This window comes from Pinus tabuliformis, chromosome 6 (assembly GCF_031772625.1).
Source record: "Pinus tabuliformis cultivar Carrire ecotype Pingquan chromosome 6, CPIR1, whole genome shotgun sequence".
Taxonomy (NCBI): domain Eukaryota; kingdom Viridiplantae; phylum Streptophyta; class Pinopsida; order Pinales; family Pinaceae; genus Pinus; species Pinus tabuliformis.
The window spans coordinates 1,688,159,708-1,688,448,065 of NC_142292.1; the positions used below are offsets into that span (position 1 = coordinate 1,688,159,708).

General features: G+C 38.7%; 1 protein-coding gene across 1 annotated transcript; it reads left to right on the plus strand.

Moving 5' to 3' along the window:
* Window positions 1–13,232: 13,232 nt before the first annotated feature.
* UBP5 (ubiquitin-specific protease 5) lies at window positions 13,233–228,680 on the plus strand. The gene is made up of 13 exons (XM_089429428.1): window positions 13,233–13,581; window positions 40,540–40,803; window positions 50,911–51,055; window positions 63,239–63,298; window positions 63,387–63,482; window positions 120,148–120,561; window positions 120,810–120,950; window positions 121,163–121,333; window positions 173,500–173,757; window positions 173,878–174,026; window positions 226,370–226,978; window positions 227,158–227,431; window positions 227,803–228,680. Exons 1-13 carry the CDS (start codon window positions 13,442–13,444, stop codon window positions 227,983–227,985), a joined length of 2,904 nt encoding a protein of 967 aa, XP_089285554.1. The 5' UTR covers window positions 13,233–13,441; the 3' UTR covers window positions 227,986–228,680.
* The last annotated feature ends 59,678 nt before the right edge of the window (window positions 228,681–288,358 follow it).

Consider the following 288,358-nt stretch of genomic DNA (forward strand, 5'->3'; position numbering starts at 1 on the left):
CATTCATGTTTCCAAACACAAAGCATTAGAATATAGAGAGAAGACAACACGTGATCAAAGTCGGCTCATGAATATATCCATTATATCAAAATGGCACCTAGTGCACTGTCCAATACATACATAATATAGAGATCAAAACAAAAACACATAACCAAGGAGGCTCTAAATGGCCTCTACATAAAAAGTAAATTGTAAAACATCACTAGTCATCAGTACTACTAGATATTGCTAGAGAAGCCAACATCATCTGGCTCAGACACTGAATTAGAGTCGAATAGGGAAAGCCATGGCTCCTCCTCCTCCTCATCACCATCTCCAGTTGTAATTGTAGAAGTAGTAGCATTAACAGGCACAACAGTTGCACGTTGAGATAGACGATATATGTGCTTACGTCTTAGTTGAGTAGAGGAAGTGCATGCAACTAGAGGACTTGTGGCTGGGCTTGCTACAAGTGTATCTGCATTCAATTGAACATTATGTTCAACTAATGCCTCCATCTATAAATTCAAATCAAGGCCAATATCCTCATCAGAATCAAACTTTGATGGATGACTCTCCACTACCCAATCTCATGTTCCATCAATATCTTCCAACACAATGGAATTTGTATCAGGGCTTTTGTTCAACAATTGGTTGCGTCTTTTTTGGAGGTTGTATTGGACATAAGCTATCTCATCTAACCATTTTTGTTCCAAACGATTTCTCTTCTTCGTGTGAATCGTCTCAAAGACAGACCAATTGCGCTCACACCCAGTAGGATTGCAAATTTGACTCAAAATATGGATTACAAACTTCTGCAATTGAGGACAATGCCTACCAAAAGCCTCCCACCATTATGTTGCAAAAAACATAGTTGTGTAGTGAGTTAGCTCAACAAATTATATCCAACTTTCAAATTACAAACAATTTAACAAAATAAGAATTTGAAAATTGAAATTTGTGTTTACCTGGCTCATATTCATCCCTTGCAATCCTTGCTAGGTTCTTGCCAAAGGTACATGTGGCTCTGCTGAAACAAGTGATCTGTCGATGTATCTCCATCTGATCACTCTTCTTAGAGACCATGCCAATGATGTAGTCAATTAATCCATCTCTAACCTCCCAAGTCAAATCTTCTGCCTCCAGAGCTTTATAATGATACCTTGGGTTCAGAAAAAAGCCTAGCTGCATGTATAGGGCGATGGAGTTGACTTTTCCATCTTTGATCTTTGATTTCCAAAATGGGCCCATACTTATCCACTCTATCCTTGTATATTGCCTTTATTTTCTCCTTTGCTTGATCCAGAGCCTCATAAATGAAGCCCATAGGCAATCTTTCCCCATCTTCCAACTGCAATACCTTAACCAGTGGCTCAACAACCTTTACAATATCTACTACCTTTTTCCAAAATATTTCTTCATTAACTTTCTTTCTCCCATCTTTTCCAACCTGTTTGGGAGACCATTGACATTCATTCCATTCGTCACTGGAAAACACCCTTTGCAAGTTTCTATGTTGGGAAAGCATAGATTGCAATGTAAAAAAATGAGTTGCAAATCTAGTGATGGCAGGCCTAATAATATCCTGTCCCCTGTGCGTCTCCTCCTCAGGCTCAAAATCCATGAGTGATTGTAGATATATTTTTTTATGCATATGGTATGCTCTATAGTGTTCTTGACCCAATCTATTTTGCCAATATCCTCAAGCATGAGGTCTATGCAATGTGCAACACATGTGGTCCAAATGATGGTTTTGTGTTTCTCCTCTAACATTTTACCAGCAAGAACATAATTAGAGGCATTATCTGTGATGATTTGAACAACATTAGCCACCCCCACCTCTTCAACAATCTCCAAAAGCTCAAACAACAAGTGTGCATCTTTCACCCTATCATATGCATCAACCGATTTTAGAAACATGGTTCCCTGTGGGCAGAAGATAAGAAATTTTATGATGGTACGGTTCCTTTGATCAGTCCATCCATCTGACATGATGGTGCATCCTCTTTTTTCCCATGAGATTTTGAAATATTTCAAATATTCATCAATGGAGGAAACTTCTTTTTGCAAAAGAGATCCCCTTAACTCACACATAGTAGGGCCTTTGAAGCCCTTTTCAGCAGCAAATATGGCATCAAACATAGGTTCATAATATGGTGAACGAGAAGCATTGAAGGGGACATCAACATCACACCACCATCTAGCTATGTAATCACATGCAACCTCTCAATTCTTTCTTCCAATGGTCATCTAAAGTGGGTTGCAATTGACCTCTATTAGCTTGAGGACCAAGTGCACTATCAGAGGGAGAGGAGGGTGTGAAATAACTTTTGATATCAACATTCTTTTTCTTTTTATCCTTACCCTTTTCTTGAATAGACTCTAAAGAGGGAGGAACATAGCGAAAGGGGTTGGATGCATCAGTGCAAGGGATAGATGAAGAGCCCTCATAATCAAACTTGGGTTTGGCAGCCATAATTTGTTTTATACTCCTCTTCCTCCCAATTTTAGCCTCTATTTCTTTTTGCCTAGCTTTTTCTTCCTCAAACTTCTCAAATTTATCTAGCAACTCCTTCCTAATATCCCCCATCTGTGTTGATCGTGCTTCACATGGAATAATTTGGCCTCTAACACCAACCAAGTATTGTTTCAGCCTATGAATGCCCCCTCCACCTCCCTTATTTTTCTATGACAAAATTTGCAATGCATTTGGTTATCAATCATTTCAGCATATGCCCAGGAAACATCTTTCATTCTAGGAGCCATTTTCTGATATTTGGACTTCGAAATGAAAGGGAAAAATCTGAAATGAAAACAAAACAAAAAGCAGTGCTTCAATGGTCATTTCTTTTACAAAAATTACTCTTTTCAATTTCTAGATTTCCACAAAAAACAAGCAAAAACATATTTTAGAAGTGAAAAAAAAAATACCTCTAGGCACAAACCGCCTCCTCAATGCTACTCCAACAAACCAAATCCTCAATGTTGTTCTAATGGCTGCCCAAGAAGCTCCTCACTGCTGCTCCAATGATTGCCCAAGACTCCTCACTGCTGCTTCAATTATTGCCCAAGACTCCTTACTGCTGCTCCACAACTCGTCACAAACTCCTCACAAATTCTCACACAAATGCAATGAGATAGATATGAGGAAATGTGAGGGGGTTGGGTAGCTTTTATAGGCTTGGGAGAGGTAGATGGCCTTGAATAGAACCTAAAACTAAATTAGAATTTTGTTTGATGTCAGATTTTCCGTCCAAAACAATTTGTTGGGTGTCTTTGGGTGTCACTGGCTAGTTCAGTCAGTTTAACACGAACTCGACCGAGCGGACTAGTTTGTTACCAAAATGACCGAGTCGATGACAAGCTCGGTCGATTCGGTAACAAACTGGCCACCGGACCAATTTTCTATCGAGCCGGACCGGCTAGGGGTATGGCTCAGTCAGCTCAGCTGAATCCGAGTCGGCTTGACCGTTTTTTAAAATAGTGATTCTAATACAGGGTAAATAGATTCGTAGTTTATGGGTTGTCATGCAATACACATATTGTATTGTAATATTGTAAAGAAGAAATATTGAAAAAATCTTTTTGTTTTTCTCTGCTTGGATTTCCAGTGTAAAAATATTTGTGTTGATGTGTCTGTGTTCCATTGCATATTTTTTGTTTAACTAAAAAATTGTTTTCAACAATTACTTGTAAATGGTTAAAACCTACAAACCAAGCCCTCGCTGATGTTAATAATAATGGTTGGGTTCAAATTTTAAGAATGTCTTCTCAGCTCCACAAGGTTTTGCCTACTCTAAAATCACCACTAATAAAACCTTAAAGGGATCCATGGCTAAGTCCAATTAATCATGTGGCCTTCGTTGTAGGGAAGGATGCACTTGGGTTGTTATAAATAACCTCCTCATGGTCGGGGTAGTTATGGGGGATGAGGCGAATATTGGGGATGGGGGAGGATAAAATGTTTGGTCTCCACCCTGATTTACAAGGTGAATATTGGGGGTGGGCGAGCATAAAATGTCTAGTCTCCACCCTGATTTACACACACATTACTAAAATTAGCGATTGAATTCGATCACCTTGGGAACACTAAGCATCGTGATATTGATGATTGAACTAAAACTTCCAAGTTTCTAAATACATATAAAGTGTTGACTAGGCTAAGACGACAAGAATATATGGATTATGAGACTACTAAACCCCAACAAAAGCAATGCCATTGGAGGGATTATAAACTTTATAACACACCATAGTTTAGAGAATGCATGATAAATTCTTTGGTATTTATATTCTTTTTTGTTTTTGTTTTTCAAGTTGTATGTGATCCTCTCTACTTGATTTGTGGCTTGACGAGCCGCAACCCAGGGGCATCTCATCCATCAAAGTCACCCGGGGATCGCACTCGTCCTAGGCCACACCAACCCTAAGCTGAATGGATTTTTTAGCATGTCTCCTTCCCCAACACAGGGCACAACCAACCCCCGTGAGGTTTGATCCTGGGTTGCCTTGCTAACGAGGCCCATCCTCAACCGGTGATGATAATGAGACTTGAAGATATTTATATTCTTTATTTACAAGAGGTTGGTTGTTTTTAAGTTTTTGTTTGTGATAGCCATTAGTTTTATATTTCCAAGTGCTTCTATTTTTGTTTTTAATCATAAATAGTTTTAGGTTGGTGTGATAATTTCCATTCACCCACCTTATATTTAGACGTGACAATCTCTAGTTTTGATTCAATTTAATGATTGATGTGAACATTGTTAGATTTGGATATACATTTTTTGGGATTAGCTAACATCTATGCTTGAAATGGTGGGATAGAAAGGGTATCATTTTGGATGTGGATGATTGGAAACTAACTTGTGTAGAGGAATTTAACATGATTGAAACACGTGATGATAAGGGAGAGTGTCTTCTAGTGTGAATGTTGATAAGGAAGATATGGTATGAAATTATCCTAAGGTCATATTGGACCTATGTGTCCCTAATAAAGTTAGGAAAAAATGACTTCTTTACATTATGGTTCTTGGTTTAAATCTGTAAAAGCACTAAGAGAATGCTTAATTGTTTCAATAGAGCTATGTTCTGAGGAACAAACCACTTTTTATTTTGACTCCCATTTGGATTCATTACTTGTAAGTGATTGGGGAGATGATTCTCTCTAGCCACCAACCTAGTGTTGTCTCTCTCTCTTATGGGAACAGATGGAATATATGTTGAAAAAATGTGCTTCCTATTGGATGTTTGCCATTTGCAACATCTAAGATGTGCCAATGTTATTAAAAAGATATGAAACTTCCTCACACAACCTAAATGGGTCGAAGGTTGGATTGTTTGGTGGATAGTGTTATCAATCAAATAATAGTGTTCTTGCATGACTATGGATGCCAAATTATGGGAATTAAGTAGGAACACCACAAGGTATTTGGAAAAAAAGTCGGAGGAGCTCCAAAAAAGTTACAGTTCAATCCATTCTAATGAGGAATTCCATGTCTTGCTTATAAAACTCACACACTTTCTAAAAGTGGATCAAATTATGCATGTTAGGGGTGCCAAAATATGCTCACAACAACATTGGGTGGAGTTTGGAGATAGGCAAAGCAAGGATATTTTTCAAGGTTGTGGCATCTAAATAAGCATTAAAAAATATAACTTATATCAAATTAATAAGCAACCATATTACTATTAACACATAAGACAATGAAGATGAATATTTTTGTACATAATATGATAATCTTCAATCTGAAGGTGTTATTGAGGAGAGGAAGGTGTCCATGTATGCATGTTTGGATGTCGTACATCAATGTACTTCCCTGAGAATATGTAACTTTGTGATGAAGACTTGACATTAGATGGGTTGATGACTACCTTAATAAAGATGTTAAAGGACTAGTAATTTGACCTTGGTGTTTTTTCATATGTGCTTTATAAATCCAAATTGGACTTTATTAGGCTTAACTTGTTTTGGGTATGTGAGAAGCATTGTGAAAACAATCATTTAGACAACATATTTATTAAATTCATTAATGACCCTATGGCATTGAGATCATCATAAGATAAAGATCAATCACCTTGCTTCTTGTGTCCTACATGATCCTGGTCAAGTTAATGCCCATGTCAAACACATATTCCTTGTGAACATGGGGTTATACAAAACATGGCCCATTTGAGTTTGATTTAACTTTGAAAATGTCATGATAATCCAAGAAGGTGTGGAGTGGGCTAGTTACTTAGAGCTTGTTTTATTATACATAAACAATTATTTTAAAAATGTGTGTAACAAAGTGGAGCGTTTCTTTGTGGGACCCCACTTTCGACATTGCAATTATTTCGATGTTGTTTCATTTGTCAATTCCAATTGCAAGCTTGATATTTGACTTGACACTTTATTATTGGTGATATTTTGACATGTATATGTTTCACCTGGACATATTATATATTTTAGTTGATCTTATTATATGATTGAGTTATTATTGCATTTCACTGCATCTGGTTCCTAGTAATTGAGACACATATATATTGACATACATTTGTTTGATCATTCTTAGGACCCACACTAAGAAACCCAAATGATATATAATTGTTATGGAGATTGGTCTTCCTAGAAGGGGACTTCATGTTCAAACTGAGATGTATGTACCTATGTAGACCCTAAATTTCCTTAAACGAGGACTTTGGGTGTGTTTAACTATGGAGAATGACTTGTGTAAAATACATTTTAGAGATTTTAACTCCAAAGGCTAGTGATGTGACCTTGAGGAGGGCTTACCATGGAATCGAGCCCTATGCATCTAACGTTAACTACTTAATATATTACTTGAGGAATATCTTGTTTGAGATCAAGAGGACTTATTCTTTTTAGGATGGGTGGATTAGGTTGGTGCTAATTATTCTTTGGTTTTAAATTTGCTGTGAGAGTTTTGGTGCATTGGGAATTGATTTTGAATAGAAATAAAATCCCTAGATATCCTTTGTTAGTGTGGAAGGAAATGGGCGATGTTTTGGATAGATTTTGGGACAAAACATGTTTTTCCATTACCATTTTGGATTAGTGCACCTATGAAGGGGGGATCATAATAACTCAGTGGGGAAAGTGCAAAACCTTTGTTTGATTATTGAAGTTTGAAGCACAATAGCCCTATAGGAAAGATGTTGAGTCCATATTGTAGAATAACTCCATAAGAAGAGTGTTAAGCTCACATCACACAATAGCCCCATGGGAGAGCGCTGATACAGTAACTAAGGTTTTTCATCCACTAGCTAGATAGATGTTGGTTTATGTCATGATTTTTTTTTAGACTTGCTCTTGGTTGTTAGGATTGGTAGCCTAGTAGCTATAAGAGTGAAACATTGGTAGCCTACTAGCTAGCATAGGGGGGACTTCCAACATCTTTGGTTGCATGTTATTTGGGAGGGAAATCACTTGGAAGCGCATTTTGCCCAACAAATATTGAAGTTACATCAAGAATGAAAGATTGGTTTGCACCAAAGTTGGGACTTATAGAACTACGATTGAACATATAAGTTTTTGTTTTGTTTTGTTTAACTTCCTCTACTCTTTGATTGATAACTCTTGATCAATGCTTGCTTGATTTGATCCATATTAAGAGAGGTATTAAATTAAAGTTTTGTTTAAGTTTTGTATTAGTAAAGGTCCTATGTAGCATGTCCATAACATTCTTGCCAAATTCCACCATCTCACCCTTCATCCCAACCTTGCTTCAGGTATCTAGATTCAAACAACACATTGGGTTTGTAGTCAAAAATCCCTTTTTAGAGGTATAAGCATGTTTTTCTGCTAACCAAGCTTGATATATTTAGAACGATAGAGCATGGTTGCCTTCTCAATTGAATTTTGTATATAATAACTTGTAGAGCCTTAGATTAGCTCTCCTAAAACATGATGGCCTAAGGATTGATTAAAGGCATTCCACTACTAGAGCTTGATTTATGTTTTAATGCATGACAAATGGGCATAGTTTCATTTTAGAGCCATTTAGAAACCTTTCATTAAGCCTAAAAGAACTATTTTTCATAGTTTCTTACAGTAAGAGGCGAAGGCCTACAACCTTACACTTCAACATTTAAGAGTCCCTTAACTCAAGTGTCTAACACATGGAGTGAATCAAATAATGAAACATATCTTTTCTTTTTGTGATTATGTTTAGTTAGTGTGGGATTGGGTATAGATTTTGTTTTCAAGTTCTCCCTTCCCATCTTTCTCGGAAAGTCATCCTCATGGTCACAAACTCTCATGTGACATTAAATTTAGAGGTGCTTGGTAATTGATTAAAATAGAAGCCATTTTTTTCATTTGGAAAAAATGAAACGCGTTTATAAAAAATTCTCAACACTAATGAAAGATTTATGCAATAGGATGGAACCCTAATTTGTGCCAATCTATACTTGTACATTTAAGTGAAATTTATGAAAATTATGGAAATGGAGCACTTATGCAAACTATGAGAACATCAGGTGGGGTTAATCATCTAGAATAAGCATGGCTTCTCTTAATAATACCCTTGCCCATTGTGCCTAGTCTTTCCAAGTAATTATATTGATAGAGTTATTTAAGAGTGTTTATATATATGCCATAATTGGTCTCCTACCCTTATTTTTCCCATTGAAAAAATCCCAAACTCTTGCTTTGGTTATATTCAAGGGCAATAAACCTTTGAAGCCTAAGCATTGCAATGATGGTGTGTTAAAATTACGATTACATTGGGGGTGGGGGGGTGTTAATCAATGTAATGACCAATTTAACAATATAAATAATTTCACAATCATCACAACTGAAAGCATAAAAGTGCATCGATAAAATCAATCATCACATTAATACACATGAACACCATATATACATGAAAAACTTCACGGGAGAAAACCACAAATCTTCTTATCTTCTTCATTCTTTAATTACATCAATTCACTGACACCAACCTGCTGGAGGCACCAACCCCCAAAGATATGCAAGCACCAACTTGTTGTTGGCTTTAAATTGATGTAGGCACCAACTTGATGTAGGCTCCAACCTAATGGTGAAATCTGCAAGCACCAACTTGTTGAAGGCTCCAACCTAATCAAGGAACCAACCTCTGATAGAGGCACCCACCTCCTTCTCTAAAACATAGTGGACCACTTTTCACAATCTTTCAAACTCGATCCATAAGCTCAAAACTCAATAAATTCCCCTTACAAATATGATCATATCAATGCAATATCAACTTGTTCTTCAATCATTAATACTAACATCTTCTTCAATTCTCATACCAAGACTAAACTTGTTCAAAAGCCCCAGACCATTTTTACAACAATAAAATAAATATAGACTCTTTCCCTAAAGAAATTGTCTTCATGACTTTTGATGTCCCCCTTTTAGATTACCAAAAAAAACTTGCCATTTGGCCCTTTTGAAAAATCAAATTCAGCTTCAAATGACCCACAAAACATTATAAAAATTAACATTTCAACAAAATGACCCTAGTGGGTCGACAAAATGCACTTCTCTGACATATGCTTGACAAAATGCACCCCGCCAGTTTTACAAAAATTCCAAACCCCAAAAAAGTTTTCAACAACTCTGACATGACTTGAATACGTGACCTCTCGTAGCACAACCATGCCCAATATGAAATCGACTGCCATGTTCTTCGTTTATGCCATGCGACCAAAAAGTGTTTAAATATGAATCAAACCACATTCTGAAACCAAGCCATAGCCAAAACCATATGCTAACGACAAGCCAAGAATCAACCTCATGAGAAAGCCAAAAACTTTCACGCTTGACCATTGTGCCACACTACTTGTATCTCAAACCAAATCCATGACATGCCATTCCATTCCATCGCACCCCACCCCCCGCCTCCAACACACACACACACACATGTGTGTGTGTGTGTGCGCACGCTCGTATGTTACTTGGAATGGAAGCATAAAAAACCCCAGAGTACTTCCCTACATTTCATGGATGGTAAATTGGGTAAGCCATCGACCTTGATTATGGGGTCTCGCCCAAGGGAATCAAAGAGATTCGAACCCGTGATCAATAACAACTAGCAATAATATAAAAAAACTACACATCTAGCTTTAGACCGCTTGAGCTAACCCTTAGGACTATATGTGTGTGCGTGTGGAGGTCACCGAAACGATGTTAATACAAATTGGGGTTGATGTTTAAACCTCCATATGACAACATTTAACGCTTAGACTGTGACCAAGGTAGCTCCTTGGGATTTCCCCTCCATATGACTGCGCCATGTGACATGGTCCTTAGGGGTCCATGGTCAACTGTATGTTGATGTCAATGTGATGTGATCGTGCCACGTGGCACGTGGCACTCTTTGAGTGGTGCAATTTATCACTCAAAATTTTACCCAATTGACCACCCAAAAACATTGAATTAGCATGCCACATGGCACTCTGCCATATTGCCACACCATCACACATCATCATCCACGTTGGCTCTTCATGTTATCCTTATGCCTATGTGTACACTTGTCGCTCACAACCACCTGTCTCCATTCCACACCGACCTTCCACGTGTCAGTCCACATGTTATCTTCTATTATGCATGAATCCCATGCCACCATTTGACATGTTGTGTCACCCACGTCACCCACTTGAGCATCGATGATTCGACGTGCTAACTGGGCATTTGTTAGTTGAAGGGTCCAACTACTATGTGTTAGCCTTCATTCGCTGAAATGCACTCAGCTGACATGACAACCTGCTTTATGTCATCCACTTGATAACAACATCATCCACATATCAATGACGTATCAACCTGTCATTAGGTTGATGTGTCGTGGTTCTGGGTGGTGTGGAGTGTGGGAATTTATAACAAGGGGCAAGGGTTCCAAAATGAGGGGTAGGGTCTTGTGAAGGAGGGGTGAGATTCTGGCGTTAAACTCCGTGCATGTTAGCATGCCAATCCACAATTGATTGCCCACAATTGTGTGGATCCACCCTAAAGCTGCACAATCTTTAATAAATTTGGTGTTTGATTCCTTTTCACCAATGTGCACTTTCAAATTAGCTTGTCTCTCATTTCATAGGAGTTTAGCTAAGTGTAGCATATTATTGGAAAGCTCTTAGAGATCTTAGAGATGACTATCCAACCAAATCTTATGCATACTCGTTTGATCGTCATAACTTTAGCAAATGCTCAATGATCTCTAGGGTTTGTACCAACACATTGTCCAACAAGACGGGAGCCCATCCTCTTTGATTTAAACCAAGTATGGAATGCTGGGGGCCACCCCCTAAGGATAAAGATTTTTGTCTTTTAGACATGATGATGATGATGTTCTTTGTGTAGGCTAGTGGGATATTATCTTTCTTATGTTTTTTATTCCCAAGGAAAACTTCATGGGGCTACCGAGGGGATGATTCCCCACATTTGTGGATGACATCCATGGTAAACCCATCAATGTATACTAATGTGCCTAACCTAGGGTGCTTCAATTCAATTACATGCTATCATAAAACTAACCAAATTCCCAATAATACTGGTGACAATTAGTTGAGCGAACCGAGGTACATGCTAGCATAGAACTAGCCAAATGCCCAACAACATTGGGGACTATTAGTTGAGCTAACCCCTATCTTGCTCGTTACTTGCTACTTGCATGTTTGTAATTTATCGTTAGTGTATATGAAAAAATGTTATTGGTTTACTAGTTTTCCATGTTATCGTAAGATTTTGGATTCCATTTCATGACTGTTACTTAACACAACTCACCTTGTTTTGGTATAAAATGCCTTGTACATTTTGAACATATTAATATGAAAATAATGCATTTTATAGTAAAAGCACTGTAATTTTGTCCTTGTTTCTGTCTCATATCCTAGTAATTCATCAAGGCTTCTAGCAATACTCATGGTCTTTGAAGACTCAACTTACTCTTGTTAATGTGAAGATACATTGTAAGGCGACATTAAAGTTAAATTTGATCCATCGTCATGAAGATGGATACGATAGTTTGCATACTTCAATATCCCTTAAATTTTGTGTTTTAATGACAATGTAATTTTGAGTAACTGCCATGAATGCAACTAATAATCTAAGTATATTTAGCTTTCCACCATCTTAAGTGTTATTTATCAAGGATGTGATTTTCTTGAGAGGTAAATATTATAGTGAAAGATTAGGGATGTGATAATTCGGTTCGAGTGATAAGGCACTTCAAAAGCATATTTATTGAGACTAGAGATATTGTTTTAAAATAATCAACATTTCTTCATAACTATAATTTATCACCTATAAGTAATAACTATATTGTATATAATCAGAGATATAATCATAACAATTATTTTTTCTTTTACCTCGAGTTGAAAATATATTTATATTTCAGAAAATTTGTGCTGCAACTGTACATCCTTTACAAGTATTTCCTGTTGGTCAAGATTGTTCAACACTGTATTTCTTGTTGGTCCAGATTGATTAACATTGTAGTAAGCAACAAAATTCTAAAATGTGTTCCAAAACTACACCCTGGAGTAGGCACATGGGCGTTATAATGTTCCAAAAATTCTAGCTTGTAGATCACTGAAAAAACAACAACTAAAAACTAACACTTACAAAACATTATTTGTATGCAGGCTTAAGGAACTGGAGTTAAGCTTAGAACCCCATCCACTTTGAGGTTTCCTTTTGCTAGATGGACCCCCTCATTCACTAGGAGGTCTTTTACAACATATCTAATTCTTGGAGATATATCCATAAATACAATGATCACATTTTATATGGATATAAATAATTGTTTTAACAACAAGAAAATTGTTCTAATATTTCTTTTTGTCTCTATTAAAATATTAATTATTTTCACAATATGGAAATTTGTTTATTTTATTTTAATCAAAATTCAGAATTTGTAAAGCAATAAATCCATTTATATATTAAAAACAAAATTTAAATAACAAAAAAATAATTTTTTATTACCAAATTAAAAAATTAAAGTAGATTGCACCTTTTCTCAAATTCAAATGTTCTCACCCTCAACTTATTTACTTCCATGGATTGGTTACACATGTTTTTATTTATAATATTTATATTAATTAATTAACCCATTATTTATGAAATAATTATCCCATTCTTTATTTTTCTTAGGTGAAGTTGGAAAGAATCTATAGCTGCTTAGTTGGAAGATTCTAATTTCAATTTTATGGTGTAAAAATAATATGTTAATTTTAACCCTCGATCGATACCATCGCCAAAATTTCAGACCAGTTATTTTTATTTATAGGAATTACATATTTATTTTATGTTCGACAAAAATTCAGCGATGAGCTGAGAACAAACAAATAGTGAACAAACTCCTCCAATGATGAAAATAATGTTACTTGTGAAAACGTACAGGAAATAGTCTCAACAACCTCGGAAAATTTCAGCTCGGAGCCTCTGGCCCTTGCAGGGTTAGAAATTACAGGTTTTCATCTCTGATAAATGAGAATTTTGTTATAGAGGATGGCATTCCCCCGCTCAAATTGTACAATGGAGCGCCCAGCATTGACGCCGGAAGAAGAGAAAGCACTAATCAGGGAGATTACAGAAGCTGCAGAAGGCAACATGAAGGAGGGCGACATATATTATCTTCTAAACTTCAGGCAACCGTCCATCCCCTTAATTCAGCTTGTTTTTACTCTGGTTTAGAAAATTGTCGTCAATTTTAGTTCGAGCGGTCTCTGAATCTGAGCATACACTCAATTAATATTTCCCGAAGTTGAAGGAGACGACCATGGTGAGTGGAGTTCCCATGGTGATTTCAAAGTCAAAACCCAGGGTTTTACAGTAATCAGTTATTTGCAAGAATATCCCACTAGCAGCCAACTGGGTATGCTGATATGTACCGAATTCGGCCTCTTAGGGTTTATTGGAAAACCCTTGCTCATCTGTATTTAGAAAAGGGACCTGTATTTCTCTATCATTTGCACAGATTTTTTGTCAGGTATCTGTGTCACGTGCAATATTTTAGATCGATTGAGCCAGAGTGATGGTTCTTTAGGGCTTGAGCCAACCTCTGGAAACATTCGGTCTCCACTGCCTAAAAAGCTTGGTGACAAGCTGATATTCACTTCCTAATGATCGAGATTGAAGTTGGAGTTCAATCATATTGTCTCGAAATATACAAGGTCGTGCCGAGCTCTGCAGGCATACGCATTGTATGTCCTTGGCGTCTATAAATGTTAGAGCGTGGTGTTTTCAGCTGTTATTGGATGAATTTTGACACTGTGGAGTTAGAATTGTTATTGGGGACGGGCAACTTACTGTTCGGATTTATCATTGGTATTTATGCATTTTGAATTATATGCGATCTGGTCCATGTCCTAGTCAACATTTCGAACCCTTCTACCTGAGATTCATTGTCAGAACTAACAAGGTCAAGGTGTTTGTGAGTGCCCTGTTTGATGTGGAAGTCCACATCTCAATTCCTACTGCTAGAAAATAAACCCAATAGGAAAAGATGGATCCAACAAGTATGCAACTTCGAACTAGTTGATAAAACTGCAAATTGCCCTACCACTTTCTAGTGAGTCGATTTTACTAAATCAGAGTGAATATCCCGGTCCCCTAAAGTAGAAGCCTAAAATGAGATTCAAATTCAAATATCTATTTCCAGTCAGTGTTTTGAGTCTCGACTTGTGCTTTGATAGGACATCATCTGCAGTTAAATATTTAGCCATGAATATTCTCGTTTCTCGGAGCATTGGCTTGTTATTCGTTATATGGTCTTTATTTCTTTCACTTTCTTTTTTGTCTTTCATTTCTGTCCTCATTGCCGATTGAATTTCTTCTATCTGTTTCCATTTTCTCTCGGTAATCCCAGCTTCTTTGATGATTTGATTTCTCCTTCTTGGTAGCTTTACAATATTGCATTGATATATGATTCTTTTTAAATATGTTTCTAGCTTTGTTTCTTTTGCACTTAGTGTTCAGACATCTTAGTTCTCCTTAAATATTGTACATGACATATTTGACATTCTCATTAATAGCTTTTGTTTCTCCATGGAGATTAATGTACTCTTTTTATTTCCTCCTACTTTCTGTTAAGAAGTTTTCAGCCGTTGTTATAGTCTCTTTGTCATTTTACTACTGATATTATCCCTAGCCTCTCGTCTACCAGGCTTTTGTGTATGCCTGTTATTTCAACACAACGTTCTTTAATTAGCTTCCTAATTTTTCATATATGTTACAGTCCATTTATAATAGATGCCTATGACTACATTTCTTTGCTATGCGTTTTTATTGCATTTCTTACCTCAGCTAGCTGTGACACATCAAAATCCTCAATGTGTTAATTAGTCTTACACACAAACAACTATGGCTTCTGAATCTCACTTATTAATCTATTAGGCGATGCTTGTTCTGCCTGCAAAGCTAGAACACTATTATAGGGAAAATCACACAATCAAGACCCTTGACATGTCAAGCATGCAATATAATACATTAAATCATATATATATTGTTATAATGTGCACTATGTGATAGGAGACAAGCCATGTGGGCTGAGTTATTATGACGCCGTGTTGTGAAATGTGAAATGCCTTATAAATATTCCTAGTATTGAGCTCAAGGCTATAGCCCGATTAGTGAATGCATATTAGTCCTGGTAGTGGGCTAGGATCATGGTGTGGTTGTTATGTTTCCTTGGTGTGCTTATGATTATATAAAAGTATGAATAAAATGAAATCTGTAATAATATAATATCCTCCAAAAAGGGTTGATTGAGTAGGCAACAAGGGGACTAGATGCCACAAGAGGGAAAGAGGAAAGTATGTGGATGGGTGATTTGACTTGAAACATGTCCTTTCGGAAGCACAAGATTCTTTCCCATGCTTCCTCATGTCCTCACATCAGTCTGACTTATGTGTGTCCAAAGTGCAAGTTGTCACATCACTGGGAAGGGAGGAGGCCTAATGCAAATAAAAGGTCCTTTCTTGCCTTTCATTATCATTCTTCCACTTTCCATTGAGCATTCCTCTCCCATGCTATGTGTATATGTCTGGGGTTATGGATAAATCTGTGTTTGAATCCATGGCTCTTATGGCTCTCTGTTATTGGCCAAGTTTTTCTAACTTGCGCCTTTCGGTTATTTCTAGAAGGCAACCAGTAGGACTCTTTTTCTCTGCACTGAAGAGCACTTGAATGGGAGAAGATCCCCAAGGGACTGTGGAGCAGAGAAAGGGAAGATTTTGGTTGTGTTCTGTAGGACAGTGGAAGAGAGTGCCCTGGCTGATTGACGGCTGGATGAGGGCCTGGAATGCTTAGTAGCAAGCAGATTGGCTATGTCATGAGTGTAATGGTTTTGGATGAGTGAGATTAGAACCCCGTAGTGGCCTCCTTCATGCTGTTGTAATGTGATTTGGCTTGGGGGTGGAATCCATAGATGATTCCTATGGTTGGGTGGTGAGTCACTCCTCAGCAACATGTTGGGTGGACTTGCCTCCCTCTATAGACAAGTGTTCATGCTTGTCTATCTATGGAATGCCTTCTATTATGTTAATGGATGAATTCAAAATATGCAATGCTATTTTTGTGCTATTTTATGTTGCATATGAATTCTATTTCTATTGCTATTAGAAGTTCGAATTAAGCATAATAGTTGGTTATTAGAATAAGGAAATTTGTATAGATTGCTCTGATGGTCTAGGGAAACATCTGGATTCTGGGGATGTCGCAAAGCAAGAGAAGTAGAAAGCTAAAGCTAAGAGATAGAGAGATAAGATAAGATAAGATAATTTTATTTATGTCCAACTATTGACCACAAAGTAGGTCAAAGGGACTGTTGAGTACAATGATGTCCATACAATGCGGGAGAACCAAATGGTCTCCTATAAAAGATACAATGCATGAATATTAAAGATACAATGCATGAAATATAAAAGATACAGTGCATGAACATAAAAGATACAATGCATGAAATGCCCTGGCAGAGAAGATCCAGGAGCTAATGGGTCTGAGGATCAGACCCATCTCTCCTAACATCCGAGGCTGAATGAAGAACACTGAAGGAAACTCAACAAAGTCTGTTGGCCCGATGAAGAGCCAGTGGAGAGCTCTAGAGAAAGTTCCCTACAGTCAACAATTGAAGACCAAAAGGCAGTACAAACTTCTCTTTAATGTTCCTTTTTGAGCCTTGAGTTTTCAGCATATGTATTCGAGATCTTATACTTGTGAATGGCTACTTAAAGAATTCAGGAAGCAATTGCGATTAGTTAATTGTTTAATTTGCGGCCTTATCACTTTCTTCATGTCAACCATAGGCAATTCTTTCACCTTTGACTTTTTATTCAGCAGGTCCCATGTCCTTTTTGCACTATTTTGGTGGGGGTGTTAGAAATTTTAGTGTAGGTCAGCACAAGTCTAGAAATAAGACTACCATGACTTGAAGGATACTTTAACAATAATTAGAATAGCATCGCAATGATGGTTGAGAAGTCCATGCAGGTGCTTCCAGCATTATCTCCAAATTTCTCAAGGTGAATCTACCATCTGTCTCCATATCTGTCTACAAGTACACATTAGAAGTTGTTATAGTTCAACTCCCAAGTGGTTGTACCACCTCCTTAATTGGATCCTAATAGTATAATTTAGATAGTGACGATTAATAAGATTTTATGGGAAAAACATCTCTTACCCCCTAATGTTAGTGCTTCGTTCTTAAGTACATGCTGGATCTCAACATCAGCGAATTGTGTTGGAATTTCTAGGTAAACAGCATCAGTAATTGCTATAGTCCATAAGTTCAAGTGTCCTCACATTGCCACACCATTTCCTGTGTTCCGTGGTAACTAGATGTGGCCTGCACCAATCTTTAGTGGGACTTAAATAAAGCTGCAATCTATTTAGTGGATCTTCTTAGGTTTTGAACAAGTCTTAAATGCCTTAAAAATTCTTTGACAAGCTTTCAGTAGTTTTCAATAAATCTTCATTTTTCAATTCTTAGATCTCTTGATGGTTTGGTATCAAGAAGCATGACACAAACATATATCTTCCAAGGAAAACCTTGTGTTGAAACCCAAGGGATGCTTCCTCACATTCGTTGATGTTATCCCTGGTAAACCTCTCGGTGTAGACTAGTGCGCCTCACCAGGGAGGGTACAAACCAACACCTGTTGGCATGGAATTAGTCAATTTCCCAACAACATTGGTGACAAACCATTGAGCTGACCTACTGGGCTTCAAAATGTTTGGAACATCTCATCCCACCCTCAAACACTTCAACAGGAATGAAATTGTTGGTGCCTTGCCAGCCCCGATCAACCCATGGGGGCAAACATGTCATAATTGGAACTTATCTTAGGCGAGGAGGAGAACAACTTCAACTCATAACCACCTAAACTAGACCCAGTTAACTTTGTTTGTTGGACATCTTGTCCCATCCCAAAGCACTCAAGTGAGAGTGAGATTGTTGGTACCTTGTGAGCCCCATTCTGACCACAAGGGGCAAACATGTCACAAGCAGGATTTGAACCTGGGTGGGGAGGATAACAACTTTTCCTATTGATCACCCAACCTAGACCCAGTTGACATGATATTGGCAAGTTATTGACTTCACACGCGTTTAATTCATTCGATGAAACAAAGAAAATGGAAATTGTCCCAGGCTTTCTCCAGAACGATGACAATATTTAATTCATATCATATTGCTGCTTATCTGTTCATCCAGATTAAAAGGTTACCATCATTTTTCGGAAAAATGTACACCCCGTTATTCTCTTTTTTATCTGCCATTTGATTCAATGCGACTAGATGTATAACCAAATAGTGACAATTCACTAGGAATCATTCTTTTTGCTTTGCAGGTTTGGAAGATTTACAGTAAACTACAACAGTTTGTGTTGCGCACCCCACAACTTGAAACAAGAACATTTAGATTCAAAGTTTCTGATACATCTCCCTGTGATCACCTTGAAAAGAATTAAGAATACTGGAAATGAAAATTAATTACTTTCTGAAAGTCTCTGTTACTAATTTTCTAATGAGACTTCTTAAAACTTAAGCAGACCAACATTATTGATAAATAATAATAACAATAATAATAATAACTTTTTAAGGTCAAGGCCAAGCCAGACACCAAATTGGTATATGAGACCCCCTTGTTGGTGAGACAAGGGATTCACTTCCATGCAGCGATTTGACTGCTAAAGTCTATGGAGGTAGACATACTCTACCTTCCTCTGGATTCGAACCTGTGACCCCTTACCAGGAAGCACATGTTCTTAAACATTAAGCCCACTCAAACTATACTTTATTTTCACGTTCTTCTATTAAATCACTTCACATTCTTCTATTAAATCTCAACTTGATGGTTTGTTCACTTCTAAGTTTTTGTTTCAGCTATTAAATGTCAATTCGACAATTTGTTCATTTGTCATTTTTTGCTTCAGCTATTGTGATGACTGTTGGTGGCTTCTTGTCAAACTTCCTCAACCTTTCCATTTGTTGGCCATTGTGCCATTCAACTTCTTTTGGCTGAGCCTTTGTTCTGATTACTATCATCGGAGTTACTCCATGTCCACCGAGGACCTTGTATCCAGCTAGGAAATGGGTTTTCTCCATCTTTGGAACTGGATTACAGCTTTAGTCATATTGGACTCACTAATAACTTCACGATTTCCTTTGAGCCGAATTCCATTAGCCATCATGTGAAGAATCCATGATAATTAGCATGCACATCATCATAGTATAGAATGATCATTTATTGTCATTGTTGATGCCACTTCTTTATTGGCTGTCATCTTTTTCCAATTGATGATTTTTTCTTAATAATTCTGTCAGCCACATTCGAGTCGGTTCATTAGACGTCACTTTTGTGCATTGTGGCAAGAGTTTGTCCTCCATTATCATTTAAACATTCTCTTGTTAACCCTTATCTCAGTGTTGGTTGAATGTGTAATCATTATGCTTGGACTAGCATGGGCTTTGGCAGCTCCCACTTTGTTGGTCTCTGGCAGTTGGCCTCCCTTGGTTGAAGCTACTATTGTCAGCTGCCTCTAACTGTACGGAAATTTCCATATACGTTTCAAATGGACAGAATGGGTGAATCTCACTTGACTGACACATTGTCAAAATTCCTCTTATTTTCCCTTTCTTTTTGTGGATGACTAAATTTTTCTAGGCTGCTAATTTTCCCTGTTAGTTTGGATGTTTTGCAGATTCTTCCTCAGATTGGCCCAATTCATGATTAGTGGGCACCTTATTTCTCTAAGTTGATCCATGTGCTTTGACTCTATGAATCAATTGTCTGAGTGTCACTGACTCTAATAAACCTTTACATGTCTTCCATACCCAATTGTATGATTTGTTTTGAAATTTAAGCACAGGGAACTGATTACTTATGGTTATCAGGGCATTGACTTAATTTAATGACCTCGACTTCTTTAGCTTCTTGGATGTTCATTCAATAGGTCCTTCTCTCACCATTCATGTCTCAAACAGGGTCTCCTCTTTATCCTCTTATTTCATGTTTTCTTGCTGGTATTAATCTCTGAATTCTAGCATTTTCAAATGATAGCACATTTGGAATTTGTTCTAGGTCAAGCATCTTTTTGTAATCTTCTAGTTACAAACTTATAGTGTCACACTGTATACCTAAAAGAATATACACACAAATTATTATCTAGGTTGAAAACAAAATGGAGGACATTTAAAGCATAATGACTTGATGCTATGGAGGAAGTAATGTAGTGAATCCAAAGAAGGTCGAATAGATATATATCTCAAACCGTTAAATATACATCTGTATGAAAATACATATGGTTCTCATGATTATTTTAAAGTTTGTGGCTAGAATGTGACTATTCATAGTAATTATATATTGTTTTTTGTGGAAAAAATCATAATTCCTTTTCAACATAAAATGAGATTACATTCAGGAGATGCTGTAAGCATTGAGAATTTTTTTTCTCCAGAAATAAAACTCCACAGCCAACGAGGGCTCATTGCTGCAAACTATCCAGGGATACTGTGCCCCACGGAACCAAACACTAGTGAGCAAATAGATAGTTGTCCAAATTTTTTCTCATCTATAGCTGCCTCATATGACCACACTAGCAGGCCCACAGAAAAGAAAAATACATATAAATCACATTGATAAATAGTGTGTTGCTGACATTAAAGGAGCCTTAAAGACTTCTAGAAAAAAAGTGTTTAAAACAGTCTTGAAATACTAAAGTATGGCTAGATGTAAATTAGAAGCATGTTTCATGTTAAGTCTCCACAGCACGCCCATCTTTAATTTTAGAGATCAGCCAATGATCAGGGGCCGGTTCAGAGCTCCTTTTGACAAATTATTAACCAACCTATTCCTCTCTCTATGAACATGTTGAAAGGACACAAAAGAGAGACGTTTTTATAGCAAGGATCTCATCCCAAACAGGCTGAAGTAAGAAATTTTCCAAATGATCCACTACATTTAAATAATTTATCTAAGCTGCACAAAGCGCCGAAACGTTTCAGAGTTTCCGAAACGGGTACATTTAGAAACGTCACCTCAAAAAATTGGAAACGTTGGTCCAAACGTCATATATGTATTATATAAAATAAAAATTACAAATAAGTGAGTAACACATTATCTTGCAAGCCCCAAGGGTTGGCTCCACTGGTCGAGTCCCCGTTGTTAAGTACCTCGCCGATCCTGAGGTCAGGGTCAATTCTCCTCAACGCCCTTGGTCTGGACTCTGGCCGAAGGGCTTTAAAAGATTCCCTTCGGGGTTGATCTGCCCAGATCTTCCGTGGATCTACCCATGAACCACCTCTAAATAAAAAACACATTATCTTGCAAGAAAAAAGGTAATAAGACCCATAGATTGCAATTTAGAAGGAAAACCAAGACTCTATTAACTTTCATAGATGATTACATGATGGTCAAGTTTCGGAGTTTTGGGTACAGGTACGGCCCGAAACACTGGGTTCCTAGAAGTTTCATGCAACATAATTTTATCACAAGAAGAGAGTCACTGAACACTTGCAGATGTGATACATCCCTTTCAGCTTCTCTGATCAAAGATAACATCAAAGCCATAAGTTCCTTAAGGTTTTTAGTCCCTCAAACCAGGCCTGCTTTGAATTTTAACTTGCAAGAATAAAAAAGGTAACCAATGCCCCTTGGTCCACTCACCTGAGGATACCCTTGAGCAGCCCCATCAGAAAAAGACAAGCCCTTGATCTATCTATGACCTCTTCAATTATCTGCCTGTACCTGAGGGATGTTTTTGAGGATATTTAAGCTTTGGAAGCAGATTTTAATGGAAGAACAAACTTGTCATCAAATAAACAAGCATCCCTGGAAAGCCAAACCCCCCATAGTACTGTTGAGAATTCAGTAGGGCTGTAAGTAGGCAAATTCTTTTAACTTGATAACTGTTTGTGTTACCTTTTTACTTATTAGCTTTGTTCCTTATTATTACAGTGAGCGATATATCAAACAACTACCAAAACAATAACAACAATGACACAATATATAAGCTGCAAGCTAGGGCCAAAACCCATCCTCTTGAATGGAAAACCCGTAAATCTCCTCTTCTTATAGATTCTTCAATTGACGAATACCATGACCTAATGACTTAGACAAATACCCTCCAAGATCAAGATCAATTCGGCCTTTTGCTGTAGTGCCTTCGACCTCTTCATTGTAGATCCAAATTTCTGGTTCACGGCAACTGCTGCTGCTTCTCTTGGAGACTTCGATCTCCCTTGAATAGCCTCATTTTTTCTTCGCTTGCCTTTCCTTGAGTCTTAGGGCTAATGAGACACCCTAAGGAGACCTTAGCTTGCCTTTCCTTCTCTTCTTCTTCCAAGATCGAACCAAAAGATAATCACAACGCAAAAACCCTAACTTCGACCTTTTAAGAGAGAGAGACCTAGCCCAAACAATTCGACTTCTTCGACTTCCTCTTCTTCACATAGAATGAGATGAGTGAGTGTGTAGAATGGAGGACGAGTTCGTCTCTCTCTTCTAAGGGTGGACGTGGCTCTTCATGTAGGCCGACTTGACAGCTCCTTAAGCCAACTTGATCTTGGAGATATTTCGACACTTTAAAGACAAAATTAATTTTTCTATACAAGATACAATGTGCCCATAGGGTCTTCAAAATATGACAATGACTCTTTGACAAATCTTAGAAGCACTCAATGGGTGATTGACTTATAAAATAATTTCTTTTTCAAAAATACATTTCATACTTATGAAGACGATCCTAGTTACACATTCTTCAACAATTACAATGGCAGGCAAAGCTAAATCTCCTTAAAAGCTTGATTCCCTAACCATCAAGGAGATCTTTCGACATAGATCTCAACCCCTGCATGCCATGCCCTGCCTTGGGATGACTAGGATGATCAACTCATACTTTCGTGCTGATCCGCCAGATCAGAGCAACAAATGACAAACAAAGGTCCACAGTGCACCAGATAGTTGAATGGTGAGGCCTTGGGTTTCTCCTCGCCCCTCCCCCTTTGGTAGGCCAACCATTATTATTGAGACTGGTTTGGAGGTGTTAAATCGTGCATCAAGACACAATTTGTTAGGGTGTTAGAGGGATCAACTCTAGATAGATCCACTGTAGGGCGACTCATGTCGGCCAACTTACCTCCTAGTGCTAGAGGAGCAGCCGAAGATCCATTCAGAGTTTCTTTCTTTTGACCTCGGATGCTAGGAATATCCCTCGATTGTACATCTCCTGCAGTATCATATAGTCAGACCACTCAATGGTTCCAGAGGACTTCAACAGTGGTCCATTTCCCAGCTCGCCCCTCTCGCCCTCAGCCATCATACTTAGGAGACTTTGATGCCATTGGATTCATCATCAAATATCTCTCTCTCACTCTCTCTATCTCTACTGACAGTTGAGTTGTCCTATTCTCTAGTCTTGGACAAACTCACTTAGTATTTTGTATCACTATACCTTTTTCATGGTTTTATACATGTGTTCTGAGGCTGCGCTAATATAGGTTTCTTTCTTTATATTATTTTCCGCGTTTTCCATGAGATGCACTTGCACTTCCACATTGTACTCTTACTGGTTGTATTATGCAGTTCCATTGACCTACTTTTGTGGTCATTCTTATCTTATCTTGTCTAACCATCCATTTAGGTTACGTTCCACAGAATTACCTCTCCAATGAAGTCTCTTACCAGTCAAAACTTTAGGCTCTTGCGAAACCTGCCCTAGATGAACTGTTTTTTCACAAGTCTTTCTTAGAGGACATATACTTGGTCCACAACACACTAACATCAAAACGTTCTTGTTGAGAACCAGCCACATAAATTTCCTTTCCTTTTGTGTGTTAATTTTTCATCAATTTTTTTATGCAGCAACTATTATTTCAACAATATCCAATAGCATCCAGTTTAACAATTTCCACTTCTTCAATTTAACCAATGACAGTAGAGCAATAGTAGATAGAACAATTATTCAAATGCACAATGAAAGACAACCAAGAGACAAGAGACACAATATTTGGTCAATGACCAGGGAAAAACGCCACTAGGGGGGAAACCCTCGCAAATCTTCTTTTATTAGATTGTCTTCAAATGTTCAGCAGAGAGAGTACATCATCCAAGAGTCAAAGTCAAACTTTGACTAGCCAATATCCAATATCCAAATATGTCAAACAACTATCCAAATCAGAGACAAAGGAGAGAGATGAAGTCAACAATAGTCAAATCTGATCCTTCTGCAAATCTGGCCCAGTCAACATCAGTCAACAACAGCAAAGTCAACCTTAACCAGTCAATGGTCAAAACAGTCCTCTAGCAACTTGGACAAGGGCAGTCAAACTCGGCCTCAAAAGCTGGTCAAAGTCACCTCAAAATAGTCAGTCAAACTTGGTCAAAGTATGCACTTCTTGCTGCGGTCAAGCCTGTGGTTAGCCCTGAGGTCAATGTTGGTCAACTAGCCCAGATTTCCTTGATCTTTGTGCCCTCCAATGCGGCCTAAAGAAACAGAAAAATTCCACCCAAAAATGCAGTCAAAGGAGGTCAAATACACCCAAGTCAATGCTGGTCAATGCCTTGCAATAAGTCTGAAATTTGGCCAATCTGAAACAGCCACCTGTCCCTTCGCACATGTGAGAGATTCCTTCCAATTTTGAGCTGTACGAACCAATAGAATGAGGAGAGAGAAGATATGTTGTGAGTTGATGAAGTGCCAAATGAGGAGGACTCATCTTGTATTTATATGCAACTTGAGGGGTGTCATTTTGTCCATGAGATGTGTCATTTGACCCAAGGCCGACCTTGACAGTTTTGTATTTGTGGGCTTGACCTAAAAGATCCACATTTCCTTATCCGAATTGAGTGCTTCAAAAGTCAATTTTGGGCCTCTCGAAAAGAGGAATTCAATGTAACGATTATCTCGATCAAATGGGTTGTCCAAAGTGGAATTTGCCCTTAGTTGCACAATTTAATATTGTGGGCATCATAGTTTCGAGACATTTTCCCCACCAACTTAGATCATCCTCCTTAACAGGGATACGAATTGACTTACACCCCAACTTTGGTGTATATTTCCTTCTACCAGAATTTTTTGACCAAATCAATTCATTAGAACAATCTTTTATTCTGACATGGCTAATTTTCAACCTTCTGATGTATTCTCTCCAGAGAACAACTTCTTCTCCATTCAAACCTAGCATCATAACATACTTCCATTCCTAGCTCCAAATTGTTGAAAGGATTGGATTTGTTTTTTAATACTGTTACTGTAAATAGCTTAACAAATAGAAATACCATATACTCTTTATTTGGGTATCTTATACATTGTTGAAAATGTAGCCATGGAAGGTCTTCTGGCTTGTGCCTTAGCCAATGAAGACCTCAAATTAGTCTTTCTCTAGTATGAATGCGAGTTCATGAGACAAACTTCAGTTACGATGAATTGATTTTCCAGTTTACTGGAATGGTCATCAAGATTGCATGTGTAGTGTTGGAGCTTCAGTTAGTTGGAGTTTTCTTTAGTTTGACTACAGGATGAGGTGGCAGTGACAAGTTGAGTTAGGTCGAGTTAAGACTTCAGAGATAAGTGAAGAGAATATGAGTTCAGTAGTTAGTTAAATCGAATCACAACTAGAGGAAATCAAGGAGGAACTCAAGCTAGTCAAATGAGAGCTTGTCCAAGTGTAACTGGGATTTGCTCCAGTTAACTAGCAAAGGAAACTCGCGACACTAGTGTGAACTAACATTCGACAAGGTCCCCTTGCATCGAATTCTATCTATAAAGAGAAGGACGAAGACACAAGATCATAGATCACTCTTTATTATGGAATGTGCATCAGTTGATTATCAACGGTGCACATAGATTTAGGAGCCATAAGTGTGCAAGGATATAGGAGCCAAAAGTGTGCAAGGATATAGGAGGCAAGGATTGTGGAGCAAGGGACCAAGATTCATAGAGTAGGTCAATGCTACTTGGGAGCGGGAGCGAGAAGCAACTTTTTCAAAAGTGTGACAATGCAATTGCTTACTCTCATGTATGCAATTTAAATACTTTTATAAAAGAAATACAGTGTTCCACGGGGACGTGTCCCCCAGGGTCGGGTGCATGCACCCCTTGTATCCAACGCACTCAGGACGGGGGACGTCTGGGGATTCATTTCCCCTCACACCCCTTTTGGAGAGTTGTGGGGAGACACAGGGGGTGCGTTTCCCTAGTGTGGGGAATGCGACTCCCCAAAAGGGGTGCTCCTAGGCTTCCCCCCTCGAATTTGTCTAATAACACTTTTGTTTGTTTGTTTGTCAAGTGGTTTGAGTTCATCAGGCTTGACCTGTGGCTTGAGAAATTGTGAGCTAGGGGCATCTAAGGGTCAAAATCACCCGAGGATCGCACTTGGCATGGGCCACACCAACCCTTAACATGAGCGGATTTTTGCCCACGGAGTTTTGAAGCGATGACCTTCACATCACAGAGTGAATTAACAATACACCCCATCATCGTCTATTCTACGCCCCGTGGTTGTCTAATAACACTTAGTAAATTTTTTTTTGAAAATTCATGTATTAAAAATCTTAAAAGAAAAATAAAAAATAAAACAAAACTTAAAAATAAAATAAAAAAACAAAACAAAACTAAAAATTAAAAAGTTAAAACTTTACCTAGGTTAACTTACCTATTCATTTCCCAAATTCCCTTGCTTGCCATTGAACTCTGCTGAGTACTCTATTGCTTGCTGTCGAGTTGTGCTCTCTTCTTGCTGTCGAGTTGTGCTCTCCTATCGCTATCGAGCTTTGCTCTCCTGTCGTCGAGCTCTGCCCTTTTGCTCGCCATTGAGCTCTTCTAGAATGATGAATGATGAATTTAATTTTTAAATCAATGTAGATTCTAGAATGATGAATGATGAATTTAATTTTTAAATCAATGTAGATTATAGAATGATGAAAGATATGGATAAATGTATTTGAATATTTCATTATTGAATCTCATGGTATGGATGAATGATGAGTATGTCATATGAATGATGTAAGTATCAAAATGAATGATGAGGATGGACCAATGTATGTCTTTATTTAATTCAATTATGAATTTAAATTTTATGTGTGGATCAATCTATTACTATTAGTCTATTTATGCTTTCATTATTGAATATGAACTTGAATTTTATAAATAAATAAATATATATATATATATATATATATACCTCGGCGTTCCACCAAGCATGGGATTAGCCATGTAGCCTCATTTGTTCATGCCTTATTTGAATGGTCTGATAAGGGTCACGTCGGGGAAATGACGGATTGGGTGATTAGATTACACCTTATTATAATAAGGATGGTGGATGGATGACGTGTCCTGGAGTTTCAAGGTGAACCACACTCAGGAGGGATTAGGATGACGCAGGGCCGGGGCATGGGGGCCTCTACACAATCTCAGCTGTTATTGTATTGGCACAGGGTGGTCCCACAAGATAGATTGCTTGAAAAGTTTTACCCCGGGGCCAATTTAGAATGCGCAAGGGTGAAGTGCCGGGAAACAGAGTCTGGGCAATGGGAAAAGTCTCGTCATTAAATAATTTTTCATTTGACCTCTTTGACTAGCCAGCTTGAAGGTTATTTCCTAGAGCGAAATAGTAGCGTATATCGAAAGGAGGCGAGATGATGTATTTCAGGCTGTGGTGGCGAACATGCGAGCCCGACTGTCCATCTATTGGAGCGTTGGCAGACCCACAGAACTGGTAAGCCCGGAAAGCTCATCCAGAGCAAACAAAAATGCGCAAGTGTTAAAGGATGGGTAACAAAGTCTGAAAGACAAGAAAACCAACTGCAAGAGATGGTAGAGGTATCGTTGGTAAGCAATTTGTCAGGTAAGGGAGAGTCAGATTATATATATATATATATATATATATATATATATATATATATATATATATATATCTGTGTTTGTGCATTCCTATATATGTATCTTGCAATGTTGTGTACTGCTGAGGGTTAGGAAAACTTGAGCTGAGAATGGGTCGGCAACTAACACGAACATGCCAAGTGGTGGTGAGGGGCTGATTAGGCTGCCACATGGCAGAAGTTGATGAAACAATATTACAAAGTGAACACTTTTCACCAAGGTTGTGGTGGGGTGTTACAAAAAGCTTCCGATTTGGGAATGATTTTTATATAATATATGTTTTTATATATTTGAATGCATATCTGTCAACAAAAGCATGTAAAATGATGAATTAGTGATAAAAACATAAAAGAAATGGATTAATTAAAGTTTAAAACATATAACATCATTTATCTAGTAGTTACAATCTTCATCAACCATAGGTCAACAAATTACAAGTTCTCATTTCTATGGTATGTAAGGGTGCACATAACCAAAATAACATCGAGTGCAATCCATCTCTGAACTGAAAATACATCAACAAATAGGCTCTAGATGGTCTCTAACATCCAAAAAAATCATGCTACAACAAATACCTACATATCATCAAAATCATTGCCTATCTTGGGATCTTTGTTATTAATATCGCCCTCTAAGTATTAACACAAGATAGAAAAAACGTAGCATATCAAGTCAAGATTTTGTTTGAGTGATGGGTACATTTTTAGTAGGGTCATGATGGCGGAGTTTGACAACCAATGTAACTAACATCAAGGCACATAGAGGGCTTGGTGCTCTTGATTAAATACGAGTTCCATACCCTAATACATGACAAAATCCAATGGAAATATTACAATCCCCCCAATCCTAAAATCCTAAAAAACTGTTAAGTCTGCTGGATTTTGAGTTAGATCTAAAATTCTACATTCTCCGTATGAAATCCAATGAGGTCGGAACGACTCTGAAACATTTTAAGTCATTTCATGGTAATGTTAAAAATTAAGTTCACTTTTACTTTAAGAATTTAACATTATCATGAATTGCATATCAATACTAGGGCCATAGGCTTGAATATTAGGCTGTCCTGCTAAAAAAATATTTTTTCCAATCTTCAATAGCTCCCTTTATCTCTCTTGAATTGGCAGGGAGCATACTTTTTTATAAGGAGTGCACTCTTGATGTGCTCATGCTCAGAGCGTGCTTCGGGGGCAGATTTGGGGGGGGGGGGTGCTCCCCCGTAGCCTTGGAGTAGGTCGAGACTATCTTTAGTAAAGATCAATTGTGCAGCGCCGAGAACAATTGTAGAGCTGAGAATAGTGAGGGGAGGCCTAGCGCCTTCTCAATGACAAATTGTGGGCTGCAGTAGGAACGTGAATTGTAATAGATCCATTTGTTCAAAGAACAACCAATAAAAGGCCACAACAAAGAAAGCAGGTTTTCCCTTTTGGGTTTCTTGGGTAAAACAAGCGTGTCAATTTTGTGTGCATGTGTTTTTATCTAAATTATTTTCTGCTGCATGTCGAAAGTTAAGAAACTCTGTATCTTGGTGAAAGTAAATTTGGTTTCAATTTTCAATTGCATTGTTTTCAGTGATTCATCTAAGTAGTGCGTAGAGTTTCAAGAAAATTAACATCGTATAAGAGCCACACTTTGTATAAAATCCAACACCAAGATTGTTCAGTCAGTGAAGGGCGTAAATCAGTCAATGGGCTTGTGCTAGAGGTTTGAAGAGCAATTTTTGGATAACAATTTGTCATTCCAAGGACTAAAGGCAGATCACTATTTAGAAGGAGCCTCTAACTTCTGCTCATGGAGGGAGCAAATCTTAGTAGTGTTGAAAGATAATGGGGTGCTAGATTTTGCAAAGAACCCACAAACTACACCCAAAAATCCCCAATAGTTGACCCAACATAACAAGAATGACACCAAGGCTAGGAGGATCATTCTTGAGGGGGTAAAAGACCATATTATCCCTCATCTCCATGGGAAGACGACAACAAACGAGATGTGGAAAGTCATCTTGGATTTGTATTAGGGATCTAGTGATGCTAGGAAGCTTGCCCTGAAGGACAAGCTAAGAAATATCCGAATGAGCAAAGGAGAGCCCATCATTACGTACCTTTCCAAGTTCATTCAGGTTCGGGATGAGCTAGCTGGAGTGGGCGAGAGTCCGAGACTATAGCAGACAAAGATCTTGTGAGTCTTGCGCTATTGGGACTTCATAAGTCTTGGGAGAATTTCTAGGATGCAGTCAGTGGTAGAGAGAATCTTCCCAACTGGGAAAGGCTGTGGGGAGACTGTGTCCAGGAGGGGGACGAGAGCTGGAAGTTCAACAAAGAGAAAGGATGAGGAGAACTTTGCCTTGGAAGGCAAAGGTATCAAAGCCAAGGGCAAGAAGGGCCAAGGAAAGGCTGAGTCTAGTTAGTAGGGCGAGAAGAAGAAGAAAGATCTGAGCAAGATCAAATGCTTCTCTTGCCTCTAGTTCAGGCACTATGCCACTAAGTGCCTTAAGAAAAGCGGTTTAATAAGGATCATGTGCTAGCATCAGCCAAGGTAGATGATTTTAATCCTGAGTTCGAGAAGGATTTCTCATTGATAGCTTGCATGGTAAGCTCAAAGGGCAGTAGCATGTGGTACATTGATTTCGGAGCATCCTTTCACATGACTGGGAACAAGGAATATTTTAGCCAGTTGAAGGAGAAGGACATCTAGTTTCACATTGAGCCAAGAGATGATGGCAGGTACTTGAACAACGGCGTGGGTATTGTCAGTTTTGAGAGGGAGTCTAGTAACCCTCTCCATCTCAATGATGTCCTCTATGTTCCAGTGCTTAAAAAGAACCTTGTTTCTATTTCCATCCTAGAGGACAAGGGTTATGATGTCATTTTTAGTAGAGGAAAGGCCTACCTCAAGAACTTAGAATGTGGAGCCATGAAGGAGATTGTTGCGAGGATGAAGAACCTTTACAAGTTGCAGGTTGAGATAGACACAACCTTGAGCAGCAAGGCAAGGCGTGACCATGGCAGAGATGTGGGGGAGCTTTGGCACAAAAGCATGGGGCATTTGCATCATGGGGCGGTGAAGATCCTTCAACAGATAGGCACAGGGCTAACACAATGCAATATTGATTAGCATGAAGTTTGCAAGGGGTGGACACTTGTCAAGTATTTCAAATAATCATTTCAGGGTTGAGATAACAGAGCTAAAGGGATTTTGGAGCTGGTACATTCAGAGGTATGTGGGCCCTTCTCTTCTCCATCCCTCATGAGACATAGGCACTATGTCAACTTCATAGCTGACTATGCTTGGAAGACATGGATCTTCTTTATGAAGAAGGATGAGGAGGTCTTCTCCAAGTTCATGGAGTTTAAGGCCTTGGTAGAAAACCAAACCGGGAAGAAGATCAAAGCACTGCGGAGTGACAATGGCGGGGAATCCGTCTTGATGCTTTCAGGAATGTTTGTGCCAAGGAGGGCATTAGGAGAGAGCTTACAGCACTCCATAACCCTCACCAAAATGGGGTGGCTGAGAGGAAGGACCACAACATAGGTGGAGCGGCCAAGGCCATTTTGCATGACTAGGGGCTGCCCATGTTCTTGTGGGCAGAAGCATGCAACAGTGCAGTATTTTTGCAGAACAGGAGTCCACACAGGGTGCTTGGATGAGTTACACTGGGAGAGGCTTTCACGGGCAAGAAGCTTGATGTTTCTCACTTTCGCATCTTTGTCACCAAAGTTTCCTGCCATGTGTCCAAATAGAGCAAGAAGAAGCTAGAGTCCATAATTGAAAAGGGAATTTTCGTGGGCTATAGTGAAGACATCTCAGACGTACAGGTGCATATATCATCACTCAAGGAGACGATTATTAGGGGGGATGTGAGGTTCGAGGAGGATAGAGCTCTGAGGGAGTCTTTGGAGAGAGAGTAGGTTTGAGCTAAGTTACCAGGATTCAGATACGGATACGGATACGGATACGGATCCGGATCCGGATCCGCTAGTTTTTTGAAAATCTAAGATCCGGATACGGCAAGGATACGTCACGTACAATCAATATATATATATATATATATATATATATATATATATATATATATATTTAAACTTTTAAAAAACACCTTAAAGCTAAAAAATCAAATACTCCATGAAACCATCAAACATTTTTAGAACATTGAATGATAAAATCATAAATATGAAGATTAAAACATTGAAATGGTGCATCGTCCCTCATACAAAGTAACAAAAAGGTCCAAGGATCATGATTCATAATATCATGAATGATAATAGTAAATACATTTACATATCCTCAAATGGATCTATATCTTCTGCATATTGCAACTCTACATCATGAATAGATGATGGGGGTCCTGGAATGTAGGAAGTTGCATCAGTAGGCTGGACTGGTGGTGGAACAATATCCTCAAGTAGGTTGAGGTGAGTCATGGCATTCAGTGTCAGGTTCAAGTCAGAGATCTCAGGCTCCACATCCCACATCCTGCTCGGACCTTTTTTATACTCTGGTTCAACATGTGATAGAAGACGGAGGTTGGAATGAACATAAACAAGGTCCTCAGCCTTTGCCGCTCCCAACCTGTTTCGCTTCACTGAATGGATGAAGCCATATGTACTCCAATTCCTCTCAGCTGATGAGGAACTAGCAACCTGTGATAACAACCTAGTGGCTAGAGTAGACAGATGAATGCTATCCCCACCATGGAAGCCCCACCAAGTAATAGGATCAAGATGTCCTCGATCATCCATAGCTACTGGATCTGAAAAGCTACCAGTAGACTGTACAAACCCTCCAAATTCTTGGCGGACTTCCATTGCAACTCCCATATCTCTATAAATTTTCTTCAAGGCTGTCTTGTATCCTTGTACCACTTCAGAATCTTTGTTTGGTGCTGCTCTACCAGGTAAAGACAAAGTTTTAGAATGATAGTATTTAGGGTGCAATGCATATGCCAGAAGGTGTAATGGCGTGGTCATTTTGTTCCACCTTTCTGTAACTATGTCCTTCACTAAATAATAGAATGTTTCATGAGGGTCATTTTCACTTGCCCTGATAATTTCCCTTATCCTCTCCAACATACTATCAATGTTTTCATAAACTTCCCCCAAGCAAGGTGTATCTGTATCAAATGCCCTGATCAAGGTCAAGATTGGTTCAGTGAACCGTAGAAGATATTGAACCTTGTCCCACCATGCATCATCAAGAATGATGGACTTGATTTTTTGCCCTCTATCAGAAGTGGAAGTCCTCCATGATTCCCAAAGAGGGTCAATGACCATTGCTTGTAGTGCTTGTCTCACCTCCACAAGTCTCTTTATGACAAGAGTGTGGGAGGCAAAACGAGTTTCAGCAACCTATAAGTTTCAAAAGGCCAAATCGCAAATGAGAAACCATATATAAATTTGTAATTAAAAATAAGAATTTCATTATTTCTAATACAAATAATATTGATTAAAAAAATTACCTTCAGTAGCTCCAACTTTGCAAAACCCCGATAAATGGCTTGGGACATTGAATGATTTGTTATGAACATTTGGATTTCTTTTGATGCTACATATATTTCATTAATCCATTCAATCTCACCAATCTTGGCAAGCATCAGGTTCAATGAATGGACTGCACATGGAGTCCAAAAGATGTGGTCATATCGACCCTCCACAATCAAACCTGCAGCTTTACAAACCTGTGCGTTGTCCGTAATGACTTGGACAACATTATGTGGCCCCACACTTTCTATTGCATCAATAAGAATTGTGGATATGAAAGATGCATCTTTCTCTATTCCACTGCAATCAACAGCCTTCAAAAACATTGCCCCTTGGGGGCATACTGCAACAACATTAATTAATGGGCGGTTTCTTTGGTCTCTCCATCCATCAGAAATGATGGACACCCCTGTTTCTGCCCATGTATCCCGGATTGCCTGTAGCTGTCTATCCACGGATTGCCTTTCTGATGCCAACAAGGTAGTGCGGACCTTTTCATATCCAGGGCTTTTGTACCCCTTTGGCGCTTCATTAACTGCCTTAATCATTTGTTGCCAGTAAGGGGAACGCACCAAATTGAATGCTAGCCCATTTGCATAGATGCAACGAGCTACATGTTCATCAGCGATGTCTCTACCTTGATTATTGAAACACGCTTCAAGAGGGCCTAGAGTGGCCCTTTTATTAGATGTAGCAGCAGGCCTAGATGGCAATGGAGCCCTAGTTGTAGAACTTTGCACAGGGTGTTTTCCCTTAGCAAGTTTCCTATCAGCAACTTCTTGCAAAGATGCATAGAATTTCATTTTTCCAGGACTCAAACCTTGGCCAGGTTTGCCATTTGCATCTTTTGGCCCGGTGCATACTTGCACCCCTGTGTTAGTTTGACCGGTGAGATGGGCCTTCACTCTAGTATATGAGCCATTTTTTATATCTTGGCATTCATTGCACTTCCATTTAAATGAACCACCTCCGGGATTTTTTCCAATAATCTCCACATACTGCCACAGAGGAGATTTTGGATCTGTTTTGATGATTTCCCCTTCACCATGCTCATGTTGTGAATCTTGTGATGGTTCCATTATGATAATGGTATAGAGTTACTTGCAACTGCATTTAAAAATCAAATTATAATATATTAATATTATCTATAAACAATTAAAAATTAAATTGTAAATACATTAAAAAAAATTAAATTTAAAATTTAAATACATTTAAAAAATTTAAATAACATATATTAAATATTAATATAACTGTTATTATTATGTTATATTAATATAACATATAAATATAAATATTAAATAAATTAACAAATCAAATAACTGCTATATTAATATATATTATAATTTATAACTGTTATAATGTTATTAAACGTTAATTATTTAATATATTAAACATTAAAGTTTAAACAACAATAAAGTTATAAACATACAACAATAAACATACGGTAAATATAACATATATATATATATATATAAATATTAAATAATAAACATAAGAACGATTCGAACATATTGATATAAACATAAAACGATAATATAATACATATATTACGGTTTATATAAAACTGTTATATTATCACTGTTTATTACATATATTACGGTTTATATTAAACTGTTATATTATCACTGTTATATTATAAAACTGATATATTACGGTTATATCACTGATATATCACGGTTATATTACGGTTATATGAATATCACTGTTATATCACTGATATATTACGGTTTTTTATAAAACTGTTATATAAAACTGTTATATTATCACATATATATAACCGCAGAATAATGCTGTTTATTATGACTAACGTTAACATATATTAACCGCAGAATAATACCTGTTACCCTCGCGCTTCTAAAACCTTTGCCGTGAACAGTCTGCCCGACTGTGTTAACACCGCGTGCAGGGGAACCGGCGCCTGACCAGGTGCTGCGTGCAGTGGGGCCGGAGTTAAGCCCGCAACCAAATATTCCTGTGCAGGAGGGGCCGGCGGTCGGAACGAATGAATGGCGACAAAAGAAAACAGCAGAGTCGACAAAATAAACGTTATAATATATGCGGGCGCGGGACCACAAAAACCTAAAAAAATATCTGCTTTTAACTTTTTCGGCCACCTATCACCGCTTCCGGCGGCCACCGGCGGGATCCGTATCCGGTAAAGTTAGAGCCGTTTCAAAAATCCGCGATTTTAAAAATACGTATTATTCACCGTTTTTTGGAGTATCCGGATCCGGATCCGGTTCAGATCCGTGGATCCGGCAATACTCCACCTGCCGTGGCCGGATCCGGTAACTTAGGGTTTGAGTGCTTGAGGAGGAGCTACTCGCTCCCAAGTAGGAGACTCAACCAATATCATAGATTGAGTCTCATCCAGGTGGCAAGTAGGCTTTACAACATTATGACAAGGATTCATTGTAGGATGAGGAGGAGAGACTAAGACGAGTCAGGGTAGCCACTCAGTCAGTGACTCCCAACATATAGAGGAAGAGAGCCAAGTGGGTCGAGAGGTTGATTCAAGAGGCTTAGGAACGAGTTGAGACTCCCGACTCTATGTTCAGGCAAAGCAAGCAACCACAGAGGTACATCGGATATATGGCATTGATGACTAAGTTATTGGACACATAGCCTTCTTGTTATGAGGAGGAAACCTCTCAACAGGTTTGGCGGGATGCCATGGTGGAGGAATATTCCTCTGTCATGAAGAACGATGTTTGTGAGATTGTGCCACAACGAAAAGGCAAATTGGTAGTAGGCTCACACTGGGTGTACTAGGTGAAGCATGGAGCAGATTGGAGTGTGGAGAAGTACAATCCCAGGTCTGTGGCTAAGGCTTCTCGCAGGTTAAGGGCATTGGCTATGAGGAGACATTTGCTCAAGTGGCACGTTATTCATCCATCAGGTTGATTCTAGCACTTGCAACTCAGATGGGGTGGAAGATCCACCAGATGGACGTGAAGGCAACATTCCTCAATGGGGTGGTTGAGGAAGAGATTTATATGGAGCAACTAGAGGGATTTGAGACTTTCCGCAGAGACACTTATGTCTGTTTGCTGAAGAGAGCTCTTTACGGGCTCAAGCAGACTTCAAGAGCATGGTACACTCTCATTGATAGCTACTTTTAGGGATTGAACTAGCCCATTGTGATCCACTGTGACAATCAGATTTGCATTAAGCTCTCTGAGAATCTAGTGTTTCATGATTGCTCCAAGCATATTGAGATCAAGTATCATCATCTCAGGGACTGTGTGCTGAAAGGGATAATAAAGTTATCGTACATTCGAACATATGAGTAGGTTGAGGATATCCTAATGAAGGCCTTAGTCAAAGGCAAGTTCGTGTTTTTCAGAGATAAGTTGGGAGTTGTACATAATCCCTTCCTCGCTAAGAGGAAATGTTGAAAATGTAGCGATGGAAGGTCTTTTGGCTTGTGCCTTAGCCAGTGAAGACCTCAAAATAGTCTTTCTCTAGCATGAGTGCGAGTTCATGAGATAGACTTCAGTTATGATGAGTTGAAATTTGATTTCTAGTTTATTGGAATGGTCATCAAGATTGCATGCATAGTGTTGGAGCTTCAATTAGTTGGAGCCTTCTTCAATTTGACTATGGGGTGAGGTGGCAGTGACAAGTTGAGATAGGCCGATTTAACACTTCAGAGATAAGTGAGGAGAGGACGAGTTCAGTCTTCAGCGAACTCAAATCACAACTAGAGGAAATCAAGGAGGAACTCGATCTAGTTAACTGAGAGCTAGTCCAAGTGTTATTGGGACTTGCTCCAGTTAACTGGCAAAGGAAACTCATGACACTAGTGTGAACTGGCATTCAACTAGGTCCCCCTTGCATGCATTGAATTCTATCTATAAAGAGAAGGACGAAGGCACAATATCATAAGATCATTCTTTATTGTGGAATGCACATCAATTGAGGATCATTAGTGTGCATAGATTTAGAAGCCAAAAGTGTGCAAGGATTTAGGAGACAGAAGTGCGCATGGATTTAGGAGCCATAGTGTGCAAGGATTGTCGAGCAAGGGATCATGATTCATAGAGCAGGTTGAAACTATCTTCAACAGAGATCAATTGTGCAGGCCCTAGATCAAGAGCAGGGCCGAGAACAATTGTAGAGTTGAGAATAGTGAGGAGAAGCCTAGCACTTTCTCAATGACAAATTGTGGGCTATAGTAGCAGCGTGAATTGTAATAGATCGATTTGCTCAAAGAACAATAAATAAAAGACCACAACAAAGAAAGCGGGTTTTCCCTTTTGGGTTTCTTGGGTAAAACAAGTGTGTCAATTTTGTGTGCATGTGTTTTTATCTCGATTATTTTCCACTGCATGTTGAAAGTTAAGAAACTCTGTATCTTGATGAAAGTAAATTTGGTTTCAGTTTTCAGTTGCCTTGTTTTCAGTGTTTCATCTAAGTAGTGCGCAGAGTTTCAAGAAAATTAACTTAAGCCACCCCTTCCTGAGAATGCACTGTCCTTATATTGTGGTTGGAATAATAACTTCCGCTAGCCAATAATAGGAGATCATATCTGGTAGTAGTTATAATCACTGTAAGTCACTGCCAGATAGCAATGCCATATACCCCTTATGTGGGTATGTTATAAGCCTCCCCTTCTTGAAATTGCATTGCCCTCATATCATGGTCGAAATATAGCCTCCTCTAGCCCATCACAGTTAACTTGCATTGATTTGAGCACCATTTAGAAGAGAATTTTTAATACCTAATTGATATTTAGTGTGGGGTAGCTACAAGAGGTTACTGTTCACATTACGGTGAGCATCTATGCAACCTTGGATTAACAGGTGTTTGTAAATGTCAGTTAAATGATTGAGTTGCAATAAAATTCTTTTAAAACTACAAATTGGCCAGTCACAGCCCTGAAATGGGCATTGTTTATTGCTGAAACATTAATCATTGACCATTGATTGATTCCAAGAAATATTTCAAATAAGACTTAGACAAGGAATAGATGAGTAATTTGTTTCGAAAATTGCTTGAGTGCCTGGTTTAGGGTTTTCGTCAACAAAGGTATATTAAAGTGCATTTAATGTTTTATATCTGGGCCCAACATCTTATAGTTGTACATTTGTTTGATTCTATATGTTGTTTGAAGAGAAGAATTAGTTGTGTTTTTCTGATCATGTCGTATATATGATCCTTTTGGTTTCTGATTATTGATATGATTTTCAACGTATTTCTGGGCCCAATATCTAACATTTGCAAGTTTGTTTGATTCCATATGTTGTTAGAGAGGAGAGTTGGTGGCGTTTTCAATTATGTCATATAAGTGATCCTTTTGGTTTCTGATTATTGATATGATTTTCAGCATCTTCTATTTGTTTGAATTGCTCTTGCACTAGACATTGTTCGACTTTATCCCATGAGTTTACTGTGGAGAGGAACTTGCTGTAGGACTTTCATTATATGAAAGATTTGAGCCTTCATTGACCTGTTCATTCTCATGATTTGCTTTGATTCCTTCTTACTTAACCTATCTCGATTGTTTAATTCATCATTGAAAATGCCAATAAATTTTATGGTCCACTAGCACTACCTAAGCATTATATTCTCTTTTGCGTTGAAATTTTGTATCTAACCACAAACAGGACCTGTCATATGTAATCCCCTGTAATTGGAGCTGCAAATGTAATACAACTATAGTGATTAGCTTTATTATGATCAATACAAACATCAATATTTTTGTGCATAATCTGAGAATATTCTTCCTATCTTAGTCAAATAAGCGAATTATTTCATTTCAGTATCTGCATTCTGAAGGGCCTTAGTCTTTTCAGCGTGCTTGAAACCCTTCATACAGTATAGGAGAGAGAAATTGTAGACGAATCCAATTTTTTTGCCAATACTGAATCTTCATTATCAGCTAAGAACCCAGTACAGCACACTTAAATTATACCATTTTACATTTTCTTGGTTCTCTATTTTTTCTTAACATATATAGCTATAATAAATATCTATCAAATGATATATATAGTTGTTCTTGTATGAATTATATATATTAATAACCATAATATACAATTGTTACTTTACAAAATACGTAAGTTTGGGACAAAATTATATATATATTTTATTTTGTTGTGAGTCTGTGTGTATAGATATATGGTGCACCCGTTATCACAAAGCCAAGCAATCTTCATCCATTCTCTTTTTTATTTCTTCAACTCTTATGTTTTTATTTAAATTATAAATTTAATTATGTGTCTTGTTTTCTTTCCATTGTTGTATACACATAGCTCTGATTGCTGTCAATCAGGGTTATCTCAGGTGGTTGGGAGGAATGATTATCTTCCCTACCTAGGTTTGACTCCCACAAGTGGCATGATGAGCTCTTATTGAGTATATTGTTGTAATGGCTTCAAGCCTTGTTGTTGAATGGCCTTGAGCCTAAAGAATATCTTTACCCTTGCCTATGGGCTGGAGGGTAGGGTGCTTTGTTACGTGAAAAAAAATACATAGCTCCGATTAGCTCTGATTGCTATTCTGAATTCATTCTTGACCTGTTCTTCTAAACCTACTTTTGTACATGTACTTTGTTTTCACTACTTTCGACTTCTTGAGAGAAAGTATCGGCCATGTGAAGTTATTTTGTAGTTTGTCTATTCATGTCATCCTTGATGTTGTAAATATATGGTCACACCTTTGACATTACTTGAATGCTAAGGTTTAGCTTTTCTGTTGACTAATATTGTGGCAGAACTGTTTATTTTTATAACTTTGATTTTTTTGCCTCCAGATGGTGGAAAGACTGGTTAGATTATGTTTGCCAGGATTGGACTAGCACAAGCAAGGACACCACTGTGCACCATCCAAAGTCATATGAGCATTTGTCTACTATTCCTGCTTTGCCAAAGAGGCCTGCCAGTATTGATAATTCAGATTTAGTTGTGGATGTCAAGTGTGAAGACTCTAATGTGGAGCCCGAGCTTCATGACACATTAATGGAAGGGCGTGATTACATTTTGTTGCCACAGAATGTGTGGAGGCAGTTTCATAAATGGTGAGTTTGGACATATTCAGTTTTTTCATTTCAGAACTTAGTTTAACATGAAACAATATGCATCATTCACGATGTCCAGGATAACAGATGCGAAGGCTGTAACTGGTATATTAAACATTTATCTTGAATTAACTTGTTTGGTGGTTGAGCATTTTTCTTTTGAGTATTATATTAATTTTTAAGGTACATTGTTTGTCTTAAAACATCTATTCTTGCTTCTCTGTCACTTATTTCTGCCTCTTTTTCACTTTACTCTTGTCCAAAAATGCTAAATCCTGTATTTTTGCTAACCATTTGTGTTTAACACAACTGGGAGCCTTATCATGTAAAAACAAGTCTGTATTCTTTATTAGAGGTTGTGCTACCTTGCAGGCCTGTTGCATCAAGAAACTAACTTGGCTTATCTGAGTTTCTGGTATTTCATGGCATTTATAGCTATTGCTATGTGTCCAGACGTCTGGATGACCATTGTGTTTATAGGATCTATATCAATTGTTAGATATAGAGAGGCTTTTCAGAATGTCCACATCTTGGTTATAGATTGAAGTTTGAATTGAACACATATAATCAAACCTATTGACTGTCATAATTATATCAACATCAATAGTGTTGAAATTTGGTACTGGAGGACAGGTGGTTCCCTAAGGCTTTGATCTTTGGCCTAGGGAAAAGTGTCCAAAAGAATTTAATTTTTCTCCTAAAGTAACTTTATAATTTTTATAAAGTTAAATCTAATTTGAAAGTGACTTTAAGTGATAAAGTTACTAAGTCTAATTTTAAAGTGACTTTATAAAGTCAATGAAAAATTAGAAAGGAAAAGTGACTTTGGAAATAAATGACTAAGTGGGTCTTTATTAAAGTGGGGTGAATTAAAAAATAGAAAGTGAGATTTAAATGAGCATTTAATCTCAGCCATTGATCTAAATCTATTTCAGCCATTGGATTTAGGGATCACCCAAAAGTCATTTAGGGTTGGGTTAAGGGAGGAAAAGGTGGAAAAAGATCATTCATTCTTTCATGAGCAGATTGGGAGAAGGAGAGCAAGAGAGCAAGGGAGATTTCTGGACAAGGAGGAGAAAGAGGCAGCAGTTTGGCACACACACCAAGGCAGCACTTCAGCAAATCCGAACAGCATAAAGAACAAGCAGAAAAAGGCAGTTTTGTGAGCAAAATAGTGGAAAAAAATATTTTTCAGCACGAATATCGAGGAGGCGATTTTCTGCACTTTTTCCGAGGGCTGTCCGTACAAGTCCGTACGGCCGTCCGTACGGTCCGTACAGTCCGTACGGTCCGTACATCCGTACGTCCGTACAGTCCGTACATCCGTACGGTCCGTACAGCTCTTCCAGCATTTTTCAGATTGTCGTTTGGGCTGAAAACAGATAAGTTTTGCTTGCTGGAAAATTTCTGTTTTGCTGATTTTTTGCTGAAAAATTTTCTCTGTAAAAGGCATTTTCCAGAAATAAAGAAGAGCTCTCAAACTGGTTTTCCCCAAGAGTTGTAGGGGGTTTTTCCAGGGTCAAGTTGACCAAAAATCACTGAGTTTAAATGTGTTTTAATGGCTGTTTTAATTGCTGATTTTTTATTTCTGCAATTTCCAGCACTCTGAAAAAATTTCCAGAATTTGTGTTTTCAGCAATATTTATTTTTTCAGTCTGTTAAATGTATGGCTATGGGAATGGGCATTTAACTATATGGGAGAAATAAGGTGAAACTGAAAACCGGGGTGGGAAACAGAAAATTTTTACATGGTATCAGAGCTTGAGTGCTGAAGGGCAGTTTGGGACAGCAAAAGAGAAAAAATACAGCTACTGATTTTTTCACTCAGAAAATTCCAGCAAGCTGATTTTTCATAAACAGCAGTTTTATCTTTACCACAGCAGTGCTATTTTTCAGTTTTAGGACAGCAAGATGTCATTGGGATTGAGGGTGGAGGATAGGTTGGATGGGCATACAAATTACAGCGTTTGGAAGGAGAGAATGCAGAGTATCTTTGAGGAGGCAGAAGTCTGGGATATCATGGTGCATACAGCACAGCACCCTGTTGTTGTGCCTACTGATGCTACTCAGTTGGCAGCTTATAATAGAAAGAACAACAAGGGTAAGAGGTTGATTCTAGACGGAATCAAAGACCATTGCATTCCTCATGTGAGAGGAAAGAGCAATGCCCATGAGATGTGGACAGCATTGTCCAATCTCTACCAGAGTACCAATGAGAACCGGAAGATGGTCCTGAAGGAGAAGCTGAAGAACATTAAGATGGGGAATGATAGTGCAGCTGGATATCTCACAAAGATTACCAATGTGAGAGATGAGTTGGCAGCGATTGGAGAGGCCATTCCATCCACTGAGTTGGTGCGTATTGCAGTGAATGGCCTCCCCCGTTCATGGTTGAACTTTGCTGATGGGGTTTGTGCACGTGAGACCCTTCCCACATGGGAGAGGTTTTGGGATGATTGTATACAGACAGAGATCAGGAAAGGACAGCTTGGGGCAGCCAAGCCAGTTGAGCAGGATGAGGACGTAGCACTGGTGGCAGGAGGCAAGAAAGGCAAAGGGAAGAAGCAGGCTTCCACAAGCGGTGGTGGAGGCAAAGGCAAAGGTAAAGGTAAACAGGGTAACTCACAAAAGGACTATTCCAAAGTGAAGTGTTGGAATTGTCAGAAGATGGGACACTATGCAGTTGTGTGTCCGGAGAAGAAGAAGAAGAAGGGGAAGACCCAGGATGTGGCAGCGTCAGCTGAGATTGAGGACTTTGCAGGTCGTTTTGACCGGGAGTTTGCGTTCACTACATGTGAGTCCTCTAGTGCAGGATCACCTGCCACACAGGTTCAGAGGGAGCATGCTTTTCCCTCGATTAGCGGAGCATCTACAGGTATCTGGTATGTGGACAGTGGGGCTTCACGTCACATGACAGGAGTCCGGGAGTACTTCTCAGAGCTTTCAGAGAGTGGCACTGATATTGAGGTAGTACTCGGTGATGACAGAGTTGTTAGAGCAGTCGGGGTGGGGACAGTGACATTTCAGAGGGAGTCCAAACCTCCCTTGAAGGTGTCAGAGGTTCTTTATGTGCCAGGGATGAGGAAGAACCTCATATCCGTCTCAGCGTTGGAGGACAGAGGATATGAGGTACTGTTCAGGGAAGGACAGGTGTTGATGTATCCCAGGGGCTCTCCAGCTGATTCAGCTAGAGTGATAGGTGTACGCCATGCAAAGGTGTACAAGTTTGCATTCCAGCCCCCTTTGGCATTGAGCTGTAGTACCGACAGCAGAGCTAGCAGTTCTGAGCTATGTGAGATTTGGCACCGCAGGATGGGGCACATGTCTCATGGAGCCTTGAGGACATTGCGGGAGATCACTACAGGTGTGCCAGATTTCAGTACTGATCACCATGATACTTGCAGAGGTTGTGCGATGGGCAAGTTTGCCAAATCCCCTTTTCCCAGCAGTGACAGCAGAGCGACGGGGATACTTGATTTGATTTATTCCGATGTGAGCGGTCGGATGTCTCATGTTTCCTTGAGTGGATATGAGTACTATGTCTTATTCATTGATGATCACTCCAGGAGGACCTGGATTTATTTCTTGAAGACCAAGAGTGAGGTCTTCAAGCGGTTTCAGGAGTTCAGAGCTCTTGTGGAGACTCAGACAGGTCGAAAGATCAAGTCCCTGAGGTCGGACAATGGAGGAGAGTACACCCTTGGAGAGTTTGTTGACTATTGTGCAGAGGCAGGCATTAGGAGGGAGTTCACTGTTCCTTACAACCCCCAGCAGAACGGGGTTGCGGAGAGGAAGAACAGATCCATCATAGGGGCTGCCAAAGCCATGTTATATGATCAGGGGTTGCCATTGTTCTTGTGGGCAGAGGCCTGCAACACAGCTGTTTACTTGCAGAACAGGAGTCCGCATCGTGCCTTGGGGCACATGACTCCGGAGGAGGCTTTCTTTGGGAAGAAGCCTGATCTTGGTCATCTTCATATCCTTGGATGCATTACATACTCCTATATACCCAAGGAGGAGAGGACCAAACTAGAGCCCACCGCAGAGAAGGGTATCTTTGTGGGCTACAGTGAGACCTCAAAGGCCTTTCGGATTTACATTCCTGCACAGAGGAAAGTTGTTGTCAGACGGGATGTGAAGTTCGAGGAGGACAGGGCCTTTAGGAGGTCACGGGAGTTAGAGTATCTGGATCAGCCAGACCCTCAGCAGCAGTTGAGTCAGTCGCAGGGATCCAGTGGGCAGGGATCAGGAGGATCCGGAGGTACATCTATGAGGATGTCAGGTCCATCAGTGAGCAGTGGCTCGCCGAGCCAGAGGGGTGGTGCTCCGGGCAGCATACAGAGCAGTTCACAGAGCAGTTCACTAGGGAGTCCACTGATGGACAGTTCACACGGTACCTCAGCTTCTACAGGTTCAGGTGCAGGCAGGAGGACAGCAGACAGACAGTCAGGAGTTCAGGCTACTGATGGGGATGAGGAGGAGGAGTTTCATTCTCCTATGGGAGAAGCATGCTCAGGGAAGAGGAAGCCCAAGTGGCTTCAGGACACCTTGAGAGATGCCACATCTGTTGCTGAGCCGAAGAGGCCGGTCAGAGAGAGTAGACCACCTGAGAGATTTTGTAGCTATATGGCGATGGTTACCAGCATCCTTGACTCTGAGCCTTCTAGCTATGAGGAGGCAGCTAGCCAGCAGGTCTGGAGAGAGGCCATGCAGGAGGAGTATTCTTCTATCATGAAGAATGATGTTTGGGAGGTGGTGCCGAGGCCTGAGGGCAAATCCGTGGTTACTTCCAGATGGCTTTACAAGGTAAAGCATGCTGCAGATGGCAGCATTGAGAAATTCAAAGCAAGGTTTGTGGCTAGAGGGTTCTCCCAGGTAGAGGGAGTTGATTATGAGGAGACCTTCGCTCCCGTGGCTCGATATACTTCGATCCGCTCCATTATATCGATAGCAGCAGAGATGGGTTGGAAGATCCACCAGATGGATGTGAAGACCGCATTTCTCAATGGCTTCATACAGGAGGAGGTGTACATTGAGCAGCCACAGGGCTTTGAGGTGCATGGGAAGGAGTCCCATGTGTGCAGATTGAAGAAGGCCCTTTATGGCCTGAAGCAAGCTCCCAGAGCTTGGTACTCCAGGATAGATGCATACTTGCAGGGGATGGGTTTCACAAAGAGTGAGGCAGATCCGAACCTTTACTTTATTGTGATTGGTGAGGAGCCTCTCATTCTGGTGTTGTATGTGGATGACTTGATCATTACAGGTGCAGAGAGACTCATAGAGCACTGTAAGAGAGATCTTGCAGCGGAGTTTGAGATGAAGGACATCGGCTTGATGCATTACTTTTTGGGTTTGGAAGTGTGGCAGGAGGAGGGGCATTTCTTCCTGGGGCAGGGGAAGTATATTGTGGACATCCTTAGCAGATTCCACATGGAGGATTGTAGACCCATGTCGACACCGATGATCACCAACTGGAAGAAGCTTCATGCTTCGGATTCCGAGTTGGTGGATCCCACATTGTACAGGCAGCTGATTGGTTCCTTGATGTATTTGGTCAACACCAGACCAGATATCTGTTTTGCAGTCAACACGATGAGTCAGTTTATGTGTGAGCCTAGGAAGGTTCACTGGGTGGCTGCAAAACACATTTTGCGGTACTTGCAGGGGACAGTGGATTATGGTCTGGACTACAGGCAGGGAGATGGAGTGAGATTGGCAGGATACACTGATTCTGATTGGGCAGGTTGTGCTTCTGATAGGAAGAGCACTTCAGGGTGTTGTTTTGGGTTGGGTTCAGCAGTAGTGTCATGGTTCAGCCGGAAGCAGCAGTCAGTAGCACTGAGTTCAGCGGAAGCAGAGTATATGGCAGCCAGTCTAGCTAGTTGTGAGGCCATCTGGCTTCGCAAGATGTTGTTTGGCTTATTTGGTCAGCCGTTGAGACCTTCAGTGATTTACTGTGATAATCAGAGTTGCATTAAACTCACGGAGAATCCAGTATTTCATGACAGGTCAAAGCATATCGGGATCAGATATCATTTCATCAGAGACCATGTTCAGAAGGGAGCTGTAAAGCTTGAGTATATTTCCACTGATGAGCAGGTTGCAGATATTCTTACCAAAGCCTTACCACGGGGCAAGCATGTCTACTTCAGAGACAAGATGGGTGTGGTGAGGAACACCTTCCTCGGTAAGAGGGAGTGTTGAAATTTGGTACTGGAGGACAGGTGGTTCCCTAAGGCTTTGATCTTTGGCCTAGGGAAAAGTGTCCAAAAGAATTTAATTTTTCTCCTAAAGTAACTTTATAATTTTTATAAAGTTAAATCTAATTTGAAAGTGACTTTAAGTGATAAAGTTACTAAGTCTAATTTTAAAGTGACTTTATAAAGTCAATGAAAAATTAGAAAGGAAAAGTGACTTTGGAAATAAATGACTAAGTGGGTCTTTATTAAAGTGGGGTGAATTAAAAAATAGAAAGTGAGATTTAAATGAGCATTTAATCTCAGCCATTGATCTAAATCTATTTCAGCCATTGGATTTAGGGATCACCCAAAAGTCATTTAGGGTTGGGTTAAGGGAGGAAAAGGTGGAAAAAGATCATTCATTCTTTCATGAGCAGATTGGGAGAAGGAGAGCAAGAGAGCAAGGGAGATTTCTGGACAAGGAGGAGAAAGAGGCAGCAGTTTGGCACACACACCAAGGCAGCACTTCAGCAAATCCGAACAGCATAAAGAACAAGCAGAAAAAGGCAGTTTTGTGAGCAAAATAGTGGAAAAAAATATTTTTCAGCACGAATATCGAGGAGGCGATTTTCTGCACTTTTTCCGAGGGCTGTCCGTACAAGTCCGTACGGCCGTCCGTACAGTCCGTACAGTCCGTACGGTCCGTACATCCGTACGTCCGTACAGTCCGTACATCAGTACGGTCCGTACAGCTCTTCCAGCATTTTTCAGATTGTCGTTTGGGCTGAAAACAGATAAGTTTTGCTTGCTGGAAAATTTCTGTTTTGCTGATTTTTTGCTGAAAAATTTTCTCTGTAAAAGGCATTTTCCAGAAATAAAGAAGAGCTCTCAAACTGGTTTTCCCCAAGAGTTGTAGGGGGTTTTTCCAGGGTCAAGTTGACCAAAAATCACTGAGTTTAAATGTGTTTTAATGGCTGTTTTAATTGCTGATTTTTTATTTCTGCAATTTCCAGCACTCTGAAAAAATTTCCAGAATTTGTGTTTTCAGCAATATTTATTTTTTCAGTCTGTTAAATGTATGGCTATGGGAATGGGCATTTAACTATATGGGAGAAATAAGGTGAAACTGAAAACCGGGGTGGGAAACAGAAAATTTTTACAAATAGAAACTATGAGAAGTATGACTATTGGAGCAATTTTTTGATGTTGGCAATCACATGTGAAATGTGGCAATCATAACAATAGACGTGAATGATCCTCAAATGTTTCCTTTTGAATTCAAGAATCTGGTGCAGAGTAACTGTGTTTGTGATGATTGAAAAGTAAAATAAACTTGGCATGGACCAAACACTCTGCTGCCTATCAAAAACTCACCATGGACCAATTGTGGATGCTAAAGTGTGATATATCCTATATTATAAATAATATATGTTATTATTAATAATATTATAATATTATGTAGTAAATATCATATCCTTACACAGGGATGTGTTCCTAGAGGCTTTGTAGTATAAATATTAAAATTATAAATACGACACTCATGTATTTTTCACATCGACCAACATATGTTATATTCATTATATTCCCTATATGTTTTATATTTTACATGTTCTATGCAATAGTATTCAACTCAGGTTGGTACAAGTGGTATTAGAGCCACAACCTTCCTTTGGCCGGTGGCTAAAATTACAAGGCCAGATTGTAGTATGTACTAACCATCCTTTTTAACCATTTTTGTTTTCCAGTCTCTGGTTGATCTGTGAATGGTAACATTTTGTAGAGTTACCATTACTTCAATAACGGAATGGCATAAGTTTGCCAAAATTCCCAAAACTGGTTCTGTTGAAGCTATACGATATCTTGTAGGATTTCAGTTGTTGACTTGCAAAAGAGAGGACAATCTTATGGTAAGTTGGCTGCACAAAGGCTCATTAGGTCATATTGTTTGTTCCCCTTGAGGCTGTGCCAAACTATTTGTTTGGGTGGGAAATCATCCCAAGTTACAAAGGTTTACTCTTGGGCGGTAGAGTGAAACATTGCTAATGCTACCATTTCTTGCTTCTGCTCTTGACTATGCTCTTTGGTTGATGTCACAAGTTCTATAGCTGTTAGCGCCAGTATATAGTTAAGTTGTTGTGTGATGACACAGAAAAGATGATCCATGGGTGCACTTATCTTACTCTGTGGATCATGGCCTTCTTTTAGGACTCTGTTAATCCCATTCCATTATTTTCATTTGCTGCAGTGATGAATATCACTGTGTCCCATGACAGTATCATTGTCACCTGCATAGTGTATAAGGCTTTTGAATAAATCTGAGTCCATCTGTTAAGTCCTTTGCACTAAGTTGTACTTTCTGAACCTATAGTTAGATATATATGTGGCCCAGGACGTTATCATCCTCACCTCCATGGTCTGTAAGAATTTTGATTCTATCTAAATTTATCATTTTTGATGGCTTCTAGAAGTGCTTAAAGGGAATGATCGTTGTGCCAATTTGTGTTGGTGTTGACATGTGAAGTTGACAAATTCACTGTCTAACTAGTTCATTCTGCTTGGGCTGCAAGATTAGTGCTGTATTAGTAACCTAACTAGCTTATATATTACATATGGCATGCAAAGAGCCAACATTTTCCTTTCCTCACTGTTGTACCCAATAGAAACGATACTTTAGCCTGAGCCCTGATCTGCCACTTGTTAATTTGTGGCCCAGGACGTTATCATCCTCACCTCCATGGGCTGTAAGGCTTTTGATTCTATCTAAATTTATCATTTTTGATGGCTTCTAGAAGTGCTTAAAGGGAATGATCGTTGTGCCAATTTGTGTTGGTGTTGACATGTGAAGTTGACAAATTCACTGTCTAACTAGTTCATTCTGCTTGGGCTGCAAGATTAGTGCTGTATTAGTAACCTAACTAGCTTATATTTTACATATGGCATGCAAAGAGCCAACATTTTCCTTTCCTCACTGTTGTACCCAATAGAAACGATGCTTTAGCCTGAGCCCTGATCTGCCACTTGTTAATTTGTGGCCCAGGACGTTATCATCCTCACCTCCATGGTCTGTAAGGCTTTTGATTCTATCTAAATTTATCATTTTTGATGGCTTCTAGAAGTGCTTAAAGGGAATGGTCGATGTGCCAATTTGTGTTGGTGTTGACATGTGAAGTGGACAAATTCACTGTCCAACATTTTCCTTTCCTCACTGTTGTATCAAATAGAAACGATGCTTTAGCCTGAGCCCTGATCTGCCACTTCTTAATTTTTGGTTGAGTATTTTGCTTCTCTTTATCCCATACCATCCTTAATGTTGCTTTTTTGCAGATACCTGGTAAATTGCTGGCTGGCTGCTTAATATTTCAAGCCTTTCTACTAAGTTTTGTTTGTCATGTGGATGTATTTAATGTCAGGTTATTCTCAATGACACCATAAACCAGCATCCAAAATGATCAAGTATTACCCGCTAAACTGTTAATCCACCAGATAAGTACATATTCCTTCATAGCCTTAAACAGGTTGATTAGCATGGACTCTTAGATCATGCCTCAAAAGGAACTTCCTGAAACATTTTATGCACAAATTCATTCCTAGGTGTTGGCTGTTGACACACGAATTTTGAATAGTAATTACAGCAATCATGAGTAGATTCTCCAACAATAAGATAGCTTGTGTGCTGAGAGGCTTTAATACCATAGATGAAAAGAAACTACATGCGAGCATTTTGGTCAGAAATAAAAATGGAGAGAAGGTTTAAGTACAACAATTATTCCGAATTCTGCCATCCAAGATGGTCAAACAATAGCTTATCAGATGTGACAAATAATATATACTATATTTTTTCTCTCACTCTAAAATTTTGATTCAAAAATTTACGCGTTTCTAAGATTTTCATTCATTGCCTATTCTCTTATAAGCCCTTGCCTTGCAGGTATGGAGGGGGACCTACCTTACCAAGAAAAGTGATTACATCAGGTTCTTCCCAAGAGGACTTAACAGTAGAGGTTTATCCTTTGCGTCTTCGGTTGATAGTAATTCCTAAAGGAAGCCAAGCAACTCTTAAAATAAGCAAAAAGGTTTTTCCTATTCCTTGTTCTATTGGCATTGAGATCAATCATTATGGTTTCGACTTTCAAATACTGATTGTCTTGGTGTTGAATGTGCTCTCAATCACTTTGAGTTGGGTAAAGCTAATATGATTGGTAAACTAAGATATTTCAATACATGAGACATATAATGCTCTGCATTATTTTGTTTTGCTAATATTTTAGTTGGCATGTTAATACTGCAAGTCAGGTTCTGATTATTACTTGTTATGGAAAACAAAACATTTGTTGCTTTCTTTAAATTTTCAATATGAAAAGGATCACCATATAGCGTTTTTAGACATAACATGGTGCCTTTGAAGTATGCTATACTGAAGGAATTTGCAAAGAGATATGCAAGATTATTATTTTGGGTTTTGTGCTTTTAAAAGTATTCTATATTGAAGGAATTGTTGAAAATTTGGTAGCTTAGGGATGTATTTCTAAAAATAGAAAGTCTAAAAATAGAATTTTTAAAAATAAAAAGGCTAAAAATAGAATTTCTAAAAATAGAAGTCTCAAGTATGACTTTCCAGAAATAGTAAATCACCTTGCATCAATTGGTAATCAAATATTGTTGATGGAAAACCCCTTTTGATCATCAGTCAATCCTAATAGTTCAATTTCGACTTAATCGTTAATATTATTATTATTATTCTTATGATACTATTATATTATTATTAAAAAGAAATTGAAGTCACTCAATCATGGCTCTCAATAATGTTCTGTTACACATTATTTGCAAGGCATATTCCTCATGTACTCTTATTAATGCTCTTATTCTCAATTAAAGCACGCCATAAAATATTCTCTTACACTCTCTTATACTCAACAAAAACATGTCATAAAATATTCCTCTTATACACTCTTTAATGCATATTTTACACTCACTCTTAAAATCATAAGTTACAAAGGCATGCATTTCTCTCGTTAATGGCATGAGTTACACTCCCTAATTGGCATATGTAACTCTCCCTCAAGGCATGTGAGCTCCTCCTATATATATGTTCCTTTCATCCTCTCTTCTTACTACTCGTGTATTGTGAAAGAAGAATTCGAAGTTGAGAAAGAGTTGGAGAGAGTTGAAGAATATTGTGAAAGAGAGACTCGAAGAGTAAGAGCAGAAATTGCTGAGCCAAGGTTGATTCAGTGTTTCAGTGTTGATTTAGTTCAAGGGAAGGTTGATTCAGTGTGTGCATCTGCTACTGCTACCAATGATTTTCGTGCTACAACTTGTTCAAATTTCGGTGAACTTACTTATTCTCTTGATCTCTCATTGTACTATATATCTTTGTTGAACAATTGATTTTTAATAGAAGAAAAATTTGGTTGGGTTTTCCCCTTGTGGGTTTTGCCTTGGTTGTTGGACTTAAATTCTCTGGGTCTCATTTTGTGCTTGCATGTATTCTATTGTGCATTTGATTTATGTTATATCTACAATTGCTTGTCTATCATTGCAACATAAAGACGTTTTGAAGTAAGTGATTGTTACAACATAGAACATCAAATTTCAACATGGTATTAGAGCTTGCTGAAGACATGCTCAAGAAGTGAAGCTCCATTTCCAGCTCTCTTTCTGTCAGAAATCTCTTGCAGTCCGCTCCATTTCCAACTTTTTTAATGCTGGAATATCTTTTGCTATGCGCTCCATTTCTAGCTTTCTTTCCGCTAAAATATCTCTTGTTGTCCGCTGCATTTACGACTCATTCTCTGCTGGAATATTTCTTGTTGTCTGTGCTATTTGCAACTCTCTTTTTGCTGAAGTATCTCTTGTTGTCCACTCCATTTTCAACTCTCTTTTTGATGAAATATATCTTGTTGTCCGCTCCATTTGCAACTCTCTTTTTGCTGAAATAAATCTTGCTGTCCACTCCATTTGCAACTCTCTTTCTGCTGAAATATCTCTTGGTTCCTTCTACTTGCTGCTCATTTTCTGCCGAAATTTCTCTTCCCTTTTTGCTGCTGAAATATCTCATTTATAGCTGAAATATCTCTTGCTGTCACTTTCTATTTATTGCTGAAATTTTACTATTGAATTTTAATACTGAAATTTTACTAGTACCGTTCTTCCAAGATTTCAAGGAACCCAAATTATGATAGTAATTTTGCAGATATAATTAAGGTGTTGCATGTGTTAATAGTTGTGGTTTTGGTACTTGTTGCTGCATGCAAATGTGAAGAGTAGTTTTACTTCTGTTTATGCATGTGCAAGAAAGTGTTATCTTGAAAAGAAGTATAATGCATAAAAGGTTATAAAAGAATAACTGATAGAAATTAAATGTTGAAAATAGGGAAATTTTGACTCTCTCACATTATATGAGAAATGTCATAATTTTATGGGTTTTAGTAATTTTGATATTAGAGTTTACTAACATTAGTGGTTGTAGGTAAGAACCATGACCTTTGCAAAAGATGGAATGATAGTTTTCTAAACTAACTTCTTTTTCTGCGATCAAAGATGGATTATAACTAATATCATCGCAGACAATGAAGTCAAAGTCAATATGTATAATTATTATTACATGCTTTCACTTCAGGATCAAGATTTGAAGATCGTTATAAAATCAATGGAATAACTATCTATGCATTGATTCATGATTAGCAATCATCCATATAAACTCTGACGCCGAAAGATTACTTATCTTCATTATAAAGCATTGTTTCATGTGAGAAAGATGGTTTCCAAAATGCCTTAGATTAGAGTGGATCATGATGGAGTTTGCTAATTGGTGTTAAAAAAGATGCATTTCTTCTCCCAATGACATATGACTGATGGACAATGGTAAATTATAGAGGACAAATCAAGAGGGATCTAACATCTTCCTTCAATCCCCATTAAAAAAAGTAAGTATTTTCAAGCCTTACGTTGTTTCTTTGTCACTGCTCTTGTTTAGTTTTATCTTTATAGATCATTGGTTATTCTTCCTGCATGAGTATCTGAATGATTCTTTCACTAACTTCTTGATGAGGATGTGATCAAGAAAAACAGATCTTGAAGATCATCATGGTGCAGAATAGTGCAAGGATAATGAAAGAGCCACTCTCACATCTAAAAAAGAAAGAAAGCCCTGACTTATCACTAGGTAGACTTTCATTATGTTTATTTACTTTTCTACTATTGCTCTTGTTCTTGTTGTGGGATCAACAAGTACATTTGATGAACGTGAGAACCAAGTCCTTTGTATCAAGATTGAGGAAGATGTAGAGCCATCCCATGGTTTGAGTAGACATGAAGTGGACAAGAGCTCAAGACTTCTGCAAGGAAGATGGAATCAAGAAAGAGACCATCGTATCATTTAATCCAGAACAAAATGGACACTTAAGGATCTTTGACTGCTCTGGCTACTTTCATGTGTCAAAGGAAAAGAGTACCAAGCTGGAAGCTTCAGGTAAGAAAAGTATGATTGTTGGTTATTGTGAAAATTCTAAAGCTTATAGAATATATGTGCCTGGTAAAAGAACTATAGAGTTTAGAAGAGATTTAACATTTGATAAAGATGCAACTCTTTGAAAAGCCATAGACACTTTTTGTCCTGCTAATGTTGAAAAACAAGATGATGCCTTGGATGCACAAGAAGATCTTGAGCTTAAGCCTGATCTTGTTGATGAACCCATGGATCCCATGGACTCCTTTGATCCTTCTCCATGTGCTAGGAGACCTTTATGGCTTCGTGACACCCTTCAAGATGTTGATAAACATGTTGTTGCCAGAGAAATCTTTAGAGAAAGCAAGAAACCATGCCAATTCCAAGGATATGTTGTAGCCATGAGCAACATTATTCAAGATGAACCATGCACTTGTGAAGAAGTTGTGAAGGATCAAGTGTGGAAAGATGCAATGTTTGAAAAATATGAGTCCATCATTCATAATGATGTATGAGAGTGGTTCCAACACCACAAGGTAAATCTGTTGTGTCTTTTAAATGACTGTATAAAATTAAACATGGTGCTGTTGGCAATATTGAAAAATATAAAGCTATATTTGTGACTAGAGGGTTTTCTCAGAAAGAAGGAATAGAATATGATGAAATATTTGCACCTGTTGTCCATTATACAACCATCCGATCTATTGTGGTTCTAGTTGCTAGCCAAGGACGGTCTCTTCACCAAGTGGATGTGAAGATTGCTTTTTTGCATGGCTACCTCAAGGAAGGACTATTTCTGGAGCAACCACAAAACTTCGAAGTACATGACCGAAAAACTCGTGTGTAGACTGAAGAGAGCCCTTTATGGTTTGAAGCAAGCTCCAAGAGCTTGGTATGCCCACATTGATAACTTCTTGATGAAGCTTGGTTTACGAAAAGTAACGCTGATCCAAATGTTTACTTCAAGACAATCCAAAGTATGCCTTTGATTTCGGTATTATATGTTGATTTATTTTTGACCGGTGGTGAACCTCTTATCCTCTAGTGGAAGAGGGAGTTTGCTTCCGAATTTGAAATGAAAGATCTTCATTTGATGAACTACTTTCTGGGTCCTGAAGTATGGCAAAAACCTAGTGAGATTTCCCTTTCTCAAGAAAAATATGTTGTCAAGCTGCTTGAAAGATTTGGTATGACAAAGTGTAAATCCATGAATACTCCAATGGAGATGGACTTTTAAGAAGCTATGTGGTGAAGTTGCAGGCCTTGATTTGGCAAATCCTTTTGAGTATTGTCAATTGATTGGGGCATTGATGTTCTTAGTGAACACTAGCACGGACATAAGTTTTGTGGTCAATACTCTGAGCCAATATATGATTAAACCATCTAATGCACACTGGATTGCTACAAAGCATGTGCTGAGATACCTGCATGGGACCATTAATCTGGGATTGAAATATATTGCTGGTGATATAAGACTACATGGATACTTAGATGTTGATTGGGCTAATAACTTTACCAATAGAAAAAGCACATCTGGGTGCTCCTTCACGTTAGGATCTACCATGATATCCTGATGAGCAGGAAGCAAAAGTCTGTAGCCCTCATCACGGTTGAAGCCGTGTACATTGCTGCTAGCATGGCTAGCTGTGAGGCAATATGGCCGAGGAAGCTCTTTGGAGAGTTGTTTGAGCATGTTCTGGACAACAGCAATAATTTACTGCGATAATAAGAGTGGGATTCGACTTGCAGAAATCCTGTGTTCCATGACAAGTCCAAGCATATTGAGATCAAATATCGCTATATCCGGGATATAGTGTAGAGAGGGGCAGTAGTAAGACCCCATCATATAGCGATTGATGACTAGATCGTTGACATTCTTACCAAGTTGCTGAAAGGAAAGTTCTCGGCATTAAGAGAGCAACTTGGACTGATGGATGTGACCCTTCCTAAAGAGGGTGGTCATGGGTGATGAGCCTTGGATGTGCGGGATCCTTGTCATGTGTTGACAAGTGGATCCTCCAAAACATTGATGAGCCTTGGATGTGCGAGATCCTTGTCATGTGTTGACAAGTGGATTCCCCCAAGCAAAAATGAGCCTTGGATGAGGGAGATCCTTGTCATGTGTTGACAAGTGGATACCCCCAAGCAGTGATGAGCCTTGAATGTGCGAGATCCTTGCCATGTCTTGAAAAGTGGATCCCCCCAAGCAGAGATGAAACTTGGTTGTTTGAGATCCTTGTCAAGTGGATTATCCCCTCAAGTAGAGATTGTTGAGAAATCAAGAGGGCAATGATTATAGAGATTTCTCTTTTCTTCATAACTGCTTGTGTTGTGATGTCTTTTTACTTATTAGATTTGTTACTTATTATTATATGTGTGAATCATCAAACAACTACCAAAACAAGAAGACCAAGAACACAAAATATAGGCTGCAAGCCATGGCCAAAACCTCTTCACTTCTTCGACCTCTAGTTGCAGAAATTTCGGCCTCCAATGCAAATTTGAAATTTTTCCCCCCCAAGCAGTTGCTGCTGCCACACGTGTGAGCTTCGATCTGCCTTCTAGCCCTCCTTTAACCTTCGCTTGACTTCCCCTCACTTCAGGGGCATGAGGATTACTCTTGGTGACCTTTGGTTGACCTACTTGTCTCCTTTCTCCAAGATTGAAGTTGAAGATAGAAACCCTAGGTCTTGCTGCAGAAACCCTAGTTCTCCTTAGCACATGTGAGAGAGAAATAACCCAAACAAAGATCTTCTTCATCCTCGTCCTTCTTCCCCGCCTTCTTCTTCCTTCTTCTTCACTAGAATGAGAGATGAGTGAATATGTAAGGAGGACAAGTTCCCTCCTATATATAGGCTCTTCAAGGTGGAGGCGACTCTTCCTTTTAGGTCGACTTTCTAGCTGCCAGGCCAACTTGGTATTGGAGGGTATCTGGACACCTTTTAAGACAAAAATATTTTTCTTTACAAGTTACAATGTGTGCCCATTGGGGTCTTCAACTTATGACAGTGACTCTTTTGACTTCTTGACCTAGGACAAACCCTAGAAGTACTCAATGGGTGCTTGACCTATAAAATAAAAGACTTTGAGCATGAAACCCATGCTCCAAAAATAATAATGATAATTTTTCTTTCATTTTGCACTTTACAAGAATCAAAAGTACATTTCATCTATATGAAGAGCAAACCTAGTTACACATTTTTCAACACTCCCTCTTAACTAGGGAGGTATTCATACATGGTACATGGACATTTTCAATCTGAAGAGATCTAATAAGAAGAGTCAGATTCGTAACCCATTTTTAATAGCATCATACCAACCAACATTGTCACAATAACAAGGCCTTGACTAACAACTCCATCTCTCCACAAGATCAAAGCACAATGTTGGTGAGACCAATGATTTATAAACACCATCATCATTTTCTGTCAAGGTACATACTCCACCTGGGTGTTCACAGAGTATGACCTTCTTTGGGCTATTCTTATCTTGGTTAGCTAGTCAAAGAATATCGGTCCACGAATACTCTCATCTTGGATGCCCTTCCACATCCTCATAGAGTATTAGATGCCAGATGTTTACCCAATCCTCCATTCTGTCTTCCCAAGTGAATACAAGAATGATGTGCCTATCTCTCCCTCTCAACTTGGGAGAATATATCAACCAAACCAAGATTTTCTCTCAAATACACAAGCTTCTTAATAGGAAGAGATTTTGTCAATATGTCAACTATCTGCTCAACATTGGAGATATACTGTAGTTGCAATACACCATCTTGTACTAGCTTCCGAATATAGTGATACTTGTTGTTGATATGCTTTGTCTTTCCATGAAATACTGGGTCTTCAAACAATCGTATACAATGGTCCATTGGTCCTATAAATAGGTCGGATAACAACTTTCTCAACTAGACTGCCTGTCTGCTTACTTCATAGGTTGCAATATACTCAGCCTCAACACTACTCAAAGCAACTGTATCTTGCTTTCTGCTCATCCATGAGACCATGGAGGATCCCAAACTGAAACATCCTCCTGTAGTGCTCCTTCCATCTTGCTCACTGCCTCCCCAGTCAGAATCTGTATATCCAATTAGTTGGACATCATTCCTTCTATCATACTTTAGGCAGTAGTGGATGGTTCCTCGCAGATATCTCAGAATATGTTTTGTTGCTATCCAATGATCATGCTTCGACTCCACTTGGAATTGACTGAGAACATTTATTGCAAAGCATATGTTTGGTCGAGTATTCACCAAGTACATTAGTGAGCCAATCAATTGTCTATACTTGGAAGGATCTACCGGGCTCGATTTAGAACTCCTTAGTCTTTTCAAGTTTGTGATCATCGGAGTTGTCATTGGTTTGCAATCCATCATGTCAAACCTCTTCAACATCTTGATCACATACTTCCCTTGACCTAGATAAATCTCATCAGGTCCTTGCCAAACTTTTAGTCCCAAATAGTAATGCATCAGCCCTAGATCCTACACGTCAAATTCTGTTGTTAATTGCCTCTTACATTCTTCAATTCGACCTTCTACACCTGTCAAGAGAAGATCATCTACATAGAGAAGAATGATTATCGGTTCACTTTTCACGACCTTAATATAAAGGTTTAGATCAACAGAACTCGTCGTGAAGCCTAACCTCTGAAGGTATGTATCCATTCTAGCATACCATGCCCTTGGTGCTTGTTTGAGGCTATATAATGCCTTCTTCAATTTGCAAACATATGTCTTTCTGTCTTTAACTTCAAATCCCAAGGGTTATTCTATATAGACTTCCTTATCAATTGTGCCATTCAGAAATGCAGTTTTGACATCCATCCCATCAATGTTGCCAAAGAGACCAACGAACGTATAGTTGTATACCTTGTTGTCAGAGCAAATGTCTCTTCATAGTCGATGCCTTCAAGTTGAGAGAAACCCCTAGCCTCAAATCTTGCCTTATACTTGTCAATACTTCCATTTGCTGCAGGTTTGATCTTATAGATCCATTTTGAAGTTACCACAGATTTGTCATCGGGCCTAGGCACGATCTCCCAAACTCCATTTTTCATTATAGATTAATATTCTTCATTCATGGCATCCTTCCATTCTTGATGATTGACAACTTTTTCAAAAGTGGATGGTTCTGTTTCTATTAGTTTTGTCATGTAGGCTGCATAACCAGAATATCATTTGGCCTTTTTGCTTTCTTTGAATGAGCCTTGAGTTTCTCCATGACATTCTGCATCAAGTAGTGTTGACTTCAACCAATTAGGTCTCTTTCTTGATTCGGGGATGACCATAGGTTGACTAGGTTCACTGGGACCTTCATCTTCATGGTGAGATTCTTCTTCCCTATCAACTTCCTCTTCAAATACTGGAAGTTCTTCATCACCAGAGTCCATGGGAAGTTCTTTTGAGTTCTTGAATGCAATATTTTCATCAAATATGACATCTCAATTGACTTCTATGCGGCGTCCTTCATTTATGTAGATTCTATAGGCCTTAGAGGAGTTGCTGTAGCCAACAAATGTTCCTCTCATGCCCAATGGATCCACCTTCTTTCTTTTATCCTTCGGTATAGGAATATATACAGGACAACGAAAGATTCGAAGATGATCTACAATTGGTTTCTTCCCAGTGAATACTTCTTCGGGAATTCTGTTACCCAGTGACCTGTGGGGACTTCGATTTTGAATGTATACAACTGTCTTCATGGATTCTCCCCGCAAAAACTTTAGTAGATCTTGATCATGCAACATTGCTTTTACACTTTCTTCAATGTATCGGTTCTTTCGCTCTGCAACTCCATTTTGTTCCGGATTATTTGGGACTATCAACTTCCTCTTAATCCCAGATTCCTTACAGAAACCTATAATTTCCTGGGATGTATACTCTCCTCCATTATCATATCTCAATATCTTGATTTTCCTCTCTGTAAGGTTTTCTACTTTAGCTTTGAATTCTTGAAATTTTATAAATACTTCTTCCTTGGATTTCATCAAGTAAACCTAAGTTTTCCTTAAATGATGATCTATAAATGTGACATAACCTCCAAGTGATTTTGGAATTATAGGACCACAAACATCAGAATGAATAAGATCCAAGATTCCTTTTCACTGTGAAGCACTGCTTCCAAATGGTCTCTTGGTATTCTTACCCAATGCACATCTTTTGCATACTCCTTCGTGATCTTCTTTCAATTTGGGGATTCCTTCTACTATAGAACTTAGAGTTGGAAGGATTTTGAAATGAAGATGGCCAAACCTTCTATGCCATAGTTCACATGGGCTGATTTCAATGTGAACCAAAGCTTGTGCAAGAGGAGATATCAACTTGTAAAGCCTTCCTTCACGTATACCAATTATCCTTCTCTATGCTTGAGTTTTTACTCCATACTACAACTCTTCCATCAATGAAAGCTATTCTATCACCCTTATCTTCTAGACTTGAAATAGAATGTAAGTTCTTATGTAAACCTGGTACAAACAAGATGTTGTTGAGATGAATGTTGCTTCCATTTTCCAGATCTATAGATGTAGATCCAATTCCTCTTACAGGATAGCTCTTATTATCTCCAAGTTCCATTGAGTAAGAATATTTTCCCTTTGATAATGTCTTCAGTTGTTTGTGATGACCAGTCATGTGTCTAGATGCACCACTATTGATTACCCAAATATTCTCGTCTTGGAATGTGCCAGTGAGTGCTGAGAAGAGTCCTTCATCCTTTGTCTTGGTTCCTTCCTTCTTTGTAGTGAATAGAAGATTCCATGCTTCCTTGATGCCTCTCTTGAGATGGCTTGCTACCTTTGAACACTTCTTGAGGAGCTTCCTCAATGCAATAGAGATCTTCATAATGCCCTTAGTTAACCTTAGCTCTGAAACCATGTTGAGAAATCAAAAGGGCAATGATTATAGAGATTTATCTTTACTTGATAACTGCTTGTGATGTCTTTTTACTTATTAGCTTTGTTACTTATTATTGTATTTGTAAATAATCAAACAACTACCAAAACAAGAAGATCAAGAACATAAAATATAGGTAGCAAGCCAGGGCCAAAACCTCTCCACTTGAGAGAAAAACCCGTAAATATCTTCTCTTCCTTATAGATTCTTCAATTGATGAATTCCATGACCTTAAGACTGACTTCCTCTCCGGATGATGTGCTAACCTTGATCCTATCAAAATCAGTCAAATCTCTTCTAGTAGCACTTCTTCAACATCCAGTTGCAGGATTTTCGGCCTCCCCTGTAGATCTGAAATTTCGCCCCTCCCAGTAGTTGCTGCTACCACACGTGTGAGCTTTGATCTGCCTTTAGAGCCCTCCTTTGACCTTCGCATGACTTTCCCTCACTTTAGGGGCATGAGAATTACTCTTGGTGACCTTTGCTTGACCTACTTCTCTCCTTTTCTCCAAGGTCGAACTTGAAGATTGAAGATACACTCTCATTATTGGCGCGACTTATTCCTCTTACATTCTCTTACACTCAACTAAAGCACATCATAAAATATTTCCTTGCACTCTCTTACACTCAATAAAACCTTGTCATAAAAGATTCCTCTCGCACACTCTTTAATGCAAATGCTACCCTCTCTCTTAAAAGCATAAGTTACAAAGACACACATTTCTCTCCTTAATGGCATGAGTTACACTCCTTAATTGGCACATGCAACTCTCCCTCAAGGCATGTGAGTTACTACTCTTTTATGATTCAAACTTCTTGCTCCTCCTATATATATGTGCCTCTCATCCTCTTTTTTTACTACTTGTGCATTGTGAAAGAAGAATTCGAACTTGAGAAAGAGTTGGAGAGAGTTGAAGAGTATTGTGAGAGAGACTTGTAGAGTAAGAGCAGAACTTGGTGAGCCAAAGTTGATTCAGTGTTTCAGTGTTGATTTAGTGGAAGGGAAGGTTGATTTAATGTGTGCATCTGCTACTGCTACCAGTGATGATATTCATGCTACAACTTGTTCAGATTTGGGTGAACTTACTCATTCTTTTCTCTGCAGTACTATGTATCTCTGCTGAACTATTGATTTCTAATAGAAAAAGAATCTGGTTGGGTTTTCCCCTTGTGGGTTTTGCCCTGGTCATTGGACCTAAATTCTCTGGGTCTCATTTTGTTCTTGGTTGTCTTCTATTATGCATTTGATTTATGTTCTATCTATAATTGCTTATCTAATATTGCAGCATAAAGAAGGTTTGAAGTAAGTGATTGTTAATTTGTTACAGCATAGAACATCAAAATATCAACAGGAATGTACAAAGAGATATGCAAGATTATTAATGAGGGTTTTGTGCCTTAGAAATGATGCTATATTGAAGAAATTTGCAAAACAATGTGCAAATTATTTTGTTTTTTGTGCCTTTGAGACTATATGCTATATTGAAGGGATTTGCAAAGAGATAAGCAAGATTATTACTTTGGATTTTTTGCCTTAGAAAGTGTGCTATATTGAAGGAATTTGCAAGGAGATATGCAAGATAATTTCTTTGGGCTTATGTATGATTTGATTGCAGATTTAAATCGAATGCATGGCCAGTGACCTGGATCAGGTTGCAATGTTTGTGATTTTTTAATTGTAGAAATATGCTTATTCTTTAAAAAACACAGCTGGGGTTATTTCTGTTCTTAATTTGTGGTGATTGTGGGCACCATGAACACTTTGTTGGGTGTACTGGCATGCAGGAATTTCATAATTTTGCATATGCTTAATATACAAGAAAATGGGTTTCTAGAAGGTTGGCTTTGGCATTTAAGACAGGTTTTGTTTTTTCTTCTTTTTTCATTCGTTTTCTTGTCATCCCAAAATTCTGTCAGGATACTGTAAGAGAGCTTTATAGGAGGGCATGCGAGATCTTCAACCTTGCTTCAGAACAAGTAAGAATTTCCGTGTATAATTTTATATATTTTCTATCAACAAAGACTGTAGTGCTTACACTGATTTCTTCTGTATTACTGTGAACAGATTCACATATGGGATTATTTTGGACAGAGAAAACATGTTTTGATGAATGATCTAAATAAAATGCTTGAGGATGCTCAAATTCAGATGGACCAAGATGTAAGTTCTGTATTTGTTCACCTTTTTGTTGTGTAGTTTCTTCTCCCCAAGGATTGTCAACAATGTAGAGGACCGGTATCCATTCAGTGTAGGAGATTGATTCTTGGTCATTAGATCAACGTAATTATATCATCTCCCATTGAGTCATTCACAGGTGGAACTTACAAAGAATCCTTACTTCATTTTCTATATCTAGTAGATGCCTTTGGCACCCTTGCATTGTGGCTGGCTGTCCTTTCAAGTACCTTTGACGTATTTTGGGCGACTACGGACATTTATATAATTTATTTGTCTTTCTTTCTTTCTTTGTAGAAGACCTAATGACGTTGATAGTTTAGGATGCAGCATCCTTTAACGCCTTAAGCTAGAATTATTGACACAGTTCAACACTCTAAAAAATTTCAGAGATGCTTGATTATTGATATACACATTTGCCGTCCAAAATTTGTTGCAGGTACCCGGAGCTATTATTCTTCAGTACAAGAACGTACATACTTGAATAATATTTCACAAACATAACTTCATTACATCTAGTGATCATATCAGTCCCTCTCTTTTGGGCATTCGGTTCATCTTTTCAAGATAACAATAAATAAAACCAATGATAAAGATCCTTGGGATGCATATAGACAGAAGTTGAAAGTGCTACTGTGGTAGAATGAATTTGAAAGACCCACTATTTCACTTTTTGCTGTTTTTTTCACAACAGTAAATTTAAATATGGAGTGCTAGCATGAGAGGTGAGCTGGGTTGGGTAAAGTGGGGTGCTATTACAGTCCCTAACGGGGCTGAATTCCTCAAAAAGTGGCCACTGTGTTCCTGCAAGGGGCTGTTGTAGTGGTTGAGCTGTCATGGTCATTAGTTGGGTGCTATTACAACTTCCTTGTTGCTAGCGTGTTCCTGCAAGGGATCTGTTGTAGTGGTTGAGCTGACATGGTCATAGATTGGGCTGAGTGGACACCTTACCATTATTCACCTCTGATAGGTGGTGGCAATGATGAAATTCAGTTCGAATTCAAATTTCTGGATGAGATTTGGATTGGGTTCACTATTAAGTTCATCTATACACATATTACAAAATTTTCAATATATATATATATATATATATATAATATTTGTTTTAAAATAATAATATGATGCCTGGAACATTAAACATTTTGAGTATATATATATATATATATATATATATACTTTTCATAACTCAGTTGTCAGACCAACAATGGGGAGAGCCATCACTAGCTGCTATACACAACTGCAGACTGTCTCATCATTGTTATTCAAGGAAAACCACACCACCTAGAATTACCCATTGGTGGTCCATAAGGGGACAGGCTTTCACTCCTACTAGATGCATCTGGGTCTTGGGCCGTTAACGTGTTTCTTTACGATGAGCTTTTAGCCAAGCAGAAACAGTTTTAGGACATACTCCACGCCCTATATATATTATTTTCATATATATATATAGAGAGAGAGATAGAGAGAGATAGAGAGAGAAGAGAGAATGAAGAGAGAATATATATATATATATATATATAAAATTCGCTAGAAACCTATAGTTAAACATATATACTAAATAACCATAATATACTAAATAATAACATTATAGACTGCCATTTCCATTATCATTGAACATTTACACTATGCGTTTGGCTTTATAATGCATTAATGAAGGGTAATTTAATTATTAAATATGATTTCTAATATCTATAGGCACCAGCCATAACCTCGTCAAGGGCACGTAGGACAGTGGCCTAATTATTAAATATGATTTCTAATATCTATAGATGCCAGCCATAACCAGGTCAACGGCATGTGGGCACAGTCTATTTGTGAGTGAACAAAGTCGCTGCAGCTTGGTTATATCACTGGCTTTCAGAGATATATGCCACATGATCGATGAACCAAAAATTAGAGAACACCTCGACGAATTTCTTAGGCTGAAACGAAATGTATAGTTTGGTTGAGATTTGCCGAATTTTGAACATGAAGGATCAAATTTGGTGAACCCTGTGATTTAGAATGGTGGATGCTTGTCACTGTGGTGCATCTTAAAGAAAGTATAACGGTATATCTCGAAATGGCTATTCTTAGAATCTATCTCAAGGCTCTTTGATTACTTGAGTCAAATTTTAATTAATTTATCTGATCCTACTTTTATCTAACTTTCTAGCTCCATAATACCTATATTTTGCCTTTTATTATTATAATCATAGATTTCAAAAGTTTGTAATTTATACCATCAGAAAGACTGAAATCTATAATTGCTTGAACTCGATAAACCACGATATTTTAATAGCATTTTTTATGTAATTAGGAATATGACATTCTGATCCCTCTGTTTTTGTTCCCCTTATCCCCTGCCACTTATTTGCATTGTGAGACATTAAAAAAGCCATCCATATAGCATTGGATGAGGAAGGTATTCAAGTAAAATATCTCATGTTATGGTATTCATTCTCTTGCACTTGGAGGGTGTTACCTCCCAGGCCTGCACTCGAAGATATTCAGAGTCCCGAAACCAAGTGTGAATTTAGAGGCACTTAGGAAGGTTTCCCAGTGTCACCAACAATTCTTCCTGTCACTTTAATCCTGGTTTCCTCCAACCTATGTTGCAGGAAATGCTCCTCAACCTGGAATTCCCATACTGGAAATGCCCAGAAACGCTAAAATGCCGCTGAAACACTACTGAAATGTTTCGGCAACATTTCTGCTCAAATTTTCCCTGCCTTTGCGACAGTTTTTGCTTGTATGGGCTGACACAAGCACCCGAGAAAGGTGTGGACCCTTCTATTGCACAAAAAAATAATATACCACTCAAATTTGTCTATAATCACTCCACAAACTGATTCATTTCTAATCTATCCATGCTCTAGTTCTGCTGAATAAGAAACTTTTTCTACTTTTGTTGATGAGATGAGGATTATTAGGATATATAATTGTACTTATATTTAGCTCATGTTTTATTTCATTTTCAGAACATGGTGCCATGAAAAGCTGATTTTGGATATATAACGGCTACTTTTGGAATCTTGGATATATAGCCTCGTCTATAAAGGACAATTTTGTATTTTGCATAATGTAATCATATATGAGAGTTAATACACTTGGTTTTCCTTCTAAAATGTCATTTCTGTTTCTCATTTTTTTTCTTGCAAGTTAATGTGTTCGGTGTCACATTTCCAGTTGTACCCGTTTCAGAAACTTGTAGATGTTTCCATGTTTCCTGCAACCTAGCCTCTAACACAAGGGGGGAATTTCCTAGAAAGAATATGTAAGATATACTTTTGAAATGACTGGGATGGTGGAATGTCAAGACTAGTGCCTATCCAATGGGTGGTGGAGTCAAGATTAACAATCAAGAGGGTTTGAGCAGTATGGAAGAAGGTGTAATTAGGCTGTTAAAAACATGCAAAATGACCATATCGATTCCCTTCACTATGAATAAAATTAAAGGAGGGCTCTTCCATAGATACTCCTAACAACAAGAAGAAAATCAGCGAAGTAATCTTGGATATATAGCCTCGTCTATAAAGGACAATTTTGTATTTTGCATAATGTAATCATATATGAGAGTTAATACACTTGGTTTTCCTTCTAAAATGTCATTTCTGTTTCTCATTTTTTTTCTTGCAAGTTAATGTGTTCGGTGTCACATTTCCAGTTGTACCCGTTTCAGAAACTTGTAGATGTTTCCATGTTTCCTGCAACCTAGCCTCTAACACAAGGGGGGAATTTCCTAGAAAGAATATGTAAGATATACTTTTGAAATGACTGGGATGGTGGAATGTCTAGACTAGTGCCTATCCAATGGGTGGTGGAGTCAAGATTAACAATCAAGAGGGTTTGAGCAGTATGGAAGAAGGTGTAATTAGGCTGTTAAAAACATGCAAAATGACCATATCGATTCCCTTCACTATGAATAAAATTAAAGGAGGGCTCTTCCATAGATACTCCTAACAACAAGAAGAAAATCAGCGAAGTAATAATGTGACAATGAATAATTAAATGATAGCCACACATGAATAATTAAATGACGGCCTTCTTTATAGAGTGAACAACCAACGACACATCATTCTCCAAGTGTTTCACTAAAAGAACAAGAAATCCTAAAAGTACCACACTTGTAATGTAGAACCCTAGCTAGACAACCCCCAGATTTTTTTTATCCGAATATAAATCATAATTTTATTCAACCTGAAAACAGGGACACAATTACATTTTGCAGATGCCCGAGGGCATTATAGTTACATCAGCCTAAAGGCCTACCACAATGAAGAGCTCAAAGCTCCACAATTGATACAACAAAGAAAAAAACGAAAAAATTACAAAAAGTTTACATGATTAATTGTGATCCCTTGAAGAACCATTAAATCTACCTTGAAGAAGCTGAAGCAGATTGAGGGGGTTGGAGCCCCAGGGGATAGGAGTCCTCAAGAAGACCAAGTTGGAGCTTGAACCAGTGGAAAGGGTTGGAGCCTTGTGGAAGATAGGGTTGGAGCCTCATAAAGACCAAGTTGGAGCTCGGCACCATACAAGTTGGAGATTGGTTTGCTAGAGGATTGGAGTCTTCATCTAGGATTGGATCCCTAAACTTTTATTGTACTTGATTCATTGTAAAAAGAGGATTGGAGTCCTCATCATCTATTAATTAATAAAAGTATTTATTTTATCATTGCTCATTTTGTGTTCTATTTATAAGTGATCTTAACTAGCAAAGTAACAATTGTAAAAGAAACACTGAATCACCCCTCCTCAGTATTTCCAACAATTGGAATCAGAGCCAGTACCTTCAGTCTTAGCCTAACAATTGGAAGGTAGATCCTTAAAACACAAAATCACAAAATCAAGAAAGAAAGGCTCCAAACCATTTGAAGATGTCAAGAATTCATATGAAAATCAAATGTCCAAAGCCACTACATTCAATGGAAACTTTGATATATGGAATGTAAGAATGAAGAATTTCTTAATGGCTCAAAGTTTTGAAGTTTGGGAATTAGTGGCTACCGGAAGCACAATGGAAGAAGAGTCCAAGGGACATAATGCGATAGCAATAAAGCCAATTTTGAGTGGCCTACCAGATCCTATAAAAGTCAAAATGGAGAAATGTTCATCAATGAAAGAACCTTGGGAGAATCTTCAAGATCTTCATTCAAAAATACTTTTGCTCATAACTTTAAATGATGAAATCCAAGAGCACAAGGATGATCCAGAATCAGAGAAGATAGCCAAAAGCAAAGTTGAAGACACCAAGAGCAAGGAAGACCTAGAAGATGAAGAAAACCTCAAAGAAGTGTTGAAGAATTTAACTAGGCTCGATCTTCGTAATTGTATCTGAGTTATAATGAAATGTATTTATCAAAAAAACGAGAAAGAAAATAATTATTATTATTATTATTATTAATTAAAGCATGGGTTTCATGCTTGGGTCATCATGTTTTAGGTCAAAGTCCCCATTGAGGACTTCTAGGTTTTATATTAAGTCATTAGAGTCATTGTCCATTTAATGGAACCCTTCTCTGGCTTTTGAATCATGTAAAAGAATTATTATTTAATAAAATAAGTCATTTGTCACCTCTACAACAAGTCGACCTGCATAAGGGTAATTCGAATTCCATAAGAGACTATAAATACAGTGCAGTTCAATTCATTTGGAGGAGAATCTCATAAGTTCGATATACAAGCAGTAGAAGTAGAAAAGCGCGAAATTCCAAGAGAAGGAGAATTGCAGAAGAAGGATAAAAGTCGAAGTTTTGGGCTCTTTCTCTCTCTCTCTCTCTCATTCATACGAAGTCACTGGGTTACTACTGGGGTCAAAGTTCTGTTGTTAGGGAGGTCGAAAGTTCGCTGTTGCAAGATCAAAGTGCTAGGTTGAAGTTATTGCTGGAAGGTCATCATTTGCAAAAGAAAGGAAGGGCTGACTTGGTGATTAGAGGAAATTTGTGTCTAGGTCAAGGAGTCTTGGATCATATTGTGAAACTATTAAAAGAAGAGTTGTTGACTGGGTTTTCCCCTAGATAGGGGTTTTTCCCTGGCTGTCCACCTACATCTGGTGTCTTTGATCTTTGTGTTATGGTTTTGGTGATTGCTTGATGAACTAAGAAAAAAGAAGAACACAAGAAAGTTAATAATAACATAAGAATATCACAAGTAATTATCAACATAAAGAAAATCTTTTTGCCTTTTTGATTTTCCAACATGCGATCAAAGCTAAGGTGAAAAAGAAGGAAAAAGGCAGCATGAAGATCTATTGAAAGGAGAATAAGGAGTTTTAAGAAGCTTGAATCAGGATCATCAAGGAAAGGAATCATATAAAAAGTCAAGCCTACTATCTTCAAGAACAATGTCTAACTCAATGAAGGGAGAAAACAATTTAGAAGGAGCATCCAATTACAGGGCATGCAAAAAGAGGATGGGTCTCATCCTCAGGAAGAATAAAGTTTTAAATCTAGTCAAAGGGAAAGTAAAGAAGCCCACAAATGAATCACATGATGCAGAAAAATAAAAGTCTAGAGAGATGGAGATATTAGCCATGACCCTAATAGTGGATGGAATAAAGGATAACCTCATCCCATATATATCCAACATAGATTCCACTCAAGAGATGTATGAGGGCTTATCCAAATTATTCACAATCAAGTATCTTGGTCAAATTGCAAGTCTTAAGAATGAACTAAGAACTATGAAGATGACAAAGGATGACACTGTAGCATCCTTCTTTGTAAGGATAGCTAGAATCAGAGATGAACTCTAGACAATAGATGAGATAGTACCTGAAAAAGAGCTTGTAATCACTGCACTTCTAAGATTTCCAACATCTTGGAGTGCCTTTTCATCAGGTATCAACAATTGGAAGGAAACTCCTACATTCTAACAATTATGCAGTGCATGTCGTCAAGAAGAAGTCAAAATTTTATTAGTAAGCAACAAAAGGAATGAAGAGGAGAAAGCTTCAAATGCTTATTCCGCACATTACAAGAATAAAAGAACCTTCAAGAAGTGTAAAGGGCCTAGAAGGAAGGTAGACCTATCCAAGATAGAATGCTACAATTGTCACAAGATGGGTCACTATAGAAGCAATTGTCCTGAGAATCCGAGATTTAAGAAGAGAGAAAGGGAACATGCAAATGTTGTTGATGAAGGACCACCAAAGAAGAACAAGATGGAAGAATCTGAAGTTGAAGACTTATTTGCTAGGGACTCTTAGGGACTCTATCCCTTACATATCCTTCTACTCTAAAGTTTTGAATTATTTTTTATGCTTTGATTTCTAGTACTTATAGGTTTGACATGCTTTGGAAAAACATTTTTTGAATTGTTTTGTTAAAGTTATAGGTATCATTTGAGATTGGATTAAGAGGGAGCCCTCACCATTTTTCCAAAAATAAGTATTTTACTCCTTGTATTCTCTTTAATATTTGGTTTTCCTTTTCTTATCTAGATGTGTTTGTATTAGATGCCATTTTTTTTCATATTTTCGTTGTTTAGGAAAGGCTTGCTAAATGCTTAAGGGCTATGGAAAAGATTCCACAATACAAAACATGATAGAAGCTCTATTGGAATTGATGTCCTATAAGGTTTGTCTAGAAAATAACTCAAAGGTATGTTTTAGACCATAAACCTTGTTCTCTTTGTGATAAAGGTATATTCATTCATTCTAATAAATCTACTTTACATTACTAACTGTTAGGGTCCTATATTAGAGGGATCTTAGTCATTTCAGTGTTTCCATGCACTTGAGGTCAATTTGTAAATGCCAGTCTTGATTTCATGAGTATTATGGTTTAAAAGGGTCTTTTGTGAATATGGTTTAGGATTAAGTCTCATGAAAAGGGTCTAAGATTGAAAGAGGCCTATTTGGTCAAGGCAAAACTTAGTGTCACGAGAGATCATCATAAAAGGGTAATTATAAGGGGCAATTGGTCATGTCATGAAAGATTTAGTCATCATGGCTTTGTTATGCTGAGTCATGTCAGTTATAGGGATTAGTTATGGTCAATTATGTCATGCTAAAAAACACCACTTATCCATATTTCACATCTAGAAGTGGGTCATCATTACTTCAAAAGAACATCTTTGAAGTGTATGAAGGCTACAAAAGTCCCTTTTCACTTTCATTTCAGCCATTCGAAGCTATCATTTGCTCTGAAACACTTTGGAAGACGAGAAGAGGAACATTGCTATTTGCCATTGAAGCTGCTGCAAAAGTTGGAGTTTGTTGTGTTTCTGCTGTGACAGGTAATTTTCAAATATGGAGGTTTGTAGCTTAAGCAAAGGTTTTTAAATAGGTGTCCAATGTTGTATGGGTTGTCTTGCAACTACCCAACACATTTAGAATTCCAAAAGATGGTCGGAAGCATGGTAACCAATGAGTTGTTGCAGTTATTGCTGCACAACTGTCAGAAGCATTAGGGTTCAATTAAAAAACAATTTTTTGGCATTATTTTTGTGTGTGGGAACTTAAAAGAGGCTTTCAAGGGTGGAAACATCATTAATCATCCCATTTTGCTCAGCCAAAGTTCAAGCATGTGAGTAAAGCCATGCAAAGACAACTCAACGCTAAAACCTGTTTGCCATGAAATTTTTACAGGAGCTGCATGGGGGTAAGATAAATACACTCACTTAGTTTAAGGTCAAACTGCTTCACGATTTTCGAGAAATGAGCCACCGTCATCTATAGCCATTTTTGGATTTTTTTGAAATCCGTGAGTCGGATTTGGCAAAATTAGCTCAATCTGATTCACCGTTTAGGAGATATTAAAAAAATATCAGTCACAAGGGAGGTGCTGCACAAGTTTGTTGCTGAATTTGATAACAAAAGGGAGATAGTGGTTCAGAGGCATGTTTTTAGTTTTGAAGTTGTTTCATTAGTTCATAACCTTCTCAGGGAAATTTCAAGACAACCCATTAGCTTCATCCTTTCAGAGATGGACCGGAGGTATGCACAACTTGGATTGTTGCGCAAGTTGCTGCTAAACTGGGGATTCACAACAGATTTGTTGCGTTTTTAGACAGTCAACCTTTTGACCAATGAATTTGACTCCAAAACTTCTACAGATGGTTTTTATGACTGTGACAACTATTCTTACCAATTTAGACATTCATGAATCATCTTTTGGGAGTGATTTAATGCATTTTGTTTAAAAAATCCCATGTAATTAATGAGTCAAAACAATTTTCTGTTTTTTAGGGAAGTAGTTTGTTATCATTTCTATTTTGATGTAATTAGTTTTATCTATTGGGAATAGATTCATTTCAACCCCGTTTGACTTAGGAAGAGCATATTGTATATAATTCATGAATCTGAATGTAGAAGGGGTTGGATTCAAGAGTGAATAGAGTGTATCTTTTGAAAACTTTGTAAACAGTGGAGAAAGTTTTTAAACAATGATCAATACATCAATATAGAGATAGTTTTGTTCCAGGATTCTTGTGTCAGACATAATGGTGATGTGCCTCTCTTTGTGATTTGTCTTCCCTTCTAGTTTTTACATGTACTTTGCTTTTTAATTGTTTGAAAGAAAATTATGTTGCAAAATTTACATTGGTACTCTGCTCAAGCTTGTCAAACAATTTTAGTGTTTTCTTCGGAAGTTAGATATAGAATTCATCTATGCATGCTTTATATTTAATGGATCCTTACTATCATTTCATCCCAACCACACTACATCAAATTTTGTAGATCCAGGAGTCTGCCTACCTTGCCCTAGCTCAAAATGCTCTGTTGGCTGTGATTGGTTACTGGACATTATTTTGACTCCATGGCCAATAAATCTCTCTTTCACCCGGTAGCCACAACTTCAAAAACTTTTTCACTTTTTTTGATCCTCATAACTAGCCTAAGATCGGAAATCATTCAGTGATCTAATTCACTGAGAGAACCTTAGTGAGAGAACCCTCTCCAAGGCTAGAAGGGCTAGATTCTAGCCTAAAAGTGGTTTGTGGTTACCTTTGTAATCCGTTTTCAGCCTAAAGGAAATTACAAAGTGCTAACACTAACAAGTATTATGTCTAGGGCTTTTGAATCGTAAAGATTCTTAGTTCGGTGATTAATCATTATATTGAGTCTACCCTCATTAAAATCATCATGTTTGTGGAACCCTAAAAGGTTTTCTGTAAAGCCTTAACCTAAGGGTATGCCGATGCTAATGTGAAAAACCCTAGTCTACGTAGGGTTAGTAATGAAATATAGAAAATACTGTTCTCTTGATGTTTGGGATTTTGATGGTAATGTCATGTTTAAGGTTTTGGTATTGTTATGGAAACCCTAGTCCTTTAAGGTTGGATAGTAATGTATTCCTAAACCTTGAGGCTTTGGTAAATTAGGGTTCATGAGTAAACCCTTATGTATCTAGAGTAAGCTCCTAGGAATGAAACCTTATGTCTATGTCTGTCTAATCAAAACCTTAGCCTAATCAAGATTGCTGTATGTCTGACTTTAAGTGTATTGATATTTGTGTCTTGGGCTTACCTTATGGATAGTGATATGCTTGTGCATGAAATCCTAGATATGTATTTGTGCTAACCTAATTGTTGATGCTCATAGTGTGTAAATTCTAGGGTTTGTAACTAAGCCCTAGTAGAAGATTGATATTCTAGGAATTGGTGATATTTTTCCATTATGATGATAAAATCTAGGGTTTACAACAAACCCTAATAGAAGCTAATCATATTAGATTGTGTTGTGATTGGTTTTATTTGTTGACATCTAAGGCTGAGTGTCTCAAAGATGAATCTAGGATTTGCATCAAATCCTAGTAGAAGTCTAACATATAAATTCCGAAAATTGTTAGATGTATTATAGAAATGTACTTATTGCTTGTAGGGGTTGCAAGGTATCATAATAAAGTCTATCATATTTCTGAAAATAATATTGATACCCTAGATGTAATGAGACTAATTTCTTGATTGAGTTAATGATGTGATCTAGGGTTTGTGACAAAAACCCGAGCTAGAGGTTGAAGTATGGAAGTATATGTTTCTTGCTAATTATGAACCTAACTAAGTTTAGGTATTTGATGCCTAATGCTTCCATTATTGTATGATTTTGATATAGTTAACTTCATGCTTCTCTATATGTATTTGGTTGTACTTGCGGTTTAAGTTGTGCAAGTACATAATCTTCAAGAGCTTGAAGGTATTCGTAAGTAAAGTGGATTTGATTGATAAGCATGATAAAGGAAGTTATATGAATGATGATGATCAAGATGACTTTAATAAGAATGATTGAAGCCATGAAAGATTCTTCAATGCTAGGGAAAATAACTTGATCTCCCTAAGTTAAGAGGGAGCTTGGATTAAGGAAAGAGTATATCTCACAAGTCGAGAGGGAGGGCATATTATAGCCATGATGGATACCTTGAAGAAGAAATTGGAGAATGAATATTGAGGTGCTATTGAAAGAATGAAAGTAGGATCTAGTTGTAGAATATGTTGCTGCATGTGAAGTAGGAAAAGAAGCTATATGATTGAGGAATCTTCTATCAAGATTTGTTTGGAAAGCCTCTAAGTCCTACTGTGATAAATTGTGAAGCAACATCAAGATGTCTGTAGACCTCGAAGGTTTGTGTTTACTTATGTATTTGAAAGTTTGTTACTGATTGGGGTTGTGATTGTTCAGGTAAATCTCTTGAAGTTTTGGAAGCATGCTTGATGTTACCGATCTGTTTGATCGGGAGAGATTTGATGTGTTGAGGCATTGTGTGTAATACAAAATGCCTGGGAGGACATTTGGTTGACCTGTGTGTTGATGTCTAGTTCCCAAAGTAGGGAGGGTGGCGTTGGTCATAGAGCTCTGACCTTGCATTACGCACCTAGTTCCCTAGGTTGATGGTTAGCAAGTAAGCCTGATGGTACCTAGAGAGGCTGAAAGCTTTAGTCCATCTTATTCCCACCCGGATAGATTTTCCTAGTCAGGAATCTAGTTCGTGGCACCTTCTGTGCCTAAACTCTTCATGGTTCATGTGTTTTGAGATCTTCCATGTACTTGTATATATGTGTAATTATGAATACCTCCCTAGTTAAGAGGGAGTGTTGAAGAATGTAACTAGGTTCAGTCTTCAAAATTGTATTTGAGTTATAATGAAATGTATTTATCAAAAGAAAAAAAATTATTATTATTATTATGACTTATTAATGCACGGGTTTCGTGCTTGGGTCATCATGTTTTAGGTCAAAGTTCCCATTGAGGACTTCTAGGTTTTATATTAAGTCATTAGAGTCATTTTCCATTTAATGAGACCCTTATTGGTCTTTTGAATCATGTATAAAGAATTACTATTGAGTAAAATAAGTCATTTGTCACCTCCACACCAAGTCGGCCCTTCCCTGATCAAGTCGGCCTACATAAGGGTAATTCGAACTCCAGAAGAGCCTATAAATATAATGCAGTTCGATTCATTTGGAGGAGAATCTCGTAAGTTCAATATACAAGCAATAGAAGTAGAAAAGTGCGAAATTCCAAGAGAAGAAGGAGAATCGCAGAAGAAGGATAAAAGTCGAAGTTTTGGGCTCTCTCTCTCTCTCATTCATAGGAAGTCACTGGGTTACCACTAGGGTCGAAGTTCTGTTGCTGGGTCAAAGTTTTGTTGTTAGGGAGTTCGAAATTTTGTTGCTGCAAGATCAAAGTGCTAGGTCAAAGTTGTTGCTGGAAGGTCATCATTTGCAAAAGAAAGGAAGGGATAACTTGGTGATTGGAGGAAGTCTGTGTCTAGGTCAAGGAGTCTTGGATCATCTCGTGAAACTACAAAAGGAAGAATTGTTGACTGGGTTTTTCCCTGGTTGTCCGCTAACATCTGGTGTCTTTGATCTTCGTGTTATGGTTTTGGTAATTGCTGGATGAAATAAGATAAAAGAACACAAGAAAGTTAATATGAACATAAGAATATCACTAGTAATTATGAACATAAAGAAAATCTTTCTGCCTTCTGATTTTCTAACAAGAAGATCACAAGGCAAAACTTGAAGCTGCCCTAGAAGAGATAAGTAGTTTAAAAAAGGAAAATAAGGAGCTCAAGAAGCAAGTACAAAATGGTGATCATAACCTTGACAAGATAAAGGAGGAAGTTGTCCTTTTAAGGCATCAAGTATAAGAAAGAGGTGAGCATTTCAACAAACTTAAGGCAAACCTGCATCAAAATGAGAAAAAACACAATGAAGAGGTCATTTCCTTGACAACCCAATTGGATGAAGCAAAGAAAAACGAAGACATTTTGTCAAGCCATCTTGATCAAAGACTTGAGGTCTTGAGTAAATTTGAAGCAGAAATTGTTCAATATAAAGAAGAAGTCACCTCGCTAAAAGCTCAGATAGAGGAAGCAAAGAAATAGATGCAAGGAGCTGAAGTTGAGAATCTAATGGAAGAATTGATCCTCCTCAAAGGGCAAGTTGATGAAGCAAAGAAGGAAAAGAAGACTGTGGCATATCCACTAAAAGAAAAGGATGAAAAGATTTTGCTATTTAAATCAGATGTCGCCTCTCTTAAAATCAAAGCATATGAAGCAAAAAGGATGAAGGATGAAATGGAGAGCAAACTAGCAAATAAAGATGAAAATTGTGAGAAGATGAAAGAAGAAATTGTCTCTTTAAGAAAATAAGTTGATTTGCTGAACAAGAACTTGAAAATTTCTCAAGCCTTGGATGACACCCTCAACTGTCAAAGATCGCCATTTCACAAATCTGGTCTAGGATATGCAAGTGACTCTTCTAGCAAAAATGATGCAAACCCTAATGCATCAAAGAACAAGGATGCAAGCAAACTTGAAAATGATGCTAATGCCCCTAGTTCTAGTAGAAGCAAGGGGAGGAGTCAAAATGACATTGGAAGAACCCTTACTCCAAGAAGATAAGTAGATGGTGTTAGAAATGCAAGAGGTGATGAATATCATCAGAGAATCTCAAGGCAAAATGACTTTAGAAGTACATCAAGGCAATCTCCATCTTCAAGTTACCAAAGTATATTTTTTTTTGGTTATTGTTACTCTTGTACAAATTTTGCGCACATGGCAAAGGATTGTAGGGCATATAATAGGGGCATCTGTAAGGAATCCTATCAACTTCCCTGAAGTAAATTTGCAGGAATAAATTATACCCCCTCACTTATGTATCAAAACTAAATGCTTCAAATGTCATAATATTGGACATATGGCTTGTGATTGTAACTTGGATTGGGTCCCTAAACAATCTAAAAACATGTCAACCAAACATCAAAAGAGAGTTACACAGGTTTGGAGAAGGAAGCAAGCCGAACCAGAAGGAGAACATGTGGAATATGTCTTGAATACCCAAGACATCAATCCATGCTGTTGACAAAGGACATCATAAGAAAAGGTGATATTTCTTCAAGTTCTGATACTATGAATTCTGCCTATTAAGATGAAGACCATGCATATTGTTAAAGGGAGGTTATGATAGTGACTATTCTTGCAGGAAATAACATGATCTCTTGTCTCCACTACATCTGATGAATCATTGTTGAAGATGCTTTCCACTCGATTGCAAAGCCACAACTTTTTTCTTGTCTTAGGTTCCATAAGCAAAAAGAGAGAAAGAGTAGCTTATGCAGGCTGTGGTAGTAGCTAACTATCACTTGAAGAAATGCATCTCTTGGACCACATTGTCAAAAGAAGAGAATCATGATGACAGGGGGAGCAACATGAAGATGAAAAAATAAGCAACATGATGATAAGGGGAGCAACATGACAAGGAAAAAAACATGATAGGGGGAGTGCTTGATGGAAAGACATTGTCAGGAAAACACCCCATTTGCCATTGGTGTCAAAGGGGGAGAGAATGCCGAAAGCGGGAGAATATTGCCATCAATTACAAAGGGGGAGATTGTTGGTCAAAGTTGTCATTGATGTCAATGCGATGATGTCATTGTTGAAGATGAATAAACCCTAGCCTTATGGAAATCGTAACTCTAACCCAAAGTGCTAACCCTAGCATGAATTGTTAAACCCTAATTGTTGAAGTCCCTTAAATGTAAACCCTAACCCTATCATAATTGGAGAAACCCTAGCCCTAAGCACTCTTGTTGAAACCCTAGCTACATGATCAAACTCTAAGATTATTGAAACCCTAATTGTTGGTCAAAGTTGTCATTGATGTCAACACGATGATGTCATTGTTGAAGATGAAGAAACCCTAGCCTTATGGAAACCCTAACCTTAACCCTAAGTGAAAACCCTATCATGAATTACTAAACCCTAATTGTTGATGTCCCCTAAATGTGGACCCTAACCCTAGCATAATTGGAGAAACACTAGCCCTAAGCATTCTTGTTGAAACCCTAGCTACATGATCAAACTCTAACATTATTGAAGCTCTAATTCATGTAACCCTAAATCCCTAAATTGTTTCAATAAACTCTAAATCCATTGTTACATTGTTCTAATTATGCTATGTTCACCAAATTTAGCTAACCAAAAACCCTTGCTCAAAGACGTCTACTACAAAACAAAACAAATAAAAAAACATATTACAGGTTGGCCCCACTGTTATGACAATGAGTGTTGATTAATTAATAAACAAAACTAAAATCAATTTATCAACCTACAGATTAGCTCTGGCATAGAGACACGTTTGTTCAATAATACAGGTCAACGCTTTTGTGAAGTTTGCAAACAAGTATAAATTGATGTAAGGAACCATCCGTTTGGCCAGAAGATCATCTGCAAATTATAAAAAAATAACAAAGAATAAAAGGATATATAAAGATGTGACATAATGTTTTCAATTAAAGTCAGAAGCTAATTCAAAGTCTGTACATATTGTTGTTTCAGACCTATTTTTGGTTGCAGACCCAGTCCTATAAATATTTTTGGACATGCAATGCTCTACATTCAAGCTTCAAACCTAAAGCAAACCTAAAACTCAGACTTGTAGCACTGTGATTCGGATTGTTGAAGTGACACAAAAATTCAAAGCTATATTGAGGCACTTCAGACTTGCAACAAGGTTTGCATTTCAGACCTTCTACCTGTGGTACCTTGACTGTGAACTTGAGATACTTGATTAGGATTTTGGCATTGTTTGAGAGGCAGTGTCTTGTAGAAGATCAGTTGAAGCAATATCTAAGGAGCATCAAGGAGCATACTTGGAAAGGACCTAGAAGGCATTTGAAGAAGACCTATTCAAGCAATTTTGACCTATTCCAACCTATGAACAATTGATGGCAGACCTTATTTTTGGAACAAATTTTTGAAGTGTTCTCTTGATGATCTAAGCATTCATTGGAGTATTTTGGAGCACTCAAAAAACATTGTTGATAAAGGAGATTTTAGGCTTGGTAAAAGTTAGAACTCACTTGACAACTTTTTGTAAGTAGATTCGTGGTAGCTTTTGAAGCAGGCTCCCTAGGGCAAATTTGACACTTTTGGAGCAGGCCACTGAAGACTTTTGAGCAAACTTGTTAAGCAGATCTGAAGGCAGCCTAAATGATTCATTATTAATGATAATTTTTGGAGCAGATATTCTTAAAGAACCTTGCAGAAGTTGATCTTGGAGCATTGTAGACATTTTGTTGGGAATCTCTGTTGACGTCATTATTAAAGACATCATTGTGGACCTAATGGTGTAGGCTTAATTCCTTGTACAAACGAATAGTCTTGGAGACACCTTTGTAGTTGAGTTGATGCATGGTAGAGAATATTTCTTCTAGCAGCCATTGAAGACTTGATTACCATCCCTAATTGAAGCATTCTTGAAGAAGCCTTTGGAAACCCTAATTAAAGCATTCTTGAAGAAGTCTTTGGAAACCCTAATTGAAGTGTTCTTGAAGAAGTCTTTGGAAACCCTAACTGAAGTGTTCTTGAAAGAAGTTTTTGGAAACCCTAATTGAAGCATTCTTGGAAACCTTGATGCATGATTGAAGCCCTCATGGAGTGACCTTGGAGGAAATTGTTTGGATATCATGAAAAGTATTAAAGATATTTTTTGTGGTTGCTAAAGTCGTCATTGATGAACAAAGTATTTTGAAGATTGATTGAGAGCATTATTGAAGATATTGTCAAGGTTTGTTGCATAAGATTTTGGGAAGCCTTGAAGAACCATTAAACCTACCTTGAAGAAGCTGAAGCAGATTGAGAGGGTTGGAGCTTGAACCAGTGGAAAGGGTTGGAGCCTCATAAAGACAAGGTTGGAGCCTTGTGGAAGATAGGGTTGGACCTTCGTAAAGACCAATTTGGAGCGCGGCACGATACAGTGTGGAGATTGGTTTGCTAGAAGATTGGAGTCTTTATCTAGGATTAGAGCCCTAAACTATTATTTTACTTGATTCATTGTAAAAAGAGGATTGGAGCCCTCATCATTTATTGATTAATAAAAGTATTTATTTTATGATTATTAATTTTGTATTTTATTTGTAAGTGATCTTAATTGGTAAAGTAACCATTGTAAAGGAAATACCAATTCACCCTCCCTCTTAGTATTTCCAACACTTCTGCAATAATCCATGATTTGGAGCAAAAGTTACTATCACTAATTGATTGTTGTTGGTCCGTGGGAGGATATCTTTGTCTGAGTCCGAACTCTCAGATACATGAGATCTCTTAATGCCACCTAAGTCCTTTTTCATTGGCATCACCACTTTCTGCTGTTATGGAACCATGATTTCTGTTGATTTTGTAACCTTCTGAGTTGTGACCATTGATCTGGAATTATCCCCTTCTTCAACATTTGATTTGTTGTTAGAAGGAGGTTGTGGCTCAGAGTTTGGATGATTTTCTTTGCCCTCTTCTTTCTCATCTTTTGAATTGTCGTGGAACTACCATTCCTTTGGCCTAGGGGTTCGCCTCCTCTTCTTTTTTTGGTGCCTTCCATGCTCATGAATAGGAATTCTGTAGATGACCTGTTTGAAAGCAAGTTCGGCACCAGAATGTCGTATTCTCATAGTCTAACACTTGTGTCCACTGAAAATTCTCATGTTTTAACAAAATACGGTCAGGGAGACCTTTACTTAGGACAATCTCTACGCATATCCTGGAAAAAGTAAAAATACCTTTTGAGGTTTTGTCCAGATCTATTTTTTTGAACTTCCCCATAGCATTGCCAATATCTTGTAGAACATGAAAGTGCTAGAAATGGAGGGTAAGGTTTTGGAGACTTACCCATACCAACATCGTTGTTGCCACCATGTTTGTTGCATCAAACTCCAGAAACCATGGGGTAACAAAGAGCCCGACCTTGCCCCAGAACCATGGGCCGTCTTTTAGAACATTTTCCATATCTTACTTGTTCTCGAATTGTACGATGAAAAACCCTTTAGAACACAAAAATATATCACATTTTGTTGTCCATGAAGAGTGTACCCACTCGTATAGATCTTTTGTTTTTGGAAAAAACCATTAAAACGACATATTACTGCTGAGGATTGTAGATCATCATGATGAGTTTTTATCTCAGGGGTTTTAATGTCCATTTCTGGAACCTTGTCCATTTGCTCTACAATGTACGGGCTTGGCATATTTTGAGATTGTTCAGCCCATGTGGTAGCCTCCTCTTTGAGGGCATCTTTGAACAATGTGGCTCCATTTTGATTTGGGTTTCTGGAACCTCCTCGCATCCTTGGATTTAAAATTATTGATGAATCTTTGGTAACACCGTGAAACTCCAATCGATGATTGTCTTGGAGTACTTTCCCTGCATATTCCAAGACTTGGAACAAAACAGGTATACCCAAACTCTTTTAGATCATCTGCTTCATATTTCTAACTAGACCCAAACCCCGGATCTAAGGGACAAATGTTTGGCCACTAAGATTTTTAATAAAGAGCTGAAATTGATTGTCTTTTTCACAAGATCTCGCCAAATCTTGTGTAGATCGATTCAGACCTAGTGAAGATCGATCCAGATCGTGAAAGACAAGCTGCCCTTTATCCTAAGCCCCTTCCATTGCCACACATGCTGAAGAGAAACACCACCCATCTCGATTTATGAGCAGAGAACCAAAGATGCATAGATTCGTAATGGAATAACCCTAGCGGCAAGGATCTACATGCAAAATTCCAAATTGATCCAGGATGGAGGGGATACAAAACTCCAGATCCGACCAAACCCTACTCACCTTTCTGATACTTATTTCGACCCTTGTAAGAATAAGGGGATAATCCCATACGAGTCCTTATTGGACTGCTATCGTCGCCACATAATACTAGATCCTTCTCCTTATTGTAATGCAGTTTGAGCATGCATTAGCCATGCATCCCATCGGCGTCATCGATTGACTGATTGTCCTTGCCTCTCACGACCAAAAAAGAAAAGGCGTTGTCCTCTAGGAGCAGGCATGGAGCCAAAACCTTCGCACTTGAAACTCTCACGTTGCCACAATACTCCATCGCTCCAACCTCGACAACCCCCAAAAATTGAATGAACAACCCCACCTAAAAGATTACAATAGTAAAAATATTTCATCAGACACAATAACTATAGCAAGACTAACGCAGGGTTTCATGTCGACCCTTATGTCCTCTTGTGGACAAGATTACCCTTTTGCAAGATTATTTCAACATATTTGTACAAGTAATTTCTAGCAATCAAATCAACCCAAGAAAGAGAATGAAATATGAAGAACCTCTCATTAGAATGCCTCCTAACTCCTTCCTCCCTAAAGATCTTCAACTAATCTTTGAGGGGAACGTTGACAATTTCAACCTTGCCTAGCAAATGAGAGCTCTCTTCCTTATATAGAGCTCCTCCTCAACCCTTTTACAATAATTTTTTATTTAGAAAATGCTAGAATACTCAACAGTAGAAGGAAGATTCTAGATTTGTCTGGGGAAAAGCGCTCCTCTACAAAGTTCCATTAAAACATTATTTATAATCCCCAAGAGATTCTTCCTTCATATTTTCTTCTAATACTTTATTTTAAGAACCTTGTAAAAGCCTCCATTAAAATATTCTTAGAAGTATCTAGAACCTTTCATAAAAATTATAACTTAAAATTTATATGAGCCTTGTCTTCATGGAGCTCTCGTCAAATTTATATACCATGATTTCTTCCTTGAGTCTTGCATAGATGTCATTTGTCACCTTCTAAGTTGGGGCACCAATCCTAGAAGCTTCTATTTTCTAATGCATGCCATCCTTTTAGAAGTTTATCCCTGTTGAAAATATTTGTTATTGATGTCAAAGGCAGCCCTGATGAAAGAGAAAGTTACATAATCAACTAGCACTTTTCAAGGCCTTTCCTGTGATAGGTGGCACACCTCTTAACTCTTTATGGTTGAAGAGAAATGACATTTTTTTTTATGCATGGATTAACCAAAGTCACACCTACCATTAAGGCCTAACCTACTCTAATTCTTGTGTTGTCAAGTCGACCCCCAAACCCCTTGCCCCCTCCCCCTCAAAGTTTAGTATAAATATGCCATTTGTGTGGCTCAGCATGGAATAAGGTCTGAAAAGACCATAGGTTGAACTGAAGGAGAACATGGCTAAGCTTAGCTGAGGTCACTTCTCTTGTTATTCTTTATGGTGTTACTTTCTGACAGGCTGAGCTTTGTGTTGGTTTTGGAGGGGGCTAAGACCTAGCTTTTCCAGTCCACATGTTGAATTTGTGCTTTTACTCTCGCTGGCTTTAGAGGAGGTGAAATGCTAGGTTGCAACTCTATAAGATATCCTACACAGAAGTGACAACAGTGTTGTGAAGATTGAGTATGGACAACATTGAGTACAAGTTGCTTGCTGGGTAGATCTACCTTTTTCAAGTCTAAACATTGACACCAGAATAGTGAACAACAAAGTGCTATATTCAATTGAATTGCAGAAGAGGAGTGTTGTCATCTATACGAACTAGAGCAACTGTAAGTTGGTGGTTATAGAGGATTGGTGTCGTCATCTTCTTGAATCTTGACAGGTTGGAGCCTGCAATATTGTAAGTTGTTGCTTATAGAGGATTGGTGTCCTCACAAGTGGTTCCCTGTGACATTGTAAAAGCCTCCATTAAAATATTCTTAGAAGTATCTAGAACCTTTCATAAAATATAACTTAAAATTTATATGAGCCTTGTCTTCACGGAGCTCTCGTCAAATTTATATACCATGATTTCTTCCTTGAGTCTTGCATAGATGTCATTTGTCACCTTCTAAGTTGGGGCACCAATCCTAGAAGCTTCTATTTTCTAATGCATGCCATCCTTTTAGAAGTTTATCCCTGTTGAAAATAGTTGTTATTGATGTCAAAGGCAGCCCCGATGAAAGAGAAAGTTACATAATCAACTAGCACTTTTCAAGGCCTTTCCTGTGATAGGTGGCACACCTCTTAACTCTTTATGGTTGAAGAGAAATGACATTTTTTTTATGCATGGATTAACCAAAGTCACACCTACCATTAAGGCCTAACCTACTCTAATTCTTGTGTTGTCAAGTCGACCCCCAAACCCCTTGCCCCCTCCCCCTCAAAGTTTAGTATAAATATGCCATTTGTGTGGCTCAGCATGGAATAAGGTCTGAAAAGACCATAGGTTGAACTGAAGGAGAACATGGCTAAGCTTAGCTGAGGTCACTTCTCTTGTTATTCTTTATGGTGTTACTTTCTGACAGGCTGAGCTTTGTGTTGGTTTTGGAGGGGGCTAAGACCTAGCTTTTCCAGTCCACATGTCGAATTTGTGCTTTTACTCTCGCTGGCTTTAGAGGAGGTGAAATGCTAGGTTGCAACTCTATAAGATATCCTACACAGAAGTGACAACAGTGTTGTGAAGATTGAGTATGGACAACATTGAGTACAAGTTGCTTGCTGGGTAGATCTACCTTTTTCAAGTCTAAACATTGACACCAGAATAGTGAACAACAAAGTGCTATATTCAATTGAATTGCAGAAGAGGAGTGTTGTCATCTATACGAACCAGAGCAAGTTGGTGGTTATAGAGGATTGGTGTCGTCATCTTCTTGAATCTTGACAGGTTGGAGCCTGCAATATTGTAAGTTGTTGCTTATAGAGGATTGGTGTCCTCACAAGTGGTTCCCTGTGACATTGTAATAAATTGATTTTTGATCACTGTTAGTAAAGTATTCAAATGTTTATCTCCAATATTGGGTTTTCACTTTAATCTTTATATTCATGTATTGTGTTAAGTGAAAAGAATTTAAATTTATGTGATGTTGATTCACACCCCCTTCTTTTATAAGTGTGTCAAAGATCCATATATAAATCTTGTCTCCAAATATGCAATTTTTGCATTGTGGAATGTGAAGTACCTCAAAAGAGGCTCGTTAATGGAAGAATATGCATAAAAATACAAATGGAGCTTCTCTAGTAACGTGTACCATGATATAATGGTATTTTAGCCTTTTTGCTCAAGTCTTTGTGCCTTGTTAGCAGGTAACAAACAGAAACAAACTTAGAGCTAAGAGGCAAGCAGGATGTAGGAGAGACTACTGTATGATTGACCAAATCTTTGTGCTTCATGCAATTATTGAGGAAGCTAGACAATGTTTATCGAAAGTCTTTTGTGGCTTTGTAGACTTGTGATTCCATTTCAAGGGAATCCTTGTTCTAAAGATTATTTGATATTGGTTTTTTTGAATATCTTATTGTTGCAACTTGCTGTTATGAGCAGTGTCTTTGATTTAATGGTGACATTGTGATTTTTCATTAAACTTTGAAAGGATAAGTCACCCTTAAAACACCATTCTTTGTGTCCATTTAAAAAAAACTGAATATATTTTGTACTTCAAAGTTTGTTGTTTATTTCCAATTTTCCCCATTGTTTTTCGATGTCACAAGTTTATGGCCTCAGGGTTTTTTTGGTCGATGTTTATGTTTGCAATGCTGATTATGAGGCCCCATCAGATAGTTAGAGGTCAATTTTGTACAACCCATGATTTTTTTTGACCTTGTTACAAGCACCATTGGGGTCAAATAGGGTGACGCCTCACACTCATTGTATTTAACATCAACATTGATGAGTTGGAAACACTTGTCATGTGGCACATAGATGTTGATGATGGTTTTGCATTACACCAGGTCTTGATTTCACTATGCTTGTTTGTAAATAATGTTTTAGTCCCTCCTTTGAGGGGCTACAAAGGCAACTTGACACCCTCACCAACTTTTGCAACTCTAATCAATGGGTGGTTATGATATTCACTACTTTGAAGAATGCTATTTTTGACTTCTGCTTCCATCCTAGAGTGTACGCGGTGGAAGTTAGTACAACTTAGACTTACTTGGGGCTCAATTCATGGGTCCTAAATTCAATGCATGTCGTGCACCACACTTCACAACCCCAACTCAACAAGGGGTATGTGTCTCTCTTCATACTTGAGTATCAGTCTTTACATATGCACTTTTAGGACATTCTCGTAAAGATGCATCTCTTTGACATGATCATCAAACCTCTTGTAATTTAAGGTGCCGAAGTTTGGGGGTCTACTTTGCTACCAACTGATTGGGCTTCTGTAGAGACAGTCCAATCTATCACGCTTCATTGTATGATTAATTGCAAATGGGCAATCCTACATGCCATTGTCGACGTAATGATTGTTGCCAATCGTTGTGCCCTGAGATTATATTTTGAATTGCCTTCTTTTTTCGTAGGGTAGAAATCATGGGTGATCCAACCATAGGGCAAGACTGATACTCCTATAGGGCCGTTTGTTCTTTAAGGGAGATTAGCTCCACAATCTCTTTGGATGGAGATGATTTTAGCTTTTGGAGGATTCTTTGCTCCTTTAGTCCATTGACATTTATATTGAGTGCCTTTATCATTTTAGGTATTCCTTGAATGTCTAAAGCCATCTCTTCCCTCTTAAAGGATATATTAATAGGATGGTCATAGAGGATATTTTAATACATTAGAGTCACTTGGATCTTCCCTCGCTAGGGTCTTGTCCCTAAGATGGCCTTCTACTATGAGCACTTATTGTATCTAGAGAATGCCCTCATTCACTGCCCTAACTCTCTCTAGAGTCATTAGCCACATGGACTTCGGATTCCACTCGACCAATTGATGGTTTGTTTCCATTAGCTACGAGTTGAATTTGATCACCATATCTTGTGGATAGGGAGAATTGATATTGAGAGTACTTAATCTTCGTGTGTCTTAAATCATTAAATGTTATCATATCAAAGAGTGAAATTGTTGACTATACCATGATTTTGGAATGTTCCTTGTCACCTTCTTTCTCTATTTAGTTAAAAAATGCTTGACTCTCTATATACATGACATACTAAATCATAGATGATAGATCTTATGAAATATATCCATATCTTGGCCTACTAGTTTGATCACACCCTTCTAACCTATGTTAGCAAACTAAGGCAATAAGTGTCATGTAGGTCTTCTAGCTTTGGATGCAAGTTATTCTAGGTCGGGTAGATATAACACATCCTCTTGTTTTGTTGTTAGTTTAACCACATTGACAAGGCCACAAAGCTGCAGTTGCTTTTAGAATGAAGTTGGACCAAGGTCTACTGTCATCTGGTTTTTGTGTTTGGCCTTGACACTTGTTACCTTTCATGTTGTGTGAGGGCAAACCCTCGTGATTTTCATCACAAGACATTATTTACAGGATAACATCATGGAATACTTGACAAATAAGGGTCATTATAATGGATGCATATGCTTTATCTAGCACTTCATTTATGGCTTGTTCGACCATAACTGATGATGGGTGTGCGGTGTCTAGAGGAAATATGTTGCTAAGTACACATGTTTCTTTATACCCCTAGAGCACGTCATAATGGTGTGATTATTTCTGATGATTTATTATTTTTATGCGGCGTGCCATGGTTAGATGATATGGATTGTCTTCCTAGTTAGCATCATCTTGTCTTGCATGGAGACTTGTATCTAGAATATGTGGTTTTTGTGGGAGTATTTAAGGGTATTGCTTAGCATTGGTCACACATTTGGATTGACTCAGTGTATTAATGGAGAGGGAGACCCATCAAGTAAGGATGGTGTAATTATTGGTATGTTCATCATGGTTTATGCTTATTATCATGGAGTATTTCTCTTTGGCACACATTTTTATGGTGATCTAGCATGTATATCTTGATGGTGGGAATGCCCTTGAGGATATTGGCTATCTTGTGATGAGGTGACATCCTTTGGTTTGCTAATTGTTTGAGAGAGTAGAGTGGTCTTGTTGTTTTGGCTTCTTTGCGCATTTTTCGAGGCATGGAGACACTTGGCACAATCTTCTAGGTCACTCCATTTGTGCACTCATGGTTTTATAAATCAATGCATGGTTTTGATGGGTGGGTTATCCTTACAACACATGGTTTTGGATTATATTATTCTTATTTTGCATGCACCATCTCCTAGAGTGAGTTGCTTATATTGTTTCTTTGAGGAGATGCTGGCGCATGCGCTTCTAACCATTTTGGCAGACTTCCTTAGGGGGCACTCTATTTGGACTTTATCACAATTTGCACGATTCCCTAGGAAGCACCTCTCTCTTGGATTATTTTATATTATTTGGTAGTGGAGTGCCTTTCTTGAAGAACACCCTTATCTCTTTGACTTAGCAAGAATTAGTATTATTTTGAAGAAGGCTGTTATGGTGGCACATATCCTTAGGGTGCATCTCTTCAAAGGTTATTTTATGATTATCTTAGTTTTTCAATGTTGTCCAATTGAACATTTCTCTAAGGATCGCCTTTGCCATTGATTATTTTATATTATTTGGAGGTGGTTGCTTGTTTAATTTTCCACCTTCCTAGTGAAGCGCTCCCTTATGTGGACCTATTGCACATGCTTCTATGGATTACTATTTATCGCAGGTCGTTGTCTTGTGGAGTGCAACATTTCATGGACCAATTTTTCTATTTTTGGAGGATCCAAGGTGGGCATCCATCTCTTGGTATGCCTGTTGACATGGGGGCGCTATATTTGGTGTTTATTATGTTATTTGTTGAGAGAAGGTTACAACCACTCTGCACATTTTCCTAGGGTGCACCTCTCTTTTGGATTATATTATATTATTTGGCTGTGGAGAGTGTTTCTTGAAGAGCACCCATACCCCTTTGACTTGGCAAGAATTATTAATATATTGAAGAAGGTTGTTGTGGTGGTACATATCTTGAGGGTGCACCTCTTCAAAGATTATTTTGTCATTATTTTACTTGGTCAATGTGGTTCCATTGCACATTTCTCAAAGGAGCACCTATGCACTTGATTATTTTATATTATTTGGAGGTGGTTGGCTTTTGAATTGCCCATTCTTCTAGTGGAGTGCTCCCTTATGTGCACATATTGCACATGCTTCTATGTATTACTATTTATGGCATGTCATTATCTTGTGGAACACACCACTTAATGGAACATTTGGTCTATTTTGGAGGATTCAAGAAAGGCATCCCCATGTTGAAGGCCTCATTGTAAACATATTTATGCATCTAGATGTGACATTGGAGCTTGTTGACATTGTCAATAACTAGGGAATATAGGCATGGCATAACCTCACATTATTTTATATTTGTTGGACTTGTCACATGAGAGTTGGTTATGAAATATTATATTTTATTTTAAGTAGATGAAGCACATTCAGTTTAAAGAGCAACTTCCTCTATCATTTATATGGTTGGATTTGGGGCTTTTCCCCCATGGAGCTTAGTTGAAGATCTTGAAGGAAATGGAAGTTGAGGACTTCTCTTGTGAGATATGGTGTTTTGGGTTTTATATTGCTGAACGGATATGCTGGAAATTGTTTGGATCAAATCTGTGTTGAAGGTTGGAAACGTGGGTAACATCATTCCTTATTAAGAAGACTATGCCTTCATTAAGAAGATACTAATTGTGGCTTATTCTCCTTTAGTATGTCTTTGTTGTTTATTGTTGGAAATGTCCATGGATGTTTTGCTTCTTCATCAAGAGTTGACTTCCATCTACATTATCTAATTGTTGATACACTTTCTTACATATTTTTGACTTATTCCTTCATTTGGGTTCTTTAAAAACATTTTTTTGCATTAGTGGACAACAAGATAGAAGTGTCGTAGCTTGTTTTATGTTTATTCCAACTTCATTCTCTCCTAATCTCACGTGAAAACAACTATCATAGTTGATTCCTATGACTCCAGTGGCCCAATGGATTGGCACTAGTCCTGGTCAACCCATCAGCTTATTTACAAAACTTAAAATAACAAATCCTCATTTGCTAAAGTGTACTTATCCATTTCCCCGTGAGTTTCATTACATAAACTTTGTCAATCCTATCTTAGGGATACCTCCCTTGTGCTAGAGTAGAGTCGACCTAAAGTGAGAAGAAGGCTGTTGTGGTGACAATGGGCAACCCTCTTGAGTTCCTCTAAGGTTTCACTCGTTTTTTGAGTCTTTATCACAAGAAGTGCAGGATTGGGAGGTAATAGGCCTCAAATGCTAGGAGAGGTTTGACTGGCCTCTCCCAAGTTCCATTTAGGATCACCTAGCTAGGACCTCTCAGCCCTGCCATTCCCTAGAGGACATTATCAAGCTTTGCCTTGTTACTTTCATAGTGATTGACATAAATGGAGATGGCTCTGCTCCCTCCTCTACATCTACCTATATATTTAGTGTAAAGTGGCGATTTCGAGGATTTTCCTTCTTGAACCCTTTCTACACACTTTTTTGCATTTTTAGTTGCATCTCTACACTTTCAGCATTTATGAGTAACTTTGGCAGTTCGACATTTTATATGTGAATTGTTGTATTTTGTTAGTGCTATTGACCTACTCTTTTGGTCACTTATGGACAATAAGGGAATTATCTTGTTCTATCTTATCTCTAAACGTTTGGTCAACACACTTATATTATGTTTTTTTCTTTCTTAAATTATGTATTGATTGATCCAAGGGATGGTATAAGCTATAGCATTGTGAAAATAGTTGAAAATTTAGTGTGTAGAACAATATGGCTGAGAATGGAGCTTTTAGAAACATAATATTATTTTGTTAATTCATGTAGTTACGCTTGAAATCATTGTCTTTTGGATTAGTGTATACTGTTGATTTTCTTGTGCATTCAAGACTAGTATAGTTTTTCAAAATTGTTGACTACTTCCAATGATACAATTAGAATTATTCTAGCATTCCAATCATTAAGCAGTTATACATGAAAAACCTCAACCATTCAATTTAATCAATAGAGCAATAGAGATCACAATGAACAATAAATAAGAGACAAGAGACACCAAAAATTAGGCTTCAAGCTAGGGCAAAAACCACGAGGGGAAAACCCAACCAATCTTTCCTTATGAGAGAGAAATTCTATTAATCAATAGTACATAAAAAATATTCCAACAAGATTCCAAATATGACCTCAATTTAACCAAGTTGAAACCAGTCAACGATGAGAGAGAAAGTCAATTTTGGCCAAAGCACAAGTTTGCATCAATAGGGTCAAATTTCGGCCCGTGGAAGCTTTGAATAGGAGGTCGAAATTCAGTCAGCATTTCAATTAATGCACCTCTGAAACAATTCGGTCAGAGTCACAATCAAGCTTGCAGTCAACCAAGGTCAATGAGCTCAGAAGCAAGTCAGGATCTTGGTCAAGACAAGTCAGTGATCCTCTACAATCTTCGACCCTCCAAGACAGTCAAAACCTCAGTCAAACAAAAGCCAAATAGCCTAGGTCAACACAAGTCAAAATAGATAGAAAGACGCAGGTCAACACAGGTTTGAAATGTTTCCTTGACTCCTTTGCACGTGTCGATTAACCTCTGCAATTTTCAGATCAAATTGTGTGATGATGAGATGTCAAAATGAGCTCTAACGATGTCTTATTTATATGTGATTTGAGGAGGTGCCTTTTCACACATGCGAGCCAACTTATCCTTCTCGAGGCCGACATGGTCAAAGTCAAAATACGAATTGTATCCATTATTTGCCAATGAAAATACCGACTGTAGCTACCCAATTTTTCAACACTCCCTCTTAGCTAGGGAGGTACTTTTCATTCTCTCTCAAAATCAATTTCCCAGACCAATCCACAAGTCTCCTTGCTCACAGCCTAAAGGACAAACACAAGTCTCTCCCTCTATCAAGATCAATATCCCTGACCAATCCATAGGTCTCTCGACCCACAGCCTAAGGGAGAGATCATCAATCTCATCATAAGGAAAGATACATAGTATCCAACACATCCCATAAGCCACAACCCTATGGCATCCAGGTCAATATCGTACTGACCAATGGGATCAATCAATAAAGCCAAACCAATCATATGCCCAAGATACATCTCCCTGACCAATCCATAGGTCTCCCGGTCCATGACCTAAGGGAGGAAACTCGAGATCAATCTCCCCGACCAATCCATAGGTCTCCCGACCACTACCTGAGGGAGACATCACAAGACCAATGTCCCCGACCAAATTGGTCTCCCGGTAAAAACCTAAGGGATCACTCCATGCCACAAAACCAAGCTCCTAGACCAGATTCACTGGCCTCCCAGTGAACCGACCTAAGGGAGTGAAAATCTTCTCAACCAATCCATAGGTCTCCCGACTATAGCCTAAGGAAGATTGTCCATCATATGATGTTGTTCAATTGGTGCTCGTGAGGGGTTCTCAACAACTCCAAATTTTTCTCTAAAATATGCAAACTTCATCTAGGACAACGTCTTTGTCAACACATCAGCAACCTGCTCATCAGTAGGGACATACTTGAGCCTCACAACTCCCCTTTGGACAATATTCCTGATGTAATGATACTTGATCTCAGTGTGCTTATACCTGTCACAAAACACCAGGTTCTTAGAAAGCTTCACACGACTTTGATTATCACAATATATAATGGTCGATTCCAGCGCTTGTTCAAACAAACTAGCAAATAATTTCTGAAGCCACACAACTTCACAACATGCTCAACATGCAGCTATATACCTAGCTTCAGCCGTACTCAAAGCAACAAAAGTTTGCTTTCTACTAGACCATGAAATCATAGTGGAGCGCAAACGAAAACAAAATCTAGAAGTGCTCTTTCTATCATCAGAGCTCCCAACCCAATCAGCATTATCCATGCAGCTTCCATTCTCCATTAGAAGAATATCTCAGAGCATATTCAATAGTACCATGCAAATATCTCAAAATATGTTTCGCTGCAACCCGATGAACATGCCAGGGCTCAACCAAGAATTGGCTCAACGTGTTCACAACATAATGTAGAAATTTGTGTTTAGTTTGTAGGCCAACTCAGTTTTATGTTCTGCATGGTTTAATGCCCAAATCCATCATGAAATACAAGACTGATAATTACATTTACATAAAACATTAGAGCTACTCTACCATATTCTTTTGCATAGCTAACACACTAGATAAAATAGCAAGCACACACAATATTAGACACAGTGATTTTTGGTCAAATTGACCCTGGAAAAACCCCACAGCCTCTTGTGGAAAACCAGTCTTCTAAGGAGGAGATTTTATTTGCTTATTCAAGGAAATAATTACCCAACAGAAGTTAAGAAAACTTTGTAGAAATTTCTCATTTCCCACCCCGGTTTTCAGTTTCACCTTATTTCTCCCATGTAGTTAAATGCCCTTTCCCATAACCATACATTCAACAAGCTGGAAAAAATAAATATTGCTGAAAACACAAATTCTGGAAATTTTACAGAATGCTGGAAATTGCAGAAATAAAAATCAGCAGTAATAAACAGCCATTAAAACACATTTAAACACTGAGATTTTTGGTCAACTTGACCCTGGAAAAATCCCCTACAACTCTTGGGGAAAACCAGTTTGAGAGCTCTTCTTTATTTCTGGAAAATGCCTTTCTACAGTAGGAGAAATGTTCAGCAAAAAATCAGCAAACAGAATTTTACAACTTATCTCAGCCTTGCTGAAACTCAGCCTTGCTGATACACCGCTGCTGTTGCTGTTACACCGCGGCTGTTGTTGTTATACCGCTGCTGTTGCTGTTACACTGCGGCTGTTGCTGTTACACCGCTGCTGTTGCTGTTACACTGCGGATGTTGCTGTTACACCGCGGCTGTTGCTGTTACACCGCGGCTGTTGCTGTTACACCGCTTTTGGCTGCTGAAACTCCGCTTTCGGCTGCTGAAACTCCGCTTTCAGCTGCTGAAACTCCGCTTTCAGCTGTCCAGAAATCTTCCTTGCTCTCTTGCTCTCCTTCTCTCAATCTGCTCATGAAAGAATTAATGATCTTTTCCCTCCTTTTCCTCCCTTAAACCAACCCTAAGTGACTTTTGGGTGATCCCTAAATCCAATGGCTGAAATAGATTTAGATCAATGGCTGAGATTAAATGCTCATTTAAATCTCACTTTCTATTTTTTAATTCACCCCACTTTAATAAAGACCCACTTAGTCATTTATTTCCAAAGTCACTTTTCCTTTCTAATTTTTCATTGACTTTATAAAAGTCACTTTAAAATTAGACTTAGTAACTTTATCACTTAAAGTCACTTTTAAATTAGATTTAACTTTATAAAAATTATAAAGTTACTTTAGGAGAAAAATTAAATTCTTTTGGACACTTTTCCCTAGGCCAAAGATCAAAGCCTAAGGGAACCACCTGTCCTCCGGTATCAAATTTCAACACTCCCTCTTACCGAGGAAGGTGTTCCTCACCACACCCATCTTGTCTCTGAAATAGACATGCTTGCCCCGTGGTAAGGCTTTGGTAAGAATATCTGCAACCTGCTCATCAGTGGAAATATACTCAAGCTTCACAGCTCCCTTCTGAACATAGTCTCTGATGAAATGAAATCTGATCTCGATATGCTTTGACCTGTCATGAAATACTGGATTCTCCGTGAGTTTAATGCAACTCTGATTATCACAGTAAATCACTGAAGGTCTCAACGGCTGACCAAATAAGCCAAACAACATCTTGCGAAGCCAGATGGCCTCACAACTAGCTAGACTCGCTGCCATATACTCTGCTTCCGCTGAACTCAGTGCTACTGACTGCTGCTTCCGGCTGAACCATGACACTACTGTTGAACCCAACCCAAAACAGCACCCTGAAGTGCTCTTCCTATCAGAAGCACAACCTGCCCAATCAGAATCAGTGTATCCTGCCAATCTCACTCCATCTCCCTGCCTGTAGTCCAGACCATAATCCACTGTCCCCTGCAAGTACCGCAAAATGTGTTTTGCAGCCACCCAGTGAACCTTCCTAGGCTCACACATAAACTGACTCATCGTGTTGACTGCAAAACATATATCTGGTCTAGTGTTGACCAAATACATCAAGGAACCAATCAGCTGCCTGTACAATGTGGGATCCACCAACTCGGAATCCGAAGCATGAAGCTTCTTCCAGTTGGTGATCATCGGTGTCGACATGGGTCTACAATCCTCCATGTGGAATCTGCTAAGGATGTCCACAATATACTTCCCCTGCCCGAGGAAGAAATGCCCCTCCTCCTACCACACCTCCAAACCCAAAAAGTAATGCATCAAGCCGATGTCCTTCATCTCAAACTCCGCCGCAAGATCTCTCTTGCAGTGCTCTATGAGTCTCTCTGCACCTGTAATGACCAAGTCATCCACATACAACACCAGAATGAGAGGCTCCTCACCAATCACAATAAAGTAAAGGTTCGGATCTGCCTCACTCTTTGTGAAACCCATCCCCTGCAAATATGTATCTATCCTAGAGTACCAAGCTCTGGGAGCTTGCTTCAGGCCATAAAGGGCCTTCTTCAGTCTGCACACATGGGACTCCTTCCCATGCACCTCAAAGCCCTGTGGCTGCTCAATGTACACCTCCTCCTGTATGAAGCCATTGAGAAATGTGGTCTTCACATCCATCTGGTGGATCTTCCAACCCATCTCTGCTGCTATCGATATAATGGAGCGGATCGAAGTATATCGAGCCACGGGAGCGAAGGTCTCCTCATAATCAACTCCCTCTACCTGGGAGAACCCTCTAGCCACAAACCTTGCTTTGAATTTCTCAATGCTGCCATCTGCAGCATGCTTTACCCTGTAAAGCCATCTGAAAGTAACCACGGATTTGCCCTCAGGCCTCGGCACCACCTCCCAAACATCATTCTTCATGATAGAAGAATACTCCTGCATGGCCTCTCTCCAGACCTGCTGGCTAGCTGCCTCCTCATAGCTAGAAGGCTCAGAGTCAAGGATGGTGGTAACCATCGCCATATAACTACAAAACCTCTCAGGTGGTCTACTCTCTCTGACCGGCCTCTTCGGCTCAGCAACAGATGTGGCATCTCTCAAGGTGTCCTGAAGCCACTTGGGCTTCCTCTTCCCTGAGCATGCTTCTCCCATAGGAGAATGAAACTCCTCCTCCTCATCACCATCAGTAGCCTGAACTCCTGACTGTCTGTCTGCTGTCCTCCTGCCTGCACCTGAACCTGTAGAAGCTGAGGTACCGTGTGAACTGTCCATCAGTGGACTCCCTAGTGAACTGCTCTGTGAACTGCTCTGCATGCTGCCCGGAGCACCACCCCTCTGGCTCGACGAGCCACTGCTCACTGATGGACCTGACATCCTCATAGATGTACCTCCGGATCCTCCTGATCCCTGCCCACTGGATCCCTGCGACTGACTCAACTGCTGCTGAGGGTCTGGCTGATCCAGATACTCTAACTCTCGTGACCTCCTAAAGGCCCTGTCCTCCTCGAACTTCACATCCCGTCTGACAACAACTCTCCTCTGTGCAGGAATGTAAATCCGAAAGGCCTTTGAGGTCTCACTGTAGCCCACAAAGATACCCTTCTCTGCGGTGGGCTCTAGTTTGGTCCTCTTCTCCTTGGGTATATAGGAGTATGTAATGCATCCAAAGATATGAAGATGACCAATATCAGGCTTCTTCCCAGAGAAAGCCTCCTCCGGAGTCATCTGCCCCAAGGCACGATGCGGACTCCTGTTCTGCAAGTAAACAGCTGTGTTGCAGGCCTCTGCCCACAAGAACAATGGCAACCCCTGATCATGTAACATGGCTTTGGCAGCCCCTATGATGGATCTGTTCTTCCTCTCCGCAACCCCGTTCTGCTGGGGGTTGTAAGGAACAGTGAACTCCCTCCTAATACCTGCCTCCGCACAATAGTCAACAAACTCTCCAAGGGTGTACTCTCCTCCATTGTCCGACCTCAGGGACTTGATCTTCCGACCTGTCTGTGTCTCCACAAGAGCTCTGAACTCCTGAAACCGCTTGAAGACCTCACTCTTGGTCTTCAAAAAATAAATCCAGGTCCTCCTGGAGTGATCATCAATGAATAAAACATAGTAATCATATCCACTCAAGGAAACATGAGACATCCGACCGCTCACATCGGAATGAATCAAATCAAGTATCCCAGTCGCTCTGCTGTCACTGCTGGGAAAAGGGGATTTGGCAAACTTGCCCATCGCACAACCTCTGCAAGTATCAAAGTGATCAGTACTGAAATCTGGCACACCTGTAGTGATCTCCCGCAATGTCCTCAAGGCTCCATGATACATATGTCCCATCCTGCGGTGCCAAATCTCACACAGCTCAGAACTGCTAGCTCTGCTGTCGGTACTACTGCTCAATGCCAAAAGGGGCTGGAATGCAAACTTGTACACCTTTGCATGGCGTACACCTATCATTCTAGCTGAATCAGCTGGAGTGCCCCTGGGATACATCAACACTTGTCCTCCCCTGAACAGTACCTCATATCCTCTGTCCTCCAAAGCTGAGACGGATATGAGGTTCTTCCTCATCCCTGGCACATAAAGAACCTCTGACACCTTCAAGGGAGGTTTGAACTCCCTCTGAAATGTCACTGTCCCCACCCCGACTGCTCTAACAACTCTGTCATCACCGAGTACTACCTCAATATCCGTGCCACTCTCTGAAAGCTCTGAGAAGTACTCACGGACTCCTGTCATATGACGTGAAGCCCCACTGTCCACATACCAGATACCTGAAGATGCTCCACTAATCGAGGGAAAAGCATGCTCCCTCTGAACCTGAGTGGCAGGTGATCCTGCACTAGAGGACTCACATGTAGTGAACGCAAACTCCCGGTCAAAACGACCAGCAAAGTCCTCAATCTCTGCTGAAGCTGCCACGTCCTGGTTCTTCCCCTTCTTCTTCTTCTTCTCCGGACACAACTGCATAGTGTCCCATCTTCTGACAATTCCAACACTTCACCTTGGAATAGTCCTTCTGTGTGTTCCCCTGTTTACCTTTACCTTTGCCTTTGCCCCCATCACCGCTTGTGGAAGCCTGCTTCTTCCCTTTGCCTTTCTTGCCTCCTGCCACCAGTGCTACGTCCTCATCCTGCTCAACTGGCTTGGCTGCCCCAAGCCGTCCTTTCCTGATCTCTGTCTGAATGCAATCATCCCAAAACCTCTCCCATGTGGGAAGGGTCTCACGTTCACAAACCCCATCAGCAAAGTTCAACCATGAACGGGGGAGGCCATTCACTGTAATCCACACCAACTCAGTGGGTGGAATGGCCTCTCCAATCGCTGCCAACTCATCTCTCACATTAGTAATCTTTGTGAGATATCCAACTGCACTATCATTACCCATCTTAATGTTCTTCAGCTTCTCCTTCAGGACCATTTTTCGGTTCTCATTGGTACTCTGGTAGAGATTGGACAATGCTGTCCACATCTCATGGGCATTGCTCTTTCCTCTCACATGAGGAATGCAATGGTCTTTGATTCCGTCTAGAATCAGCCTCTTACCCTTGTTGTTCTTCCTATTATAAGCTGTCAACTGAGTTGCATCAGTAGGCACAACAACAGGGTGCTGTGCTGTATGCACCATGATATCCCAGACTTCTGCCTCCTCAAAGATACTCTGCATTCTCTCCTTCCAAACGCTGTAATTTGTATGCCCATCCAACCTATCCTCCACCCTCAATCCCAATGACATCCTGCTGTCCTAAAACTGAAAAATAGCACTGCTGTGGTAAAGATAAAACCGCTGTTTATGAAAAATCAGCTTGCTGGAATTCTCTGAGTGAAAAATCAGCAACTTTAATTTTTTTCTTTTGCTGTCCCAAACTGCTCTTCAGCACTCAAGCTCTGATACCATGTAGAAATTTCTCATTTCCCACCCCGGTTTTCAGTTTCACCTTATTTCTCCCATGTAGTTAAATGCCCTTTCCCATAACCATACATTCAACAAGCTGGAAAAAATAAATATTGCTGAAAACACAAATTCTGGAAATTTTACAGAATGCTGGAAATTGCAGAAATAAAAATCAGCAGTAATAAACAGCCATTAAAACACATTTAAACACTGAGATTTTTGGTCAACTTGACCCTGGAAAAACCCCCTACAACTCTTGGGGAAAACCAGTTTGAGAGCTCTTCTTTATTTCTGGAAAATGCCTTTTTACAGTAGGAGAAATGTTCAGCAAAAAATCAGCAAACAGACTTTTACAACTTATCTCAGCCTTGCTGATAGACCGCTGCTGATGCTGTTACACCGCGGCTGTTGCTGTTACACCGCTGCTGTTGCTGTTACACTGCGGCTGTTGCTGTTACACCGCGGCTGTTGCTGTTACACCGCGGCTGTTGCTGTTACACCGCGGCTGTTGCTGATACACCGCTTTCGGCTGCTGAAACTCCGCTTTCAGCTGCTGAAACTCCGCTTTGCTGTAACTCCGCTTTCAGCTGCTGAAACTCCGCTTTGCTGTAACTCCGCTTTCAGCTGCTGAAACTCCGCTTTCAGCTGTCCAGAAATCTCCCTTGCTCTCTTGCTCTCCTTCTCTCAATCTGCTCATGAAAGAATTAATGATCTTTTTCCTCCTTTTCCTCCCTTAACCCAACCCTAAGTGACTTTTGGGTGATCCCTAAATCCAATGGCTGAAATAGATTTAGATCAATGGCTGAGATTAAATGCTCATTTAAATCTCACTTTCTATTTTTTAATTCACCCCACTTTAATAAAGACCCACTTAGTCATTTATTTCCAAAGTCACTCTTCCTTTCTAATTTTTCATTGACTTTATAAAAGTCATTTTAAAATTAGACTTAGTAACTTTATCACTTAAAATCACTTTTAAATTAGATTTAACTTTATAAAAATTATAAAGTTACTTTAGGAGAAAAATTAAATTCTTTTGGACACTTTTCTCTAGGCCAAAGATCAAAGCCTAAGGGAACCACCTGTCCTTCGGTACCAAATTTCAACAAACTTATCGCCTTTTGATGGCTGATATCACTATTCAATTTACATAAGAATTTGAGTTTCTCAGTCATATAACTCAGGCTGATATTTCTCTCAAATTCTGAGCATAAAACTCACTGACAGTGCCTCTAAGTTTGTGCCAGACTGAGTAGAAATTATCTCTGTAATTTTGTGCCCCAACTCTGACTTTTGTGCCTCGAAAATCCCGCTCCTGTAGCCTTGAATTACGCTCTTGTCAGACTTAGAAATAAGTGTAGAGACTGGTCTTGATTTCTGTGCCCGATTTCAGCCTAAAAATGCTTGCTCTGCTTGGAGAAAAATACCCACAAATTTTTGATCAAGCAGCTCTTGAAATCTCCTTGAAATACGAGCCTCGCAGTCCGATTTCTGACCATAGAAACTCGGGCTTCCTTGGAATTCGAGTAACAGACTTCTTGGGTTTTGACTTAACAACTTCTTGGAATTCGAGTAACAGACTTCTTGGGTTTTGAGTCAACAACTTATTGAAATACAAGCCCCTCTAATGTTGGGTTTATCCTGCAATTAATGGTTGCACCTCCTCCTCTAAAGTTCTCCTTGCTCCTCTCCTCTTCTGAATGTACTCATGAGAATAATGAGCCTCATTTTCCTTTTTGCCTCCCTTTTATCTTCTCAGTAAGATAGGAACCCTATCCCTAAGATCTAATCGCTGAGATTTAATCTCAAGCCATTAGATCAATGGCTAGGATCAATCCCCCACTCGACCCCTCATACGTGGTCCCCTTCTTTAAAAAAAACTTCCTAGTACTTTTAATGTTTTTGTACCATGGTCACTTTTTCCTTATAAAGTCACTTTAATAAAATAAAGTGTACTTAGTACTTTTTTGTATAAAGTAACTTTTAAATCACATGTAACTTTCATAAAAAAGTACCTAATACATCTCCACATAAAAAGTACATTAGCTCCCTTGATATTAAAAAACTCATAGTATCACTTAGACAAAAGGTGATTTATGTGTCTCCCTAGGCCAAAAGGAGAAAAACCTAGGAACACCTCCTTGGTACATTTTCGTCACATAACAAATATCAGGTCTAGTGTTCACAAGATAGTTCAACGAGCCAATTAGATTGCAATACATAGAGGGATCAATCAAATCAGAATCACAGTCCCCGATCTTCTTCAAATTTGTCATCATAGGAGTATCCACGGACTTGTAGTCCATCATGCCAAATCTTTGAAGGATCAAAATATTATATTTGCCTTGGCCAACAATGATTCCATGAAGATTTTACAAAATTTCCAATCCCGAATTGTAATGCGCAAGATCAAGATCCTTCATTTCAAATTCAGAAACTAGCTCCCTCTTACATTGTACAATCAAAACTTTAGCCCCCATCAGAAACAAATCATCTACATACAACAACAACATCAAGGGCTTGCCTTCAACAACTTTGAAATACAAGTTTGGATCAACATTGCTCTTCTTGAAGCCAAGACTCAATAAATAACCATCAATGTGGGAGTACCATGCACGAGGAGCCTGCTTCAGCCCATATAGGGCTTTCTTCAATTTGCAAACATGTGTTTCTCTATCATGGACCTCAAAACCTTGAGGTTGTTCAATATAGACTTCCTCTTCAATAACCCCATTCAGAAAAGCAATTTTGACATCCATTTGATGCAATTTCCAACCTACAATAGAAGCAAGAGCAATGGAAGATCTAATAGAAGCATTCCTGGAAATAGGAGCAAATGTGTCTCCATAGTCCTCTCTCTCTTTTTGGGAGAATCCACAAGCCACAAATCTAGCCTTGTACTTTTCAACACGTCCATTCGCAACATGCTAAATTTTGTAGATCCACTTTGAACTTTTGAAGGCACAATAGACTTTCCTTCAGGTCTTGGCACAATTTCCCAGACATCTTTCTAGGTAGATATTCTTCAATCATAACATCTTTCCAAACTTGTTCCTCAACTGCTTCTTCATAGGTGGATGACTCATATTCAATGATCTTGCACATCAAAGTTGTATAACCAGAGTACCTTTTCGACTTCTAGCTTTCCCTGAAGGTCCCACGAGCTGTAGCATGTCCTTCAACTTCATTCAATGTTCTTCCAAGCTAGGCTGGTCTCTTTCTAGTCTCAGGTACAATGGCTCTTGGAGATTCAATAAGTTCATGATCATCAGATTCTTCATGAGGGTTTTGATCCATCGGTTCAGGTTCTTTAGACTCCGATTCCACATTCTTTGGAGCCACCTGTATCTCATCATCAGAGTCCAAATGTGAACCCTGCAGGTTTCAATATAACATTGTCCTGGAACACCTTGAAGGCCTTTGAATCTTCACAGTAGCCAATAAACGTTCCTTTCTTCCTGGAAGGTTCCAATTTTTTCATTTTCTCTGTGGGCACATGAACATAAGCAAGACAATTAAAGATTCTTAAATGTTCAACATTGGGTCTCTCACCCGTGAAGACTTCTTTGGGAGTCATGTAGTCCAAGATTCTATGAGGGCATCTATTTTGAACATAAACAATTGTTCTTGCATCTTATCCCTAAATAAACATAGGCAATCCTTGATCATGAAGCATGGCCTTTGCAACTTCCATAATAGTCCTGTTTTTTCATTTTCTCCTTGGGCACATGAGCATAAGCAAGACAATTAAAAATTCTTAAATGTTCGACATTGGGTCTCTCACCTGTGAAGACTTCTTTGGGAGTCCTGTAGTCCAAGATTCTATGAGCGCATCTATTTTGAACATAAACAATTGTTCTTGCATCTTCTCCCTAAATAAACATATGCAACCCTTGATCATGAAGCATGGCCTTTGCAGCTTCCATAATAGTCCCGTTTTTTCTTTCAATAGTTCCATTTTGTTGAGGATAGTAGGGAACTATCAACTCCCTCTTAATTCCAACACCCCTGTAGAAATGAATCAATTCCTTGGATACATATTCTCCACCATTGTCAAACCTCAAGGTCTTGATCCTTCTTCTTGTAGCATTTTCAACTTGTGCTTTGAGTTCATGAAACTTCTTAAGTACTTGATCCTTAGACTTTAGAAGATAAAACTTTTTTTTTGCGTGAATAATCATCAATGAAAGAGATATAATACAAGATGCCACCCAAGGTCTTATCAGACACAAGCCCACAAACATCAAAGTGCACAATATCCAAGATTCCTTTGGATCTATTATCATTGCTAGTACATCTTCCTTGAACATTTTTCCCAAGGGCACATCCTTTGTAACACCATCATGATCAACCTTGAATTTTGGTACACCTTTAACAACATCTTTCATTCTAGTCAAAGCTTTATAGTGATTATGAGCATATCTTTGATGTCATAACTCATAAAGATTAATGGTGTTATGAAGCAAAAATTGAATTGAATGTGCAAGGAGATGATATAAGCCTCTTCTTCCGTACTAGAACTTGTCCATCAACAAAAGAAATTCTATATCCTTTGTCTTCAAGAGATGAGATGGACGACAAATTCTTCTTTAAACCAGGAACATATAAAATATTGTTAATGGATACATTACCTCTTGAATCCAATTGGAAGGATGATGAGCCAATCCCTTTGACTTCGTATTTGTCATTATCCCCAAGTTCAACCCTTTGAGCAATCTCTTTTCAACCAATTCAGAGAGATGATCATGATTCCCAGTCATGTGCCTAGAGGCACCACTGTCCACCAACCATATTTCATTATGACCTACAATGGTCCCTGTAAAAGTAGAATAAAATGAGTATTCATCATCTGAATCATTCTTTCTAGGCCTTCTCTTATGAGAAATTCATCAAGGTTAGCAACAGAGGCATGGTGTTTCCATTTTCTCCTTTGATCTCCATTCTTTTGATAGTCATCCCTTCGATTTCTTTGAGGACAATGATCTTGATAGTGACCATAAGCTTGGCAACGATAATATTGGACATTTGCCAGATCTCTTGTATCTTGAGAGCGAGGAGGAGGTCCTCTTTGTGGAGCAGGTTCCCTTCTTGGAGCAGGTCTTGAATTTGGTCTTCTACCAAAACTTCTTTGAAATCTTCCAAAATTAGGTTTTTTTTATAACTTTTAGAATGAGCTGCAAAAGCTTCTTCATTTGGATCTTCAGTCGGGTCTCTAGAATGGAGTCTTGACTCTTCTTGAGTGCAGGCAGCCCACAACTTATCAAATGAAGGTGAATTTTCTCTTGCACTAATGCTTGTTGCAAAAGGATCCCAAGATCTAGGCAAACCACCCAAAGCCACAACTACCAATTCTTTGTCAGATACTTCTTCACTAATGGCCTTGAGTTGATCTCTTATTTGAGATATCCTTACAAAATATGATGCCATTGTATCATTCTTTGTCATCTTGATATTGCGAAGTTGACCTCTCAAACTTATAGATTGGTTGATGTTGTTAATAGTATACAATCCAATGATGGCATCATACATTCCCTTGGAAGTTTGTTGATCAACAATATAGGGAATTAGATGATCCCTAACAGATTCTATAATGATACTTCTTGCCAAGATGTCATCTTCCTGAAACTTTTCTTTTCCTGCTTGATCAGATGGTTTAATAACTTTACCTGTAACAATGCCCAAAACCTTGTGCCTTGCAAATAAAAGGTCCATCCTAGCCTCCATGCCCTATAATTAGTAGCTCCTTCAAGCTTGTTCTCTGCATGAAGATGACTAACCAAAATCAAAAGATGACGAATCCAAAACTCTTTAAGTTTCTTTAAACACTTCTTCAAGGTTGATCTCATAGCTCTTTCCCTTCACCAAAGCCTTGATACCATGTTGATTTTCTAGCGCATTCAAGACTAGTATAGTTTTTCAAAATTGATGACTACTTCCAATGATACAATTAGACTTCTTCTAGCATTACAATCATTAGGCCGTTATACATGAAAATCCTTGTAGCAAATCCACGAATTTCTGATCTGCTATAGTGAACAATTTGAAAACCGAAAACTAGTTTCTTTTCACTACAAACACGTAATTTCTCTACTTCAAATTTGCAACAGAATAGGAACATACATAAAAGCACAATGACACAGCTCAACAACACAAAGTTGTCTAGGGAACCCAACTGGGAAAACGCTCTACTTATTATTGAAGAAGAATGATCAATGGATCTCTTACAAATTACCAGTGTTGAAAATATCGGTATCGGCGAGGGTCCAGAAAATATCTTATCCGCAATATCGGCAAGCATAAAAAATGCATAATATATTCATTTTTTTGTGTTTGTTTTCAGATTTTTAAACATATAAAGCAATAACAACATGAAATAAACACATTGGCACATAAACATGAAGAAAGCACTGATATATATGATGTCAAATAGAAATGATACATCAAAGGTGATACCAAATCTTGTTGATCCCTGATAATTGTCCATTCAAGGACTCAAATGTGGAGAACCAATACAAAATAACATCACATATATAAAAGTATCTCATCATCATGAGTTATATGTAGCACAACAAATAAAACTAGCAGCTATCTATTTGAAATCACTGCCCTCTCCCCATTTTACGGGAAAACATGATGGGCTATTTGCCAGGCCTGCCCCTAGTAGTAGAAGGCCCTGACCCTGCCTCTGCACCTAATGTCAAATAATGAGTGCTAGGTATGGGGATGTGCTCTCCTATATCTATAGTAGATGGTGTTGATGCTGATGCTCCCACAGTGTCCTCCTCCTCCGCCTCTTGCTCCTCCTCCGAGTGTTGCTGCTTCTCCGAGTCCTCCTCTTGCTGCCCCTATTCTACTGGATCATCTGCCACTGGCTCTAACCATGAAGGTGACTCCTCCAAGATGGGCTCCTCAGACTCCACCCTCAATACATCAATATTGTCTAAGGAAATGGCATCTGGATCCATTGGTGATTCTATTTGCCTCGCTCAAAGTCGGATGTTGTAATGCACATACACTAAATCATTGAGGCGTGCGAACTCCAACCTGTAAGAGTGTCAAAAAAACTAATGAGTCTTGACTCTTGACTCTTGACACTTGAAGGTCATAAATTAAAAATTAAAAATTAAAAATTAAAAATTAAAAATTACAATAAGTGTAATTGCTCAACTGAAGGCTGGAGCTCAAAGTTATACCTGTTGCGCTTTTTTGCGTGTATTTTCTCAAATCCACTCCAATTGCGCTCACACCCTAAAGAGCTACATGGTTGACTCAAGATTCACATGGCCAATTTTTGCAAATTTGGTGCCCTTGCACCATTGCTTCGCAACCAAATATCTACAACAAAATAATGAAATAAAAATTCAAAAACTTAAAACATAATTAAACTTTCAAATAAAAGTTACATAATTGAATTTAAAAAAAATAGAATTATAAGTAAGGAGATTCTAAATTGAAAATTCTAATTTCTAATGAGTGATGACTTGTCACTTACGTGGCATGAAGAGGGTCCTTTCCCTAATAGCATCATCAAAGCCAAATAGGCCAACACAATCCTGATAACACTGTATTTCGCGATTGATTTTGCTACGAAGCTCAGGATTAGGTACCATCCTCTGAATATAGGAATGGAGCCCTTCCATCACCTTGCCATCAAAATCAAAGCTGCATTTGTATGAAAATGCGGGGTTGAGGAAGAGTGCTGCTGCATGAATGGGTCGATGAAGCATCCCTGTCCACCGACTATCAATCACATCCCATAACATCATCTGCCTATCAAGGCCAACAGAACCCTTGTCTGCATAATAAGAACGAATGGCCTCCTTCGCCCTATCCATGCCCTCACACAAATAAGCCATTGCAAGCTTCTCCCCATCTACCAATCCGAGAACCTTTACTATAGGTTCACTAACTGAGCATGCTTCTTCTACTCCAAGCCAAAACGTCTCAGAGTACACCATTTTTGCAATGGCTTTCCCGTCCTGTCTCCTGCTGTATCTACAATTACGCCAGTCATTAGACACAAACATTTGCTTCAACTCGAACTGACATTGAAGCAAAGACTGAAGAGTAATAAAGTTTGTGGCAAAGCGTGTGATCGCAGGACACTGCAATTCCTTGTTTCTAGTGAACCTCCTCATGAGGCTAAGAACAAAAGCATGGTTATAAATAAACTTGGTGACGCTCCTAGCCATATCAACCACCTCCTTGATGAAGGAGAGTTTCCCCATATCCTCAAGCAGCAAATCGAGACAATGTGCTGCACACAGAGTCCAAAACAATGTGGGATGCCTCTCCATAAGCATCTTGCCAGCAGACACATACTTAGCTGCATTGTCTGTTATGACTTGCACCACATTCTGCACACCAATCTCCTGAATGAACCCATCTAACAACTCACATATCGTTGCTGCATCTTTGATATGTTCTGATGCATCCAACGATTTAATAAACATGGTACGTTTAGGACAATGTACCAAGAAATTTAGAAGGGTCCTACCCTTCCTATCTGTCCAACCATCAGACATCACTGTGCATCCAGTAACTTCCCATGTCTTTTTCAACTCCGCCAATCTAGAGTTGATGTCCTGCTTTTCTGCTTGAAGAATTGGCCCCTGCAACTCCTCATATGTAGCACTTTTGTACCCTGGGCCCACAACAGCAATAACATCACACATTGGCTGCCAAAATGGATTGGTTTTGGTGATGCTGAGAGGTAAGTCGCTCCAGAAAATACACCTCCCCATGACTATCTGCTTCTTGCTTCTCCTTTTTTTAACAAGCGATTTTATGCCAGGTTGTGCTCCTTGTCCTGTTCGTGGAACAAAAAATGATGACCTCGCACTAGCAATAACACGTGATGATGTGCCAGCTGTGGAGCCCCTCCCACTACCCTCAACATCAAAATCAGGAGAAGATATCCCGAAAGATCTACCTGCACGTTCAACCTTGTTTCTTACTGTCTCTTCCTTCTTTCTGTCTTTTTCATCAATTGCCTCGAGAGCTTTTTGTATAAGTTCCGGACTAGAAACTGTACAAATCCCAACATCATGTCCACTGAGTTTAGCCAGATGCTATTTCAGTTGTGTAACCCCACTTGTCATCCTGGTCCCACACAATTTGCATGTAAGATATGCCCAATTTGTCCCACCATTAGGGTTCCCATACTCCCAAAATGGGTCCAAGGCTTTTGGCATATTTGAATTTTGTAGTGGGCTAACTCAAACCTAGGGCACCAAAAAAAAATTGGAATTAATAACTTAATAAGTAATAACCACATCATTTTACAAAACAGTTTTTTTGCTACATTATTTGCAATTTTGCTATGTGAATTCAATGAAAAACCATAAATGACAATAAGAGGGTGTATTTGAAAGTTTAAAAAAAAATGGAGTTTTCTCTCCAAATATGGAGAAAATTTCAAAACTTAAAACCCTTGCATTTGCTCATGGGCATGAAAATCTTTTCAAATGGAAAAAAAACAAGCAAAATGATTGTAGGCAAATAGGCAAGCAAGAACAATCCTAAAACTAACAAAAAATTCATTAACATAGGGGTTTATTTGAACATACCTGTTAATGGAAAAAATGAAATTGTCTCACTGTTCTTCAAGCTTAGATCAATGAAATCTTCGTTTTTGGTGGCGATAATAGCTATGCAACACTCAAACCCTCCTTGGTAGCAAGCACATAGCTCTCCCCTTCCTTCTCCAGCAATTAGAAATGAAAATGATTCAAAAAAAAACCAAAATCGGACTTTTATAAGCTGCGCGGAATTTTTTGACTGTCGCTAGGCGATTTTTTGAATCGTCGTGAGATATTTTGCCAAAATATCGCTGATATCTTGGAAATATCGCGATATTTTCGGGCGCCGAAAATATCGCAATATTTTCTCGGCGATATTTCGGCTCGCCGAAAATATTGCGATATTTACGAAAATCGCCGATATTTCGGCGATATTATCAACACTGCAAATTACAATATAATAAAGTTTCATTAGAGAACAACCATGCTCTCTCTGCTTACACTAAGCTGAAACAACCTTGCTTATGCCTTGATCCCTTCCTCCTAACTCAAGGAATTCGTCCTTCTTCAAACTCCCACAAGCTCAACACAGAAACTCGTGCTTTCTATTGCTTGGTCTCAGTCTCTCACCAACTCGTGCTCTCCAAAACAATGATTACAAGGTGTGCCTTCGTTCCTTCTTTATAGCAATTCAGATGGCTTAAATTAGTGAATTTTTAATTAAGGAATGATTTTGTGATTGATTGAGTTAGCATGACTTAATTTCTCATGCAACTCGTCCTATTTCAAGTCAACCACTTAAAACTCAATCACTTATGTTTTCCTCAATCAACTCACATTAGAAAATCAAGAACTCAACCCTTCAATTTCAACACATCAGCTAACTGCATCCTTACTTGTCCGAATTTTTAAGGATTGATTCCTAAATTATAGGAACTCGTTTTAAATGATAGGGAATCTCGTAAGTTTTAGGAAATCAAGTCTGACAAAGAAGAAACTCGAATTTGACTCCTTGAATTAAGACACAAATCAAGGCTTCTCGCTACTATTTTCAATACTCCCTCTTAGCGAGGAAGGTGTTCCTGGAAGAACCTCGTCCACCTGGATTTGTTTCCAACACTACCAAGTTCTCCGTTGTTGCAATTGCTCCCTTTGAACTAGTAGAAGACTTCCTTGCTTTCTTGTGCTGAACTTGTTTTGAAAACTTGTTCTTTCCTACCATGGTCTGCAAGTCCACCTCTTTAGTCATAAGTTCCATGTACCCTGTGTACCTGTATGTCTGCTTCTTCATGTTGGGAGACTCAACCCTCTTCTGATCCCCCTTACCCAGATCCTCTGCCCACTTGGCTGGAACTTTCCCTATATTGGAAGTCTCTGATTGGGTGGTTGCCTCCACTCGCCCTGGGTTATGGTCCTCATCATCATCATCTTGCTAGTCAGCCCAACTGCCAACTAGCTTAGACTGAAATTGAGATATTGGCTGAGGCTCCATCTTGAGAGTTTTTTCTTTCTCTCGCTCAACCATCACTTCTCTATTTTGAGTACTTCGTGCCTTGCTGCTCAAGCCTATGCCTGTCTCTACCCGCAACTTGTAGAGATTCTTCACCCTCACACCTATATGCTTCTTACGTCTAGAAGCTAAGTGCTGGGGGTATGCCTTACTTCTGTTGAAGATGATATTATATCCCTTTTCCTCAAGGGTAGCTATCAAAACAAGATTCTTCCTCAATCCTGGAAGATAGAGAACATCTCTGTGTTGAAGAGGATTACTTGACTCCCTCTGAAAGCTTACACTACCAACTCCTCTAATTGGATACTTGTCGTCATCTCCTAGCTCGATTTGAAACTGCTTGTACTTCTCCTTCAGGTGGCTGAAATATTTCTTGTTTTTGGTCATGTGGAAGGATGCACCTGAATCAATATACCATACATTGTTATTTGTTGAGCTTGCCATGCAAGCAATCAATGAGAAATCTTTCTCGAACTAGGTAGAAAATGCATCTACCTCCGCTGATGTAACAACATGATCCTTACTAAACTCCTCCTTCCGATTAGGACACTTATTATCATAGTGTCCAAACTCATGGCAATGGAAGCACTTGATCTTGCTTAGATCCTTCTTTTTTCCCTTCTGACTGGACTCAGCGTCTCCTTGGCCCTTCTTGCCCTTGGCCTTGCTATTCTTGCCTGCCAGGGCAAAGTTCTCCTCGTCCTTCTCAACCTTGGCACCCTTGTCACCGCTTCTAGAAGCCTCAACTAGATTGAGCCGTAGCTCCTCATGAGTGAAGACAGTTCACAGGTGCTCCCAATCTAACAACTTATATCGTCCAGTAATCCATTGAACAAAAGTAGTCCACTCCTTGGTAAACCCATTTATAGCAATTTGTACTAGCTCTCCATCTACCGGCTTCTCTCCTTCAGTTGCTAGATCTTCTCGGACTCCTTGAATCCTGGTGAGATAGGAAGTTATAGTCTCACCCTTCAACATCTTGATTGTTGTCAGCCTCTCTTTGAGAATCATCTTTCGGTTCTCGGAAGGGTCTTGTTAGAGATTGACTAAGGCATCAGACATCTCCTTAGCTGTATCTTTACCTGCAACATGAGAAACTCCATGATCCCAGAATCCATCTAGGATCATCCTGTTGGTCTTGGCCATCTACCTTTGGAAAAGCCTTAACTTGTCTGGATCTGAAGTTTTTGCAACACCTTGCTTAGCGAAATCCTTCAGCCCAAACTTGTCCAACAAGAACATTATCCAGCTTTCTCAATCGTACTCCAGCGTGTGTTATTCTGGCTACTTAGAGGACTCACCAACACCTGCCCACTAACAGTCTTGTAGTCCTTCACAATAGGCTGTCCTTAGGGCTTGGAGGCTGCCCACTATGACTGTTAATCGTCCTTCTCCAACAGTCAACTTAGGGCCTGTTCATAAACCCACTTGGCTGGTCCTTAGTCCTTCAAGAACTAGCCCTTAGGGCTTCTCTGCTTCTGCCCTTCTAACAGTCCTTAATTTCCTTTATAAGTGACTGTACTTAGGGCTCCCTTGGCACCTACTACAGCCCTCCTTACTGTCCTTAAGATGCCAATCCAATACTATCCTAAACTGGACAATCACCTAGCAAAACCAACCACCATAGAAGGACATACGCACCTCAGAAAGAGTCCTTTCTGCCTCTGAAACACTTCAGCCTGTGCACTTTCCTCAGGATTTTCGGCCCTGGTTAGGGCACACTGTGATACTACAGGTCTGCTTCTGTCCTGGCTGAAAATCCCTTCTTTATCTGAGCTAACCCTCCTCAACAGTCCCCAACTTCTGCGCTATTGCTCCATGAGAATGCAGCCCCTTTTCTGCTGATCCAACCCTGAAACAGACTTCAATTAGGCCTCTTCTCCACCTGCAATAACTCAGAATTTCTGCGGCCTGTTTGAAGAGAATTTCCAGCCCTAACCATGCACAGAAACTGCCCTTAAATCTGCCAACAGACTCCTCTAACTCGGCCTGCTCCAACACAGAAAGAAACCAGGAAAACTTGTCCTTCTTTTGGATAGACTCCTATAGAGGCTGCAGCTCTACTAGCTCAGATGTCCTCCCTGTTGTGATGATTCACGCTTGTGATTTGATCTTAAATCTGTTCCAGGAGCTCTCATACCATGTAGAAAATCCAAAAAATTCTGATCTGCTATAGTGAACAGTCTGAAAACAGAAAACTAGTTTCTTTTTCTGGCCCTCTGGTTAGGGCCCACTGTGATACTGCAGGTCTGCTTCTGTCCTGGCTGAAAATCCCTTCCTTATCTAAGCCAACCTTCCTCCACAGTCCCTAACTTCTGCGCTATTTCTCCACGAGAATGCCGCCCATTTTGTGTTGACCCAACCCTGAAACAGACTTCAATTAGGCCTCTTCTCCACCTGCAATAACTCAGAATTTCTGCGGCCTGTTTGAAGAGAATTCCCGGCCCTAACCATGCACGGAAACTGCCCTTAAATCTGCCAACAGACTCCTCTAACTCGACCTGCTCCAACACAGAAAGAAAACAGGAAGACTCGTCCTTCTTCTTTTGGATAGACTCCTATAGAGGCTGCAGCTCTCCTAGCTCAGATGTCCTCCCTCTTGTGATGATTCACACTTGTGATCTTAAATCTGTTCCAGGAGCTCAGATACCATGTAGAAACTCCACGAAATTCTGATCTGCTATAGTGAACAATCTGAAAACTAGTTTCTTTTCACTACACGCACAGGATTTCTCTACTTCAAATTTGCAGTGGAATAGGAACAGAAATAAAAGCACAATTACACAGTTCAACAACACAGAATTGTTCAGGGAACCCAACTGGGAAAACCCTCTGCTTGTTATTGAGAATTATTATCAAAGAAGAATGATCAATGGATCTCTAACAAATTACAATACAATAAAGTTTCATTAGAGTACAACCATGTTCTCTCTGCTTACACTAATCTGAAACACCCTTGCTTGTACCTTGATCCATGCCACCTAACCCAAGGCATTCATCCTTCTTCAATCTCCCACAAGCTCCATGCACAAACTCGTGCTTCCTATTGCTTTGTCTTACCAACTTGTGCTCACCAAAACAATGATTACAAGGTGTGCCTTTGTTTCTTCTTTATAGCAAATTCGGATGACTAAAATTAATGAATTTCTAATTAAGGAATGATTTTGTGATTGATTGAGTTAGCATGAGTTAACTGCTCATGCAACTTGTCCTATTTCAAGTCAACCACTTGAAACTCAATCACTTAAGTTTTCCTCAATCAACTTACATTAGAAAATCAAGAACTCGACCTTGAATTTTAACACATCAGTTAACTGCATCCTAACTCATCCTAATTTTTAGGGATTGATTACTAAATTATAGGCACTCGTCCTAAATGATAGGGAATCTCCTATTTTTTAGGAAATCGAGTATGACAAAGAAGAAACTCAAATTTGACTCCTTGAATTAAGGCACAAATCAAGGAATCAACTTCTCGCTACTATTTTCAACAGTCCTCAACCATTCAATTTCATCAATAGAGCAATAGAGATCAGAACGAACAGCGAATAAGAGACAAGAGACACCAGAAATTAGGCTTCAAGCCAGGGAAAAACCCACATGGGGAAAACCCAACCAATCTTTCCTTATGAGAGAGAAATCCTATTCATCAATAGTACCTCAAAAATATTCCAACAAGATTCCAAATCTTACCTCAATTTAACCAAGTCAAAACCAGTCAATGATGAGAGAGAAAGTCATTTCTGGTCAAAGTACAGGTCTGGGACAATAGAGCCTAATTTTGGCCTGTAGAAGCTGTGAACAGGAGGCCGAAATTGGGTCAACACTTCAGTCAACGCGCCTCTGAAACAGTTTGGTCAAAGTCACAGTGAAGCCTGCAGTCAACCCAGGTCATCGAGCTCAGAGACAGGTCAGAATCTCAGTCAAGACAAGTCAATGATTCTCTGCAATCTTTGGCCCTCCAAGACTGTCAAAACGTCAGTCAAACAAATACCAAATAGCCCAGGTCAATGCAAGTCAAAGCAAGTCAAAACAGATAGAAAGAAGCTGGTCAACGCTGGTCTGAAATGTCTCCTTGACCTCTTCACATGTGTGGATTAACCTCTGCAATTTTCAGATTGAATTGTGTGATGATGAGATGCTAAAATGAGCTCCAATGATGCCTTATTTATATCTGATTGAGGAGATGCCTTTTCACACATATGGGCCAACTTATCTTTCTTGAGGCAGACTTGGTCAAAGTAAAAAATATGAATTGTGTCCATTATTTGCCAATGAAAATACTGTTGGAAATAATACTGAGAGGGGGGGGGGGGTGAATCAGTATTATCAGATCAATAAAACCTTTTTAATGCTCAGAAACATACACGCTACTTTCGTTAAGTGAACCCGCGTGTACACGCGACTGTATCTAATGCAATAAGCGTATACCCAGAGATCTTATAATTCAGTTAGCTTTAATCTTCTGTAAATGCATCAGGACATTATTAAGTATATTAACAGTAAACAGGTGCAGTATAACAGAACAGAACATCACACAAGAGCCACACACATGAACACCATGATATAAGGTGGAAACCCAATGTGGGTGAAAACCACCTGCTGCAATTCGTCTCTTTTTTCTTTAATGAGAAACTTCTTTTACAATGTACTGGTGCAGTCCTTTACCAGTACGCAGGCTACAACCTGCAGAGGGCTACAACCCTCTCTCGTTTTCCAACTACTTCTGGAAGGGAGCTACAACCCCCTCAGCTCTTGTACTAGCTGATCCATTTACTAGTACGTAGGTGCTGACCCTACAACCTTCAGGGACCACGTTTCATCAATTTTCAGACTGGATCCAAGAGTACAAAACAAACATTACTGCAATACAATCATCAACTTATACTTGCATCATAATTCATTAAACAACCCAATACTGAATCACTGAAACCCTGTCATCAAGAACACAAAACCCAAACCGGAGCCCAGAACTCTGCAACAACCACCAGAATCAGCAGCAACCTGAAATATCAAACCTTATTATGCATACGCTACTTCACTGTACCAAAACCGCGTGTATACGCGCTTTCACCAAAGGAAACCCGCGTGCAGATCTAGAAATAGATTCTTATGCCTTCGCTGTCAGATCCGACCCTTGCCAAAACGTCCCGAACAGATAACCAGCAATACCAGATCCTCTCACTGCGTCAGACACACAATACATATCTTTGCCTAATGATCTTCTCCTTATATAGCCTTAGGCCTTGTTCAATACCAAGAGCCAAAACCATAGTAACACAATACCATCAACTTCAAAACTAGGGATCGACACGCCCGTCGAGACACAATGGTCCGAAACCATAGGCACAACTTCCAAGGACTAACCGCCATGGACCAAAGGTACTTTTCCACATACACGCGCTTTTGCTGAAGCCAACCTGCGTGTACACGCGACTTGGGCTTAACGAACCTGCGTGTATGAACTTTCTTGCCATGCTGTACTAAGATCTGTCCTCTGATTAAGTTGCCATTACCTGTACCAACCTCTGAGCACCTGTACCAACCTCTGAGTGAGTTGCCATCAAGGACAACACTTGAAACATAATGCCAACAATCTCCCCCTTTGGACTTGATGGCAACCACCACACCAAGTCACTCTCCCCCTTTGACATCAAGGGCAAAGGGCGTACCAAGATATTCTCTTCTTTGGTATACCTTCTACTGTCCATACTGCTGTCCATACTCCCCCTAAGTACATGCTGAAGATTCTGATTTGGCTCCCCCTTTGTATATGCCAAAGTGTACCAATCTATCCATGCTCCCCCTGAGCAGATGCAGGATCTAAGACCAGCCATTCAGATCTGTACCATAAGCATCAATCTGCAATACTATTCCTTTGATCAAACAACAAGATGTATCATTTAGTTTCATCAGCAATCCATAATGCCAACAATGAATTATTTGAAGATATGCTCCCCCTGAGTGTGAGCCAACCATGACTGAACCATTTCCTGAGTCTGTTCTGCTGCCCCCTGAGCCTGAGCCAACCATGACTGAACCTGGGTTTGTTCTGCTGCCCTTTCTCCATATACGCGACTTTGCAGCCTGTAACTCGCGTATATACGCGACTTGTCTTCATTATATCAGCGTATGCAGGATGGAATACTGAATTTCATCACTTTCAGATTCCCCTGTGTCTGTTATGTCAGCTGACTGAGTTATGCCACACCTTTCTGTCTCTGTCTTCTTCAATTCCTGCAACTGTGATGATGTATGGTCCTCTTGTCTTGAATTTTGAAATCTGCTCCTGCATTCCCTTGCTTTATGCCCATAGTTGTTGCATGTATAACACCTTATATTTTTCATGTTCCTTCTATCACAATCAATTGCTTTGTGTCCATATGCATTGCAGGCAAAGCAATACCCTCTGAAATACCTGGGATGCGATGATCTTTCTTGAACCATTCTACTTCTACATCTGGCTGCAACATGTCCAAGATTATGACATACATAACATTCAACATTCTTCAGCGGAGGAAATAATCGTCTATCACGTCCATAGTTAGGAGTAAAGGATCTTCCTTGAGGAATTTCTTTCCTTGGTTGTTCCTTGAGCATTTCAGATTTCTCATTAGAGTTTCTTGCCTCACCTTGTGAACTAGATTCACCTTCAACATATTCATGAAAACCAAGACCAGTCTTGATAGCAGGAGATCTTTGACTATTAAGAATATCATCCAAGACTTTAGAACTATCTTGAAATCGTAAAAGCTTATCCCTTTCTTCTAGTTTACCTTTCAAGATATTTACCTCAACTTGATGTTGTTCTTCCTTTTTCAGATACTGCTTCCTTAGGTCTTCTTCAACTTTTCTCCCTTCTTCCACTTGTCGCTTTAGTTTGATCACTTCATGTTCTTGATCTTCAAGATCTTCTTTTAGAGAGAGGACCTTTGATTCAAGTCTCTGAATAGTTGTGCTCTGATCTTTTGCTATATCCTGCAATTTCTCCCTTACCCTGGTTTCTGTCTCCAATTGTTCTTTTAATTTGGCAACTTCTTCAGTTTCTGCATTCTTCTTTTCATGTGCCATGAAACTTTTAATATCTTCACTATCATTGAATGAACTTTTAATATGGGTATAATAGCTTCTACCATCTTCTTCAAATATCTTTCCTTTGTTATGAGGACATCTAGCAGCATAGTGACCAACTCTACCACATAGAAAACATTTGAAAGGTAGCTTACCTTTGAACCGTCCAGTTCCCCGTTCAAGATTCTTGACAAAATTTACCTCATCTTCTTCCTCTGACACTTCGAATGCGGCCTCTGGTGGTACCTCTTGTCGCATTTCAAAAGCAGTTAAGATCCCGTGAAGCTGTGACATGGTAATTTTCTGCACATTCTCCTTTTCTTCTATGGCAGATACTTTAGAATCAAATTTAGTAGACAGAGATCTCAAAACCTTTTCAACTAAGACAACTTCCTCAAATTCTTCACCCAGATCCCTCATACAATTCACAATCTCATCCATACGCAGGAAATAATTAGCTACGCTTTCATTACTTCGCATCTTAAGAGTTTCATACCGGATTCTGAGAGTTTGAAGCTTTGCTCTTTTTACCTGATCATCTCCTTCGTAGCTTGTAACGATTTTGTCCCATATTTCCTTAGCTGATTTGAAATGCATGATCTTCATAAATTCTGATTGAGTCAAAGTACTCAATAGGACAGTAATTGCTTTGGCATTGAGCTCATATTGCTTTTTCTCTGCTGGATCTGTAGGAGTTGCTGATGGGAATTTGTATCCTCCTTCTACGATTCCCCAAACTTCTGCTCCAAGAGACTGTAGATATGCAGTGGTTCTTATCTTCCAGTGAGTAAAATTGTTCCCGTCAAAGACTGGTGGCCTGATGTGTGCCTCTCTTTCTGGATTAGCCATTCTGATGGATCTTTTCCTTCAAGCGATCAAGCTTCCTCTGAAGGACCTGCTCTGATACCAATTGTTGGAAATAATACTGAGAGGGGGGGGGGGTGAATCAGTATTATCAGATCAATAAAACCTTTTTAATGCTCAGAAACATACACGCTACTTTCGTTAAGTGAACCCGCGTGTACACGCGACTGTATCTAATGCAACAAGCGTATACCCAGAGATCTTATAATTCAGTTAGCTTTAATCTTCTGTAAATGCATCAGAACATTATTAAGTATATTAACAGTAAACAAGTGCAGTATAACAGAACAGAACATCACACAAGAGCCACACACATGAACACCATGATATAAGGTGGAAACCCAATGTGGGTGAAAACCACCTGCTGCAATTCGTCTCTTTTTTCTTTAATGAGAAACTTCTTTTACAATGTACTGGTGCAGTCCTTTACCAGTACGCAGGCTACAACCTGCAGAGGGCTACAACCCTCTCTCGTTTTCCAACTACTTCTGGAAGGGAGCTACAACCCCCTCAGCTCTTGTACTAGCTGATCCATTTACTAGTACGTAGGTGCTGACCCTACAACCTTCAGGGGCCACGTTTCATCAATTTTCAGACTGGATCCAAGAGTACAAAACAAACATTACTGCAATACAATCATCAACTTATACTTGCATCATAATTCATTAAACAACCCAATACTGAATCACTGAAACCCTGTCATCAAGAACACAGAACCCAAACCAGAGCCCAAAACTCTGCAACAACCACCAGAATCAGCAGCAACCTGAAATATCAAATCTTATTATGCATACGCTACTTCACTGTACCAAAACCGCGTGTATACGCGCTTTCACCAAAGGAAACCCGCGTGCAGATCTAGAAATAGATTCTTATGCCTTCGCTGTCAGATCCGACCCTTGCCAAAACTTCCCGAACAGATAACCAGCAATACCAGATCCTCTCACTGCGTCAGACACACGATACATATCTTTGCCTAATGATCTTCTCCTTATATAGCCTTAGGCCTTGTTCAATACCAAGAGCCAAAACCATAGTAACACAATACCATCAACTTCAAAACTAGGGATCGACACGCCCGTCGAGACACAATGGTCCGAAACCATAGGCACAACTTCCAAGGACTAGCCGCCATGGACCAAAGGTACTTTTCCACATACACGCGCTTTTGCTGAAGCCAACCTGCGTGTACACGCGACTTGGGCTTAACGAACCTGCGTGTATGAACTTTCTTGCCATGCTGTACTAAGATCTGTCCTCTGATTAAGTTGCCATTACTTGTACCAACCTCTGAGCACCTGTACCAACCTCTGAGTGAGTTGCCATCAAGGACAACACTTGAAACATAATGCCAACAAATACCGATGTAGCTACCCAATTTTTCAACATATACATGTTTCATCTGATCACGAACTAGAAATTACAAAGTTCTCACTCATATCTTTTTATGTGCCTTTCCTACTTTAGTTAAATTATTATTATTATTATTACATGATTTTTTTCATTGATAGTATTTCTTTGTGTGGACCCTTAAACAAATTCATACATGTATTTATCATCTTCGTTTGTGTCTCTTTCTTTTTCTTTTGAAATATTTCGCTACCAAATAAATTCTCAAGCATCTTAAGCCCTTTAATGAGTTTCTTTTGCTTTCAAACTGGCTGTTACCAGTCTCCTGAATCTACATTCTAAAACATAGTAACATGAGTGACGTCAATGTTTGGGTCTTCCCTGACAATTTCTTTAAGACCATTCTATCTGATAAATTACTTTTATTTGCAGATTCTTTTGGAGGTACAAACAGATGGATCACAGCTTGATGGATGTCAAAGCTCTGTGCATGAGAATGGTTCAACAGGAAAAGAGTCGACTTTTGTACCTGTAGAACCTTCTAGGTCAGGAATATCTATTGCAGGGGGACCATCTATAAGCAAGGGTATTTCAAGAAGTTGCAGTCCACAATTGTCACAATGTCAGCTTCTGAACTCACCTTCAAGGGATTTGGATAGTGGATATGGAATTAGCAGCGCTAGTGTAAGGGGGGGTTCTGCAGGTTTAACTGGACTGCAGAACCTTGGGAATACCTGTTTCATGAACAGTGCTATCCAGTGCCTAGTTCATACACCTGAGTTCGTGAGATACTTTCTGGAAGATTATAGCCAGGAAATAAATTGGCAGAATCCATTGGGTATGGTTGTAAGTATCTGGAACCAGTTAGATCTTGTCTTAGAGGTCTATATATTTTGTTGAAAAATCACTCGCAAAGCTTTAGTTTATTTCCAAGGCACATGAGAAGCTAAGTACTATCTGTGATTTCTTTGATGAATCATGGAAGTTATTCAAGTTACATGTTTTTCCTTGTTATTGGCCTTTGATATCTGATCTCATAATTCCTGTGATTTGATGTCTTTTGTTCATTTATTCATTCGGCTGTCATTGTGTAGGGTGAACTTGCTTTAGCTTTTGGGGATCTCTTAAGGAAACTTTGGTCTCCCGGAAGGACACCAGTTGCGCCTCGTCCATTTAAAGTAAAACTTGCTCGTTTTGCACCTCAGTTCAGTGGCTATAACCAGCATGATTCACAGGTTAGTAAAATACTAAAATGCTTACAAGTTGTAGAAGTGATGAATAGACTTGCTGATCTGTAATGACCAAAATCCTTGTCGGTGTTATTATTTAGGAATATGCCTTTGAATATATAGGTTATTGTGTTTCTGTTTTGAAAAAGGTTGTCTGTGGGTTTGATATACAATATACATGATTTGTCATTGCTGGTTACATTGCATGTACCCACCAGGAGCTACTTGCATTTTTGTTGGATGGACTTCATGAGGATCTAAATCGTGTGAAACACAAACCATACTTTAAGTCTAGGGATGCTGATGGGAGGCCAGATGAGGCAGTAGCAGATGAATATTGGGCTAACCATATTGCACGCAATGATTCTATAATCGTAGATGTTTGTCAAGTGAGTGCTAACTTACCTTTTTGTTTTATTATATTATTTATGTATATTTGAAGTAATTATTTTTATTGACTGATGATTGTCATGTGTCAGGTAATTGTTTAAGTGACTGATGACTGCATGTGTCTGGATACTGTGCAATCAGTTGTCTCTTGATGTTTTGGTGACACTTATCCCATTGACAAACATAATAGGCCTACTAGGTAGAATTATGATCTGCCTGAAATGTTTAGGATTCCTGTCCTTTCCAGTACAGTGACAAGGACAGAAATTTTAATTTCTAGGAAGATTTCCATCTTTCTGTTCACATCCGTCATCCTTCATGATGAAACCATGTCATGACTGTTGTATGGAGATGTTGTTGGGAATCTGGATTTCTTTCTGCAAGAATGAAAAATTTCCATTGAGAGCAGAGGGTTGGGCCGTAACCCATTCTGTAGTGGGTTCCGGTGCACCATGTTTTCGTCAGAAAGGAAGAGCGTTAGCTACATTTCTTGGAATGGACTTCCATGTGACCTCTTCCTTAGTTGATTCTTCTGAATGAGCTCTTAACCTGCAGAAAACTACCTCCTTCCTGCTGATTTTTCTCAGTATTAAGCTGCTCAAGTCATAGCTTGCAAAAGTTGTCCTTTTCTGCTCTATGATCTTTTCCACATTTTTTTGATTGCAATTGGATTTTTCAATTCACTAGCTGATTGTTTTCGGTTATTAGGATGAGGGATTGCACATGATTTTTTAAACAGGTTCTTGTTGGAAAGGTTCAAAGAATCAATGTATAATGGGCCTTGTCATGTCTTCTTTGACAAGGGTCAGATCAAGCTGGAGAATATCATAAATCCTTGTTCTTTACTGCATTTGCTCCTGGATTTGTAATTTTGCCTTTCTATTTTTTCAAATTATATAGTTTGTTGACAGTTTCTAGAAATTTATTGATGGGGCAGAAAGATTTCTGAATTCGTTGAAATTGAAATAGTCTACACATGGAAAAGACTGTTTCTGATGCCTTTAATAGGGAAGTATAATGTTTTGAAAAATACTTATGTTTTCACTTTTCAGATAATGCACTCTAGGTCTCATCATAATTTTTCCACAATGCATAAAATAAAACAAAAGACATATTTGCAAGAACCAAATTCTCTGCTTATATTAGTCCTCTTGAGTTGTGACAATCCACATTAACATGTGAAAAATATGAAAAAGTGAAGAAAAGTGTCTACAATCTGGGTTGCCTTAATTTTGTTCTACAAGACCTGAGGGCACCTTTCAGAGCACTATTAATTAGAAAGATGGGCCCAGTGAATATCTCACTGGCTCCATGTTCAACCTTGGGCATTAGCAGCAGGTTGGAAAGTCGGCTCATACACATTCAAAGTGTGGTAGGACTCCAGCTGCGGGCAAATTGTAGTTTGCCTAAACATTTATTTATTTATTTGTTTGTTTTCTTTTATATAACATGTTACAACAAAATCTAGCACTCCTGTATGATGTAAAGTAGCAAGCATCAAGGGGATAATCTTGTGCAACATAGGAAGGCTACCCATGGCTTTTTTGTTTCGTAAGCTGGTACAAAATTTTCATTAACAAAAAGATTTTACATTGAAGACATGCTTATTAAAAAGGCCTAATCTGGGAGTGCAAAAACTCTCACCAGATATCTCTAAGTATCATCAAAGCTTCCAGAAAAGCAGAAAGACTATCTTGATTAACATTTATTGCTGTCTTACATAACCTTGCCCAGGTAGTTACAGATATGTGCCCAAACAAGAAATGGCAAGATTCTGAGTATCAATTTAGAAAATTGCAAAAATAAATACCATCCAGTACAATAAGACGAGAGCCCAATGAAGGCTGGCCATCAGTTTGCCGGGTTGATGTCATGTTATCCACTGAAGCCACTAGTGCGCAGGAGACGCTGAGGTGATAAGCCAAAACTGAACTTTGCAGACAATATAGTATCCTTAGTCTGAGATGATCACTGACGAATGGGGAGGTCCATTAGCTCATGGAGCACTATTGGAGGTGAAGCTATGTTGACCGGTTGGACATCGATCACTGCAGGAGTGACAATATGGTCTTCAGAGTCGGTGTCAGAATCCGACACTATATACTTTTCCACCCTTTACAAACGTATGAGTATGTCATCCAAACAGTAACAAACAATCCTTAGGAGGCCTTTTATGCCCTCCTGACCTGCAAAAACTTTGTAATTATCGACTTGTTTGTCTCGAAGCACCAGGTGAAATAAGGTGTCCAGCTGCTGATAACCTGTGATAGAATGTAAGAAATGCAGTCTTCTTCTTCTAAATTTTCCAGGGTTGGGAATCCATATGAAATCTTGATTACCCACCTCTGATTCAGAGAAGTAGGCCTTATTGCCAAATTATCGAGATTCAAGGTGTCGTATCTCCTTTCGCATCTCTGAAGGAATGGGATCAAACAAGGTTGACACCATAGTTTTAAAAACCAATCGGCTTGTACCGGAGACCGGTTCATTGGGTGACCGGGTCAAACTGGCCAAAAAGCCCAGTTGAAAGGTCCATTTCGCCAAAATTGCACAAAAACCAGACCAAACCGACCCGTTTATTGGCAGGTAGCGATAGACCCTACAGGATGCAGCTTTATAAGTTTCTAAGCTGTTTTGAGAGAAATTTGGGTTTGTTTTCCTCCAAAAATAGTCCCTCTAAGAAAAGCATGCCTACCCTCTCATTTGCCTACCACATCTCAACCCTAGCAATGTTGGCAATTAATGGTAATATTAAATTCTTAAAGTAAAAATGACATTTCCTTTATTTCTCATTTTCATCCTTTTACTTAAATTTTTAATATTACCATGAAATGACTTAGGATGTTTGAGAGTGGTTTCGACCTCGTTGGATTTCATATGGAGAAACTAGAATTTTAGATTTCACTCAAAATTCAGCAGACTTAATGGTTTTCAGGATTTCATGGTTTGGGGGTTTCCAATGTTTCCATTTGATTCTATCATGCGTATGAGATTGGAATTTGATCAAGAGCATGAAGCCCTTTAAGAGTCTTGATGTTGGGGGCATTGATTGTTGAACTTTGTTGATGTTGGTGGTATTGATTGTTGAACTCCCCTACCATGGCCTTAACAAGAATGTACTCTTCACTCAAAGGAAAACCATTGGTTAGGCACGCTAATCTTTTTCTACCACATTATAAGGTTGAGGAGATGAACCCTTCACTCAAACCAAAATCATTGGTTAGGCATGTTAAACCTTTTCAATTTATATCATGTTATAAGGTCGAGCAATCCAAGTCTGAAGACTTTGAGCTAGATGATGTTTGTGTATCTCTTGTTGATGATCCCATTTCTAGTCGCTGAATGAATGATAAGTTTCATGAGTGACCATGTTGATCAGTGAATTGTAGTTTTGATGTCTATTTTTGCTACTACTACTACTAAATTTGTAGAGTTTTAGTAGTCCTCAAACTCTGAGCCATATTATTTATGTAGCTCATGTTGATGATCTCTTGTCTAGTAGTGGTGATGAGTTTGATCATGATGCGGAGTGCTCATGTTGTTGATCACTGATATGTAGATTTGTAGTAGGTCAATGGCCCCATAGCTTAGAGCAATGTTTTCAGACTTTAGAGGCCATTTAGAGCCTCATTGATTATGTATTTTGTTGCTGATATGTATTGCACTCGATGCCATTTTGATATACTCACCTTTACATGGTATATAAATGAGCAAACTTAGCATATTTTGTCTCTATTGGCTTGGCATCATGGTTTCAAATCTTAAAAATATAGTTTTTTCATTAAAAATTAATTATTTAATGTATTTTTAAAAAGACCGGGTCATTTAGACCGACTAGTCCCGGTTTGAAACCCGATTTATTAGGTGGACCGGTTCCGGTTTTTAAAACTATGGTTGACACAGAAATCCATCCAAATAGATGTCTGGTCTAAGAAATAGAACCACTACTGGCGCCTCCCCTACGACTTGCCATTCTTTGATGAGGTGGCATAGTCACTCGAAGGTGCGCAAGAATTGGACTAGGTTGACTGACCCCAAGACTTAAAAACAGACTCACTGAGCGATAAGTTGGAGAGCTTCCAAACAGGACTATGTCATCCCCAAAACCCATTGAGCACAGTACTGGACAACACCCAAACCAGCTAAATCTGTTGCAGTACGCAAACCCAAACGCGATTAATTTTTCCTCCAAATAGAAAGAGAAATCAACTTTGAATTGCAGTGACCCTTGATAGTTTTCAATTGCATGTGACAGGAAAGCAGTGCGGGTAATGACATTGGACTTTAAAGTGTATAATCCCAGGGCCTTTTCGAGCCACTATTCTTTAACCCTGTGGAGACAATTTGAGACAACATGAGTACCCAGACAATACAATAATTGAGCTTCCTTACCTACATACCAAATTTTGCTACTAGACTGAACGAAAAGAAATTGGTGGTGACAATATGACACAAATAGACGACCCACATAACACAAACGCAGAGAATTATCCACTACAGACTAGACTTTGATACCGGACACCAACACTAAAACATGTGATCCAAAATTAAGCACATTAAGCCATAAAATTCCCCATTGCACCATCAGAAAGCAATGGTAGAGAATATTATTAAAACCAGATTGAAAAAATCCCTAGATACCAAACCCCACATGAAGGGTATCCACCAACTCGAAGACAGGCCTTGAGGCTACCCATTGTCATCTTAGTAGCTTTTTGTCTCTTTTGGTTGGCTCATCTCCATCTCAAGGAGGCTTCCCTAAAAGGTATGATTATTAGGGTTTGAATGGGAGCAAAAGGCGATTTAATAAAGAGTTACCCTAAACAAAATGGGTGGAGTTGTAGTTTTTGGAACAAGATAGCAATGGAAATGGGATAAGAAAAAGAAAGGAAAATGAAGGACATAAACAAGAAATGAAAAGAGATGGAAGAAATCAATGCCTATCTGTCATTGGCTAATAGAGTCATGATGCATTGGATAAATGGTAAACTAGTGTGTCACAAATTACTACTTTGAAGCAGGTCACATGCTAGAAGAGGCTTGTTTACCGTCTTTCACCAATTAGTAGATGAAGAAGCTATTTGTACATTCATCTTTAAGATGTGTACTAAAGGTAAAAAGGGCATAATCTGATACACTGGAACCTTAAATATTTGTTGAAAATCTGTTGTAGAAAGTCTTGCAGGGATAAGATTGTCACTCATCAATCAAATTATATAGTTGTTGTTTTGTGGCTGTAATGTGCTTCCAAATCTTCAACTTAATTGATAGAAGAAGGGAGAGGAAGTGCAGAAATAAAACACCAAATAAAGCAAAAGGGAGAATCCTGCAAATTGGTTTATTCTTGGATGAATAAATTTGTTATGAAGTCTTGATAAAAGAATGACAACAAGAAGAATGTACAATAACATGAACAACAAATTGAAGAGAATAAATAAAACATACATCAAAGTGGATCAATACCTAAATCTTTCATTATTCTTTAAGAATGGTAGTACAAGGGAGCTCTAGCAAACTTCATTTCCTAAGCCTGATACTTCATCACTTCTCTAACTCCTAAATCTCCAATTGCCAGTTACAAATGAAATGGAGATAAACTTTTCTTTATACAGAGTGAGAAAATTCTCATACAATAAAATATATGATCTTTCTAACTAACTCCATGACAAGTCAACAAAGGGTAAAATATTGGAGTAGTTAGATTCATGGTTGGCAATATCAAGGCATGTGCCCACTATCCTCTTTAAGGGAGGTCACCCTCATCCAAAAATAGACAATAGTATGCAACAATTACCTCCAAGAGAGGACACATAATCTAGAAATAGGTATTATACCAAGTCAAATGCTAAATTGGTCCATGTGGAAATCACCCTTTAAGAATGGATGCATGCTGACTATAAGAGAATACTCTTCCAACTAGGAGAAGATGCTCAAGGGTCCACCTAGCAGTGTTGCGAACATTGGCATCGGGATAAAATCTACGAGGGTCCGAAAAACAAAAAAATCATAAAAATCGGGAAAATATCGGTAAAAATTGGCAAACATCGTCAAAATTAAGATACCATAAAAATATCTTTAAAAATCGGCAAACATCGGCTAGGCCAAAAAGTCATGATTTCGAGATATAATCGAGATGTTGGTCAACAAAATCAACACTAGGCTGACTTGTCCAAGGAGGGCTGACGTTGGCCAACTTGTGGACTTATGACTTAACATGAAAATTCAAATTTTTTTTATTTACAATGTCCAAATGGGACATAACTCAAATACATTATCTTTTGACTCAAATTCTTTTTGACTCTCTAAGCATGAAGAACATGCTTTGATAAAAATATGACAAATATAAATATAAATATAATAAATATATCAATGATAAATTTACATTATGAAGACCGACTCTAGCTACATCTTCAACACTTCCAATTGGTTACCGACAGATTAAATCACCATGAACATGTGTGCCAATGAGGGGTGCCCTCTACTAGCAAAAACCTGCCATGATAATGACAAGACATAAAGCTCAACTTAAGGTGCACCACCACTAAGAGATTATTACATGAAAATTGGTGTTGCGAAAATCGCGACTTTTTCAACATGGTGATTTAATCGGCCAATTTAATTGACAATTTTTTCCAAAATGAAAAAATCACGATAAAATTGTAAAAATTGCCAAAAATAGTAAAAATCGTCAACAAATTGTGGATGCTTTAGATACTTAAAAAATTGAAAAAAATGATTTTTTAATATATTTTTAATGTTGCCAATGTTTTGCCGATTTTTACTAATTTTTGTCCCAATTTTCCCGATTTTTCCTTTTTTGGACCCTTGCCGATTTTATCTCAATTGAGATTTTCGCAACATTGATGAAAATTCATCATTCAACCTTAGGAAAAGGTTATATCACCATCAAATCATTTGTAGTACCCCCTTTTCTAACTCAAACTCAAGAATTAATGTATCAATGAGGGTACTAGCATCATGAAACACTTTCCCCCCTAAGTGATGTCTAGGAAAAGTTACATCATAAAGTTAAACGAGATAGGAAAATCCCACAAAAGCAACATGAATCATCCCACCATAGCAACATCATTAGAGAAGGGGACATAAAGAAATGTTAACACCATCTAATCATCAAGTGTTTTCCCATCACACATAACATATGGGGATCATCTAGAGCACCCCATCCTAGTGACACCAAAATCATATATCATCACACCAAGTCACTAGGAAACATCGACAACAATGTGAAACATCTACCTCCTAACATCATCATCCAATCCCTCAGGGAGGCTAGAACTATCATCCATTATCCAAGATAAGCATATACACTAAACCCTCAAAATGAGATATTATGATCCACATTGACCAAAAGTGCAATCAATGGGTGATCAACAAGGTGAGCACATGTGAAAAAACCTCCAAGTAGCAAGCACAATCGTTCAGCTAAGGAGAATTGACACTCCCCCAAACCAAAGATCTCCATCAAATGATCCAAAACCATGAAGAAAAAGGGGTTGCACGAAGGTAATCTCTCCCAAGCTGGTTCAAAAGCTTCAAGAAACCAACAACAATTACCAAAAATGTGATGAAAATCACGTGGAACATCATACAATATGATGTGTAACCATATAACATGTGAAAAAGATATGCATAAAAATAGTTACTAGTAATAAATTTGCAATGTACACATTGTGACAACTATTTCGACAATTGAATTGATGAATTAGTTAACACAAAAAAATAAACACGAGGGTAGAACACAAATCAATGAGAGATCTCATGAGCTAGGGTTCACCTTACAAGAGTTTTCTCTTGTGATTTTTGCAAGATGTTATAAGGGGTTACCCAACAACTTTTATTATTGTGATCTAGTGTGCAACCCTTAGATTGGTTATTGTAAGGGTTGTGGGAATGAAATTGTTGTGCCATTGCTTGATATAACTTTGCAAGGATTTTTTGTTGAAGCACATATAATAGCAACAATTGTGCATCTGAAAGTTCCTTGCAAGTTTGCCTGAAAGGTTTTTCACAAGGTACAAAGATTCTTGCTGATGAAATCATTGTTGAAATATTTGTTAAGAATTATGCTATTGTTTATGATGGTTTGATGCATCGAATCTTGTTAGGTTAATTTGAAGGGAGTGTTCCCACAATATTTGTCAAAATCTATTACTAGGTCTCGGGTTAAAGATTCTTGGGAGTATTGTGGTTGAATATCTAATTGAAGCTTGCTAATGGGAATTTAGTAGTTTTCCCTTACAGAGGAAAAGCATACCATAGAGATGGTCATGTGTGGTCCTTAGATGTGTTGTGGTATCGTGGCGGTATTGTTGGAATGGTGTGAAAACTTTCTAGTTAATGAATTTGCTTGGCTTCATTGTCTCATCTAGGTTGAATTCTCGGGCACCTTGATGCAATACTAGGATTTTCTCAAGCACATATTTACTCCCATTGGGTAGTTCATTACCATAAGCTACAAGGAATTTTTAACCCTTACCTTTAAATGTGTGTTTCTATTAGGGTTAAATTTTCCCAAGACCTATGGTAACAAGTTTACGTTAAGGTCAGTGCGAAGGTTATTTGTTAATATGTTAGATACATTAAATTTTTGAATACTTGTTTCCATTACCAAAGCGTAGACCATAGGAGTGGATATTTCTCTTTGTTGTCCAGGGCTAATTCCTTGTATACCCCCTTGGTTGCTAAATCAACCCCACAAACTCAAAATGGTTTGGCTTCTGTTGAAGATGAAGAGGGGACTCAAGTGGGAAAATAAGGCAATAAGGATAATATGGCTCCCAAGGATCGAGCTACAAGCATGACCATTTTTGGCCTACGCATACCAAGTTGGTTAGCATAGCCACAATCAAGGAACTTGTCTACTTGTTCTGGGAGGTTTCCTCCCATTAGAGGGGGTTAGCCCATGGGCTTAATCTCCTCCTTCAAGGCTAGATATGAAAGCCACTTTTGATGCTAAAGATGACCAATAACGGCCTAAGATGAATGCATTGATGGATGGGTGATGCAGGTTTTGGAAAATGTTGCAAACATCTTGATTTTATCTTGATGTTTTTTGATTTTTACCGATATTTTGGTGTATCTTAGTAACTTAGTTTTGTTGACATTTTGCTGATTTCTACTAATATTTTCTCATTTTTGATGATTTTTCGGACCCTTGCTGATTTTATATCAATGTAGATGTTTGCAACATTGCTCTAGCCTATAGGGTTTGCTCTCTCTAACTCCATTGACATGACCCTTGTCAGAGTTAGATCCCATGGATCTGATAAGTGCTTGTTTGTCCTGGAACACGACATAGTACACTTTCTTCTCTATCATATATATTGAGAGGAAACTCTACTTGAGTTTTGGCACCCATAAGTTATAACATGTCCAACCTACCTCTTGACTCAAGCTAGGAATCACTATTCTTGTTGGAAGAAATTGTCATTGATGTCAAAGGCTGAATGGGCCAACATTTGTTTTGTGATTTGAATGTACAAATTTGTGAATTTGGATTCAAGAGCCCTCTAGATTGGTAGCTGTTTAGTTTGGTAGCTTGGGAGGTACTCCGAGCCTTAGGGTTTGGGGTTTGGAGAAGGAGCATCACAAATGTGCTTTGTGGGAACCCAAGCTTGGGGTTTTGTACCCAAAGATGTAGGGCCAAAACCATGAGGGTTATCATTGATTTGACTTATGGAGATGATAGAGGACCCTAAAAGGAACTAGGGGCTGTGAAAATCATCGAGATCAGAGGTCTACGAAGAGAGTTATGAATTTTTTATGTTTAGGTCGGCTAATTTGTCAACGAGTCAGGTCGGCTTGGAGTTAGAGGTGCTTTTTGGAGGGATGTTCGATCACCCATAAGAAGCATAGTAATGAGTGAATGTGGAGGCTAATTGTCACATCCAAAGTGCATAATTTCATGGTAATATATCTATGAGGCAACCAAAAGAAGGAAAAGGACAAGGACGTGGAGTCTAGGGACTGTTTGAAGTTTGTTTTGATGTCCATTGCAGGTTCGAAAGTTGCAGGAGGGTCGCTGCATGGTTAGAGGATAAATTTGGATGCTTGTGTGTGGGTTTTGGAGGGTCTCTTCTCGCTGTTTTGATAGGCCAAAGTCTGTGGGAATATTGTAGAACGGCCGAGCCTTGTTCAATGGATAAGGAGGGTGTTGTGAGGCCTTTTTCAAGGCTGGAAACTAGCCTAGGTGCCAGCGTGTGAGAGCACGAGATAAAGGAATGGAGGCCACAAATTTCTAGTGGACTGTTGGAGCAGATTGGGAGGGCTAAACAAGTCTGTTGGGTGCCCTAACTAGTGGGTGAAGCTACAACAATATGCACATATTCAGAGGTACATATTTGATGTTTTAATGCTGATTTGATGCTAGTGGATGATGGTCCAGATGGGACAAATTTGGAAGGACACTTGTGGACTGTTGGAGGGCAGCGAGAAAGTGATCCTTGTGGGCCCTAAGTGCAGAACTAGGAAGGACTCTAGGTATTCTAGGATGGCAAAATTGATGAGCTCATTGATTGATCTTTGAAGGACTAAGGAGGTCATAGAGGAGCAGTTTGTAGCCCAAGTTCATTGTTGGAGAAGGACTTCTAGTAGTGAGGGGTGACAACCCTCCTGCCCTAAGTTTGTCTTCATTGGAGCAAGGCATGAAGACAATAGTGGGAAGAAGTCCCTAAGTAGTTGAGGAGCGGTAGTGGGCAACAACTCTCAAAGTGTTGTGCCCTTGCAGGACTAAGGAGCAACTAGTGAGCGTGAAGACCTTATGTGTTGGTTGTAGATGGAATTATGATCAACTAGAGGGCATATTGGAAGCCAAGATACAGTGACCTAAAGAACCAGGACCATTGATAGAGGCAATGCTACTGAACGAGAGCGAAGTAACCGTAGTGTGTTCAGGATACAACAAGAGGAACTGTGATTGTGCTTTACATTAGCTAGGCGTGGCATAATTGATGAGCTCATTGACTGATCTTTGAAGGACTAAAGAAGGAGGTCATAGAGGAGTAGTTTGTAGCCCAAGTTCATTGTTGGAGAAGGACTTCTAGCAGTGATAGGTGGCAACCCTCCTGCCCTAAGTTTGTCTTCATTGGAGCAACGCAGGAAAACAATAGTGGGAAGAAGTCCCTAAGTAGCTGAGGAGCAGCAGTGGGCAAGAAGTCTTAAAGTGTTGTGTCCTTGCAAGACTAAGGAGCAACTAGTGAGCGTGAAGATCCTATATGTTGGTTGTAGATGGACTTATGATCAGCAAGAGGGCAGATTGGAAGCCCGGATTCAGAGACCTAAAGGACTAGGACCATTGATAGAGGTAATGCTGCTGAACGGGGGCGAAGTAACTGTAGTGTGTCAGGATATGACAAGAGGAACTGTGATTGTGCACTACATTAGCTAGACCGCCAGTGTATCTTGTTCTTGTATTCTCGTATGAGGGCCATTATCCCTGGTACGGGAGCCCTAGACTATTGTATTATCAATTTGTTAATATAACGAAGTTGGGTTATTGAAATTGTAAAAAATTGTCTATATTTGTGCACGTGTTGATTTACTGCTATATTTTGTCCCGCTATGTAAAGAAATTTTTTGTGATACTCGGATTGGTAGCATTAATGATTATAAGATTCTAACCTAGACTCCAGTATTGTGGAAAAACAACAATAGCCCTTGTCACACCATTTCGTTTGATAGGTGGCACATCTTGTGGGTCCTCTTAGTTGGAGAGATATTGGTGTTTGAAGTTTGATGCCCCAAATGGATGGGATTAACACCAACCTTTGCCCTAAAAGTGTATGGCCTTAATACTTCATTGTTGCTCTAGAAGAAGGTATGAAATTGTAAATTAGTTTGCCTAAGTCCATATGTCCAATCAACCTTGAGAGAAGATTTCATGTTAGAGAAAAAATCATTTTTTAAAGAAGCCTAAACGTCCTTGTACTTGTCGGCTTGATAAAGGTTCAAGTCGACTCCAGGGATAGTCGTACCTTCTCAAAAAGTTTTTTTTTTTGATCTGAGGATCAGGTGGACCCTAATATAGCCCCCCCTCCAAATGTGTATATATACCTTAACCGTGAAGCACAAAAGAATCATCAACTCAGATCATTCTTTTATCATAGATTCATGGGAATTGTATGAGACTTGGTGCTTATTGAAGATCTGAAGGAGGAAGGTCCAAGTTCCAAAAATTGTGATATTGTTGGCTCTATCTTCCATGTTGAACTCGTTGGTTGAAACAAAGCATTCCTAAGGCATTTTTGATCCCCCATTTGAACCTTATTTGGCTCTGTTTTCGAAGAAAAATTTGACACTGTATTAGGGCAGATCTGGTGCATTTTTAACCTCTCTGAGGTAGGTCTCTGAGGCAAACCCTCGAGCTTCTTGAGGCCTTATTTGGACCTCTAAAGCAAAATACCGAGGCCTTTGTTTGACCCTGCCTAAGGCCTAATTCATCCTTGCCTTGAGTTTTATTTTAGGCTTGTCTTAGGGCACGCTTGAAGCCATTTCAGCCTTGCATCTAAGGATTAATTTCAATTGTATTGAGGGCAAAATTTGAAGCTGGTTTAGAGGTATTGAACCTAGCACTCGATATTCTATTAACCTAGCAAATTACAGATCTACTGAATAAATGCACATGTTCTTAAGTTGTTCACATAATTAATGGAGGCAAAAATTACACCAATTTCAATCACGAGTGACAAACAATTTTTTCCCAATCAACATATCTTCATTAATAACCTAGAACCCACTTGGGTTCCCATCTTGGGAGAATGGCCCAACTGAAGAAAATATCTGTCCTTCATCTTCTTGGCTGACCTGGATCTCTAATTTTGCACTTTTGTACTTTCCTCAGAGCTAACACACTTGAGTGTCCCACTCGTCACTTTAGAAAATCGCTCTCTCAATGGGTAGTGCCGCTGTATGGTGTGTCTTTCTCCTCACCTTAGCCTTGAATTTATAGCTTTACATTAATTTAAATCCTTAACCCTAATCTCTAAAGATATTGATGGTCCAAATTAGATCTTGCCTCACTTGAGATCCGATATTAAAACATAATCTCTAAAATAAATACTTTACTTTTCCTAAGCTTCTTTAGCACAATGGCCAACATATCTAATTACAATAGCTACTTGCTCACACTAGAGCAAGTGTCTGAAGGAGACTTTGGGTGACTTCTGCTATTGAATGGTGCTGTCATTGATGCCAACATTGATCCTTGTATGCTCTTAATATTCATCTAGTTTGCATTGATTGGAAGCTCCAGATGACAAAAATCCCTGGAAGAGAAGAAGGGAAGCCCTATATGCCCCACACTTGTTGAGGAAAATGGATGTGAAGGACATTGATTTTGATCACGAGACCATCATCATTTGATTCTCGTCTTCATTCCGATTCCAACGATATGTGTCACGCCTCATAAATCCTCATGGTTGAGGAGATATCATTGTTCAAAGTTGGAGTCCCAAAGTTTGGTCAAGAAGCCCCACAACGAGATGATAAGGGCAACTTATTGATTGGTTATTAATGTTTTTATTCATTCAAGAAAATTAACTTAAAATTTTGATTGGTCTATCCTAGCCAAATTTAGATTGCAAAAGAGGATTTTATCAAGGGTTAATTAACCAAAAAATTGGATTAAAGTCAACCTTAATGACTGCTGGTTTTTAGCTCCAAAATATTCATCTTTGGATATTCAAATTCAAATTTTTCATGGTTGGCTCCATGAGATAAAGCCATGTCAACCCCTTTAGAAGATCCCTCCATCACTATATATGGTGCACATATCTCTTCATTTGTTGTATAAAAAATTGACGAAATTTCATCCTTTGTTCTAAGGCCAGGGCAACACAAATATCCAAAGGAGGCAAAATTTTTGTAGTTATGTACCTAAAAGACTAATCCTTTTATGAAGTTTTCTGTGGATATCTAAGCATATTTGGTTATCTTCTTGGTGCATCTCACTGGGACAAATCAAAGATTTTTGACGTGCTTCTCAGGATTGATTTCTTGGCAAAGTCAAATTGTCGGAGTTCTTTGTATATTACCATGTGCTATGTAGGACGAAGTTGGAGTGAGTTGTTTTAGTGAACACCGAGAGTTTTGGTTTTTGTTTTGTTTTGTTTTGTTTTGGTGGACAAGTTGCTTTCTGGTTAAGGTTCTGCATAGAGAAGCTTTTCAAGATGCATCCATTGTTTTTAATGATGATATGAAGAAAATGAAAAGTTGAAGCTCACTGTACTTTTTCTCATTGCGAGAGTCTGAATTCTTTCAAGTTTGTTGCCATCTCCAATTGTGGTTCTATTGTAACAACTTGTTTCTCCGTAGTTTGATCAATGGCGAATGGTTTAATATCTGTGGTGATTGGTGGTTTGACCACATAAATGGAGAGCAAGTTAAACAACGAAGTAGGGGAGTGTCTTGCAACAAAGGATAATCACACTTCTTCTTCAGATGCAATGACAATGCGGTGAATCTATGATTGCGCAGTGTCCAAGGTATGACTGTTAAAATTGGAAACTAGGGCCAAACTCCATGTGGGTCACCTTATTTATGGCAACATATATTTTTCTTGGATTCCTATCATCGAGAGGTCTTGGATTGATCTAAAGATCATCTGATTCCGACATGTATTCATGGAGATATGAATTTATTTGTGTTATGTGACACTTCGTCAAGGTCGACCAACAACCTAATTACCCCCACTCAACTTCAACGTTGCACTATAAATAGAGGTGGCTTGCAAGTCATTTTAGACACACCTCTTGTGATCTCTTCCTCTCCACTCATTTGGGTTTTGGTGGAAGGAGATGTTGCCAAGAGTATACACTGCCTTAGAGGAGATGCCCTAGCTCCTTAACACTGTCATGGAGGACAACCCTTAACGTAGCCATGGAAAAAGCCTTAACGCTGTCATGGAAAAGGCTTAAACGCTGTCATGGAAGAGGCTCCTCTGCAGTCGTAGGAGAGGCTTTAACGCAGGTAAGGAGATGCCCTAGGTGTAGTCATAAACTTGGATTTGTCGAGCAAAAATACCCACATCAATGATACGTTAACCTCACATGACAAGGAGTAGTATCCTCTCTCGACATACCTGTGATCTGAAGATGGTGTTCTTCGACAAATGGAGCAAAGAACGCTGATGATAATCTCAGCATATGTCTAGGCAACATACCTGTAGGTGCTGTCTTGTCTCAACATCAATCGAATGGAGCAGAAGGCCCTTAAGACCTGTAACAGTAATCTCCTGAAGATGTTATTACAATGTTGACATAGCTATAGACTTGGGTGTAGGATCCCGATGACCAAGTGCAGTCATGGATGGAGCAGAGATCTGTATTATAGAGGACAATTTAGGATGTTAGTGTTGGAGGTTGGAAATCTCGAATGAGGTACGGTAAGGTACCTCTGTTGCAGCATAGTGATGAAGTGCAACATAGAGATGATGAAGTGCAACATAGTGATGATGAGTGCAACATGATAATGAAGTGCAGCATAGTGATGAAGTGCAACATATTGATGATGAGTGCAACATTGTGATGAAGTGCAACATAGTGATGATGAGTGCAACATGACGATGAAGTGCAACATAGTGATAAAGTGCAACATAGTGATGATGGATACAACATGGTGATGGAATCACCTTGGAGAATCCATCGAAGAGTGAGATCTGATAAGTGTGCCTTCACCTGAGTTCAGATTTGCAGTCATTGTCATCATAAATATTGTGTCATCTTCATGGTGAAGATCTCAGATATCTAATCTTCTATCTTGACAAGTCAAAGTGTTGACTTCTGATGTATATGTACTATCTCTCTCTCTGCTGAACTACTGAAGAATATAAGAAGAATTTATTAAGGCTTTCCCCACATTGGGGTTTGTCCCTGGCTGGCAGCACATCTTGTGTCCTCTTGTCTTGGTATGTCTTTTGCGATTTATGTTTATGTTCTATCTGTGTTTTACTATCATGCTAAATGTGATTGCTAATTTGGAATTGATAATGAGCTAATATGAAATTGAAGTAAATTTTCTCTAAGCATAGAACATGCCTAAAATTAAAATGGTATCAGAGGTGAGGCAAAGACAAAGCCCAAGCAAGAGTGAAAGAGAAATCATCGAAAACAGTTGGACAAGGTCAAAGGCTCAATGGGTTCCTCATCCCTCTTCCTGGCTGCAGTCAAGCTTCGTAAAAAGGCTATGATGGATGGAAGATGTCTCTGAATCTGACATTGGAAGAGCAAGAAGTACTGGATTACGTGAAGGGTAAAATCCCTGAGCCTCCATCAAATGCACCGACTACTACAAAGAACAAGTACACTAAGGGTGGAAAGAAAGGCAGATGCCTTGCTTACAATGAGTTTGGCCATTATGCGAAGGAGTGTTCGAATAGAAGGGACACATCACTTGATGGTGATAACAATCATTCTAAGGGCATCTTCAATGACCAAAGGAATGACAGGTATAATGGCAAAAAGGAAAAAAGAATGTAGGTCATCAAGGAAATGGCCGACTCTTCAAGGAAAGCAAGGAACTCCAGGTATGAATAATCAAATGTTGTCTCTGATAAGCAAAAGGAGTATTATCTTATACTGGCCCTATCCACTACCTCTCCTCCAGACTCTTTGGGAAATTGTTTATTGATAGTGGTGCCTCAAAGTACTACACCAGATACAAGGAAGCACTCTCTAGTTTGATAAAGAAGGTAACAATCGTGAAGATTATTCTTGGAGATGATGCCACCTATCCCGGAAAGGGTGTAGGGAATGTTACCCTTCACTTGAATAAGGGTAACAGTTCTTTATGTACCTGATCTCAAGAAGAACCTTGTGTCAATGGAAGAGAAAGGTTACAAGGTGGCATTCATCGATCAAAAGGTATGTGTTTGAAAAAGGAATTTTCAAGATGCTTTTACTCTTGGGTTCAGGGTTGGCAATTTGTATCAAGTTGCAGGAAGTCCATTGGGGACCATATCATATGACACATCTCTCCTATGGCACCAGAGGTTTGACCATCTTCATTGTAAGGCCCTACTCGATGTAAGTCGGATGGTGACAGGGATGCCTGCGTTCAAGGAAGAGCATGAAGGTACATGTTTGAGATGTACTGAAGGAAGAAACAACCTGAGGGGTTTTGAGATTCATGTTCGGGAATGTCATGTATGCAAGTTGAAGAAAGCTCTCTATAGTTTGAAGCAAGCACCCCGGGCTTGGTATGAAAGGACTGGTAGCTATATGATGAAGCTAAGATTCACTAGGAATGAAGCTGATCCAAACCATTGCTTTAAGATGATAGACCTCTCATATTGGTTAGCTTACGAGGACGACCTCTTTTTGACAGGTGCAGACCCTCTCATTTGCAAAAGTAAGAGGGCGTTGGGCGCGGGATCCCTCAAGGGTAGTTTTGGGGCTTAGAGCCCATATTTTGGTCCAATTTTGTAATTCCAATGTAAAGACTCCGCATTTTGTGGATGCGGAGCGCGTAGATGTTAAAGAGTCATAGGGTTGTCTGCCCTTATTTTGATAATGTAATGTCGGCTGTAGAAGATCTACCCATGGTCCGTGGACCATGGGATTGTATAAATAGAGCTAAGCTCTAAGTAGTTAGAGGCATCAATAATGGATTAAGATCGAACATGTATGCGAGATAGCTCTGAAGTAGAAGTCTAAGTTTTGGGTCGTAGCATAGGTAGAGGCTTTGCAGCTGAGTGCGCAGAGACCTAGAAGTCCACCGCTGAGTGCGCAGGGCGAGTCGAGTCTGGAATTATCTAGAAGTATTAATAAAGAGAAGTATTCTATCATTTCTGTGTCTTTATTTCTTATTTATGCATCTGTTATATTGGGTATGAATTTCACTTCTAATGCTTATATGATGCACGAATGTGTGTAATTATATTGGTTAAGTGAAAGCAAGTAAGAACATTTGTTTACGCGAAGCAAACTAAGATCTGATAATAAGATAAGTAAGATACTTAGCCTAGTCTGGGAAATAGTGCAGTTCGCTGCCCTAGCAGAGCGAAAGTCGATTGTAACACTTCGCGAAGGTACTGAAAGGTAGAGCAGAGGGATAAGTAACCCGTGCAAAGGCAGGAATAGTTGGAATAAACCGACATAACAACCATCTCAAGGGTGAAGAAACTTGGTTCTAGCATCCCCCCATACTGCTTCGGGTGAGACTTTAGTCCGCGCTCCTCGGGCTGATGCCAAAAGGGCCAGTAGTGTAGGGATTTGTTTGGCTAACTAACGTTGAACATGGGTCAGGTCCCCTCAAGCCAACAAATGGTTCTGTTGTCGGGACAAGAATTTGCATAAGAGATGTGTGATGTCGTATCATTGGAATCCAACTAAAGAAAGAAATTGAAGGTTGGTTGAACAGAAGGATTCACGAGTTCGCGGCACAGGAAAACAGAAACCCGCGACTGTCAAAAGAAGAGTGGTTAGATAGTTACATGTATACGGAGATCCACGAAATCTTTTTTGCCTCCTTTCCTACTGAACTATACGAGTGGATCGCGAAGCTAGTAGATTAGTCAAGGAAGGTGGAAACTTGGCGTTCTATTGTGTGGACCTCGGAGCTAGTGCGAAGATTGGAAGCATCGGAGGATAAGATCGCATGCGCCGTCGATCATTGGCTCGATCACATTATAGGAGGATTTGTTACTGAGTTCGCGGTTGACACCTCAGTCAACTATAGCGAGGCAGAGCGATGCTTCTTTAAAGGACTGTGAGGTAAGTACGTAAAATCTTTGAATACTTCGATTAAAATGCTGTTGTGCGAAAAGTGGGTTATGCAGTTACCTTGATGTTCGGGGTTACACGAAGCGAAAAGCTTTACAGGAACGAAAGAAATAAGGGTCCAGAGAATAGCCCCTTGATTTCACCGCCGCAAGGGGACGACGAAGAGCTCGCGAAGGTCTCTCTGCGAAGTGCTATTCATCTGATAAGACAGAATTCCGCGAATACCACCTTCGCCCACACCACCGCCGGCTTCACTTCCATCACCTCCATCTTCGCCTGTACCACCTCCACCACCATCGCGATTCAGTATGGCGGACACAGTGAAGTTGCCTTTGTTCAAAGGCTTGAGAAATGAGGACCCGAACGAATTTTGGTTCGTAGTGAAGGCTGTATGGGAAGCTCAAGGTGTGACAAATGACCATATAAAGAAAGCAACACTGGTTAGTGCCCTGCAGAATCGCGCGCTGACCTAGTATATTAAGTACTCCAACGATAACCCGAATGCAAGAGTAGCAGACATTGAAGCAGCACTGAATAGGGAATTTATTTGGCCTAAATCTGAAACGCAGTTGATTATTGGATTCAAAGAAATCATGATGCTACCAGGCGAGACGCCTTGGGAGCTGGATTAGAGGCTATAATGTACGATACGCGAAGCCAATATGAATTTGGCGGATGTACAATGTCGCGAATGGTTTGGAGCTTCTCTACTGCCACACTTAAGAAGTGCACTATCGCAGCAAAAGATAACAACTCAGGCAGAGGCCTTGGAGATTTCCATGAGACTACATGAGACCTCGATGCAAGATCCTAATCTGGGAGTTCAACAGATCCACAGATAGCTGAAGAATCTGTGCCTTGAGATGCAGAGACTTAAACAGGACAGGACAGTTCAACCGGAAGTACACGAGGAAGTATGGTGCATGAGATGCAAGAGTCAGGGTCATGACAAAGACCACTGCCCGATCTTTACAAATTACCTTGCAGGAGGAGGACCGATGCCTTGAAGGTCAGAAGCTCAAGCAGGACCTAGCGCGACGCCTGCTGGGTGGTACGCTATCTGTTAAGTAGCCGGAATACATGCCACAGATAACTGCCACTTGTTACAGAAGTATACGCAAACTCCGCAACAATTGTTTTGAAACTTTTGTAGGTTAGTGGAACATGACGAGCATACTTGCAGGAGCTATGAATTGATGATGGATAGAACTCCCACCTATAGGGTTCAGGCCGAAACGCGGCCCCTTGACTAGAACGCAGGGATGGCGCGGACAGGATTTCAGGGTCGCGGACAAGGTCGAGGCAGAGGAGGACCTAGTAGAGGTTGAGGACAGTTGATTTGATACAATTGCGGAGGACCAAGACATTTTGCCAGTGATTGCACTAATCCAACGCGTCCATTGTGCAAGTATTGCACACTATTTGACCATGAAACAGAAGATTGTCCTAGCTGATAGCTAGGATACATGACAAAGTGGCGCTGCCACCTCCCCCGACTCAGAACCTGTAGATGATGAGGCCTGAGCCGCTCGAGGAAGATCCGAACATAAATATAGTGCTCTGAAGTGGAATCGCAATGGGAGATGACAAGGGAAAACAACTGGAAGACAGTACTGGGTTCGCAAAGCCCCAACGAAAGAAGTTGAGCTTGATTTGGAGTGCGCTCGGGAAACCTTCATGGAAGCTAAGAAAAGTTTCGCTGAGGCCTCCACTTCAGGAAGCAAAGATTAGCCTGAGTCGGAGATGGATCCCTCCATGCTCACAACTTTCTTGGAAACTTGTATGAAGTTACTGCGCGACAGTAAGGCTGTGAAAGGGTTACAAGAACTCATCAACAGATGTGCTGGGACCGCGCCAAGAGAACTGCACGTAGTCCGAACGATCGGAAAGCATAAAACAAGGACGGGGCGTGAAATGAGACTTACCGCGCAGATCGGAGTATACGAGATGGATAAAGTCATTTTGGATTTGGTGTCAGATGTGAATGTTTTACTGAAACAAACATGGGAGCGAATGGGGAGACTTGCGCTGCAATGGTCTCCGATTCAGCTGAGAATGGAAAATTAGTAGAAAATCATACCCATGGGGCGATTGCAGGGAGTAATCGTGGATATTGAGGGAGCGAGCGCGCTGGCAAATTTTGAAGTTATAGAGATTATTGATGACAACAATCCCTACTGCGCGCTCTTGGGAATTGATTGGGCTACTGATATGAATGGGGTAATCAATTTGAAGAAGCGGAAGATGATCTTTGTGAAGAAGTCACTGCGCGTAATCATGCCCTTGGATCCTGCTAAAAGATCGCGGTATACAGAACAAGTTCGCGACTATGAGAGTGATGATGATCTGGACTGCATCTATAAGATAACAGCGCGAGACCAAGATTGGGTGAATCGCACCGCAGATGGGCGGATTACATGGGAGCTTGAGAGCTCTTGCACTTCAGATCCTGATGAAGAAGTAGAATGCTCGCAGAATCGGTTACATGAGGTAACTAAGCTGAATTGCAACATGATGACCCGGTTGCTACACTGCATGTCGACAAAATCAAGAAATCTGCCTACTTATGATGGTCTAAATGAGGTAGATACCTTCTTGGATGCATTTGAAAGGGAGGTGCTGGAAAAGCAATGCTTCTAGGCCTTGGACTGGGTATTGCGCGCTACGCTCGCAAGATGGTGGGGTGCACACAAAGGAAGCTTTGATGATTGGCGCGAATGTAGGAGAATGATGCGAGTATGATTTGGAAAGCCTAAGATGCGACTGACAGACAAGTATGATGGACAGGACGATCCGTGCGTGCATCCGGCCGAGTGGACACATGCCTATGGAGAAAAGCCATAACTTGAGTGGGTGCACCTGTTTTGTCATACCCTAGATGTTATACCAATGAACTAGTATATAAAAATAGAGCTCTGCCATGAGACATGTGAATGGGATATCCTGCGCGAAGGATTCATGATGACCTTCAGTTTTGAGGATGGGTGGGACAGTATTGATGAAGTGCTACAAGAGGTAAAAGCAACCATCTTTAGGATACCATAGGAGCCTTTAGACCTGATTCAACCTGAATGGGCTACTCAGTTGAGTCATGCGCTGGAATGTTATAATGTAACTGCTGAAGAGGAGGATGAGGATCCACGGAATATTAACATTCCAGAAACAAAAGGCCATCGCGAGGTTCAAGGACCACAGATTGAGAACCCTAATATAAACGCGCCGGTGAAAACTAAACAGGTGAACATTGGTACGGAGGCAGAACCCAAATTTGCAAAGATCGAAGACTACTGGGACGACGCGACGGTGGATAAAGTCGCTGAATTACTCCGCGACTATCAGGACTTATTCCCGACCAAGTTCACGGATTTGAAAGGAATCATTGGAGATCTAGGAGTGATGAAGATCACGTTAAAGCCCGACGCAAAGCCAGTTAAGCAGAGGCCTTACCGCTTAAATCCGAAATACAAGGAGAAGGTTTGCGTAGAACTAGACAAAATGCTCGCAGCAGGCATCATTGAGCCTGTGGAAGAATCTGATTGGGTAAGCCCAATGGTGGTGCAAGAGAAGAAGCAGAAGGACGAGATAAGGATATGCGTGGATCTCAGAAAATTGAATGACACTTGTGTGCATGATCCATTCCCAACTCCGTTCACGGATGAAGTGTTGGACAATGTAGGTGGTCAGGAAGCATATTCTTTCACTGATGGGTTCTTGGGGTACCACCAGATCAAAATCGCGCTGGAGGATAAGAGCAAGACAACTTTCGCGACTAAGTGGGGTTTCTTTCAATATACTATCATGCCATTTGGATTGAAGAATGCGCCAACCATATTTTCGCACGTGGTTGTTGCGGCATTTAAGGAATATATTCATAAGTTCTTGGAGGTCTATTTTGATGACTTGACTGTATTTGCGCTGGTTAGACGCCATGTAGCGAGCTTGCACTTGATGCTGGATACCTGTCGAAGATACGAAATCGCGCTCAACCTCAAAAAGTCTCTGTTTCTTGTTCCTTTTGGGAACCTATTGGGGTATGTGGTTTGCAGACAAGGGCTGATGGTAGACCCCATGAAGATCGCGGTGATTTTGAACTTGGAAGCGCTGAGAAGTGTGAAACAACTGCGCGCTACTCTTGGACATACGAGATATTACAGAAAGTTTATCAAAGGCTATGCCCAGATCACCGTGCTGATTGAATAATTGTTGAAGAAGGATGTCACGTTTTGCTGGAATGATGACTGCAAGAAAAGCCTAGATATATTGAAAGAAAAGATGGTTACTGCGCCGATTTTTGTCTTACCGAACTGAAGAAAGAGTTTCATGTCCATGTTCACGCGTCGTGTATAGCGCTGGGGTCAATACTAACACAGGATGGTGGAGAAGGCTTGGATCACCCTATCGCATTCGCAAGTCGCAGATTATCCAAAGAAGAGAAGATATATTCCACCATTGAGCGCGGGGGGCTAGCTATGGTATATGCGCTCCAGAAGTATCGACACTACTTGCTAGGAGGGCACTTTAAGATGTATATAGATCACTCCTAGCTAAAGTATCTGGTCAATAAGCCTGTGTTGGGGGGGGGCGAATTTGCAGATGGCTCTATTGTTCCAGGAGTATGATTTTGAAGTTGTTGTGAAGCCTGGACGATTGAACGCGGGACCAGATCACCTGTCGCGCATCGAGACAGGGGAGGAACCTACTAATTTGGAGGAAGGATTACCTGATGCGCAACTCTTTGATGTGCGAATCGCGAATGGACATTTTGAAGATATAATTCACTTTCTAACAACTGGAACTGCGTTGGAAGGATACTCTGTCTAGCAAAAGAAGGAATTAGTGGTGCGCGCGACAAATTTCTCTGTCATTGCTGAGCATCTATACAAGATGGGGAATGATGAAATATTGCGAAGGTATTTACCTGAATTTGAACGAAGTCACATTCTCGTAGATGCTCATGGGGGCGCTGCGGGAGGACATTATGTAGGAAGAGCAACCGCGTAGAAGATTCTACGCGCAAGCTTGTGGCGGCCAACCCTTCATCAGGATTCAAAAGCATATTGCAAGGTGTGTGATGTATGTCAAAGGACAGGGAGGCCATCGCGAAGGGATGAAATGCCTTTGAATCCACAAATGACGTTGCAACCTTTTGAAAATTGGGCAATAGATTTTGTAGGACCCATTAAACCTCAAGGAAAGACAGGCACGAGGTATATTATCACTGTGATAGAGTATTTTCCTTGTTGGGGCAGAAGCACAACCGGTGAAGGATTGCACGGGCATGACTGCCGCGAAGTTTCTATTTGAATAGGTATTGACGCGATTTGGATGTCCGAAGATCTTGATGAGCAATCACGGTACACACTTTCAGGTGTATCATCAAAAGAGCACACCTTATCACCCACAGGCTAACGGGACAGTGGAGGCGTTCAACAAAGTGCTTGAAAACGCGCTGACCAAGGTATGCAATGCTCAGCGAAGTGATTGGGACCTACACATACCTGCAGTGTTATGGGCTTATCGAACGACATGTAAGAAACTGACGGGACAAACACTTTTTAGGCTTGTCTATGGAGTGGAAGCCGTAATGCCTATGGAATACATTGTGCCTAGTCTGCGCATAACAACGCTCACAGGTATGACGGATCGCAGAGCCCTGGAGGAGAGGCTCACGTAGTTGGATGAGCTCGAAGAAGAACGATTTTTGGCTGGATTTCACCAGCAGGTCCAAAAGCAGCGTGAAAAGGCATGGCACGACTGCCATATCAAGCTACACACATTCAAGGTAAACGATCTGGTGTTGTTGTATGATAGTAAGTTTGATAAATTCCCAGGGAAGTTCAGGATGCACTAGTTAGGGCCGTATATTATTAAGGAGATTACCGATGGAGGTGCGATATAGCTGGTCAAGTTAAATGGAGAACCCTTCCCAGGAAAGGTGAATGGCAGTCATTTGAAGCGATACATCGGCAATCTGGCGATGTGACTATATGGAAGTAGCACAGTTTTAACGCTCCTGGCAGCTAAAAGGAGGTGCGAGACTCTAAACTACATTGCCCGGGAGATGCGCGATGTCAGGACTGCGCGAAGTAGCGAAGTGTCACAAGGTCCGCGACAACGCGAAGACAGTTGCGCTGGCGCGCAGGTCTACTGGAAGGTGACCGTTAAAGTCATTATTCACGATTTGATGGTTGGTTTCAGGCCAAATGGAGCGGGCAACAGGCATTTAAGGCGAATTTTATGGGTTAGATTCTTGAAAATTTGCCGCCAATCTAGCATTAATGAGCCGAATGTGGGGGGAACGGTCGAATTCAAATTCAAAAGGCCCTATAAATTACAAGTGGTTGTCCAGCGGAAAACACTTGGCAATTTGAGAACTGAGTTGTTGCGCTATCAAGTGTTTATGGACCTGTCGAACTTTGAGGCTTTGAGAGCAAGTTCAGTGTTTGAAACATTTCCAAAGGAGACACAGGACCTTCTAACTAGACTGATGTCGGCACCCACGGAAGCTGCGCAGGGGATTGCGAAAGTAGAAGCCCCAGAAAGCATCAGAGCGATAGCAAAGGTCCCTAAATCAACTTGCATACCGCGACCTAAGAAGGATAAGCAGGCTATGATCCCGGTGCGCGTCTCGACCAGAAACCCACAGAGGACTAAACTCACCTTGCAGGGAAAGGGGAAGGCCATTAATCTGGAGGCCGAAGAGGAGGAAGAATTTGAAGAAATCTTGGTGGATGAGGAGGATGTAGAGATGGAAGTTGAAACCCAGGGTGCGGAACCTATGACCTGGTTACTTGAATATGTGCCTTTGCGCAAGGGTAAAGCCAAGGTGTCGAAGGATATAGATGAGAGCAAGAGCTCTCTACAAACTCCGCTGCTCCCTGACGATATTATTTTTGAGGGACCACACTTGGGGCGGGTTCTAGTATTGAAATTTGAAGATTGGGACCTCGCAGACCACGAGAAGTTCCTACATTTAGCGACTGATCAGCTAATGCGCTAGAGGATCGACACGACGACTGGAACAATTCAATTGGAGCCACGAAAATGGCTCAAGGGTGAGGAGAAAGCAGGGTTGCTAAACCTGCTATGGGTGCCGCATTACCACTGCGCCCCAGTGATCGTCTTCGTCATCAGGCAGCTGCTTTGCTTGGCGCATGATGGGTGCTTGTGGCTGGAGGGGACCATCCCCATCACAGACCATCTTATTCACCGAATTACATGCCTACTTTACTCAGGACAGGATCCAACTAACATTTCAGAGGGAAAAGGTGGCGAGTTGGCCCTCGTGGAGGCAATTAAAAGGAAGTTTAAGATGGAGAAGAAGAAGTGAGGGTATGCCATCTCCAACATCAACAACCCTACAGTTAAGGTCGTGACATAGACATTGGCAGGGAAGGTGATGCGGAAGTGCCGCACGGATGAGGTGCATGCGCCAGTGGTTGCACTAACGGCTCAATGTGCAGAAGGAGTCCAGTTCAACTGGGCGAACTACCTATGTGACGAGTTCCTTGCGAATTGTCACTAGGCTTAAGAGCAGCGCAAAATGTTTCATTACCAGTGGCTCCTGTTGTCAATCGTACTAGTGGCATGGTAGCTGCCCGAGGATAGCCAATTCCCCTCGGTCGCGTCGAACCTTCCAGAGGCAGCGAAGTATGCTTCGTTGTGGGCGACCAAGGACGCACAACGGATCAGAGAAAGCAAGATATTTTGGGTGCTAATGGAGATGAATATCCAGATGGTGATCAATCGCAAGCTGTGGTTGTCGCCCACAGTGTACGATAGCTTACAGAACTTTGCAGAGTTCAATGCAAATTTTCACCATGGCTTCATTAGGGTGTGGAAGGACCTTACAAAGACGTGGCATGACGTACCATTCTTGGCGACTGATGATGTCATTTTTGCAGTCCTTGAGTCTTGGCCGCCGGAGTGGCGCGCTTCAGTTGGCTTCGCGGTGGAAACGGTCAAGTCCGTCGTGCAAAGCAAGAAGGAAGAGACAAAACTTCGGATGGTGTAGCTCGCGGAAAAATGCAGGAAGGAAGAAGTAGTGGCTAAGGCCCAGGCAGCGTGCGATGCTGCGAAGCTGGCGGAACAACAAAAAACAGGAGAAGAAGAGCGTGAAGGACAAAAGTCACCTTCGCCCGAACCAGAGACAGACACAGAACAAGGTGGCGCGGACCCGCAGACGACATCCACCCAACTCAAGCGTCTGCGACCACGAGAGCAGATAGTGCCGCGAAAGAAGACAAAAGCATCAAAGACTTCTTTCGACCCAATCACCCTCACTGAGGGGGATTTACATGATATTAGCGAAACGGTGAGGGATGTCACCGCGGAGGCCCTCCAACAATTTGAAGAACAACAATAGATGGTATTGGGGCTCTTTGAACATAGTTGTAGGAGTTGCAGGTTCACACTCCACAGGATGGCACAATGTCCACCAGCCTCGCAGTCGACACTTCAGTTGTCGAAGAAATGTTGCACACAAGGGTGACCAACATGATAGTGCTACCAGATGGAGCACTCATTACAGAGAATGAGGCTGACAGGCCTGTGGTCAACGGTTTGAAAGGGGTTGGATTAAACATGGCTGCGCTCCCTCGGGAGACGCTCTATCTCTTGCAAGATTGAGTCACCGTAGAACTTCGAGCTAGGTGGAGTTGCGAGTTGCGCTCTACAGGTCATAAGCGAGTAGCGCATCAACATTGAGTAGTTGGGCCTGCAACACAACGAGGCAGTGGAGCAGAACAAACAGATAATGCAGATTGTGGAGGAAGCCTGCCAGATGGTCCTAGAGTTGGCCATTCAAGCAGAGGAACTGGTAGAGGTGTGCGTCCTCAAATTAGCTACAGGGGTGCACGATGCAAGAGCAGAGATGGCCAGGGTTCAACTGGAGCTGAACCTACAGATCGCGAAACTACAGTTGAAGGCTCAACCTTCAACTCCACCGGAGGTTAGAGATCAACGTACCACCGCAGTTATGACAATAATCGCGGCGATTGACATTGTAGTGACAGACTGCATGCAGATCTTCGAACAGTGATTCGAGGTCCTAATCACCCTGCAGGAGGACCCGAATGTAGAGCGCCTAGAGACAGAGGCACGCGGGCTATAGCAGAGGTACGATGAGGTAAAAGGGACTGTGTAGACGGTTGCCCTTACACAAAGGCTTGCACGGATGCAGCAGGCAAAGGCGCTCAAGGAACAGGTGGATGCCGCTCAACACAAAGAAGCGTCTTGAAAGCGCGCCTACAACCATGGATCGATGAGGCTTATGCAATTACAACCTCCATTGAAGCAAAGCTTGCGCAACTACAAGCAACTCAGCAGAGGATTCAAGGCAGTAGTTTAGCAGCATCGGTCACCGAACAATGCGTGGAAGAAGTCCATCAGGCGGCCGCTTAGTGCGTTGCCGCAGTTGCAGTGAGTGAAACAGAGCTGGGAGGTCTTCGCTCTAAGATCTCCGCACCTGCAGAGTGACTCGAGGGCGAGTCACAATGTTCGTGTTGGGGGCCTGTTTGGCATGGGATCCCCCAAGGGCAATTTGGGGCTTAGAGCCCATATTTTGGTCCAATTTTGTAATTCCAATGTAAAGACTCCGCATTTTGTGGATGCGGAGCGCGTAGATGTTAAAGAGTCATATGGTTGTCCGCCCTTATTTTGATAATATAATGTCGGCTGTAGAAGATCTACCCATAGTCTGCAGATCATGGGATTGTATAAATAGAGCTAAGCTCTAAGTAGTTAGAGGCATCAATAATGGATTAAGATCGAACATGTATGCGAGATAGCTTTGAAGTAGAAGTCTAAGTTTTGGGTTGTAGCATAGGTAGAGGATTTGCAACTGAGTGCGCAGAGGCCTAGAAGTCCGCAGCTGAGTGTGCAGGGTGAGTCGAGTCTGTAATTATCTGGAAGTATTAATAAAGAGAAGTATTCTATCATTTCTGCGTCTTTATTTCCTGTTTATGCATCTGTTATATTGGGTATGAATTTCACTTCTAATGCTTATATGATGCGCAAATGTGTATAATTATATTGGTTAAGTGAACGCAAGTAAGAACATCTGTTTACGTGAAGCAAACTAAGATCTGATAATAAGATAAGTAAGATACTTAGCCTAGTTTGGGAAATAGCGTAGTTCGCTGCCCTAACAACGTGAAAGGACTTCAGCCCCTAGTTAGGGTTGCGCGAAAGCCGATTGTGACACTTCGCGAAGGTACTGAAGGGTAGAGCAGAGGGATAAGTAACCTGCGTGAAGGCATGAATAGTTGGAATAAACCGACATCACAACCATCTCAAGGGTGTGGAAACTTGGTTCCAGCATCCCCCCATACTGCTTCGGGTGAGACTTTAGTCCGCGCTCCACGGTCTGATGCCGAAAGCGCCAATAATGTAGGGATTTGTTTGGCTAACTAACGCTGAACTTGGGTCAGGTCCCCTCAAGCCAATAAAGGGAGTTGGATTCCGGATTTGGAATGATGAACTGCAAGCCTGTGACTACCTCGATGAAGCCCAACTTTAAGAAGTTATGCGATAGTGATGCCAGACTTGATTTGCCTCTGAGTTTCATAAACTCATACTAGCATTGATGTTCTTGGTGAACTCCTGTCCAAATATATGTTTTGTAGTTAGCATGTTGAGCTCATATATGGTTGAGCCTCCCTGGATTGGTGCCTAGAATCTTTTGAGATATCTTCGGGGCACAATCTCTCATGGATTGAGATACACTGTCGGAAATATGAAGCTGCATGATTGTTCTGATGGTGACTGGGCAGGCAGTGTGGAGGATCGCAAGAGCACTTTTGGGTGCTGGTTCTCTTTGGGTTCTGCTTTGATATCCTGGATGAGCAGGAAGCAGAAGTCGGTTGCTTTGAGCACCAATGAGGCGGATACATAGCTATGAGTATGGCGTCCTGTGAAGCTTTTTGGTTTTGGAAGCTCTTTTGCGAGCTGTTTGGACACGTGCTGGATACGATCATAGTCTTCTGTGACAACCAGAGGGGGATTCGATTGTTGAGGAATCCCATGTTCTATGATCGCTCCAAGCATACAGACATCAAGGACCACTTTATCTGGGATATGGTACATACTACAACGGGGAGCAAGAAGGCTCCATCACTTTGGGACTGATGTTCAAGTCATCGATATTCAGATGAAGCCCCTGGGAAATGTTTAATTCTTGACTTTTCGAGATGACTAGGAGTCGTGGAGAGACTCTCTCCTGAAAGTCCAATATAATATGGATATTAAGCTCTGGGAGCCCTGGGGAGCTTGGGGGTACTTCTTGGAGCGATGAGCAATCATAGGGTAAGTGGTTTAGCCTTCCCTTAGTGATTTTTTGTGTACAGGGTGAGTGGTTCAGCCTTCCCCTGGGATTCCCTTGGCGACATGTAGGTAGGATGAGTGTTTCATCTTTCTACTCCTGAGACATCCTACCAATGCAGTCTAGGACTCATGGGAAGTACCTCTTATCTGGCCAATGAGTAGGGAAATGAGGATACTGACCATAGTAGTACCGATGGACACATCGTGTTACTAATGTACACTCTATGCTAGGATGATATTGATTTGGGATCAATTGGAATTGGTTTCGGGTCAGTAAGAGTGTTTTGACAAACTCTCTTTATTGGAATTGATTTCGGATTAGTAAGAGTGGTGTGATACAATCTCTTTATTTAGAACTGATTTCGGATCAGTAAGAGTGGTGTGATACACTCTCTTTATTTGGAATTGATTTCAGACCAGTAAGAGTGGTATGCGACACTCTCTTTATATGGGATTGACTTCGTGTCAATAGAGAATGGTATGATACATTTTCGATCACTTTTTCTTCTTCATAGTTTAGCAAAGCAGGGCAGAGTAGTGCAGGGCACTGATGGCAAAGATAGTACGGATTGACAGATGAATTAGCAGATGGAGTTCTCCCTAGTTGAGAGGGAGTGTTAAAATTGGCAACTAGGGCCAAACTCCATGTGGGTCACCTTATTTATGGCAACTGATATTTTTCTTGGATTCCTCTCATCGAGAGGTGTAGGATTGATCTAAAGATCATCTGATTCTAACATGTATTCATGGAGATATGAATTTATTTGTGTTATGTGACAATTCATCAAGGTCGACCATCAAGCTAATTACCCCCACTCATCCTCAACGTTGCACTATAAATAGGTGGCTTGCAAGTCATTTTAGACACACCTCTTGTGATCTCTTCCTCTCCACTTGTTTGGGTTTTGGTTGAAGGAGAAGTCACCAAGAGTATACACTGCCCTAGAGGAGATGCCCTAGCTCCTTAACGCTGTCATGGAGGACAACCCTTAATGCAGCCATGGGAAAAGCATTAATGTTGTCATGGAAAAGGCTTAAACGCTGTCATGGAAGAGGCTCCTACAATCATATGAGAGGCTTTAATGTAGGTAAGGAGATGCCCTAGGTGCAGTCATAAACTCAGATGTGTGGAGCAGAATTAACCGCTTTAATGATACCTTGACCTCGCATGACAAGGAGTAGTATCCTCTCTCGGCATACCTGTGATTTGAAGATGGTGTTCTCGAACGAATGGAGCAAAGAAGGCTGATGATAATCTCGACATATGTCTAGGCAACATACTTGTAGGTGTTGTCTTGTCTCAACATCAATTGGATGGAGCAGAAAGGCCTTAAGACTTGTAACAGTAATCTCCTGAAGATGTTATTACAGTCTCGGCATAGCTACAAACTTTGATATAGGATCTCGGTGACCAGGTGCAGTCATGGATGGAGCAAAGATCCATATTATAGAGCACAGTTTAGGATGTCCTTCTCGGAGGTTGGAAATCTCGAATGAGGCACAATAAGGTACCTCTGTTGCAGCCTAGTGATGAAGTGCAACATAGAGATGATGAAGTGCAACACAGTAATGATGAGTGCAACATGATGATGAAGTTCAACATAGTGATGAAGTGCAACATAGTGATGATGAGTGCATGATGATGATGAAGTGCATCATAGCGATGAAGTGCAACATAGTGATGATGAGTGCAACATGATGATGAAGTGCAACATAGTGATGATGGATGTAGCATGGTGTTGGAATCACCTTGGAGAATCCGTTGAAGAATGAGATCTGATAAGTGTGCCTTCACCTGAGTTTAGATTTGCAGTCCTTGTCATTAGAACTATTGTGTCATCTTCATGGTGAAGATCTCAGATGTTTGATCTTCTATCTTGACAAGTCAAAGTGTTGACTTATGATGTATATGTACTATCTCTCTCCTGTTGATTTTTTTTATAATCAATTGAGCATTTGAAAGTGACAAAAGCAGTCATATCACCGTACGCTCCTCGCCCTTTGACTTCGACTGGAAAGCATCATATTGGGTATGTCAAAGCGTTTTGTTTTCTCATGCTAGGTTGGCCTAATAACATTGACTTATGAAGGTGTTCGATAGATTGTATTTGAGTTTTATGCTTGTATAAAAGTACAGTGGCGGTCGTTACAATTGCTATTGTAAGCAAAGACTTCATAGGTCTCTGCTGCTATCTTTAGCCATGTCTATGTTGCCGCTTACTCAGATGCTTCAACCACTTATGTCTATGACCTTGCTTCGGGTGCTACTCATGAATCTGTAGTTCGCGTGGGTTCTAAATTTTTCCTTCCGTTAAAGATCGACTGTAATTGGAAGATAAATAGCTTGAAAGAGATCATAAGTCAAGGGTCGTAGGTTCGGACCGAGCGCTTATTTCGCCGTTTTGGTTTTGTGGAGTAATTGGCTTGAATGAGTACGCTGGTTGTGTAATAAATATAAGTCATATGACATTTGATTTGTTCATGAGCACTGTGGACACACATTGATAGCTTGATTAGGATACTTGGTAGATCCGTCACCCTCTCTTGATATGGACATAACTTATCAACAACGATGTGTAGCATAATTGGTATGGCACTTCATGTGAGTAACAAACATCATTGGTTCAATCCTTTGATTGTTATAAGGTCAGATTATTTTATTTTTCCCCATTAAGTTCAATTAAGAGCCAAAGAAAAGACTATTTCATGAAGATAAATTGAATATATAAATGATTTCACTTTGTCACAAAGCCAAGGAAAAAGTTCATTTTGTATGAAGATTAATTTAATATAATGTTTCAATTGCTTTTGGAAGTTGTTATTGAATATCAAAAGAAGCATTGTAATAAGGGCTCTGAGACAGACTCTTTTGAGAGCATGAAGAATGTTATCAACGTATCCTTGATGATCCAAAATTTTGTTATGTGCTTGAAGACTTCTATACATGTTCTTGTAGGAACATGTTTTGAGAAGGTTTGTGAATGAACAAATTACGGTTATGACTTGAAGCATTACTGTGGCATTTGGATAGAAGTAGAGGTAAAGGCAGTGCAACAGGGTTATTGAAAGAAGTGTGTGAACAGTGTGTTCAGTATAATCTATCACATTTTTATCTTCTATCTTTAGGGTGGCAGGGTGGTGGAAGGTGGAGATTGGAGTCTCCTTCAGGTTGTGTTGAAATTATGATGTTCTATGCTGTAACCATGACTTATTACAAAACTTCTTTACGCTGTGATACTAGATAAGCAATTGTAGATAGAACATAAATCAAATGCACAATAGAAGACAACCAAGAATACAATGAGACACAAAGAATTTAGGTCCAATGATTAGGGCTAAACTCACAAGGGGAAAACCCAACCATATTCTTCTTCTATTAGAAATCAATTGTTCAATAGAGATACATAGTACAATGAGAGACCAAGAGAATGAGTAAGTTCACCCAAATCTGAACAAACTATAGCATGAAGATAACTTGTAGCAACAACAGACGTGCACACTGAATCAACCTTCCCTTCAATTGAATCAACACTGAAACACTAAAGCACTGAATCAACCTTGGCTCACCAAGTTCTCATCTTACTCTCCAAGTCTCTCTCTCACAATCTTCTTCAACTCTCTCCAACTCTTTCTTAGGTTTGAATTCTTCTTTCACAATGCCCAAGTAGTGAGGGGAGAAAGAATTAGGCACATATATATAGGAGGAGCAACGAATCAATGCCATAAAGGAGGAGTTACTCGCATGCCAAGAGGAGTGTAACTCGTGCCCATTTAGGAAATGTAACTCATGCCATTAAGGAGGTACACATGCATTTTTAACTTATGCTTTTAAGAGAGAGTGTAACATATGCATTAAAGAGTGGATAAGAGGAATCTTTAATTACATGCTTTTATTGAGTGTAAGAGAATCTTTTATGATGTGCTTTAATGAGTGTAAGAGGAATATGCCATGCCAATAATGAGAGTGTAAGAGAACATTATTGAGGTTCATGATTGAGTGACTTGAATTATCTTTTAATAATAATCTAATAGTATCATAAGAATAATAATAATAATAATATTAATGATAATATTGATGATTAAGTCAAAATTGAACTATTAGGATTGATTGATGATCAAAAGGGATTTTCTATCAACAATACTTGATTACCAATTGATACAAGGTGATTTACTATCTTGAGAGTTCTTCATTTTAGACTTTCTAATTTCAGAAATTCTATTTTTAGACTTTTTATTTCTAGAAATTCATCCCTAAGCTGTCAAAATTTCAACACTCCCTCTCAGCTAGGGAGGAATTTCTTTTTGCAACAAAATATCTTTGCTTTCTTTGCTCATCTCTGTTCATCTATGTTCTGTATCATCTGGAACAATGATGTCTCACTCTAATGAAGAAGAATCATCATAGTGGAGCTCTGGCTACCACCCTATATCCACAGACAATAGGGGAGATTAATCTATCACCCTATATTCACTTGGGGGGATTACCACTTGCCAACATATGACAAGGATCTCGCACAACCAAGTCTCATCTCTGCTTGGGGGGGTAACCCACTTGATAAGGATCTCACACAACCAAGTCTCATCTCTGCTTGGGGGGATAACCCACTTGTCAAGGATCTTGCACAACCAAGTCTCATCTCTGCTCGGGGGGTTAACCCACTTGTCAAGGATCTCACACAACCAAGTCACATCTCTACTTGGGGGGATAACCCACTTGTCAAGGATTTCACACAACTAAGTCACATCTCTGCTTGGGGGGTAACCCACTAGTCAAAGATCTCGCACAACCAAGTCACATATTTGTTTGTGGGGGGGGGGGGGGGGTAACCCACTAGTCAAAGATCTCGCACAACCAAGTCACATATCTGCTTGGGGGGATAACCCACTTGATAAGGATCTCACACAACCAAGTCTCAACTTTGCTTGGGGGGATACCTCACTTGATAAGGATCTCACACAACCAAGTGTCATCTTTGTTTTGGGGGATCCACTTGTCAACACATGACAACGATCTCACACAACCAAGTCTCATCTCTGCACCATATCCCATATATAGTGGTATTTTATCTCAATGTGCTTGGAGTTGTCATGGAACACGCGATTTTCTGCAAGTTGAATGCCACTCTTATTGTCACAGTATATTACTGTCGTATCTAGCACATTCACAAACAACTCTCCAAGGAGCTTCCTCAACAATACTGCCTCACAGCTAGCCATGCTAGCAACAATGTACTCTGCTTCAACCGTGATAAGGGCTACATACTTATGTTTTCTACTCATCCAAGATATCATGGCAGATCCCAAGCTAAAGCAACATCCAGATGTGCTTTTTCTATCAACAAAGTTACTAGCCTAATCAACATCAGAGTACCCACGCAGTTTTACATCTCTAGCAATATATTCCAATCCAAGATTGATGGTCCCATGCAAGTATCTCAACACATGGTTTGCAACAATCCAGTGTGCATGAGATGGTTTAATCATATATTGGATCAGAGTATTGACCACAAAACATATGTCTGGTCTAGTGTTCACTAAGAACATCAATGCCCCAATCAGTTGTTGATACCTGGAAAGGTTTTCCAAATCAAGACCTGCAGCTTCATCACAGGACTTCTTGAAGTTCATCTCCATTGGAGTGTTCATGGATTTACATTTTGTCATACCAAATCTTTCTAGCAACTTAACAACATATTTTCCTTGAGAAATGAAAATCTTACTAGGTTTCTGTCGTACTTCAAGACCCAAAAAGTAGTGCATCAAATGAATATCTTTCATTTCAAATTCAAAAGCTAACTCCCTCTTACACTGGAGGGTGAGGGGTTCTCCATGTGTTAATAATAAGTCATCAATATATAATACCAAAATCAAAGGCATACCTTGGGCTGTTTTCAAGTAGAGATTTGGATCAACATGGCTTTTGGTAAAACCAAGCTTCATAAAAAAGCTATCAATGCGGACATACCAAGCTCTTGGAGCTTGCTTCAAACCCTAGAGGGATTTCTTCAGTCTACGCACATGACTTTTCTGGTCATGTACTTCAAAGCCTTGTGGTTTCTTTACAAATACTTCTTCGTTGAGGAAGCCATGGAGAAAAGCAGTGTTCACATCTAGTAGCTAGAGCGCAATAGATCAGATGGTTGTATAACGAACAATAGGTGCAAAGATTTCATCATAGTCTATTCCCTCTTTTTGAGAGAACCCCCTGACCACAAATCTAGCTTTATATTTTTCAACACTGCAATCAACACCATGTTTAATTTTATACAACCATTTAGAAGACACAACATATTTACCTTGGGGTCGTGGAACCACTTCCCATACATCACTATGAATGATGGACTCATATTCTTCAACCATTACATCTTTCCACACTTGAGCCTTCACAACTTCTTCAAAGGTGCATGGTTCAACATGAATAATGTTGCTCATGGCTACAACATATCTTTGGAACCGGCATGGTTTCTTGCTTTCTCTGAAGGTTCCTCTAGGAGCAATATGTTTATCAACATCCTGAATTTTCCAACTTGTTCCTCTTTTCTTTTAGCATGTGGAAGTGGACAGGGTAGTCATAGATCCTCAAGTGCTTAGCCTTGGGATTTTCACGAAAGAAGACTTCTTTCGGAGGCTTGTTGTTTACGACACGATGAAGAGATCTATTTTGAACATAGACCACTGTGTTAGCAGCTTCTCCCCATAGAAACTTTGGTAATTTCTAATCATGCAACATAGCTTTGACTACTTCCATGATAGTTCTATTCTTTCTCTTAGCCACACCATTTTGTTTTGAGTTATACGGTACCGTGGTCTCTTTCATGATTCCAAATTCCTTGTAGAAGTCTTGAGCTCTTGTCCACTTTATGTCCACTCAAGTCATGGGATGGCTTGACATCTTCCTCAATCTCGATACAAAGGACTTGGTTCTCACATTCATCAAATGTACTTGTTGATCCCATAACAAGAGCAAGAGAAATAATAGAAAAGTAAATAAACATAATGAAAGTACACTTGGGGATGAGGCATGTCTTTCTTTCTTTTCTAGATGTGAGAGTGGCTCCTTCATTATCCCTGCACCAACTTCCTCTTGAAGTTTACTCTTCCTGCACTATTCTGCACCTTGGTAATCTTCAAGATCTGCTTTTCTTGACCGCATCCTCATCAAGAACCTAGTGAAAGAATCATTCAAATAGTCATGTAGGAAGAATAACTGATGAACTATTAAGATAAATCTAAACAAGATTTGTGACACAAAGAAATAACATAAGACTTGAAAATACTTCTTTTTTAATGGGGATTGGATCCAGCCTCTATAAGTTACCACTGTCCATCAATCATATGTCATTGGTAGAAGAAATGCATCTTCTTGAACACCACTTGGCAAACTCCATGATCCACTCTAATCTCAGAGATTTAGGAAACCATCTTTCTCACATAAGGTAATGCTTTATAGTGAAGATGAGTGAAATTTCTGTGCCAACGTTTATGTTGATGATTACTTATCATGAATCAATGCATGGATAGGTCTTCTATTGATTTTATAAAGATCTTCAAATCTTGATCCCAGAGTGAAGACATGTAATAATAAATATACAAATTGACTTCATTGCTTGCAATGATTGAGCCGAGAGGCTCATTCTACAACCCAATATGATATGTAACACTGTCTATCCGTCATTAAAATTGAATTGAAATTTTGCTCATGTCCGTCAAAATAAAAATTATGTCACATCTAAAAATAAAAAAATTAAATAACTATACAAAACATTTAAATATTGTTAGCTCATAAAAAAATTTACACGTGGAGAAATTGGATCCCTCTTGGCCTATGTTGGATCGGTATTTAAGATGGATCTAGATTCTATGCTGGTATTAGTCATAATCCATCTTTGATCACTGCAAAGGTGGTTAGTTTAAAAAACTATCATTCCAACTTTTGCAAAAGCGTGATTCTTACCTACAACCACTATTTTTAGTAAACTCTAATATCAAAATTGCCAAAACCCATAAGATTATGACTTTTCTCATATAATGCGAGAGGGTCAAAACCTCCGTATTTTCAACGTTCAATTTCTATCAATTATTTTTTCATAACCTTCTATGCATTATACCTCTTTTCAAGGCAACACTTTCTTACACATGCATAAACAAAAGTAAAACTACTCTTTACTTTGCATTCATCAACAAGTACCAAAACCACAACTATTAAACACATGCAACATCTTAATTACCATCTACAAAATTACTATCATATCCTGGGTTCCTTGAAATTTTGGAAGAACGGTAGCAGTAAAATTTTAATAGTAAAATTAAGTAGTAAAATTTCAGCAACAATATTTCAACATTAAAATTTCTGTAGTAAATTTCAACCGTAAAAATTTCAGCACAAAATGAGCAGCAAGTAGAAGGAACAAGAAGTGATATTTCAACAAAGAAAGTGGACTGCAAATAGAGTGGACAACACTTGATATTTCAGCAGAAAATGGGCTATAAATAGAGTGGACAACAAGAGATATTTTAATAGAAAATAGACTGCAAATAGAGTGGATAGGGAGAAATATTTCGGAACACCACTTGTCTTTTTGAGCTTGTCTTCACCAAAGCTCTAACATGATGTTGAAATTCTGATGTTCTATGTTCTAATAATCACTTATTACAAAACTTCTTTATGGTGCAATATTAGATAAGCAATTATTGATAGAACATAAATCAAATGCACAATAGAAGCCAACCAAGAATACAATGAGACACAAAATTTAGGACCAATGAGCAGGGAAAAACCCACAAGGGGAAAACCCAACCAAATTCTTCTTCTATTAGAAATCAATTGTTCAACAGAGATACAAAGTACAATGAAAGATCAAGAGAATGAATAAGTTCACCCAAATTTGTACAAGCTGTAGCATGAAGATCGCAACAATAGAGGCATACACTGAATCAACCTTCCCTTAAACTAAATCAATACTGAAACACTGAAGCACGGAATCAACCTTGGCTCGCCAAGTTCTGCTCTTACTCTCCAAGTCTCTCTCTCAAAATCTTCTTCAACTCTCTCCAACTATTTTTCAAGTTCAAATTCTTCTTTCACAATGCACAAGTAGTGAGGGGAGAGAGAATGAGGCACATATATATAGGAGGAACAACGAATACATGCCATAAAGGAGGAGTAATTCGCATGCCAAGAGGAGTGTAGCTCATGCCCATTAAAGAAATGTAACTCATTCCATTAAGGAGGTATGTTGTAGGAATTTACAGGGTAAGTTCCTTAGATAGAACACTAAGGGACACTGCTCACAAACAGATCACAGATCAGTACACCAACATTCTTGGTGTGGTTAAAACCCTCAAAGAGGGAAACAGTCCACGACTTGAGCCAACGCGGCCACTTCAATCAATTTATTAATGTAAAAGAAAGAAAATTTACATGAGCTTCTCTCATGAATGGTCACCTTACAAACGACCCTCCATGTTCTTTAAATAGAGATCATGGACCAATCGGGTGTTAAGCCACGGATTAGGGGTCGATAATAGCAAGGAGAGAATGAATTGTCGGATCACTTTATGTCTAGAACATATCGTGACCGTTGAATTGTAAGTTACAAAAGTACAAAGTAAAGAAACATACTTTACCTAACTCTACACTAGACCAAGTTATACTTAACTATATCCTATGTGTCAGAATATCCTAACATGCCCCCTTAAGAACAACTTGGGATAGGATTGAAGGATGTAGGAGAAGTTTAGTAAACTTCGGCTCTGTGAGAGCCTTTGTAAAGATGTCTGCAACTTGATCATCGGTTGAACAATATTTCACTTCAAGAACATGGTCATGAATGAGCTTTTGATGAAGTGCATGTGTAGGTCAATGTGTTTGCTACGTTGATGTTGGACTGGATCTTTGCATAGTTGAATGACACTTTGATTATCACACCAAAGTGTAGTCGAATGTTGCTGTTGAAAGCCAAACTTTGACAGGATATGACGAAGCCACAGGGCTTCCTTACTAGCTTCTATGGCGTCACGATACTCTGCTTCTGCTGAAGAAAGAGAAATGGAACTTTGTTTCTTGCAAGCCAATGTAATATGTCCAGAACCAAGAGTGAAGACAACCTGCAGTAGACTTCCGATTATCAGGATCACCAGCGTAATCGGAATTAGTGAAACCAACCAATAGAGGAGATGCTTCTGCATTGTAGTGAATCCCAAATTGAATTGTACGTCAAACATAACGAAGTATTCTTTTAGTTGCTTTCCAATGACTTACATGTGGGTTTTGCATAAACCGAGCAATAAGGCCAAAAACAAAGGAAAGGTGATGACAAGTATGGGTTAGATACAAAAGTTTTCCTACAAGCTGACGGTATAAGGTAGCATCAATTTTAGGGGAAGTACAAATGACTGAAAGTTTGGCTACTGAAAGGGAGAAGGGACTGGCTTACAATGTTCCATGTGAAAATGGCGTAGAAGATCACGTGCATACTTGGACTGGGAAAGGGAAATGCCTTCTTGGGATTGCAAGCCTTGAAGACCAAGAAAATAATGCAAGTGTCATAAGTCCGTCATTTCAAGCTTCTTTTGAAGGTTGGACTTCACATCGTTTACAAGGTTGGGATCACTACCAGTAAGGATAAGATCATCAACATAAAGAACAAGAATGATAAGAGACTTACCCACTTTCTTGGTGTAGACAGTGTTGTCAGAATGACACCTAGAAAAGCCAGTGTCTAAAAGGAAGCTATCCATTTTGGCATACCAGGTTCGAGGGGCTTGCTTGAGACCATAAAGGGATTTCTTAAGCCGACATACAAGGTTGGAGTCTATTTGTATAAAGCCAAGAGGTTGTTCCATATAGATTTATTCATGCAAGTCCCCATGTAAGAAGGCAGATTTAACAACCATCTGATGGACTTCTCATTTGAAAGAGGTAGCAAGGGAAAGAACAATGCGGATAGAGTTCATTTTGGCAACAAGGAAGAAGGCTTCAGTGTAGTCAATGCCTTCAACTTGTGAAAAACCCTTAGCAACAAGACATACTTTATGTTTATCAACTTTTCCATCTGGTCCAAACTTGGTTCTGTAAACCCATTTGCATCTAACAAATTTTCATCCCTTTGGAAGAGGAACAAGGTCCCATGTATCATTTGCCAATAGTGAATGATATTCTTCATTCATAGCTGCATCCCAATTTGGATGGCCTGAAGCTTCTGCAAAGGTGTCAGGATCATAATTCGCTGAAGCTTGAGTCGGTAAAGAAGAGGCTCTATCAAACTGAGAACGTGTGTAACGCTGATCTGTAGGATCACCTGCAAGAGCACTTGCTGCATCCCTAGTAGCGCAAACCCATTTTGGAAGCTGAGGAGCTGAAGGAGGATCCCGAGAATGGGGGGGGGGACTGTCATCCTCGCACATCCGCCGAACTAGGTTCGTAGGCCAATATATTTTCAACAAACTTTACATCTCTTCCAATGATAACATTTTTGGATTTAGGTGGAAGAAGTCTATATCCTTTGACATCTTCAGAATATCCAACAAAATACATTTTTCACTCTTAGGTTCTAAGGCTTTATGTTTCTCATCTGGAATATGGGCCGTTGTTTCACTTCCAAAAAAATGAGAGTGACCTACATTTGGTTTAATTGAGCTCCATGCTTCTTATGGAGTGATATTCTTTAAAACCTTAGTAGGAGTGTGATTTACTATGTAATTTGCACAGTTAATTGCTTCTGCGCAAAAATTAAGATTAAGTACTTTAGATTGAAGCATACAATTAGCTATTTCTTTTAAGGTGCGATTATTCCTTTCAACTATGCCATTTTGCTGTGGAGTATATGGAACAATATGTTGCAATTGAATTCCATGCTCAGTACAAAAGTTGATGAATTTGTTGTTAACATATTCTATGCCATTATCAGATCTTAGCTTAAGAATTTGATGTCCATATTGTTTCTCAACAAAGGCCTTAAAGGCTAAGAACACGTTAAAGACTTCACTCTTGAGTTTTAAGAAGTATACCCAAGTGCGTCTGGAGAAATCATCAATGAAAGTTAAGAAATACTTGTAGCCAGAGAATGAAACCACTGGAAGTGGACCACATAAATCACTATGCACAAGATGTAAAGAGGCTGAGGCGTGCCAAGAGACACGTTTTCAAAACTATCCCGATGATGTTTTCCGAGTACACATCCAGAACAAACACCATCTCTGCAAGATACCATAGGAAGACCTGTCAGCATATTTTCTTTACATAGATTTTGAAGGGAGCGATAGTTTAAGTGACCAAATCGCTTATGCCAAAGTTTGCTCACTTCATCATTATGGGCAACAAATACCGAGGGAAAAGTTGATGACCCAAATTTGTTAAATTTATACAACCTTGTAGAATCATCAGCAATGCCATTAGTTAAAATCTGTCTAGGATCTCTTAGGTCCTTAATTACAACATCATGAGGATAAAATTCAACGATTTTACCTTCACCTGAATGGGTTATCTGATATACAAATAGAAGGTTGCAGGATAAGGTAGAAACACATAACACATCATTAAATTGACCATTGTCTAGATGAATAGTTCCAGTCCCTACAACACTAGGAGATCTATCATCACCAACATATATATTTTTGGTGTTACAATCATTTAAAGAAGAAAACATGGCTTTGTTTTTGGCCATGTGATAAGAAGCTCCAGAATCAATGAGCCACTCATGAGAATGAGAAGAAGTAGATACATTTAGTGCATAACTAGACCGAGATGCTTGATAACCACATGCAAAAAGTGCTATTCCTGAAGATGAAGTTGAAGTTGAAGAGTGCTCCAAATGGATGTTATACTTCTTCATTGCTGCTTGCAAGGTTTTCATCTTCTTAAAGCATTTGGATTCAAAGTGGCCATCTCGATTACAAAAGTTGCAATGTCTATTAGTCTTCTTCCCTTTGTTTTTATTTGCCTTATCATTTTATTGAATTGATTTTTCATTTTGAGACTGAAATTGCTTAGGACCCTTGTTTGGTTTAGTACCATTCTTTTTAGGATACTGCTTCTTAGGATTCTTTGAAATTGTTTGTTGCTGGGCTGCTAAGGTTTTCTTAGAAGAGTTTCCAGTATTAAGAAGACCAAGATGTAAGAGTTTTTCTTGTTCTCTTATTAAAGAATCACAAAAGGCATCAAAAGAGGGGGACTTGTAGGCTTGTCCTTGAGAAATAAAGGCTTCTTTAGTAGAATGGAAGGTGGAAACAAACACAGAGTAGGTTGGTCCTTCGTAAGAATGGAATAGATAAGGTTACCATCTTCTTTCTTAACCTTAACACTTTCTAAGAGAAGTCTAAGGGTCTTGAACTTTAACAAAAAATCTTCAATAGAAGAAAAATTATTGGGGTCCAATGTAAGCAACTCATTTTCGAGTTGATGGGCTATAATTTCATTTGTAATTCCAAAAACTTTATTGAGTTGTTTCATTGCTTGATCATGGGTATCAAGTTTTGCGATATGGAATCTAAGGTATGGAGAAATAGACATCCCTATCAGTGCACGTGCGTGATCTTTCTTATTTTCCCATTTGGCTTGCTTATCTTCATCTTTAGGTTTAGACTCTTGGCCTGAGGCTATTCTATAAAGACCTTTACTTCTAAGTAAATCCGCAATGTATGACAACCATTAAAAGTAGTTGGTGCTGTCAAGAATAACTTGGCATGGACTTTCCATTTTAACAAAAATTGAAGTTGTAGATGCAGAAACTAAGTGTTCCAATGGAAAGATCTTGGAAAATTAGGCTGATTAAAAAAAACGGCTTCCGAATGAAGAAGTTATGACTTTTTGAAGAAAAGTTGTTGAAGATGCCGATGAAGTACGTGAATGTTTGGAAGTAAATGATAATGTTATATTTTAACCCCCCTTTTTCCAAACTTAATCTAATTAGCTCACTTTTAAAAAAGATTACTCCATGTGACCCACTTTTATAAATAAGTGAAAGTCACTTTTACAATGGTACTTTATCAGCTACCCACTAAATTGTAACTTAAATGAAAGATGAAATGACTTTAGAATTATAAGTGACTCACTTTTTATAATGGGTGAGAACACTTTTACATAAAGTAACTTTAAAACATAAGTTACATGTGTTTTTTGAAAAAAGAACTCAACAAAAAGAAAGACTTGAACCCAAGACCTCTATTCTCATAAAGTAACTTTGGACCAAGTGATCTAGTTTAAAAGGTTAGTAATTTTTGGAAAAGAAGAAGGGTTTTTTTACTCACTGAAGCTTTTTGGGGTGCGTGCTTACTTGAAAAACCCCTTTCTGCCTACAAAACAAACAAAAAAACCACACAACCCAAAACGAACATGCAAAAAACAAGCCTTACGGCTTAATGTTAGATTTCGCCGGAAACTAAATATTTTTCTCAATGTTTCTGATTTTCCAAGATCACACTAAGGTGCAACAGAAAAGATTATATGCATGAGAAAAATCCTTCATTTCTATTTTTGATTTGCTCAGATCTCACAGAGTCGCAGGGCAAAGAGCATACGCATAAATGAAAGGTATAGATCCGGTAATAAAAACAGAGAGATAAATAAACCGAAATAAATAGAGAGATAAATAACTAAAACTACAAATAAAGACTATATACCTCCAAATCTTAAAAATGACGTAGCTAGGGCTACTGGAAACCTTTTTGCATGAAACGAAAAGGGTTACTCACTGGAACAGATGCTCCTAACACAATAGAGAAGTCCTCTCGGCCCGAAAGCAGTCAGAAACAATAGATCTAGGAAACGACAGTCGAATGCAGTTGTATTGGCTTCGGATTTGGGTCACCAACGGATGCGACCCTCAAATAGCTCTGATATCATGTAGGAATTTACAGGGTAAGTTCCTTAGATAGAACACCAAGGGACACCGCTCACAAACAGATCACAAATCAATACTCCAGTATTCTTGACGTGGTTAAAATCCTCAAAGAGGGAAACAATCCATGACTTGAGCCAACACGACCACTTTAAGCAATTTATTAATGTAAAAGAAAGAAAATTTACATAAGTTTCTCTCATGAACAGTGACCTTACAAATGACCCTCCATGCTCTTTAAATAGAGATCATGGACCAATTGGGTGTTAAGCCATGGATCAAGTGTTGGTAATACTGAGGAGAGAATGAACCGTCGGATCACTTCATGTTTAGAACATATTGTGGTTGTCGGATTGTAAGTTACAAAAGTACAAAGTAAAGAAACACACTTTACCTAACTCTACACTAGACCAAGTTACACTTAAATATTTCCCATGCGTCAGAATATCCTAACATACGCATGACTTACATTAAATAGAGCTACCTCCTTATCAACCCAAAACTACAAACATTGTGGTTGCTAGCATGCTATTAACCTATGAGAGTGACTTGTCTTTGACTTCATGATTAATTCTATGCTGAAAACTACTGATGTCTCAATACTAGTGAAAGGCATCTTATTTGCTTCTGTTCTTTAGAAGCATTTAATTTTCCACAGCTCCATTCATTGTTAGTGGTTTCTATATCACACGCGTCCTTTTTGATGGTCGATAGTAGCTTTGTTGACAGGTACAAAGTAATCTTGATGGTAGCTCTGTTGATGGTGGACAATCAAAGTTGAATTTGTGTGTATCTCTGACATAACAGGTACATGAATAATCTCTAGTATCTACTTCACACGTGAATATGATATTGGTGGATTGTAGTCTTCTTCCATGGTGACGACAATGATTTGTCTCTGTCACATGATGACTTCTTATGGAATTCACTGACATATGTCTAACCATACACTACTTCAATTGGATTTGCACCTCATTTCTTCCCCTTGACAACACTCTTCTACATGTATCATTCCCTTGGTTGGTGGCTTTGTGGGTGACTTTTGGTGACTCCTTGACAAGTATTCCCCAACACTCATGATTCTTCAATCAGTATCATGGGTCATCACTCTTCAATTTGCACAAATGCCTTGTATCTATGCATGTTGGTGGTGATGCCTATTCATCTCTTCTACATAATGTATTCAAACTGTGACCTAGATAAAATCTTGAACCTTGTCACCAACATAATGTTAGTGGCCATCAACCACCCCTCTAGAGTATATTGTCATATGCAAACTGAGTTTTGCCGTCATCAATCGCTAGAAAGCAATCAGTTGTAAGTTTCATTTTTATGCATTCCTTGAACAAAAGAAATGTCTAACCTTAAACAAATCACAAGTCCAAAGAGCATTGCAAAGTCTCAATGCTGAAAGGAAAACTAATGTTTTTATCCTCATGGACTTAGTGCTTTGATGCTAGGTTAGGGTTTCACTACAAGTCCAAAGTATCCAAGTGTGACGGTGTTGTTTTAGAAACAATCACACAATTAAGTGCCTCCTCATTAAAAAACCCAAAGAACATAGTGTGTTGTGTGGTTTGAATAAGGCTAGAGCCTTGCTAATACATAGCTTTAGGATTTACCTATAACACCCCCAACATCCCATGATTCAAGAAGTTGATCTAGTCAAACTTGATCAGTCTTTAGATCCCTAAAATAAGGGTGCTCCATTTTGAGAAGGGTTTACAACTTTAGACACAACCTTCAAGATTCAAAGTTGGGTTTAAACTTTACACACATACTCTAATACAAACAATGCTTTTAAGTTCTATATCTGTTTACTTACTGTTTGCCTCCCCCAAAATCGGTCATTCGGAATATCTTTTTGTGGAAGAGTTGCATTAAGACCTTTCATCTCGATGTTTTGAGCTACAATGCGTTTAAGTTCTATATTTACCTACCGTTTGCCTCCCCCAAAATCTAATTAAAGTTGTCCAATTTCGACAGTGTAAGTCATTTGGAATATCTTTTTGTGGAAGAGCTGCATTAAGATCTTTCATCTCGATGTTTTGAGCTACCAAGTTAGAGTTCATAATCAGGGAAATCACTTGATTGTCCTGATGGTGGGGTCTAACTTGGTATCCCGAAATGTTGAGATGAAAGATCATAATGCGTCTCTTCCAGAAACTAATATTCCAAAAGGGTTATTTCTACAACCTTACATGTTTTCAAAATAATTTTTGGTAACTTGGTTGACAATCAATACTTACCAATTCAAGGATGCCAAAATTACTGGGAATGAGTAAGGATTAATAATTCAATAGCAAAAGCTGTCTAAATGGGCAAAATGTTAGGTGCTCTTGCCCTGATGATGGTGTCTGAATCAATGTTGCATGAAGCGGGGACGAAACGGGGACGTTTTTTGGAAGCGGGGACACGGAAGCGTCATTTTCCAAAAATCTAGGAAGCGAAGCGTCTGCTATATATATGTGTATATTATATTTGTTTGCATTTATATTCAAAATAAACATCCCAAATACCAAATTAGTTGTAGAAGACATGAATGATAACATGCATATTTTTGCATAAATCAAGATAGATATGGCATCCATGATTCCATTGTAGTTACTAGTATGTACATCAATGATTAGTTATTCGAGCATCAACCATCTATATTCTAGCAATTACAAACATACAACAAATTTTTAAGCATATTATAAAACATAAAACATTTAAGCATATTATGAAACATAAAACATAGAGCATATTATGATTTATCTAGCAAGTGAGCAACTGTCAACATTTGTCATGTCCAAAATTCAAATAATAATGCTTGCAAAATAGGTCACTTGGTCACTGCCAAGACAAAAAGGTTCAAAGTCACAAGCCTACAAGTCTAATGATCAATTTATGACAAAAGTAGTAAATTGTGAATATATCTACTAATCTCTCCTCCTTCCACCACGAAGAGAACGTGGCGACGGGCCTCCATGTGGTGGCAATGAAGAAGATCGTGCTTGTGGAAGTTGTGGCACTGAAACTGATGAAGACGAATCCCTTGCTGTTGGTGTTGAACCATGGAACCTAGGAACCAAGGGACTAGATGGGGGTGGCATCTCAACTCGATCATCATCATCCTGGAATCGTTAATTGCATGCATGCTCCCAAATGGACTAGTGCTAAGCATATAGTTGCTCAATTATCTCCGTACGAACACATTTCAGAAAAGACCAAAACACATTTCAAAAAAACCGATACATGGATTCGGAAAACTGAAATTCGTTTCGGAAAAAACTGAAACGCGGATTGGGCCGTAAGGTTCCGAAATGGCAGGAACTGCATTTTTAAGCCCGATCCGCATTTCGGTTTTTCCGAAACACGTTTCGGAGGGCGGATCACCCACGGATCCGTACGGATCGTGGATTGAGCTTTTGATCCGGGGGGGGGGACGTTTCCTACAACACTGGTCTGAATTGTTAGCTTGAAATGTCTGTGAAAATTTATGAATCTAACACATCAGAAACCCCTACTTCAATATCTGGTTTATTATCTCCTACTTGTTCTTTACATTAACAAGTTATTTATATGCATAAATATCGAAATAAACACAATTGCAACGTTCACAAACATGTAGTTCAACAACTGAAATAAACTGAGACAACACAACGGACACCATTATTTTTTGACAATCGTCCCCGAAAAACCCAATGCGGGAAAACTGGTGTAGCAGATATGAGCGTTTTATTATTATGCAGATTTCTGAATACAACTAGGGTGCCAGAAATGGCTCACCCTTCAGAGATTATCCTCGGCAATAGTACCTTTCTCCGGAGACATATATTCCGGCTAATCAACAACTGGATGATTGGCCCCACAGTAACTTCAAATGTTCCTCAGCTGGACAACAAAAGTTGCTCCAAGCTATCTTTTGGAACTGTGTCACCCTTCTACGGCTCTGCGTCAGCTGATCAACTCTTAGTCTGGCCCACGAAATCACCTCAGCGCAGTCTCTTCAGCCCATCATCAACTTTGCAGTCCTCCGCGGTGCCTGTGTCAGCCTCTGCGACTTCTGCGTCACCCTCTTGGCCCTTTGCGTCCTCTGCGCTAGCCTCCTTAGCCTCTGCGTCAGCCTTCCTAGGCTTTGCGTTATCTCTCTCGCACTTTCTCTACCTCTCTAATATGTATTCTCGGCCTCCTGTCGAACTGCCCTTCGCTGCAACAGATCAGTAACTCGATTTCTCAGCAAACCCTGCCGCAAAAAATCGAATTGACTAATCAACTTGGCGTGTCTCCAACTGACTTGAACTCCCTTACCACTACTCCCCGCCTTGGTTAACTTCTTGATCTCCTCCTGTCGTAGAGCTGCCCACATCTCTTCCCAACTGGGGAGAGTTGCTCTGCCCAAAATGCTTTGGACAAACGTCTCCCAGTCCTTAGAGACTGCATTAAGTGTAGTCTTGACCATAAACTCTGGATCTGGTGTAGACCCCACGGAAGTAAGCTGGTCGCGAATTCCTTGCAACCTGAGGAGGAAGAGATCTATCTCTTATCCCTTCTGCATTTGATATGACCTTAGCTAATTCTCCAATAGCATCTTCTGTTGCACTGAAGAGCCCTGGTATAAGGTGGTCAGGGCCTCCCACATATCCCTTATTGTGTTCTTCTCAACAATATGTGGTATGACATGATCTTTGACCCTGTCTAGGATCATGCATTTCGCCTTTGCCATGGCCTCCTCATAGTTCTCATTAGCATTTGGGTCAACTAGGACAACTACGATTTTCAAGGCATAGTTCTTGATGTGATGTTTATCGAGGATTGCCAGGATCCTAGTCTTCCAGATGACAAAATTGGAAGCCCTGTCCAATCTATCCTAATCCCTCAATCTGTTCACTGCCATCTTTGCTCCTCTTCTAGACTCCCTCTGAGTCTCGACTTCCCTCCTGGAAATTGGCCAACTGTCGAATCACTCCTCTCTAATCCCCCTTTGCTATTGCAACTCGAATTTGGATTTCTTGGCTAGAAATCCGTCGAGGTAGTGCTTCCCTCTACTTTGGTTCTGTCTCCTTAGACATTGTTCTGCTCAGACAGAAACAACGTCCCACCAGCCATTAAATCACAATTTTCACAACTCCCTTAGCCCCAGCAACTGAAGAATCTGAGCCCTTCTGGCTCTGTGCAATCACAGTGAGAGTTGGATCAGCTCCTCCTGGTCTCAGCGTCAATCCTTTGTGGCTGAGAAAGATGATCGGGCATTGCGTAGGCCTAATCTGCCTCCTTCTGTCTCTGCGCTAGCCCTACCCTTGGCTCGAAATGTTGACGCAGGCTCTGTGTGAGCCTCTGTGTCACTCTCTAAGCACTGCGTCACTTCTTCTCTTGCTGCTTCAGCTCTGGAACAACACTGTCTCTCGGGACAGTTGCTTTTGCTGCAAATTTTTCAGATTTCTTCTGCTGGTGTCTTCAGTCCTCTTGTGATCTGCAATCGCTCTGATACTGTGTGAAAATTTCTGAATCTAACACATCAGAAACCCCAACTGCAATATCTGGTTTATTATCTCCTACTTGTTCTTTACATTAGCAAGTTATTTATATGCATAAATATCGAAATAAACACAATTGCAGCCTTCACAAACATATAGATCAACAACTGAAATAAACTGAGACAACACAAGGGACAGCGTTATTTTTGGACAATCTTCCCTGGTAAAACATGACAGATCTTAACTCAACTGTTCCATAAATTGATATTTCAAAAGGGTTGTTTCTACAACCATATGTTTTCAAAACCATCTCAGGCATCTTAGGTGACAACCAATACTTATCAAATCAGTGATGCTAAAATTACCAGGAACGAGTAAGAATTAATAGCAAGAGCTGTTTAAAAGGGCAGGATATTAGGTGCATCTGAAGAAAACCCAACTGGAATGGTTTTGAGTTAATATGTTAGGTTTGTTATTTGCAAAGAAATTCCCAAGATTCAGTGGCTATTTTTGAGGCATGTCACAAGAAATACTCTAGAACAGGACCAAAATAATAAAAAAAATCCTTTATCATGCACTTTGGTTCTGTTTCCATCATTAGATGTGCACCAGCCATTCCTGGCAGAATGGTTTATACTCTCTCCTTGGCATAGAGAACATGTTTTTGTTTGTTTGTTTGCTAGTGTGTTTGTGACTGTGGGACTAACCTGTTGTCTAAGAAACCTCGATCGAGGGCTATCTAAGCCGTCAAAGTCACCCCGGGATCGCACCTGGCCTGGGCCACACCTGGGGTACATGGCTGAATTTGTTTTGGTGCCTTGTCCCGATTACCACAAGTTTTGAATCTTGGCTGGCCTACAGAACAAAACCCTCAAATCCAATTGTGCTAGTGGGATTTCACATTAGCATAGATAACATCGTGTGACAAGTTTGAGGGAATTTATGGTCATGCAAGATGAGGACTACCTAATGGCTGCTTGCTATATATCATTTGCTACAGCTTTATGGAACAATTCAAGCTAGTCTTTGGAATTTGGTTGGTTAGCCAATATAGGACATCCTTCTCCATCTGTTAATGGGTTCAACTGAGTTGGTGGGTGCAGTCTTCATATGTCTTTTCTTTGTTTCCTTATGCCTGTTTTCTTCCATGTGAGGGAGCAATTGGATACTCCCTAGATCATCTCTCAGAGGCAGAAGCCTGATTTCCATAGTTGTTAGTTTTGTGATGTAATACAATGTTATGCTTTTAGGTTTCACCTTTATGTCTGTTTTTTGTCTTGTGAGGGAGCAATTGGATACTTCCTAGATCATCTCTCATGGTCAGAGCCTTATTTCCATAGTTGTTAATTCTGGGATGTATCACAATGTTCTTATGGTTTTACCGCCTTTATGTTTGTTTTCTGCCTTGTGAGGTAGCAATTGGATACCCTACTTAGAACATCTCTTGTTGTCAGAAGCCCTTTTTCTATAGTTGCTAGTTTTGAGATGTATTACAATATTCCGATGCTTTAGATATGACCTTTCTATGTCTGTCACTTTCTACTTGCTGCTTCTTTTCAATCTCAATTTGATTGATCCATAAAGCATATTGTGCTTTCCTATCCTTGCACAGGCAATGTGGTTTTCCAATATTATTTTAGTTAGTTTATAATTGAAGTTATTTCTTTTGGTTTTGCAGACCAATGTCTTGTGGCCTACCTTGTTACATGATATTCATTTATTTCCCCTCATGGGTCTAACTTCAATGGGGATGAGCCCTTTTATGAACAATGAAACCTAATAACAAAGAAAACGTGTTTCCTTATTGCAGGGACAATACAAGTCAACTTTAGTGTGTCCAGTGTGCAACAAAGTATCTGTAACATTTGATCCATTTATGTATATGTCATTGCCTCTACCGTCAGCCACAAGTCGGACGATGACAGTTACAGTTTTTAGTAGTGATGGTAGTGTGCCTCCTACACCATACACTGTAACAGTACCAAAACAGGGTCGGTGCAAGGACCTTGTACAGGCTTTAAACACTGCATGTTCTTTACAAAATGGAGAAAGGCTTTTGCTTGCAGAGGTTTGTAGAAGCCAATTCACAGTGTATTATAGCTCGTGTTTTTATTTTTTCTGCTTTAGTTAAGAATCCAGATGTTTGGAGACTGTTTTAATTAAACCTTGATTTTCATGCCACTTGTAGATCTATAATCATCGGATATTTCGATATTTGGAAGATCCATTTGATTCCTTATCTACCATTCGGGATGATGACCACCTTGCAGCATACAGGCTTCCAAAGGTTTTAGAAAAAACACCCTTGCTGCATTTGATGCATCGGCGCAAGGAAGAGTAAGGTCTTCATGGACTAGATCTACTGTTTTTTGATTTTTGCCCTTTGATGCTTTGTTGTTTCTATAGCCTTCTCAAAGCACTTTATTTTATGTTTCATGCATGCTTTTCTCTAACCCCAATGATTCCCATGTTGCTTGTTCTGCAACAATTTTGTTTTTGCTGAAACCCTTGTTCATATTTCTGTGCAATTTGTGTTATCTGTTAAGTGATGATTCAGTTGATGGGACACATAAACTGTATTATACTGAATCACAAACAAGTAACACATTTTAGACCGTGGAAATGTTTACAGTTGGGTTGCTGACAGGAAGGAAGTGGCTTAGAAAATGTTCAATGGCTGTGTTGTAGAACTCTTCATGATTTTATATGTCAACAATACACTACATTCCAAACCAGTCCATTTGTACTTGATGAGTTTGGTATGTGGGTCTCAATATATTTCCTGTCTTCTGCTTCAATATATGGGGGCAAGCAAGATTTTTCCTTGTTAAAGGTTTAACTATCTTATAACAACACAGATAAACTTCAAGAGTAGAGATATAGTTTTGTAGGTTCTGAAGGCAATGAGATTATTCTGAAGTCAGAATGGTTGGATTTGCTTATATTTTGTTAAATTTTCACATGGTCCCTTGAAACTACCAGAAAAGAGGTTCAACAAACTATCTTCATGAATTTGGTATAAGAAGAAGCTTTTGCTGTAATATGAATTGACATCATTAAGCACATTATGCCAGGGCCCTGTTCTGAATTTTGGCTCATGGTTTTACCCAATGTTACCAGACTCGGAATTGGCAATAAATCGGCAAGGAAAAAGAGAAAAGAGTTTTAATCGGATTGGGAAAAAATCGGTGAATTCAATAAATAAAGATATACACATATTGAATTAAAAAAAAAGGAAAAAAAAAAAAAAAAAAAAACAATTTTCATTCATACTCAATAAAGCCATGTCCAAACAATGCATAATATCAATAATGTCCAAAATATCATGAATGAATAAGTATCTCATATATGTTATGAGTCTAAACATGATCCAAAGTACTGAGTCCTGACTCTTAACTAGTGACTACATAGAACCAAAAGCATTTGCTTCTAAAAGTTTACAAAATGCTACATACTAATCAGTTAAAAATAGGTAACTAAGAGTTTAAGACTCTAAGAGTGAGAACTAGAAGTGATTCCTCCCACTCCTTCGCTTGCTTGACTCTCAAAGTTCTCCAAGTCATGTAGGCTTAAAAGAGGAGCCTCCTCTAATTGGACCCAATCTGATGCATTTGTAGTCTGCAGATCTATCTCTTCAAGGTCGGTTGGGGAATGATCCAAACCTGTCATTATAATGAGACATTGAAATGTGAATTAAAGTTTGAATTTTAAAGTGCAAATCAGATTATGAAACCTTCAAATTCAGGTTCTCACCTAGTATTTGCTTGTTGCGAAGTCGTAGATTGTAATAGACAAAAGCAAGGTCATTTAAGCGCTTTTGTGTCAATCAATTGTGCTTCTTAGAATATATTGTCTCAAAAATGCTCCAGTTGCACTCACAATGTGAAGCACTGCATGATTGGTTTAAGATTCTAATGGCGAATCTCTTCAAATCTGGCGTATCACTACCAAAGTTTTGCCACCAAAGACCTAGCAAGTGGCAAGTGTTTGTGAGTAGTAAGTACTAAATACTAAATAGTAAAAACTTAAAAAGATAACAAAATTTAATAAAACATTTAACATACAAAATAAAGTTTAAAGCCTTCAAGCCTCAAAGGGTACTTGGCAACATCTTAGTCCTTTCTCGTATAGCACTGGTATAGGCAAATAATTTAGTTGACGTCTTGTAATCCTGTAGTTGGGCAAATACATGGCTTTGAAATTATGGATCAGGGAAGAACCTTTCAATGCATGTCATAAGTCCTTTGCCAACCTCCCCATCCTCATTAAATTTGCTCTTATCATAGCAATATTGTGGGTTTAAGAAGTACCTAGCAGCATGTAAGGGGGAATGCAATTGCCTATCACAACATGCATCATTAATATCCCAAAGAGGCAAACGTGCATCATTAATATCCCAAAGAGGCAGATACTTTGCCTCCTCATCCCCATATTATCTTTGTGATGGCCTCCATTTCGAGACCATCGCCTCATAAATATAACCCATAGCCGGTTTGTCACCATCAACCATCTTGAAAGTTCAAGCTTTCAAATTTAATGAAATATGAAACTTTGAAAATAAAAAGAAGCTTGAAATGAAATTTTAAAAATGAAAAACTTAAAAGACTTGAAGTACCTGAGAACTCTGACAAGGACTCTGTCACAGTGATAATCTCTTTGACATCATTCTGGAAACCATGATTAAACACAAGTGCAACAATTTCAATGCCTTCAAGGGCCTTGGAATGTTTAGATGCTGTCCACTTAGGTCCCAAGAACATCCTCTTCAGATTTATCTTTTTCTATTAAAATTGGCAACTAGGGCCAAACTCCGTGTGGGTCATCTTATTAATGGCAACTGATATTTTTCTTGGATCCTTCTCATCGAGAGGTGTAGGATTGATTTAAAGATCTTCCGATTCCGATAAGTATTCATGGAGATATGAATTTATTTGTGTTATGGGACAATTCGTCAAGGTCAGCGAACAACTAAACTGCCCCCACTTGTGCTCCACGTTTTGGTATAAATACAAGTGCCCTGCAAGTCATTTGAACACACAACTCTCTTGAGATTTCTTCTTCTCCACTTGTTTTGGGTTTTAGTGGAAAGAATAATCTCTAAGGAAGAAACCTGAGTTGCAGGAAACCTTGGAGAAGGGTCCGTTTCCCGCTGGAAACGAAATGGAAACTTGGAAACTCGTACCGTACGGCCTGGAAACTCGTTTACGGCCATACTGGCCTGTTTCTCGAGGAGGAAACGTGGCTAGTATGGCCGGAAACGAGTTTCCAGGCCGTATGACGGAGTTTCCTCTTCTAACTTGACTTTTTCTTGTATTTTTTTTTTCACTTCTAATTTTTTATTAGGCGACAAAAATATCTTTTGGATGCTTCTAGATGCCTTTCAAGTTATAAAAAAGAGTATTTTTGAGTGGGGCAGCCTAATGTTCAAGCCTATGGCCTTAGTGTTGATATGCAGTTCATGGTAATATTAAATTCTTAAAGTAAAAGTGACATTCTCCTTTATTTTTCATTTTCATCCTTTTACTTAAATTTTTAACATTACCATGAAATGACTCAGGCTGTTTGAGAGTGGTTTCGCCCTCATTGGATTTCATATGGAGAAAGTAGAATTTTAGATCTCACTCAAAATCTAGGAGACTTATCTGTTTTTCAGGATTTCAGGATTGGGGGGATTGCAATGTTTCCATTGGATTTTGTCACATACTAGGGTATGGAACTTGTATTTAATCAAGATAACCAAGCCCTCTATATAATCAAGAGCACGTAGGGTACTAGGGTATGGAACATGTATTTAACCAAGAGCACTAAGGTCGTTCCACTATGTAGGAGGAGACTCCCAATCAAGCACGAGACAAGAAATTAGAAATTTCTCGTGGTTGATTTTGGATATTGCTATTTTCATTATGTGATCATTCATGAGTAAATGTGATGTAAATTTAGAGACTTATAGTTTATGCATTGACAATTGACAATTTAACCATAATGTAATAAATTAGAATGTATTATATATGCTTTATGATTGCACATATTTATTAAATGTCCTAATATATATATATATATATATATATGCACATATTTATTAAATGTCATTATATATATATATATATATATATATATTGCGTTTCCCCATTTGCAAAATATGGGGGGTTCACATTTCGTATCCATGCCTGTTTCGGAAACTCGTACCCATTTCCCCGTTTTGGGCAACTTAGGAAAAAGTGCAGTCCTAGAGGATGATGCCCTAGCCGCAGAAGGTGGTCTAGCCGCAGTCCAAGAAGGGAGATCTAGCACGGTGAAGGAGGCCTAACAACTGACCCTAATGCAGTCCTATCATGCCCTAGCCGCAGGTGTTATCATGCCCTAGCTGAACGCAGCCATGCCCTAATCCTATACGCTATTTTGAAAGGGTTTGAGACAACCCTTGGATGCAGCAAAAAGGGATGCCCTAACCGCAGTCAAAAGAGGCTCCTAGCCGCAGCAAAAGACAGATCATTGAAGGGAGATCTATCCACGTTTAGAGGAGCTTATATACGCAGCCTAAAGAGGCTCCTATACGCTGCCCAAACCTGCCCTAATCCGCTGCCTAAAGAAAGCCCTATTCGCAGTCTAGAGAGACCTAATCCAAGGTCATCCATCCACAGTCTAAAGACCCTATTTCGCTGTCCAAAAGGAAGCCCTAGCTGCAGCAAGGAAAGGACTGGACAACGTGGACATTTGAGGGCTATTTCAGGGGTCTGTTTAGAGCATTGTTTTACAAAACGGCCGAATCGACTCCGACTTGGCTGAGTCAAACCGAGTCAAAGGCATGGGGAGTGACTCGGCCAGCTACCCGGTTCGGTTGACCGAGTCACATGACTCGACCGAGTCATCCAATGACTCGGCCGAGTCATATGTGACTCGGTCAACCCGGCCGGGTAGCTGGCCGAGTCACTCCCCAAATCACAATATAAGTGTTATTACTGAAGGTGAAGATTTGCTGAAGGTGTATAGTGTTATTACTGTTGCCAAAGTTTCACGGTCATAGTCACATATCAAAGTAAAGGTTGTCTCGTTGTCAATACTAATAGGTCACTGTCTCACAATATAGAAGTCACTGGTGTCAAATTTCAATAGGGTGACTGCTAGTGCTAATGCTGTCACATACCAAGGGCATTGTGATGTCATGTAGATCAATGTCAACATGAACATCCAGTCATACATCCATGCAATGCATCTATATTATGTCAACTTTATTATATACTACCATACTATTGATAGTGTCATTGTCACTGTACTCAGAAGTTCAGAACTTACTCCTGTAGAGTTGTAGTGACTGTGGAACCAGGGTATTGATAATGACTACGGTAGAGTCAATATTTAGACCTAAACCTTCACATGTGATGGATCAAAAGTTACAGAAGAGAAGGCTGCATCTTCTGTCTATCACAGTATGGACAATAATGTTTATGAAAATACTCATATCAACAATACAAACCCTTTCAGAAATTCTGATCAAGGATCCAAAGATCAATGCACATGTCTATGTTGCCAGGAAACGTGGGTGCGGGGACGGGGACGGGGACGGGGACATTTTTTGGAAACAGGGTGCGTGGGTTCGTCGGGTAATATAATAATATTAAATTTTAATAATTATATTTTATAAATTATAAATTTATAATTAATAATATATATGAAATTTGAATTTGTACATTTTTTCAACTTTAAACAAGAAAACTTTAATGATAATCATTTAAACATGTTTAGTGTCTCCCATATAAAAACACAATTTTTTCATAGGAGATTCTTCTCAACCTGATAGTGGTCTAGACTTTTCTTGATGTCTAATCATCCACCTGCCCCATGCATGGTGTGCTCTGTGGTAAAGCAATCCCAAAAAGTTAAAACAGTGGCAGCCTTACCCTTCCACAAAACACGCTTATTCATTTAAGCATATTTTCCTAGTTTTAATCTTAACATGATGTTATAGGAATGCTGTGAGAAATTGGCAGATTTTGATACTTAATTTAGCCATTTTCCAAAATAGCCCTTCGCCATTTAATAGCATCAGCTGATTACAGCTTATGGTTGGTCTCAATCCTACTTTCTATTTGACCGAAAATGTCTGAACCTGTATGTGTGCATTTACAGTTTATAATTTGATGGTTATTAACTTATTTGGCTCGGGAATGAATGTTTCATAAATTCATTCCAAATTGATTTACAAGAATCTGCAGGCTCAAATTACAGAGTAAGAGGTCTCTTTTCCAGTTCTGGTTTCGATGCCATATAATATTAAAGGCATTGAAGATCCACAAATACAAGAGATCCATAATTTACATTGAGACTCTAACAAACCTTGGGCATAAGTTTTGAAATTGTTTTTATAAATTTATAGCATAAGACTAATGGAGAGACTGATCATAAGAGTCTCTTGCGGTAGGAAGGGACTCATGAATGTGCAAACAACTACCCTTTTTTTTTCCAACTATGGTCATCACCTTATTAAATATTTCCACAAAGCTACAGCCAATATGATATGATATTATGCTTGTGGGATTGTACACCCATAATGTTCCTTGTATAATATTGAGATATCATAATCATGTATGATTTCAGAATACTGTGTCGCTCATAAGTTTTGAAAAACTTATCACTGTGGATAAATTTTTACAATGATTCATTACCCTTGAGCAGCACGTCATGCCCACAGAGCAATGCTAAGGCATGTGAACAAAGACAGTCTTTGGATACTGTAATCTTTGGAAATGATGGCAAAAAATTTCCTTGAGAAACATTCAGAAGACCTTACAACCATCTCTGAAGGACAATCCAGACCAACGACCATCAATGACTCCAAAAATGATATCATTCGTTTATGGCATATATTCTATATTCTATGGCATATCATTCATTTATGGCATATCATTTTTTAAATTTCAATAAAAAAAATTATTTGAAAATTAAATTTTTAATATAGTTTTTTTATGAAGAACCCAAAGAACCCAACCCGAAGAACCCAAGAACCCAAGAACCCGAAGAACCCGAAGAACCCAAGAACCCAAGAACCCGAAGAACCCAAGAACCCAAGAACCCGAAGAACCCAAGAACCCAAGAACCCGTTAAAGGAAAAGAACCCAAATGTTTTTTTTGAAGAACCCGGTTCTTCATGGAAGAACCCGGTTCTTCTGGGTTCGTCTGGGAAGAACCCGTACCCGAATCCGGTACTTGGGTGCGGGAACCCGGGACGGGTTCGAGAACCCCACCCCCGGGTGCGGGTACCCGTGCAACACAGGCACATGTATGTGCTCCACCACCATACTGTTACCAAGACTTCTTCAATCACCTTAATGCTGCAAACAATAGGACTGGTTAATTGTGTAAATTTTACATGCTGCTGTAGGATGAAGAGTCACCAACAAAACTGTTAATGCAAACATTGTCATAACCTCAACAGAACTCATACTTAGCATGTGCAATGAACATGGAGATTCAAGCATTTTATGTGACTGCTCAAGATTATAGTTCCAGGTAGCTTCAATGGAGCCACAGATACTTCATAATACATATGTGGTCTAGAAGAAAGGGCCAAGCACCTTCAATAAATTCCAAAACTGTCTTCACCCACTGTGTTTGGAAACATGAATGAAAATCTTTAAAATTATGTTTAAAATATTTAAAATTATGTTTTTTTAATAAAAAAATAAATATTTAATGTATTTTATACAACGACCGAGTCATTGAAATCGAGCCGGCCGAGTCATTACCGAGTCGGAGTCGGAGTTGGAGTCGATCCTCGGCCGAGTCAGAGTCGGAGTCGGAGTCGATCCTCGACCGAGTCGGAGTCGGAGTCGGAGTCGTAAAACACTGGTTTAGAGGACAGTATGACTGATTGGAAGAGGCCGAGACAAGGAGGGTTTGCTGGAAGGTACAACTACTGTTTGAGGGTGACAAGTCCATACATTAGGCCTGAATCTGCCCTAAAGGAACAACGTGACAACAACAACTAGGAGTATTCAGTGTGGAGAAATAAGGCCGCTTTAAAGCTATTTCAGGAAGACAAGAGAGGCTATTTAGGAGGGCAGAATTAGGGGAGCTTAGGATCAGATCCATTGAGGTATCATTGGAGGATCAAGGATCATACTTGTGCTGCCTAGAAGCTACAGGAAGACTGTGAGTCAGGCCACAGGCCATGACACCACAGTCAAGGATTTGATGACCGTTAGATAGGACTGTCTTGACATAATGAAGGCTGCCCTATTTGCTGTTAATGTAGCAAATAGATAATGATGGGCATCACGATGAAGCGTAGTGCAACAGTGATAAATAAATGCTACAATGAGATGCAACATGATGGGCACAGTGAGGTTAAGTATGAGGCAACACTGGTGGGTGCGGTATGATGATAAGGTACAACTTGATGATGTAGTAGTATGATGTGTGCAACATGGTAATGAGGTCTAGCATGATGATTGAGTGCAGCATAGTGAGGAGCAGCATGGTGATGGGGTCACCTAGGATTAGTGGAAGTAGTATGCCTTCTACTCAGTGCAGATCAGCTACCACATATGCTATCTTCGTAGAGAAGATCTCTGCTCTTATTTAGATAAGTCAATATGTTGACTTCTGATGTATATGTACTATCTCTCTCTCTGCTGAACTATTGAAGAACATATAAGAAGAATTGATCAAGGGTTTCCCCACATGGGGGTTTGTCCTTGGCTAGTGCCACATCTTGTGTCCTCTTGTCTTGGCTTGTCTTTTGCGATTAATATTTATGTTCTATCTGTAGTTTACTTTAATGCTGATGTGATTGCTAATCTGGAAAATATATTGAGCTAACTGTGAAAATTGAAATAAATTGCTCTAGCATAGAACATACCTAAATTTAACATTTTCTCAACCACAAATTGCAAAGATATGAAATTTATTACAAATCTAGTCACTGCAGGTCGAACAATTTCTTTACCTTCAGTGTATTTTCTCATGGTGTTTAGGACAATAGTGTGGTTGTACAGGTATTTGGTTATGGATTTTACCTTCTCCACAACCTCATGTATCCAATGAAGCTTACCAATGTCCTCAAGCATTAAATCTATGCAATGGGCAGCACAAGAAGTCCAAAAAATAATGGGGTGCCTAATCTCAAAAAGTATACCAACAACCATATAATTAGCTACATTGTCAGTGACAATTTGTACAACATGTTCTTCTCCCACTTCTTGAAAGACTTCCTCCATTATTTCACAACTTCCTCCATCATTTCACAAATAAATTGGGCAGTCTTAACCTTGTTTGAGGCATCCACTGATTAGAGAAACATTGTGCCTGCTGGACAAGATACAAGGAAATTGATTAAAGTTCTATTCCTCTGATCTGTCCATCCATCACGCATGATATGTACGCTGTTTCTACCCATGATGAACGAAACTCAGATAGAACAAGCATGACATCTTCAACACTCTCTAACAACAAGTCTGTCCTAAGGCTTTCTAATGAAGGGGCTTTGAACCTTGGACTTGCAACAACAATTGCATCAGTCATAGCTTGCCAATAAGGACTTCTAGCATCCAAGGTAGGTTGGGAATCGGGTTTTGTGCGGGGAGCCAAAAAAGTGTTTATGTTTACACCTCCAATGTTGAATGTAGGAGGATTCATTTGGCATTGAGTTTGACTTGCACTTGGAGGCATGTGTGGGAAACTTGGGAACGACATTGAGTATTCAACAGAGGGAGATGACAAGGGGGTATTGGAAGAAGAATCGCCAACTCCAAGAGTTCCTATTTCTTTATTTTGCTTTCACTTCTTGGCATTATGCCGACTCAACATATCAAGTGCCAAGGTTGCTTGGTGTTTGACATTTTCGTCAACCTTGTTGCAGAGACCTATATCATGGCCAGATATCTGTGCAAGGTGGTACTTGAATCTATAAATGTCTCCACTACATTGTGCTTTGCAAAAATTTACAAAGGAGTCTGGGTTCTCTGGGAATCTTGTCATAATAAGCCCAAACAAAGTCCTTCTACCTTGACATTATTGTTGTTTGGACTTGCGTTTAATTTGTGGCTCCTGGTGGCCTATAATAGACAAAATTAAAAATTAAAAATGATACAAAAAAGTAAAAAATTGAAAAATTAAATGAATATAATAGAAGGTTTCATTGTAGCAGTGTCAAGTTCGCAACAAAGGGCGGGTGGTCTGAAGACAAAAAAGGGCGATTAATAGGTGAAAAAGAACAAGATCGATTGAATTTTCTACTCCCATAAGCATGGTCTGTTTTAAGATGACTTTTGTTGTCATCTTCTCTTGTTGATAAATATATTTGACTACTTTATATTTCATTAATTTTTTAATTTTTACTTGTTAGTATTTATGAATTCATGAATTCCAATTGAGAACCATATATTTCATTAACGCTGAACTTTATCACATCGTTTTGCTTTGACGAATTATTTTCAAACCGAGGTCATCAAAGGCAAACATGAACCAAATGACTTAGTTCTCTAGTAAGATACCAATAATATTTTAAGGTAGGATTACAGTTAGTTGTTTAAAGCTTTTACTCGTGCGTCTCTTTCACCATAGGAGCCCTATATGGGGTTCAGTGTGCTTCAATGTTCATCCTAGTAAGCCCATGGAAACCTAGGTTTGAAAGTCAAACCTCTTCTCAAATCAATGCCCAATCCCAAGGCCCAAAGAATCAAGTTTACGACTTCGACTGGCTTAACTTTTTGATATTTGATCACAAATTCATATTGTGTGTTGCTTTATTGGTGTTGAACAAGATCGATTGAATTTTCTACTCCCATAAGCATGGTCTGTTTTAAGATGACTTTTGTTGTCATCTCCTCTTGTTGATAAATATATTTGACTACTTTATATTTCATTAATTTTTTAATTTTTACTTGTTAGTATTTATGAATTCATGAATTCCAATTGAGAACCATATATTTCATTAACGCTGAACTTTATCACATCGTTTTGCTTTGACGAATTATTTTCAAACCGAGGTCATCAAAGGCAAACATGAACCAAATGACTTAGTTCTCTAGTAAGATACCAATAATATTTTAAGGTAGGATTACAGTTAGTTGTTTAAAGCTTTTACTCGTGCGTCTCTTTCACCATAGGAGCCCTATATGGGGTTCAGTGTGCTTCAATGTTCATCCTAGTAAGCCCATGGAAACCTAGGTTTGAAAGTCAAACCTCTTCTCAAATCAATGCCCAATCCCAAGGCCCAAAGAATCAAGTTTACGACTTCGACTGGCTTAACTTTTTGATATTTGATCACAAATTCATATTGTGTGTTGCTTTATTGGTCTTGATTATCTCCATTGTTATTTAGCCACACGACCAAAGCACCTTTAACCAGTACTATCAAAGTTGTGTCAATCAGATAAATATATATGAATATATTCACAATATCTATTTATTTTTTTACTTTTTAGTATTTTCAATATGAATATATATGAAAAGTCTTGTGGTGGTCTCGATGGATGAGTTGGACATTTGCGAAGGAGTATGAACCTGCGGTCATGGATGCACATGTCTATATTTTCAAAAGAGAATACAGTTTCCACAATATGTGGGTCCTCAAACGTTGATGTTCTGGGTCAGCTAATTTGATGATAGGGAGGGAACTGTGCAAAGTTCAAACTGCAAACATAACAAGGAAATCAAGACAGGTCGACGAGTAGACTTACTTTAGGATAGGCGGGTCGCGACACTCAGTGTGGCTGTGATGTGCGGGCAGCTCACGGGTTTTTCTTCCCGTCTTCAGGGCACTGAGCGCATTTCTATACTTTTGTTTGCCCAAGTGTTTCCATATTGCACTGACCAAATACAAAGTTGACCTATTTGTTGTTTGGAAAAGCAATAGAAAACGAACAACGATGTCAATCTCCACATGCTGCAATAGAAAACGAACAACGAACAACGAACAACGAACAACAAAGTCCACGAGCGCGATGACAAGAAGGAAAATAAAAATGTAAAGCCAAGAAAAAACCCACTAATGTTACCCTAACTTTTCCGAGTGATCGCCCGAGTTGACTGCAAATCGCTTAAGATCACCGACTTGAGAGTCAAACTCGCGTTGACCATGAGTCAAACTCGATAAGCACGAGTTTGACTCGTTAAGATTTTGATCGGGTCTTTTCGCAGCCGAGCTGATTGGGAATCACGAGTGCTAGCCGATTCCTGATTCACTGGTTTTATCTTGTCCCTATGTGGCATACGCGTATCCTTTTGACCATTTTTCTTTTTCTATAGTTTAGTTTATTTTGTTTTTATTTCATCTTTTAGGAACCGCACAATATTTCACTACTAGATTTTACTTTTATTCCCTTTGATCTACTGTTGTGGTCATTAGTGGACATTTATAAAAATTTCTAATCTTGTTTCTGCTTTACGCGCATGTAATGCCACCATCCACTTAGGAGACATAAGGAGATGATTCCACTAGCCTAATTAAGTTCTTGTAGGCTAGGATGGGAAAATTAATCAAGGGAACACAATTTGCCTAGGGAAACATCTTATCAGAGCTAAAGTTGAGAAAAAGGGGGCATGGGTCCTAGGCTAATGAAAAGTCCTTTTTAAATTATAAAGAGAGAAAACCCATAAAAATGACTTTTTTAAAATAAAAGGTAAAAGGGTGACAAAAGTGTCAAGTTAGTTATAAAAAAAAGGAAATGAAGAGTCTGTTCTCATTCTTGCATTTGATCCTGTGAAAAATATATTTTTGGAGAACTCTTAAGAAGAGAGTCTAGGGTTTTGGAAACCCTAATTCTAGTTGCTAGTTTCAGTGTTGAAACTATACGCCCTAGCTCGTATTGGAGCGGAATCACTCAGATTTTGACACTGCGCTTCATTGTTGACGAGGAGAAGAAGACATTTGTAGAAATGGGGAAATTTGAAGGTGCTATCAGTTGATTTTATAATCAGTGCTTTCGTATTCCTTATTTTCTTTGTTGGCTGAGTTATCACTGTCTTTTGCTGAGTATTAGGTTGAGTTTATTTTTTTTATTGGGTGGCGAGTTTAAGCCATTTAGGAGGTCGAAGGATCTTCATTTACCAGGTCCGAGAGCAACTTGCAATGAGGGTCGAGTTCTGTCTTTTCTGAGGGCTGAGTTCTGCCTCTCCTTGAGGGTCGAGTTTGTCATTTTCATGAAGGCTAAGATCTCTTTTGGAGCTGTGTTTCAGATTGTTGTTGGTGCATCATATATCGGGGTCAAGTTGCTTGTTTAGACGTGTTATTTCTATGTTACATTAGCTGTTTGGAGTACTGATTTCTGGTGTTCGAGAGCTGAGTTGGACTGTTGTGCGTGGAGTACTAGGCTTGGGCTGAACTTCTACTGTTATCAAATTTGAAGGAAGCCATTTATTGCTAGGACTCTTCTGAGATATTTCCAGATGAGAAAAAGGAGTTATATTGCTGTTGCAAACGTCTATCATTGGTATGTACATTTCTGAGTTAAATGCCAAATAATTAATTCTGATTTGAAGTATTTTCTAGGTGTTTTTTTGGTACTGGTGAACTCGTTTAAATAAAATACAAAGGAAATACACCTACAACCATATGCTTGCAAACTGTTTGATGAAATACCTCAGTGACAAACTAAAAGAAACTCATAAATTTTAGTGGGGAATTTCGAAATATTCTTAGGGGGTATCTTACAACCCAACTTTTATAGAGCATAAAGCAATTTCTCTTCCATGATTTTGGTCTTGAGGATGAACCATATTAGCTGGTTCGAAACACTTCGACGATTTAAATGATTTATGTGATGGATCCGGAAGATAGATCTCTGAATAAATCTACTCACAAAAGCCTCCATTCAGAACCTTTTTTTATCATGTTGCTAGTGTTGGCATCATTTATTAGCCTAATAAAGGTTTTTTCGTTACCAACTAGACATAGTAACATTAAGGATCATTATCACAAAGATGTTAAGAACAAGGAAAATCTATCTCATTCATTGGGCTCCATATTAATGAGCATCATACTTAAGGATAAGGAAGGAATGCAAATATATCTCCCAGTATTAGCGAGTATTGTCCTTGTTGCAAAAATTGTATTGCAAACATTAAAGACAAAAATATCGCTCTAGAGCAAAACATAAGAGAAAAACCTATCAGAGATATGTTCCTTCCATCCGCATCTAAAGTGCCCATTAAGGCAATTAGCCTAGCATTAGATGGTTAGCATGGATGCTGGTCCACTTGAGCACAACAGGTGTTTGATGATTGAGTTCAGTGTTGTCTATGCAATGGGCAATCTTACACCTATAGGAAAAGCTATGTGGGCCATGTTACTCACCACATTTTTTTGTTGGGTATAGGTAGAGTAGGGTAATATCTTTAAAGCAGACCCCAAAGCTTGAGGTACTATCTAAAAGCCTATATGGTGAACTTGGAGCAAGCTGCAAGAAAACCGAGTGAAATACCTCCCATATCAACAAGAGAATATAATGGAAAAGTAAATGGAGCTTTTTGGGAAATCCATTGATCTCAGAGATGGTTAATGGTGTTCACAAAAAGAAGTTCCTGGATCTTCATACACCATAGTACCTCTAGTACCCAATAGTTGCACAACAATTTTGGATGAATGGGTGAGATGAATACAATGGTTGTAGAAGTCATTCTGCAGAGAAATAAACTGGCATAGAGTAAGTCGAGACTGTCATTTGTTAGAAGAATGGAAACAACAATAGAAGGTGCAGCCTAATGCTGAGAGAAATCTGTTATTTTGGGGAAGTTGCTAAGCCACTTTGTCCTGGTCCAGTATATTCATCCTAGTACAGGGTGTAACAATAAAAGAATTGAGTTACAGACTTATCTTACTGACATTAAGGTACTATCAAGCAGGTTTTTCAATTCGGTTTTCAAATGATAGCAGAAAGAACTGAACAATGCACGCATTTTCCTGACCAACGTAACCCTGTCTTCAACTTAGCGACAGAGTCTATCTCAGACCAGCCTGGCAGCTCTGTCAGGTTCAAAATCAGATTCTACCTCAACCCCTAATTGCAGATGAGACCTCTTCCAGTGGGTTGGGAGGATGCTCCAATGGGTTGTGTAAGCTGTAATATTTATTTGTTCAAGTCTAAGGTGTGCTGATACGGAGCCTTGGGTGAAAGAATGGGCCACTCTTCGCTGTGATTCATAGTAGCCCGGGGAGTATAGAGGAAGAGAAATATCTTGAATATATAGGGTGCAAAGAGATATCAAGCATAATAATAGATCTCTGTAGAAATTAATGTGTAGATTCAATACTGCTCATGAAATTTGCTAAATCACAAGACTTGAAGCTACTGTATTAATTTGCGGAAGTTAATTCACCATCTAAAACAAGAATCATAGACATGCAAAAGGAAACATCGCACATGCACAAAGATTTATCTAGGGGAAAACAACTGCTCAAAACCCCTTACTATCTATATTGGATTAATCAGAGAATAGAGAAGAAATACAATGTTTGTTCAAACCTGAGCACACCCTGCAAGTGTATAGTCTATCCCTCTGAATCACTAGTTGAGCCTGGCCAACACTTAGCCAATTTCAAGCCTTCCCAAGCTCCTATTTCCTTGCGCCATTCCCTTGGGAAATTGCACTTATTTTTTAGGAATTTCACACTGGATTTTTTTAGGAATTTCACACTTTGGAGTTGCGCAATAGCCTTAGGTCATTTTCTGACTGCATGCACCACTTGTACACATTTGAATATGCTACAACTAATAGTACACTACGTTGGAATCTCCATCTCAACTGGGTAACTCGAATTCTTTGCATGCAACAATTATTTTGGGCTAATTGATCAGTTAACTGGTTGATCACTGGGTGTGGTTGAAGTTCCACTTCCACAACTTGACCTCCACTAGTTCTTTTGATAGTTAGAACTAGTTAAATTGACAATAACTCAAATTAATTGAAATAGATTGCTACAAATTAGCAATCAATCATGTAGAATTGAACTCAAGCTTCCTCAACTCGAATTTATTGAGTTAACTGAGTGACAAGTGCCATGTCACCTTAGTTAACTACCTCCAAGTATTCTACGGAAATAGAAATTCGAATTTGAATCTAGTTTGACCAAGACAAAGTCAAAATTAGATTTTCTTGCTGCTTTTTCTCCAATCTCTTGTTCAATGCATAACCTAGACTTGTGTGAATGGGGACCTTTGCCTTTAGTATATGGAAACTTCAAGATCTGTGAAATGTTGTTGAGAGCAGCCTGGGTTTTAGGTCTGAACTTGCAGATCGAATTGAGGAGAATATAGAGGCAGAGGATCAATTAAGCAAGTTGTAGAGGTTATGTTCATAAATCAATTCAAGAGATATGTTTGAAAGCCTTGGACCAAAGACTTCCTTTGAGAGGAGCATATTGGACGTGTAAAGGTTAAGTGATATATATTTGTTTACACATAAGCACTGGTAATAAATTATAAGACAACCAACCTATGACACAACTAAAAAGGGGTGATTTGTGCACATGAAGCTCAGAGCCACCCCATCAAAACTGGTCTATTCGATTGGTAAAAGAAGGAGGTGCATGGAAGCAAATGGGCATTTGACTCAGATGTTTGGATGGATCCAACCCCTTATCTTGGGAGATATATTATTATTTAATCTTGGCATGCACCTATTGTTGAGGGTGTTGTACCATTTGATGGCCATTGCACCCACTTTTCGAGTTGTGCCTTTTCACATTTAGGGGTTTGATCACATTTCTTGTCTAAAGGAGCACATCTAAGTGTTTTTTTGTTGGAGTTTCAGGGTTTGTGTGCCAACTTGTGTCATGACATGAAGGCCAAAGTATAGTTATTGAAACCTTCTTTCCCATTTTGAGAATCACTTGGAGGTTATGTTTACAAATTTCGCGGAGAAGGAATGTTGAAGAGCCTTTGGAGGTGGGATGCTGTTGGAAATACTGAGAGGGAGGGTGAATCAATATTCTTTAGCAATTAGCACTTTTTAAATCTTTCAGAGCATTAGTTAATCTGTGATTCTTATTAATGCTTATGCAGTAAAAATAGTAAACAATAGAACACAGTAGGCACAAGAATTTTAGGTGGAAAAACCCCCTCTGGGTCAAAAACCACCGAACACTTTTCTAATAAATTCTTTAATCTCTAGCTCCAAATGAAATGAAAGTTACAACTTCCTAGAATTTTAGAAAAACATTTTCTCCAACTGCCACTGGAAGGATGCCCTAATGCCCTGGTTTTATCAGCAGTCAATTGAATGAATGCCCCAACACCCAAGTGAGCCACAACTCACCCTAGCACCACCCTAGCACCTTGAAGTGTTTACATGCCCCAACCTGTAGGTGACTTCATAAAGACAAAAATTAAATACAAAGTGTGGACTCCCGTACCAGGGACAATGATCCACGTTACAATGATAGTACAATGATTTTCCTTTACTAAAATAACACTAGGACCTAAACTACCCTTGACTCAACAAACCTAGAACCCTTGTCCCAACCGCAATACAAACCCTTATCCCAAAACAAATTTGCCTTCTTCAACTCTAGGCAATGACACAACTTTTACAATTACAATGTTTGACTTCAATTTACAAAAGGGACTCTAGGACAAATTTTACAGTATGTATTCAAAACTGCTGTCCCAACTGTTCTTCTTGATGAACCTTGCTGTTGCTTAGTTTGTATTGTTGTCACTATTTCTTCCTTCTACTATTCTGAGGCCTTTGCTGATGTTGCTTCTGCTCTTACTGTTGTAGGAGAAATTATTCTTAATAGAACACATTATGTTGCACTTCTTTAAATAGCATCATGCCACCTTCAAATGTTCAAGTAGTGAAATCTTAGACCCTGCTGCTCTGCCCTTACTGCTTCTTTACCTTGATCCCTTTGCTATATCCCTTGAATGTTATTCCTTGGTCGTTCTTAAGGGTCTGCTGCAACTCTTGAGTCAATTTACCTGCAAGGAGTAGTGCCAAGACAAATCCCAATACCCAAAAGAAAATAAAAACATATGACCCCTTAATCATAAATCTTACCTTTGCCTGCAAAAGTAAATGTCAAGTGGATCCTATGATAGAATAATAAAGCAGTGACTATATTATAGTAGGACCAATGCAAGACATAAGACTTGTGACACCTTTTCTTGTTAGTTCTAAACTTCTTAAAAACAATATAAATAAGCTTGCAAATATGTCCTATAAGGGAATCAAAAGAAAATACATCAGAATTTAATCAATACATTAACCAACATTTTGACAATGATAAAATCTAATAAAACAGTGATACCTCAAAATTACACTAATCTTGACCCTAAAAGCATTTACAAAAATAGGACTTACCTTAACATTGCTTGATGATAAGACTGATGTGATTACCTTGGAGCTGTAACTACCGAGTGCCTTTCCAGCTGTAGTGATGTTACTATTCTAATGCCTTAGAAATCCTTTCAGGTAGTATTCTTGCTGGACAACAGTATGCAAACAAATGTACCTTTACTTCAGAGATTCGTTGAAATAAATTGCTCCTGGATAGTGTCAGATGATTAATCCTTAATTCTGGAACAACTAGATGAAATAGTTCAAGGTAGATGTCGGCTTCCAAATAGACCAATATGTATCACGTTCAAAAAGGATTGGCTTCCATATGATAGGACTGTGTGTGAGGCTTAGACTTTTAGTATGACAGATTGACTTCTGCAGCAGATGCATATCACTTGCAACCTTCAATGAGTGCTACATAAATGATGGTTTGCATCCTCAATGAAACCAAACAAAGGCTTAAAAATTAATCCGCAACAATGATGAATTTCATGACATCTTCAGATTTGAAGACAGAGCCGAATATCTTTATCTGGAGATAAGCACGTATCCCTGCAATTAACGATACTCAAGAATCCTAATCCTTAATGCCCAAACAAACCACCATGACCAAAAACAAACTCTGACCCTCTCTGTTGATGCCTGCGTTGATCTCCTCAGGGGTAGCCGAAAGATTTCAGAGCAATTTCACAAGATAATACACTTGGCTACATTGTATAATAGAAGGTATATGATGGTATTTTATAGCTAAGAAGGGCTTCTATTATGAACGTTGGAGGTAAAAAAAATTATTTATTTAACTAAAAGATATATCACCTTAAGCCTTAAGCAAACGAATTACATGTTGACTGTGTTTAGAATGTGTTATAGTGTTTTGGAGAGGGACACATTTTAATTTTCTATTTTTTGTTTTTATAATAAAATTAATTTAATTTAATAGTTATTGATAAATTGTTTGTTTAAGCTCTAAGGAATTTGTACACTAACCCTTTTTGGTGTGGTTGTAGGTGACACATGAGTGTATTAAGTCAATGATTGGTTCACTATCTTTGGATTTTCAAGTTATTCAACTTATACGAGGTGAGATTACGGTGAGAATCCCTGTCATATATTGACAACCGTTGGGGAATAAGGTGATGTCTCAACCCCTGGGGTTTTAGCCCACTAATGGGGATTTCTGACTTCAAACGCAGATAGCTCTCAAACCATGAAGAATTGGGAGGCTTATCATATATCAATGAAAACATCTCGATGAGTAGAATCCATCGAGAAGATCTTTGACGCAAAATAATATGAGTTGTCAAGTCAAAAAGCCCTTCCAAGGTCGGGGTAGCCCCTGGTGCTGCTTCGGTTGACATCAATGACAACCACTGATCAACAAATGCCGCACCAATACCCCTTATTTCTCCTCCATTTAGGGAGAAGGGTCGTTTTTTGGGGGCTTATGCCCATAGATTTTGTACATGTGGCTTTAGAAGCCTCAATTCCTAATATTTTTGATTAATTAATTTGTAAAGAAGGCTTGGAGCCTTGTTAACTCAAAATCTAGCATGCCTTGTAAGAGGTCTCACAAGGCAAGAGGCAGACCAAGATGCAACAATGAGGTGGATTGCCACTGTCACCTCAACACTCCATCTCTTGCTTTTTAGTGGAATTTCACCACAGAAGATGCGTCCTCATTTCTCACTTAAAGGATATTCTAAGTCAATTCGCTATAGGTGATGTATGTGAAAGGCCAACTGAGGTACTTCTTGTTAATTCTTTTATACCAGATCATATCTATTTTATTTTAGCGATTTACACAATACTCAGAAAAATATTTTACCCAAATAATTTTTTTGAAACTGATGTAAAATAAATAACCTAGTATTTTAACTTTTGAAAATTAATTTGTAGCGGATATAGCAAATTAAATCAGACACAAAAGAATAGAGAAATGGCCTAAAACGTTCCTCCTTCACTTTTATATTAATTTGGAAAATTAGGGTAAGACCCTCAAAGAATTTTACATTAAAAATGATCAATGATAGCAAAACTTGTAACTTGGTTTGCTGTAGGAAGAAATCAACCTTTAAAATGCCTCAAAAATTTGTCCCCTTTTTGCAATAATTTCAGCCTCTTTAACTCTGTTGTATGACCATGTTCCAACGTTGTATGACACCCTTTTCCACCCCTTGACTTGGTGTCCTCAAGCTTGTATGGCTTGTGCACGCGTGGGCTCAGCTGACTGCTAAATCGACCTGCCTTCAGCAAATAACTCGACCTTCTTTGTGGTTGTACTCAACCCTCTCTCTCTCCTCCACTTGGTTCCTTTCGACATCCACTCAACAAAATTCCTGCCTATCTTCAATCAAGTCGAGCTGCTTTTGAGAAACTCTCCCAATCACTCAACCCTAGAATTTATCACTCACCCTTGTACTTATACTTTTCAAAAGAGTGCAATACCATGGGTCATCAGAATACTATTGGTCTATGTCTTCATCCTCTCCTTAGGCTCCTTTATAATTTTCCAAGGCTAAATCCCTAAGTTAGTTAAATAATTAATAATTAATTATTTATCCTAATTTCTTAGATAAAACATTAGCCCAAGTGTACATTTATTACTTAAATTAATTGAAGTAAAAATTAGGAAGGAATTCATATTAGTTGCTTCTCATGAACAACCACCTAAGGAGGACATCTCTTCCACATCTTAAGACACAAAGCCTATGTGAAAGATCTTCTGATGCTACATAAATCGAGACTCCTTCCTAGCAAGGAAGGGATTTTCCACCATCCCCAACTTGCCCCTATAGAACACAAACTTCCGCTTCACTAAAAGCTTGGTAAGAATGTTTGCTACCTACTCCTCTGTGTATATGTACTGCAACCTCAAAACACCTCTCTGCACCTTATCTCTGATGAAGTGATACCTAAGCTGTATATGCTTGGACATGTCATGAAACACATGATTTTCAAAGAGTTGAAATGCTTCCAGATCCATTCCATAGTGTTTTTCTTTATCTTTGACGTTTTGAACCACCATATGTGGCTCATCATTGGGAAGTCTGATCTCGACTTTTTAAAATGTTGTAGAGACTCCGTCATCAGATCAGTGTTTCCCATATTACATTCATCCACCCTCAAATTCTCATTGTCCGATCCCCCAGTTTACTTGAAGGTGACAACATTTCTCCTTTAACTAGGGCTGCTGCAAAGAGGGGAGAGCAAACTCCATCACCTGTTGCAACTGCTCCTCTCCTGGAATTTGAGAAGGTTAGTGATCCATCTCCAAAGATGCCATCTAGTTCAAACACTGACCCCAAAATAGATCAACCCAAGATGACCAAGAGTGAAAGTCACTAGGTTAGTGTCTTTACCCCTTTGAAATTGAGTAATGATCCCAAGACACTACTTGAAAAATGTAACAGATGGTTACCCAAATTCAAAGAGGATGCTACTTGGATTGCCCATGGTTTTATTGAAGAATTTTATTGGCAAATATCCCCTAGAATGATCTTTGATGAAGAAAGGTGAAGCAGAGAACTTAAGATGCGTAGAAAAATATTTATATATATCTATATATATATATATATATATATATTTTATTAAGAGATGAATTACAGATGATGTCTTTTACAATGGGGTTTCCTGGCTTAAATACTGCCACGGGAACCCTTTGGGGAAAGGGCATGATCTTATGATCGTGCCCTTTCGTCTAATTAATCCTAAAATTAAATAATAAATCTAAAATTACAGACTAACTAATTTTTACATAACATTGCCTTCCTCTCGAAAGAATGCTTTGTCCTCAAAGCATAAGTAACGACGGATGTCGTTGAAGGATGATTCATTCTCCCAGAAAGCGTCTTCTTTGGGTAAGTCCTTCCACTTGATCAGATATTCTAAGATGATCAAGGTCGCACACTTTAAAAGGTCTTGGATTAATCTCTCACGTTCCGTTTTTTGGTGATGTGGATATCGGTATGGCTTGATGTTGACAGGGTCTGACCTTGCCTTGACTTCTATTGTATGCTCAATTTCCCTATTAGGTGGCATCTTCATAGGTAGGTCTTGAATTACTTTTCCATGCTTCTGAATCAAATCTTGTATCCCTGGTGACTCTTCTCTAGTCATATTTGCAGATAACATTTTTAATTGGTGACATTGTATTGCATAAGCAGGTGCTGTTCTTCGACTCAGCTTCATCATCTGAGATGATGATACAACTTGATTTTCTGGTGCTTGGAATCCCTGTAGTTTGTACTTCTGACCTCCCCATTTGAATTTAATAAATTGTACTTGATGGTTGGCGGCATAAGTACCTAAAGTTCGTAACCATTGGATACCTAAGACTACATCTACTCCTCCTAACGGTACTGCGAAGAATGGAGACTCTAGATTAAAGTCTTGAATCTGCAAATTGACCTTATGGCATTTCCCTACCTTTTCAATCTTCTTACCATTAGCTACCATCACTTTCATGTTTGGTAAGGGAAATGAAAAGATATTGAGTCTCTTTGCCACGGTTGCATCTAAAAAATTGTGTGTGCTTCCAGAGTCGACGAGAACCACTACGTTGTTCTTCTTTATGTGTCCTTTTAACTTTAAAGTTTGAGGTTGTGATATACCGGTCATAGCTGATAATGACACTTGTGGAATACTTCCATCATCTAGTTCTGGTGAGAATTCTGGGGCGTCTTCTTTGTCTTCTATGTCATAATCTTCACTGTTTGAATCATTGGTTGCTTCACAATTATATAGGTTCTTTGGTTCTTTTCCTTTAGCACATCTATGTTTGGGGTCCCACTTCTCACCACAACGTTTACATTTTCCCTCTTTTATCCTTTGTATTTCCACATTAGACTTTTCATCTTCACGACGATGTGGTGGAACATATCTTGTATTATTTGAGTCCACATACTGGGGTATCCTTCGTCTTGCATAAGCTTTTTCCGCTGTTGACCAAAATATTGGTTCGGATTTCTTTTCGGCTGTTTTTGCTTTTCGTCTTGCTACTTCTATAGATGTAATGTCATGCATCTCAAGTTCTGCTTGTAAATGGGTTTTGAGTCCCGAGATGTATGACTGAATTAGACGAGATTCTGATAACCCAGTTACTCATGTTACTAAGGTCTCCCATTCTTGAGTGTATTCATCCACACTTCCTTTTTGTTGTAATTTGATGAGTTTTGAAAAGAATTCTTCTTCCTTTACACCTTGGAATCTTTTGAAGAATGCATCTTTAAATTTTCTCCAGCTAATGACGTGTGTTATCTTTTTCCACCACATATACCAGTTATATGCTTCTCCTTCCATTTTCATGGATGCATCCCTGAGCTTTTCGTCATCGTCATTGATGTCATATATCTCAAAGTATTCTTCTGCTTTATTTATCCATGCAACATTGTTTTTTTCGTTTCCATAGATTTTAGGCATCTCAACTTTTGCTCATCGCTGGTATGTTGCTACTGGTTGAGCGAAAAAAGGGTGTTGATTGGTAAAGTTATCCCAGAGTTGCTTGTTTGTAAAGGCTGTGTTACTCGCTTCTTGGTGGGGTGTCGCTGATTTTTTTGGGGATTCAACTTTGTCATGAGAGTTTGTGGACTTAGTTGAATCTGACGAGATGTGTTCTTGATTCTCTTCACCTTCTTTTAGTAGTTGTTCGGGTGTACAATTCGACCTTTTACACAGACTTTTCAGCATTGTTAAGACCTCTCTGATCCCTGCTTCCGTCTGGACATGGTAATTTTCCATCTTTATTTCTATTCGATTCGTCGTATCTTGAAGATTTTTGATTTTGTCTGCTTGCTCCCCAAGCTTGCTCTCGACTTCATTTAATCTTTTACTAACCTCGTCGTGGTTGTTATTTATCTTATGCTCTGCATCCAACAATTTTTTTTGGAAATCTGCCATTGTCATTGTCGACATTGAGCGGGTTTGCGGGGGCGTGTATTTATTTGCCAGCTAAAATATTTTTCCTCCCTCTTTTTTTTTTCTCTATTAGCTAAAATAAATTTTATACATATAAATTTTAATTAATTAAAATAAATTTAATTAATTAAATTAACATACATATATATAACTTTTAATTAATTAAATTATATATATATATATATATATATATATATATATATATATACTTTTTAATTAATTAAAATAATTTTAATTAATTAAATTAACTTTTCTATATATATAAAACTTATAACTAAATTAAATTATGTGTTATATATAATATATATATATAATTATATTATATATATATATATATATATATATATTTTTAATATTATATATAATATACGTCACGTTATATTTGAGAATATTTCAAAGTGTTTGTCGACCGTCACGTCCTTTCTTTCACTGTTCTGAAACTTATCGAACCACGTTATAATTACTTTTCACTGTTCTGAACTTATCGAAACACGTTATAATTATTTTATATGTATATCATAAACGTCTGGACAGTCAACCGCAAATGGACGGTTTGCAGATGCGGCTGACAGTGGACGACAGAACGGAACTGGACGAAGTTCGCGGACAGACAAGCGTAGAGGAAGAATGGTTTTGGACGTTGATTCAGTGGAGGAGAGCGGGAAGAGATGTGTTGTTCAATGATTCTTGGGAGGACGTAAGCCACGCGACAGAAAAAGATGGGGTTACGTATCAGATAGGAAGCAACAGAGCGACAAGGAGCAACAGATCGATTAAGAAGGACAGATGGTGAGTGAAACTAGCACAGGGAGGATTCGATGGCTCTGATACCAGATGAAGCAGAGAACTTAAGATGCGCAGAAATATATATATATATATATATATATATATATATAAATAAATATTTTATTAAGAGATGAATTACAGATGATGTCTTTTACAATGGGGTTTCTTGGCTTAAATACTGCCACGGGAACCCTTTGGGGAAAGGGCATGATCTTATGATCGTGCCCTTTCGTCTAATTAATCCTAAAATTAAATAATAAATCTAAAATTACAGACTAACTAATTTTTACATAACAAAAGGATCATGATTCTTCTTGCCTTATCACTTGAGGGACAAGCAAGAGATTGGTACCTTAGCCTTCCCCCTGCATGCATAGAAGACTCTTATGAATTTGAAGACCTATTCATGAAAAGGTGGTCATGCAATCAATGCCCAAGGGACCTTCAACATTGAGAAATTCTACCAAATAACCAAGGGAAGGGAAGATGTGCAAGAGTTCATTCAAAAGTTTGATAGGGTAGTCAAAGATATACTTCATCAATTGAAGCCATCTGAAGCCAACATTCTTGATAAATTCATAAAGACAGTGGGTGGCCACCTCACCTATGTGCTAAGGGATAAGAAACCATCCACTTTGGTCGGGGCTAAAGAAATGGCAATGGAAGTTGAAGAAACATACGAATCTCAATGGTCGATATCAATGACCACCCTAGAGCTAAAGTTGGAATTAAGAAGGAGAAGTCCAAAGATCAACATGAGGAAACTCTCCTTTCCATTCTCAAAATGATGGAAAATTTCACTGAAGAAGCCATAGCACGTGACAGGGTTATCATGAACAAAATCATCGCCTTAGAAAGGGCCCAAAAATCAAGTTATATCCCTAAAGGAAAGCCTTTTCCCAAAAAGCTAAGTGAAAAATATAGGCCAAGCTCTTCTCAAATCCTAAACACTTTGGCTCCAACTAATGTCATTGAGCCAGATTCTTCATCTGAGGATGAGGAAAGTGAGAGGGAGGATAGTGAGGATGAACAAATTGATGAGCAAGTCAACCTCGTGGAATCTGACATCTTCAACATTTTGCTGGGGGGATTATACACACATCCTCCCATTAGTGAGGTCACCCTTAAAGAAGAAAAGGAAGAATCCATTCTCAACTCTGATTGCTAGGGAAGATTCAAAGGGGTCCAATATTCTCGAAAGGAAAAGGGAAAAGACCCCTCACCTCCTAAGTAGCCACCTAAGGAAGATCCATCATTTAAGCAAGCCCCTCTCAAAGAATCCATCCCCAAAATTCCTCCAAAGGAGGACCCCCAACAAAAGCCAATCTGAAGAAGGATCCTCCAAGGAAAGAATACATCAAGAAGAAGGAAAAGGGGAAGGAAATTAAACTTGACATCAATATAGGGGCTGCTATAGGTAATATGACTATATCTGTTCCTCTAAAGGAGTTTGCTAAGCTTCCCAAGCAACAACAACAACTTAAGAAGTCCTTGGGGATTCAAGAAGAAGAACTACCTGAAGATTTGCAAAACATTCATATTCTTGACCGAAACCCTGGGCATCAACCTTTCTTGCTTACCTTGGCTATTAGTGACCTTTTCTTACACAATTGTATGTTAGACTAAGGGGCTTCCCCGAATATCATGCCTTGGATTGTCATGAAGCAATTGGGCCTCAACATCACTCGACCATATAAGAAGGTGTGTGGTTTTAATTCCAAACCTGTGGAAGTGGAAGGTATCATCAAAGACATTAAGGTATCTTTAGCTAGGAATCCCAATATATCCCTCCTCATGGATGTTATTTTTATTGATATTCCTGACGTGTGGGGGATGTTATTATCTAGGAAATGGACAGCTACTGTTGGGGGCATGTTCAAATGGACCTATCATACACAACCATCCCGCAATCCGATGGTACCCCTTTTATCCTTTATAGGGAACCTACTTACTTACCTCATGCGATCAAGACTGGACCATACTATGAGGCATGTGAGATTGAGAAACCTTCCCCTATTCTCCCTACTCAGGAAGTTTGTATCCTCAAGCGACCAACCCCTCAATAAACCAAAAAGTGGAAGCCTAAGAAAAAATATAAGGTTTGGGGATTTAGTCTTGGTTGATAAAGATCCCATACTTGTAAGGATTTATGGAAAGGTTGGGGATGATTATTACTACATTGCCAAACTTAACGACAAACTTTGGCCTGAGCCGGTCATATTAAGTCGTATCACCTCCTTCCTTGAGACTTGACATTGTATCATATGCATGGTAGAGTAGGATGCATTGCATGCTGATTTCTGCATTAAAATTAATATCATATGATATTTCTCATGATAGATAAGATGCATACTTGCATATTTTATTTTCTGATGATTTTATGGCCTGACATATAGCATGTGTGATCATGAGACGCCGCGAAAGCATGCTGGCCCGTGTTTTTCTGTCTATTATATGTGCAAGTGTTAGGTCTATCTCAGTGTTTTAAAAATAGACCGATTTGAACGGTAACCGGTCAAATCGGCCGGTTCCCTAGCCCACCAGGTCAAACTGATAGAAAAACCTGGTTTGACCCCTCCCTTCGCCAAAAAATTAGAAAAATCGGTCCTAACTGGTTGGTTTAGGATGGAACCAGCCGGTTTATTGCCAAGGCAACCATAAACCCCACAGAATGCATTTTTTTGAGTTTTGAAGCTGTTTTGAGAGAAATTTGGAGTTGTTTTCCTCCAAATATAGTCCCTCCAAGAAAAACATGCCTACCCTCTCATTTTCCTGACACATCTCAACCCTAGCTACGTTGGCAATTAATGGTAATGTTAAATTCTTAAAGTAAAAGTGACATTTCCTTTAATTTTCATTTTCATCCTTTTACTTCAATTTTTAACATTACCATGAAATGACTTATGATGTTTGAGAGCAGTTTCGACCTCATTGGATTTCATATGGAGAAACTAGAATTTTAGATTTCACTCAAAATTTAGCAGGCCTTAATGGTTTTCAGGATTTCATTAGGGGTTTGCAATGTTTCCATTTGATTCTATCATGCGTGAGGGTATGAGATTGGCATTTGATCAAGAGCATGAAGCCCTTTAAGAACCTTTATGTTGGTGGCATTGATTGTTGAACTTTGTTGATGTTCGTGGTATTGACTGTTGAAATCCTCTACCAGGTCCTTAACAAGAATGCACTCTTCACTCAATGGAAAACCACTGGTTAGGCATGCTAGTCTTTTTCTACCACATTATAGTTTTGAGGAAATGAATCCTTCACTCAAACCAAAATCATTGGTTAGGCATGTTAAACCTTTTCAATTTCTATCATGTTATAAGGTTGAGCAATCCAAGTCTAAAGACTTTGAGCTATATGATGTTTATGTATCTCTTGTTGATGATGTTTGTGTATTTCAAGTGGCATTGAATCAATGATGAGTTTCATGAGTGACCATGTTGATCAGTGATTTGTAGTTTTGATGTCTATTTTTGCTACTACTACTAAAGTTGTAGAGGAGTTTTAGGAGTCCTCAAACTCTGATCCATATTATTTAAGTAGCTCATGTTGATGATCTCTTGTTTGGTAGTGGTGATGAGTTTGATCATGATGAGGAGTGATCATGTTGTTGATCACTGATATGTAGACTTGTAGTAGGTCAATGACCCCATAGCTTAGAGCATTGTTTTCGGACTCTAGAGGCCATTTAGAGCCTCATTGATTATGTATTTTGTTGCGGATATGTATTGCACTCGATGCCATTTTGATATATTCATCTTTACATGGTATATAGATGAGAAAACCTTGTATATTTTGTTTCTATTGGCTTGGAATCATGGTTTTAAATCTGAAAAATAGTTTTTTTTTCATTAAACATTAATTATTTGATGTATTTTTTAAAAACTGGTTCGTTTAGACCTAACCAGTCTCGGTTCGACCGGATCCATTTCGAAACCTGGTTCATTAGGTGGACCGGTCTGGTCACCATTTCCGATTATTAAAACATTGGCACAATCACAACCTCAATCAGTAATAAACTTTCAAATATAAGTAAACACAAACCTTTGGGTCCTCAACCATCATCAAGTTACAATTTGTCGGAAGCTTTCTTATTCTTTCATTTATTTAGCAACACCAAACACATCCTTAGATCTTCTCAAGTCTTTTGTTTGCAACTTTATGAAACATGAACATTCATCTATAGTACTTTTGCTTATTTAGAGGCATTCACTGTCATAATATGCCCTCCCTCTCAATTGGGGATACATACCCTTTCTTCTTTCTAGGCTCCCTCTTAACTTAGGGAGATCAACCACTTTCTTCTTCTATAACATCGGAGAACCTTTCACGACTTCATTCCTTCTTACGACATCAAGGTCATCTTGATCATCGTCATTCATATAACTCCCTTCATCATGCTTATTATTATCATACGAGCATTTTCATCATCTTGAAAGCTATGTACCTGCAAAACTTTAATAGCAAGTACAACTAAATACAAACATATAGAAACATGAAGTTAGCTATATCAAAATCCATGTTATTATGATGGAAGCATTTAGACTTTATACATCAAACACCTAAACCTAGTGAGGTTTATAATCAACAAAAATTACATCTTTTTACATACTAGACTTCAAATTCTTGCTAGGGTTTTTTCGCAAACCCTAGAATCCATCATCAAGACACTTGACATAAATCATAGAAGCCTTGAATGGAGGTTTTGAACTAAAAACAATTGACCCAAGCATGAAACCCATGCTTTAATAAGTCAATTACTTTTATAATATTTTTTTCTTTCTTTCTTTTGACAAATACATTACATCATGACTCATATAATTATGAAGACTGACACTAGTTACATTCTTCAACAACAAGTAGACCTCCAAAGTCTTTTTTATTATTGATAGCAAATGGGCAAAAAATTGAGCATAATACACCCAAGCATAGAGCTTCCAATCATGGGAAAATGAGAGCTCAATGGGTTTATTTATACAATTTTATGAGAGAATCCCAATGTGGAGTCAATCGACAAGTGACAAATGGGAACTTATCCCAAGGCAAGGTCGAGTTGCTAAGTGTCCCATGGAACTGGATGTAGCATATTGTGAAGTGGTAGCGATTGATCTCTAGACAGACCAACGTATCATCTTCTAGAGCTACACGTTTCTTTCATGCGCCAAGTGGAGATTTAGTGGAGATAAGTGGGGTCAATTTCCCACTCAACTAGAAGCTAACCAAAACATGTGAACCTGTGCCAAATACCGGCATGCGTGGGCTCTTTTAGACCACTATATGTAGACTGTAAGGTTGCCAGTGCTAATCCTTTATGTGGCTGGCTGTGATCTCAAGTGAACATGTGCATGGAGATGGGTTAAGGGCAGTTAACTCCCACATAATTCTCCACTCAAACTCAAACAAATATAAAATCAATCTACTTGCAAATCCATGGGTATCCCAAAAGGAATATCGACCTGCTGACTGGGTAGTACATCCTCCTTAATTGGCAATCAAATGGGCCCTCATTCAAAAGCAACTTGGCCTACCAAGGTGGCCTTTGAACTCATCTTTGAACTGAAATTTGACTTCACTTTGAGGCCACATTGTTTAAGAATCTAGGGCAAAGATGTATAGTAGGATTTTGCTAGACTTTATAACAATTTGTGAAGCCCTTTTACAATTTATATTGTTAGCTTAATCTTCTTCTCTTCTTATTAATGCATGTGTGTTTACTTCATCAAACTACTACCAAAACACGAGAAACAAGAACACAAAATATTGGTTCTCTGCTAGGGCAAAACCTCTCTCTCTTAGAGAGGAAAACCCTTTCATAAATTTCTCTTATTGAAGCTTCTATTGATCAATGCCAAACCCTGGACCCTTGACAAGAATATCCTCCAAGCACAACTCAAATTCTTCTTCCTTCCTGCACTTTATTTTTCGGCACTTCGTCCTCCTTCCGGCACTTCGTTCCTCAGTACTTCATCCTCCTTCCTTCTTCCATTGGAGATAGACCTTGTGTATGTGAGCTCTAGAGGAGATACTTGTCTTTTATACTTAGTGAGATCCTTCACCTATGGAGACACCTTCCTTTTCATGGCTAACGAAGTTTCTTCTTGATGAATAGTTGTAGGTGTGATGTGGCAGCACACCAACCCTAGTTTCTCGCACGTGTGGGAGGTTTCCTTGAATATTGTTGGCGTTCTGAGCGTGAATTTTGAGTTCTCACATGCCACCAACATTTCCTAGAGCCACGTATTTACAACATTACATAGGAAATTAATTAAAAATTCCATCTTGCAGGAAATTTTAATCAATTAAAAAATCCTAGAAAAACCTAGTCAAATTCCATGAGACTTTGTATATGACCTAGCATGGTAATATATATCGACCTTAAAAATTAGGACCAACCCAAGGCTCAGTTTTAAAGCCACACTCCGGCTTTGGAGGTATGTGAGTGAAAAGACTCGACTAGTTATTTGTCATTGAAGAGCAAATATAATTAGTTAAGTGAAAAAAACACTCTAGGGTGGACTCACTTATTGACCAGGTCCCAAGTCGCCTAACCCTGTGTTAGACTAGGCAGTAACTCCTCAAAACAATTCGTTTATTTCATTTAGGTTGGTGTTTATTATATACATGAGGGAGAGACTGTTCATTTCATCTCTTGGTGACTGTTCATATTCTCTATTATTTATTTACATCAATTTCAGTTATTCACCCAATCCTGATGATTAGGTGTCAACATTCCCCCCTTAATCTGAAGGGATGTTAGTGAGTCCAAGCATCGTTCTGAATCTTTCAAGCTTTTCTCTTCCAAGCACTTTGGTGAAGATTTCTGCAATTTGCTCATTCGTGGAACAATGGCGGAGATGGATTGTTTTGGCCTCAACATGATGTCGAATCAGATGATATTTAGTATTGATGTGCTTCGTTCGATCATGGAACTTTGGTTTCTTGAACAACTTTATTGCAGAGGTATTGTCAATCATGAGTGAAGTTGATTCTACTTGTTTTACCTGCAAATCTTCAAGAATTTTCCTGAGCCACACAATTTCTTTTGTTGCCTGAGCTGTTGCCACATATTCTGCTTCTGTTGTGGAATCTGCTGGAACTGATTATTTACGTAATATCCAGGAGACAACTCTTGATCCAAGACTCATAGCATATCCTGAAGTAGATACCCCAGTTTCTTTGTCTCCATCAAAGTCTGAATCAGAGTATCCAATCAAGCTGAAGTCATCCACCTGTGTATACTTGATTCCAAAGTCTTGAGTTCCCTTCAAGTACCTTAGAACTCTTTTTGGAGCAGACCAATGTCCCTCACAAGGCTTTTGCTTAAACCTGGAGAGGATTCCAACCGCAAACGGAATGTCTAGTCTAGTAGTAGTTAGGTAGTTGGGACTTCCTACAAGCTGTCTATACTTTGTTGCATCCTCAAATTTTTTTCCTTCAATGGATGTGAGCTTTAAGTTTTGTTCCATTGGAGTAGTAAGAGGATTGCATTCTGTGATGCCAAACCTGTTCAACATATCTCCAATGTACTTCTTTTGATAAAGAAATAGGGACTTCGGATGTTGAGTTACTTCAATACCAAGATAGTAATGAACATAACCCAAATTAGTCATTTCAAAAACTTTCCCCAATTCATTCTTTATGGATGCAATGTAGCTTTCATTTTTCCCTGTCATCAAAAGATCATCTACATATACCACAAGATATGCAACTGTTTTGCCAACTTTCTTGACAAATAAAGTTGCATCATCAAGATCATAATGTTTGAAATTGAGTTTTAGAAGATGCTCAGTTAGTTTTTCATAGCTGGCTCGCGGTGCTTGTTTGAGGCCATACAAGGATTTCACAAGTTTGCATAATTTATGTTCATGTCCTTTCACAGCAAATCCTTCAGGCTGGGACATAAAAACATTCTCTTTTGTATCTCCATTCAAGAAAGCAGTTTTTACATCCATTTGATGAACTTTCCAACTGTTTTGAGCTGCTAGGGCAAAGAGTGTCTGGATGGTAGCCCATTTTGCTGTGGGGTCAAAAGTCTCCTTATAATTGACCCCTTCCTTCTGTGCAAAACCTTTTGCCACAAGTTTGGCTTTGTGCTTGTCAAGTGAGCCATCGGCTTTATACTTGTTCTTGTAGACCCACTTGCAGCCAATTGGTTTGGTTCCTAATGGAGGATCAGCCAGCTTCCAAGTGCCATTCTTTATGAGGGCATCATACTCCTTTTGCAGCACTTCTTTCCGTTCATCATGAGAAGCAACTTCTTTGAAGGAAGTTGGTTCAACATCTGTAGACAAATTCAATTCACAATCATAAGAAACATCCATATCAACACGTGAATTAGAGTCATCTACATCACCTCCATTTTGCCGGTTTGAATTTGTAGTTCTTGTCCTTCCAACCTCGTCAAGATGAACACTTTCAAGTGTCTTTGTCAGCGACTTTGGAGGACCTTTCTTAGATGGTCCAGGCTGCTCCGTTGATTGAGTTGGGACAGAATCAAGATTGAGTCTCCCAATTCTATCAATTGCATTTGCGAATCTATCCAAGCGATCAAGCTGTCGCTCAACAACATTGTCAGTTTTGGATGATTCAAGAAAGATTACATCTCTAGATACAACAAACTTTTTATTGGCTTCATCATAGAGACGGTATGCTTTGCAGGTGCTTGAATACCCTAAGAAGATACACTTACGACTTCTTGCACCAAGTTTATTTCTATGTACCTTTGGTATCAAGGCATAACAGGTGGAACCAAAGACCCTGAGATGCTTTACCGAAGGAATGTGCCCATACCACATTTCATAGGGAGGCTTGTTTATGATAGCATTAGATGGACATCTATTCTTTATATATGCAGCACATAGAACAACGTCAACCCAAAACATTATTTTTACATTTTTGAAGAAGAGCATGGAGCATACTATATTTAAGATTGTCCTATTCATTCTTTCAGCGACACCATTCTGTTGGGGATTATAAGGCACAGTTGTTTGATGTTTGATCCCATGTTGGCAAAGATAGTTTTCAAATTCATTTGATGTGTATTCTTTTCCATTATCAGTGCGAATAGACCCAATATGAGATTGTACATCATTTTCAATCCATTTATGAAAGTTCTTGAATGTTTGAAAAACATCAGATTTGTTCTTCAATAAATAAACCCAACGCATTCTGGTGTAGTGATCAATAAATGTCATCATATATTTATTTCCATTTGCAGAAAGAACAGGCATTGGACCACATAAATCTAAATGAATGAGTTCAAGTTTTCTATGTGCTCTTGAATGTGAATCATGAAAACACTGTTTGCTATGCTTTCCTAGAATGCAAGCATCACATTGCTTAAATTTCCTAGGAATTGTAGGCAAACTAGCAACACCATTTTTCTTCAACAAGCGGAAGCTGTCATAGTTCAAATGTCCAAGTCTAGCAGGCCATAATAAACTTGATGGAAGTGTACCTTCTTCATAATGAGAATTGTATGAGAAATGTTGTGCACGAGTAGAGGTACCTTGCAGCTTGAGAAGCCTTTCTTCTTCTATTCCCCTCATGACAAGTGAGTGGTCAGATGCCTTTCTCACCTCAAGCTTGCCATCAAACATATGAATGGAGTCACCTTGCTGGCGGATGTGGACCAAGGACATCAAGTTTCTCTTCAGTTGTGGGAGATATAGAACATAATGCAAAAGAAAGTTTGGAAGACCGGGCAATTTGAGCTTGATTGTGCCAAGCCCTGATGGCTTGATTTTTGATTGGTCTGCAAAGTATACTGCTCCATCAACATTGTCAGTAAAAAAAATCTTTTCTATAAGTCATGTGGCAAGTTGCTCCTGAATCAAGCAACCAAGCATTTTTCCAAGAAGCAAGTGAAGCATTAAATAAATCTTCATTTACTCTGATATTACAGCGTGCTACAACATAATGAGCGGATTCAGGTGCTTTACCTTTGTCTGTATCATTAGTTTGACCTTTGGGTTGACTTCTTTGCTGCTCAATTTTGTCTCAAGGTAACTTGCATGTAGAGGCATCATGTGATCCATTTCTTTTGCAGCGTATGCAGTGCAAATCTGACTTTTCTCCTTGAGATTTTCTACCCCCCCGCCTCTGAAATATCTTCCTCTTCCTTTTCGACCACCTCTTCCTCTGGAAGAATCTTGAGCAAGATTCTTTTCTTTATGAGCAAGGTACACAACCTCTTCAGAAGATTCAGGCGCTGTCTTCTTTCCAAAAGCTTTCTCTCTTTCAACAATTTTTTTCACAAGAGAGCCAAAGGTAATATATTTGAGATTTCCATTTGCTTGCAATGACTCAAGATAATTGGAGTAAGTAGGATAAAGTGCCTTGAGAAAAGCGATAAGAATAATATCCAATTCAACCTTAGTGGCTTTGATATCATGCATTATAGATTTTACTTTGGATGCAAGAGCAAGAGGATCATTATTTTGCAATTCAAGGGTGAAGAGTTTAATCTTGAGTTGAACAACTTCAAGTGCAGAATGTGAGTCATAGAGTTCTTTCAGCTTTTGTAAGGCTTCGAAAGAAGTTGAAAATGGTGAAATATGTCAACTTACCTCTTCACTTACAGATGCTGCAATTAATGCATAGGCTTTGCTGTTTTTATTCTCGCAAATGGCGAGCTCTTTGTCCGAGGTAGACTGTTCTGGCTCTTTGTCTCCATCTCCAATACACACTCCTTTCCACAACTCATTGAAAATGTGGGTGTGTTTTATCATTCGGGACCACTCAGGATAGTTCTCCTTGCTAGTGAGAACTATTCCCACAATATATATGATTGAATGCAAACTGTAAAAAAAAAACTTTTGCTGGCAAAAATGTGCTGAATGTTTAATATTGTGATGAGGGGAGGAGATGGCGCTGTTATATTATATGAACTAGTGGCAGAGGACTGTGGTATGCTAGATTATACCACAGTTATATAAAAAAAAACGCAGGAATAACATTCAATGGACAATGCTCAATGTAATAAATGGGAGTGGAAGTGTATTAACCTGGAGCAGGTATTAATACATGGGAAGCGAAGGTGTGCAATACATCGGTATGTAACATAAAACGCAGCATGGAGTGGTATCGCAGTGGCACTACAACGCAACATGGAGTGGTATCGCAGTGGCACTATAATGCTATCAATCGATATGGGTGGTATGTAACATAAAACGCAACATTACAATGACATCAAACGATATATATATGGGCGGTATGTAACATGAAACGCAACACTACAATCACTGCAGGCTGAGGCTCATGTACTTCACTATCAGGGCTCTGGTGGCCCATAATGAGAAGCGAATACACATTCTTAAGAATGCATTAGCAATCCGGTTATGTAATCAAACTTACCAAACATCTATCGGGCAGATGGACTTGAGCACTTCTGCCATTACTGTTGACGAAATTTACATCGAAAGCGCAAATAAAACAACAGACTGTATCATTTGGAAGACATAGACATACTCTGCAGGAGGGGATGCTTAATCGAAGCGGTGGGAACGCTGCATCATTTGAGCCCAGCAGACTTGAAGGACATCCCGAGGTTGTTGAATGACCAGCAAATTCTTCTGTTTCTACAGTTGCCGGAGAAAATACAGCGACAAAACGATATGTGTGTACAATCCTATGACTGACAAATCCTTCAACGCCTCTGGCAACGTCCAGATATTCCAGATGTTGGGATATTTCAGACGTTATTATGTTTGACAGAAAACTCGGCGCATGCAAGGAAGATTATATGTCAGAGCAGAGCAACGTATTACATGCAGGTGAATATGAATAAAAAACGGTCAGAGAAGAGCAGAGGAGCAGCGCTCTGTATGCAAGGCAGAACATAGCCAGAATAGGGAGTTACAAAGCAGAGGGAAGCCAAAAATGGCGCTGGCTCTGATACCATGTCAGACCAGGCAGTAACTCCTCAAAACAATTCGTTTATTTCATTTAGGTTGGTGTTTATTATATACATGAGGGAGAGACTGTTCATTTCATCTCTCGGTGACTGTTCATATTCTCTATTATTTATTTACATCAATTTCAGTTATTCACCCAATCCTGATGATTAGGTGTCAACACCTTGTTACATAAGTTCATCATGGTAGCGACATTTATTACAATTCCCCCATAGGGGTGCATAATTTGAGAGTAGAGAGAGAGAGAGGAGAGAGAAAAACAGGGGCATGGATGCCTTGTTGACTTTTGATCTTCAATATTTTTTAGGGGTGCCTCTCCCTTGGGCAATGAAGTCTTTGTTCCTTGCCATGTGCATAGTGTTTTAAAAACCAGCTGGTTCACTAGCCCAATGGGTCAAACCAGTAGGAAAACCCGGTTTGACCCCTCCCTTCAACAAAAATATAGAAAAACCAGTCCTAACCGGTCGATTTAGGATGTAACCGACCGGTTTATTTCCAGGGAAACAATAAACTCCACAGAATGCATTTTTTGAGCTTTGAAGTTGTTTTGAGGGAAATTTGGGGTTGTTTTCCTCCAAATATAGTCCCTCCAAGAAAAACATGCCTGCCCTCTCATTTTCCTGGCACATCTCAACCCTAGCAATATTGGCAATTAATGGTAATGTTAAATTCTTAAAGTCAAAGTGACAAATTTATAACATTACCATGAAATGACTCAGGATGTTTGACAGTGGTTTCGACCTCATTGGATTTCATATGGAGAAACTAGAATTTTAGATTTCACTCAAAATTCAACAGACTTAATGGTTTTCACTGTACTTAAGGATCTTTCATCTTACTACATGTGCATCGGTGGTGGAAGACATTCATAGATCTTCCCTCGACAACCCTACATAAATCCATCCAGATATTTGTTCAAAAATAAATGAACATTAAAATCAACATTACCTTTGGGATGGTCATTTATCATGACATCTTCTAGTTTGTATCATCATCCTGCATACGTATCGACACATCTCCCAACGATATATGTTGTCAGGGGTCTCTTTATTTTTCAGACTCCATCAGATTCTTCATATCTTCCATGGAGATATTCTAGTCAAATCATTTTGGTCTATCGAATGTTGATTTCCTTTACCATGGTTGCATATTCCACGATCTCTTCCTTCCTTTCCTCACACATTTCATTCCCAGGAGCTTCCAATCAGAGTTCCTCAATTGTAGTCAACCACCTCATACTTCATACGAGGACATATTATGTTGATTTCATCTAGTGCATATGTGACGCATGCATTCCTGCATCCTTTTGAGGGAGGAGATCCTTTCTTTTGATCATGCTCTTAAGATAGAACATTGCAACCATATGACATGACTTCCACAATATCAAATGTAAGCATACATACCTCATTTTTCCTTTGGGTCATCTAGACATCCTGTAGCAACTTCCTTGATTGAAAGAGCTTCAATCCCTTGATCTGCTTCATTTTTATGTCATCATACCATCATCTCATGAATTCCACAAGTTTGGAATTCTTGATGAAACACTTGCTTCTCCTTATGATCGGTGAACCTTTCAATGAAGATTCCATTAGAGAATCTTGAAGATCTAAAGTATCCCCATCAACAAATGTTTCCTTTTGAGTTTTGACAAATGTATGATGAACCTTGTACTAGATGACCTTTCCATTTATGTTTCTAATGAGATTCCCAAGAGCTATATCCTTGAATTCCATAGATTCTAACTATCTTTCATGCTTCTCTATGATGATGTCCCAAGCTCTTGCTTTCAATGCTACTATGATGCCTTGATGCATCCCATCATTTTTCTTAGTGAATCATGATGGCCATATCTTACAACATAAGACTTAGGAACTTGAAAAGAACCTAGGCGAGGAAGACTATCTCAGTCATAGTTGAAATCTCTTAATTCCTCTATTTTGGATTTCTTCATTTCAACTTCCTCCACTTCTTCAGTGATATGGGCTTCTTGTCTTCCTCTTTTGTTATTGCCCTTCTTGATCTTAGGACAATCTCTTTTGTAGTGCCCATATTCTTGACATCCATAACATTGAATCTTAGACATGTCCCTTTTCTTTTTCCAAGAACCAGAGTTTCCAAATTTTCCCTTTCTTCTTTCCATTAGCATAAGCTTGACTTTGCTCCCCTGCTCCCACATAGATTTGGCCTTTAGTCTAGATTCTTTAGTCTTTCACAATGACCATAGATCCTGTAATGGAGTAGCTTCTTTCTTCCCATAAATACTTGAAGTAAAGTTACCCCACTCCTTTGGTAGTGCATTTAATACAACTGTAGTCATTTCTCTATCATACATGACTTCTCCTAGATCTTGTAGTTGATCCCGGATTTCAGATATCCTCCTAAAGTATGAGGCTATTCCATCTTCCCTTGACACCTTTAGGTTGTAGAGTTCTTCCCTTAATGAGATGAATTCTCCAACAGTGCTTACGGAATACAACTCTACCAATTTGTCATAGATTTCCTTCGAAGTTTCAAGTTTTGATACATATGGGATGAGGGGATCCTTGATAGATTCTGTGAGAATCCTTTGAGCCCTAACTTCTCCTTTCATATATTTTGCAAGAGCTTGAGCATCCTCCTTTCTTGGTTTAGTGATAGATCCTTTGACATGTTTCAAAACCTCATTTTCAATGAGATTCAAACCTGCCTTTTTCTTCCATGCAATATAGTTTGAAACCCCAACCAATTTGTTGCTTTCCTTGCAAAAAGACATTTTGATAGATTCATATACTTACTTGGTAGGATTCGCTTTCTCCTTGTTGCTTCCTTGATGTTGATGATGATATAGAGAGTTGAAAACTTCTCCTTGATGTAGTTTTCTTCAAGCGTGATCCTTGATCCCACAAAGAGTGAGACCTCTTTGGATCCTTTTTTGAAGATCAATGATGACTTCTTGGTGATGTCTTCAATTGTAAGGACCTTGATTCATAGATCTCTTCAACTTGGCCATCTTTTCTTGATGATGATCCCAAGACTTCTTTGTAGATTCCTTCTTTGATCTAGGGTTATAACCCTTCCTTTGTAGATCTTGTCTTGAAGATGATCTTTGCTTTGATTCCTTCCTCGAGATTTGATCCTTGAGTATCCCTAGATAAGATGCCCTTCCTTGATTTTGTTACCATAGCTCTGATCCCATGTTGAGAAATCTAGGGCATAGAGATTAAGTGATTTCTCTTCTATTAGTAACTTCTTGTGAGTACTTCTTATTTCTTTAGAATATGATCTTCTTTTACGTAGGTTATTAGTGTTCTTTTTCATCAAACAACTACCAATGCATAAACCATAAAGAGACAAGAGACACAGAATATAGGCTATCAGCTAGGGCCAAAATCTCTCACTATTTGAGAGGAAAACCCGAACAAATTTTTCTTCTTATAGAGATTCCAATTGACGAATACCAAGACCAAGACCTTTGACCTATTTGCCTCTCCAAGACCAAAACACAAGTTCCCTTCCACCGCTCTTCGTGCCCAAGTCAACCCTAGTCAAACTTCAACTTCTTCCTTCTTTTTGACTACCCTTCAATCTCGACTTCCTTCTGGTTCAGACTTGCACTGTGTTTCGGCCTTAATTGCATCACATATGGTGATTTAACCTTCTTGTCGCGCAAAGTGTCTAGGTAGGGCGACAACGCTCAGATTGAGGGCTGTCACCTTGATCCCCGATCTCTTCGTTTAAGCCATCTCCCTAGGCTAAAGGGGGTAGACCCTATGGGATAAAAGAAGACCAACTAGTAACCAACTGGCTTGGGAGACACAACGAGGGAAACAAGCACTTGATTAAAGCGTAGAGATAATTTGATTAGATTTTAAATACATAAGACCAGTGCCTTTGCTAGATCAAGTAGTTGGTTTGCTGCTTGGAAAATAGAAATATGAACAAATCCTTTGACAATTGCTTGAAAATATTTAGCATATGATAAGCATTAAAACAATCAAGCAATAATTAACTTCACCAGATGTAAGATATTCAAAAGATGCACAGAGCTCTAGTAATTAAATTTCAAAGGATCAAAATTCATTATTCAACTATGAAATTCAAATGATAACCAGTTCATAAAATGAATCCCCACTTTCAGATAGCTAATCTTCAAATAAAATCTTTAAGCACTTTTAGCTATATCAAATACCACAAAAAAATTTCTTTCATTTTTTTTTTTTCTTTTTTTTATAGTTCTGTAATTTTAAATTTTAAATGTTTTTATTTTTTATAGAAAATCTGAACAAAAAATAAATCAAATCTCTAACATTAACTTTTTATGCCTTTTCTTTATATTTATTTTGTTTTTATTTTTTATGATTATAAAATTCTAAATTTAAAACTAAGATAAAACTAAAATCTAATAAAATTAAAATCTAATCTAAACTTAATGAAAATGAAATTTAAAACAAACACTAAATATATACAAATGAAATGAAATTTAAAACTAAAAGAAATTTTTTTACGATCTAATGAAATCGGAATATTAACAAAAATAGTTAAATTTTAAATTATATAAAATCAAATCTAATTTAAAAATTTAAATGAAAAAGAAAAACAAGAGCTAACCCTAAGTCTAAACTTACCCATACACCTATAAAATAAAATCGAATTTATTTGTTCTATTGCTCTGCAGGTTTGCGTGAGGAAACTTGGCAACGACGGTTGAAGGAGCTCGATGGTAGGTCGAGGGATGGTCTGCGTGAAGGGAGAGAGGACTACAACGAAGATGACAAGGGTATGAATGAGTGATGTAGGTTTGGCAGCAATCGAGGAGGAAGGAGGTTGCAATGGAGGGCTTGAAGGAAGGGGATTTACGCAGAGGGAAAACACGCCAAGAGAGCTGCGTGGAATGAGGAGTGGCTAGCGAATGGGCAGCTGCGAGATGAGGGACGAAGCTCGAGCAAGGAGAGGGATAGTTGCGTGAGGCAGAGGAACGAGCAGCAGATTGGAGCCATAGGACCAGAGGACGCAGGGGATGAGGAGTTGCGTGCTTGATCCAAGAGGAAAAGGGCCAACGTATGCAACAAGGAGAGGCAAATGAAACTGCGTGAGGGTTGTAGAAAAAAACGAGAGGGAATGAGCAACGGGAGGAATTATGCAGGAGACTGCGAGCTGAGCAGATCAAGGCGGGAGTGCAATGAATGGAGGGAGTGAGAAATGGTAGGATGCAGGGAAATAGGCAGCAATGCAGGCCAAGAAGGGTGAAAGGAGGGTGACTGCGTGAGAGTGAAGGCATGCTTTGCAGGATAAGGAAAGGCAGCATTGAAGGGAATGCTGGCAGAGGGATAACAGAGAGAGGACTGAGAGCTCAATGGATAGCGTGGAAGATTTTTTGCAAAGCGCTGATGAAAAACCTTGTCCCAACGATGGTTATTCTTCCTAAAAAATTTTCGAAATTTTTCTGTGAAGATAAAACCCCAAGCAGCAGCAGATAGATGGCCTGGAAAACCCTCAACTTCCTTCAGAAACCTTAAATTTTTTCGAATCAATTGAACCCTTATAAAATTTTTCCAGATTTTCAAACCCTTGAACAACAGAAATGTACACCTGCAAAAAGGTGGTTCTGAGGCTAGATCTTACCCTCCAAGGCCTAGATCTGTTCTCAAGATTGAAGCTCACCTTCAGATCTGCAACCTGTAATGACAAAAACAAACACCCATAAACAAAATATGCAAGAAACAAAACTAAAAACCCTAAAACCAGCTAAATAATTACAGTATTCACAGTTTAAAGGGTCTAAATAGCCAGATTTGTCAGTATGCCACATAAATATTTTCAGAATTTTAAATTTAACATGAGATGCTTCAGAAAACCCTTCATGCATTCACAAGAAAAATTCAAATGATAAGCCTGGGATCAAAACTGGCTGGGCTCTTCAGAAAATGCCATTTTCGGGAGTTGGTTGGTTTAGCCGAGAACTTCCCCAAATGTCCGTTGATCTTCAAAATCAATGTTTTCCTGCACAACTTATTTCAACCATTAACAAAGAGGGAGAAAACGATACTAAAATCTAGATCTAATGGAGATACCTGCCATCATATTCAGAAATTTAACTACCATTCAAACCCTAGTGACTAAACAAGATACTTGTGTTTAAAATCACTCTTCATCAAGCTATCATCAATGGCTGAAATTAATTTATGTAGAAAAATAAAACATCTTACAGCATTTCCAGAGGAGTAACACCAGCAAGATTTCAACCCCAAAGTCTTTCTTTATTGCACATGAAAAATGACTACAAGAGAGCTTTCTTTAGCACAAGACTCACAGATTGAATGATCTCAAATGACCCCTGACACTCTATTTAAAGGAAAATTTCCCAGCGGCTAGTTCGAGTGAACCATGTCAAAGCGATCTTGACCATTGATGAGGATCAAAAAATCTTTTAATCTCATCCGTCGAAATTTTAAATGCATTTTAATATATTAAAAACTTAAAATTTTTGCATTTATTTCCTCAAAACTTTGACTTATTATTATTTTATTTTATTTATTATTTTATTTATTTTTATAATTTATTTATTTGTTTATTTGTTTATTTTTTTACTTTTTTATTTTAAGGGACCCTCGAACTTAGCCTTTGGAAAGAACACCTAGGACCTAGGACTTATGAGGGGATAAAACATTTTCTAACCCTCAAGACACTTTACATCATGATTTTTACATTTTTACATCTCAAGGGGGGAAAACCTATCTGACATAGACCCTCATAGACTACCCAGTTCTGCGACACAAACATAATCTAGCAGATCAAACAATTTGTAATAAAATAATCTAATCAAATAGTTAGGATTAATCCCAAATCACTTTTACATAGACTTGACCTATCACATCTAGGACTCCCCTAAGATTTTAATGACAAAATCCATTCTGGCTTTGGGGTTAGGTTGAAGGAAAACTCTGCCAACCATGGGTCGGTGAGACAAAAAATCTTCCGGAACATAGATCATCACTAGAAGATTAGGTTTACCTAGGCAATTACATGACACAAATCTGCTAAGATTATTTACAATTTACACATGCAGACTGGGTTTACAAAATAACATGATTAGGCTGATGATGATAATCGAATGGCACAGACATATCGATCAAGTGCTATCCCTTTTACAAAAAAAGTGGGTGTACTGCTATGGGTAGTTGACAAATAGTGGTCAACAAACCTCATCATCTCCTTCGCTTGGACTGGAAGGCCTTCTTCTTCAACTTGACTTTCTTGAATATGCCATGATTAGGCCTTTAGCACAAGAAGAAGATCTTCAACCCTTTTTTTGCAGTTGACAAATAGTGGTCAACAAACCTCATCATCTCCTTCGCTTGGACTGGAAGGCCTTCTTCTTCAACTCGACTTTCTTGAATATGCCATGATTAGGCCTTTTAGCACAAGAAGAAGATCTTCAACCCTTTTTTTGCAGCAGTAACCCTCGCCATTCCTCTCATGTGTGGAGATCAACCCCAAAAATAGTCCCAAACAGATCTTGTTCTAGTTTTCCTCCTTCACTTGGATAGAGAGACTTCTTATGAGATCTTCGCACTCCTTTTTCAACCTTAGACCTTGACTGAATTGCAGACCACTAAAATATACTTCACTGAATTTCTGTTATGAAATGGAATTCACATTGCCGTATTTTAGTTGTTGCCTATGCTAATTAGCTGACTTGACAAGAGGATGATGCGACGTGTCCATTTGAGAGATTATATTATTCTTTTGAAGCTGACTTGAAGGAGGTGACTTTGTCTTGGTCTTTGAGGGCCTTCTTATACTTTTTATGACTCATAGAAAAACGTAACATGCCCAAGAAGGGTCCTTCATACATAACATAGACTCAAATTGACTTTTGTTATTAGATGACAAATCCTAAAGGCTCACAATGGGAGCCATCACTAAAAATAAAATTCCTTTCTCATGAAACTCATGAGACAAGCATTACAATAATACTTTTATTTTTCTTCTTTTCATCAATTACATAAAATCACAATTACACTTGTCATTATGAAAACTGAACCTAGTTACTCTTTTCAACATATTCCTCATCAGGACCATGAGAATGAAAACTGGAACAATAAACCACATGAAGACCATTTTCCTCAAGCCTTAGATGAACAACTTACAATAAAATGATGGAGAAGTAATGGGAAAGAGTAGGAAAAGTAAAAAACTCACAAGCAAACAACATAAGGATATACGAAAAAATACAAAGAATGGGTCTTGGGCTTACCTTTTTATCTCTTGAAATATTTGTAGCAATAGATCTCCTCCAAGCTCATATTTATTCTCTCTTCCAATGCTCTCCTTTGTTCTCTCCTCTAGGCTATGACAAATCTACCTCATAAACTTGCAAGAAGAACAAACTGCTTGCTCTAAGCTCAATCACATAAAGAATAAAGAATAAGGAAAAGAGTAGGGGAGGAGCTCCTTTATTTCCCCTAAACCCTAAACCTCCCTTTGGTCCCACTTCCAAATGAAAATTAGAAAAATGTTGTTTTTTTGGTGATGTGTTGAAACATCTGAGCAGCCTCAAGGAGTATGGGGAGAACCTTGGGAGCAAGCTTCTTGCTCTGGGAACATCCTCGGGAATGCTGCTCTCCTAGAGGGTTGGGGAATGTCCCGAGAAGCAAAAAGGAGTTGGTATAATTAAACCGTTTGACTAAAGTCTTCATATAGAGAACCTAACAAAAACTCAAAAGTTTTCATAGAGGAAACTTGCAGTGTTATCAAAGCCTTAATCTTGGTTCAACTGTGGGTTGTTGTCAAAGTTCAGAGCTCCAGAGTTTAGTAGCAGCCTGACAATGGTTACATGACAGAAGAAAATCCCTACACAGGGATAACATATAGAAGGAGACACACTTACAGAGAACCAACTCCGCTTATGGAAGAGGACATCCTTGATGTGGAAAGTGAAGAGACACCAAAAAAGGGGAAGGAGATAGAGGAAACGCCTGAGATTGAAGGGCCAAATATGGGAGATAAGGAGGAGCAAACCTTAACAACTTGCTCATGGCTATAAATGACTTGGCCAAGGGCCAAAAAGAGATGGTAGAATTGATGAAAGGGATGGCCAACACAAGGGCCTCTATTGGGAAGGAGCCATTGCATGGGAAGGGGTCCAACAACGCTGAGGGGAGTCATCCTCATACCCATTTGTAGAGCCATTCACATGTTGCTAGTAAAATTCCCAGACCTAATATGCCTCAGTTTATATAAGAGACAACAGAGGACTTAACAAAGCAGGTTGATTTTGGGATTCCTTACGCAAACTATATGGAGCAATACCAAGATTGGAGCAATAGGGGCCAAATAATTTTTGCAGATTGATCTTCATTCTGGCTATCATCAGATCCGGGTTCGGGAGCAAGATATCTTGAAGACAACTTTTCGGTGCTAGTATGGGCACTACGAGTTTTTGGTTATGCCATTTTAATTAACCAACGCTCCTGTGACTTTCCAATCTTGTATGAACCATGTATTCAATAAGTAGTTGCAGAAGTATTTGCTAGTCATATTTGATGACATATTTATCTACAACAAGACATGGGAAGACCACCTGGGACACTTGGAGGAGGTGTTGGGAATTTTGGAGGAGAAGGAATTATATGCAAAAGAGTCGTGTGAGTTTGGCATGACAGAGATGCTCTATCTTGAGTATGTGATTGGTCATGATGGGGTACATGTGCATCAAAGGTGATTATTGAGTGGCCTACCCCAAAGAATGCCACAAAGCTGAAAAGCTTCCTTGGTCTTTGCACTTACTATAGAAAGATTGTTAAGGGGTTTTCGCAGTTAGCATCTCCTCTTACAGACCTCACTAAGAAGGGAGCCTTCAACTGGTCAGAGAAAGCACAGGAAACATTCAAGAGAATGAAGGAGGTGATGAGCACTTGCCCTGTGCTTGCTTTACCTGATTTCACCTAGCCATTTGTGCTGGAATGTGACGCTTCAGGGACAAGAATAGGAGCAGTCCTTATGCAGAATCAACACACCATAACGTTCGAAAGTCGCAAGCTTAGAGATTATGAGTTGCACTATCTGAAATATGACAAGGAGATGTTGTCCCTAATGCATGCATTGGCCAAATTCAGAGAGTATCTGGTGGGGATCTGATTTAAAGTAAAAAGTGACCATAATAGCCCGAGGTTCCTCATGGAGCAAAAGGAATTGAGTGAGGTAGCAAAAGTGGATAAGTAAGTTGCAGGCCTACGACTTCGAGATAGAGTATATCAAGGGCAAGAACAACATAGTGGTTGATGCTCTATCGAGAATGCCACCCACTTTCTCACTCATAGAGATGACAAAAGATTGGAAGTTGTCGTTGCTAGTGGAGTATTCAAAGAATAAATTTCCTTGTGAATTGATTCGTGATGACAGGTACCGAGTTATGAATGACATTATTTACTATAAGGACCGGATCTATCTTGTGCTGGAATCAAAACTCAGAGAGAATCATGCAGGCAACTCACAGCTCACCCTTAGCAGGACATCTAGGATATCTAAAGACCTATAGGAAGATTAGGGAGATGTTCACCTAGAAAGGCCTCAAGATGGATGTGTTGAGATTTGTGAGGGAGTGCAACACTTGCCAACAAAACAAGATAGAGCACACTCATCCAACAAGTTTACTGCAACCCCTCCCCATCCCGAAGCATAAATGGGAGAGTGTTTCCATGGACTTTATCATTGGTTTACCTCTGGTGCAGGGCAACAATTGCATATATGTGGTGGTAGATCGACTCTCAAAATTTGCCCATTTCTTTGTCTTATCGTCAAAATATTCAGCTTTGTAGGTGGTCGAGTTGTTTTTCAAGGAGGTATTAAGATTGCATGGGTTATCGAAGACTAGTGTTAGTGATAAAGATAGCGGGTTCATGGGTGACTTCTAGTAGGATCTTTTCAGACTTGTGGGGGTTGAGCTAACTCCGAGCACTAGTTATAACCTACAGACTAATGGGCAGACAAAGATAGTCAACAAGTGGCTGGAAGACTATCTCAAGAATTATGTGACCGACCAACAAAAGGCATGGGTGAAGTGGTTGCATTTGGGAGAGCATTGCTACAATACCACTTTCCACATGTCCATTAGCATGACTCCCTTCAGAGCATTATATGGATATGATGCCTTGACTTTTGTAGATAGGATATTTGGGGACAATCGGGTGCCACTGGCCAAAGACTGGATCCAGGAGAGCCATGATATTTTAAAAGTCCTCAAGGACAATTTACATATGGCTCAGAATCAATAGAAATTGTATGCAGACAGGCATAGGGTGGAGCGCAACTTTGAAGTGGGAGATATGGTGTACCATTGTCTTCAGCCTCAAAGACAGTCATCGCTGAAAGCTAAAGGGGCGGAAGAGTTGAAACCCAAGTTCTATGGGCCATTCAAGATTTTGAGGCAAGTAGGAGAAGTGGCCTATGAACTCGAGCTTCCAGAAGGATGTAAAATTCAAAATGTCTTTCATGTCTCGTGCCTCAAAAAGGCCTTGGGGCAACATGTTGTTGTTTCCACAAAATTCCAACCATTGGATGAGGAAGGAAAATTGATCTTGGTTCCTGAAAAGATCCTTGATACAAGGTAGAGGAAGCTGTGAAATAGGACAATCAAGGAGTATTTGGTAAAATGGAAAAATTTACTAGTAGAAGATGCTACCTAGGAAGGTGCATAGGTGCTCAAACACCCTGAATTGAAATTGCTTGAGGACAAACAATCTTGGGCTAGGAGGATTGTAATGTCCCCGACCACTTAGTAAGTTTATGACAGAATCTGCTAGCCTAGAGTGGTTCCCATAGGCTAAAGCAGGGAAATATTTAACAATGTTCCACCAAGTCTCCGGGACGGGGAGACACGGGTGCAGGGAGACACAGAAGGGGGACGTGTGGGAGTACCCTCAAATTTTAGGGAAATTTAGGGGGGACGGGGGACGTCGGGGTATATAATTTTTTTTCTTTTTTAATATATATATATATATATTCAAATTCATATTCAATAATGAAAGCATAAATAGAATGATACATACATAATTGCATATAATTTTTTTTCCTTTTTAATATATATATATATATATATATATATATATATATATATTTTCAAATTCATATTCAATAATGAAAGCATAAATAGAATGATACATACATAATTGAATTTTAAAATGTAATACATTGATCCATACTCATCATCCTTACTAATACATACATGATTCATCCATAAACCATGAGATTTAATAATGAAATACTCTGATCCATATTCAATATTCATTATTCACCATTCTCGAATCTACATTGATTTAAAAATTAAATTCATCATTCATCATTCTAGATTCTAAATTGATTTAAAATTAAAATTTATCATTTATCATTCTAGAATCTAATTAGTACTATAAGCAAAATAGGCTATAATAGATACTGAAATCTAAACACTGGAATAGTAAATTGATATACCTAAAACTCAAAAACAATGGAGTGATGAGTCTAAAAGTCACTCTAAAGTACACAGAGGGCTTGGTGCTCTTGATTAAATACTAATTCCATACCCTTGTACATGACAAAATGCAATGGAAACATTGCACTCCATCGAACCCTGAATTCCTGAAAAATTGATCTAAAGACTGGAATAGTAAATTGATATAATTAAAACTCAAAAACAATGGAGTGATGAGTTTAAAAGTCACTCTAAAGTACACAGAGGGCTTGGTGCTCTTGATTAAATACCAATTCCATACCCTTGTACATGACAAAATGCAATGGAAACATTGCACTCCATCGAATCCTGAATTCCTGAAAAACTGTTAAGTCTGCTGGATTTTGAGTGAGATCTAAAATTCTACTTTCTCCATATGAAATCCAATGAGGTCAAAACCACTCTCAAACATCCTGAGTCATTTCATGGTAATGTTAAAAATTTAAGTAAAAGGATGAAAATGAAAGATAAAGGAGAATGTCACTTTTACTTTAAGAATTTAACATTACCATGAATAGCATAGCATTAGTAGGGAAATATGGTCAAATACTACGTTTTCCCTGTCATAAATCATTGTTTACAAGCAAATTTAAGGGGGGACGCATAGCCCATTTTGAGGGGGGACGCCCAGGCGTCCTCCTTTTGGGGAGTCACGTCCCCCACACGGGGAAACGTCCCCCCCTGCGTCTCCCCGCGTCTCCCCAAAAGGGGGATGTGGGGAAACGTTTCCCCAGACGTCCCCCCGTCCCGGGTGCGTGGGGTGCGAGGGGTGCACGCACCCGACCCTGGGGGACGCGTCCCCGTGGAACACTAATATTTAATAAAGGGGACTTACATTGCCTAAGGAAAACATTATAAAGTCTCAAAAGGAGAAATGGTGATATTCCTTAGGCAAGTGAAAAGTCACTTTAACTTTATAAAGTGAAATATTATAAAGCGACTTTATAAAAGTGGATTTAATAAAAGGGAAGGTGAAAAGGTGACCCTAATCTCATAAAAGAAGGAAAATGAGGAGACTCTCCTCATTCGTGCTTTGTGACTTTGGAGAAAGAGTTTTTTGAGAGTTTTCTTAAGGAGAAACTTAGGGTTTTGGAACCCTAGCCACCATAGGAGACTTCGGTGTTGAAACTAGACACCTTAGTTTGGATTTGAGAGTGAAATCACTCAGATTTCACCACTGAGCTTCAATGGAGTAAAAGGTTTTAAGTGAATAACGAGTTATTGAGGTGTTATTAGTTGATTTTATTCACTGATGTCATGTTTTTCATAAATCTTTCTTACAAGTGATGGCCATGGACAAATATGGAAGTTTGGTGTAAGAAAATAGGGGCCATTAAGGAGTGCAGGCACCAGACACAAGTGTGAACGAGTTCCTCTGGCTACTAGTCTGAATCTCTCACTGTTCTAGGGTCTGAGTTGGAGAGGAAAGACAGCACGAATTAGCTGGGTTATATGCTGGGAGGCTACAGTTGATAAGTCAGGTTCCTCAAGGAGAAATAGAATTGAGTGCCCACATTCTTGTGCTGGACGAGATAACCATTTGTGAGTTGAACGCTTGTTATCCAAGGCTGAGTCCTCTCTGTTTAGGCTTCATAACACTCTTGTACGTTACTGCTGGGTATTCACTACAAAGGGTTCAATTGCTGAAGAATATATTGACGTTGTGGTAGCTCATGCCTCTGCTGGGTGATATTGTCGGTTTATGAACAGGCCATAGACTCTCCTTTCTGTGTGGACGAAGAACAAATTAAACTGGAATGAGTTGAGCTGGGTTATATTCATTCCTTCAGATCTGCGTGGAGTCCCTTTCCCACAGTCAACAGTGGAGTTGTTGCATTTATCGAGGCTGAAAACATTGAGTAAAGCGTAGCTGGCCCCATCCTCATCTTGGCTGACTTTGGAGGCTGTCTCATTGTGGCAGAAATTCCTAGGTTTATCCACTCCATTATTCTCTATGCATTACATACTGAACTTGTAAAGAATTAAAGTGAAGAACAGTTCCAGTTTATTTGCACTTTGAATATATATGTATATATATATATATATATCAGCTGTATGAGAATTTTCTCAGTATTAAATAAATTGGTTTGAGTTCCTGGAGTGTCATGTTTGGTTTATTTTTGTTTACTGTGATCATCTTCCCTGAATTAAAATTATAAGAAATCACCTACAGCAGAGTATAACTAAACTGTTTGACTAAAGTCTTCATTGGGGGAACATAACAAAACTCAGAAATTTTGATAGAGGAACCTTACACTATATCCCAGGCTTCATATAGTTAGATTTACTAATTTGGCAGCAGGGTCGTTTATACAGAATAGTCTGAAGGAGACTTTAAAATCAGGAATTTGGCTTTTTGGAGATACAGGACTGTAAAATGACCTTGTTTTGGGAAGATTCATGGCAATCACATTAACCTCGTTTTTTTTTCCAGAGTGAGCCAGCTTGCATCATATCCCACAGGAAGTTTGGAAAACAGTAGACTGTTATAGGGAGGATCATTATACTATGGCTAGCGGAGGAATGTTTAAAGAGAGATTGAAACATTCCTCAAATTGGGCTATTGGATTTGTAGATAATATATTACTTAGGGACACAGTAGCAGACAGAATATTATGGAACATAATTTAGGATTCATGCTATGGATGAATATAAAAGCTTTCATATGATTAGCAGAGAAAAATAACATCCTAACATGGGTCAGTCTTTGGAAAATGGGATATCATGGTCTGTTCTATAGTGTCTTTTGTGATGTATCTAGGGCATATGCAGATCACATATTGATGTATAACTTTTTTGCAGCTGGCATCGTGTTGATTAACAAATCTTCTCTTACAATTTTGTGTAATATAATTTGTTTTGTCATAATTAGTGTTCTTATGTTTAAATTAATGACCAGGCTAATGAATATTAAGATAAAAAGGTTTCATGCTTTAGTCTTGAATCTAGAAAGTTAATGATAGACAAATTGTTTGTCTCATGGCCATTAAAATATGTTCTGTTCATCTGACCTTCAGTCTATTTCTTGGTCTAAGACATCCACTTTGGAGGATGCTCTCCATACTGATTTAAAGATAAAAGGGCGCAACATGCTTTGTTTCTTTTAGTCATTTCCTTTTTACATTTCAGTTTGTTGTTATGAGATTGAAATATGGAATGTTGTTCTTATTATGAAAAAGGGGCCAAAATATCTGTCTTGGAATGTGCTCGGATAGTTCAATTCATGACTCACATGTTAGGTGCCTTCTGTCACTGATAGTGAAGTGTCTGAAATGGCTTTTACAGTTTTCTGATAAAAAACTTTATATCAGGTATTCTTTTCCTTCTCAGTGTTCGGGGCTGTGGAAACCTTACGGAACGCCATTCTTAGCAAGCCTAAGAGATGATATTCGCACCGGAGCTGATATTCATTCGATCGTTCAGACTTTGCTTGCCCCCATGTTGAGGACGAAAAACTTCTCATCCTCGGATAATGTAAAAAATGTGAAAGGATTTGGGAGCAAGTTGGCAGCAGATCAGAATGCCAAGGAAATAACCAAGTCGTTGGTTTCAAACAATGGGTCTTTAGATGCTTCTGTTGAAAGCTCATCAAATTATGCTGATAAGTGTATAGATAATGGTCATTTGCAGGGAAATTTGGCTTTTCAGCTATGGTTGGTAGATGACAAGAGTGTGACTAAAGAGGTTTCTATCACAGAAGATAAACCAATTTCGATATCAAATACATGTACAAGGGTTCAAGTCTTTATAGACTGGTCAGAGAAAGAATTAGAGAAGTACGATACACATTATCTTGAAATTCTACCTGAAGTCTTCAAATCTGGATTTACATCGAAAAAAGCAAGGCATGATTCTATCTCATTGTATACATGTTTGGAGGCTTTCTTACGGGAAGAGCCATTAGTGCCTGAAGAGATGTGGTAAGTAGAATCTTTCTTCCAATGAAACGTTGTTTCCTTTCTCAAATCAAATTTTCATAGATAAGGAAAATTCAAATAACTTCTTATTTCTTTTCATACAATAGTAGATGAGTTTTGTAAATACGTTTGATGTATCTACCAGATCTTTTCTTTTCTAATCTCAGGATACATGCATACAGGTATTGTCCCTGCTGTAAGGAGCATCGCCAGGCTAGCAAAAAGTTGGATTTGTGGAGGTTGCCTGAAGTTCTAGTAGTTCATCTGAAGAGGTTTTTATACAGCCGGTCTATGAAACATAAACTAGAAACGTTTGTGAACTTTCCTATTCGCGACTTTGACCTGACAAGATATGTTGCAAGGAAGAATGGACTTCAGAGGCATCTTTATGAACTTTATGCTGTTAGTAATCATTACGGCAGCATGGGAAGTGGTCATTATACTGCTCATGTTAAGGTAAATATTCCGAAGTGACGGATCACATGATCTTCCCCATTTTTCTTTGGATTTCCCGCTTGTTGAAATAAACTTTTTGTTCTGGAAATTTGACAATTTTTTTTACTTAGTGAAATGATCATTGGCTACATTCCACGATGTTACTAGATGTAGTTTTTTGACAGTTGTGTCTTTATAGGCCCCTGCACCTTATCCTTTAGGGAATTGTACGATTCACCATGCAGATTCCATGATCTATATAGCACATATTTTCATTTCTATGCTTGAAAAAGAAGAAAACCTTGCTTTTCTTGTAGTCTTTGGAAATTTGTGCTTGTTTGTTTTAGAAACTACAGTTAATATTAAAAATGTTCTGTTCTCAATTTGTGCAGCTTATTGATGAGAATAGGTGGTATAATTTTGATGATAGCCATGTCTCTCCCATTAGTGAGGATGAGATAAAGACATCGGCAGCTTATGTACTTTTTTATAGAAAAGTAAAACTTGAAGATGGTTCAATGAGTAATGGAGCGCACTCATATGCAAACCATGGCAATTTTGGGTTCAGAAAATAATAGAGTACAGGACACATTTGAAACGATATTTTTAAATGCTGGGATATTGTCCCTGCTGTCTGCTCTACGACAGAAGTGCCTGATGATCAATATGTTCATCTATATCTTGGTTCAAGTTTCTCCATTATGTAATGTGATGCAATCAAGGAATCTGCAGTTGATATATTTGGCAGTGTTGAACCCAATGGAAAACTACCTTGCCGTGGTTCACTCAGCTGGAACACAACTTTTCTGCTTGTCTATTCCATATTGCCATCTTCAAAGAATCGATGTCCCTACCAAGGATATTTTATGGAAGGATATTACTTCTATTGTGCCTAATGCATTGATATCCCATTCCTTCTGGAAGCCAAATATATGGTGATGAGGTTGCTGCTTCACTTGTGGCAATTGGTTGTATGTTTCATTTATCTTCGCGGCATAGGTCTTCTAAAGAAAAGTTTCTGGTCACCTTCGAGGTAAAAGCTATTCAGGATATTATGTAAACGTTATCTAGTAATTTGCCATTTTATGAGATAAATTTTGATAACTTTCTCTGATGAATGAATACCTAGAGGATCGAAGAACTTGCAGTATGAGCTCAAAGTGTCCTGGGCATGGCCAATCTAAGATAAGCCGCATATGATGTTTGTCCATGTGAGGAATCGGATTATGTAAAAAATGATTTGAATTATTACAATGGTTCTGTTATTTCATGTCCGTGATCATTTGTACCACCCTAATAAGTACGATTACCTGCAATGTGAATCATATCAGAGCATTGCTGAATGTTCATTCGTTTTTCTTAGCAATATCTTAGAGCTAAGGTTTCTGGTGCGTGCTTTAAAGATTGGTTGTAAATTTGTCATCTTTTCATTTATTATATATAGGTTACGTTGTTAGTCAAATAGTTGACTATATGATAGCAAGTCATGCTTTGGAACAAATGTTTGACGCTTGGAAAAGTTGCAGGAATCATGGAGGGTACGACATAGAAACATGACCCCCACTAAAATAAGAAATGTGGTATTTAGAAAATATGATGACGTGTAACTGTTTCAGGAAAAATATATTTTTAATAGCTCATTATCTTGCAAATTTGAATAAAATGACTAAAAATAAGAGAATGATTTTAGATTTTGTTCAACATTATTTTGGGCCCATGTATTTTTTAAGCGCATTTGTGGCCCTGAAACACATATTGTTGGGTTAATAAACAGTTGTTGATAAACACTGTTTGGTCCAATTTTTTTTGGAAACACATGCTCACAGTTTTGGGGCGTGTTTCCAAATTGGGGAAGTGGAATCGGGAAAATATTTCATTTTGGAATGTGATGCTTTCAGAGATATTAGAGACAGTTATAACAGTATGTTAACATCGGTTCCTTGGCATTGTCTTTTCAGTGAGGGAACTGTTAGAAGGTTGGGCCAGCTCATCATTAATTTGAATAATGAAAGGATTGAATTGCAAAAGGCAAAAAGAAGGGAAGCTATTGGTCCCATAGATTATAACTAGTCTCGTGGATGTTAAAATTTCATTTCATTAAATCTCTGAACTTTTGAAATGTTTTGGGATATTTTCCAACCATTTTGAAACATATTTTTGCATGTTTCGCTCCAGATTTTTTTTTAGGGAGTGGTTGGGGCACATTTCATGTCACTTAGATGTTAGAAAACTGTTTTTCTCATGAAATTGTAATGGCTATCTAGCCAATTGCTAGTATTAACAAAGATGCAATAAGATGATATCTGGAACTCACTGTTTTAATAGTGGGGGTATTTATTTCTCCTTGATAGCAGGCGTCTTGGGGATTGCTAAATGTGCTAATTATACAAGGGTGGGTGGAGGGTACATTTCTTGTCACTTTGATGTAAGGATATTGTTTTTCTCATGAAATTGTAATGGCTATCTAGCCAATCGCTAGTATTAACAAGGATGCAATAAGATGATATTTGGAACTCATTGGTTTGATAGTGGGGGTACTAATTTCTCGATAGCAAGTGTCTCGGGGATTGCTAGATGTGCTAATTATACAAGTAAATTTGTTTACTATGTGGCTTAGCTTTTAGAAGAGATGCTCATGCGCAAGAACTAACAGAAGGAAGCAAACCATATCCATTTATGTGTGGGTCCATGAATTGACAAGCCTATTTTCTATTCATTGAGAATTTAGGGTGCATAAGTAGAAGGATAGAAGGCTAGGTTGCAAGTAGTTTTTCAAGTTGTGCGGGTCTAGAATGATTGTTTTTGTTGTCCTTTGTAGACAATTTCTAGGCAAGACACTATGTCAAGGCATCACGATGTGAGGGTTTGAAAGAAAAACGGTTGCTAACGGCTTGTTGCTTTAAATATAAAGAACAATTCCCAAAGGCCTGCTCTCAACCCTGACAGATATCAATAAATTGAAAATGATGGAAGGAAGAGTATAGGTATATAACAAACAACCTTATACTCCACTTGAATATATCAACTATCTGGTATAGAAAGAAAGCGTACAAAATAACATTTTAGCAATGTTCCACCAAGACTCTGGGACGGGGAGACGTGGGTGCGGGGAGACGCACAAGGGGGACGTGTGGGAGTACCCTCAAATTTTAGGGAAAGGACGGGGGGACGGGGGGATGTCAGGGTATATATATATATATATTTTTTTTTTTTTTCTTTTTAATATATATATATATATATATATATATATTCAAATTCATATTCAATAATGAAAGCATAGATACAATGATACATACATAATTGAATTAAATAATGAAATACATTGATCCATACTCATCATCCTTACTAATACATACATGATTCATCCATAGACCACGAGATTCAATAATGAAATACTCTAATCCATATTCATTATTCACCATTCTAGAATCTACATTGATTTAAAAATTAAATTCATCATTCATAATTCTAGATTCTAAATTGATTTAAAATTAGAATTCATCATTTGTCGTTCTCAAATCTAATTAGTACTAAGCAAAATAGACTATAATAGATATTGAAATCTGAATACTGCAATGGTAAATTGATACAACTAAAACTCAAAAATAGTGGAGTGATGGGTCTAAAAGTCACTCTAAAGTACAAAGAGGGCTTGGTGCTCTTGATTAAATACAAATTCTATACCTTTGTACATGCAAAATGCAATGGAAACATTGCAATCCATCGAATTCTTAACTCCTGAAAAATTGTTAAGTCTGCTGGATTTTGAGTGAAATCTAAAATTCTACTTTCTCCATATGAATCCAATGAGGTCGGAACCACTCTCAAACATCCTGAGTCATTTAAGGTAATGTTAAAAATTTAAGTAAAATGATGAAAATGAAAGATAAAGGAGAATGTTACTTTTACTTTAAGAATTTAACATTACCATGAATTGCATAGCATTAGTAGGGAAATATGGTCAAATACTAAGTCTTCCCTATCATAAATCATTGTTTACAAGCAACTTTAATGGGGGACGCATAGCCCATATTGAGGGGGGACACCCAGACGTCCCCCTTTTGGGGAGTCGCGTCCCCCACACTAGGGAAACGTCGCCCCCCTGCGTCTCCCACACTGGGGAAACGTCCCACCCCTGCGTCTCCCCAAATGGGGGACGTGGGGAAACGTTTCCCCAGACGTCCCCTCGTCTCGGGTGTGTGGGGTGCGCGTCCCCATGGAACACTGCATTTTAGTAGCTCAACAAAAGAGCATATCTCGATTATATGAAATCAGGGCAACAATCAATGTGTGAAGAGGGACAATACATCAACTTGTTTATACTATAATCTTAGTGTCCAAAACCCCCAAATTTCTTTCAGCAAAGATGTAACATCCCATCGAGGGAGATTAGCGACAAGAGTGGGGTTCTTTCTTCTTTTTCAAGCCTTTGATATTCTGTGTTGTCAGGATGAAAGGTGTGAACTGTGCATGCGTTTTGGAAGGAGCGGGTTAGGTTCATGGTTGATCTGGCATTAAGGAGAATCATGGAGGCTGAAGAGTTTGTTGACTATGAGCTAGAGGAGATTGGGGATGGGTTAATCTTGGTAACTACCCCAGAATTTCTGTCAAAATCAGTTGGAGCCATCTATGTGGACATTGAGGGTTTTTTTTGATTTCTCAAGCCTTACCTACATCTCTTGACATGGTTGAGGCTTGGGGTCTGGTTATGTTGAAATGTGTAACTAGGTCCAGTCTTCATAATGTCTATTATAATCATGATTTTATATATTTGATATTAAAGAGAATAAATTTACTTTGTCATTCTTGATGCATGGTTTTCATGCTTGAGATAAATTTATTTATAGGTCAAGCACCCATTGAGTGTTTTTAGGTTTGTTATAAAGTTATGAAGTCAAAAGTGTCATTGTCATACATGTAAGACCCTTTTTGGAATGTTGTATCTTGTAAAGAATTTTTTTGTATAGTCAAAAGTGTCATAAAGACCCTACAAGACCTTGTCAAACAAGTTGGTCTACAAGAAGGATCAAGTCGGCCTTATGTGCAAAAATTTGACCTCATAAGAAGCCTATATAGAAGGGAACATCGACTTCATTCGTTCAAGCAAGAAATCAAGTTCGATCTCCTCAAGAAAGAAGTTGGAAAAGGACGAAGATCAAGGAAATGAAGTAAGAGGAGCAAGATCAAAGTTTTGGACCTCTCTTTCTCATGTTAGAGTTTCTAAGGTAGTTGCTAGATTGAAATTGCAGAAGTTGCTATGAAGAAAGTTGTTGGGAAGTCAAAGTTGCTGCTAGGTCAAAAATTGCAGGAAGGTGGAAGTTGTTGGGTCGAAACTGCTAGAAGTTGCTAGGTCAAAGTCGCTGGAATGAAAAGTTTATCAAGAAGGAGAAGTATGACTTGGTATTGGAGGGGTCTTTGACAAAGGGTCTTAGGTCTTGGAATTCGTCATTTGAACATTCTATAAGAAGAGAATAATTCTTGTGGGTTTTCCTCTTAAGAGGAGAGGTTTTGACCTTGCCTTGCAGCCTATATTTTGTGTCCTCTTGTCTCATTGATCTTCGTTGTTTGGTAGTTATTTAATGATAACAAACACAATAATAATCAAGAGAAAGTAGAAGCTAATGAAGTTGAGTAAAAATACATCACACGTAATTATCAAAGTAAGATAAATCACTTAATCTAGTTGCCCCTATATTTCATAACATGGCCTTAGAGCTAAGGTGACTACAACAAGAAGAGGAGGCAACTTGAAGATCACATCATTGAAGAAGGATAGATAAGCGCCAAGCACAAGGAAATCATTAAGGAGGACTAAGAAGCACCAAGGAGTACTCGTCTCAAGGATCACATCGTCACATGGAGAAGACGACCTTAAGGAACTTACCTCCACTCAAAGAAAGGACTTCACTTTCGAAGCATTTTGAAGCCTCCATATTCTACATTTCTACATCTTAAGAAATCAAGTAGAGGCATTGCCATCATCATCAAAGAAATCAAGGTGATCTTCCTCTCTTTGAAGAAAGGGTCACATCTCAAGCATATCATCTAGAAAAGAATTATTGTCATCATAAAAGAAGGAAGACATCATCAAGGAAGCAATCATCTCTAAGAAGGCATCTTCAATTGTCATCATCATCAAGAAGACATCAAGTTGAATATATCATCAACAAAGAAGCATCTTCACTTGACAAGTAAGTATCTTTATATTTGTGTCTAAATCTATTATCAACATGACTTCATTATGCAAGAAAAGCAAAAACTGGTTGGGTCATCAAATTTCCTTGCATGGGAGAAGAGGATAGATTTGATCCTCATAGATAATGAATTTATTGAATATGTTAAGAGTTCAATCTCCAAACTATCACAAGAGAAATCTCAAGCACTATTGAAGTACATGAAAGGAGAAATAAGGGCTCAAAGAATCCTCATAGAATCAATCAAGGGTTTTAAAGACATCTATGAAAAGTTGTTAGAATTGTTTTCCGTAAGAACTACATGAGAAGTTATATCATTGAGAACCAAATTATACAAAATGAAGGTATCTAAGGATGAAGGAGTAGCCTCATACCTTATGACAATATCCCAAATAAGAAATCAACTACAAGAACTAGGAGAAATAATGTTTGATAAAGATATGCCCATAGTTGTGCTCAATGCACTCCCTGATGAAAGGGGAAACTTTATACCAAGTATATATGGAAAGAAGGAAGCCACTCCATTTAGTGAAATTTGGTCATTATGTAAGATTGAAGAAACTAGGTTGAAGGCAAAGAGCAATGTTGGATCAAATGAACAAGTTCAAGCATATGTTGCCATGGCCAGGAGAAAATGAAAGTTTCGAAAGTTTGATCCTTGAGAAAAGAAGAATATTGATATGTCAAAGATACAATGCTGTGAGTGTAATGAATATGGGCACATTAAAAAGAATTGTCCCAACCGAAGAAGGACAACAAGAAGAGAGGAAAGAAATGAAGCCCATATCATCGAAGAAATAGAGTCTGAAAAGAAGAAGTCAAAAGAGGAGGAAGTGAAAGACCTTTATTACAACTGAAATAACCTCCTTCACTTTATTTGTAAGAAGATATAGCCACGATGGAATCCATCACAAGTATTATAAGATGCATTATAATAGTGATTGATATGGTATCAATCGTCATGATAGAAATGAAGTAGCTCATGGAAAGATAGTTGAAGTAGAAGTTGATATGGTTGAAGCATATAACACATGGCATCTCCATTAAAAGCATAGAAGAATAATCTATGCAACAATTTGAGTAAAGAAAGTCATATAGCTAGATAGGAAATCATCATAGCTCATCATCATTAGAAGAAAACACTTGTAGATTGAGGATCATCAAGATCCACCATTGGAATCTTTATTAGAAGGTCCACCCTCACTTAGAAGGAGCAAGTGTCTCACAAATAGTCTATATGTTCCACATAGTGTGGGATCCACAAATTAGAAGGATGATGATATGATGACCAAGATGTGCAACATGTCAAGTTGGTTGAAGTACTTTCATCTTCAAGCAAGAAAAGGAAGATGCTAGAAAAAAGTCTAGATGACCAAAAGAAGGAAAAGGTATGTACATATTTAATAGATAAAGTCATGTCATAATATAGTTGCAGATAACATGGTTGAATGCTCTATCTCATGAGCATGATTGAAGAAGAAGGATCTCTTCCATTAGAATGATGCATGAAGGCATGTAGAAAATGTGCCTTGAACTGTTCTACATATTTGATAAGATGAAATAAACATAATACGACCTCATATGGAATATGAGGTGGTTGTCAATCATGGTTCCTATGTTGAAAGAACCATGTAAAGAAAATATCGATGAAAGCAATATGTGAACAAAGGAAGGAGAGTTCGTGAAAGATGCAACTATAGTCACGTAAGATAAGACAATTGATCAACATTCGATAACTAGAAGAATTAACTGACATATCCATGGAAGAAGAAGGCATGAAGACCCTAATATGTATACTACAAAAGAAGAATCTTAGTAATGAATGTATTGGATATGGATTCATACATGTGCAAGATGTTTATGTTGTAAGAAGCTAATGTCATGACGAAAGACCATCATAAAAAGGTAACTTTGATTTGATGTTCATTTTGATTTTTGAAAACATTTGGTTGGGTTAAAACAGGGCTACTGAAAGAGGGTTGTAGGAATCACCTACAACTAATACTCATGAGATTGGATGGAAGATCCTGAAAGAAACATAGCTTGGAAGAGGTAGTTGTATGAAGGATAGCCATATGTGGGCTGAAGATCACTTTCTGATGAAGTGAGGGATGAAATGACTATTGGTTCAACACTATGTCTTGTTGAAAAGAAAGTGATGTAGAAGATGGTCGATGCCCTATAGTGAAGTTATGATGAAGAAGGCTCCACGATGAAGAAGATGAAGTTCATGACATGTTGTAGAAAGAAGAGCTCTACAAGCAACTGGCATTACGATGATCTCCACCGAAGAGCATATAGTTGTTGTTGGAGATAAGTCTTTAGTTGAGACAAAGCTTGGGCAAGTCCCTTGTTAAAAGGGAGCTTGGGAATATTCCTTTTATAGGAATGTGTATATCCTCCATGGTTGAGAGGGACACATCATTCTTGTCTCCATGTTATGAAGAAAGAATGGAGGATTGGGTAAGCATTTGAGATTGATTTTGATACTCTTTGAGGATGTGGTAGGGCATCCAATAGGCAAGAGTAATTGAAGAGGAAATTCCTTGAAGATGTGTTATTCCAAGACAGGAATGGTCCTAAAAGGACATACCTTGTGAACATCCATATGGGGTATGTGCCTTGAGAGACAATGATGAAGGTGTTTGTGAATCATTGGTCTCCCCATCATTGTGCTCTAATTTTGTGGAGAGAGAGATTTTAGTCAAGGCCTTGGTATGTGACAATGTTGGTTAATGATGATGAGATGCACTAGTATAATTTAAGAAAATAACTTATGAGATGGCTTACCAATCCGAGTCTTCTTATGAGAATTATTTAGTATGAGAATGTCGAAGTACCATGTATGGATTATGAATACCTCCCTAGTTAAGAGGTAGTGTTGAAATGTGTAATTAGGTTCGGTCTTCATAATGTCTATTGTAATCATGATTTTATATATTTGATATTAAAGAGAAACAAAATTTATTATTGCCATTCTTGATGCATGGGTTTCATGCTCAAGATAAATTTATTTATAGGTCAAGCACCCATTGAGTGCTTCTAGGTTTTTCATAGAGTTATGAAAAAAGAGTCTGTAAAGATTTTTCTTTTTTTTTGAAGTCAAAAGTGTCATAAAGACCCTCCAAGATCTTGTCAAACAAGTCAGCCTATAAGAAGGATCAAGTCAACCTCATGGGAAGCGATTCAACTTCCTAAGAAGCCTATATAAGGAAGCCTCGACTTCATTTAGAGACATTCATTCAAGCAAGAAAACAAATTCGTTCTCCTCAAGAAAGAAGCTAGGAAAAGACGAAGATCAAGAAAAAGAAGAAAGAGAAGCAAGGTCGAAGTTTTGGACCTCTCTCTCTCTTGTGTTAGGGTTTCTAAAGTAGCTGCTAGACTGAAATTGCTGAAGTTGTTGGGGAATTTGAAGCTACAAAAAATTGTTGGGAAGTCAAAGTTGCTGCTAGGTCAAAAATTGTTGGAACGTCGAAGTTGTTGGGTCAAAACTGTTGGAAGCTACTAGGTCAAAGTAGATGGAAAGAAAAGTTCATTAAGGAGGAGTGTGACTTGGTCTTGGAGGGGTTTTTGACAGGAGTCTTAGGTCTTGGAATTTATCATCTAGACATTTTATAAGAAGAAAATAATTCTTGTGGGTTTTCCCCTCAAGAGGAGAGGTCTTGGCCCTGGCTTGCAACTTCTATTTTGTGTCCTCTTGTCCCATTGATCTTCATTGTTTGTTAGCTGTTTGATGATAACAAACACAATAATAATAAAGAGAAAGAAGAAGTTAATCAAGTTAAGTAAAAATACATCACAAGCAGTTATGAAAGTAAGAGAAAACACCTAATATAGCTGCTCCTAGATTTCTCAACAAGTTGAAGGGTTGGTCATTGAAGCATTCTTTATGGAAGATACCAACATGGGTTTTCTTTAAGCTTCATCCTTAGAAGCTAAGGTTCAGGACCAAATGCCTAAAGGCTTTTCGTGGGACCTCTCCTCGACTCTTCTTTAAGATTTTATGTAGTATGCTCTTTATTCTTCTATGGCAGGTTAGGTAAGGTAGTTTTTCCCTAGGGTTTTAGGGGGTCATTAGGAAAATTTTGAGGTATAAAATGGGCTTCCTAAGGGAATTATAAAATAATAATGGAAATAATAAAATAACATTAGATTACATCATCAGATTTTAAAGGGAAAAGAGAAAACTATTTTTTCAACTTATCTCCCTATGGGTTTACTCAAATTTTGAGGAGAAACACTCGTTGGATGCATAATTTGATTCCTCATCCAAGGAGTACCGATGTTGCATACTTCTGATGAACCCCACTACACGAAAAATGACAAATACATGAAAAACGTGATTGCAATCACATTGTTTCATGTATTTCTCATTTTTCGTGTTGCAGGGTCCATTGAAAGTATGCAACATGGGTACTCCTTGGATGGGGAATTAAATTTTGCATCCAAAGAGTACTGCCACTTGAAATTTGAGTAAAACCTTAGGGAGATAAGTTTAAAATACGAGTTGAAAAACTAGTTTTATTATTTTATTATTTTTAAATTTTTTTACTTTTTTGCTCAAAAAGTGGTGAATCATCCCCCATGCTTGACATCATCATCTAGAATCCTATTGGTTTTTATAAAGTTTATTTTGATTGTACATATTTCTTAGGAGGCCCATTGTAGACCTCAAAATACCCATAATGTTCTACAATCTCAAGTCTTCTATTTTTGAGGGTTTTTTTGAATCAAGGTTTTCCTCACTCAGGTAGATATTTTCTGACTTACGAATGAGTGTTCTCTCCTGCGGAGGTATTTCAACTGATCTCTAGTAGTTTTCTCAACGAGGTCTTGGCTATAGAAGGGGGAGAGGGACAAAACTTGGTCAATAACAAAGATAAGTATCTGAAAAGGAAGAAAATAAAGGTGTAGTAGGTGATTCTATCTTGAAGTTGCTTTGAAGTAGAGGAAGAGTTGTTGCTTGAAGAAAAAATCCAATTAGAAGAAGTTGAAGCTGGTGTTGTGGGGAGACATTATGATGAGAATTTTTGTAGAGTTAGCAGAGAAAACCCTAGTGGGTTGAGCTCAAGGCCAGAAGTTTAATGTCAACATTATTCAAGCTTGGGTAGAAAAATAACTGAATCCTCATATAAAATCACCCCCTAGTATTATAATGCTTTCCAAAGGCTAGATTCAACTCAATTTTCAAGATCATGTTGAAGCTCTATGGACATCTTAGAAGGTTTGGAAAATTGACTCTACCCTGGTTTTCTTTAAATTTTGGACCCCTCTTTTTTATGCAAGTAGGGAAAGGATGGATGTAGTCCCTATTTGGGCCTGTTTGCCTGACCTTCCATCAAATTATTGGGACAAGTTGATTTTCAAAGATCTGGATAATTCTCTTGGCACATATTTGGACCATGACTATTCTTATGAACATTTTGAGGATAGGTCTATGGCTAGAATTCTTGTGAATATAGATCTTCATGAAGGGCTAGTAGAAATTATGGATATTGGAGTAGGTGAGGAAAGATGATATATTCTTGACTACGAAGGGGTCCCTTTCATATGTAGGAGATGTCACAAGTATGGTCATCTAGTCAAATATTGTGAGCTCCCTCGCATAAGAAGGCACATGATTTCAGGATGAATAAATCAAAGAATCCAACCTTAAATTTACTAGACTCAAGGGGAAATGTGCAACCAATTGAGGCTTCTGAACATGTTCAGATCAAAGGATTAGTTGGGATATCATCTCTGTAAATGATGGCTTCTATTCCTCATGAGAAGATGGTTCTTGAAGTAGTAGAAGTGTACTCGACACTTGCGACAAAGGAAGGTATTAATCCATCTTTGATTTCTAGCATTTATTATTTTCTTGTTAATCTTGTGGTAAACTCTCTCTCAGAAAAAGGGGAAGTTGGGGGTTCGTTTTCCACAGTTGTTACTTCGTCAATGTCCTTCTTGTTAGTCTCACTTTCCTCTCCCTTAGTGGCCACTTGCTCGTGACCTAGTGACAATATCATTTTTTCTTCCCTTGTGGTCTATGTTTCGAAGAATCTATTTGACGAGTCAATGGAAGAGGACATCTCATATAATCTCCATGCTCGAATGGTCTTCCCTTATAAAAAAGGTATTGTGGGGGGTTGTGGAAACTCTTTATTTCAATTCAAGGGGGAAAAAGGAGGGGAAGTCATATTTGTCAAAAGCCAAAGAAAAAGCACAAAAGGACTTTATTGTTGGTAAAAGACAATCCATTCATGGGGAACTTAGAGTAATGATAGCCCTTGGAGGAGTTTCCCAATGAAAATTCTCTCCTTCAATTGTAGGGGTTTAGCATGTCCCTAAACAAAACGTGCTTTTAGAAGATTAGTTGACTTGAATAAACCAAACATTACTTTTCTACACGAAACACTAGGAGATGGATGCATTTTTACCGGCCTTGATGTGAGGGGACATTCGGGGGGGGGACTGGCTGTTGGCTGGCATTCCAGAAATGTTAGTCTCAAATTTTTGGAGTACTGATTCTGGACAAGGCACAATTTTTTTCTTTGAAGATCTTGGAACTTCCTTGACCCTCATCAATTTGTATGGACCATATCTAAATAGGATTGAATTTTGGATTTTTTTTGCAAAATCTATTGTGAACTCGAATTCGCTAATAATTGGTGGAGACTTAAATTTTTCCCTTAGGGCTTCAGAGGCGAGGGGCTCGAGGGCCAGGCCAAATCCGCTGGGTGAATACTTCACCCACAAGCTTGTAAATTCTAAAGTAATCGATATTGAACTTGTTAAGCTCATTGTGACAGAGGAATTGTCGTGTTGGAGGAGCGTATTACAAAAGGGCTAGATTGTTTCTTGATTTTTGAGGCTTTTTTTGATTGTTTTAATCTAATCAGACAATGGGTTGAAAATGGGGGGAGTTTGATCACTCTGATTCTCTTGGAAGTCAAAGGGTCTGAAGATAAGCCCGCCAACTCGTAAAAAATGAATTCATCCTGGTTAAAAGATGAAGAATTCTCTTCCATAGTAAAGCAACATTGGAAATATTTTGATCCTTGGGTGGGTGTCTCTACAACTAGTAAGTTTGAGGCAAATCTTAAGTGCATAAATGCATCATCAAGGATTGGGCCTTCAAGAGTAGATAGGTTAAGGATTAAGAACTTAAGGAGGTGGAGAGGGATATGATGCATTTCTCAAATGTTGGAGGGGAAGGTTTTGTCGATGCCGAGTCAAGGGAGGCCTTAATATTCTTTGAATCTAAAATAAAATCCCTCTTGGAAGCAAAGGAAGCAACTTGGAGACTTAAAAGTAGGGATACATGGTTGGAATGTGGGGATGAAAACATAAATTTTTTTCAAGCATATGCCAAGGGTCGCAAAATGTGTAATACTATTTGGAATCTTATGGATATGGATGGAAGAGAACTCTTGAGAGAGATAAAGATTTTGAAACTTTAGGGAAGAACGATATTCAAGTCCTTTTAAAAGACGTAGAAGGGATTTCCATTGTAGAAATCAATCGAGTGGCTCAATCCTTCACTAGTTTTTTTTGAGGAGGACAACATGAACATCATGGAGGAACTCTCAAAAGAAGAACTCAAAGTTGTCCATTTTTTTCAAAATGACAAAAGCTTGGGTTCAAATGGATGGTTAGTGGAATTTTTTTGGGGTCTATATGATACAATTGGGAACAATTTATTAAGAATTGTTGAAAAATCAAGGAGGGAGGGAAGAATTCTTCCAGTGTTTTTTAAAATTGTAGCCAAGGTTGACATTTACATCAAGGAAAAATAAAAGAAAGAAAATAAAATAAATTAGCAAATGTAAATTTATGGTTTCGCTCCAAAATTATACAAGTTGGCCTCAAATAATTTTAGGTCGGTTGGACCCCCAAGAGGCACCCATTTGACCCCTTTTAAAATCTATATAAACGAGAGGTATCTTCGTCATTTGTGACATCAATCTTTATCTCATTGAGCTCTAATCCTATGAGTTGTGAGCAAAAGAAGGAAGTCAAAATCTGATGGGAGAAAGGCTTGGGATTTTACTTGGCATATCACATGTTTTGGGTTACTGGTTTGTCTATTATCTTGCAATGGGTATCTTAATGTACTGATGTATTTTGAACTCGCTTTGTCTCTCATAAGGAAAAAAATTATGGGTTTTCCCTTTGTGGGTTTTGCCTTGGCCTCTAGCCTAATTTTTGTGTCTCTTGTCTCATGGTTTCTTGATGTCTCTATTGTGATTTATTGCTTCTCTTTCATGCTTGTGAATGGATTTTCTTATCACTGTTTCATGAGTTAATAATGATTGAGTATTATGTATGAGAAAATTGTTCTAGCATTTCCCTATGAAAAATTAACATGGTATCATAGCTAGGGGGGAATCAAAGAGAAATTTGGAGGTAGACACTTCTGAAATCCTGAACCGTGGTTCGATCTACTTATGGCTATGCGAATATTGAAGTGATGTTCTGGGCATACGTTTGTGTGAAACCCTCTCAGGTTCTGGTCGAAAAGGGCATAGACCCCTTGGCAATCTTGAGATGCAAAGGTTGAAAAGCCTTCAGGTTCAAAAAAGTATAGCCATAGTCTCTATGGCATCCATAATCATGCGAGATTTTTGATTTCTCTTATGCAAAGGCCTGCATGGGAGATCGCAAGGGTTAAATAAGTCTTCTTTCAAAATAATTTTCTGTGGCCATGTCATAAAGTCTATGGAGGAGTTGAGTCCTTAATTCGGCCTAGAAGAGGCCCACATATACTTTTGTACTACAAGGATTATGTGCCACCTCAATGCCTAGACTGGTATGTTATCTTTAATATTAAATCTCCTTTAGCAAACTCATATCTGAGGTTTGAGTAACCTATGCGGACCATGGATGCATCTAAATTTAAGTCAAGCCATTAAATGAATCAAAACCACAATACCAAATTCTTGCTATTAGTTGAGAATCTAACTGTGTGATTAAGGAGTGAATCCTGTAAGGACCAGTTCTATACCAAGTGTAAAGACTAGTTCTATGCTATATATATATATAAAATTTTATTTTATTTTTTCAATAAATCACAATAAAATACAATCATAAGAGAAAAACATTGGTAATTCAAATTTATTCAGCACTGCCCAACACATTCCTGAAATTCATTTCAGGAAACATATCATAAAATTTACATACATTTAACTAAGACCATAAAGCAATCATACAAAATAATATTGCAACACATATGTACCGTTCACCAGAAGATGAGACTCCACTTGATTTGTTGTTACTTGTATTCCCTTGTTGTCGGTCACCTCCGAGAGTGAATGACAACGTACTTGATCCGAATGCGATGACCCACCGGTTAAACTCCTAGCCTACTCCTTGGGTACTCTTCTTCCTCGCGGACCCCCACGCTGAAATGGGGTTGTACAATGGAGGAATGCACTAGCTGTTAGAGGAGAGCACTCCTTAGCTCAAGAGTCCCTTCTCTAAAATCCTCTACCTCACCAAACTCACTATAGTTTCATAATCACTGCTCCGACATCGTTTCATCCATCCAACAATAGAGTTCTCCAAAAGTCCTTTCTCCCATGGTTTGCCCCTTCTTTTATAGGCATCTTCATAGGTGACACTTGGCATGTCATGCATAATTAATTATTTTTTTTATAATTCAATAGTTTGATTATTCACCCACCCATGTGTCACTCTCTCATCAAGGGTCTCCAAAATTATTTACTTAAATTTTATTTTAAAACTAATATTTTTCTCACCTCAATCAAGATTCCTATTTCTTCTTCTAGTTGCCTCTTGATCCCCCTTTTTACTCCTTAATTTGTGTTCATTACTAAAGTCAATTAATGAGTCAAGATTTGATCTCCTATCTACTCCCTAATTTAACTCAAGTAATCTCTTAGATGGATATTCTTATGTTGGTTGTTGCCACATGGAGGTTCTCTACATTTCTCTAGAATTTAATTTATTAATCTTATTTTAATTCACCATCCTCTTCTCTTAATTCGGTTTAACTATTTTAGGATTAATCTTTATCCTTACAATTATGTCCCTCTTTCCACTTTTTCCTAATTAAACTACATAATCTACCTAATATTTTCCAACATGGGAAGGGTAGAGTTTTTAAGGTAACCTATTTTATTTCTTCCTATGATCCTCTTAACCCAAGTTTTAATTTTGATTTAATTACCTCAGTTTCTAATCTCATTTACCCTTGATGTAAATTTACCTAGTTTTCATTTCTTGATTATATTTATCAATTAATTTATTTTTAATGATTCCAAGGGTGCCAAGTTTGGTCGTGCCCTTCAAGAACTTCCCTTGAAGTTCCAAGGGTGCTACGCTTAATAGTTTATTTGTGATGCCAAGGTTGCCAAATTGGTCGTCCCCTTCAAGAAATTCCCTTGAAGTTCCAAGGGTGCCACACCACTTGCCCTTTAAGCATTCAGTGACTACGAGGGGAAAGTATAGGTGCAATGTCATAGACCACTATCTGTTGGAAATAATACCGAGAGGGGGTGAGGTGGGGGGGAGGTGAATCAATATTATTCAGTCAATAATCTTTTTACAATTTCTTACTATATACACTACTTCAATAAATACAACCTGCGTGTGTACGCAACTGTGTTTAAGGAAACAAGCGTATATCCAGCAAACTAATGGTTTAGTTAATTCTTCATATGTTGATATTTAATTTGTGCATTAGAACCATATAAATAGTAACCAGGAGTAGTAAAAGTAGAAGAGATAGTCATACACATGAACACAAGATATAAGGTGGAAACCCATTGTGGGTGAAAACCACCTGCTGCAATCATCTCTATCTTTTTTTTAATAAGAAACTTCTTTTTACAATATTTTGTACTGGTGTAGTCTTATACGAGTACGTAGGCTTCTACCTGCAGAAGCCTACAACCTTCTCTTTTCTTCCAGGGACCACGTTTCATAAATTTTCAGACTCGATCCATCAATAAAATCAATCAAACGTCAAATATATCTGCATCAACCAATCTCCTTTGCACCAACCAAAACTGAATCAAACAATCACTTCTCTGAATGATGTAACTAGAATACATTAATAGTAACCAGAACCCAGAACACTGCAACAGCAATCAGAAGTAGCTAAAGCATATTTTATGAGGTGTACACTACTTCAATGTGATGAACCTGCATGCATACGCTCTTGTATCAAGGAAAACCTGCGTATACGCACTTTTGAAATGCCGAACCAACATGTATACGCGCCTTTTCTATAATGAACCTGCGTAAAGATATGTAAATGATGATTTAACCTTTATAATTATTCAGACATCAATTATACCCAGATCATCATATTTACAAATTACGACATGCGCCAATTATTAAGATAAAAGATCAAAACCACACAAAGATACTTCTCTTCAAGCCTTAAGATCTTGACCCATTAATAGAACTTATCCTTCATCAAGCACTCAGGTTCATCCTTGATTCAGATCCAGTTGTGCACCATAACCCAATAACCTGTATTCTAGATCTTGCTCTTCATTAGATATTCAATTCATGAGTGCCTTTGCCTAATGATCTTCTCCTCCTTTTATAGTCTTAGGCCTTGCTCAATACCATGGTCCAAAACCACTTAGAATCAATACCTTGGACCAAATACCTGCGGTCAACACGTCAGACAAGATGCCTTGGACCAATACCATGGATCACAATACGATGGACCAAATACCATGGACCAAAACCAAGTTTTCCAATATGTATGCGCCTTTCCTTTCGTGAAAGTGTGTGTGTACGCCATACGCACTTTTTGGTTTGCGAACTCATGTGTACACACGACTTGTTCAATGGGAACCTGCGTATACCTCTCTTTCTTCATTCTGTGAGCCTGAACTATGATCTGTCATCTGTGAGAGGTGCCATCAAGGACAACACCTGTGTCATAGTGCCAAATCTGTGTCATAATGCCAACAATCTCCTCCTTTGGACTTGATGGCAACCCCAAGTCACTCTCCCCCTTTGTCGTCAAGGGAAAAGGGTTATGCTCTCCCTGAGTACATGCTGAATTCTATGATATGCTAAAAAGTGTTGTCCATCCTCCCCTTGACTGTAAGCAAGGTCTGCAAAAAGATGTTCTACAAGAAGAACATGACTCTATATATCATAAATGACCTTCCTATCACCAAAGACTCATACATACATCCATCTTCCAACCAAGTGGGGATATACCAATATTTACTCATCCACCCAACCAAGTGAGGATATACCAAATGTTTATACATGACAAAACAAGAACATTACATCATCCATCCCATGCATAGTTGGGAAAACAAAATAGGTCGTTTCATGACCTTGATAATAAAAGATATACATGACATAGAGACAAAATATCTAAAACAAGACTATGATAGTTATCAACAACTATCATCAGCAGCATCTGTCAATCACCATCAGACCAACAACCATGATCTCCCTCTACACCTGTTATACCTGAATAAAAAACAACTGTGAATTTGTACCAAGATCTTCTAAGATAATGACAACAATGCATTATTAGAAGTATATGCTTCCCCTGAACCTGTGCTAGATGATCACTGTCAGACCTATATTTTCATCCTGAGTCTGGCCCACTGTTTTTCTTTAAACCAACATATACGCGATTGTATCTACAAAAATCGGCGTATGTACGTGGATACGCTTCATGAAATTCACGTACAACGACTTTTCTTTGAAACATATAAGTTTCAACAGCAAGTTGATGCATCAACTACTCCCAACTTCTACCTGAGATATTCAAATGTCTCTCTAGGCAGTGTTTTGGTGAATATATTAGCAACCTGTTCTTTGGAGGGATCATACTCCAATTTGACCTTTTGTTCAAGCACTTGTTCACGGAGAAAATGATATTGATAGGTATGTGCTTGGTCTTGGAATGCATGACTGGATTTTTTCAAATACTGATTGCACTTGTATTATCACATAGAATGGAATGGGTGGAGTACATGTAATCTGAATGTCTTGCAATGTTTGCATCATCCAAAGGAGTTGTGTGCAGCAAGATGCAACAACCACATATTTTGCTTCAGCTGTAGATAATGCAATTGAACTTTGTTTCTTGTTGAACCAAGATACTAATCTGGAACCCATATAAAATGCACCACCATTAGTGCTTTTTTTGTCATCCACGCTTCCTGCCCAATCTGCATCTGTATATGCATGAAGTGTAAGATCTGTATCTCTAGGATACCATAAACCAAAGTTCTGTGTTCCTTGAAGATATTTGAAAATCCTTTTGATTGCCTGAAGGTGTGATTCCTTTGGATTTTCTTGGAATCTTCCAACTGTTCCCACTGCATGCATGATGTCTGGTCGGTTACCTGTTAGATAAAGCAGACTGCTAATCATGGATCTGTAGGTTGGTTGATGTACTGTTGCTGTTTCATCATTTGAACTGAGACTGCATTCTGTTACCATAGGGGTACATACCGGTTTAGAATCTTCCATGCCATATTTTTTTCAAGACCTGCTTGAGATACTTGGTTTATGATAGAAAAATACCATTTTTATTTTGTTGAACTTGTAAACCAAGAAAATATGTGAGTTCACCAAGCAGGGACATTTCAAATTCTTTTTGCATTACCAAAGAAAAGTTTTGACTCATGGCTTCTTCATTGCTACCAAAAATGATATCTTCAACATACACAACAAGTATTAGCAAGTTATCATTGTCAATCTTTGTATATAGATTGCTATCAGCTGATCCTTTTGAAAAACCTTGTTGATGGTGGTATTTGTCAAGATGGTAATACCAGGCCCTTGGAGCTTGTTTTAGACCATAGAGAGCCTTTATGAGTCTGCATACAAGTTTTGGATCATTTCCAAGGATGAATCCATCTGGTTGCTCAATATATACTTTTTCTTCTAAGTCTCCATTAAGAAAGACAAATTTTACACCCATTTGGTATACTTTGAAGTTCTGAAGCTAGAAAGAGCAAGGAACATTCTTATGGCTTCAAGTCTAGCAATAGGTGCAAAAGTTTCTTCAAAATCTATACCTTCTTGTTGAGCATATCCTTTACAAACAATTCTATCCTTTTTTCTAATAACTTCTCCATTTTCATTCAACTTGTTTTTGGATATCCATTTGGTTCCTATGGTGTTCTTATCATGAGGTCTAGGAACTAATTCCCAAGTATTATTATTTTCAATTTGCTCAAGCTCTTCATTCATGGCCTTGACCCAAAATTCATCTTTGCATGTTTCATGTACATTTGAGGTTCAATGGTAGAAAGCAATGCTAGATAGTTTGAAGCTTCTGTAATAGTTCTTCTTGTCTGCACACCTGCCTCTTTCTGTCCCAAAATTTGCGTCTCTGGATGATTTTTTTGAACATAGATGGATGGAGTCTTTTCTTCTATCGTTATCTGTTCTTCTGGCGCTTCATTGGTTTCTTATTCAGAATTAGTCTGATTTGATGTGGAAAGATAATCCTCATCTTCTTCATAATCTTCAGTTTTTACCAGCTTTGGATTTTTTCCTGCTTCATCAACCACAACATCAATACTTTCAACAATTTTCCCTAGTATTTTATTATAACACTTATATCCTTTACTTTGGAAGAGTAACCAGGGGGAATGACTTCATTTTCTCTAGGTTCAAACTTTCCAAGTTTTTCATCAGTCCTTTTGATGTAACATTTGTTTCCAAAAACTTTGAAGTATTTTATAGTAGGAGTCTTACCATACCAAAGTTCATGTGGAGTTTGAGTGCTGTTTACTCAAACGTTTGTTTTGTTGAGAATAGTGACAGAAGAAAATGCAGCTTCACCCCAGAAGGTTGCAGGAGTTCCAGACTCATCTAGCATGGCACGAGCCGTTTGTTGAACAATTATGTTCATCCTTTCTACCACTCCATTTTGCTGAGGAGTCCTTGCGGTAGAGAATTCCCTTTTTATTCCATGTTCTTCACAAAGTCGAAGAATTCATCTAAGGTAAATTCCCCTCCTCGATCAGACCTGAGGCATTTGATTTTGCGATCTGATTCATTTTCAACCAGCACTTTGAAGGCTTTGAACTTTTCAAATGCTTCATCTTTATGCTTTAGAAGTCCTATTCAACACATTCTGGAAAATTCGTCAATGAAAAAGATAAAGTATTCTTCTTCATGAGGTGACTTTTTCCTTAATGGACCACATAAATCAGTATGAACAAGTTCAAGAGGCTTACTAGCTAATCCTTCATTCTCAGGGAAATGAGCTCTGGTTTGCTTACCAAATTGACATGATTTGCATATTGTATTTTTAGAATGCTGATATTAGGAATGTCACAAACAACCTAGAATTTGCATGCTTTTCTTATTTGAGAGAAGCTTAGATGCCCCAATCTTCTGTGCCATAGCTAGTGTTCGTCATTTTTGCTTAGTTAACACTGTTGTTGTCCTCCCTTGAGTATGTAAAGGTTGTTTGGAGTTCTTATACCTTTGATCATTGTTTCTCCTGTATCAAGCTAAAAAACAACACATCCATTTGATCAAAATACTACTTCATTTCCTTGATCGCACATTTGACTGACACTCAATAGATTATGCTTTAGACCAGCAACCAACATAACATTTCCAGATTTAATCTTTTATTTTAAGAGAATAAAACCTTTACCTTTAATGAGAATAGGAGTGTCATTTCCAAATGAGACCTTCTTTTCATTTTCTAAGGCATTATATGACTGAAGTTTTTCTTTATCACCTATCATGTGTTTCGAGCATCCACTGTCGATGTACCACTAATTTTCTTGTCCTTCTGCATACAAGGCTATACCACATCTTTCTGTTTGCGGTTCTTTCTTTCTCCAAGTTTTGGGACCCAATGAAGTTTGCTCCTTCTGAGATGTTTGCCGCAATTTACTCTTGCATTTAGAATCTTCATGACCGAAATTGTCATAGATAGAGCATTCTATTTCATTTTCAAGAAGTGAAAAGTTATTGTAGGTCCTTTTCATTATCCCTGTCACATTCTTTTGATTTCGTGCTTCTCTAGTCATGATGGTCTTGTCAGAAACACATTGAGCAGCTTTGTGTCCAAAGTTATGACATGAAAAACATTGGCCATTAAAGAAATTCCTGCAATTATCGAACCTATTGACCTAGTGATTGTGGTTTCCATTGACATTCATTCTTGAAGAAAATTGAGTATGATTTACATGAGTTTGGTTGTAGCTTTTGTTCATCCTTGAAGTAGATTTCCCTCGATTTACTTGGTGATATGCTTTATGCCTTTACTGACGGTTGTCAAACAATTCACTACTCTTTACTGCATCAAGATAGCTTTTAGTGGAGGTGGACGGTTTCTGTGCTTCTTCAGTATATCCAAGACTTGTCTTTATCAGAGGAGAACGCTGCAATTTGATAATTTCATTTAGGGTCTTTGATCCTTTAGCAAATCTAAGATTGAGAGCTTTTGTTTTCTCAATATCCTTTCTTAAACCCACAATTTCACATTCTAATTTTTCATTGTGTTTTTCTCTTTCAGCAAGTTGGAATGTTAGAGTATCTATAATCATATTCTTTTCTTCTAAACAAATTTTAAGTTTAGATATTTCTTCATAAAGACCATCTTCATCTAAAGCATCCAAGAAATCATCATCTTTAAAAGCCATCAGAAGTCTATAATCATTACTACTTTCATCTTCATCACTATTTGATAAACCATCGCTATCTTCATGTGTATAGTAGCTCTTCTTACTTACAATTTGTTTTCTATTCCATTTTGCTGGTTCCTTACCTTTATCAAGCTTATCTTTGTGAGGACATTTGGCATCATAATGACCGACTCTTCCACAAGCAAAACATTTGAAAGGTAGTTTACCTCTGAATCTTCCAGAACCTCGTTGAAGGTTCTTGACAAAGTTTGCTTCTTCCTCTCCTTCTGAAATATGTCCTGATTCATTGAGTTCCTCTCTTCCTGAAGCTTTGAATGCTGCTTCCCTCATATCTGATGGAAATCCTTTTCTCATTTCGAAAGTAGTTAGGATTCCGTGTAGCTGTGTCATAGTAATACTCTGAAGATCCTGTTGAAAAATGTGCAACAAGAAATGCTAAATTTAGAATGTGCTAAAAATAGACCTGCTAAAAATAGCATGTCTAAAAATAGAAGTTTGGCCAGTGAGGTCATTGGCCACATTGGGTGAGAGGTGAAACTACTAAAAATAGAAAGTTCTAAAAATAACATTTTTGGGTCCCTTCCTATTTATCGCAGTCCCTAGTCTATCTATAGGAAGTAAAATTAATTTTGGTCTTAACATCAGTTTGAAATATTAATTAATTAATTCAGTTGACTTAATTAATTAAGGAAATTCGAATTTGAAGTCTTTGTGAGCATGCACATGCGTTTCCTCCACTGATTGAGGGAATAAGCATGAGTTCTATAATGAGAGAATCAATTGAATTAGTTCTTACTAGTCAAGTCCAGTTAGATTATTTTAACAAGTTGTTAAAATAATAAAATATAGTTTGTTAATGCTTGTATGCATGTGACAACTATTATTTTAGATAACTGAGGATTCACTCATGGATAACTGTTACATGTCAGTTCTGTCAGAGACCCAGTTGAGATCAGATGTGGGATAATGTACTATCAGATACTTAACTATTTCTAGTAAGTAGTTTTTGCATGGTTGAGGAACTAGTGTTCTCAAGGAATACATAGTTGGACCATTGGTTGTTTTTGGTATGTTGGAATTAATAACATATGCTTTTGCTATTATTTCCTAAGAAAACTACGTAAGGACCATAGGGAAAGCCTATATAAACAAGGCTTGGGTGGTTCATGAGATATATCTTCATATCTTCGTAGTTCATTGAGAACTGAATAGCTTGAGAGCTAATTTTTTTTATATTGTGAAGAGGATTTCCACTTGATTGATAATACATGGTTGGGGTTTTATGCTGGTGCTTTCCCCTGGATATATCTTGTGTTATGTGTGATTAATTCTATTGATCAGTTATGCATGTTTCTACATGATGTTGGTCATGATTTCGATTATGCTTCCACTTAATGTTTTGTAGAAGTAGAACAAATATTATGCTTTAGGACATTGCATATATCGGTTTGTTCTATAGGTGAAATTTCTACATGGTATCAAAGTACAGGTGATCAAGAAGAACAATATACTAGCAGGAGAAATTTGAAGTTTATTATTTGGGATATAGATCTCAAGTTCTTATCACATCTATTTCATCGATGGCATTCTATGGTTTGAGGCTTGAGTATGCCGTTGATGGTAGCTCAAAATATATAGCTTAGAAGGATCGCATGGAGGCAGTTTTGGAAGATAATGGCCTTAAGGATTTCATTGATTAAGAAATTCCTAAGCCTATTGACAAGACTGAGCAGGTGGAATGGAGGAAGTGTGTGGCTAGAGCTGGGAGAATTCTCTTGGAGGGAGTGCGAGATCATATTGTCTTGAGCCTCCATGGGAAGGAGACTCCGCATGCAATGTGGAAAACATTGAAAGATTTATATCAGAATAGCAGTGATCAGAGGAAGCTAGCACTAAAGGGAAAACTTCGAAAGATCAAGTGTGAAAGGGATGAGACGATCTCTATGTATTTGACCAAGCTCATCACATGCAGGGATGATCTTGCTAGTGTAGGGGTCGTGACATCGGATGAGGATATGGTGAGTCTAGCACTCTTTGGCCTTCCTAAGAGCTGGCATAGCTACCAAAACTTGGTGAATGGAAGGGAGAAACTGCCAGATTGGGAATGACTATGGTTGGATTTGATGCGGGAGGAGATCAGACAGAGCACCATAGACAGTTCTTCATCCATGCATGATGAGGAGAACTTTGCCTTAGCGAGTAAGGCGAAGAAGGGGAAGGAGAAGGTTTCTCTTTCCGAATCTAGTTCTTCCAATGATGGGAAGAAGGTTGACAAATCGAAAGTGCGATGCTTTTGTTGTCGTGAGGTGGGCCATTATGCTACAAATTGTCCACGGAGGAAATCCAAGAAGGGATCCATGGAAGGATCTAAAGGTGAGGCACTTGCTTCATAGTTTGAGTTGGATTTCACACTCTTTTCATGCATGGTTTCATCCATGGTGGGCAGTGGTTGGTTTCTTGACAGTGGAGCTTCTTTCCACATGATCGACGGCAAGAGTTTGTTCAGTACTTTGGAGGAGAAAGGTCTCCAGATACTCATAGCAACCGGTAATGATGAGAAGTATGGTGTCTCAGGTGTAGGCACGGTTATTTTTCAGAGGGAGCATGGATCTCACCTTACCTTGACCGATGTCAAGTATGTACCAGGAATGAATAGAAACTTAGTGTCGACGTGATGATGGAAGACAGAGGTTTTGATGTAGTCTTTAGTAAGGGAAAGGTTTTCCTTAGACACATCATCACTAGACAAGTGAAGCAGATTGTTTCACGGGTCAAGAACCTGTATGCTCTCGAGGTTCAAGATGCATGCAAAGCCTTGAGCAACAAGGCAATTGATGGAGACTTGGTGGTTGAGAGGGAGGGTATATTACCTCTCAACATGCAGAGCTAGAAGAAGTCTCAGACGATTGTGGAGGAGCCATGATTGGTGCAACAACTTCAGGAGGTTGTGGAGCAGCCACAACAGGGGAGGCTGAGAGGAGATCGAGTAGAGACATCTACTCATGCAGAGACCTCCAGTAGGGGGAACTTCGAGCCAGGTGGGCTAAGGGATCACATGAAGCCATACCTCTAGGTAGGAGGTGGGGCGATATAGAGTGATCATCCCAAGGAGGAGGGGCAGGATCCTTGAGGTACCCAACCTCTTGGATGAGACCATGCTACGGAGCTCTGATGTGGAGTAGCAAGAACTGACTGATTGGGTAGAGATAGATGTGGATGGAGTAGCAAAGAGAGGGACAATGCAAGGAATCCCAAGACAACGCATAGCTAGCAGGCTGCAAGAATGCGAGAGACACAAGTGTTTTGCACAGTGCTAGGTGGCACAAAGAGGTGTGCAATGGTGCGAGATGCATGTAGATGTTGCAGTAGCGCAGATGTCAGAGAGGGAGCACTTGTCAACAGTAGGTAGAGCTTCAGCATCAGAGTATGTTCCTAGCCCAATAGAGTGGTCAGTTGGGAGTGTTTTTGTTCCAAGTGTTATTGGAGCAAGTAGACCAGGTAGATGTGTTGCATGCAGAACATTCCAGAGTTACAGGATTGGGTTCGAGAGGAAGCCTTTCTTGTTGAGAGGAAGTGTTGAAAAATGTGCAACAAGAAATGCTAAATTTAGAATGTGCTAGAAATAGATTTGCTAAAAATAGCACGTCTAAAAATAACATGTCTAAAAATAGAAGTTTGGCAGTGAGGTCATTGGCCACATTGGGTGAGAGGTGAAACTTCTAAAAATAGCATTTCTAGGTCCCTTCCTATTTATAGCAATCCCTAGTCTATCTATAAGAAGTAAAATTAATTTTGGTCTTAGCAGCAGTTTGAAATATTAATTAATTAATTCAGTTGAGTTAATTAATTAAGGAAATTCGAATTAAGTCTTTGTGAGCATGCACATGAGTTTCCTCCACTAATTGAGGGAATAAGCATGAGTTCTATAATGAGAGAATCAGTTGACTTAGTTCTTACTAGTCAAGTCCAGTTAGATTATTTTAACAAGTTGTTAAAATAATAAAATATAGTTTATTAATGTTTGCATGCATGTGACAACTATTATTTTAGATAACTGAGGATTCACTCATGGATAAATTTTGCATGTTAGTGCTGTCAGAGACCCAATTGAGATCAGATGTGGGACAGTGTACTATCAGATGCTTAACTATTTCTAGTAAGTAGTTTTTGCATGGTTGAGGAACTACTGTTCTCAAGGAATACGTAGTTGGACCATTGGTTGTTTTTGGTATGTTGGAATTAATAGAATATTCTTTTGCTATTATTTCCTAAGCAAACTACGTAAGGACCATAGGGAAAGCCTATATAAACAAGGCTTGGGTGGTTCATGAGATATATCTTCATATCTTCATAGTTCATTGAGAACTGAATAACTTGAGAGCTAATTCTTTTTGTATTGTGAAGAGAATTTCCACTTGATTGATAATACATGGTTGGGGTTTTATGTTGGTGCATTCCCCTGGATATATCTTGTGTTATGTGTGATTAATTCTCTTGATCAGTTATGCATGTTTCTACTTGATGTTGGTCATGATTTCGATTATGCTTCCGCTTAATGTTTTGTAGAAGTAGAACACGTATTATGCTTTAGGACATTGCATATATCGGTTTATTCTATAGGTGAAATTTCTATAGATCTTGCTTTTCTTCTATGGCAGAAACTTTTGATTCAAACTTAGAAAACATGGATATTAAAACCTTTTCAACTAAAGTAACTTCTTTTATCTCTTTACCCAAGTTTTTCATGTGATTAACAATTTCATCTATACGTAGGAAGTAATTAGCTATACTTTCATCATTGTGCATTTTGAGAGTTTCATATTGAATTCTGAGAGATTGTAGTTTTGCACGTTTTACCTGATCGTCTCCTTCATAGCTTAGAATGATCTTGTCCCATATTTCTTTGGAAGTTTTGAGCTGCATAACCTTGACAAATTCTAATTGTGACAGACTCCCCAATAATGTATTGACGGCCTTGGCATTGGTTTCATATTGATTTTTACCTTCCGTATCTATAGGAATTGCTGATGGAAATGTATATCCTCCTTCCACGATTTCCCAAACATCTGTTCCAAGATATTGAAGATAGGCTGTGGTTCTTACCTTCCAATAGACGAAGTTTCTCCCATCAAAGATTGGTGGTCTAATGGATCCCTCTCTTTTGTAGTTACTCATGATGATAGATCTTCCTTCAAGTGATAAAGCTTCTTCTGAAGGACCTGCTTTGATACCAATTGTTGAAAATAATATTGAGAGGAGGGGGGGTGGGGTGAATCAGTGTTAGTCAATTCAATAATCTTCTTACAATTTCTTACTATATACGCTACTTCAATAAAGACAACCCTTGTGTGTACGCAACTGTGTTTAAGGAAACAACCATATATCCAACAAACTAATGATTTAGTTAATTCTTCTTATGTTGATCTTTAATCTGGGGGGGGTGAATCAGTATTAGTCAAGTCAATAATATTTTCACAAATTCTTACTATATACGCTACTTCAATGAAGACAACCCGCGTGTGTACGCAACTGTGTTTAAGGAAACAACCATATATCCAACAAACTAATGATTTAGTTAATTTGTCTTATGTTGATCTTTAATCTGTGCATCATAACCATATAAACAGTAACCATGAGTAGTAAAAACAGAACAGAGAGTCACACTCATGAATACAAGATATAAGGTGGAAATCCAATGTGGGTGAAAACCACCTGCTGCATTCGTCTCTATCTTCCTTTTACTAAGAAACTTCTTTTTACAATATTTTGTATTGGTGCAGTCTTATACCAGTACGTAGGCTTCTTCCTGTAGAAGGCTACAACCTTCTCTCATTCTCCAGCTTCTCCTAGAAGGGAGCTACAACCCCCTAGCTCTTGTACTAGCTGATGTACTAGTACATAGGTGCTGACCTATAGAAGGCTACAACCTTCTCTTTTCTTCCAGGGACCACGTTTCATAAATTTTCAGACTGGATCCATCAATAACATCAATTAAATGTCAAATATATCTGCATCAACCAATCTCCTTTGCACCAACCAAAACTGAATCAAACAACCACTTCTATGAATGCTCCAACTAGAATACAGTAACAGTAACCAGAACCCAAGCCAGAACCTAGAACACTGCAACAACAAACAATCAGAAGTATCTAAAGCATATTTTATGAGGTGTATGCTATTTCAACGTGACGAACCTACATGCATACGCACTTGTATCAAGGAAAACATGCGTATACGCACTTTTGAAATGCGGAACCAACGTGTATACACACCTTTTCTATAATGAACCTGTGTAAAGATTTGTAAATGATCATTTAACCTTTAAAATTATTTAGACATTAGTTATACCCAAATCATCATATTTACGGATTACGACATGCGCCAATTATTAAGATAAAAGATCAAAACCACACAAAGATACTTCTCCTCAAGCCTTAAGATCTTGACCCATTAATAGAACATATTCTTCATCAAGCGCTCAGGTTCATCCTTGATTCAGATCCAGCTGTGCACCATAACCCAAGAACCTGCAATCTAGATCTTGCTCTTCATTAGATATTCAATTCATGAGTGCCTTCGCCTAATGATCTTCTCCTCCTTTTATAGTCTTAGGCCTTGCTCAATACCATGGTCCAAAACCACTTAGAATCAATACCTTGGACCAAATACCTCGAGTCAACACGTCGGACAAGATAACTTGGACCAATACCATGGATCACAATACCATGGACTAAATAACATGGACCAAAACCAAGTTTTCCAAAATGTACGCGCATTTCCTATCGTGAAAGTGCGTGTGTATGCCATACATGCATTTTGGTCTACGAACCTGTGTGTACACGCGTCTTGGTCAATGGGAACCTGCGTATACCTCTCTTTCTTCATTCTGTGAGCCTGAACTGTGATCTGTCATCTGTGAGAGTTACCATCAAGGATAACACCTATGTCATAGTGCCAAATCTGTGTCATAATGCCAACACTATCATCTCTTATGTTGCCTGCTATAGTGAGATTAATGGTGTCGGGGATCAAGGAATCCACCTTGATGTGTGCCCCTTGTAAAATACTCATGAGCGACCCAACTTTTGGACCTACCCTCTTGGCATCGTGACCTTCAAGGCGAATGTGTTTCAACCTTTCTAGCCCAAGTCATGGCGGGAGTGCTAGTGGGTGAGATTAGGGACACTGTCTCACCCATCCCATGTAGTTCTATCCACTTGTACAACCCCATCACCCATATGTGAGTCATTCAGCCAAGCAACTAATCTGTGTCTGCAACCACTAACATATCATCAGAATATAGGTAGACATATATAACAGGTTTCAAAATCGACTTACAATTTCAAAGATAAAATAATATAAATTTTCATCAAACCCGGTGTCGTCAACTCGTCATGTGTGAGTGCCTCTGGTGGTTTTCTTCCATACTCAATAATAATCAATAACAAACTTTCTTAGTGTTAGTCATCGTTATAATAACATCATTACCATCACTTGGTCATTCACATCATTGTTCATTGTGAACAAGAACTAATGCAAGTAGGTAACATAGGGGACACATCCATCATGGCTATCATCATCATAACATCAATGGAAGCATACATATCCATAAAAGCTATCAACATCATAACATCAAATAGATAACAGACATAACCATTTATGCCACACACATCATAATATCAATAGGGAACATGCATAACCATTAATGTTATCTTCATCATAATATCAATGGAGATCATACATAAACATCACAACCACTAATATCGCAACCAATAATAATAGAGTCATGTGTCTGGATCCTCAGCCTGAGGTCCTCAAGTAATAAAGTGTGGGCCTTAGGGCTAAATAAATGTTAATCTCATATCACTGTTAGTCAACTAGAGCAGGGCACTACATACACCCCCTCTTAATAATAGACTTCGGCTTGAAGTCCTTGTAATAGGTAAGGAAAATGATGACGCATCACCTCGACGTCCTCCCAAGTAGATGAACTAGGAATATAATTATCCCACTAGACCTTAACTTGGTCCACTAACCATCATCTAATCTGCAAAGTTCGCTGGTCCAGTATGCGAACTGGTTCGGCCATTACTGTTCCCTCGACCAAAACCTGCAAATGACCAAAGTCAATAACATGCAAAGGATTAGAATTATAATGTTGTAAAACATAAATATGAAACACATCATGCATATAGGCTAAAGATGGAGTTTAGGCAAGCCTATATGCCACTAGCCCCTTTCTTTTCTAAGATTTCAAAAGGTCCCACAAACCGTGGAGACAATTTTTCTCCCTTTTCGAATCTTATAGAGCTTTTTTGGGGCCTTACTCTTAGGAATATCCTATCTCCCACTTCATAACTTCAATCTACCAGATGAGCATCAACATAGCTTTTTTGTCGGTCGTGTGCTTCTTTTAGCCTTCCTCTAATCATAGTCATTTGTTCTTCCATCTCTTGCACCACTTCTGGTCCTATTAATACTCAATCCTCTAGTTGGTCCCAACTGAGAGATGTTCTGCAAGGTCTTCCGTATAAGAACTCAAATGGCGCCATCTTGATGGAACTCTGATAACTATTATTGTAAGCAAATTCCACAAGGGGTAAAAGCTCCTCCCATTTCTTTTGTTGGTCCATCACATACCTCTGAAGCATGTCTCCGAGGATTTGATTAGTCCTTTCTTTGTCTGCCCATCTGTCTAAGGGTGAAAAGTAGGGCTGAAGTTCAACTGGTTTCCCAAGGCTTCTTGGAAATTGGTCCAAAACCTTCCTATAAACACTGCTCCCCTATTAGATATGATCTTCCTAGGAAATCCATGTAATCTCATAATCTCATCAATAAAAACTCTGGTTATTTCTGGCGCCTTATATGTAGTCTTAACTGGTGTGAAATGGGGGCTCTTGGTCAATGTGTCCACCACTATTCTCTACCACCAACCACACCTTGTGGGGTTGAAGGCTTTTCTCACTAACTTGTAAGTAGGTGTAGGCGACAGGGTCAACACTTCCTAAATGATTCCTTCATTAATTTCTACAATAAGACAAAATTCCCAGACATGGTCACCCTCTTTCAAGACACCTAAAACTTTGGCACAAGATTCATAATAATAGAGACAATGCAAATAGAAAATTGACCAGAAATCTAGTCAATGTCAATGACATCAACACTTTGAATGGATCCTCATTCTTCACTGTCACTTGAGCCATTGTATTTAGATGGAGTGTTTCCACTATCACTATCCATGTCACCTCTTCAAATGTGGGAGCTCTGCCATTAACCATCAACATTTCCTCCAACCATTTTGGTGCCTCTAGTGTTGAGTCCGGAAACTAATGAAGATTAGAAAGCTGATTGTACAGAGAAGAGAACCGCAAGTTGTTCTCATCCAAGTGGGAGTTCAAATCGTGAATATGCTGAAGATAATTATCAAGGTGAGAGCATGCTTTTAATTGCCTCATCAAATTTTTGTTTGGCAGCTTTTATTTCCTCTCCAATATCCAGAGCCGTCTCTTCAAACATAGCAAGCTTTATCCTAGAGCAAGCATCTCCCTTTTAATGGCAAACATCACGTCCAGATGTTCACTTTAACAAAAAGACAAATGTCTGTTGCTTAACCTAGGCAACTTGATAAATATGATACTTGTCCATGTAATTAGCAATCTCTTTACCCATGCTTAGCCAATGTGATTATGGTTTTAAGTTTTAACCAGTGTCACCAAGCTTGGAATCAACAAAAAACTCAGAGAGTCAAAAGAGCCAGGAGTTTGACTCAGATAAAGAAAAACTCGATAAGTACAAGAACAACAAGCAAACAAAAATTACATGCATTTTGACATGTGCCCAACATAGGTTAAATTGGGCAAGCCTAACTTGGTCAAACTAAGTTTGAATCATGACTAATCACGAATCAAGGTCAGGTTCATGACTAAAGATGCGTCAAACTCACTTTGATAGAGTCAAACTCAGTGAAACCAAGTTTTAACTCAGACAAATAAAAACAAAATCATGTAGGGTCAAATCATATTCAAACATAGTGAATCACATGTTTGACTTATGATCCTGGTTACTATGGTTTTAACTCCACCAAAACATCCTCCAATACCTTCAACATGCACTTCACATATGAAAATTTTCCTCATGGTATCTTTAGAAAATTAAAACTGCTTCATAAAAATAAAATCCTTTCTGCGCTAGATAGCTTACGTAGGTACCTCCATGATGAAGCTTACAAGGGTGGAGCTAACATGAATAAGAGAGAATAATTAGACTCCAATCAGTGATATGGTGATGGTATATTTATGAAAACTGGGAAACAATGCTAATGATTTGTTGTTTGGATCTTCCAAAGAATTATATGTATATATATATATATATATATATATATATATATATATATATATATATATATATATATCCTATTTTCAGTATTTTCAGTCTCTACAATTATAAAGAGGAGGAAAGCACAGATCAAGATGGCAATCAAGTTAGGTTGAGGATCTGCCCAAAAATCCAAGCCATGCAATGCGGTTGAAAGAATTTTGGAGATGAAGGGAGTCTTTATCATCATGGCTAAGTGTTGAAAGAACAATACCCAGTCTAATGCAAAACTTCTGCCAATAGTTGATGCCACATGCGTAGTTGCAACCAAGTTGCTAAATAATATATTTCTTGTTGAAGATTGAGCTGAGAGGTTCAAATCTTTCGAACAAGGAGTTTCTAATATAGTATCATATTTTATTGGAAGGGGTTTGCACAAAAATATATAGTAAATTCAGATTCATCCTTTTTCAAAAACAAACATCAAATAATAGCTAAAAGTGCATAATTTTCTATGCAAACCCCTCCAATAAATATATATCCCTACATCATAAATACAGATGAAAATACAGTCGAGTAGTGAATCGAAGATATTACCAAGTCATGTTGAAACACAACTCATGTGGAGAAACTGCCTACTACATACCGAATTTAGCCTGTTAACTATCAAATTTCAACTGCTAATTGAGGCAAGAGAACTTTAGCCTCTGGTCTCTAAGAATTCAAAGATCTGATGTTCTGATGATAACACAAGAAGTCATTATTCTCAATCCAAGCTTGTCAAACTTGGACTCAGGGATGCCCTGGCAAGAAATCACCTGGCAACAAGGAAAACTAACCACCAGACTTGGTAGTCAAATGAGCCATGGTTCAATTCACCAGGCCAGTGGACTTGGCACAAACGTATGCAGGTCAGCCGACCTGCATGTCAAGCACGCTGAATCGGTGAGTATGATAACCTTGCCTAAAACTAGAGTACTAATGTGCAACATTGTGTATATAACTAGGTATAAACCTGTGTGAAGTAGTGGCATTCCATGGCAATCATACTTGGTAGCAACCAACTCCTAAAGGCCACACAAAAACAACAGATCAATACATTGATTCTTATAAAAGAGACAAAAATTTATTCAAACTGAAGTCAGGATCAAGGTCTTGGAATCTGGCCCTGGTGAATAATACACCACCATGGTTTAAGGTGCTAAAAGCATCAATAGAGAAAATGTACATTGTATTGGGTTAGGTCTGAGAGGATCCAACTGGTCAAATAGTACATATTCCTACTAGAGTACAGAGATTTGAGTTCTCCATGAAGAGTGGAGTAGTAACCCTCTGGAACTATACGAAATCCAATTTAAAATAACATGCAGCTGCCATTAAAACAGGTTCGAGGCTAACCTAGGATAATAATTGAAGACCCTTCAATTTAACAAAGAAAACCAAATTGAGGCAATTACATATAGAAAACCGAATTGGGTAACACAACGTCCATACAAATGTCGCAAAACCAATTCAAAACAAGTGCATTACAACCCACAAGAAGCTGCAAATCGTGTGCTTAGAAAACCGAAACCCTGGGAATAGATTAGGAAATGTACAAAATTGTTTGTCGAATAATTCACGCTACATGAGAAAGTTAAAATGATGCTCGTAGGCTTCATATTTTGATTTTGGCAGTTGATTTATGTTTGTCTCAAAATTGGGTTATCCTATCCAACTTGTGTTGTCTATGTTTCTATGGTTATTGAGTTTAAACTATAAATTGTTTTAAGTCTTGACTGTTTATTGGACATTGAATTAGGCCTTAGGTTGGCCATGCATAAATAGCTTGGACCACGAACTCCAAAAATGCATGCACATATCTATATTTTAGAAAAGAATGTGTAGACTTGGTTTGTTCAATCATATTGACTTAATACTTGGATGGATAATTGACTCATGCTTCCACTGATTTCGATTTTGGAATTGATTTATATGAGTTTTGGTTCAGGTTTGACAGAAGTAGGTTTATTTTATTCAATTTGAAGTCATGACCAAAATTCTCTAATCTAGCAAAACTTCCCTCTGAAATTCGAATATTATTGGATTGTGTCATCCAGTTTTGGGGATTTGTTTATATACATGTGCCTCCATTGTGAAAATTAGAAACTCATTTTAATCGAGGATAAATATTTTCAGTAATGGTTTTTGGTTACTTGTCATTCTCAACCTTATTTAGATTTTGGTTGGTTTTGAGTAATATACTTCTATTTTTTTGGCATGCAATTGATAGCAATTTATTTAAAACTATGAAATGCATCTACGTAGTGTTTAAGTGTTTTCAGAAGGATTTGCGGCTTCAAATTTTAAATGTTTTGCTCTGGTGGCTTTAGTTGGGTATTGAGCTTATTTTTGTAAGCATATTTAGGGACTTTTAAATTCAAGTATAATTGAACAGGTTTGAACTGACACTCGTAACACTCTTCCAAAGCATGTCCCTCCCGACCAAAATATTAATAGAAGAAATTAAAAAGCAAAATTAAGTCATTTCGAAATAAAATAAATTAAAAACCTTTGTCTGGCCAATATACCTCTGAAACAAGCCCTCGAAAACCCAATCATTGAAAAAAGAACAGAAAAATATATAAAAAAAAAAACTGCGTAAACCTATTGGCAATGACCCAATATTTCATAAATGTACAAATATTGAGGAATGCAAATCTGAAGTACATTTAAGTGAAAAATTGATTATAATTTTTTTTTAGAGTAACCAATATCATGTAAAATTTATAACCCAAAAAAAAAACAAAAAAAAAAACCCTGCGAATCCAGCCAGTGATCGGTAAAAAAAAAAAAAAACCACCCAAATGTACCTCTTATTCAAAGGCAAAGGCAAAGGCGAGATCGAAATGCTAGCAATCGCAGAAGCTTTTGGGGAATTTAGGTGATTAAATGTGTTCTTCAAATTGATGGATTGTTTGATAGAATAATGCAATTTCCCGATCATTTTCCAAATTTAACAGAGTAAAATCTCAATCGTTACAGAACAGAAAAAGCTCAATTGGCTCACACACTTTGCGTTTCAACTCAGGTTCATACGATTTCTTACAAATTTCAAAAAATCTTCGAATGAAAGTATGTCGATGCCAGGTTCCGTAGCCTAGAATTTGTGGTCATTGTTAAAAATGTCTATTGATTTAGTTTCTTGTCAAGATCTCATTTATGCTAGGTTCATGAGCCTGGAGTTTGTAGTTTTTCATTATAAAGAAAGCATGTCTTTATTTAGTATCGTCAAAAATTCCTTTGACATTAATGCGGTCAATTAAGCTTCTCGTTAGCATGCACAGTCAAATCTGTAGTTACACATGAGCGATTGTGCATGGACAGATGCCCTTTCAAAATCAGTTCTCATATGTGCTTTGGATGCCGGGTTGCAGAGTGCCGTCTAAATGTGCCTCTGTTAGATACTCTTCGACATTAGGCTGGTCTAGATCAAGTTCTGACTTGGAAGAATTCATTTTCGAAAACTCGTTGGATTAAAGGCAAAAGAAATCCCGTGCGGAGGTTTCAAGATGTATGAAATGAATAGCACAGATTCTAATCCATGGAGAAATCAAAGGCAACAGTTTAATCAACGTATCCACAACGTTCGAAATTTCAGGGGATAAAAACAAAGCAAAACAAAATTTATGAAATTAAACAACGTTTCTTAAAAATGCCATGGAATTTTAGGCTATTGAAGAAGAAAAAGGCCAGAATTCGTGAAATTTAAACATAGATGCTTTAGATTTCCCCAGCGAATAAAATTTCAAGGGAAGAAACAGGGAAACAACTAGAATTAATGAATTCGTGAGCAGAGATTCTTTAAAATCCCTGCTAGACGAAATTGCAAGGATAAATGAAGGAGGAGGTCAGAGTTCGTCACATTAGTTAGAGATTTTCATCATATTATTTAACAAAACTTACCATGCATGCATGGGCCGATAGGCCTCAAGGGTTCAACATAGCTCTGATACCAAATGTAAGGACCATTGCTATATCAAGTGTAAGGACCAATTCTATGCTATATTATATATATATATATATATATATATATTTTTATAAATAAATCACAATAAAATAAAACCAGAAGAGAAAAACATTGGGAATTCAAATTTATTCAGCACTGTCTAACACATTCCTGAAATTCATTTTAGGAAACATATCATAAAATTTACATACATTTAACTAAGACCATAAAGCAATCATACAAAATAATATTGCAACACATATGTACCATTCACCAGAAGACGAGACTCCACTTGCTTTGCTGTTACTTGTATTCCCTTGTTGTTGGTCACCTCCGAGAGTGAATGACGACGTACTTGATCCGAATGCGATGACCCACCGGTTAACCTCCCAGCCTACTCCTTGGGTAATCTTCTTGCTCGCGGACCCCTGAGCTACAATGGGGTTGTACAATGGAGGAATGCACTAGCTGGTAGACGAGAGCACTCCTTAGCTCAAGAGTCCCCTCTCTAAAACCCTCTACCTCACCAAACTCACTATAGTTTCGTAATCACTGCTTTGACATTGTCTCATCCATCCAACAATAGGGTTCCCCAAAAGTCCTTTCTCCTATGGCTTACCCCTTCTTTTATAGGAATTATCATAGGTGACACTTGGCATGTCATGCATAATTAATTATTTTTATATAATTCAATAGTTTGATTATTTACCCACCCATGTGTCACTCTCTCATCAAGGGTCTCCAAAATTATTTACTTCAATTTTATTTTAAAACTAATATTTTTCTCATCTAAATCAAGATTCCTATTTATTCTCCTATTTGCCTCTTGATCCCCCTTTTTACTCCTTAATTTGTGTTCATTACTAAAGTCAATTAATGAGTCAAGATTTGATCCCTTATCTACTCCCTAATTTAACTCAAGTTAGCTCTTAGATGGATATTCTTATGTTGGTTGTTGCCACATGGAGGTTCTATACATTTCTCTAGAATTTAATTTATTAATCTTATTTTAATTCAACATCCTCTTCTCTTAATTAGGTTTAACTATTTTAGGATTAATCTTTATCCCTACAATTATGTCCCTCTTTCCCGTTTTTCCTAAGTAAACTACATAATCTACCTAATATTTTCCAACATGGGAAGGGTAGAGTTTTTAAGGTAACCTATTTTATTTCTTCCTATGATCCTCTTAACTCAAGTTTTATTTTTGATTTAATTACCTCAGTTTCTAACCTCATTTACCCTTGATGTAAATTTACCTAGTTTTCATTTCTTGATTATATTTATCAATTAATTTATTTTTAATGATTCCAAGGGTGCCAAGTTTGGTCATGCCCTTCAAGAAATTCCCTTGAAGTTCCAAGGGTGCCACGCCTAATATTTTATTTGTGATGCCAAGGGTGCAAAGTTGGTCGTGCCTTTCAAGAAATTCCCTTGAAGTTCCAAGGGTGCCACACCTCTTGCCCTTCAAGCATTCAGTCACTACAAGGGGAAAGTATAGGTGCAACGTCATAGACCACTATCATCTCTTATGTTACCTGCTATAGTGAGACTAATGGTGTCGGGGATCAAGGAATATGCCTTGATGCGCGCCCCTCGGTAAAATCCTCATGGGCGACCCAACTTTGGGACTTGCCCTCATGGCATCGTGATCTTCAAGGCGAAGGTGTTTCAATCTTTCCAGCCCAAGTCACGGCGGGAGTGCTAGTGGGTGAGATCAAGGACACTGTCCCACCCCTCCCATGTAGTTCCATCCACTTGTACAAGCCCATTACCCATATGTGAGTCATTCGGCCAAGCAACTAATCTATGCCTGCAACCACTAATATATTATCAGAATATAGGTAGACATATATAGCAGGTTTCAAAATCGACTTACAATTTTAAAGATAAAATAATATAAATTCTCATCAAACCCAATGTCGTCAACTCGTCATGTGAGAGCGCCTTTGGTGGTTTTCTTCCATACTCAATAATAATCAATAACAAGGTTTCTCAGTATTAGTCATCGTCATAATAGCATCATTACCATCACTTGGTCATTCACATCATTGTTCATTGTGAACAAGAACTAATGCAAGTAGGTAACATAGGGGACACATCCATCATGGCTATCATCATCATAACATCAATGGAAGCATACATATCCATAAAAGCTATCAACATCATAACATCAAATAGATAACAAACATAACCATTTATGCCACACTTATCATAATATCAATAGGGAACATGCATAACCATTAATGTTATCTTCATCATAATATCAATGGAGATCATACATAAACATCACAACCACTAATATCGCAACCAATAATAATAGAGTCATGTGTCTGGATCCTCAACTTGAGTTCCTCAAGTAATAAATGTGGGCCTTAGGGCTAAATAAATGTTAATCTCATATCACTGTTAGTCAACTAGAGTGGGGCACTACAAATCCATCAAGGGTCGAATCCTTGTCATTGTGGAAGATCCGAAATTATGTGTGTAGATCTAAATCTATGTGTGTAGAAAATCAAATTCATGCTACTGATAAGAATCAATCTTATGCTATAGGAACTTGTTTATGTATATATAGAGGTCTTTATCTACGTGGAGGATTGAATCCTCTATCCTATGCTAGTATTCTAATCTTTGTGGAAGGATCCATAATTTGGAGTTTGATAAAATTGTCTATTCAAAGATGAAAATTCGAGCAATATTCTCATATGTGCGGTTGCTATTATGAAAGTGCTCTTGTGGCATACCATCATACTTAGAAGCAGATCAAATAATTTGTGTTGATTCTTATGGAGGCTGCAATCTAAACCAAATCTTGTGGCGTTAAGGAAACTTTTTTGGACCTAAGGTATGGCTAAAACTCGATCAAAATTTCCTATAGCTTATTCTATGACTCGAATTCTGTTGTAACTATCTACCTATTATGGAATTTTAGAAGGAGATCTATGACAAATCAAAGCCTAAGCTTCTCTAGCAAAAACTGTGTGGCAACTTTTGAAGTTATGTCTCATGTAATCTATGTGGTTCATGCACTATTCTCTTGATAGACGTATTATTTGTAAGCTTATATGTGCGAGTCTCTTTATGGAATTGATGATGTACGGTTTGCGAACTTCTTGTTCTAAATTCACGTGAAGGATGGTACTCTAAGGATTGACCATATGTTGGATCTATAAAGTATGATCTACAAATTATAATGAAGCAAGTCTCCAAGCTCCGTATGGAATCCAATTTGAACCTTTTGATGTAAATGATCCAATTTCTTTGTGAAATATTTGTGATCTTATACTGTGTGATCAGTGTTACAGTGACTAATCCAAGGTTGCTTCAGGTCACTTGAAGTGCACGTTGAATGTCTCTACAAAACAAAGGATTACAACCCTTTCTCATCTTTGTAATACAAGAGTATGAGATCTGAAGACCTTTGCCTATAGAAACCTCATTATATATATATATATATGTGTGTGTGTGTGTGTGTGTGTGTGTGTGTGTATATATATATATATATATATATATATATATATACATATATATATATATATATACATACATATATATATATATATATACATACATATATACACACACACACACACACACACACACACACACACACATATATATATATATATATATGACCAATTACTGAGCCTTGATATCCTGCAAAGGGATTACTTAATCCTTGGAGGGGATCTAAATTTTTCCATAGGTCTCTCTGAATCTTGGGGACATCATCCCCAGATTGACCCCCTAACAACATACTTTGAGAAAATCCTAGAAATCCACAGTCTTATGGACATCCCATTAGAAAAACTGTAGCCCACTTGGAGGAACAACAGAGTTGGTGAAGACAGCCTCGCCATAAGACTTGACCGTTTTCTTATCAAGGGGCGCCTACTGAACATGGGTCTTAAGTATCGACAATGGGTGGGATCAGGAGGTATCTCAGATCATTTGCCAATGTATCTAGAAATAAGAGGGGGGTTTAATAAGCCCAACGACCCTTTCAAATTCAACTCTTCCTAGTTACATGATGCATCTTATGCCTGCATGGTTACTGATTTTTGGAAGTACCACTCCCCTGATGCTGGAGGGCATATAACAGAAGGTTTTTCACATAACCTAAAATCACTGAAGAGACTCTCTAAAATTTGGGCTCACAATAAGATAGTGCAGGATGATCAAACCCTATGGGATACCAAAGCTAAGATTGCTGATTTCAAAACCAATTAGGGAGGGGTGTTCACCTCGAATGGACAAAAGGAAAAACTCACATCCTTATATTATAAGAGATGCAAAATCCTAAAGGATAGAGAAGAGTCCTGGAGATTGCAATGCAGGGAAATATGGCTGCTAGAGGGAGACAATAACACAAAATTTTATCACAAATTTGCAAATGGTTGAAAAGAAATCAATTCCATATGGCAGCTCACGAATGAGCAAGGGAATATAGTAAACACCTTTCCACACCTAGCAACCTTGGCCACATCTCATTTTAAGAAGATATACAGGGCTCCTCCAAGTGCCACCCTTGCTAAAATCATTCGAGTGGCACAACTATTTCCCCGATTTGTGGATCAGGAGACTGCCATGAAATTGAACAAGGAAGTCACTCTCGGGGAAATTGAAGCCACACTAAAATGGTTCAAGCGAGACAAAATCCCAGGGCTATATGGATGGTCGGTGGAGTTCTATTTGGCTTTGTTTGAGACTCTTGGAGCAGATCTCCTCAAAGTCATTGAAGATTGCAGGATCAATGGCAAGATGTATGATGCTTTCAATACCACTTTCCTAGCCCTCATTCCCAAATCTGATAACCCGACCTCCTATGATGATTTCCGGCCCATATCCCTGTGCAACTGTATTTATAAAAGCATTGCCAAAATCATATCTAATTGCCTCCGTCCCATCCTATCCACCCATATCTCTCCAGAGCAATTTGCTTTCTTGCAAGATCGAAAGATCCATGAGGTGGTTGGGACTACACAAGAGGTACTTCACTCTCTATAGTCCAAGAAAATGAAAGGTATGATCTTGAAGGAAGATCTTTCAAAATATATTGACAGAGTAAATTGGCTGTATATAAGAATGCTCCTAACTCACCTTGGCTTCCCATATGAGTTTATTAAATGGATCATGGATTGTAGATTTATGTGGTTATGTTTTTTAGAATCTGCACTCGGATATTCCACAGTTTCCATTTTTTGCTTTGTCGACGTTTTGAGTCTAGACCCAGACTCATCATCAGGACTTGATTTACAAAGGAGAGAGACAGTAGAGATAAATAGGGTTAGGGTTGAGATGTCAAGTGTGACAGCCGACAAAGCAAAAAATGGAAAATGTGGGCCCTAGGGCTAAATAAATGTTAATCTCGTATCACTGTCAGTCAACTAGAGCGGGGCACTACAAATCCATCAAGGGTCGAATCCTTGTCATTATGTGAGTCTGGGTCTAGACTCGAAATGTCGACAAAGCAAAAAATGGAAATTGTGGAATATCCGGGTGCAGATTCTAAATGGATCATGTTTTGTATAACTAATATATCCTTCAATGTTCTTGTAAATGGAGCGGCATCACCTTTCTTTCACTCAGAAAGAGGTCTCAGACAGGGATGCCCTTTGTCTCCCCTGCTTTTCCTTCTCATCATGGAAGGGCTTAGCAGACTCATCAAATAATAACATAACAGGGGAAGGCTCTAAGGAATCAAAACCACTGATAGATGCATCCTGACTCACTTATTATTTGTGGATGATGTGTTGATATTCATCAATGGAGGCATAGGGGACCTAACTATAATGAAGAATACCTTCTCTTTATTTCAAACTTCCACTGGCATGGTAGTCAACTACAACAAGTCCACGATGACAACATCTGAATGCTCTCCCCATGAGATACAATTTTCTGCCCAAAGATTCCACTTTACCCTGTTGTGAATGGAGGATGGTCTTAGATACCTGGGATACAAGCTAAATCCCCTGGGATATAAAATAGCAGATTGGACATGGCTTATCTCCAAATTGGAAAGGAGGCTCAACGTCTGGTACCACAAGTACCTATCCAGGGCAGGTAGATTAGTACTCATAAAAGCAGTTCTAGAGGCCACTCCAGTATATTGGATGTAATTACCTCTCTAGAATACAAAACCTATGTTACAGGTTTCTTTGGGAGGGTAAACAGGCAGGGATAATCTTTTCCTAGGTCAAATGGGAGCTGCTTACCCTACCAAAGAAATGGGGAGGATGGGGCATAAAGAAGTTGGAGGACTTCTCCTCAACACTGGCAACAAAACTTGGTTGGCAACTAATCACCCCGAACAACTTGTGGAGTATGGTGGCCATCTCAAAATATATTGCACCTCTAAATCTAATGGACTCGCGAAGACAGCCAGATCGAAGTAACACAGGGATATCAATAATATGGAAGGCAGTGCTGAAATCATTGGCCATCATCTGAGCAGGCTTACTTGGAGAATACAATTTGGCACATCTGTGCATATAGGGGAAGATCCTTGAATTGGCTGTGGGAACGCCCACAGGCTATCTATAGAGATTAAAAACCTTCTTAGCATTCCAGGCATCACCCATTTCTGTCATATTACAGACCCCGATCATACCACTTTGTTTCAATAAGCTTGTAAATCCGCCTGCATCCTGCACATTCCACAACAATGGGATCAACAATGGGCTGAATACACTGCAACCTTAATTGAATCTCACAGTAGAATTGTTGAAGGGGAGGACGAGATAATCTAGCCGCTTGCAAAATCAGGGAAATAATCCCCCAAGGAGGGCTATCTTGTTTTAGCCAAGACTCATCGACCTCAATCTATCGAGCTCTAGTGGAAGCACTTGTGGAAGCTCAAGGCGCCTCCCAAGACTCGACTTCTCATGTGGACAATTCTAAAAAATAAGATCCCCACTAGCGATAACCTCCTTAAATGTGCTCAACATGGATCATTTTGGTGTTGCTTGTGTAAGAAAAACAATGAAGAGGTAGAGCACCTTTTCCTCGATTGCTAGGCTGCAAAGGATCTCTGGAGCTCTATCCTATTTAACTTTTCCTTACAAAACAGATTGCAAGGATTGACAATAAAAGATGCTTGGTCTTCATGGTGTACCAATGTAGACCCGTGAAAGGCTAGGAACCTACCCCTCCTTATTTGTTGGGAAATTTGGATAGTACTCAATAGATTCATTTTTCAGAATATTTCTCCCCACTGGCCCTCCATCTCAGATCGTATCCTGACTAACTACAACATCATCCCCGATGATGAGGAAACCCCTCGGCCCAGAACCATTGTCCCTGAAGCCATAAATCACTTACAACCATGAGATTTTTTTGACAGTTCAACACATGAAGCTGGATGTGGGGGAGGTGCCATTTTGTACTTATATGAATCCCACCACTTTCATATTCAAATGGGACTGGGGAGAGTCACAAACAAGTTCGCTGAGATAATCACAGCAAAATACCTCATACAATTTGCATTGGAAAAACACTGTAGAAACCTACAATTGTTTGGTGACTAAAAAATTGTCTAAAAATGGATAAACAAAACATCAAACTGATCTACATATTCTCTTAGACATATCTTAGATTAGGCACACCAACTTACTACACATTTTTACTCATTTGTATGCTGTCATATTTACATGGAACGAAACACAGATGTTGATCTACTATCCAAAAATCTGTGGTCAGGGCTTTCGGCACTTGGCTGATTCAGGAATTGAGGGATGGCACTCATTACCAGTTTTACCATCGACCATTTATGGACATCATAGACTAGATGGCTCAGTTGGAGCTTGGTTTTTTTACTTTTGTTACCATTTGTAAATATTCATTCATGCTTTTAAATTATCAGATGTATATATAACAGACATGCACTCTCTATGTACAACTATTTTGTTTTTTTGTTGTTCTTCTTCATAGAACAGTGCCTCCCTGCATGGATACAAGGCACTAATTTTTGTTAAATTGGACACTTCCTATTTACGACAAGCACTCTGCCCACATACATCATATACATTTTGCATATACAACATGTAATTTTTTTTCACATAATGAAAATTATGATTTTTCCAAGGGGATATATATATATACACACACACACACACACACACACACACACACACACACACACACACACACACACATCTGTTGTATGAAAGTTGGCCAACATTATCTTCCAACATTATCTTCCAAATAAGTCTTTAAAAGATTATTAAGGTGCTGACTTGTTTCTTCCTCCATGCATGGTATGAATTGTCTTATCTCAGTTAGAACTCCATCTTATACCTAAATTTGACCAAGTCTTTTCAAGGGATAGGATAAGCACTGTAGAAAGGAAGACCTACATCGAAGGCCATTAGATTATGTTGATTCAACATGCAAATTTCATGATTTAAATGAGTAGTATATTTTGATTCTCCAAGGATAAATGACAACATCAATCAAAAAGAAAAATTGGCAAAGAGTCACTTTATTGTGAAAGCATTATATAGGATACGAGAAATTGAATTGGTCGTGAAAGTGAGAAATAAGGCTTGAAGTTTGACTAAACATGTCATGTGTATATTTATGTCTTAAAGAATGCTTCAAGCCTTCATTGTTTCAAAGTTCTGACTCACATTTGGAAATAAGAACAAAAAAGGTAAAAAGGAAGAATTTGGTTGTGGTGCAAGTTTTTGTGTTACACATATAAAATGATATGAAGGCTAAAAAGGACAAGGACAAGAATATTGGTCTAAACAATCTTACAGTTGCCAAGATCTAAGCCTTCTAAAGACTTGATGCCATACGTATGGAAAAATCGATATTCCTGATACAAATATTTGAGTACTGATGGAAATCCAACCATGGTCTAGGGTTTGAGGTTCATAAACAATACCCCAGATCTATTGTTGATCTCATGTGAATGAAAGAATGTAAGTCTAGGATTTGGGACTAAAATCATAGCAAGGGCTTGATATGTAAAACCACGGGACTGATGTTGATACTATGATGAAGTTATTTCCCGCCTAAAGGAGAAGTATAAGGGTTTATGGACTAAACCATAGGGACAATTTCTTCTGCTGAAAGAAGAAGAAACCCTTACTTGTTAATAATGTAGAAAATTTTGTCTATACACTAGAAGATCTGATATTTTGATGATGAGTACGATTTGCAAGCTAAATGCAAAAAAAAGGTTGAAGATTAAGAGTGAGTTGTCATATTCTCAAAAGATAAGTATCTTGAATTTCTTTTATCTTCATGTATATCATTACTAATGATGTGGTCAACAATGATGTTGATGTTCTCAAGGTCAATAAGATGATGTGGATTTCTTCATGATGTGGTTTTTCTTGATGATGATATATGGAATAATTAATGATGTGGACTCCTTGTTGATGATGTTATTGAAAATTAGGGTAGCTATGGGATGAATTTCCCAAGAAAAACTCAAGTACTCCCAAGGGGAAACCATCTTGCCCAAAAAGAAGAATTCAAATTGGATAAAAGAATTATTATTATTGATAAGTTTTGCACTCCTATTTTATTTTATGTGGCAAATTTATTTGGGCAAACCATAATCAAGGCATTTAGAAAATATAATTGAAAGAAAATTCAAATTTATGTTTCCCTCCAAGTTTAGTTGATGCCATAAATTACAAGTTAGCTAGACCCAAAGGTCACAACTTTTCATATGTGGAAGAAACTATAAATTGGCCCTATCCTCTACCATTTGGCATGTTGTACCCTCCTCTTCTTTCATTTATTCTTCATATAATAAAGGGGTTAAGATGCAAAGGATAACAGAGTTTGGAGCCATTTTTAGAGCAACAAATGAGCTTAAATACCACATCGGACCCACTCAATCAAAAAGTGCATTGAAATAGATTTCCAATGGTATAAAGAAGTATGCAAATTGCCTCCTGAGTGAAGAGATAAGGACAATCAAAGTTGGTCCCATAAAAGTCAAAATACTAAAGACCACACAACCCTGAAATCCCATAAGTCATTAGAAAATCAATTTCAAAAGCTTTGGGGACCAGGGGACCAGGAATCCATCAATTTCTGGAAGTCGGGGTCGTCTACTGACGAAACCCCATAACATAAATTGAAGGCTAAAATCAATGACATCGGAGCCCCATAACCTTTGGTTAGGTGAATTTTTGAAGGTGTTGGGATTGAACCATTTACAAAGAAATCAAAATCAAAACAAAGGATCAGTGACCCTTTTTTTCTCTCCCCCAATTGGACAAGTAGCAACATGCCATTGGGAAAAGGTAACATTAACAACCGTCCACTGGGAGATGGACACGTAGCAACTAGTTTTGTATTTTTCGGGTACCCAAATGGCCCATATATGGATGACAGGTGTACCAATCATGGGTCGACATGTGGCTCGAATGATATTTAGCATGATGTCATCCCAATAGCATACCCTAGAGTGTCAGAACCGCATAAAAATTTCCAATTTCATTTCAAAATGAGTCGGGCTTCTAGGGACCAGGGACCCAGAGCACCAGGGCATTTAGGTTCTAGCTCAATAGTGAGGAAGTCCTAGGCAACATCATTTTGAAGCACACAAGATCTGCCAAGTGGTAGTGGGACTTCCCCCACTTTCCGAATATAAATTACTATGTAACAACCACCTATGGGGCATATCCCCCATCCATCTTGCAACAGATTCACTTGGGAGAAGCTCTGATGGGTAAAGAAGCACGACAATTAAGTCGACGCTTACCCCCAAAAAGTTAGAGTCAATAAAGCAAACAACGCAAATCAATGGTTGTGATGAATTATGGGGGGTTGTGCCTTACCTCCAAGTCTTCCCAGTCACCTTGCTAGAGGAGGGAAATTGGGCCCGTCGTTCATTAGGCTAATGCAACGGCCACATCAGCGGTCAGGACCAATATTAGGAAAGCATGGCAAGTGAGCACGAGGCCATTTGATACATCACCCTCCTCCCTTGCCCTCCACCCAATCCAATTCCCACACGTGTCTCCGCCCAATGCCATCGCTTCCTTTTCTCAGCTAGAAACCCCCACGAATCAATTGTTGCACCTGTGTGCGCCAAATGTTGTAATTTAAACTTGCCTATTTTATTTTATTTTTATGTGTTTAATCCACTCAATCTATTTGTAGTTACCTTCACCTGACTGCCAGCAAGCGCAAGGACCTCCATGCACCCTCAAATCTAGTTTCCTCTTCTTACTAGGTAATTCACAATCTCCTTGTCCTTTCACAATTGTCACCATGCTTAAATTAAAAAAGGGCTCATCAAAAATCCCTGAAAAAAACCTAAATCCTTGGGCCACACCAAACCATTCATGGACACTGATGGGGAAATTCACGATTCCTTCTGCCCTCTAAACGTATTTGACCTTTTCTTTGACTTCTATGGCCGCTACATTGAAAAGGAAGACCCCTTCTGATTCATTGAGTCAGGACTGTATCACTTAGTCACCCCGACGATATACGCTTTCCCAGAATTCATATCCTAACTCATGGCCACCTTCATTAAATAGAAAAAATGTTGTGTTTCCTCCACTAGAGATGTTATCCATGATAACCTAGGAATAGTTTGTCAACTCTATTGGTCAAGTTCCAATATTTCATATGTGTCAGGTCTATTTGTTCATAATTGAAATTTGTCAGTTTTATAGAAATCCATAGAAACTCCAGTTATGTATACTAGATATTTCTACAAAAGTTCGTGACACTTCCATAGCGAATCTATCATTTTGAACACCTGTCTTGCTACAAAATTGAAATAAATTGCACATATGGGCGTATCGGTGCAGTAACTATTCTTTAGGTTTAAAGGTTGTGATTGGTCAGTCTTGTGATGGGTCATGATTACACTTTATCACTTTTTGTCCATTTTCCCTATATATTAACTCCACATAGCTTCTTGCTGCTAACTCTCCCTTTCGTATTTTACTTTGCAGCCATAAGCTTCATGTTGTAAATAATTGTCTTGCTGTCTCTCACACTAGCCTAGCTTTCATACATGTCTTTCTATCTCTAGGTTAGGGTTCACCGCTGTCTAGTTGTCTCTATTTTGTTTTGCAGGTGACAAGGAGGAAGCTTACGTGTTACATCCATGGCACCTAAGAAACAATATAAAGGAGGATCAGTGGTACATTATTAGCTCATGAACATGAAAATGCTGGAGGAATACCCTACCCTTGTTCAAATGTTTTCCAACGTGGGATGCCTACGTTTTTTTCAAAAGCTATAGGGTTTCCATGCGCAAATTATTAAATATTTTGCTGTGAATTTCATTGGAACATAAAAAAAATTCGGTCTTCTAAACTTTGCAGTGTCACCTGATACAATTTTCCATGCTACAGAAATCCCTAGGTCAGGAAAAGTATCATTTAAAGTCCATAAGGTCAAGCTGCAAAATTGTGATGAATTTCTCAAAGAAGAACACAAAGGTATTTATACGATTGAAGACATTCCCAGAACTTTCCTTAAAGAACATTTCTCCAAGCTCTTGATGGTCATTCAAAAGTACTTCACATGTGAAGGTAGATTCAACATGGTGTATCAGTATCATTTCAAGTTGTTACTTCATTTCACTAGTAAGCAACCTCTAGACATTCCATTTTATTTGTTTAGAAGTTTGGGAAAAATGGCAAACAAGGTTCAAGCCAAACCTGATGCAAGTGACACCTCTATTTTTCATCACAACCTTATTAAAATATTGGTTTGGAATAGCTAAATAGGTTAAATAGAGATTGGCTTACCTTCCTATTATTAAGTGGATATGAATTAGATGCTTCCACCCCATCTAGGAGAACTCCAAAATCTAAATCCACAACCGCTAGAACAGAGAAACAACTAGTGGCAGAGCAACCTATAGTAGAGGATTCCACAATCACAAAAAGGAGGATGACCAAAAGACAAAGTAGAGAACATAGTACAAAGAAGGGCAAGCTATTTGATATCCTAGAGGCTATTGAGATGGAAGAAAGCCAAATTGAGCAACCTAAAGAAGTGACCAGAATTGAAACCAAGAAGAAAAGCAAAAGGGCTAAGAAGTTAGACATTACACAAGAAGAACATGGTTTCATTTTCAGGCCAAGGAAACCTGTCACAAGGTCAATGAAGCAAGCTGAAAAGATGCCAGAAGCACCTTTGGATAAAACAGAGCCATCAAAAGAACCATCAAAGGAACCATCAAAGAAAAAGAGAGGTAAGGAGGTTGTACTGTTGGAAAAACTGGGGGGGGAGGTGAATAAATATTTCTTTCTAATTGTTCTTTTTATCACCAAGACATTTATATATGGAACAAAGAAATAGATAGTTGGAATAAATGCTTTTATTAACACAAACAATGCAAAAAAATAGATACAATATGTAAATGGTTGCAATCAGTTGCCAAGCACCAACTTGGACTTTTGTGAGGCTCCAACCTCTAGAGCACCAACTCTATTTTGCCAAGGCAATAGTTCTGCACTTAGGAGCACCAACTCCCAACGATTCCAATCCTTTCAGTTTTGAGGCTCCAACCCTAACCTGGTATAAACTGTTTTGATGTAGTTCTCTCCTCCCAAGCCTGCTGGGATTCTGCTTCACTCCTGTTCTCTTGCTTCTCCTGCCTTTGCTTGAACTTAGGCTTCCTCTCGCTTTGATTATTCGCACACACAAACCCTTTCCTTCTTTTTCCTATTATATATGTTCATATGCCTCTGATTGTTGGTTTCTGTGTTCCACTGGCTCTTTGGCTTCCTCAATGCTCGCTTCAGCTTCCTCTATGCTGGCTTTTCCTTTGGCTTCCCTCTTCTTCATCACTTTGGCTTCCTCTGCCTTGGCTGGTCCTTCGGCTTCCCAGCTTTTCAGTTTCCTCTGCATTGGCTTGTCCTTCAACTTCCTAGCTTTCCGGATTTCTCTGTCTCTTCATGTTCACCAACACTTCAGGGACACGTTGATTCAACAACAAGGACCGAAAATACTCAGAGAAGACTGTTGCACATCAAAAAAATGTAACAGAGGCCCTTTTAATAATAATGCACATCCAACGGACTTTATTGTTTACAAATAGATTTTATTGGAGGGATAGTACCAACGAGGAGGCCCCACCTGCCATGGAACCATCGCAATCGCAATCAACTTTGTTCAGGTCTACTGAACTATCAGAACCCCAATTATAAGCTTTTTGGCCTAACAATCACGAGCAACACAAATATTGAAATACACATGAAATATATGAAAATCCCGACCAAAACGCTTAGGGCAATACTTCAAAGAACTTTACACCTGCATCTATAACTGCTTCGAGTTCGCCTTTGGTCGCTATCACGAGCCCATCGTCGATTTGGGGGATCCTCAATCCAACGGTCGATATTCAATTTCGGGTGCCCAGAAGTATGGAGGTTACCTACCCGGAGAAAGCGGTTTCTCTCTTTCCTCCGCCAGCCATGCATTGTCCATTGTATGGGATCGGGCAGAGCCAGCCCAATACCATTTACTGCCTAAGGCCCACCCGAAATCCCACTTACGGAACTTAAGTACTATAGGGCCGCTTCTAAAAATCCTTTCGGGTTCGGTCTTTATCGCTTTGGGGCTTTTCCTTTGTATTTCGGTTTTTACATCGAAACCCGCCAATACATAGAAAAACCCTTTATGCACGGAACTTAAAATTTATAAAGTCAGGTTTATAAAACCCATCGGGTCCGCCTGTGTAATCGCAATCGGTAGTAGCATGTGTTATTGGCCCCGCTCCTTTGCATCGTGGCGATGCGATATTGTGATCGTTGATCATCGCAATCACATGTTGCATGGCCCCGGGGGTCTTTCCCTTGCCTCATGGCATCATCAGTGCTGATCTGCCGATATATATGTATTTTCCACCTCCGATAGCGTATTTCGAAATATGCACTCTTTTTTGCCTCCGATTGAGTATTCCGAAATATACACTCTTTTCTGCTTCCGATAGTGATATTGCATATATATGTGTTTTTAGCCTCTTTTAACTCTGTCGCATCCTCTAACTCTTTTGTGGCATATATTGCTCCCGATAGTGTATTCTTTGGCATACCTTGCTCTCGATATGGATCCTCCTAAGCTCCGATAACTCTGTTTCTCCTCTAATAGGTTCTTCTTAGGCATATATGTATGACATATATATATTGCTCCTCCTATAGCTCTGATATCTCTGCTTGGCTTCCTCTGGCTCCTAGAATATTGCCATATTGACATCAATGACAATCTATGTCAATAATATCCCCCTTTTTTATTGATGGCAATATTCTTCTTCTCTCCACCTTTGACATCAATGGCAAAGGAATGCATACGGACTCCCCCTGCCGAATTGCTCCTCGTGTAGAACTCCTCCCCCTGTCCTGCAAGATTTTTATGAATGAACTTAAGTGATTTTAAAGAGATAACCCCCATCTTTTGACGAATGTGTTCAAATGCTTCTCGAGGAAGAGGTTTTGTGAAAATATCAACTACCTGTTCCTTGGTATTGATATATTCCAAGATGATGTTTTGTTCAGCTACTTGTTCACGAAGGAAATGATACTTGATTGGTATATGTTTAGTCTTTGATTGGTGTTGAGCTCTTAGGGTACCAAAGACCGAAAGCAGGAGTTCCTTTCAGATATCTGAGAATTTTTTTTAGACCTAACAAATGGGATTGTTTAGGAGCAGATTGAAATCTTCCCACCATTCCTACTGCCTACATTATGTCGGGTCTTGTAGTAGTTAAGTACAGAAGGGCTCCAATTATTGACCTGTAATGAGTTGCATCTACTGGAGGGGAGTCATCATTTTTGCTCAATTTGCAATTTGTGGTCATAGGTGTGCTCATGGTTGCACAATCTTCCATTCCATATCTTTTAAGCATGTCTTTAAGATATTTGGCTTGAGATATAAACAATCCTGCTCTGGTTTAAGATACTTGTAGTCCAAGGAAGTGAGATAACTCTCCTATCATCGACATCTCGAACTCTTTTGACATGTTTTGAGAAAATTCATGGCTCATCTCATCATTATTGCTAGAAAAAATCAGATCATCGACATAAACAAGTGTGACTAGTAACTTACCTTCGTCCGTCTTTATGTAGAGATTACATCATGCCACTCCCTTCTTGAAGCCTTGTTCTTGTAGATAGTGATTCAATCTTGCATACCAAGCTTTGGGAGCTTGTTTCAACCCATATAATGCCTTTTTCAACTTATAGACTAAGTCTTTTCCTTCTGTTAGATCAAACCCTTCTGGTTGCTCCATGTAGACTTCTTCCTTGAGTTCCCCATTCAGGAATGCTGATTTTACATCCATTTGATAGATTTTGAATCCTTTCGAGCAAGAAAATGCCAAGAACATCTTGATAGCTTCCATATGAACTATTGGTGCAAATATTTCTTCAAAGTCAATTACTTCAATTTGTGAATAGCCTTTACAAACAAGACTTGCCTTGTTTCTGATGATTTTTCCATCTTCATTCATTTTGTTTTTGAATACCCACTTGGTTCCTACAATGTTTTTGTCCTTTGGATGAGGTACTAGCTCCCATGTTTCATTCTTCTCAATTTGGGGCATTTCTTCTTCCATGGCTTTTACCCAATGAGGATCCTTACTTGCTTGAGTATATGTTTATGGTTCTATCATGGATAGAAGAACAATATCATTTTTCTTTGGTGTACTTATCATCCTTCTTTGGATTTGCATCCCTTCATCTCTATTGCCAATAATATGCTCTTCTAGATGATATTTCTGGAGAAACTTCATCTTTGAAGGGGTATGAGGTGGTTTTTTTTCCTTGGCTTCTTCTTGATCTAATTCTTGTTTTTGAGGTTCTTCTTCTTCAATGAAAGGATCAACTTCGTGTTCTTCAATTTCTTCTTCTGGAAGATCTTCATCAATCTTTACATCAATGCTTTCCACTATTTTCCTTAGTCGATTATTATAGCACTTGTAGGCTTTGCTTCGTGTAGAGTATCCAAGGAAGATCTGTTCATCAACCCGAGAGTCAAACTTTCTTGGTGATCCATCATTGATTTTTATGAACCACTTGCTTCCAAATATCTTGAAGTACTTTACTGAAGCAAGTCTTCCTTTCCATAGTTGATAAGGAGTTTTTTCATAATTTGGTCTTAATTGAGTTTGATTCAAGGTATAGATAGCTGTCTTGACTGATTCTCTCCAGAATTTTGGTTGCAAATCTGCTGCTAATAACATTATTCTTGATATTTCTTGAACTATTCGGTTTCTTCTTTCAACTACCCCATTCTGCTGGGGTGTTCTGGCAACAGAGAATTCTCTTTTAATTCCATGTAGTTTACAAAACTCATTAAATTTTTTGATGTGAATTCTCCCCCTCTATCTGTTCTGAGGCACTTAATCTTTGTGTCCTTTTCATTTTCTGCAAGAGATTTAAGATTCTTAAAACACTCAAATGCTTCAGATTTATATTTTATAAAAATTATCCACATCATTCTAGTATAGTCATCAACAAATAAAATAAAGTGCCTTTCTCCTTGGAGTGCCTGATTTCTAGTTGGTCCACATAAATCAGCATGGATGATCTCCAAAGGCTTTGATGTAGAGAACTCCTTGGTATTGTGGCTGGTTCTGGTTTGCTTTCCATGTTGACATGGACCACATACTCCTTGATTTGGTTTGAATAGCTTTGGGATGTCTCGTACAACTTTAATCTTGTTGATATTGATCAAGTTCTCGAAGCTTGTATGTCCAAGTCGCTTGTGCCACAACCAACTTTCATATGTTTGACTTAAGTAGCATTTATCTTCTTGAATCTTGTTCAGAATGTAAATGTTGTATGGTGTTGTAACCCCTTTTTCCACAAGTTCCCTTGAGGAAGAGTTCCTTATTTCATAGTCTTTGGTGCTAAAGACAACATTATGTCCTTGATCACAGATCTGGCTAACACTCAGGAGGTTGTGTTTGAGCCCGTTTACTAGCAGAGCATTTTGGGCTTTTCCTTTTCCATTGATAAGAGTAACAGTTCCCTTTCCAGCAATTCTGGCAGATCCACTTCCAAAGGATACATTTCCTTTCTTTTTTCTCAATGAGATAAACTTTTTTTTGTCCCCTATCATGTGTTTGGAACACCCACTATCCACAAACTAATGATTTTCATTATTTTGAGCATATATAGCCAGACCACATTTATCCAGGTTGGGATTCTCACTACTTGATTTTCCTCTTTTGAGTGGGTAATTTTGTTCATAGTGTCCATTGTATTAGCATAATGAGCAAATAAGATCAAATTTGGTCAAGGGATCAAACAAATTGAAGGTTTTGATTTGTCCCTGCCTTTTGGGGCCATATGGTTTGATTATTTGATCCCTTAGCTTTGGTGTTTCACTCTTGTGAGCCATGCAATGTTTGGCTTGATGACCAAAGTTTTTACAATGAAAACAATGTCCAAGAAAGATAGTTTTGTACCTATTGTAGTAGCCATGATTTGAGTCAACTTCCTTCCTTGGAATTACTCCCACTTCATTCTTTGGATTTGAGATGGGCCTTTGATGGAATACTGGTTTGTATCTGCTGTAATATCCATGATTCGAATCCACATTCTTCTTTGGAGTTATTCTCTCTTCATTCTTTGGATCTGGGATGCGCCTTTGATGACATACTTTTTCTTCTTTTGGGTTGCTGGAAAGTGCATCGACATAGCTTTTTGCACTATTCTTAGTGCTTGATGATTCTCCTTTAAAACCTATTCTAGACTTGTCATGTTGAGGTTTTTGACTTTTTAGGATAGTCTCAAGTATTTGAGAGCTTTTCCAACCCTTTTTAACTTGCTCCAATTCCTTCCTTAGAGATACTATTTCGGCTTCATATTCTTCGCAAGTCTCTTCTTTTTCTTTTAGCTTTGTTTCCAAGAGATCTTCTCTTCTTCTTGTTTCCTCATTTTCTACCTTGAGAGAAATGATTTTATTATGTAATTTCTCATTTTCTTCAATGACACATATTAATAGTTCATCTACATTTCCTTCTAGCCCTGAGTCATCATCATTTATGAATGCCATGAATAATGTTTCTTGGCTTTCAGCATGGTCACTTTCCCTATCTGATTTCTTTTTGATGACTGCAAATTCACCCTCGTCAGACTCATCTTGCTTAGAGAAGAAGTTCTTCTTATTGATCCCTTTCTTTTTGTATACCATTCTTTTATAATTTTCTTCATCATCACTATCATGCTTATGAGGACATTTTGCAGCATAATGACCATTTTTCCACATTTGAAGCAGATAAGAGGGTACTTACCTTTTAGCTTAGATCCTTTCTTTAGCTTTTGTACAAATTGTGCCAATTCAGATTCCACATCGGAGTCATCACTACAGTCATTCCTTTCTTTCCCCTTCTTTGATTTTGAAGCCTTGAATGTTGCGTCTTTGGAGCTTGGGCCACCTTTTCTCATCTCATAGGCAGTGATGATTCCATGAGGTTCATCCATCTTGAGAGTATCTAGATCCTTTATTTATTCTATGGCGCTTGTTTTGGAGTCAAATATGTTTGGAAGAGATCTTAAGACCTTTTGAACAATGGTACTTTCTTCAATCTTTTCTTTCAATCCTTTAAGAGAGTTGACCACTTGAGCTACTCGGAGAAAGTATGATGCAATATCTTCTTCAATCTTCCATTTTCAGAATTTCAAATTTCCTTCTATGCATTTGAAGCTTTGCCTTCTTGAATTTTGAGTCCCCATCGTATAAGCTAATTAGCTTATCCAACGTTTCTTTGGCAAAGTTACAATTCATGACTTTTGTAAACTCGGAATCAGTGATTACACTAGTGATGGAGTTCAAAGATTTTGCATTTGCAATGTAGGCTTTCCTCTCGTCTTAATCTATTGGAAGAGTGGAATGAATTAGGTACTCATTTAGAACGAAATGCGAGACTTCAGGTCCAAGGGAAATTAAGTAGTAGGTCATTCTCCTTTTCCAGAAACCAAAATTGGTGCTGTCAAATAGAGGAGGTTTTCTTGACGCTTCATGATTTCTCATCATGACTACGAATCCTTCTACAAGCTGTTAGGCTAATATGAAGAAGCCCGCTCTGATACCAATTTTTGGAAAAATTGAGGGGGGGGGGGGTGAATCCGTATTTCTTTTTAATTGTTCTTTTTATCACCAAGACATTTATATATGGAAAAAAGAAACAGATAGTTGGAATAAATGCTTTTATTAACTCAAATAGTGTAAAGAAATAGATACAATATGTAAATGGTTTCAATCAGTTGCCAAGCACCAACTTGGACTTTTGTGAGGCTCCAACCTCCAGAGCACCAACTCTGTTTTTCCAAGGCAATAGTTCTGCACTTAGGAGCACCAACTCCCAAGGATTCCAATCCTTTTAGTTCTGAGGCTTCAACCCCGTGGGCTCCAAACCTAACCTAGTATAAACTATTTTGCTATAGTTCTTTGCTCCCAAGCCTGTTGAGCTTCTGTTTCACTCCTGTTCTCCTGCTTCTCCTGCCTCTCCTACCTCTGCTTGAACTTCGACTTCCTCTCGCTCTGATTATTCGCACACTTAAACCCTTTCCTTCTTTTTCTTGTTTGATATGTTATTGATGCCTTTGACTGTTGGTTTCCGCGTTCCGCTAGGTCTTTGGCTTCCTCAATGCTCACTTGAGCTTCCTCTGTGCTGGTTTGTCCTTTGGCTTCCCTCTTCTTCATCGCTTTGGCTTCCTCTGCGCTAGTTGGTCCTTCGACTTCCTGAATTTTCGGTTTCCTCTGCATTGACTTGTCCTTTGGCTTCCTGACTTTTTGGGTTCCTTTATCTCTTCGTGTTCACCAACACTTCAGGGACACGTTGATTCAACAACGAGGACCGAAAATACTCAGAGAAGACTGTTGCACATTAAAAACTGTAACAGAGGCCCTTTTTAATAATAATGTGCATCCAACGGACTTTATTGTTTATGAAGAGATTTTATTGGAGGGATAATACCAATGAGGAGGCCCCACTTGCCACGTCATCATCACAATCGAAATCGGCTTTGTTTAGGTCTACTGAACTATCGGAACCCCAATTATAAGCTTTTTGGCCTAAAAACACTAGGCAACACAACTACTGAAATACACAGGAAATATATGAAAATCCCAACCAAAATGCTTAAGGGTGGACTTCAAAGAAATTTACACCCGCATCTATAACTTCTTCGGGTTTGCCTTTGGTCGCTATCGCAAGCCCACCGTCGATCTGTGGGATCCTCAATCCAGCGGTTGATATTCATTTTCGGGTGGTCTTGAAGTACGAAGGTTAGCTGCCTGAAGAAAGTGGTTTCTCTCTTTCCTCTGCTAGCCACGTGTCGCCCATTGTATGGGATCGGGCGGAGCCAACCCAATACCATTTACCGCCTAAGGCCCACCTGAAATCCCGCTTACGGAACTTAAGTACTATAGGGCCGCTTCTAAAAATCCTTTCGGGTCCGGTCTTTATCGCTTCGGGGATTTTCCTTTGTATTTCGGTTTTTACACCGAAACTCGCCAATACACAGAAAAACCCTTTATGCACGGAACTTAAAATTTATAAAGTCGGGTTTATAAAACCCATTGGGTCTGCCTGTGTAATCACAATTGGCAGTAGCATGTGTTATTGGCCCCACTCCTTTGCATCGCGACGATGCGATATTGCGATCGCCGATCATCGCAATCACATGTCACATGGCCCCAGGGGTCTTTCCCTTGCCTCGTGGCATTGCCGACACCAATCCGCTGATATATATGTATTTGCCACCTCCGATAGTGTATTCCGAAATATGCACTCTTTTCCACCTCCGATAGTGATATTGCATATATATATATATATATATATATATATATATATATATATATATATATATATATATATATATATATATATATATATGTTTTTCTGCCTCCGATAGTGTATTCCGAAATATACACTCTTTTCTGCCTCTGATAGTGATATTGCATATATATATATATGTGTGTTTTCGGTCTATTTTAACTCTTCCGCCTCCTTTAACTCTTTTGTGGCATATATTTCTCCCGATAGTGTATTCTTTGGCATACCTTGCTCTCGATCTGGCTCCTCCTGAGCTTCGATAGCTCTGTTTTGCTCCTTCGATAGGTTCTTCTTAGGCATATATGTATGACATATATATATTGATCCCCCTGTAGCTCTGATAGCTCTGCTTGGCTTCCTATGGATCTTAGAATATTGCCATATTGACATCAATGACAATCTATGTCAACATGTACAAGGAAAAAGTGAAATAGAGGTTCTACAACAATAATAAAGAGAATCTAGACAAGAAGTTATCAAATCCAAACTTGAGTTTGAAGAATGACAAAAAGAAATGTCAAAGTAGATAATTTTTTATGATGAATTTGCAGATAAATCTAAAAGGATGATAAAGAGAAATTTGCCTTTGCACATGATGTTGAAGCACATGTATAGAAGGAATAACTGGCTACAAGAAGATAGGAAAAACTTATAGGGACAAGTCATAGCACTAGAAACACATATTGAAATGATCAAGGTTGAACTCAAAAAGAGAAATCCCAAGATTATTGCTGAAGTAGATGTTACTCCTTGAAAATGGTAAAACTTTCAATTTTGTCTTTACTGTACTTAAATGAGTAAACTTAGCCTTATGTATAGTGAAAATGGTATTAGGAGCAATAAGGAGGCATTAGGAACCATGAAAATTAAAAAAAATCATAATTTTAAAATTTAGTAGCAACTCCCCAAAATGAAGTCGAAAATTTGTTGTGAAACTGCTGTAGCTTTTCATGGAGGAGAAGGCAAACTTAAAATACAACAAAGGAAGTTATGAAGGTATGTATTTAGCTTAAAGCATCAAGGAAAAACTCAGAACTTGCAAAATGAGCAAAGGGGTAGAAGAAGGGTGTTTTTTGAAGCTGCAACTAAAGTTTGCAAAGAAACTGCTAAAGACTGTGTTTTGCTACGAAACTGTCAAAAACTTTTTTTTTTTGCCTTTTTTGAAGTTTTTGAACATAAAGCATCTAAGCTCCAAATGGATTATAAGTCATGAAGGGTTTCCACATCAACTCTTATTTTTCAGGAAGACATGTCAGCAAGCCAACTGGGTCAACATCCATGTGGAAATGAGTCACATCATCAACTCCACCACATTCATAAAATCAGTTTGGTTCGAGAAGCTTCATCAAATAGAATTCGGTTGAGTTCATTTATGGTGGAAGAGTCCTACTTGTATTCAAATTATGTAATACAAAAGTTCCTAAGATTTTTCAATAGGTGTCAATTAGGAGAAGGTTTCAAAAATGTTTGATCGAATCTAGCCCAAGTGGCAAATTTTTGTAATTAATGATACGATGGTGGTCTTATTCTATATTTTTGTAGATCCTTGACTCTAAAAGGGTTGATCGATAATGTGAAGAACTGGCCTTATGTAATCTTTTGATCCCGTTAATATAAAATTTGCAGCTACTCTGTTTTTGTACCTAATATTCATGTCATGACTTTCATGTGTTTCTTACCACGTTGTTTCTGTTTTACATAATATTTTGATTACTTGGAAATCTTGTCAAACTGCTCCAATTTCCTTCACTTACTATGTATGACTGTGAATGTTAATTTGATATTAGTTTTAAAGCCAGAGATGCCTTAGCTTCCATTAAACATTGTTGTTGGCCATAATTTTTTTTAATTTGACTCCATGCCCAATGGTGGCAGTCATCACATTTTCCTTCACCTATAAAACCACATAAAATGAAATCAGAGTTAGTCATTTGTAGTTTGAGTTGTTTCAAGTGAATTTGATAAGTATTTGAGAGAGCCCTCTCAGATTGGAAGGGCTAACTTCTAGTCCAAGTGGTCTGAAATAGTTATGCTGGGTTGAAGGTTGACACAACC

Coding starts and splice junctions, on each gene's coding strand:
- UBP5 (XM_089429428.1), top strand. CDS start 13,442: ATGGCATTCCCCCGCTCAAATTGTACAATGGAGCGCCCAGCATTGACG. Junction 174,027..226,369: donor ATGCATCGGCGCAAGGAAGA/GTAAGGTCTTCA, acceptor ACTTTATATCAG/GTATTCTTTTCCTTCTCAGT. Junction 227,432..227,802: donor ATTATACTGCTCATGTTAAG/GTAAATATTCCG, acceptor CAATTTGTGCAG/CTTATTGATGAGAATAGGTG.